This window comes from Peromyscus maniculatus, chromosome 19 (genome assembly GCF_049852395.1).
Source record: "Peromyscus maniculatus bairdii isolate BWxNUB_F1_BW_parent chromosome 19, HU_Pman_BW_mat_3.1, whole genome shotgun sequence".
Lineage (NCBI taxonomy): Eukaryota > Metazoa > Chordata > Mammalia > Rodentia > Cricetidae > Peromyscus > Peromyscus maniculatus.
In genome coordinates, this window is record NC_134870.1 from 23,679,004 (window position 1) to 23,967,361 (window position 288,358).

Here is a 288,358-nt window from a genome sequence, read left to right on the forward strand (position 1 = left end):
ACCAACCCTAATGAAAGTCACTGGGTCACATACAGAGAGATGGGGTGGGGCAGGGAGAAGAGAGGTGAGTTGGGAGAGGAAGCAGATTAATGGGAGAGGGACAAACGGTAACTGGGATAAATAGACTAGAAATGCATTATGCACATGTATAAAATACGATTGTGAAACCCGCTATTACATAGAACTAATAATGCTAACAAAAACACTTTTAAAGGCTGTCTCAGAAAACAAACAAATGCTAACTCACTGAGGAGCAGCGAAAGCCAAGCTGTACTTGGACTATTGGGATAAGCTAATATTGAAAAGCTCTCGGCCAGGCGGTGGTGGCGCACGCCTTTAATGCCAGCACTCGGGAGGCAGAGGCAGGTGGATCTCTGTGAGTTCGAGGCCAGCCTGGGCTACCAAGTGAGTCCCAGGAAAGGCGCAAAGCTACACAGAGAAACCCTGTCTCGGGGAAAAAAAAAATCTCATTCTCTTAAAAGTTGTCACTGGCTTGATAATGATTAAGAAAATAACAGTTCAAAGGAGAACCTTCAGTTCTTTCAACTGTCCGTCAACTGCACATTTCCAAGGTCTTACTAGCCTATGCTTGAATGCCCTGATGAGAGAGGCATCATTGCTCATTCCCAGTGGGATTATTTCTAGGCACCAGAAAGTTGCTAAATGAACCTCAGAACTGTCTCTTTAAACCTTCCACCCAATTTGCCTTAATTTGGTCCCTTGGGATCACACAGAACAGGACACAAATCGTCACGCATAGAACAGACTCAGATACGTGGAAACCATCATGCCCGTGGTCTGCATTTGCTTCCGCCACTTTCCAGTGGGATGGGGCTCTGCTGCACGCAACTTTCTGCAACTCTCTGCAGCCTGCCGAGGTCCCCACTTAAGGTGCGGCACCAGTAACTGAAGAAAAGGTGGTCTAGCCCGTAGAAGAGGGTGCACCCCGCCTCTTCTTCACCACATCAGTAAAACCCAAACCAGCGCTTATGCTGACGGTGCCTCGACATGCACCTAACTGACACCAAACTCACTGCCAACCGCATCTCCTACATCTTTTCCAGACAAGCTACAGCTAACCTGTGTGCATATGCTGTTGGTTTTAGGACATAAATCCTGGTCTTCAAATGTGATCTCTTTCAAACCACGGAGACGTCTGTTTTAGAACACTGATTTGGCCGTTTCACTCAGGCAGGCTCTTTGACTTCATGTCATACCAAGCTGGAGAAGCACCTCCAGCGTCTTCGAATAAACCTCCAGCTGAAAAGAAATGTTTTAAGCTGGGGACATCTCTAGCATCCTTCCCTTTAATAACAACCTATTGAACGGCCAATCGGGTGTCCGTACACAGAATTACAGTTACATCAAAGCTCCTATTTCACTTCCTCTGGGAGAGTGCTGAGATTTCGGCAAGAATCATACTCAAATTCAGGTTTCTAAGTCCCATCCCCTTCCCACTCCGGAGGTGGGCACCCCACTGAAGAAGGAAGTTTGCTGGGGTGGGTGTTATGAGAATCACCAGCCATTAACGGATAGTGCGTTACAGACCACAGAGACTATCATAGACCAGAATCACAGAAGGAAAGAGCAAAATCCACCAACTGCTCCCATCTGCCAGCTCTACTCTCAGGCTCCATGATTCTAGAGAGAGTCTGGATCCCAGGCTTCAAGTGGCCCAGTCTGCAGGGATGTGATTTGAGAGACTTGGAATCTAACACTGACTGAACTAAAGGTAAACAGAGCAGAAGGCTCCGTGCTCGGTGCTCTTGGCGCCCCTCCTGCCCCATTAGAGACTCCTCCCCGTCAGCATCCTCCTGTGCTCTGAGCCCCAGAAGACCGTCCAGTGTTCAGCAGCAGAGATACTGACAGAGGAGCAGATTTCTCTAAAAACACCCTTGGAAACATGGACAGAAAACCAAAGCGCGATCCTAATTAGTCTTAACAATGAAAACCCGGAGTCAGATATCGAAGGTGAAAGATAGAGAAGCAGAGCAGCCAGCCACCTACAGACTTCTTACCTCTAGGAATCCTGAGACTGAAAAGGGGTTGAGCTCCTGTCTCCTCCCGCCTTCTATGATTACTGCCTCCACCTCCCTAGTGCTGGGATTAAAGGTGTGTGCCACCACTGCCTGGCCTCTATTAGTTAATTAGTGGCTAGCTCTGCACTCTGATCTCCAGGTAAGCTTTATTTGTTAGAGCACAAATAAATTATCACCACGGAAAACAAATGCCACATGCAGTTAGTCACTAAAAATTCTTTACAACTTTATTTCTGTGGATGCCTGTGTGCCTGTGCAAGTACAGGTGGCTGCTGGAGGCCAGCAGGGGGCGCTGGACCTGCCGGGACTAATAACAGGTGGTTGGTTGTGAGCCTCCCAGTGTGGGTGCTGGGATCTGAACTCTGCACCTCTGGACTGAAAAGGACTATGTGTTCTTTATCACTGAGCCTTCTCTCCAGCCCATTCACCACAATCCTTGAGACCACATGTTTCTGTCTAGCTACTATTTATTTTCCAATGTGTAAGTACAACAATGAAGTCATACCTGACCAAAAGGGGAAAGAAAAAAAAAAAAAAACGAAGCAGAACACAGACTAACCACAACACAGACATCTCAGTAATGCGGTCCCCAAGTCTGTGTGTTTCCTGGCAGGCTGGCTCCCATCTAGTACATCAGCTCTTCGTGTTCCTGCTCAGTTAGGACACACACATCTGCTGTGGTCACATAATGTTATCATGCAGATATGTTCCATTCCTGTCTGGACCAGAATGCATAATATGTTCTTTTGGATTAAATAACGTATTCAGACAAGTCTTGGGCTATCAAGAGGGCTCAGTGGGTGAAGGTGCTTGATGCCAAGCCTGATGATCTGAGCTCAGTCCCTGGAACCAGCATCGTGGAACAAGGGAACAGCCTTCCACACGTAGTCCTCTGACCACCATAGGCAGACCTTGGCATACACATGCACACACACACACACACACACACACACACACACACACACACACACACAATTAGTTAATTAATTTAAAATTTTAAATGAATATAAAAAATAAAGCAAATCTTTGGGTTTGGGGGGTTTTTGTTTTGTTTTGTTTTTGGTTGGTTGGTTTTGGTTTTTCAAGACAGGGTTTTTCTGTGTAGCCCTGGCTGTCCTGAAACTCACTCTATAGACCAGGCTGGCCTCGAACTCACAGAGATCCACCTGCCTCCACCTCCTGAGTGCTGGGATTAAAGGCACGCACCACCACTGCCTGGCAAAACAAATCTTTTCCATCAGCTTTTTAAAAACACTAATGTCTACTCTATTTAAAACTAGTATAAAAGCCAATTTTTTAATTCCTGGAGTATAGGACATGCTGCTCAGATATTCTGTTCGGGTGTTGTTTTACTAATTTCCCAATTGAAGTGTTATTGTGTGAAGAGGACTCCAGCACTCAATATGGGTTTGTGATTGTCTTGTACTGCCACCTGGTGGTCATTTATGTACTTACAGCAGACCTGATGAAATTTCCTGAATTAACATTCATTCCGCAGTCTCCCCTGAAAGACCTCTAAAATGGTGCCGAAGGAATTTTCACATCGTCTTTCTTACTCAAATTAAGATTGGCATATCTTACTGAGCCATATCACTTATCTGTTATTTAACATAACACATAACCAATAATGCATAATGAAAAAAATTGTAGGAAAAAATTTAAGGTCACCTATACCCCAGACTTAAACAAAGAAAAGAAAAGAATAAGGCTTTTCCAAGCATAGACTTACCTAGATATTAATGACAATCAACACAAAAACATCAGAAGGACAGAATTAGGAGTTACAGGGCTGTGGGCTCAGCTGAGTTGGTAAACAACACTTGCCTAAAATAGTGAAGTCTTGAGTTTCATCCCAGCACAGCACAGACAAGGAGTTGAAGTGGGCTCTAATCTCAGCACTTGGAAGGTAGAGGCAGGAGGATCTGTAGTTTGAGATCAATTGTCCTTGACTACATGGTAAGTTGGAGGCCCTATCAAAAAAAAAATTAAGAGTAAGGCTATAATCATTTTCACAGGGCTCCTTGCTATATTTTAGAACTCACATTTCTCATTTGTAAAATGTCTCTTTTTATCTTGGGCTTCCCTGATTATTTCTGTTGTGAATAAACATGAATATTTTATTAAGGATAATTACTTATAATTACATTTACTACAAGTATTTGGCCAATTAATACATAGAATGTCCTTTTTATTAACCTGACTTAATAGGGAAATCTTACATTACTGCCAAATCAAAACCACTAATTATTTTCTCTGTTCTTTCAGTGCTTTATTTACTAGGTAAACGTTACCTACCATTTTACGTGGTAACATTTTCTCAGCACTCATGTTATCAGCTTCTTGCCACTTTCCAAAAGAAAATCAGGCCTTGTTGCATTTTGTATATGAAACGCGCCCACAGACCCATGTGCTTACTGCTCAGTGTGTCCTGACCCTCTGTCTCGGGTGTCCCCTGTCTGTCCTGTCCCCACTCCCCCACCCCCACCTCACCCCACCCCCGTGGCGCTTTATGGAGAGGTGGTGGGAACCAAAAGAGAGGGCTTATCAGGAGGAAGTAGATAGCCAGCCGAGGACAAGGATTTGAAGGTCAGACCTGATCCCCAACCCGCTTCCTCTCTCCCTCTTCCTCCTCCAGCCTCACTTCTGCCCCTTGGACTCTCCGCCCAAACAAGTCCAGCCGAGCCCAGGCGGACAGAACCCTCTGAAATAGTGAGCCAAATAAATGGTTCCACCTTCTGGCTGTTTTTCTGGTGAACATTCTGTCACTGAAACAGGAAAATAACACAACAGCTGGATTTTAAATTTACCATAATCTCTCTGCCATCTGACAAATGTTTGACTTGGCCTTTTTATCATGTCAGATTTTCTCCAATTTTTGTTAACCAAGTCAATTGGTTAACCAAATAACCAAATCGATACAATTAATTTGCTTTCTTTTTTCCTAAATAACCAATAACTCATATGATGGCAAAATACTGAAGACAGACATCCCCACACACACACACACACACAATGTAACAGGACCCTAGATCTTAGTAGGCTACCAAACCAACTGACTCCATGATGGAAGTACCATTCAGGCCATAAAACTCAAAACATAAACAGCACCACCTGCCAAAATAAAAACTAAGACCTAATCCATCCAAGTCCGTAGTTCTGGGAAAGTCTCTAAATGTTCTAATCTTGCTTTTAGTAGTTCTGTAGTTCTGCTTCTGGCTAACTGTTCTTGTTAACTGAAGGATGTCAACCCAGGACATGTTTTTTTTTTTTGTGCTTAAAAGTCACCCTGAGAAAGGCTCGGGGTTACACTGGAATTCCGAACACCCAGTGTAGTCTCTGGCCAGCTAGTAAAGACTTTCTATTGACTTAAACCCATGTCCGAGCAGTCTTCCCTGGTGAACACCCCACAACACTACCCCCGCTGACCTGAAACATTTGCATTAAGACGTACTAAGATCCCAAACAGTAGGAGGTATGGGAAAGTGGGAAGCCTTAGCTGAGGAGCCGGGGGGGGGGGGGGGGGGGGGGGGGATACTGTGGAAGGGGTTGGGGGGGGATAGCGTTGAGGGTGTTTGAAACAAAACATTAGGATACATTAAGCTTACTCTCAAATACATATACATGTGTGTGCACATACATACATATTAGGATATACATGCTATACCACATGGAGTGACAGTACAGTACTCACCCCAAGGTCACACACATCTAACACATATCCCAGTGGCACCTGGCAGGTGAAACCTCCCCTCTGTTGGCCAGAGGGACAGGTGAGACTCCCAGGCCATTGCCATTGCCCTTGGCCACCTCTTGGCCGTCTCCCAGAGGTTGAGGGTAAGTCCCTATTGCTGAAGACATCACACGCTTTGGACACAGGACTCGGGGGTGAGCTGGGACTGACCTGGAAGTCTCCTCCCTGAGGACCGGCTCTCGAAGCACCAGAAGGTGCAATCCAAGCTCCCAAGGGAGGACAGTTGGTAGCCCCCTCCTCCGCACCTGTAAAGCCTATGAACCACAATGGCGCAGACATCTTGGAGGACCGTCCCGCCGACCACCCGCAGAAACTGGAGATGTTCAGCTTTCTTCACTGGGGCACATGGCTGTGCCCTTGCTCGGGGCCCCAGCTCCAGAGGGAGAGGGGAAGGGAGGAGCAGGTACAGATGCCCTCCCTGTCTTCTTCCAAGGTCCTTTCTCCTGGCCCAGACTTCATCACCGGGCTTTCCCTACAAGGATGTGTGCAGCTGAAGTCGTCAGGAAGATGGAGAATTTGGAAATGGCCCCTGGACACTGATAATCGAATGTGGATGCACATGCTTTTCCTCCACTTGTCCTTGTACTCTCCAACGTTCAGGGGGAAGAAGAGGGTAAAACAGGAGAGCACAAAAGGAAAGCACAAAGTGTGAAGCCGTGGAAAGAAAACCGGCAACACCTCCCCCTTCCTAAGATCTTAATCCAGGACGCTCTAATGCTCGTTGGGGGTGAAGAGGAAGAGCTCAGTTCATCTGAGTCCTCTATTAGATGTCACGACGCACCGTATACAGCATAAGAACTCCACAGCCCCCCTTAACTCTTTAGGCTCCTATGGGTACACATATGGATGGAATATATACTATATATACATATATAGTATATATATATATATATATATATATACATATATAGTATATATATATCGATGGCTGTTACCTGTAAACGAGGAAATTCAAGCGCTGAACAGCGGTCCGTAACCTAAGGGAACAAGTGTCGGAGCTAGATGGAAACCTAAGCCTGCTGCCAGCCCAACACCAGAAAATGACCTCACTCTGGTTCTGTCTGGCAAGAAGACAAGACTGAAATCCATCACAGTCTCCATATTGTACCCTTCAGTGTCTAAATGACAATCCTGATGGCACTGGTCTCCCTGATCCAACCTTTCTGTCACCCAAGATGTTACAGTGACTTCTCAAGGCAGGTCAAGAGTTACATCTTCCTCCTGGTCACAACACATTTCACCTCTATGTGGTTATTTCCCCAGATGTATTGCCTGCCTTATTCAGCATAGTTCTACTGTGAAGATAACCCATCTGGGGGCTATTTTCTTTCTTTTCTTTCCTTCTTTCTTTCTTTTCTTTTCTTTTTTTTTTTTTTTTTTTGTTTGTTTGTTTTTCAAGACAGGGTTTCTCCATATAGTTTTTGTTGCCTATCCTGGATCTTGCTCTGTAGCCCAGGCTGGCCTTGAACTCACAGAGATCCGCCTGGCTCTGCCTCCCGAGTGCTGGGATTAAAGACATGTGCCACCACCGCCCAGAGTATTTCCTTATCTTCCTTTTCAAACTACTTTGAAAAAGTAGTTATGATGCTCCAAGTGTTTCATGTACACATTAAATGGATTCACATTCATTCATTTTAAAAGCCAGGCATGGTGGTGAATGCTGTAATCACAGTACTCTGGGAAGCTGAGGAGCTGAAGCAGGCATATCACTGTGAGTTCAAAGCTAGCCTGGGCTACATAACAAGAACCAGTTTCAAGGTGTGGAGATGAGAGGAAAGAAGAAAAAATGAAGGAAGAAGGGGTGGGGGACAGGAGACACAGAACTTACTCAGAAGAGAATCCTCATTGGGCCACACAGTCATCCCAATGCCTCCCTTCTCTCTGTAAGCAGTGATGATTTGGGTGTGAGGTGGCCAGTTCAGAATCTCTGCTTCACTTCTGAGGTAAAAATGTACTGGTGGCGCACACCTTTAATCCCAGCACTCGAGAGGCAGAGCCAGGTGGATCTCTGTGAGTTTGAGGACAGCCTGAACTACCAAGAGAGTCCCAGGAAAGGTGCAAAGCTACACAGAGAAACCCTGTCTTGAAAAACCAAAAAAAAAAAAAAAAGTACTCTAAAATTTCATGGTGAAATCCAGTTCCTTACCTCAGGAACCAGCCCTACAAGTCTTGTTTCCGCCTGCATCTCCCCAGTGCACCCCTCCATCCACTCCAGTCAGGCTGACCACAGCCGTGCCCCTAGATCCTACAAAGTTTACCGGCAACCTCCCTGTAATTAGCGCCATCGGCTGGGGGCGGCGGGAGTCACATAAAATGTCCCTTTTCTGAACTGAACTGTGCTGATTTTCTGGCATTTAATATGATTTTTGAGATTTTAAAGGAATTAAGCCAGGCATGGTGGTGCATGCCTTTAATCCCAGCACCCTGGAGGCAGAGGCAGGCGGATCTCTGAGAGTTCAAGGCCAGCCTGGTCTACAAATGGAGTTCTGGGACAGCCACAGCTACACAGAGAAAATCCTGTCTCGAAAAACCAAAGCAGCCGGGCAGTGGTGGCGCACGCCTTTAATCCCAGCACTCGGGAGGCAGAGCCAGGTGGATCTCTGTGAGTTCAAGGCCAGCCTGGGCTACAGAGTGAGCTCCAGGAAAGACGCAAAGCTACACAGAGAAACAGAGAAACCCTGTCTCGAAGAAAAACAACAACAACAAAAAGAATCAAAGCACCTTATTAAAAAATTCCTGTGAATGTTGGGTTATTATTTAAGTTAAATTTTCACGTCTTGTAATTTGGTAATTTGAGACTCTAAAATTAGTACTGTAATCCTTATTGTGTTTCTACTGGACAATGCTGTTCTTTTGGGTTTTTTTGTTTGTTTGTCTTTTGTCTTTTCCCAGACGAGAACTCACTTATAAAGTCATGGCTGGCCTGGAACTCACTGAGTATAAACCAGGCTGACCTAGAACTCACAGAGATCTTCCTGCTTCTGCCTGCAAAAGCTGAGATTAAAGGTGTGCATTGCCATAACCCTGCTTTTCTGGCTTGAGTGGTGTGGATTGTTGTTTTGTGTTGAGACTGGGCTTTCGTAGCCCAGGCTTGCCTGGATATCACTAAGTAGCTCAGGATGACCCTGAACTCCCGATCCTCCTCCCTCAACACAGCATCACACCCCACTCTTCCAGGCTCTCAATGCTGTTTGTTTGTTTGTCTATTGATGGTGCAACACCAGCCTGCAAGACAGAGCACTCACATCCCGATTCCCAGGCATTTCAGACAGAACCTGGAGCACGTACGGACTCTGGACTGGTTTTGGTTTTGGCTTAGCTTTTTTTTTTTTTTTTTCATTTTCGACCTTGCTGTTTGTTCCTTATCCGGAGGAGGAAGCCACGTCCCGCCTCCCCCAGCTCTGGGTCTGGGTCCCTCCAGCTCTACGCCCACTGCTCATCACTGACCCAACGCTCTGGGAGGAAGGGGAGCTGGATACACACGTGACAAAACCTCCTTATCATCCTATTTGCGGGGTGGGTGCGGGGCAGGACAGAGTCCCACAACAGCAAAGGAAGCGGGCGAGCGCCGGGCTGCCGCGCCCTCTTTCTAGGAAACCCGCGGCGCAGCCAGCCTCCCGCGGTGCACTTCTCCCTCCGGCCACACGGCGGCAGGAGAGCGCGCGGCGGCCGTGGTACAGTCCGCCGTCCGGTCCCCCCCGCTCTTCCGCGGACAGTGGGCTCTCCCAGGTGTAGAAAAGCATTGTGGGAGCGCCGGGCTTCCTCTTTCCGCTCTCACGTGGCGCGCAGCATGGCGGTGCCGCACGCTGGGGTTCGGTGGCTGCTGATGGCGCGGGAATCTGCAGTGACCGCGGCGGCTTTGGGCCTCCCGTCCCTTCCCGGGCGAAGGGGAGACGGCGCGGACTCGGCGGCCGTGTGAGGAGCCCGGCCGGCGGGAAAGCCAAGCGCCGGCCGTGATGGAGATGGTCACCGTGTGTGCAAAGGTGCAAATGTCCGCTGGGCGAGGGCGGAGCGGACATCGGAGTCCGCAGGGGGTGTTGGTTTCCCCTTTCCAGGGTTTGCGGAGTGGGAAGAGCCGGCCCGAGAGGCGCTGTGCATGCAATGCCGCCTTTGTGTTGCCCGTTCACCTTCGGTCACTAGTGAATGTGGTGTCAAAAAAGGCATAAAGTGACGCTTTGCAGCCTTTTCCCTACCCTGGAGTTCGGTGTCTTGGGTGTGGAGGCTGCGTAAGTGACAAAGTCCCCCGGAACTTGGGTATGCGGGTGAACATACTGCCCAACGTCGGGAGGGCGGTTGCCTTGAACTGGTTCATACTCTTCTGGCAGGTGGGTGTCTGAAGCTGAGCCACACTCCCAGGACGACACGCGGGAGCCAAGGAGGCGTAAGGTAGGAGACGGCAAAGTTTGGGGCTTCCTTTCCAGTCCGAGTGCCCCCCGAATACCAGTGTTAGTTAACTGGCTCGTTTGCGTTGTCGCTGCTTACCCGAAGCTAGCCCGGAAGGTAACTGACAAAGGACATAACCTCTGCCCGTTGGCTTACTTTTAGGGATGTTAGGCTGTTTTTTCTGAGTACGTAGTATTGAACAGAAATCTTGAATGTACAATGTGGTGGTCTGCGTATTAGGAAAAAACCCGCCACATCTGTAAGTTCAATGGCTGTGGTTGGGATTTATGTTAATAAATACTTAAGGCAGATGAGTAAAGTTTATATAATTTTTTTTTCTTTTAGGGTGTCCTTGATGATTTGGAAATTTGATCTTCAGAAACATGGATGACTTAAATTTTCTAAGAGGTCTGTCAAGACACTGCATAGATGAATGCATTTTGTAACAAGGCTATGAATAAAATATTTAATATACTGCTTTGAGTCTTGTGTGCTCAATGACGTGCTGCCAGAGCGCCTTACTGTGGGTTCCTATGTAACAGCTAAAATGATAAACCTTTGCTTAACAGGAAAGGATAGATAATACATTGGGGATTCATTAGTCGTAAAATTTACTTAAAACACTTTCCTTGCTGGAGTAGAACATCCTAGATGGAAAGTTTCCTTTGAGAGGAATCCAGTCAGATCTGACCAAGTCAGGGAGACCTGAGGAAACATTTGGTGAGGGCGGGTGCCATTGCAAAGTTGGAAAGGTAGCATTGTGCAAGCGCCTTGAAGTGTGATATCAGCGACTCTGTTCTGGTTTCAGAGATGGGAGTGTCAGCAAGAAAGGTTGAATAAGCAGTAAAGAGACCAGACCGCTAAGGCTTGGGTTTTATTAAAGCAAGATCAGGAATAACGGGAGAGGGTAGTTCCAGGGAGGTGGGCCAGTGAGGTGAGCTGCAAAGGATGTCCTGTAGAAGCAGACTAGAATTACAGCAGGGTGTGGGGGGATGAGACATGAGACTGCAGACACAGAATGGAGGGAGCCCTTGGGTTTGGCTTGCTTCTGTGTAAATAAAGGCCACAGTTGAGTTGAGAGAGCACTGTATCACTGAGCTGTCTACCCCAGTTGAGAGGGGTTTTAGTGAACATTAGGGTGCTGAAGATGTCCTCAAAGGAATAGCTGGAGGCATTGTTGGGGCAAAGTTGACTTACTGGGCTGTAATAAAACTGAATGGCTAGAGGGGACAAGTCGACAGGCTCCTAAGCCGGATGGAGGGTGAGACAGTAAGGAGGGAACAATTTCAAGGAGGCTGGAGACGGCCTGCCACGGGAAAAGATGGGTTACAGCTGACAGTGGTGATACAGAAGGTTCTTATTGTCCCGATTTAAAGTCACCTTGCACAGGGAAAAGGTCCAGAACTTGGGCACATGGGGGAGGGGTGACAGTCCAAACAGGCTTTTTTTTCTCTCAGAAAACACAAGACAACACTTAAATCAACACTTAAGGGCTTTTTACAATTTGTAAATAACAATTGGGACTTAATGCCACAAAATACAATATTACAAACAGCTTTATGGGGATAAAAGTCAGGACAGTCTGCAGGCCAGGAGTCCAGGGACTTCCTTCAGAGCCATCTGGTCCTGGCTGTGCTGGAGATGAGGTGCACGGAGTCGGAGGGGTTTCGGGAAAGACTGACATCCAGTGAGTTCATAAGGTCCTTCCAGTCAAAAGGCCCCACAGCACAAGAATGCTGTACATAAACCTTAAATGCTTATTTTCTTGTGCTAAAGACATGTCCGAGATATGTGGGTAGTATCTAATTCACAGTTTCGAAAGGAGCAGGGGCACACAGCATTTCCACTCCGGGTCAAGTCTCGGTCTTGAGGCGGGCAGCCTGGATAGTTTTTATTGTTTTTACTGTGTGTTTTCCAGCCAGATTGATTGTAGATAACTGAGGTTTTTCTTCAATCAAGCTGTCTTTAGACCCATTTCTTCTCTAGAAAGAGATTCGACACCAGAAGAAAACAATCAGCTTGAGTACTTTTAGAAATACACGAGAAGCTGGGCATAGAGGGGCACACTTGTATAATCCCAGGAAGAATAAGTCCAGTAGCAACATAGTGTGGCCACCTTAAATTCATTCACTGATAACATTGCAAGTTGTAATAATGCAAAGAAAAGTCTATAATACCCTTTGAAAGTTCCCTCTAGTTAACTGCAAAAGCAAATGTGTTTGATCTTGGTCTGACAATTGGGTACACAGCAGTTTTAGTCATTACTAAAAAGACTTCCTTAACTAGGCTTTCTTTTATGAGCAAGGCCAGAGGAGCCCAAAAGCCTGAGACAGTTACTGTACAGTGTGGTGGCTTAGAGTTAGTTCCCTGTCATCGGGAACTGAGTGTCACTGTCCAGGCTGAGGAGCCTTGGAGGTTTGCATTATCAAGAGAGCTTAATTGACCTACCTGAGCATGGACACCATACCCAGGACTTCTGGAGTCGGAACTTGTACACAACTCCTAATGTCAGATGAAAACCCAAGGATGCCACCAACAATGCCTCACAATGCTCTCTGCCCGTGCCCCCTAGGGATGCCTGAGTTTGTTAGGACTTCTCTTTCAACCATATGAATAAACATTTCCAGGACGGCCTGCCCTTTGCTGTGGAGGACAGCTACAGCAGGACCTAAGTACTTGTGTCTGCCATCCCTTTAACAGAACAGCTGTGCCCACCATTTCTCCGGCTTGAAAAAAAAAAATACCTTAAAGCACTCTTTGAAATCAGTGAAGCAATTATTTTTATCACAGTCCACGTGATTTTAGTCTTACCCTTAGCACCTCCCCCCAACCTCTAATCTTTGAGGATCTTGCACTGCTTCTTTTAATTCCTAGCAGCTCTTTTGGAGTCTGCCCATGGTTTTTGATCACTTCCTTCTGCTTGCAGATTTTGTATGTGTTTTTTTTATTTTATTTTACAATACAATTCAGTTCTACATATCAGCCACGGATTCCCTTGTTCTCCCCCCTCCTGCCCCCCTCCCCTTCCCCCCAGCCTACCCCCCATTCCCACCTCCTCCAGGGGAAAGCCTCCCCCAAGGACTGAGATCAACCTGGTAGACTCAGTCCAGGCAGGTCCAGTCCCCTCCTCCTAGACTGAACCAAGCGACCCTGCATAAGCCCCAGGTTTCAAGCAGCCAACTCATGCAATGAGCACAGGACCCGGTCCCACTGCCTGGATGCCTCCCAAACAGATCAAGCCAATCGACTGTCTCACCCATTCAGAGGGCCTGATCCAGCTGGGGACCCCTCAGCCATTGGTTCATAGTTCATCACCCAATGACGGAGAAATGGATGAAATCTACATGAACAGCTTGGACATGAGTGGGGGTAATGAAGGGTGAGGGTTGAGGGAAAGAGAGCTTGGGGAAGCAGGAGATCCCAGCTGGATCAAGAACAGAGAGGGAGAACAAGGAATAGGAGACCATGGTAAATGAAGACCACATGAGAATAGGAAGAAGCAAAGTGCTAGAGAGGCCCACAGAAATCCACAAAGATACCCCCACAAAAGACTGCTGGCAATGGTCGAGAGACAGCCCGAACTGACCTACTCTGGTGATGGGACGGCCAAACACCCTAATTGTCTTGCTAGAAACCCCATCCAATGACTGAGGGAACTGGATGCAGAGATCCACGACTAGGCCCCCGGGTGGAGCTCCAGGTGTCCAATAAGTGAGAAAGGAGGGTTTATATGAGCAAGAATTGCTGAGACCAAGGTTGGATAAAGCACAGGGACAAATAGCCAAACGAATGGAAACACATGAACTATGTATGTGGTTTTTTGATAAACAGAATATGAGAATGGAGTTAAAGACTCATTGCTCGGTGTATCCAAAGGAATTCCTGGAAGCACAGGATGTTTCTTAGAATTCTCAGTTGCTTGCCCCTGGGCACACCTCTGACCCCTGGCACTTGGGAGGCAAAGGCAGGCAGATTCTGTGAGTTCGAGGATGGAGAGGGATACAAAGTGAGACCCTGCCTCACAAAGAAAATGAAGTTAAACGATGTTATCTGTCAGGGTGGCAGGATGGCTCAGTGGGTAAAAGCCATTGCAGTTCAATCATCGATACCTGAGTTCAAACCCCAGGACCCATGTGAACAGTCCACAAAGCAGCTCTCTGACCACAGAGACATGCCCATACATATCCTGCACAGTAAATACATATTTTTTTAACAGTCATCAGTGGGGTACCTTAAAATCTTACTAACCTGATGAACTGTGGAACCACCAGACCCCTGAGCATCTGAGGAACGGGTCACCGGAAGTGGTGGTACAAGATCCGTTTTTGAGCTGCCAAAGAGAAAGTGTCAGACTTTGTCAACTGGACAGGCGTCAGCTCTTAAGCTCTGCAGGCTGTCCTGTGGAGCCGTGAGGCTGACGTGTCCTCAGGCCTGACCACTTACTTCACTTCCGAGAGAACAGACCGCTCTCCATCCGAACACTGGGATCTGCGGTACTGCCTGTAACTCCTCGGAGAATGCGAGTGCCTGATGCGGACGGGGTCGCCCTGAGTCCTGAGAGGACACCAACAAAGCAAGGAAATAAATACTCAGAAGTTGAGCCAGGATGATGTGCAAATCTTCCTGAATACTAAGCTATAAAAATGGAACTTAAAAACTGCCTTTAATTATTCTCGGTTTTATTTTGTAGGTGGATTTTGTTTGATAGTGGGTCTCATGATGTCCAGGCTGGCGTCAGACTGGAACTGATTATAAAGCTGAAGGTGAATTAGACTCCTGACCCTCCCAGCTCCATACCCCATGTGCTGGATTATAAGCATGTACCTCCACACCTAGCTCAGACTTTGTTTTGGATTTTTTTTTTTTTAAAGAACTTGACTTTTCTGGGCTGTGAAAGCAAAAGTGATTTAAATCTCATAGCATTTTACAAAAGAAAAATGCTCTCCTGCTTACGCTGCAAATGGAGCGTTCTGTGTGCGTGTGCGTGTGCGTGTGCGTGTGTGTGTGTGTGTTTAACCACAATTTTTGTTGCTGGTGTTTGGAGCCAGGGTCCTGGCCTGGACTGTGTAGACAGAAGCCTAGAATGTGGGTATCCCTCCTGCCTCTGCTTCAGACTCTGATATTACAAGTGTGCTCTGCCTAGCCCAGCTTAACCACTAAAATTTAAACACTTCTGAGAATTCCCTTGAATTTTCTCCAGGAATATGGAGGGAAACTTTACAGTGAGAACAGAAGAGCTTCAACTTCCTGTAAGAAAAGGTCGGTTCTAGCTGATTCAGTCTTCATAGGGGACTTGCTAAGTTCTTAAATGTTCTAAGCACACACACACAACAATGAGGTGGTAGACTTAAGCTTTCCTGACTTCATGATTTCACAGTGTGAACGCATATTAGAATATCACATTATATGCCATAAATCTCTTAATCTGTGCATTTACTTAAAAAACAAAACAGAAACAAAAACTCAATTTTTGACCTAAAAATCACGGTAAGAGGGCTGGCAAGCTTGGCCTAAGTTTGGGTCTCAGGCCAGCATGATGGGAGGAGAGAACTGACTCCCACAAGTTGCTGATTTACAAGTTGCCACTTGTAAGTGGCACACACATTGATAAAGTAGCTTAATAAATGAAAAAGATCATGAGAAGAGGTTGGCCAGTGGGAAGAGGCTGAGAGTTTTCCTGGATGGGAGAAAGTGGGTTATAGAAGGAAATAAAGCAGTGAGTGTACTCCTTCCGTATTCCCGAAGAGAATCCAAGTGAATTCTCATTAGTACTTCAACTTTAGTGGTTAGGCCGGGCAGAGCACACCTGTAATCTCAGGAGGAGGCAGGAGGGTGGGGCACTCAAGTTCTAGGCTGTGGTGCCCGCCCCCATCTACACAGTCAAAGACAGTTTTCCTTGACCCATTATAAGGCAGAAAACAGCCAATATGTGCTCAGCAGCCTGGGCTGGAGCATGGAGACTCCTACTAAGTGTTCACAAAGCCTGTTCAGGGGACTCACTTGAACTCACAGGGACCGGGTTTTGTAGTGAATATAATTCTAGTGTTAAAATATTCAATAAAGCTGACTTGTTATCAATGAATATCTCAGCAAAAATAAAAATATTTAGAATGGACACCATTCATCATTCATTGTAACTTCTCACTCACTCACAAACAAGCAGGAGAGTCATGGAGGACAGAACAAGAGCGGGTTTATGGGTGTCATTTGTTTGAGACAGGATCTCTCACTCTAGCCCAGCCCAGCCTGAACTCACTAGAGACCAAGCTGGCATTGAACTTGTGTCAATCCTCCTGCCTCCACCTCCCAAGCTCAAAGATCAGAAACCTGAGCCACCACACAGAGAGGATAGTTACAGCTACCTTTTCTACCTCTTCCCTTAATCTTTAACTAATGTACAAACTGAAACACTGCATGGAACATAGAGCAAGAATACACGGTTCCCTTCTCTGGTAGGTTGAATGGGAACGGCCCCCACGGGCTCGGGTTTGAATGCTTAGTGCCCCGCTGGAACTTCTGGGGAGGACCAGGAGGTGTGGCCTTACTGGAGGGGGGTCTCCAGGGTGGGCTTGGGGTTTCGGTGACTGGAGCCATCCCAGTGTGCCCTGCTTCCTACTGTGGGTCAGGATGAGCTGTCGGCTGTTCCTGCCACCTCTGCCCTGCCGTCCCGGACTCTAAGCAGGATCCTAACCCTCTGAACCGTCGGCCAAATTAAGCACTTTCTTATATAACTTTCCTTGGTCGAGGTGTATTGTCACAGCAAATAAAACTGTCACACTAATACAACTGCAAAGACTTCCCGAGGGGCACACTCACTCTACTTTAGTGTACGGGATCTCTTTCAGCTGCTCTTCCGACAGTCCAGATGGATCCACAAGTTCCTTCCTACGAGAGAGTAAGCAGTGAGGTCACAGCTGTCACGCCTGCATTCACCCTAATACCTCCTCCACTTGACGAGCGTCCCCTTTCTGCCCTTGTCTCAAAACGTGGGGTTAGTGAAAGCAGTACTCCCGTATGACGTGCACAACGCTGAGAAAACTAGAATGTGTTCAAGGAAGAAAGGGAGACCCTCTTTCCCTCCTTTCTGAAAGGGAGACCCTCTTTCCCTCCTTTCTATAATCACACCCCTTGGGGCCCCCATTTCCCCATGGCTAAGCGGTGTCCTTTTCTATATGGATTTGCTCCTTTGTATCCTTGTAAATGACTGGCCTAGCTGAGGTGCATTTACAGGCAAACTAGTGACCCTGGAGAGGAGGAACGGGTGCAGCCTGGGACAGCTGCTGGTGTCCGGCCCCTGACACCACTGTCAAGAGTGTCAGCATCAGACAACACAGAGTCAGGAGCACAGGGACCTGCTGGGGTGTCCCACAGAGGCTCCTTGGAGTGGCACTGGTTTTTCTTACAACTGATTAAAGCTGCACATGCCATGCTGGACAGATGGCTCAGCAATTAAGGGCACTGGCTGCTCTTGCAGAAGACCCAAGTTCTGCACCCAGCACCCACATGGCAGCTCACATCCATAACTCCAGTTCTAGGGAATCCAGGACCATCAGGTACGCATGTGGTACACATATATACACGCAAACAAAACACTCGTGTGTGTGTGTGTGTGTGTGTGTGTGTGTGTGTGTGTGTGTGTGTGGTGTATGTGTATGTGTGTGGTGTGTGTGTGGTGTATGTGTGTGGTGTGTGTGTGGTGTGGATGTGTGGTGTGTATGTGTGTGTGTGTGTGTGTGTGGTGTATGTGTGTGTGTGTGTGGTGTATGTGTGTGTATGTGTGTATGTGTGTGTGTGGTGTGTGTGTGTGTGTGTGTGTGTGTGTGTGTGTGTGTGTGTGTGGCCCCCACAGACACTCTAACCCTGCACACTCGGGGAGACCCACTACTTACTGAATATGCTTCCACAGCTCCTCTTTCGCTTGGACATCCGGACTTCTTCTGTAAATAAATGAAACACAATTCACCTCTGCAACATGTGGCCTTCACAAACCCCCGAGTTCCCTGAATACTTCTGTGAGGTCTTACTCGACATCTGGCTGCTGATAGGACTCATGAGCAGCCAGGGCTACCACAATGACCAGTGGAAAGACGACGGGTAATTTATTGGCCGGTGTCACCCAAAAAACTCACATAAAAGTGAGGCATCGCCAGAGCTTCGTGAATGAAAGAGCCTAGAAGCCAGGTTTGGTGGCACAGCCCTACAATCTCAGTACTTCAGAGGCAGGCGCAGGGGGCTCACCACAGGTTTGATGCCAGCCTGGCCACCCAGGGCCACATAGCAAGCCCCTACGTATCACAAGAAAAAACAAAAAGGAAGAAAGGACAGAGCTTAGAACTTTGGGGACAGGTGTGCAAACCCCAACTGTTGTGACTGGACACTGGACAGTGGTCCAGGGGCTCTGGTTCTGGACCTTGCTGTCTACTTTTTATTACATTTATTTATGAGTGCACACGTGTGCCTCGTGTGCACTCAGGGCAGCTGGCAGGAGTCGGCCCTCTGCTCTCACCGTATTGGTCCCAAGGTTAGGTCCTCAGGCTAGGCGGCAGGTAGCCCTGATCTGCACAGCCATTTCACGCGCCACCCACTAGCTATTTTCGAGCAGAAAAGAACTCATTTCTTTCAGCCATTGTGAAGGCTCTCAACATGGCCTCTGATGACCTAGTACTAGCAACAGCCATGAGGGAAAGGCAAGAGGTACAATAAAGTCCCCCTTTCGTGTGACATCTCAAGTTCTTCACCAAACTTAGGCCACATGGGAGCAGAGCCTCTCTGTGGCCTCTGTTCCAGCTGCCCTCTCCTCCCTGAAGACCTCCTGGGATAGAAATTAGACCATTATGTTGAAAGTCCTAAAAGAAGAAAGCTGAAGTTACTGTTTGTGTCCATCCATCCTCTCCATCGGGTTAACTGTTAACCCCCATAATAGCAAGGAATAGTAAAATTATTTCAGTTGTTGTCACAGAATGGGACTCTTCAGTACCCTCTGGAGGAAAGAGATCTATTAAGAGGCCCAAAGGAAAGTCCTAAGCCCTAACAACGAACAAGGCCAAGAGTTAAGCCACTGATAAACCCACCCTGTGGAACTTTACACTGAGGCTCAGTTTGCTTCCAGCATACAATATCACCAAGGCTTTCATTTTTCTCTCATGCGTTCTGGCAGGGCCTGCTGAATCCACAGAATACAATAAGCTATTTACTTAGCTACAGAATTTACTCCGGTTTCTCCTTTGCATGTGTGGATTGGGCGGGAAAACAAAAATCTGCTTTTTTGGTCCAATCCAAAGGAGTGAAATGTGGTAAGGGACAGGGGACAAAGTCTTGGTGTCTGACCCAGAAGGATGTTGGCCACAGATTTTGTTATATAAAACCGTATGCTTAAAAAAAAAAAAAAAAACCATACAAATGGTTCTGAAAGGTCTCTTGAACAAACCTGCCTCTCCTACACTTGGCCCATCTGATCTCCTGGGGTAGTCTGTTAAATGATACCAAGAAGGTGCAAATATTTCAGAGTACTAAGCTCTTCTTCCACCCCAGCATGCTGGGTCAGCATGCGGATCTCACTGGAGGCCACTCAACAGTCTATCATACGATGTGTAGGCCAAGGTACTCTTCTGCTGATAAGCTGTTCTTTCAGGGAAGTGCAGGAAGGACTAGTTAGCTCTCTTCATGGTACAGGGAGGTGCAAGAAGGACTAGTTAGCTGTCTCCATGGTGCAGGAAGGTTTCGAAACCTCAGCACTGCTAATATTTGAGCAGTATTTGCTGTGGGATGGTCTTTCTGAATGCTGTGAATATGTGTTGCTACCACTGGTTAATAAAGAAGCTGCTCTGGCTGGGCAGTGGTGGTGCACACCTTTAATCCCAGCACTCGGGAGGCAGAGCCAGGCAGATCTCTGAGAGTTCGAGGCTGGCCTGGTCTATAGAGCGAGTTCCAGGACAGGCACTAAAACTACACAGAGAAACCCTATCCCAAATAATATAAAATAAAATAAAATAAAATAAAATAAAATAATAAAATAAAATAAAATAAATAAAATAAAATAAAAACAGGAAGGAAGAGGAAGAAAAGGAAGAAGAGGAAGGAGGAGGAGGAGGAGGAGGAGGAGGAGGAGGAGGAGGAGGAGGAGGAGGAGGAGGAGAAGAAGAAGAAGAAGAAGAAGAAGAAGAAGAAGAAGAAGAAGAAGAAGAAGAAGAAGAAGCAGCAGCAGAAGCAGCAGCAGCAGCAGAAGCAGCAACATCAGCAGCAGCTTATAGCCAGGCTGGAAATCCAAGAGAGATACAGGAAAAAGGAAGGTGGAGTCAGGGAGAGGCCAGCCTGCTGCCCAAGGAGCAACATGCCAGCAGACCGGCAATGCCATGGCCACGTGGCAAAACAGATTAATAGAAATGGGTTAATTTAAGATGAAAGAGCTAGGTAGTAAGAAGCCTGAGCCATAGACCAAACAGTTTGTAATTAATATAAGCCTCTGTGTATTTACTTGAGACCGAACGGCAGCAGGACCAGGCAGGACAGGAAAAATTTCAGCTACAAATAACTTCGGGAGCTTCCCCGTGCTTTGTAAGATGAGGTCAGTGACACCCACAGCATCTACCCACTAGAAGCCAGTAGCCTCCCTTGTGTTAACAGCAGAAATGACTCTGGGGAGCCCAGGAGCAGGCTCAGAAGGTAAAGAGCTTGCCACCAAACCTGATGACCCAAGTTTGATCCCTAGAACTTACATGGTGGAAACTCCCAAAAGGCTGTTCTCTGGCCTCCACGCACATGATCTGGCACATAATTCCCACCCTGCCCCCTAACACACACAAATAAATAAATGTAATTAAAACTGTTAAATGACTATAGACATTGCCGAGTGTCCCGGGAAGAAACAAAGAACAGACTGAAAACAAGTCTGAACGTAGCTAAAGCTGAGTGGCAGAAGTGACTGGATACGTTAGTGTAAGATCCAGTGTGCGGCTACAGAGACAACGCTGACAGCAGGCGGAGGTTAGATATTAAAAGCAAGGTGGGTGGGACCTGTGTCACAGTTGATGACGGTGACGAGAGAGTAAAGGGTGGTGTGATCTGAAAGCCTGAGGTTCCAAGCTTAATGCTTTTACAAAAGATGAGGAGAAAGAAAACCACGTGCAAGGAACATACAGTCCATGACCACCCTGCCAAACAGGAACCATTATTTGAAAAGGGGTATGTGTGCGCGCGTGCGTGCGCACGCAATGACTCAGCAGGTAAAAGCACCTGCTGGGGTCCCATGTTCCATCCCCAGGACCCAAGATAGAAGGGACAAACCAACTCTCATGGGTCGTCCCCTGACTTCTACATGATCACCATGGCATACATGTTCCAATACATGTAAATACACACACATGCACTCAAAAGAAATGCAACCTAATTCAAACGCACACATCCACACAGCTAACAACCTGGTAAAAGGGTAAGCATATTGCTCTGTGATAAAGCAATAGCCAAACACATGCAACTCCTGCATCAGACCTCCATCCAGTGCTGCATGCCCAGACACACCAAGAAACAACAAAGGCCCGACCAACCGCAGCGGGGATTCTCCTGACTGCTGGAGCTTCGGGTAACGTTAGCTTCTTATTTCTGCCTTTGTGTCTGTACTTTAACCAGAAGACTTCTTTAGCTTATGACGGGGGAGGGGGGGTAAAAAGGGAGTGGGGGGGGCAGCATTTAAGAACTTTTTCATGTGTAAATAATAAGTCTTGTGATTCCTATTCAAGATGCCAATCATTCTGTCTCCAAAAACTTAGCAGGAAAGCTGCCTCGGCCTGGATGGGCAGTTCCTCTACGCCATACATTCTGGACCTAAGAGGTTCTGGCATTTAGTCTGTGCCTTCATGTCCTATGGCCCTAAAAGGGCAGTATTCTGAGGAAACTGGGTTCTAAAATGCCCACTATCTTCAAAGAGCTCAGGACATGGGGAAATTCAAAAGCTGGGGGGAAAAATGCCAATTTCCTATGACTGCTAGACCACCTGTGATATACAAATACCAGCCACCAAAACGGTGGGTATGTTACTTTATGTTGGTATCTGCACATATAATTTTTATATTGTCTACAGTTCAATACAGTTTTGTGGGTTTAGAAAACCGTGAAATTTTAATAGCCATTTGCCTACAGCTCAATGGGAGAGCTGCTTAGTGTGCGCAACGCCTTGGGCTCAATGCCAGCACACATAAGACAGGCGTGGCCGCACATGCCTGTAAACTGAGCACTCAGCAGATGAACAACTCCATCCTCAGCTACATGTTGAGTTCCAGGCCAGCCTGGGCTACATGAGACTCTGTCTTAAAATAAAAAACAAACTTATGCGGACACTCTGTCTAAACTCTTCAAAGAAGTCCCTCAGTTATCCATAGATATAAAATATGCCAAATATAAACATGCTACCAGTATTTTTCAAAAGCATCTCTGCCTACACTTCAAATCAATCAGAGAAATAAGTTTGTACAGATTAGCTTGTAATCCGAGCACTTGGGCAGCTAGGGGGGAGAATCAAAACCACAAGGCCAGTCTGTGCTACGTAGTCTCAAAATAACTATGTCATAATATATACTATACAATATTGACTTCAAATAACAAACATGGTATATTATTCTGTCATCTTTAAGCTAACTGCATCTCTAAAAGAGAATTTAAAGTTGGAAAATATGTAAATACAAGAGTTCTATTTACTTAGAGACTTCAAAGCACCTAACCAATTCTTAGTACTTCTTCTGATACCCCTTAATGGTCAGAAAAAGTGAAATTAGGGAACATCTTATTCCTCCTTCCTCCCTTCCCGTCCTAATCAGGAACATGAAGTCCAGTAGCCCAGCTGGGGAAGTCTGCACAGGAGCATCCAGGAACTTATCTGAATATTCACCTAAGCTGGATTTTGTGTTTTATTGAGCCCATCACTTCATAGGCAGCCTTACTGATCACATGATCAACAGTTTTGTCAGTAAAAATAGTACCACAAGGAGGCCACCAGGGGGCGGTGGAGCCCACTCACACACACACAGAGACTATTGTTTGAGGGCCCAGGGCAGGGCCTCTCCCGTACAACCCAAGGAGTCAGGTTTACTCATAGGGAAAGCAGTTTCAAGGAGAAACTTGAAAAACCTGGCCCTATTTTATGTATATATCACAGCATCAAACACAAAAGCCATAGAAATGGAACTGAAAAATACACTAGATAATATTGAGCTTCATAACATTTATAGATAAGACCAGTCATTTTCAGTTTAATGCTTGTTCGGGGGATGACGGGCACGGGCGCGCGCGCGCGCGCGCGCGCGCGCGCACACACACACACACACACACACATACGCATACACACACACACCTCTCAACAATGTACCCAACAAGCTGTCCGTACCCTAGGACTCCTACCTGCATCAGGCTACATACACACCCAACTCTCAACAATGAAATAACTTTCTCGTTCCTTTACCCCTTAAAGCCATTAAACTCAGATTCTGCTCCTTCATACTATAGTTTACGTCCGAGTGTGTGAGTACATGGCCAATTCAACTTGAACTAGTTTGCAGTGCATGCACAGCAAGGCACACTTAGTCCTCTCGGTGAACTTGTAGGGAAAACCCTCCACTTTCCATCGTGTGCCTGTGTGTGATTGGATGTATACATGATTAAAATCAGATGCATTATGGGAAAGGGCTGTGCAAGGAGCAAAAGTCTACTGATCCAAATCTTCCAATCAAAACAGAGAACCTACACAGAACACACCCCTGTAACCAAACTCCTCCTTCCTTTAGACAGTGTGTATGAAGACACCCCAGACCCTTGAGTGCCTGGGGCCCTTGAGCATTCTCACGTGTGTGGCCCGCTGTCACTCTAGACTGTGTATCTGGCCTGCCCTGTCACTTGGCTCAGAATAAAGTTACCATGCTACTTTGCCAATCTGTGCAGGTCTTTATTGCAAGTCTTTGAATAAGAAAGAGGTCGAGAACATGTAAACATTCAGCCCAGGCCCCAAGAGGACAACAATTTCAATGAAGTATTATACAAAATATTTAAAGAAGAAATAATGATGATTCCATATTAACTCCCAAAACAAAGAGGAACATATCCCAAATTATAACCTAGCTTTGTTATTCCCAAATTATAATGTAACTTTGTTATTTAAAAAAAAAAATGGAAAATCAGAGTGCCACATTAAAAAGAGAAGAAAATAAAACTGGACATGATAGTATCTGCCTGTAATCCTTACTTTTGGGAGGTATAGAGGCAGAAAGCTCAGAAATTCAAGGCCCTAGGCAGGATGTAAAGGTGTATACCTTTGACCCCAGAACTCAGAAAGTTTCAGAAACAGGTGGATCTCTGTGAACTCCAGGCCAGTCTGGGTTCTAGAGCAAGACCCATGCCAGGTCAGCTAGGGCTCCATAGCAAAACCCTGTCTCAAAAGAAAAGAAAAAGAAAGGAGACAAGAAGGCAGGCAGGCAGGCAGGAATGAGTGAGTGTAAGGCCAAAGGCCAGCTTGAAGGTCAAAGGGACTACTTGAAATCCTTTCTCAACAACCAGAAAGTTCTACACTAGGTATAAGGACATATGCCTTTAATCCCAACCCCTGGGAATCAAAGGCAGGCAGAGCTTTGAGTTGCAGGCCAGCTAAGCCTATAGAGCAAGTTCCAGGCCAGTCAGGGCTACACATAAGACCCTGTTTTGTATTGCTTGTCTTAGATGTATTTCCTTTAATGTGTATCTTTTGCTCATATAGATATCTGTATACCACCTGTATGTCTGATGTCAAAGGGGGTCAGAAGAAGACGTTGGGTCTCTTGAACTGGAGTTACAGATGATTGTGAACTACCATGTGGAGGCTGAGGACATAATCTAAGTCTTCTGCAAGAGCAATATGTGCTTTTAACCACTGAGCCATCTCTCTAGCCCCATGAAACCCCATCTTTAAAAAAAAAAGTTGTAATCAAAAGCTAAGTATCTATGATGGAGGAGTATCCCTTCAAATATAAGGCACGTGGGATCTATGCTGTGGCCTCCAGGGTCCTCTCCTGGCCTGTCAACCTGCATCCCCGTCTTTCTTCTGGCTGTTCCATCTGCTTCCCACGTCCATCCTCTCCCTGTTCAGACACTGCTCTCTCCTCCCAGGAGTCAGGACACCACACCATTACAGGTGACCACCAGGATCAAGAAAGGCTTTGCAGTTAGTCCCAGCGTACTTGAAACAGGCATATTTGGCAAGTGGAGCAGGCATGGGTGGCCTAACTCTTGATGTATAGACACACACACACACACACACACACACACACACACACACACACACACACACACACACGAGCATGTAGGTACACCACTTTATCAGCTCACAGGAAATTGATCTGGGGGGACAGGCAACTCACCATTATGGGGTAATTGTACTCACACATGTCATTGCCTAGCAACAGGAGGGACAGGCAAATCTCAACATTGGGGGTGTAATGAATCATTCAATGACTACTGCTCACAAATGGTAATTTAACAGGAGGATAGTAACGTCGGGTTCAATTTAGAACAAGACTTTCGGGAATTCTGTAGACACAAATTGGGCGAAGCAGCAGGTGTTTCTCCAACAGCCAGGCTCCAGAACAAAGGAGGCTCTAGTCATCTGCTTGGATGTGTGCATTTGTTGAAAAACAACGCGTAAACAAAAAATATGGGTTTTGATGCCCTTATTCCCATGACATTTTGTTCCGCCTGAGCTCCAGCTTCTAAGCCTTCAAAACTGGTTCATGAATGTGAGAAGGAAAAGCAACAAATAACAAGGCTGTTCCCGGCTGAATTGAAGCCTCGTGAGGGAGCAGACCCGAGCCTCTCTCCACCTGCTCGGTCAAGCTCCCGGATTTGGAATAAAGTGGAAAAAGAACCCACATACGAGCGAGATCTGTGTCTGGATCGCCTGTTGTTAGGATCCGCTTGGTTTTTTTCCTTCTGTCTCCTTAATACAGCTTCCCACTGAGGCGTTGAGTCAACCATGTCATTCTCCTGCCGTATTCTGAAAAGACAAAGCAGGCATCTGGAGTCCACATCCATGCCGGGCACGGCGAAACTCACCTGGGATCCCAGCACTCAGCAGGCTGAGGTGGGGAAATGAGGACTCTGAGCCACCCTGGGCAGCATAGAGACCCTGTCTCAGGGACAATGAAGAAATGTAAAGTTAACATCCACACATGAATGAAAATGAAAACATAACATAACAAAATCTACGCGACACCATGAAGGCAGCCCTGACTTCTCACTCATGTGACCCTCGCTTTTCAGATAAGAGCACAGCAATCTGATTACATCATAAAAGCTGAGGATAAAAAACCAGACTAATATATCCTTAAGTAGGTGTATCTACCTGTAAATTACACATATTAGTATACAATGTTCATATTAAGTCTATAAAAATAACTTATTTTAAAGTATGTCCTTATGATTTTCTGTAGATCCTCAGTCTGTTGTAAAATTTCTCTTTTCATCACTTTTATTGATCCGAGTCTTCTTTCCCTGTCTTTTGGTTAATTTGGATGAAGGATTTGGCAATCCTGTTAATATTTTCATAGAACCATAGACTGATTCTGTAGTCTTTATCCCTTCTCTTTCATTCATGTCAGCCCCAACTTTGATTCTCTCTTCCTGTTTACTACTTTGGGGTGTCCTCTGCTACTGTTTTCCTAAAGCTTTCAAGTGTACCGTGAAGTTATTAACTTGAGCACTCTCGGGTTTTGTTTGTGTAGGTAGTTAGAGCCATAAACACTCCTCTTGGGACTGCCTTCACAGTGTCCCACAGATGTGGGTATGTTGTGTTTCCATTTCCATTCAATGCTAGGAATTTTTAACGTCCGTCCTGATGTCTTCTTGAACTCACTGATCATGTAGTGGTGTGTTATGTTCTCCACGACTTTGTGTACTTTTGCAGTTTCTGTTGGGGGTGATACCCAGCATTCTTCCACTGTGGTAAGAAGGATGCAGGATGTTAGTTAGCTTTTCCCATATTTGTTAAGACTTTCTCTGCCCACTCTACGTGGAGGTGTTGGAGCAAGTCCCATGAGTGTGGAGAAAACTGTATACTCGTTAGTGTTTGGGTGAAATGTCCTATAGCTCTTGGGGCCATCTGTTTTATGATATCATTTAACTCCAGTTTTTCTCTGTTTAATTTCTGACCAGGTGACCTATGCATTGGTGAGAATGGGGTGCTGAAGTCACCTATAATCACCTGTTGGGCTTACTCTGTGGATTTAGATCTAGTTTTACAAAGGTGGGTATGCCCACGTTTGTTGAGTATACATTTACATTGCAATATCCTTTTGGTGGATTGTTCCATTGGCGAATATGAAGTGACCTTCCTTATTTCTTCTAATTAGTTATGAAGTCTACTTTGCCAGATATTAGCCAGTCTGACATTTCTGTTGATTTCGTGGTATTGTGTTAGGCCTCTTTTGATTACATGTATGGGCACTGTTTGTTTATTTCCCGTGAATTCATGTGGCTGAATCACTGAGCAGGCCTTTGGGGTGGGAAGGAGTGGACCTAGCTGGTAGTGTAACAGAAGGAAATGGCAGGGGACCCACGCAGGCCTATGGAATGGGAAGGAGCCTAGTCATGGTAGTTTGTACAGCTTGAAGAACACTGTTCTCAACTTGAACATCTTCTCATTGCAGAGCAAATTTGAAATGAACACACATGCTGTGGATATTAGCATTAGAAATATGAGAAGGTATACAACCTGAGGTCACCAACCATCCTTTGGAACTAGCACCTCCATGTAACAGCATCATATGGGAACATATGCTCACTCACGTGCATGTGGGCACATGTGTATTTTCATGGCTGCACCTATACCTACAAGCCTTCCACATCGAACAGGAGAGAAACCCATCAGGCTTTCCGGAAGTCCTGAGACACTCTCAGGACTGAGGGATCAGGGCTCAGTAGATGCTGTCAAAGGGAAAGGATCAGGTCAATAGCAGATCTCCCTCCCATAGGAGCTCACACCTTGATCTCTGGGGTTAGGATTAGATGTAAAATTCTGGATGGAATCACTGTACAGTTCATGGGCAAGCTTAAATATCACTACACATTTTGCTATCAGGAAGTCAGGACCTTCATTATCTCAAGTTCAATTCTCCTAGCAAGGCTGGGATGACTTAGTCCAGCTCATAGTTCCCTCTAAGTGCAGACACTTAAAAGGAAGACAAGTGCTGTGTGTATATTCTTATGCACTGGAGAATTCAGAAGGTTAGCTATCACACTCAGGCATGGTGGCGAATGCCTTTAAACCAGAACTTGGAAGGCAGAGGCAGGTGGAGGATTTCTGTGAATTTGAGGCCAGCCTGGTCCAAACAGCAAATTTTAAGCCAGCCACATACACAATAAGAAAAACAAATCCTAGAAACACACATGTGGATTTCCTTTACTTTGTCAGTAAAAAGGACTAAATCAAAATGAATTTCAGATTATACCATGTACTTTTGTTTTTCAAACTGCAAAGTCTCACGTAAGGCCAGTGAAATCTTACACCTTCATAGCCTCATGACCCAGGTGCTCTGAAGACAGATGCTCTCTACAGGTGATGCTGTTTCATAAATATTCCAACAGATACATTAAAAATGCAAGGCTCATTGCGGAGTCACAGGACAAGCAGTCTCCTGAGCAATGCCAGTGTGGACACCCAAGTCCAGCTCGTAATGAAGTTTGAAATTACATGCTTACAAAAGGCCTCAGCTTAATGATGCCTCATTACAAGAATCAAAGTGTCATTTCTTCCATTACTGAACTGTTCCAGAAGACACGGGTGTAATCTGGGAACAGTAAAACACTAGCACTTAGAAGCAAGGATACTTCAGCACTCTGTCCTTAAAGGCAGAAGTTACCTATTCCTCTTTTAAAAAATCATTAGCAAATAAAGGAAATATTTATGTGAAAAAAACATATCTCCTATAATGATTTTTTTTTTTCTTTTGAGAGGGTTTCGTCATGTAGCGTGCACTCCTGATCCTCCTGGCTTGATCTCCCAAATGCTGAGAACATAGGTATGCACCGCCTCCGGGCATGATTCTGAAGTCTTGTTCATTCATAGGTATGGAATATGGAATTTGCTACCTTCCATTAATTCTGATGTAAGGATTTACATCATCAGGAATAGAAATATTAATAAAATATTAATAGAAATATTAAAAGCCCTGAACTGACACACAATCTTTAAAAAAAATCACAATCAGGAAATTATCAAAGGAGGAAGGGGTCCATCATTTTTTATAGTGCAGATCTAGTCACCTCAAATGCTACAAAGATGAACCTCAAAACCCAACACCTTTCCTGCCTGAATCTCAGTCTTAAACCTATATTCGGCACACCTTGTCTATTTCTCCACCTGAGAGTTAGGATATGTGTGGGAAACACATCCTAACGAGACCTTTGTTTTAAATTAATGTATGGGGAGGGGGGCTGGGTGGTGGTAGTACACTCTCTCAATCCCAGCGCTTGAGAGGCAGAGGCAGGCAGATCTCTGAGATCTAAGCCAGCCTGGTCTACAGGGTGAGTTCCAAGACAGCCAGAGCTACACAGAGAAACTCTTGTCTGGGGGGGGGGGCGGGGGTAGAAGGGGGAGGAGAGTAAACAGGGAAAAGGGGGAGATGGGGGAACCATTTCAACACTATTTCAGGGCACAGACACTCTCTCCAGGCCCCCACAGCCCACCTTTTCCCAGGTTACCCTGGCAATTGAGATTCTGACTGTATCTGACACTTCATTAAAGTGTGCTAAGGCTGTGAAGATGGAATCCACATAATCACCTGCTAGCAAAGTCAAGATAACAGCAATTCCTATTCTTTCTTTTTCTCCTCAATTAGAGCCCTGCCTCTTCCACACAAATCCTCACATTACCAAATGAATTCTTACACAAATCTCCCGGGGCTCTCCTCTGTCCTCTCCTTTATCAGTTTTGTTCTTAATGGGACCTTCCTTTAGACCGGCTCTTAATCCCCTTCTAATTCATTCAGATGAAGGCCACGTTCAATGCTGAACCCAAAGTCTTTCGGAGCAAATGCATAAGCCAGCCCGCTCTTGAGTTCTGTCTCTTTCCCCGCTTGGCCTCTACCCGACTTGGAGACTCTGAGCAAACCGCTTATCTCTCTTGGTCAGGTCTCAATTTGCTCATGTGAAAAACTACTACAAAGATCTTTTCTATCTTTAAAACTCAATGTTTCTCTATTTGTGTTTTATTTCCAAACCACTAGGACTCTGAGGCAAAGCTCCTCTCTCTCTGCCTGCAGCGTAACATCCTCGACAATTGCTTTGTGTGACCACAACGCTGCTAAAATTAAATCACCAGCTCCCGGCAGCCTGGGAACCGGTGTTCTCGTTCAGCTACACTCATTTTTCCCTCACCTGATAGAAAGCAGTCTTCTTTTCTTATTTATGTCAGTGGCTTTGCCTCCCTAGGGAAATTTGTTCATCCCAGCGTATTCTCTGAAGGCCAGGAAACAAGAACTCCGTTTGCTTTCCCAGCCTCCCCTTGCCATCAATACATTCCTCTTATTTGCTCTGAAAGTTGTTTTACCTTCCTCTACATATTCCTCCTGCCCCTGCTACCACCATGGACGACCTCTGACGCAGCTGCACTCTGAAACTCTCACGTCTCCGTGATTTTAAATCTGTCTCACCCTTTATAATCTGGTAGCTTGTCTCCGGTGTACAAGCTTTGTTTTGTCAGCTCGGATCATACTCTGGAGCCCCACGTCACCCACAGCACAGGTCTACATCTTGGTACGTCCTAGTGAAACAGAAATCAGAAGTCCTTGAGTCTGCGGCATGGTGACCGCAGTCTCTGCACCAGCTGTCTAGGAACGGTCCCCTTCATCACCGCAGTTTGTATCTTGTGGTTGCCTTTACATCAACGGCAGCACAGTGGGGAAGGTTTGCAAGGAAAATGACTCTCTTCGGGCTCGTGGAAGGAAGCCCATATGGTTTTAAATTTGCTGACACCCCACATGCTAACCTTCCCTAGGGTTGATGAAACAGCAGCCTCCTGTGTGTGTGTGCGTGTGTGTGTGTGTGTGTGTGCGTGTGTGTGTGTGTGTGTGTGTAGGACAGGAAAGCACATCCAGCAGTGCCCTGCCCTACCAGTCTCCATTCTATCCCTCTGAGACAGGGTCGCTCCCTGAACCTGGAGCTAGTCCGGTGGCCAGCCATCGCCAGAGGGCCCTATCTCCACCTCCCCCACCCACCCACAGTGCTAAGGCTATAGGCATATGTACAGCCACATCTGGACTTTTATATAGGTGCTGGAATCTGAACTCGGGGCCTCACGTTTATGCAGCAAGTATTCTCATTCATTCATTCATTCATTATTTTGAGACAGGGTCTTTCTATTATATAGCCCTGGCTGTCCTGAACTCACAATGTAGACCAGGCTGGCCTCTAACTCACGAAGATCTGCCAACCTCTGCCGGGATTAAAGGCATGCACCACCACACCCAGCTGCAGCAAGCATTCTTACTCACTGGACAATCTCCCCAGCCACGCCTTTTTTTAAAAAAGCACTCTCATGACAAAATCCTCCCCGAGTCAAGATCTTCTGCATTCACCCTACTCAGCTGTCTCCTCTCCGTTAGTTCAGTGCTGGATTTCTGCCACAGAAACATGCTTCTTCCTCAATTAGAAAATAATACTAAAGCCCTTATCACTCACATTTAAGACTGTCTTAAGCTATTCTTCAGATACTACTAAGACATCCACAGACTAACAGGCTAACCGACATTAAAAGCCAGGAACAAACTCCAATAGATTCAGGCCAGAATGAACTCATGTTGCAAACCCTGACTTCATTTTTGTTCGAGGGAGCCAGCTCCACTTTCCATTTCCTCCGGGGCCTCGGGAGAACATGGGGCAGCTGAATATTCTCATTAGGTTAACAGCGCCTGCCTGTGCAGGACACTGTCTCCACTCCACGAGGCATTATCTCCTGAATCGCCGACAACTTCCTGCGGGGAAGACGGAGCTGGTACTCTTCCCATCCGAGCCTGAGAATCGAAGATTCAGACGATAGAGTGACCAGGCCACAGCCACGGAAACCTCTCATAACAGGACCACTTTTAGAACACAGGGATCCCTGCTTTTCACAGGAACACACACGTTTCACGTGACTACTGTTGTGGTGCAAACTCCCAGGGGTAAACTCGGGAAGGGTTCAGCAGGTGTCCTGCTGCAGATTGCTTTTCCAGCTCCACAGAAACCACTAACCCTCTCCTCTTGCCTGCGTCTCTCACCTCTCCAAACCCCCTACTTGTGAACTCTCAGAACCAAGCAACACATCAAAGCCAAGGAGGAGGCTGGAATTCATAGACCGTCCCTCGGAACGTCCACACCAAGAGCAGGATGTTCTGCGGCTTCTTGAATGTGAAGAATGTTTTTTATCAAGCTTGGGGCATTTCCAGGGAAAGCTGGTGCATGAATGACTTTATTCTGCTCAGCCCACTTCCCAGGTCTCTCTTCCCAGCACATGTCATGGACAAGTTCAGGGTGCATGTCCCCTGTGCTCAAACCTACAGCAGTAAACTGCCTGGCCTTGCTTTTACTTTTTAGGTTTTTTTTATTAGCATATACTAATTATAATTAATGGTTTCATCATGACATTTTATACGTGCCCATGATGTCTTTCAATCATCCTCTCTTGCTCCTCTGACACTCTCACTGATCTCCTTCCTCTTCTCAATTACTGACTGACCTTTCTGATCTCAGGTATAAGACTGGAAATTCTAGCCAATTAAAACAACTACAATCTAATATTCACACGGCTCATTAACTTCTAAGTGCTGGTATTGCGACAGGCTCCCAATGTGATGATCGTAACCGGATCAATTGTTTCACTAGTGGGAACAGCAAAGGAAGCTCTGACTGAAGCTTGAGCAGGCTGGGGGTGGCCTCAGCTGATGCAGCGTTTGCTTAGCATGCATGAGGCTCCATCTCCTGCACTGCCTAAACTAGGCACGGCAGGGCACACCTACGATCTCAGCGGGGGAGGGCGATGGAGTTGCAGGACAATCGATTCAAAGTCACCCTTTGCTACATGCAAGTCTGAGGCCAGGCCAGGATACCTGAGATCTTGCCTCAAAATAAAAAAGTAAGTAAATAGATAAGGAATGAAAGAAAGAAAAAGAAAACTTAAAACAGTTTAGTTCTCAATCCTACCAGTAAACTGAAATACACATTTCATTTTCCAATGCCAATCCTTCACTATTTAGATCATAACCAACACATCATACCTTCTTGGGAGACATGACATAAAAACCCTCAAAAATCCGATTAGAAAACTATAGATACTGCCGCCAAGAAACTGTGTATCGGAAGCACACACGAGCTAGGAGGCCCCTTAGAACCAATGCAAGGGTGAGGATGAGAAAGCATGGTACAAACCAAGTGTGGTAGTGTACCTCTAACCCCAGCACTTGGGAGGCTGAGTGCTGAAAGTATATTGGGACTGTAGGAACACATGGGCATAACAGTCACAACAGGAAAGCCAGGCCCAAGAACTTACTGGAGGCATCGAACTGAGGGACAGATTCTAGAAATGGCTACAAAGGGTTAAAAAGCCACAGCAGGGTTTAAGGAGGCCTGAGAAACAGAAGCTGACAGGGGAAAAAGAAAAATTAAAAAAAAAAAAACACTTTATTTTGAGTGTCTATGAGCTTTATCTAGCCACTCTGCAGCACACACATATACACAGGTAGGGAGATTAAACAATCTAAAAACCAAGGGTCTTGCGGGGATGTGCAATGTGTGACCTGAGAGCGACTATTAGCAATTAGGACTGGAATGAAAGAACCTTGTGTCTCGACAGGCTGTGGAGGAAATCAGCACTGCTTGGCCAACTGCTGCCGACAAAATCCACATAGCCTATTTATCACTTACTACACTCTGCCGTCGAGGAAAGACACAAACATGTTGGTCTGCTCCTGACATAACGTCCTCATGCCAATGTAGTGGGAGAACCCTGCACCACACAAGGAGATCCTGTTTCAAAACACCAAACAGGGGTGACTGCTAGACTGTTGCTAAATACGTAAAGTTAGGGCAGGTGGGAGAATGGAAGACGGGAGGAAATGAAGAGCAGAAGAGGAGAGGGGAAGGAGAGGGCAGCTGAAGAAGCAGGGAGTCCAGACTGGGACTGGACTGGGACCCTGCACCCCAGCGCACGCTCACCTCGAAGATCCCATTTGATGCTACATTCAACAAAACACCTCATTATCGTATTCCACGCCCATGTTCAAGACCCAGAATACTAAGAATTGAGATGGCAAATGAGATGCCCAAGTATCACCACAGCAGAGCCAAGATGTTGACAAGCTGTGGGTTGTCCCGTCACACACCGGTGGCTCCTGTGCAAAGAAATGATTCAGGGAAGACAGAGGAAAGGAAGCTCAGAGAAGACGAGGAAGGAAAAATCATAAAACACAGAGGGAAACAGGAAAATGAAGAGGAGGTGATGTAACAAGAGAGACGGGAAGGTGCTAAAAGCCTCTTCTGGATGAACTCTACTGTAAACATTATTTCTCTTCACACATAAACAGGGATGTTAAAATGTTATTACTCACGAAAACAATAACGTAAAAGTAAGCCCCAATGGGTCAAGTTTTCTGTCACAAGAGCAACAACAAAAATCCCAGCATTCCCAGAGTGGCCTCAGGCCTAATCAAGACTTCCTGGCTGGGGATATAGCTCAGTTGGTAGAGTACTTGTCCAGCATGAATGAGGCCCTGGGTTTGGTCCCCAGAAGACACATAAAATGGCAGAATGGTGATGCATCCCTATAATCTCCGCCCTTGAGAAGTGGAGACCGGAGAACAGAGGTTGAAGGTCAGCCTGTGTTACAATGCCAGTCTGAAGCCAAGAGAGCTTCATGACACCCTGTCTCAAACACGCCAAGAGGGAATTCTCTTTATCTACATACATACATACATACATACATACATACATACATACATACATACATATCTGTAAAATCCAGGAAGAAGGTATAGCAAAGGAATCAACATCTGAAGACCAGGCACAACCTCTGGAAGTGAAACTGACTCTGAATATCCACAGGACCCACAGGAATTAGCACACTAGCTTCTCCTCTCTCCAAGGCTACAATTCCTCACAGTAAGAGGGGAGAGTGGAGTGTGTCGGGAGCAGGTGCTCGCTTCAAAGATTAGAAAACACTTGGGAGACGGGAGGAGTACAACCCAAACTAGTAATATGTGAAAAATACACAAGGAAGGCTGACCTTTACAAGCTGATGAAAACATAAAACAATAATAATTTGAATGGAGGTACCTTGGTAGGTGAATAAAGCTGCCCTCAGAGGCAAGGCCACAGGTTATTAAATGAAAATTCCAGGGCCAGAAGTGGGCCCATCTCCCTACAAGCTGCTAGGCAGGGAGGACCCTGACACACAGATAGACAGACAGACAGACAGGGAGGACCCTGACACATAGACAGACAGACAGACAGACATACACACACATACACACACACACACACACACACACACACACACACACACACACCCCAAAAATAATGGTAAATTGCCATTGGCTGCTCGTCAGAACTGGATAGTGAGGCCTATTGCTGAAAATACCACACACTGTGGCTGTGGGACACAGGGAAAGAATGAAGCTGCAATTGGCCTGGAAGCTTCCTCCCTGCTGGCTAGTCCTCGTGGCACAATCAGGTGCTATGCAGGCTGCTGGGGAAAACTGTCATCCATCGTGGTATTCAACTTTGGGCCCCATGTTCAGCAAGACTGACCTGCCAGGCAAGATGAAGCCACTGGCGGACCAGTGGCAAGGGCCAATACGGGGAGGTAACCACTGATTGGAGGCCCTCTCCACAGGAGGGAATTCACATCCGGCATCAGGAACCTGGTCCAAAGCCTGTGGTTGGGAAGGCTGTCGGCCCTGGTTCCTGCTGTTGTTTTGCTTCGTATGATGTGCATTTCAGACTGCCTTCCAAACAACTCAGTGCATGTACATAGAACGGTACTAATGTTAGCACTGATCATTGGAGTTTCTTACCTGCAGTGCTCCATGGTAACTCTAGAGACTCATACTGGTTAAAGTGCTAAGCATAAATGACTACTGAATGCTCAGCCATCAATCAACAACACACTCCTCCAAGGCTTAGGGACCAGGAAGACAAAGAGTCAGAGCGAACTGGGGAGGGCAGTGTGTAACACTGGCTGGGAGGCATGATACAGCCGCTGCACTCTGGGGCTCACAGCAGATGCAATTACCTGCACATGGCAAGGCCTGTCAACAGCTTGTCCCCGAAGTGGGAGGGCTCATAGGGTCCCACCTGCCCCCCTACGGATTTATGTGCAGCTAACATTGAATGGGGGGAGGGGACGGACACACGTTTTCTTCACTGGTATGGAAATTGGTAAAGGGCCTGTGTGCCTGTAAACAATCTTCATGAAATTCACTGATTGGGTCATCATCATTAAAAAAAGAAAGGACAGTAGAAAGGAGGTTGGATGAGAAGAGGAAACCGAAGATGAGGGTGGGAAGAGAAGGCAACGGGAGTGACTGTGATTGACATATATCATAACGTGCATAAAAACAGCATAATCAAACCGATCAACAGCTATAATACATGCTAACGAAAATTTAAAAATAAGTTTGTCCAAAAGTCGCTCCAAGGTTAAAATTTTCCAAAGCAACGACAAGGAAACATCCAATCGTAAGAAACAGAACATCAACACGTACCAGATTCTGTTTGGCTAGTGCTATGGTCACCAAAAACCTTTCATAAAAGCATAAAGGATGCTGCTGAGTGCTCGCTAGTCCCACTGGCAGCCAAGCACAGGGCAGCCGCACATGGCTGAAGGTTCAGCATCCCGCCAGGGAGCCTCCCGACAAGTGCAAAGGCAGATATGGAGAATCAGCGCTTTGCTGAACACAGAAGACTTCCTGCGCAGGAGCAGAGCTGCCGCTTAAACGTCCAGGTCTGATACCAAAGGAGGCATCCTGGTACGAAGATCACAGGCTAACGCCAGCTGGAGGGGGCTGGAATCAGCACAGCATGGTGGGCCAGTGGCACCCCGAGGAAGCCCCCTGACTTTGCACCCTCCTTCCACACACACCATTGCCTGCTGGGGCGGAACCTGCGTGGATGGAGGTCAGAGCTGGACACGCTTCTTTCTCCACCGGTTTCCTGCTATGCCTCCTCATCGACTTAGGGCACAGGAGCTTGCGTGATCCTAGGGCCATAGTGCCCAGAGGGTAAAAATCAATTGGCAAAGCCTTCTGGATCCTTTCTGTAAAATGTGAGCGGATGCTTGGGAAGCCACGTCTCATCACTAGTACTACAAAGTACATTAGCATCTGAACATTCAGAATCACTGCCATTCTAACACTAAGAAAGCCAAATGAAAAGAAAACAAAAAGCTGTCTGTGGGAGACAAAGATAATTCCCCATGGCGGGGACATAAGCCACAGTCAGCACAGCCAGACCAGCAATGGGCAATTTAAGGATCCGGCGGCAACCTTTCAATTCTGTTTCATTTTTAATAGCAAATGTCACCCTTAGCACATTTGGCCCCAAAAGACACTGTGTTTTTTGTTTTTGTTTTTGTGTTTTTGTTTGTTGTTTTTAAACAGGTTATCTTCCATGCAGGTGAGAACAGGCCCTTTAGGAACACAGTTGGAAGACACTAAATAAAACAAATAGATTCTGCCTTGATGAATCAGCACAGGCTGTTAAGCAGAAAAGCCAAAGCCGTTTTGTTTTGTTTTGTGCGAAATTGCTTGGTTTTACAGCAGGAAGAACGTACCTGAGGGAGAGCCAGCTCTCATAATTGGATTTTCACAGATACAGAAACTGAAATTGTTTCTTCGAGGAGTGTTATGACACGCAGAGATCTTGCAACTATCTAGTATAATCCCAGCCTCCAAGAGGGCGGTAGGCAGAGAGAGGGTTTTCCTAAACAAGAAGCCTACTCTCACAAGGCTGTCCAGGCTATTAGTCCACAGGCTTTGTAGTCAGAGGTGAGAGCATCCAGTCAGTGTGGAGCGAGGCCCCAGCACTAAAGAATGCCCTTGGAGATTGGTCCAACTTCTCACTCAGAAGAGAAAAAGATGGCTTAGAAAAGAGGAACGAGCAGGTCTGAGCACCACAGGAGTGGAAGCAGGTCTCTCTCTCTCTCTCTCTCTCTCTCTCTCTCTCTCTCTCTCTCTCTCTCTCTCTCTCTCTCTCTCTCTCAGCATCATGGATGCTTTAGTGCTAGACGTGTGTGTGCGGTGGTGGCTGCCCTGCATGCTGGAGAATGCTTAGCATCAACCCCGGTCAGCAGCAATCGCTCCCACCCAAATGTGACAAAAACAGATGTCTCCAAACACAACCAAATGTCCCCCGAAGGGGCAGCGCCTTCCCAGTTAAGAACCACTGGCTTTGAAATGGGTATGACTGACAATCAAACCTCTCTGAGGCCTGCCCGGGTGGTGTTTCCATAGCTCATGAATGTCTTTTGTTTTTAAATAAATGATTTGGAACTAGGGAGACGTGATTAATGCAAGAAGCCAACACAAGCGCTGACTACGTGCCAAGTGGTCTTATTAACAAGCTCTTAAAACCTGACTCCTACAAAGGTGACCGAAACACACTGGCCTGTTGTACCTCGTGTGACTGGAAACACATGTAGCTATAGAGAAGCTAAGACTAACAGAATCTCTAAGACGATGAGTCTCACTTTGGGGCTAAGTAAAATACAGAAATACCATATCCAGAGGTACTTCAAGGAGAAATCTCCACACAAACCGCAAACTCCTCCCCACCTTAGATAAATTCAACACACATTATACCCTAAATATAGAATTATCTTAAAAAAAAAAAAACAAGAATGTGCTTAAACTATCAAGTTATTTACTATCTTACCTAGAGATAAGAAACTCAAAGAGCAGAGGTTTCCTAAATGAGTGATTGTGGCCTTGGGACCATCAGGGAAGGAGGCAGCTCATGACCCCAGGGCAGCGACCATGGCAGAGCTGTAGGTACTGCGGTCTTTAAGTATTACCTGTTTCTCTTTTTCCGGTGCTCGCGGTTAGAATTTTCTGACTCACTGCCACTGCTTGTGTTACAGCGGGAGCGGGACCTGAAGACCAAGCAAAGACGGGAAAATGTATGACAAGTTTGTAGAGAGGTTCATCCGGTACTCCAGGTGTGAGTGTGAGCAAAACCACTAATCCAAACACAAAGAGCCATGTTACCCCTCTCCCAGGAGTGTTTCCGGACTCAGTCAAACATTAAGTCCACAGCTCAGAGAAAGAGCAAGGCAGGAGGAAGAAAGAAGCACATTAAGGGAAATGGATTCCCAGAAAGGACTCCGGAGACCCAGCGTGCCTAACAAAACCCAACTCGGCAAAGCCAAACGCACATGGTGGACAAAATAGGGATGCCATCTCATCTTCTCCAACCCTTCCAAGGGCAGGTAGAGTTTATTCCTACTGCTCTCAACTTGTACTGATCGTGTGACAGGCTTCACTAACAGAATGAGGTGTGGGGATAGCCTGCTAGTTCCAAGAGGAGCCCAAATCAGGGCCATGCGCTCTGCTTCCTTCCAACCACGCTCTAAGGAAGCCTGTGCTCCAACCACCCTGCCAAGATGCTATATCTACCTGAGAGAGACCCTTTGGGCAACACAGCATCAGCTACCATCTGACCACTGTTCAATCCACGTGGACACACACACACACACACACAGACACACACACACACACACACAGACACACAGACACAGACACACACACACAGACACACACACACACACACACACACACACACAGACACACACACACAGACACACACACACACACAGACACACACACACACACACAGACACACACACACACACACACACACACACACAGACACACACGCACAGACACAGACACACACACACACACACACACACATACACGTTGCTGTTTTAAACCAAGTGTGGGGTGGTTTACAATATGGCAGGGCACAGCCTGAGACAGCTCCCCAGAAGCACAAAAGGAACAGATAAAAGAGAAACGCCAAGGGTCAGAACAGAGTGGAAGACGGAGATCCAACTGGAACTGGAGCTAAAACCCAAAGACGAGTGATACCATCATAAAGCAGCCGCAGCAGAGGGAAGAATCTCCACTCTTGCTTCGGCTGTGAACACCCCCCTTTCCCCTCCCCGACTCCTCCCTTTGCTTTTTACCTCCTCCTCTGCTTTAGATCTGAGTCTTCACCACTGTTATGAGCTTTCCTGAGGAGAAAAGAAGAAATTACACAAAGCAGCATTATCAACAGCTAAGAAAGCACACGGAGTTTCCCATCAGTTAACCCAAATGCCTTTTGTACTGGTTCACTGGCCACACATTTAAGTCATGTGTATACATCCAGCCCTATGACAGGTCCCAGAAACACGGCACACCACCAGCTGGCCTCAGGAACCCCGTCATCGAGAGCGAGGCTGTGGTTTATGTGTAATGGCCATGTTGGAGAAGCTACATTCACCCAACAACAGGGCTAGCCTGTGGTTTCTAGGTATGTAACCCTCCAAGCCAATGTTCAGCTGGTTCCAGCTCTCACTCGAATTCACTTTCCAACATCCTGGCCTTGAATTCCTTCTTTCTTCTATAATAACCTCACCCACCACAACTCACCAACCTACATCTTCATTAAACTTGAACCTTTATTACCTCAAACCATCTCCAAACACACTGCTTTCTCACCACACCGCCCCCTCCTTCCTGTCTACCTTTAAGCACTTCTAGTAGGATATTTTGTTTAAAAAAAAATGCAGGCACTGAAGCCAGACCACGTGACTAGGAATCCCACCTTCCCCACTGAAGAGCTTTGAGACTCAAGCTACTCCTTTCAGTGGCTTGGTGTTAATTTTTGTATGTAAGGGTGTTTTGCCTGCATGTACGTCTGCATACCAAGGATGTACCTGGTGCCCTCAAAGGCTCTGCAGAAGACAGTGTTGAATCCCCTAGAGCTGGAGTTACAGATGATTGTGGGCTGCTATTTAGGTACTAGGCATCAAAGCTTGGTTCTGGAAGAACAACCAGTGTTCTTAACCACTCATTCATGTCTCCAGCCTCAAGTGGCCCAGTTTTAATAGAACCTCCCATAAACAGTTGTGAGGAGGAAGAAAACAGCTGGAGAGATGTTGCGGCAGGTAAGAGCATGAACTGCTCCTATAGAGGGCCTGAGTTCAGTTTACCGGGCAGCTGATCTGTCACTCCAGCTCCTGGGGATGGAACAGTACAGGCACCTGCACTCAGATGCACTGCTCCCCCTCCCAACACGCACATGCACGCGCGCGCGCACACACACACATACACAATTTAAAAATAAGGAATCTTCAAAACCAGGCATTTCCAGTGAAAGGGACATGTGTCACTGTAGGCTGTCACTATTCCTGCTTCCTCGCCTACCGTCACCCTTCCCTTTACCTGACCCCATGAGCTCTGCCTACTGCATCCTTAGTCAGCTTAGGTTCCAGTCAGTAACCTACACGCCAATTCTTGGTACTATCCCCAGCTCTGCTTTTTATCCCCTCATCTTGGCAAACTATCACACAAAGGATCCGGGTTTTTGGGACCAGCCCCAAACAGCTAGCTGAGCATCAGTGGCCAGAAGGAGCTGGACAGGAGTGTGTTGGGTACACCGTCAACCGGCTTTCCTGACTTCATCATGCTTCAGGCACTCAACAGAGTGACACCTCTTTCTGACCTAAGCACTGTCTCCGTAGAGTGCTGTCAACATCTCCTTTGGTGCCCTTTGGCTAAGGGGCGTCTGCATTAGCTGGTCTCTGCTTTCTCCTCCCATAGGCAAAAGGACGCTTCCATCTTCCCTCCATCGGAAACAAAAACTTACATCTCCCCGTTACCTATGGAACTGTCTTGACCACCAAAGTTAGCTCCCCCACCACCCCCACATGCTACGTGAGTCCCGGCCATCTTCCTTAACTTCCCGCTCACCTCTCACATTATAGTCAACGTGCCCTGACAAAACCCTTTTTGTCGCTTTTAATATTATCACCTTTTTCTTAACACCATGCTGGTGTTTGTATGTGAGGGGCCAGAGGGCAGCTTGAAGGGGCTGGCTCTCTCCTTCCACCATATGGCTTCCAGGATTGAACTCGGGTCATCGGACTTGGCAGCAAGCACCATACTTGTGGAGCCGTCACACTGGCCCTCAACATAAACTTTGATCTATACACTCCTCCTCTTCTTCCACTCGTTCCTTCCGCTCTTTCAGAGCCTAACTTCCTGAGAGGTGTCTAAAGACTGCCCCACCCCCTTCCTATATACCATCCAACTCTCAGAAGAGTGGACCTGCCTCCTCAACGCCACCACCGGGCCTCCGTCTTCCCATTGCCTCTAACATACTTAAACACGCCCCTGCCCTTATGTTAACTTGGGGGTGATTAAGCATCCACACAAGCAAAGTGGCACCTATAAAGACAGCAGGTTCATGGTCTCTGCTTCAAAAGAGGCTCACCGATGCAAGCTTACACCATCAGTATCACTTTGGAGGATGGAGCACAGTGACTTCAAGTGTAGTTCTAGTTCCCAATGGAGTAACATTTAATAGGTATTATTGATACCATGCAAGGCACATTATATTGTTAGTGTATTATCTGCGTTTTTAAATTTGCCGTTTTTAATAAAGAAAGCACGTGACTATCAGTATTTCATAAAAAAAAAATATTCTCTAAAACCGTTTCAGATAAATACTTCAGGACTCCCAACTTGCTTTATTTTGAAAAGAACAGGATTCCGGCTATCACGAGGAGACAGAAGCAGTGGCTTTCTGAGGATCACTTTACAGAATCGAGCCCAGGTCCCAACGCTTCCGATCCCACTGGGATGGGAACTGTGCTCAGCTCACCTCCGCCTCATTGGCTGTGCCGAGTCGTTATCACTGCCGCAGGAGAGGTTACGCTGGCGGGTACAGGGAAACTTTGGTGACCTAGTTCGGTCACTGGGCGAGTTGTAGAGGCCGCTGGAGGGAAAGAAAAATGGTTCATGTACCAGCTTGAGAGTTTTTTTTACAAGAACAAGTGTGGAATGTTAGCATTGATGTCATTGGGAATTTTTCTCAGAATCAGTGGTTCTCAACCTTCCTAATGCTGTGACCCTTTTAATACAGTTCCTCATGCTGTGGTGACCCCCCCCACACACACACACACCATAAAATAATTTTGTTCCCACCTCATGACTGTAATTTGCTACTATTATGAATTGTAATATTAAACATCTGCTGTGTGAACCCCAAGGGGGTCGTGACCCACAGGTTGAGAACCACTGCTCTGAACCATTACAGTGGCCCTGTGGGTGGCTTTTTATGCCCGCTTGTTTCCCTTTCTGACATTCTAAAAGGTTTCACATTAGGAAACATGCTCCTGGTGTCCACTTCAGCACTTCCTGAAGCTACAGAGCAGTTAGCTTCTTGGGTAAGTGTGACAGATACACTCTCTGCTGCCCTTCTTTCCAAAGACAGTGAGACGTCTTACCTCTGGGGTCCGTTTTCTTCCCACGGCGCATGAGATTTGCTTCTTTGGGGATCAGGGCTGTTCTCACTCTTTGCTTTCTTAAAACTTTAATAGTAAAGAATGGAAAGTAAGTGCATCAGAAAGATAAATTATGTTAATTCACACTGATTTATTCAGAAGACTTATGTAACAAACGTTAAGATGGATACATACACACATACTTCCTTGTGTATAGCTGTGACTCATTCCAAAAAGGACCTAAGATGGCTGCTTAATAAACAGTCTTTCTCTAGTAAGTACTTCATGTCTCCTCCCTGAGTCTAGTTGTATTGCTTTACGTGAAGAGAAGCCAAGCTGATCAATTGTTAAAAACTTTCCGAAGAGTCCACTCTAGTGGGGAAGAGGAGATGGTGGGAACCAGGTAAGCCAAAACTAAGGATGTGAGGAAAAGCCTTACACAAAACCACTCCTTAGTAAGTTAATTAAAAAACGGAATTTAAGTTGGAGTATGGTCGCAAATGCATTTAATGCCTGAACTGGACAGTAGAGACAAATGGATCTCTGAGCCCAGGACCAGGCTGGTCTACATAGGGTGTACCTGCACATTATATGTTGTATATAAATATATATGATGTTTTATATATATATTATTTCTAAGGAGTTTAAATGGAGTATTCCGCATGGATGACAGCACTTTCCCCAGAAGCCTTGGGTTATTAGATGAAAATCTCAGTATCAGGTGTGGAAACCTTCCTATGAATTTTGTCAGCGAGGCCCAGAGGCACCCAAAACAACAGAGGCCATGGGCATTGCGCTTGCTTGCCCACCATAACTAGACAATAAGACCCCACTGCTGAAGAAAACAACACAATTCAGTTGTAAAACATACAGAAATCAAGCCAGAACTGACCCGGAAGCTTTCTCCCTTCTGGCCACCTTTCACAGTGCTGAAAGTTGCTATGCAGGCCGCGGAGGGAGAAAAGCCATCGGGGTGTTTTCTGCCCTGCAATACATGCCAGGTGACAGGTGCCCACAGGTATAACAATGGAATGGCGGTTAATGGGGCTAGCCAACTGCTTTCTGATTGAATTTGAGGTCTGTTCTACAAGAGACAATACCTGCCTAGTGAGAAGGGGCTTGGGGGAGAGAGGGAGAGAAGGAAGGGCCATGGGAGGGGAAGAGGAGAGATGGTCCTTCCCAGGAAAAGCAGCAGTAAGAACTAGCAGATAGAGAAAGCACCACAATGAAGAGGAAGAGAACCTGGGTAGAAGTCTGAATGGGAACGGTCACCATCACCGTAGGCTTATGTGTTTGAGTGCTTGGTCCCCAGTTGGTAGAACTGTTTGGGAAGGATCAGAAGGTGTGACCTGGCCGGTGGAGGTGTGTCACTGGTGCCTTGAGGTTTCAAAAGCCGGTGCTATTCCCAGTTAGTCCTCTCTGCTTCATGCTTATGGATCAGATGCAACCTCTCAGCTACTGTGCCACGCCTGCCACCATGATGACTGCCATGGACTCTAATCCTCTGCAATCATGAGCCCTAAATTAAATGTTTCTTTGTGAGTCAAGTTACCTTAGTCATGGTGTTTTGTCATGGCAACAGAAAAGTAACTACAACACTGGAGCATCCATTGACATGAGGCTGGCATTCTTCAGCAGTGGCCAGATGCCCTGGCTCGAGCTTTGGCTCTAGAGCTCTGAAAGCTAACCCTGGGCAGGACCAGGCTACCCTATCTGACCTCTGCCCAGCTTCCGGATATCTTGGCTCCGTCCTTCCGGATCAGAATGACTTTTGAAGACCATTTCCTGACCTAGTATCGCCTTTCTGCCCTAAGAATGTAAATATAACTCAAGCCCAACAAACTGTTTTGGAACACCTCGGCAAACAGAGGAAGGGATCAGCAGCAGGGCACGGGGCCACTGCTCACTTCCTCTGGAGTCTTAGCTTGCAGAGAAAAAGAGTTACTTAGCTGCTAAGCCACTTCTAATCCTGGCCTTTTGAGGGATCTGGATAGTTGTTACAGAATATGGCTGTAGCAGAATTCTTGGTAACAGCAACCAAGAGGGAAAGGAGAAGGTGACAAGGATATTACAGAAACAAAACAAACAAGCTTCTGTCTTGGGACACTCTTTCCACACAGGAATAATACACACCTGTAGAAGGTACATCCAACAAATGCATACACATCCAAGGCTTAGGAGACAGTAGGTTGTTTCATATAGGCCCAAGATATTGCTTAATAATGATTTAAAACCACAATTTCAAAGATCAAATTCCCAAAGTAAATGCTTCCCTTTTGAAACAAGGAAAAGCAAAACAAACAAAAAAAAAACACACAGCAGAGATTCAGTACAGTCATATGAAGCGCATGTGTTTACTAGGTCAGAAAGAAAAAGTGGGAAGATCAGAGGGATGAAAAAGGAATTGCAAGGAGATAAATGTTAACGGATAACGAAATCCCAGGTGGCGTGGTGACTGTGTTCCTTCCCTGCACTCCTTCTCACAGCCCGGGTGGGAGCCGGCCACTCCTCTGGTTTCAGGACTGCTGGCGGCAATGAGTTGCAAAGGGGACTGAATTCTTTCTAAGAGGCCTGGGGTCTGAATTTCATGGAAGAGGACTGTTCTTCTGTTGGCTATGTCATGAGTGTGCCCTGTACATGCAGATGAAGCTGCCTCCACCCAGGACTGGGAGGCCAACTAGGGAAATACAGCTAAGAACATACAATCTTCATACAAAGGTAAAGAATGCATCATTCCAAAAGGTTGATCTGTAAGGAGAAGGCTCTAGAACTAAAGAAAAGAAAATAGGTCGGGCAGTAGTAGTGCACGCCTTTAATCCCAGCACTCTGGGAGGCAGAGGCAGGTGGATTTCTGTGAGTTCAAGACCAGCCCGGTCTACAGAGTGAGTTCCAGGACAGGCCAAGGCTACACACACACAAAAAAAAAAACCCTGTCTTGAAGAGAGAGAGAGAGAGAGAGAGAGAGAGAGAGAGAGAGAGAGAGAGAGAGAGAGAGAGAGAGAGAGAGAGCGAGAGCGCGAGCGCACGCCATCACAGCTCTGGACTATGGTGTATTCCACAGTCACCACAGTCCGGCTGGATGAAGGGACCATTATCTACTAACGAATGATGGAGTGGAGGATGACCTAAGGCGCCTCTGCAGGTCACACATCTCTGACTTCTGGGACTTCTCCATGATGCAAGTGGTGCAGCCTCTGTAGGCACAGTGAGCTCCTGAAAGCTGTTCATTGTGCGTTGATGCTGCTGCTCCACAGGCATAATTGGAGACAGGAAAAAGTGACTCCAGAACTCCCTTAACAGAGAACAGAGCTCATCTTTCAGGAACCAATCCATGCAGCACGTTAAGAGGAGGTTCCCAGTGGGAATGCCCTTGGGAAACGTGACACCGAGGACCATGACAGATCTTTATATGTATGCAATCTTTGAATCCTGAGGCTCGAAAGCTATAAGCCTCTTCCTGGAACCACAGCTCAGTGCACCATTGCAAGGAATACAGTCCATTAAACGAAAGTAACATTATCACCCCCTTTACTTCACCAGTCCCCGTGAGCTAGTCCATTGTATTCTGACTTTAAAAACCACGTGGAATTTTCAGCGTGCTGCTGAGGGGTTGCAGACCACATACGGTGTGGCTTCACCACGCTGTGAGAGCAAGGGCACCTCAATGAGGGCCAGGTCCCGGCATCTGTATTTTGCTGACATAATAACATATCCTTTGGCTCAGACGCTACCCACTGGGCCACCCGGGGTAAAAACTACTCAGTCACCAAAGCGAAAAGATTCGTAACCTTGCCAACAAGGCGGTGGCGGGGGTGGGGAGTGGGGTGGGGGGTGGGGTTTACGACAGCACACAACTGCACACACCGACCTTTTCACTGGTGAAGGTGCGATAATTTTAGTTGTTCCTTCAGTCTCCCCATTGTCCGTGTTTGCAGTTATCCGATTTATGTTGTTTGTTCCTAGTAACAAAACAAAAGGAAAGATGGAAGACAGAAGGAGAGAGAGAAAGAGAAGAAAGACAAAGACACCGAAGAATTATTTGTCAGTGCAGTTTTAGGGCTGGGGAATGGCTCAGTCAGTCAAGTGTGTGCCATGCAAGCATGGGGACCAGAGTTGGGGTCCCAGAACCCACGTCAAAAAGCCAAGCATACATAGTGCAGCTGCTGATGATCACAACTCTGGGGAGGTGGAGACAGGAAGGCCCGGTCCTAGAGGCACAACAGCCATCCAGTCTAGCCTAACAGGGAAGCCCCAAGTCCCTGTGAGAGACCATGTCTCAAAAACCAGGTTGTACTGCTCCCAAGGAACAACACCCAAGGTTGTCCTCTGGTCTATACAAACATGCCCACGCTCTCATAGACAAACACACTCTTTCCCAAAAATAAAAAAATAATATGCAATTCTGGGTAATCTGTGGCACATTTTATTGATGGAGTAGGACTCCAAATAAATGACTGGCCACTCAATAAACCTGAGATATTACTAGCTGACACATATTAAACTCTCCACACAGTACTGCCCCAGGGTGGGTCTAAGCTATGACCTTTGAAGAATATTCGTAAGTCTCCATACCAAGGACTTTTTTTTTTTTTAATTAAACTTAGAGATTCCAAAAATAAGAGTCTAGGATACTCATGACCATGTTGGAATATAAACTCTTATCAGTTCTCGAGAACAGAGCTACTAAGGCTGTCAATGTGTCATGACTGGTCCCATCTGAAATCACAGTGAATTCCCCCAAACCGAAACCTGTGAGAACACCCCAACTCAAAATGCAAATGGCAGAAAGAATATACATGTGATATGTATATTCACACACACACACACACACACACACACACACACACACACACACACACACACACACGTTTCCAAATGCACCTCTTATAAAGCATGCCTCAACACCTAAAGCTGACTTTTTAGGCTTATTCCACTGCTGATTTGCATACTGGCTAGGTGGGCCAGCAGAGGGAGCCCACAGCAGACACTCTGCGGGGCTTTCCTGTTAAAGCCTGGGTCCTGATCTCAGGGCGGAGACGAGCGACGGGAATGACATGTGTGGCTCCAGGGGTGACTCTTCTCCAGCAAGCACCTCACTGGGAGGAGGCAGTCTGTCTGGGAGGGACAACCAGCCAACATGTGGCAGACAGGGGCGTCTTCTGGAGGGCGATTCCTTGGGGGTTATCTCCACAGGCAGAGACCCGGATCACTAAGTGCTAAGCGGTGGAGTCATGGAGAGAGCTGGAAAAACTAACAAACACTAACGCGCATCGAGTCCTTACCGTGTGTCAGGCACTGCTGCAAACAGTCCGTGGGTATTTATCGCGTCATCCTCAAAATAGCTTTGTAAAGCAGACACTGATATCACTTCATTGTAAAGACACAAATGTGAGCCTTTGGGGCTGGAGAGATGGCTCAGTGGTTAAGAGCAGGACCTGGGTTTGGTTCCCAGCACCCACACAGTGGCTCACAACCATCTGCAACTCCAGTTCCAGGGGACCTGACACCCTCTTATGACCTCCATGGGCACATGGTACACACACATACATGCAGGCAAAATTTTCATACATGCAAAATAAATAAAATAAATGTCTAAAAAAAAAAATCAAGCCTTTAACCCTATAGCTCTCCAGTCAACCAGCTTTGAAATGTATCAGCTCAGCCACAAAGATTTAAATCTCCCCCACCACAACATACTATTGTTTTCTATCTGCCATCTAAATGCCGCGTATAAACAGTGTGAGTCAACAGAAATTAAAGGTCAACTGGGAGGGGGGGGGGGAGAGAGAGAGAGAGAGAGAGAGAGAGAGAGAGAGAGAGAGAGAGAGAGAGAGAGAGATGGGAGAGAGGGGGAAAAAGAGGGGGAGAGAGACAGAGAAAGAGAGAGATCTCCCTAGTTACTAAATTTGAGGAGAAATGGTTAGCAGGAACTAGATGAAAAGGGTTAAGTGACTTGACTTCCCCCAAACAACTGGTTGTTAGACTAAGGAAAGATTAGTGAGTCTGTGAGAAGAGAGTTGGAGCAAGCCTGGGCTAAGCCAGGCACACAGCTCTGTTTAGCACATGCCCGCCCTTCTTACCAGCTGGCCTTACAGGCAATAGTGCTCGGTAAGTGACCCCCCTTCAGTCAGGAGCAGCAGCTGACAGAAACAGACTCAATTGCCCAGGATCTATTAGCGACTTGATTTGGGGACAATTCTTTAGCCTTCTTGTGATGTCTTGGTGGTGAGCACACATGCATTTTCAACAACAAAAACACATTTATTTTACTACCAAAGACTTGTACACAGTTCCTAACTAGTCAAGCCACAGCCAGCTCTCTGATGTTACTCAAATAGCACCATTACTATTCCTTCAGAGTTGGAATGGGTGAGCACATGACATTAAAATGAAAAAATAAAGCCGTGTTTGATGATTGAGAAAAACTTGTATGTAGGAAAAGTAAAAGGGTACAGGGTGTCTCTGTAAAGGGGGTTTTGCCATAGTAGTAATTTCATTTAAATATCTCCAAATATCAATTTGTAAAGTTAAATATATTTATTTATATTCTTTGTATGACTGTTTTGTCTGAATGTATATATGTGCACCGTGCACATGACTGGTGCCTGCCGAAGCCAGGAGAGGGAAATCATATGCCCTGGAACTGGACTTTTGGGTTGTTGTGAGTCACCATGTGGGCGCTCACAACTAAACCTGCCTCCTCTGAAGAGTTCTTTAATTGCTGAGACATCTCTCCAGCATGCACACACACCCAAATTGATAAATCTTTATGTTTAATTTTAGTTTACTTAATCATATCCTTTCCCTAACCTTTGATTTACAAAAACAACTACATCTAATACTTAAGCCATAAAATCAGGAAGCACTGTGGCCATTCCCAGACAAGAAATCTGAGGTTGTCAGTCAACCGTCTAGTCCGGCACAACCTATCTGAAGCAACACTGTATTGAAGAAGAGACCTGAGCTAGCCGTCAGAACGGTTTCCACTTTCTTGCCACACTGGCAGTACCAAGTCACCTCGCCTTAGCTGCACCAGCTTTTCACTGAGTATCATGGATTACACAGCAAAGCAGACTAAATCAGTAAAATAAAAGGTGCCTTTTCTAATTCCACAGATTAAGGTCAAACACAAAAATGCTCAACAAGAAAAGTCTCTTCTCTATCACCATGAAGATATTCATTTGGCAGAACACAGACTTTCTAAACTGTAAAACAAAAGCAAGTTTTAAAAGACATGCTCTGGAAACTAGAAGTGTTTCTGCATCCAATGGCCAATTATTTGAAGTTCAAATTCCTGATGTCAGCTCATGCAGACAAAGGGGTCCCTACTGCTCTGAAGAGCTTCTGGCTTCAAAGTCCCAAGACAGTAATTTAAGCACATCTACCTCCTCCCTGTAGACGTACAGACTTCTCAACATCGATTTGCTACATGTCAACTGCAAGATCAAACAGGGCATCTACTAACACGCTAGAGGGGAGATTAACAAGATGGGAGGGCCAGGGAAAGCTACTAGGAAAATACGTCAATGCACAAAAGAGCCGTCCGTCCACAGCTCATCTGCTTGCCGTTCGCTCGTCCCGGCACAACACTGCCCAACACTCCATTTTTACTGGCACGGTCAGTCAACGTGGAGATGTGAGGCAGATGGGCACAAAGGTACCTCTTCCCCTGCCCTTCACCACAGCTACAGAGAGAGGCACACATACTGAGTGAGAGGCAGCTAGAGACATTCTTCTCTCCAGCTCAGAATGCCAGGTTCAAAAACAAAAAAAAGGCACTCGGGAGCCTTGCTCACTCCGGAGGCTTGCTGGAGAGCCTTCCAGCAAGGGTGGGGTGCCCTTCCCTCAGCCTTCAGGGCCCAAGGACAGCCCTGATCTCTGGATGGTTGGATGGAATCAGAAAGTATCTCAAGTACCCGGATACCAATTATTTTCCCCATGATTTGAGGACGCAAATTGTGTCATAGGAAGAAAGAGCTGGTATCCAAGTTTCTCAAGGCACTGGTGATTTCCTCCAAAGCCCAAATGAGACCCTACAACTTGGGGTAACAGATAGCAAACCTTCCCTAGCGGCTTTCTCTCAAACCCACAACCAGTGTTCTCTCGGTCTAGGGAGGGGGATTCACTGCATCTGCATCAGTGGAGGACACTGGGCCGCTCACTGCTTTACAGTATACAAAGCAAATGCATAAGGATTACTTTACAAATTACTTCATCTTATTATATGTATGGCTATTTTGCCTGCATGAATATACATGCACCACATGTGTGTATGCCCCATGTAGGCCAGAAGATGGTGTCAGAGACCCTGGCACTGGAGTTCCAGAGAGTTGTGGGCTGCCATGTGGACACTGGGAATCGAACCCAGGTCCTTAGGGAAGAACAGTTAATGCTGCTGCCACTGAGCCACCTCTCCAGCCCCACGGGTTACTTTTAAAAGGCTATTTAGTTGAAAGAAAGCTGGAAATTTTCTTTTACAACATATATTTCTATGTCCAAGCTCCTCTCTCTGAGGTTTTAACGTGGTGGTATCTAATTCTTTCATGCAAAGAATTTTTAAAAGCTATGTATCTCAGTGCGTGCATACAAGATGAAAAGTTGTGCTTTTTCCTTGAAAGTTTCCTGGTTTGGTTATCAGGACAGTGCTAGCCTCCTACGCGTTTAGATGAATTCCTTCATCGTCTATTATCGAGTAACAAGGAAAACTGACGATCGTTTGTTCTTCTTTGACTGTTTCATGGCACAGGGCAACGAAGCCATCTGGTCTTGGGCTGGTCTTGGATGACAGACTTTTAACTGATTCATCTTTTATCACTCTGTCATATTTATCTGTGACCAAATACAGACATGAATTAAAATAATTCCCTAGATGATAAAATTAACTTCTGGGGCTGGGGAGACGGCTCAGTAGGCGAGAACAGTTCTGTGCAATCATGAGCATCTGAGTTTGACCCTCAGCAACCATGTGAAAAGCCAGTCTGTCTGTAGCTTACATGACCTGGACCCCTGGTGGGAGGGGAAGTGCAGAGGGGTAGAGGGGGATGGGGTTGGGGGGAGTGGAGCAGAAGATAGATCTCCCGGGATGCCTGGCCTCCGGGGATGCCTGGCGTATCGCTGAAATGGTGAGTTCCAGGTTCAGAAAGAAACCCTCTCTCAGAGAAATATGGTAGAGAGACAAGCAGAATACCTGACACCCGCCTCTGGCCTTCACACCCTTATGTACAGACACACATACCACATCCACACATACAACACACATGTACATCACACAGAGAGGCACACAAAAAGTTAACTTCTGAATTTTTATTATATTTAGCAGTAATATTAACATGCCATACTAATACCAATGTTGACAAAATATTAAATATAGAAAGTAAATTATACTAGAAAGTAGTTCTTTTTAAATATTTATCAATTGTTGCAGAATATTTCTTTATGCTGTGTAAAGATGTGTCACTGTGATTGGTTTAATAAAGCTAAATGGCCAATAGCTAGGCAGGAAGAGGCTAGGTGGGACTTCTAGGGAAAGAGAGGTCTTGGGGAAGAAGAAAGGCAGGGTCGCCAGCCGGATGAAGAGGGAGCAAGACATGCAGGAGGATAGGTAAAAGCTGTGAGTCACATGACAACATGTAGCTGAACAGAAATGGGTCAATTTGTTATAAGAGCTAGTGGGACAAGCCTAAGCTATAGGCCAAGCTTTCGTAATTAATAATAAGTCTACATGTCATTTTTTGTGAGCTGCCAGCTCAAAGAAAAATCCTTTTACAATTAAGTGTGTGTGTGTGTGTGTGTGTGTGTGTGTGTGTGTGTGTACATGCAAGAGTTCATGTGCACTACATATATGCTGGTGTCCAGAAGGCATTGGATCCCCTGAAACTGTATTTACAAGAAGTTTGGAGTCACCTGACATGGGTGCTGGGAACCAAACCTGTGTCCTCTGCAAGAGCAGCAAGCACTCTTAAGAGCTGAGGCATCTCTCTAATCCCTAGAAAGTCGTGCTTAATGAGCTAAACGGGGTCCTGTTTTCCTAACGGTTCCATGTATTATACCCAATTAAGAATTTTCTTTTGGGGCTCGTTGTGGCATATACTCCTTTAATCCTAGCATTCAACCACCAAAGGCAGGTAGATCTCTTTTATTCTGAGGATAGCCTGGTCTACACAGCAAACTCCTGATTAGCCAAGGCTATATTGTGAGACCATCAAAAACAAAACAAAACAAAACAAATGAATGGAATAAATTATGCTTTTGGGAAACTAGACAGATGGCTCACCAGTTAAGAGCACTTGTCTCTCTTTCAGGGGACTAGAGTTTGGTTCTCATCACATATCATTGGCTCACAACCACCTGTAACTTCAGCTCCTGGTGTCTGATTCCTTCTTCTGGCCTCTACGGGCACCTGCATCTACACGTGTGTGCCCCCCCACACACACAAATAACAAAATGCCTATTTTTTTAAAATTCTACTGTTGGCTGGATGTAACAGTGCACGCCTTTAATTCTGGCACACAAGAGGCAGCAGCAGGCAGATTTCTGAGTTTGTAGGGACAGCCTGCCCAACAAAGCAAGTTCCAGGACAATGAAGGCTACACAGAGAGACCTTATCTTAAAAAAAAAAAAAAAAAAAAAAAAAAAAAAAAAAAAAAAAAAAAAAAAAAAATTAGAGGGCTACACAAAGAAATCTTGTCTTAAAAAAGAAAAAGAAAAAAAAAGAAAAGAAAAAAATTACCTTTTGCTAGAATGAAGCAGTTTAACAAAGACTCTATTACCATTTTAATCCCATTGATTTTTTTTTCTTAGTGTTCAGACTTCTTGCACACATAAGCAAGTAGAGAAAAAAAGTATTCTGCTAAGGGGTCACACTGACATCCCCTTGCACCTCTAAGAATTACATTTCTAGTAGTGGCTCATTATAAGCAATTATTCTGAATATTCTACCAGGTCACAAGTCCATTGGATCCTTCAATTTTGATGTAACTCAAAATGAGAAAATGACTTAGAAAAAAAGAGATGTTACTTGGTAATTAGAATCATTTACTTCCCCAACACCAGGGAAGGAGGTTTAAGAACGCAGACTCAATGGATTCCAGTTAGAGGAGTGCTCCATTTTCCTTCATAAAATATGGGGAGATTCACTGCAAAGGGCACACTGGAGAAAAAAGCCGGCATGCCTAGGACCACAGATAGCTTTCTTTCAGGAAAAAAAAAAAAATTAGAAGTGGATTCAATCCAAACTACTAAACTACTTGTGTCCTAAAAAGCCTCCATGATGTCCCACTCTTAATAGGAATCAGGACACACAGCCCCAAATAGAGCTCTTTGGAGCTGGAGAAAGCAAAAGAAGCAGGGTACCACCACCCTGAAAGAGAGGGGCTGGGGGGAGGGGGCAGGGAGGGGAGAGAGACAGACCGGGAGGGGGTAGTATCAGGTAAACAAATAAACAAAAAGCCATACCCTTTGCCTTCCAAACTGCATCTTATTATAGACTCCTCAGCTACCAACCTAGGGATGGATGAAAAATACCAGCTAGAAATTTACTATTATTACATGTCCTTCAAAAATAGCTTCCTTTACAGTATCACTATAGATTACCTCTCTCCACAATCATATTATCCTTTTTTTTTGTTTGTTTGTTTTTGTTTTTGTTTTTTTTTTCGAGACAGGGTTTCTCTGTGTCTGTGTAGCTTTGCGCCTTTCCTGGAACTCACTCTGTAGACCAGGCTGGCCTCGAACTCACAAAGATCTGCCTGCCTCTGCCTCCCGAGTGCTGGGATTAAAGGCGTGTGCCACTGCCCCCCGGCTATCCTCCTCATTTTTTCCCAAGAGTTTTTGCTGTTTGTTTGTGGAGATGCAGCCACAGCTGGCCCTGAACTCATAGAGATTCACCTGCCTCTGCTGGAATCAAAGGTGAAAACGGGATGCCTAGATGAAGCCGCCCACAAGCCAAGAAGAATGGACAGCTGAATTCCAAAAACCATTAACAATTTCCAGAATTTAAAATTCTGAATCATGACAGGACACTAGCGGAATTCAGGTGTTTCTGGTACATGGACTGCTCTCACCCAATGTGAGGTCGAGCTGTAGGCCTTGTGTACATCCTCCTTCACAAATGAGTCTGTCAGATACACTAAGCCTATAGGCTGAAGAAGATGTCCCAACACTGCAGAGAAACCTCGGGTGACTGTCCAGGTAGCTGGCTGTTTCTGTCAACTCACATTTTTTGGAAGTTACTTGTTTGCATTTCTTGTTTTATTAGGTAATATTATTTCCTTCTTGGGTCTCTGAGGGAGTTGAAGATTAGATAGTTATGATTATAGTTAGTTGAAAATTAGATAGTTATAGTGAGTTAAAGATTAGATAGTTATAGTTAAAGATTGGGTAGTTATAGTTTTCCTTGTTAAGAATTAAAAAAAAAAAACCTCACTAAAGAGGTGTAAGTGCATAAATTTGAAAGACATTATAAGATAGTTCTCTGCTAGCAATATAAGTTAGGACAGAAAGTGAATCAGGTACATTTGGACTCACCAAAATAGAAGAGATAATGGAATATTTTCTCTGAGCCTGTCAAATGCAAATGGACTAGACATTGTTGAGGTATTTATTGTTTGTATATATTGTATATAGTTATTGTGCTTATTGTATATAGTTTTTCTTTATTAGTTAGAACTTTTTTCTTTTTATTAGAATAAAAGGGGAAATGTGGTGATAGTTTGTGCTGAAATATGATTTTATTTGAATGTTAATAAATAAAGTTTGCCTGGAGATCAGAGGTCATATAGTGTGGTCACATAGTCATAAACAGGAGTCAGGTGGTGGTAGCACTCGCCCTTAATCCTATCACATGGCAGGAAGAGTCTCTGTGTGGTCAAGGACACAGCCAAGTGTGATGACATGAGCCTTTAATCCCAGTACCAACCATAGAGACCTGGAGGTCTGTATAGACAGGCAATGACGAGGAAGTCATGTGGCTGGACATAGAGCCAGGCAGAACAGGAAGGCAATAAAAACACAAGTTAGACAGGAAGAAACTCTCTCTGGGGAAGCAATGGCCGAGGTAGTAAGATAAGGTAGTCATGGCTCTTGCTCTGATCTCTTTGGCTATTACCTCTGTATTTGGCTCTGTGTTTCTTATTTAATAAGACTATTTAGAAATTCATCTATATACAAACCTAGGGATGGAGGAAAAATACCAGCTAGAGATCTACTATTATTACATGTCCTTCAAAAATGGCTTCCTTCACAGTGTCACTATAGATTACCTCTCTCCACAATCAAATTATCCTCCTCATTTTTTCCAAGAGGTTTTCTTGTTTGTTTGTGGAGATGCAGCCACAGCTGGCCTTGAACTCATAGAAATCCACCTGCTGGAATCAAAGGTGTGACCATCAGGCCTTTGCTATTGTTGTTAAAGACCATTTTATTTTATTTTCATTTTAGTGTGTCATACATATACCCACTGAGGCCAGAGGCAGCTTCAGATCCCCTGTGAGTCCCCTCACATGGGTGGTGGCATCCCAATTCCTGTCCTCTGACAGAGCAAGTGCTCTTCAAGGCTGAGGCCCCTCTCCGGCCCCTCTCTGGTCTTCCGTTTGAGTGCCCCACGGACACGTGGTACATCCCACCTGCCTGAACCACAGCTTTCATACCTCTTGGCTTAAGTGGTTAAGTATGCAAACTTAAAATACAGATCTGTTTCTCATCTTCGCCAGCTTACTCATTACTAGCTGAGCTGGTGATCTTGAACAATAACTCCTCTGGGTTCCTGGTCTCTCATCTGCAAAGTGGGGTACCACCAACCATTTGCAGAGTGAACAAGAGGATTAATTTAGACGATTTTATAGAAAGTCCCGGGCAATAGCATTTACAAGTGTTAAACAGCTGCCTTGTGTTTGTGTGTCTGAACTTGTACAGATCAGTGGCCCTGTTTTATTTATTTATTTTCCTTCATGAAATAGGGTCTCATGCCACAGAGGTGATCAATAAATTCTTGCTAAATAAGAAGGAGAAGAAAAAAAGGTATCCTTTATGGTAATTTCACTAAAGTTAAGGCTTGAATGTGAACATATAATAATAGGTTTTTAGTTTTCCTTGCTTTTCCAATTTGGGTAGCTATGCTTGGAATGCCAAGCACTAGCAGAAAGGGGGCACACGCTAGTTTCTCAGAATACATCTAATCAGACTGGCCATACCTTAATAAATCTTTTACACAGTGAGAATTAGCATCAGCTTCAAGGCAGAATAGGAAAGGGTGTGAACAAAGGCAAACAGAGCCATACAAATCCGTCCACTCCAGACTTCAGAGTCTGAAGGAAATGCGCGCACAGTCTTAGAGGAAAGCAGAGGCGTCAATTTTAGGCATCACCTGCTCCAGAATACCTATGCCCCAAACAGAATTTCAAACAGTTCAAAAGCATCCTTTAACGGCTGCCTGGGGAGGAGAAACGGGGCACACAGGGAGAGCATTTCACTAACAAAGCATTTTCCCAACTTTGCGATCCAGGCACGGTGTTATGAACCCTGACAACAAACACGGGCCCGGGGCCGAGTCAATCCCACCCACCACTGGCTTCCACAAGCCGATCAAGAAGGGACGAGTCCACAGCTGTGTGAGCGCAGCTGTCAAAATCAAACAGAAGCTATACAGGCCTCCCAGAAGACATGTCCATCTCTCCCTGGGTCTCACCAGGCGGGGCAGCACTCATTTCTAACTAGGAACTAACCAAAGAGATAAAACGCCAGTCAGCTGGCCAATTTTAACTAAAAGAATAATTTAAAACTGGGATCAGAGCAAAGGTTGTTACAATTAATATATCCAACCTGGCAATAAGGATTTCATTTAACCTTTGAGGGGATCTAATGAATGTGCTAAAACGTTTTTTTGAAATATAAAATGCTACGTATTTCCAATATCAAAAATATATTTCAATGATTTGAGATTATTTTATGTATATGCTTTGCCGGCATGGATGTACGTGCACTGCGTGTGTGCCTGGTGCTCAATGAGGTCAGAAGAAGGTATCAGGTCCCTTAGACTGGAGTCACACAGGGTTGGAAGCCACCATGTGGGGGTTAGAATGGACCTTGGGTCCTCTGCATGAGCAACCAGTGCTCTTAACCACTGAGCCATCTCTCCAGCCCCACAAAGATACATTTCACAATTGGGCACAAGTTTTCACAGATCTGTGAGGCTTTTGAAGGGGCAACAATGGAGCACACAGTGATGTTTTCCCCAGAGTCTCTTTTTCCTTTTTGTGTTTGAGTCTTCCAACTCTGAGTCAGGTAAGCCAGGGAACATAAGAGAGAATTTTAGGGAGAAGGGTCCTTAAAGTTGATATAACCGGTCCCTTTGTTTTATGGATAATGGGATGAGAGTGTGTGCTGTAAGGTCTTTTTACAGTTAGAGCAGAATTTATTTACAACCACACGCCTTTCTCCCTGCTCCTTTCTCCTTCTCCTCACTGACCCCTGCATGCTTTCCTAACGGGAAGGCTTGTATCATCAGGCAATGAGCAACCGAAATTCTCCTCAAGGCATTCTTACAGTCAGGCTGAAGACAATGTAGAGACCGGGATTTGGACATTATCTCAGTAGATTATCTAATCTGTCACATTGAAAAAGAAGAGCCCAAATCACATGCTGTCCAAAACAAAGTTAGCACTGTGTTAATTTTCTAGACACCATCTCCACAGCCACCACACGGCAGCTTCTGTTCAGAACGCTTTGTTCTAATGCCCTGGGAAGAGAGCGAACACTAATTTCCTCCTTTCCCTGTCCTCGGCTGACCACCGGAGAAGATAAACAAACACAAACAAACCTGTAGAGCCTGACAGGTGTGAAGACTATCATGTCCTGTCTTTTCCCAGGCTCCTTCCTCTCGCTTTTTCCAGTCCCTAGTCCCAAGTGATCATGATCCAGATAACCTCCATGCTAAAGAACCATTTATTATTAGTTTACCAGCTGACCACATCACTTCCTCTGGTCTTGGTCCCTTACCTACCACACAAAGCACCGGTCCCACTTCCGCCCTGCAAGGACTCTGTGTGCTCATGACTCTTCCTTCTCTGGAATAAAGCAGGTGCTCCATGAGGCACTATCTGAGATCCTCGCTAACATTGGGGTAACATGCACAGGCACCCAAGTGCCTCACTCCAGCCTCAGAACTCTGCTCTGCTCATGGTGTGGAGGGAATGTGGCTAAGTTTGTAACTTGAGGGGACTTGTGGATCCCCGGATCCAGTGTCCAGAGTCCTCCTTGTTCAGTAACTCAGTCCCCCTCTCTGAGCCCAACGGGCTCTGTCCTTCTTTGTCCTCTCTCTTCCATTGGCTTCTCGACACTGGAGACATTCCTGACACTCGAGTGTTCTAAGCTTGGTCCAGTGTGTACCATTACTTGCTCTACGAATCACACCGCATGCTTTCTAGAATAGTATCAGTGTCTTCAGCTCAGAGACCATCTCTATTGAAAAAAACACATGGATGTATGTTTGAAACCATTTTCCCAGCAGAATGCATCCCTGACAATTAATTACTAGGCTTTTAAAAATTACAACATGGGGCAGGGGATCAAATAAAATAAACCTTCGTCCCATTCTCCATTTGCTCAGAAACACTTCCCCTTTGAAGGCCACTATTGTTGCCAGCCTGTAATATACCCTGCCCGCGTGTGTATCTGCCCAGGGCTTTTCTGTATGTCTTTTTATACAATGGGAGCATGAGTCACTACCAGGGCCCATGCTGCTCTGCTCCCTCCCCGACTCCTTGCGTATGCTGTTTCCCAGAGATCATTCTAGATACTCATTACAGCCATGTTTGCTCTGTGGTGCCCAGACAAGTCCCAGCTCCAACCTTCTAACCTAAGCACTCACGGTCATCGCATCTTCTGAAAGAAATGAGTGGGACACCGCCTGCCGAGCTCAAGCATGGACCCAAGCACACAAGAATGCCCAACAGATGCTACTTATTCACATTCTCTCCCCTTGATGGGCTCCTTGTGCAGACTGGCCCTTCATGGCAAGTACCACGGGGCTGTAGAATCGCACCAATGCAGGTTCAAACCCTGTCCTCAGACTCCTTTAGGCAGATGCGTAGTCCTGGACACAGTGTGCGTTCCTAGGCCGCTTCCTGACGACGGGAGATGTAGGTGGTTACCATGTGCCTACAACACAGCCCGCTCCTATTAGACAGGTGAAGTTGCTGAGCTTACTAAGGATTCCTTGATCCAGAGCCATGTTGTTGGTGCCTTCCACAATGCTGTCCCCCTCTCTGCAGCCTTGGGCTGTGTCCTTTCTTTGTTCTCTTTCTACGGTCTGCTTGATGGGAAAATGCACCCAGTAGGACTAGCAACCAGGTAGGGAGGCCACCAGGCACAGAAGGAACGATCACATATGGGAACTTGGGAACTGTCAGGTAGGCCCCGTGACAAATGTGCTGTAAGGAGCTGTTTTCCAGGTTGGGGATTTAGCTCAGTGGTAGAGGGCTTGCCTAGTAAGCGCAAGGCCCTGGGTTTGGTCTTTAGCTAAAAAAGAAAAAAAAGAAAGAGAGAGAGAGAGAGAAGGGAGGGAGGGAGGGAGGGAGGGAGGGAGGGAGGGAGGGGAGGGGAGGGAGGGAGGGAGGGAGGGAGGAAGGAAGGAAGGAAGGAAGGAAGGAAGGAAGGAAGGAAGGAAGGAAGGAAGGAAACATGTTTACCTATTGTTTGCCAGGCAGTGGTGGTGCACGCCTTTAATCCCAGCACTCAGTAGGCAGAGGCAGGTGGATCTCTGTGAGTTCATGGCCAGCCTGGTCTACAGAGCGAGATCCAGGACAGGCTCCAAAGCTACAAAGAGAAACCCTGTCTCAGAAAACCAAAAAAAAAAAAAAAAAAAAAAAAAAAGGTGTTTTCCAGTTCAGCCACAGGAAATCCTGAAGGGGGAGAGAACAATGCACGTTTGGAGGGGACATAAGAGATGTAGACAGGAGGCAGGCGGCAGGCAGGAGGGAGGGTTTAGTGAGAACAAACACTCAGTGTTGCAAGAGAAAACTGTTCTAGAGAACTGTCTACAAGACAGTGAATGTTTTGCATTGCTGAACTTATGAGAGTTGGAAAGATATTAAACTTAGTAGTATATGTTTTCTTACCACAATTCAAAGAAATCAGTTTGGACTAAAGGCTACTCTAAGAAGTAGGAAGCCAATAATAAGGAGCACAAGACCTAGCCATGTTCATCCCAGCACTTGGGAGGCTGAGGCAGGAAGATCATGCGTTCATGGCCAGCCTGGAACCCTATCTCACAAGGGGAAAGAACTGAACAGAGTGGGTCTCTTCCTTCATAGTCTGTTAATACTCAGTCTTGTTCAGTGACATGAAAGTCCCCAATTTTCTTCTCCATCTCCATCCATTGTACTTAAATGGCCTCTCTCCATCCCCAATCCCTCATTCTCCTCTGCCCACAGTCCCATAACAGCCATACTATCCTGTGTATGACAGCATCATAAGTCAAACACTGATGGGTGGATTCCAGAAGGAAACTAAAGTGTGCCAAGCTCCCATAAAGCACAATAAGACATTCAACTTATTTGGAACCACCATCTCCAGGACAATAACCCAGGAGGCAGGGTTAATATCCCCATTTGGCAGATGAAGAAACTGAGGTTCAAGGTAGTGATGTGCCTTTAAAATACTACACACTTACTTTTTGTTTGTTTGGTTTTGGTTTTTCAAGACAGGGTTTCTCTGTGTAGCTTTGTGCCTTTTCTGGATCTCACTCTGTAGACCAGGCTGGCCTCGAACTCACAAAGATCTGCCTGCCTCTGCCTCCCATGTGCTGGGATTAAAGGCATGCGCCACCATCGCCCGGTGCTACACACTTATTAACATGGACCTCTGAGGCCAAATGCAGGTTTACCAGGTCTGGCTTCCTATGTTTTCTAGACCCACAATGCTTTGGGTTGATGGCACACCCTGGATTGATGAACACCCTATTCACACAGCTTCCTTTTTTTCTCTACTTGACCATGAAAAAGATCTGATGGCCATTCACCATGCCGGGCTTCTGCTGTCTCACATCTACCACACTCACTACACAGCTAGAGCACATGTCCAGTAAATGCCTCTTTCTTGACATGCCTCTTCGACAGTCCAGAGCTACACTGCAGTTGGTGAAACTGTTCTTCACTGCATCAATGCTTTCTCCATAGCTACTGCTTCGGCTGGATCTACCTCATGTCTCCAACAGACACGCCAGTCAGCTACCTGCAGGTCAATCATGGCCCAGAGCTATGGCAACATCTCTCTCTCCCTGTAGTTGGCTGACCAACCTACTAATAACAAAGTGTTCATGCCAAGAGTGATGGAGTGTTGAAAGGAAATAGATTGTCCCAGGGATCACTAAAGAAGCCCATTGGGAACCCCAAGACAGGGGCAGGCATCTCATGGCCATGTGGTAGGTCAACCATTTACCCTAACTCTTCCAAACAGGAATCTCAAAGAGGCAGTCAGTCTACAAACCAAACCCATCACTTGGATTTAGCACATAGTTTTCCTAAATGAAATAAATCAATTACTAATATTTTAAATTCTGAAAAGTACACATAAATATCCAGGTTTTATGCTTCCTACGACACTGAAGAACCATGAATAAATAACGGGTCTACTCCGCTGCCATGGCTGAGGCAGTAGCTGTCTGTTTGCATGTCCAGACCAACAATCCTCACATCCCTTTGGTCGTGGTGTCCATGGCCCCTTCCACAGAGCCTGAAGAGTAATGACATCATCTTGCTTTAAAGAAATATTTTATGTGCATGAGTATTTGCCTGCGTGTATGTATGTGTACTGTGTGCATGCCAAGTGTCCACAGAGGCCAGAAGAGGGCACTGGGTCCCCTGCAAGAGGAATTATAGATGGGCTATAAGCTGCGGTGCAGGTAAAGGGAACCAAACCCCGTCCCCTGCAAGAGCAGCAGGTGCTCCTGACCACTGAGCCACAGCACTGCGGACAGTATAAATGGCCTCACCACTGTGTCCCTTACAGCTAATTCTGGGCTCCGCCTAAATATTCTGTCCTTACTGCCTGCGGACAGCAGACTCTTCTCACAAGAACCCACCTGCCTGAGCTGCCAAGACCTTATCAGAGTCAGGGCTGTGCAAATATGCATATTTCCTGCCCGCCGCCGCCTCCTCCCTTCCTCTCCACACACTGGGGCTCTAGCCACGGAGGCAGCTCCGATTTGCGGAATGCTCTGGCTGCCTGCCCTGGCACTGAACTCCTCTGGGTGGGGCGGCAGGCTGCGGGGTGCAGAATCTTGACTCTGGAATGTACTTCCTCACAGAGGTGCCAAGGCCTATGCCTGGCAGATGCTAAACACAATGACCTTTAAGCTACCAGTTATTCTTCCCGACTGAGAGGTGAGTCCGAAGCTCTACACTCACGGAGAGCTGGGGTGATGTGGGCTAAATGGGGCGAGTCATCTACTCAGACTCAACTGTTTTCTCTTCCCAAGGACTAAAGAATGTCTTCTAAGGTAAAAGGTGGTGCGTGTAAACTAAAACCACAAACTAGCAACAACCACCTCTAATCAATTGCTACTTGTTAATTATACAAAAATGTGAAATGAGGGGTGGGAATATATGCTGATAATTGCAAAAGCTGTAGTTCTAAAACTTTATTGGGTGATCACATTAAGAGGACTCGGTCTATAAACAATAGTAGTTGGCCTTATTAGAGTAAAAAAGAATCTATGTCTTCTCTAAACTATAACTCCACTTCTGCCAAATACAGGGCAAGTCCTTAAAAAAAAACCAAAAACCATAGTCTCTATTTTAAAAATTGTTAAGTTTGGTCTAGTGGGACAGTCCAAGGCTACCATGGACAATTTATCAAGACCCTTACCCAAAACAAAAAATTTTATTTAAAAAAAGATTTCTTCTTCTTCTTATGTTTTAATTCTATGTAGGTGTGTGTGTCTGTGTGTGGCCCTGGAGCTGGAGTTACAGGTGGATGGGAACCACCTGCCATGGGTGCTGGAAACTGAACTCTCATCCTCTGGAAGAGCAGCAAGGTACTCTGAACTGCTAAGCCATCTACCCAGTCTCCCAAAATAAAAATCCAAAAGAAACAAACCTGGCGATATAATTCAGTGGTAAAGCATGCCGTCCTAGGTTCAAACCCCAATACTGCCAAAATAAAGAATCCGCTTCCGCCATTTCAATGATGAAATTTTTCAAATATTTTAAGCAAGGTTATTTATTAAGGTAATACCTTGTTTCCTTTTAACCAGTGGAATTTAGCCTTTTTTTTTTTTCTTTTTCTTCTTCAAGTTCTAGGGATAAAATCCAGAGCCTGACATACTTTAAACTGCACTGTATCTCCAGCCTAGTTTTAAAAAAAAAAAAAAAAAACAATTTTTAACAAATAAGAACTACTGCTCTTTCCTGGCTGGTTAGTGATGGTCGTGTCCTAGCAACAGAGACAGTCGTGAAGGGCTGTGCTGGAGAAACCAGGATGAGAGGGAGGGCACAGCTGGCCAGGTGGATTCTCTGGACAGCTGGGATGCTAGGAGGCCTTTCTGTGGACCACCATCTCATCTCTCTCAGAGCAGCTCCACAGGGATGGCCCTCCTCCACAGGGCCTGCGGGGCTGGAGAGGAAAGCTCACAGTGATCGCCGAGAGTGAGACTAGAGGGCTCGCCTCAGATATCTGCTTCAACTTAGGACCCCACCACCACCACTATCCTCCCACAGCAGTGCGGCCATTGGAAGGCCGCCCTTGCGGGGGGGGGGGGGGCGGGTAGGGGTGGGTGGGTGGGGTGATCCCACACCTATGTGCATATGAGCAGCATTAATTAGACTTTGAGTTAAAAAGAACAACAACAACCAAAGAAATAGGAAAGGGGGGGGTGACGATGGGAAGGAGACGGTGTTTATGATGTTTCAGAAGTGAAATAAGAGTGCAAAGTTTGCTTATTAATCTTAAGCACAGGATGATTCACCCGATGGGATTTCATAAAAAGATATCACATAAAAAGATGGTACAATATGTTAAATACAACGTAAGACCAGCCGTTAGAAGACTAGAGGTGTATGCCTAAGACCCTGACTTCACCGATTTACTATGTGATTGCAGCAGCTCTCTGGGTGACCTTGGGTTGACCCAGTTTTCCTTGGCTGTACTAACTGTAAAGTGTGTGGGAAATGTCATGTGCTGAGGTAGGAAGTGTCTGACACACCCAGCCCTTATTCCTGTGCCCCCCAGGGAAGGTGACATCCTGAGTTAGAAGGCCCTTCCCAGGACAGCCTGGGCTCTTCTCCTCTTCCCTGCATGCTGGATGCAGGTCAGAGCTTTAGCCCGGTGCCTCTGTGACCATCTGAGTACAGAATGCAGGGTTGTGTTGCCTTTTGGAGTTCCTCAGGTGTGGCAGAAGGGAGGCAAACTCAGTTAAGATTCCTCCTGCCCCATGAAGCATGACTAAGGCCCGAGAGACCGGCTCACAGGGGATTGAGGCTTCTTTTGCCCCTTGCTTCTTACTTAAGTAATAAGTAATGCATCCATTTCTTGTGACTGTCTCAGTGTGTCCTCTCCCAATGGACTCATGACAAGCAGGAAAGCCAGTGCACAGCAGATTAGCTCCACGGTAATCCTGACCCAGCTATTTTTGGAATCGTAGGGCCCTTTTCAGCGAAACGAGGATTATAGCAAGGTACTCTACTGCAAATTTAAACCACGGTTTATTTTTGCCACTACAGAATCATCAAAAAGGGTTGTGTCTCCAAGACCAATGGGAGGAGGAAACCTAAGGTTGGACAGATTAAAATGACTTTAGAAATGGTAAATCCAGTGTCATCCATATATCCAGGAATCAACAAACTCACTCACTCCCTTCATGGCCTCAGTGTGAGGCTAGAACAAAGAAGTGAACACCAGAACAATACATCAAGATGGGCTTCGTGGGAAACGCCTTTTAACCCCAGCATTTAGGGGTAAATCAAGGCAGATCTCTGTGAGATCGAGGCCACCCTGGTCTACATAGTGAGTTCCAGGACAGCCAGAGCTATAAAGACTGACTCTGTCTTAGAGAGAGAGGGAAGGAGGGAAAGAGGGAGGGAAGAAGGAAGGAGGGAGGGAGGGAGGGAGGGAGGGACGGACGGACGGACGGACGGACGGACGGACAGACGGACGGACAGACAGACGGGACAAGGACAAGGACAGGAAAGGAAGGCAGGCAAGAAGGCAGGCTGGCTATACCAGCTGTCACACAAAGGCTAGATGCTGATTTTTATTATTAACAATTCATTTCAAAGAATAAAGCAGAAAGACTCAGGAGAAAAGGGATCCTATCCCTAAACAGAAAGCCCCCATATCCTTATAGCTCCTAGGACCATGTTTTCCTCTGCTGTAAAACATAAATATACCTCCCCCCACCCCCAGGCCCTGCCTTCCAGGGTTATTATGAGGCTTAAAGGAGGTGCTGCATGTGTAAGGCTTGGAGAGGACCAGACGAGGCTGGAGAGGTGTGAAATTCTGTGAGCTTTGAGCACCAAACATTAAAATGGACTGATTGGGTGGCTTTATTAAAGAAATAGTATGCACCGGCAATACAAAAACTCTAAACAGCACCATGTCCACCACAGCAAAATAGAAAAACTGATAAGCGCGAGAATGAATACTCGGACTAGAAACCAGCACTTTGGTGTTCTGTATACAGAGCTGATGAGAAGAACCAAGACCCAAAAGAACACGCAGCATGATCCAGTCACACAACATGAAACACATACCAGATAAACTAACTTAACTTGCTCAGAAAAGGGCTATACAAGCACTAAAGTCACAGTGTGGAAATAAATAATTCTCTTTTATGATAGTTTCGTTTCCTCTGTCTGGGGAGATGGGCTGGTGACAGCATGATTGGGGAACTGCTTCAGAATTTCGAGCATTGGTAGTCCAGTTAAACTTCATACGTGTGCAGATACCCATGGTCACATATGGATGTCTGTCTATGATTTCATGTACTTCTATTTATGTTTCATGATAAAAATAAAGAATAGTAATAATTTTAAAAGGCTGTCCTGGGTTCCGTATAATTATTTCAACAATGCTTTCTTATTTTAAAAAATAAAGACTTTTTATTAAAAGTTATTTGGGTTCAATCTCACATCCACTAAATTAGGAAATTACTCACTTAAAATAAAACTCCTCCAAAAATAAAGTATAGTCATAGGAAAATAAAATGCCTCCAAAACCAAAGTATAATCATAGGGAAGTCGTAGCTACTCCCAGGACTGCTCTGTCTGTTTATTGGTAATTTCTGATCAATATCCAGATGTGGTGAGCGAACAAGGAGTCCCAGCACTTGGGTGGTGGAGCAGAAGATCAGGAGTTCAAGTCTAGCCTTGTCTACTGAGTCCAGACCAGGCTGGGATATATGAGACCCCGTTCCTCCAAAACACACAAAGTAACAATAGTAATGTTCAGTAATAATAATTATTGGTGGTTTGAAACTTTCCAAACTAAAAATCTAGTATTAGAAGCAAAGGAGGATGGCCGAGTGGCCAAGGCATCTGCAGTACACGTGTGAGGACATGAGTTCGAAACCCCTGGTCCCAAGTAAAAACACTGGGTGTGGTCATGCACCTGCCATCACTGTGTTCCTGCCCCAACATAGGAGGCAGAGTCAGGACGATCCCCAGAAGTTCAGAGGCCTGCTAGCCTGGTATGCACAGCTATGAACAACCAAAAAGAGACCCTGTCTCAAACAAGATAGAAAGTGAAAACCAACCCCCAAAGTTGACCCAACCCCAATGTGTGCACAGTCACGTACACAAATGTTAGCATATACATATACACACGTACACGCACACACACACATCATGCACTCAAAAGATCATAAAAAAATTAAAAGCTTACATATCTGTAGTCACCATGTGAGCACATTTTATACACCAGCCTAAAAGAAATTGCTGGATCATTTGAATGCCCGAGGGCTTGACTACTTACCAGCTGGCTGAGTTTGTGCTACCCTCTTGGGGTACGTCTTGCTTCGACTTCTTGCCACGTTCTGATTGGGCCGGGGAAGCTGGATAGAAAGATCTCGGCTCATTTGCAAAGCTGTCCTGCCACTTGAAAATGTGACATTGTGATTAGCAAAAGTAAAACCATATGGCCACAGAATCAAACAACCGTCCAGTCAGAGTCTCTTGCAAAGAAGAAGAGGAAGAACAGCACAGATGCAACAGGACACGAGCATACAGAGGTTTTTAACTGATAACCAAGAAAGTAGCCCTAACCTAAGGGAGGGGCCACGTCAGGTATAAAGAAGAGCTTGCGGAGGGACCGGGATGGGATGATTTATCAAAGGTTAGGTTTATGTTTAGGTAGGACAAGCTAAAAATAAAGGTTGCTGATGGCCTTGGGGTTCACAGCTGAACACCAGAGAAGTCACGGTGGGTGACTACGAAAGGGCTGGAATTCTACAAGCCTGTCCTGTCCTGTGCTCACACAGCAAGTTGTAAGGCGTCCCCTGCAATTGAGCAGTGTGATTCTTGTCTCTGAGCTCTGGCACTATCAGTCATTTATTATATCCCTTGCTTAATAAACCATGTGTTCAGAAAGAGAGAAAACGGACAGAGGAGTCCACATGGGGTTTGCTTCTCTAGAGGTCATGGGAGGATCTGGAGTCCAAGCTTCCTTCCCTGTGCTGACATTCTGGTTTAAACATCTCTCTCTCTCTCTCTCTCTCTCTCTCTCTCTCTCTCTCTCTCTCTCTCTCTCTCTCTCTCTCTCTCTCTCTCAACACACACACACACACGGCTTATATGTTGAAGGTTTGGCTCCAGCCAGTGGCCAAAATGAGAGTTGACTAGGTTGTGAAGTTAATCATCTCAGTCATGGGTTAATCCATTGGTCAGTTCATAGTCCAGCAGATTGCTAGAAGGCGGGGCCTAGCTGGAAGAAGTAGATCACTGAGGTGTGCCTTCTGAGTGAATACGAATAATATACATATGGGCCCAGAACTATCTGTCTGTCTCCTCTCTCTTCCTCCTTCCTGGCCACCACCCTCTTTAGCAAGCATGAGATCATCAGTCTCTCCCACCACAAGCTCCCACTGCCATGAGGAGCCACCTCACTAGGGACCTAAGGTAATGAACCCAGCTAATCTTCAGCTGAAATCTCTGAAACTCTAAACCAAAATAAACCGGTCTTCCTCTAGCTTAGAGGGCTCTATGTGCAGAGGCTCTTTTTCTGAACAGCTTTTTAAAAATCCCATAGAAAGACAAGATTCCATTATTACATATGGTTTGGAGCATCAAGATCAGGTCTACCTACTCCAGACTTTCTCCGACATCACAAAGGCTTGGATAGTGTGTACCTCACTTCACAGAGGAAAAAACATTTGTCATAAAAACATAACTAAGTGTACAGACCACTGGGGCATTTTATAACGAAATTATATTTTATTATTCAATTTTTCTTCATAGTTCCTTTCTCAGGAACAAAGTAATAGGAAAATAACTTCCCAAGATTAATAAGACTAAGGTCCAGAAATGTCACCTAATCCACTACAGGCTATACAAGACCGAGGCTGAGAACGGCGTTCAGACTCCCCATCTGGTCAGTACCCATCAGTCTGCAGGCTCGGAGGGACAGAACACTTAGCTATTTGATTTGAAATTCCAAGCCCCGAGGAAAACTCAGATCTGCCTTTTCCTAGCCTTGGGGTCTTTGGGACTTTTTTTTAAAGATCTCTGCAGCCCCCCTTTATCAGCTGTATTATACTATACCTCTTCTTACAGTATGCTGTTTCTCTGTGGTTTCAAGTAATGGGCATGCACTTATGAGGTTCCCCACTTCGTGTCTCCTCCCACCCTGGCACATCCGTCTTCTCTGTGCTGGCTGGCAAAGCCCTTGAGCATCACAGTGAAGGAGAGGGACATAACAGGGAGAGCTGCCTGGCTTCGGAGAGCAGATTTGCTGTATACGGGTCCCTTAGACTTTCCCAGGGGAGGGCTCCAATTTCTATCCTGTAATTGAGGACAGGATACCTCTTTGGTGGGCCACTGTGCAGATCATGTACCCAGTGCCTGGGAAAGCACCCGACACCACGGAGGCAGTCCTGAGAACTGGTCTCTTCCACACTCCATGAAATTTGAGAGCGCCTACGGTTCAATCCTAGAGGGAGGATGCCTGCTTCTCAGACCTCCTCTGAAGTCAGGCAACTCATTCTTTCAAGGGACCCAATAACACTGAAGAAGAGAGGCTGATTTTCAAGAGACTCCAATAAGGAGATATCAATATGTAACAAAATACTTAATCAGAGATTTAATCAGTCTTCATTTCAGATTACTGGCCCCTCAAAATAAAAACAAGAGAATCAAAACATCAGGCTTCAGCTCAGTCCTCTTCCCAATTTAATTTTGAAACCTGATTGTCTCACATCACTTAAAATGTTTGATTTTTTTTTTCCTTCTTAAATCTTAACTAGTTTTCCTAAAAGATGCAAGAATCACCCTGGCATTCTGCAAGCCCTAAGACAGAAAAGAGAAAGACCAGAAAACTGTCTTCTTTTCCATACATACACATCATAAGAGACCCTGCAAACACACACACACACACACACACACACACACACACACACGCACACGCACACGCACACGCACACGCACACGCACACGCACACGCGCGTTCATGCATATGTGCACATGGAGACATCCATATTCACACAATGCAGCCCTGAGACACAGTTCCTTTGCTACCATATCTCACAAGGCTGCAAGAGGTGACTGGCTATTGTGCTCCAGAATAAAGAGGCAGGCATGTGATACTGGTTAAAAGGATGTTAGTTTGCCAACTCTTACCGCTAAACAGTCTACATTAGTGGCCACCCAGCAATCAGAGACCTGTCCCGCCTGACCTCTGACCAGACAGATGAAACGCCTCTCTCCCACAAGTGGCATGAAGTTAGTACTTCTTACATACAAATAAATAGATTTGGGTTTCATTAAGATTTACCAGGCAGTTAACATTAGCCATGAAATCAGAGCAGATTTAGCAGAATGTCCAATTCTGCAAAGGTTACATTTAATTGCTTTCTCGGAAAAATTATATTTAATATGCAAAATCCAATAAAAATAATTTCTAATAATAATTCCCAGTAGCCACAATATTTGCATTTCAATAAACTTGAGAAATCAGGTATGGCTATATTTGCAGACGCCAACTAACTCCAGCGTATGTTAAACAGCATGATTATAATTTTAATCATCTAAGTGCTAATAAGACAGATGCCTTTGCATTAGCTGCAGTCTGTTGACAAGGAGACAGATTTAAGCACTTTCTCTGTAGCCTTGGCAATACCATGATTGGAAAACCAGCACAAATACTGGGTATTGACTGTTCTTCTCAATGTAAGAGTGTATACTACCTTCCTAAATATCTCATAACCATATTCTCGTCTAAGGAAGAATTCTGAAAATCTGAAGGCTGAATATTTACATATCAACAAAAACCTTCATGCAAAATCAGAAGTACCCAGAATAAATAATACTTTCCTTTTCGTCACCAAATGAGCGAATGCTCTCCTAGACACCATATTCCAGGAGGCACTGGACATCTACAGCTGATCACTCTCAATGACTGTCTCTTGTCTCAGATTTAAGACTTCAGAGGGAGTCATTAAAGAGGAATTAAAAACTGGCACACTACAGGACTTCTGCCATCTTCTGTGGAAGCAGCTCATCCAGTGATGTCCCTAATCAACTGATGGAGTGGTCTCCCGTCTCCTAGGTGGCATCTCCGCACCCTGCGTGGCTTCACTAGGCCTGGTAGCCTGCTTCTCTGCCTAAGGAACACTGCATCTCTTTGATGGCAGGATGCTTAGAGCTGAGTCTTTGTATACCCAAGGCCCTAACAGCATTCCTTAAGCATCACAGCTCTCCACTGAACAGAAGGAATTGAAACATAGCCAATGCTTTTTCAAAATACAGAGCTCACTTTCACTTTTAATGCAGATAAGAAAGGCAACTAGCTGCCTGGCAGTCAGGTTTTCTCTCCACAGGCTGAGTCTGTCTAATAATCTAAGCACAGGCTGTGGAGTCCTGGGTGCTACTTCACTGCTTCCTAGCGAGGTTACTATGAGAAGTCCCTTGGAGTCCCTAAGCCTCAGGTTTTTTGGTGTAGATAATATCACAGAAGACTGTGACAGTTAACTGGAGCAATAGGAAGTATTACATAATAAAGACAATATGCCCAGCAAAGTTGATATAAAATAAGCATGACTATAAGCAGGTTTATATGTAGGTAAGTTATGTATGTAAAAGCATGTTTTGATGTAGAATATAAATTGTTCAATATGGGATCAACTGAATATTCTAACATCACAACCAGTCAATTACGATCCAGAATATCTGCTTTGTTTCATAAGCACAGAACATAATTGGAAATAACAGATAATTACAGCAAAATGAAATCCTGAATGTAATAAATTCTACCATGCTCTAAAAGCCCATAACTTTACATAGTTAATGGAGATGTTAAATACATTTAAAACTGGAAAGTCATTTCTGTCAAGAAAGATTTATTTGTACAGTACATTGGCACTGCTGGTGGGGGGGAGGGGGGAAGGAACCCACATATTCATTATGCCTGTATGTAGGTAACGGAATTAAAATTCATTTACATGCACAAGCCCTGAGGGGGTGGGGGGAATGCCATTTACCTGTACCGATGCTTGTAACTTATGGACCCAAACTTGCTGAGTTTTCTTGACAATGAATTTGACTCTGTTTCTGGCATTCTAATTAATTTTAAAAAGAAAACCAAAGACTCGTAAATATAAGAATGTAACAACATCTGAGCACAAAGCTATACAGAAAACTAATAGAGATAACCAAAATATTTTACTTATTCTACATACTAGGAGGAAATAATAGTCAGCTATTATTTTGAAGATTTATTTTTAGTGTGTGTGTGTGTGTGTGTGTGTGTGTGTGTGTGTGTGTGTGCGCGCGCGCGCACGCGCACGCGTGTGCGTGCCCACCTGAGTGCAGGTGCCCATGGAGGCCAGAAGAGGGCTTCAAATACCCTGGATATGGAGTTAAAGGTGGTTGTGAGCTGCCTGCTAAGAGTTCTGGGAACTGAACCCAGGTTCTCTGCTGGGACCACAAGCTCACTGAACAACTGGACCATCTGTCCAGTCCAATAACCATAACCAGTTACTTTAACCTAAATTGGACATGCAACTCACTCATACTTTCTGAAATTTCCCAGGAAACGCTAATGGTGGTTCACCTTCTTCTATAATCTTGGAAATTCTGTCACTGTTCTCATTTACTCAGTGAAGGCTGGACGGCAGCTAATCACATCGGGTATGTGCTGGCTCACTCTTTCTGCACGACATATTCCAGCGTTCCCCATTTCGGGGCACTGTCCACAGACACCACCATGGACAGATCCTGAGCCCAGGGTCGCGGGCTGTGGGGAGAGCTTTGGCTTCCGGGTCACCCCTTCCCCTCACAGACTAGTATAAACTGTACAAAGGATTCTTCTTTTCTTTCGAGACAGAGTTTCTCTGTGTAGCCATGCCTGTCCTGGAACTCACGCCATAGACCAGGCTGGCCTTGAACTCACGGAGATCCAGCTGCCTCTGCCTCCCATGCTGGGACTAAAGGCGTGCACCAGGCAGGATTAACAGTCACTCTGTAAGACTCCAGCCAAACAGCATGGGGATTAGGGGAAGAACCCAATCTTGAGTCAATAAACAATGTGTTATCAATTGAGGTTGGTTTGTTTTGAACTTCACAACAAAAGGACGTGAAACAATAATAAAAAAAAAAGTGTCATGATGTAGAAAGTGCACCTACAGAGCCGAGCATGATGGCACACGCCTGTCCCAGCTCCTCTGAGACCCCTCATGGGCACTTCAACTGCAGTGTCTTCATCGCAAAACACCAAATTTCCATCCATGTCACACAGGTACTACAGAACTCTGAGCTTTTTACATACAGTCTTTTAAAATTATCCCTGAATTGTTCTTACAATGTGAGCAAAGAATATCAGTCTATACATAAGCACGTATGTAGATGTACCACACATGTGTGTGTGTATATATATATATATATGTATCAATCTGAACATCAGTACATATGTAAATGTACCACACATGTGTGTATATATATATGCATTAATGCAACCAAGAGAATGAGGAGCTGAATAAATTAAAGAAATGTTTCTACATTCACAGAGTAGAATGCTTGTCCTGAACATCAAACACTACCTTCATTCCTGTAACAGAGGACAAAGGCTCCATCAACATACCTGAAAAACGTATGATGCTCTACGCTGCACTTCCAGAGATGCCGGCAAGCAGTTTTGCTTCGAGCTTCAAAAAAGAACGAGGTTTCGTTACACTGCAAGAGACAGGAAGAGAATATCGGTCACCGGCTGCCGCGCTCTGTGGAGGGCGGCCCTCCTCGCGGGAACGGAAACTCAGATGAACGGGGATTAGCGCCGAAAGACAGCTATGTTTGGAAGGTTGCATGAAAAATGACTTTCCACTGTCGACAATTACGAAACATAGCTTCTATTTAAATCTCGGCGCAGTCACCTTTATTAACTCCTTCTGTGTCGTCTCGTGACTATGGATAATCCAGGCAACGGCACGGGAATCCTGCAAGGCTGTCCACCCTAAGCAGCCACTGTGTACACCAAACAATGTGGAATTCTGCTCCTAACGAAGAGGGGGGTGTCCACACAGTCCTTAACCCTACCGCTTTCAGAGATGGAAAAAAATCACCCCAGACTCTGTCGGGAGTGTCTCCGGAAGCAGCAGCAGCGAGGGAGACAGCCTCCACCACACTGAACTATTAAGTAAATAAAATTCAATTCTATGAGAGATGCAGCATGCCAAGCAATCGGGACACAAAAAATTTAACTGCCATTTTAATCTAGTGGTTCTTTGATATATAAGAAACTAAGACCACATTAAAGGTAACCATTTGTGTGTGTGTGTATGTGAAATGTTATTGTCAATGTCTAAACAGAAAATCAAGCAAAACAGAGTAAGCACCAGGAGCTCTATGAAGTTATACATTGATAATTTAGCTTCAACTTTAAAAATCAAATGCTAGCCTCCAACACAGCAATTCTTGTGGAATGAGTTTCCTATGAACTCATCAACACAATATTGGCAGTGCACAGGACTAACTGGAATATCTGTCTACCGTTCTAACAAGGAATGTAACCTTTGTATACCTGAAGTTCCTCCCAAGCCCAACGGGAATGACGCTGCCTAACTTAGGAGTGTATTTGTAAAGACTAAGGTATGGCAGAAACATGGCCAACACATCCGCATCACAGCAAAGCTAGCCCAATACCAAAATCTTATGAGGTAAAGGAAGAAATGTAGGGAAGTCCTCAGGTCTCTGTTGACGTGTTACCTACCGTCAGCAGACAGGAAGCGGGGAAAACTGGAGATAATGGACAGTAAGGTCAGGCCAAGATACGAAGTTGAAACATCCACAGAATATCAAGTGGGCCAGTAAGCACATGGGTGTCCCATGCAAAAGAGAGGCCACATCTCCTGACACAAGCCCTGTCCCCTGAGAGCATAAGATGGCCAGAAGAGAGCGCAGGCGTTAAAGGTGAATCACAGGACGATGCTTGTGAGGTGAGTCAAGGTGAGCGAGGGTGTCAGAGAGGCTGGGAAGAGACAGCACAAGTCTCAGGGGACCCAGGAAGGCCAAGCGGGGTTCAAAGGCCGTTACTGCTTTCCGTAGTGAGACTACATGGTGACTTTTGTGCAAGATGGAGGACTATAAAAAGAGATGAGGGAGAAATTCAGTGGCTTCAGAACACCTTTTCCTTGACAGCAAAAGAAACTGAGGCTGGGGAGGAGCAGAGACCAGGGCAAGGTAAGAAAGCTCAGGCTCCTGTGAAGAGATGGGAGTGCCAGGAGAGAATCTCTCTCCTTCCGGTTTCCTTCTCAAGCACGTATATGTATCACACAAAAGCACAGGGCACCCAAGGTGGATTCACAGTACCAACTCAGTCCCCCCTGCCACCGTGACCGGCTGACACGGTCCCCACCTCCCACCTCCCGACACGGCCACCACTGGACTGTCCTCACTACAGTGCCCAGGTCACTCGTTTCAAAGTTGGCCTGTGCGAGCATCCTACAGGGGTACGTCACAAGGAAAAGGGACCGCCAGGGCAGGCGGCCTCTCCCTGTGCCACACATGGTGACAGGCCATCTCCCTGCGCTTCTCAACAATGGAAACACCAGGGGTGGCAGTGCACACTGGGCCCCAGCATGGATGGCAGACAGCAGCTGAAGCCGGTCTCGCACACACTTACATTTCAGCAAAAGCACCCGTCAAGAATGTTTTGTAAGTGCCTAAGTCAAATTTCCAAAAACTTGAATTAATAGACCCCACATTTCCAAAAGCACAGGGGAAACTTACAACTGTCCCGTCTTTTAAACACAATACATTTCCTCCTAATTTCAAACTTTCCTTGGATTGTTTTTCAAGTTATCCTTCACATGTCTGTATTATTTTGCTTCTCTTATGGAAAGCCGGTCAAGGGCTATCTAATTCTTCATATATATTTTAATCTGTCATCACATAATGGAAAGATAAAAGTCAGTTCAAATCCAACTGGAAGTTGGTTTTTCTCGAATTTTCTTGGGCACAGACAGAGGAACAGAAGAGCCTCCCAGAGGGCTAATTACCTCTGCCGTGAACAAATGCAAGTATGAACTCATTCCCATGTACACAAGGCCTCAGATAAGCGGCCTATTTTCTGTTGTATTACTGACAGAATGATCCAAACACCAAAGGAAGATTGACGTTACTGACATAGGAGCCAGGCCTTCTGAGTAAATTCTGTGACTTTTGTCGTGTGCTGCTGGCACCAGTGAGCTGACGAGGCACTTCGGGACCATTTCAAGATAGACGTGGCCGTTCACACATCTCCATTCATCCCATTCAGCAGTTTAACTGAAGAAAGCGAGCCATTCCGAGCGGCAGCTAAGATACCCTATCCAGCTCTCAAAGCTTGCTAAGTTACACAAACACCTTTAGAGCTTCGGTCATTCACGCTATAATCAATACTCCTGTCTGGATCTGTTATTTCGGTCGATAAGTTAACCAAGCTTATGTCCTTTGTATCTAAGATAGAATGTGGACATCACTGTCCCTGGGGCCTCTAAGGAGAATCAAGGGGGACATGCCTTTTGATGATGAGTGCAGAACCTGTGTTCTATCCACAAACTCCCAACTGAGCACCTTTCATCCCCTTGGTCTCTGAGGAGCTTAAGGAGGGGGAGGGGGGAGGCGGCTGCTCTGCTCTGTCCCCTGTGCGGTCACCGTCACTGCTGATCACAGCTGTGGCTTGCACGGCCAAGGCACAGCTGCTCAGGCCTCTCGTTCCACTCCATTCTCCGTGTCTCTCAAGCCTGTGCTCCTGACACAAGAGTCTGTCACAGAGACCTGTGTTCAACCGGCTTCCCTGTGTTTCTATGGAGACAGAGGGGGTGGGGAAGAGTAAGATCCTTCAGTGGGTAAAGGCAGATGGCCTGACTTTAACCCCTGGGACCCATGTGATGGACGGAGAGAACAGAAGTTGTTCTCTGACCTCCACACATGTCCCCCCAACATATATACAAGCACTCACACATACAAATCCATAAAGAAATGTAATATTTTAAAGATACACTGCGCTGGGCCGTGGTGGCGGACACCTTTAATCCCAGCACCCGGAAGGCAGAGCCAGGCAGATCTCTGTGAGTTCGAGGCCAGCCTGGTCTACAGAGTGAGATCCAGGACAGGCACCAAAACTACACAGAGAAACCCTGTCTCAAAAAACAAAACAAAAATAAATGAATGAATGAATAATAAATAAATAAATAAATAAATAAATAAATAAATAGAAGATGCACTGCATGGCCCACTGGGGAGCAAAAGAGATCGCTGTTTCTAAAGATGGTAAGCTATAGTCATTCTGCAAATACCTGGAGACCTGTGGCAGAGACGCTTCCTGCCCAGGCCTCACTGAGGAGCGGGAGAGGCACAACATTTGAAATACTGTAGGTGTTTTTCCACTCAATCCAAACAGTATTTTGTACTTTTAAACTTATTTTAGGCATGCAGGGAGAAACAGAAAGAATAAGAAACATGATAGCAAATGACTAAAATAACTTCCTTCTGAACTACTCATAAAGCAAAGGCAAGCAGTGGAATCGGGAAACACACACGTTCTTCAGTTCGAAGAGACACAGAATTTGAAGCAGATGAGGAAAATTCATCTTTCAAATGGTGAGATTGCGCGGCCGCCATCCTAAACACGAAATTACGTGGGCATACATGAGACACTGGACATGACGTTGGTCTCAATGGCTCTCATCTTTCATTACTCTTTCTTCAAGTTCAAACCCCATTTTTAAAATGCAACTCTTGTTATTACTTGAAAAGGGGAGTCGGAAAGAAATGTTAAAGCTCTGGGTTTACTTCAAGTTGTTCTCCCAAGCTAAGCTTTACAGAGCGCCCATCCCCAAAGGGTAATTCTCACAATGCTAGTGCCTTAAAGTATTTGCATACAGTAGTCTATGGGATGTCAAGTAAGTATGGGGCATGCTGGGTAACCACTCACATTTAATGTGGTTGTATGCACTGTCAGTGTCCACCGGGCAAGGCACTGGGGTGTCAACAGAATTAATTTGGACAGAGAACTGTCTGCATCTTAAGAAAATATTTTTTAAGTCCCCCAGTTTGAGAAGATAGGATTACAAACACTCCTCTACATACATGCATCATGTACAGTATACACATATGTTCACACCAATTATAAACACTTTTGAAATGTATCTAGCACAGCTTTGTTTGGTTTGGGTTTTTGTTATTTGTTTTCTGAGATGAGGTCTCACTATGTCACCCTGGTTGACATTTCTGCATAGTCAAGGTACTAACACAAAGGCTGGGGAGATACCTGAGTGAGTGATGTGCTTGTCACTCAAGGACTAGGGCCTGGAAATCGTTATTAGGAAACAGCCTAATAACCCTGCTGCGCTTATCCAAGTGAAGGTCTAGATATCTGGTAAAATACCCTGAGTTTCTAATGGATTAATTCCATTTATTGACATTTAATGGTATGATAGTCTTCACTCTGAAGTTTTTATTCCTTTTGAAAAAGTGGTTTAATCTGTTTTAATCGTGGAGAAAGTCAACAGAAGAGGTAACAAATAAAATACAGGAAGACCCATGGGCTGAAAGATGCAGGCTTCCCTCCAGCCCTGGCACAAGCTACCCAAGGCAAGGGTGGCAGGTACAAGGTGACCTCATAGGAGGCCACATCCGGGGCCCCGTGCCACGACAGCTCCAGCTGAGAAGCAGCACAGACTGGCTGCTCCTCTCCTACCAGCTCTGGACTAGGTCCTTCCAGTCCCCTAAGGCTTCTGCAGGTAGATGTTCTGTATATCCCCCATCCATCCCCACCCCCACCCTCACCCCACACCCCTGACGCAGGCGAGGGACACAGGCGATACGATGACAGTGAACCGTCCAAAGTTAGCTAGTGAGAGGCAGCCTTGAACTGAAATCACGTGACCTAACCACAACTCCAGCAGTTCATGGAGTCAGAAAGACTCCAACAAGAACGTTACATGGCATCAGGGTCCAAATATTACTGTGGGCCACACTTGATAATCTGTATTTCAAGTACTTTCATACTGTGGATAGAAATGCAAAATCGTGTAACTCTCAGTTGGGGAGGACTATACAGAAATGCCAAACAAAAAACCCAGATGTGCACTTAGCCTGTGGCTGATCAATCCTCCCCCATGAACAGACGACAGACAAGCCACTCCAAACACACAGATGGATGGTTACTGAGCGAAGGAACACAAACTATTTTAAAGCTACCTAAACATTGGAGCACAAACAGTCTACAGTGTGGGACTTACACCCACTGCAGCTTCTGAGAATGAGGGCGAGGTGAGGCTCGGTAGTGGAGCATCTGTACAGCATCTACAAGGCCCTGGACTCCACCCCAGCACCACTAAAGAAAAACGATAAAATAGAACTAGAAAGCTCCTTATGAACTGACACAGAATTATTTCTAGAAGAAAAGTAAGGAGAAATACTTTTATACTATGCAACCTTCTAGCTAAGAAAGAGTAATGTGCAGGCACATGTGCGCGCACACACACACACAGACACACACACAGACACACACACAGACACAGACACAGACACAGACACACACACACACACAGACACACACACAGACACAGACACACACACACACACACACACACACACACATTTTCTTTACAAAAGAAAACCATGCAGAAAACAAACTAGAAAGCAGCGAAATTCAATAGATTCAAGGAAAGGTAAGAAAAAGCCCGAGAGAGCGGGAGTTTGTGGTACTCCTCTGGGTGCATCTTTCTGTACAGTCTCAACCTTTAGAAGAATGTTAATCTTCTGCATATTTAAAACATAGACTTAAACAAGCAAGAATGTAAGGCAGAGGGAACCATAACTGGAAATAAATAAACCTAATTAGATTTTGAGGGTATATACAACCACAGCAGTGAAGAAGGAAGAAAGGAATGAAGGGGGCGGAAGCCGAGTCAGTTGTGACCACAAGACAGCGGAGGTCCTCGGTCCTCACATCGGGGTGAGGGAAGAATGGCCATTCCAGTGTTTGACCAAAGCAACTCTACAACTATCTGATGCATACTTCAGAATTAAGCAAATGACTAAATGTGTAGCTACTGGAAGTGAAAGGTCTCATGGTCAAAGCAAGGACATAAAACATGAAATGAGAAAAAGGTAAGAGAGAGGCCTGTATGAAGCAAACTCATAATTTCTAAACTATACATGGGTGTGTGTACACTTAAAGGCACATGTACATATGTACACCTTTATATGTCATGTATGTGCATCTGGGCAGTGCTTGTGTACATGCACGCATAGATTTTCTAGTTCTGGCCACGGAAAAGCTCAGGCAGAAAACTCACTGAGGAGCAACAGTCACCTCCTAGCCAAGATCTGGACCATCGCCCACGGTGAGGAACATGACCTTGAGAGACGTGGTGGATGCTGAGCTAGGGGCAAAACAGACACAAGATGCATCTAAATATCAGAGCACACACTAAAAGGAAAAAAGTACCACAATGATGACGGGAACAGGTCCGAGGAGCACAGAGGTCAGGCTGGGGGGCTCCTACTAATCAAACCTAGGAATTCTTGACCATCAAAACCTCTGGGCGCTGGAATGCATCATAAATCATTGAGGGGGGGAAAGGTTAATAAGTCCATGTCAAAAACAGACAAATACATGGAAGGGAGAGAGGGCAGGGCCCTTGCCTACAGTGGAATGCTGGAGTCAGAAGATACATGTGAAGTGGGGGATGGGAGACTAGAAAACCAGCATCTACCATCATGACCGGAAAAGACTGGATTAGGTAAAGATGCCCAGTGAATGCCAAATACACAGGAAAATTCTGACAAGGAAAGAATTGCTTGCATGGACTCACTGGGTCTCCCTGTGGACTACTCACTTTCTAGCTTGTGGGGCGGGCACCCACAATAGGAATCATACACGGAAGAAGTTAGGTGACGTCACAGCCCGCAGCTCAACCTTACCAGACAACAAGGGCCAGCAGACGGTCACTGTGTGCCTCCAGATGTGGCACACTGAAATAGACACACCCTCACCAATGTGACGACGGAGCTGGGAATGCATGATACACTCTAACCACAAACCATCAGAAAAGCATGGAAGGGAGAGTTTCACTTGACTACAGCAGGGTAAGGTTGGGTTTGAAACGTCCATGTCATGAAAGATAAAGGAACGCTGTTACAGAAAAGTCCAGACTGAAGCCAGTCTATGACACAGGAGAGCCGTGGAGCATGGAGGGTATTATCAGGTCAAGCCACAAAATAAGAGCATTTACAGTAATTCTGCAGTAGTGATATACATCCATTATGTGCAAGAACCCCCCTGTGTGTTAACCATCGTCCTGGGTTGACCAACAGGGACCAGCCACCCGTGGCCACCATCAGTTCCTGGGTATGTTCCCCAAAGCTCTCCCAGCTTCTGCCAGTCGGTCCAGGAACCTTTCTGTCTTACATCCTGTGACACTAAGCTTAGGTGAGTTTGGTATCCGGATGCACTGTTCATAAAAGTACTCCCAGTATCACTTCCAAACATGCTTCTTACACACCAGGTTACAGGTTTGGTTTTGTGGTTTGCACACCCTCTTACTGTTGCCAGAGCTGAGAAACTTGATTCCAAATTCTCCCCCAATTTTTATCAAAATTAGTATTCCAGGTTAGGCTAATGATTCTCACATTCATATATTATGCTGATTCTGATCCTGAAGTCTAAACTCATACAGTGTACTTCTTATTCAATATCTCTACTTAGGTGCCTGAAAGAAGTCTTAAACTCTGTGCATTCACCGGAGGGTTCCTGGGCCTCCCACACACAGGTGCTACCCCGAGAGCCTCCCCTTGCCTGTCTGAGGATGGCTCCATCTTTCCCTCAAGACAAACTTGTTTCCCCTCAAGACAAACTTGTTAACGCCCTGTTAAGTACCTGGGACTCTTTCTCCCCACATCCCAAATACCCTGGTGGCTAAGTGTGGAATTAGAACCTCTCAGTCATTCAGCTGAGAGAGAAGCACTGTCATCTTCTGCTTCACTGATGATGGAGGATCAGAGGCACAAGGGCTCTCAGCCTCAAGGAGGCCTCACACTGCCAGACCAGCCGACACTTACAGACGTTCAGACCAACACTGCCGAGTGGAAAGCAGGAGTAACAGGAGCAGATGAGCGATCTTCATTAAAAATATGTATCGCTAGACAGCTATAAAATTTATGAGAATTCTATTAAGAACTCACGGGCTGTTGGGTGGGGGAGGGGGCTCATCCTGTAACCCCAGTACTTAGAAGCTGAGGTAGAAGGATTGCTAGGAATCTGAAGCTAGCCTGAGCTACAGATTGGGAACTTTCCTTAAAACAAAACAAAACAAAACACCACCAAGCTGGGGAAAGCCAGAGGTGGTTTAGCGATGCCTTGAGTTCACTTCTCAGCACCCATGTCAGGCAGCTCACACCTCCTGTTAACTCCAGCTCTACTGAGACCCAATGCCCTCTTCTGTACTTCACCGACACCTGCACTCACGTGTGCACATACCACACCCAACCATACACAAATACATGCAATTAAAAACAAAACACAAAACAAACAAAACCACTCAGAAAACAGAAAGAAAGCATGCCAGGCGTGGTGGTACACACCTTTAATCCCAGCACTGGGGAGGCAGAGGCAGCGGATCTCTGTGGGATCTCTGTGAGTTCGAGGCCAGCCTGATCTACAGAGCAAGTTCCAGGACAGCTAGGGCTACACAGAGAGACCCCATCTTGGCGGAATAAAAAAAAAAAGTGTACATTTGAAATATCAGAAAGAAACAGCAAAACAGGCAGGTGGGAGGAGAGAGGAGGACAGTGGAATCCATGGCTGATATGTAAAATTTAATTAATTATAAAATAAAATATTTAATAAAAAAAGAAACAGCAAAACACATAAAAAATAGAACTTACAAGACTCCAAACAGGCACATATATGCAAATATACCAAGAAGGGAAATCTTTATGATACAATATTAAGTACAAAAGCATACACACGCTGAGCATAGTGCCTTGCTTATAATTCCAGCATTTTGGAGGCAGAGGCAAGAAAACTCATGATTCCAAGGCCAAATGGCCGACAGAGTAAGACTATCTCAAAATCAAGAAAGGATATACACAACCATACAAAGATAACATCTCTATATAAACACATAATCCATTTATACTAATGAGGCAAAAAGAGTCTATAAGCAATCATAACCAAGATGTTAGCAATCATTACCTCTAAATTTTAGGGTCACAGGAAACACCGATTTTCTTCTTTGCATTGTATTTTCCATATCTTCTACCATTATTATGTGAAACCTTTATTCAGAGTTCCTATTTCCTGTGAGGTGCAATTTAAACCACAGTGCACTCTGAAGTGTATATAATGCATGGGGGTGTCTCTGAACTTAGTCTCGAAGCACTAAGCGCATGGAGATAAGTCTCCTGGTTTAACCAGACCAGTCGACCAGAACACCAGCAGACTAAGTAAGCGCTCCAGCCATTTGTCAAGCTGAATGAGATTACTGTTCCAGGTGACGGGTTTTCAGGGGCTTTTTAATTCAATCTGTGATTACAGTTAGGCCTCTATACTAATCAACTTAATTCTACCATTATGCAAATCACTGCTTCACAGACAGGAACCCTGATGGAGAGAGGGGAAAGGGAAAAAAAAGGCCTGCAAGCAAGAACAACCAGGAAATAGAATGTTTGGGTTAAATTAATGTGCCTATTTAATAACAAATTTAGGAGGAGGCACGGTGTCGCAAGTCCGCAATCCCATCACTTGGGAAGTAGAGGAGCACAATCAGGAATTCAAGGTTAGAGCCAGCCTGGGCTCTACACATAAAAGGAGCTGTCGTAACTGACCAGCTTTGGCACCTTATGTAAAGGTCACCAACATCTGTAGCCTTTAAGGACCCAGGAGAGTGGGCACGAAATGACTCAGGGTCCTCCCAACATCCACTCTCTCTCAAAGCTAGGAGGGGACAAGCCGGCATCTGGAGATGGCATCACAGAGACCACCACTGGGGAGAAGCACAATGACTTCAACCTTGCTGCCTTAGTTCAGGCTGGTAATGAAGGCGGCTGAGAAGCTGGAAGCTCAGGGTACTGGCGACCTCACCAATTTCTTCTTCCGAGACAACACGAGAAATGTTAAAGCACTGCAGTGATAACATACACATAGCTTTAAAAAAGAAAAAGGAACTCACAAAAGTAATTTAGGCCTAAGGGGAAGGATGTTCTGGATAACAGGAATTGTTCCACGGGAGGCCTAGCCCCAAGGCAGCGGCCCCTGCCAAGCATTATTTTGAATGCATTTGGTAGATGGGATTTTTTGCATGAAGTCATGGGAACCCGTGTCAAGACAGGGAGAAAATGACAAGATTCGCCTAACTAGCTTCCCTACTTCTCAGATCTACTTACACATTAGCGAATCTCTTAAAGACTGACATATCTAATTAGAAGTTGAAAAGCAAAATAAATTTCCACCACCCCAAAAAACTATACAATTAAGAGTTTGTATGTGACTTTGGGACTACCACTGTCTGAAAAGTCTACAATCTCTCATCCTCTTGAGTTCAGGTTCACCTCAAAACCCGTTATTAACTTCATCAATAATAACAGCCATTTTTTTTCTCCCTAGAGGAAAAAGTATGGTATCAGAGTTTGAGTCTTTGCAGTATACCTCAAAAATCAGTTCATTGGCCACTTCATAGACAGATATTACAGAGGAGTCTCCACAAGTGAGACCCTCTGCTAAATGCCATGTCCCCAACCCTTGGGGCTGCTGCACTGGGCAGACAGTTCCACGTGTGGTCATAAAAGTACCAGTTTATTCCTAAAATCTTTTTAGCACCCCCCCAAAAAAGGTCAATTCAAAGCTTGCTGTGGCAGCACACACCTACAATCCCAGCACTTGGGAGGCTGAGGCAGGAGGACTGCTGTGAGTTCACGTCTACCCTGAGCTAGAGAGCAAGTAAGAGGCTAAATAAGAAAACAAGATTTATGAAAAGAGTCAATGAAGTCAGCTCAAGTCCCTCCTTGGCTTGACTCTGTGTGAAGTTAAGAAGACACAGAGGGCCGGGCGGTGGTGGCGCACGCCTTTAATCCCAGCACTGGGGAGGCAGAGGCAGGCGGATCTCTGTAAGTTTGAGGTAAGCCTAGGCTACAGAGTGAGTTCCAGGAAAGGTGCCAAAGCTACACAGAGAAACTGTCTCAAAAAAAAAAAAAAAAAAAAAAAAACCCAGAAGAAGAAGGAGGAGGAGGAGGACACAGAGGAATGGATTTCTCCTGCGTCGCCTTTTCACCCATTTATCCTGCATGGGTTGCCCTAACAGCACAAAAAGGCAGCAGGATCTTCACAGACAGATCAAAAGGAATCTTTCACGCCTTTGTCATCTTTGACCAGCTTCCGAGAGCTACCTGTGAAGGGGCGAAAGCACAGCCAGACACAGACACTGTGCCCACTGCCGAAACCCTGCCAGGGTGCCACGAGGTCCGCAGGGCCCACCCTTGACTTCCGGTCTCCACTGAAAGCGTCCAGAATTTCCATCCAGCTTGAGTATCATGCTCAGCAAGAACAGATGCGTGGTACCCATCGGGTTGTCGTGTTTACTTTAGAAGATACATTTCTGTGGTGCCACACAGCCTACACCTTCCAGAGGAGATGAACTCCACCTTCACAGGCAGGACGGAAAAGCAACTTAAACCCACGGAGATAATACAGACCACCGAAGTCTCTCCTCTACCTAGGAAGGTTCTGCTTTCTTTTGCCAAAACTAAAATGCCATTTTCCCCATGCCCATTTCCCTTTCTCTCCCACAAGAAACGCCTGTGTGACATAATTAACCCGGCTCTGCACTGCTGCGGCTGAAGAAAGCGTGGTAGCTTCACCTCACCAAGGCCTTCCACATCCCTCATGAGCAGGTGAGACCCTCTCCCTCACAGGAGAGCTAGATGCTCACAAAAACTTACATCTTTTCCCAGGACTCTGAGCTCGAACTGGGTTTCCTTGAAGTGCACCTTTGTAATCCGGGGCCTGAAAAACAAGGCAGGTAAGGCTATGCTTGCTCTTTTCAGAACTTCGTTGTTCAAAATGCAGAGGGGAGCCGGGCGGTGGTGGCGCACGCCTTTAATCCCAGCACTTGGGAGGCAGAGCCAGGCGGATCTCTGTGAGTTCGAGGCCAGCCTGGTCTACCAAGTGAGCTCCAGGAAAGGCGCAAAGCTACACAGAGAAACCCTGTCTCGAAAAAACCAAAAAAAAAAAAAAAAAAATGCAGAGGGGTACCCGGCAGGAAAAGACTGAGAAACGCGGGCTCTTTTAGGTCCTGTCGAGGATACTCCAGAGCATCCCTGTATGCCCTCTGCTCTGGACAGCCTCCGGAGGCTTCTCCACTAAGAGACAAACAGACTTGGAACGCCCATGCCCTGAGGGTACCACCTTACACACACACACACACACACACACACACACACACACACACACACACACACACACACACACACAGGGCCATAGTTCCCCAATCCCTCCATTCCTTCCCCAGTTAGAGCTAAAACTCCAGAAAGTCTTGGATCCACGGGCCACCAGCACACAGGGACATGGCTGGGATAGCCTGCTCTACAGTTTCCATGGACAAGAGAGCCCAGAACAGCCAGGACTGAACAGGACAAAGAAGATACACAAACTCACAAGCACTTTTATCCACTTACTACTCACTTCTTAAAGATACATGTTTTTCCCCGAGACCCGCTGGCACACAAGGCCCCAAGCCCCGATGTATACAGTACACCGCGTTAATCCTAACTCTGCCCACCCCCACCCCCCCACCCCCCCCCCACCCCCGTTATACTTACCAGAAATACTTCCCCACTTGCTTTTTATTCTTATAGACAACGACACCCACTGGAGTTAGTCCTAAGAAATACTCAGACTTATTTTCTCCCTGAAAAAAAAGAAAAATAAGCAAACACATATATTCCCAGGACCATTAACTTATTCCTAAAGAAGTTCCTGGTAAAACTATAATTGGCCATACAAACATAATTTGCTAGAATGGTTATATAATTAACAGTAATTATATAATAAAATAATTAAAATATAGTTAATATTGGATTTAGGTTTTGAAAGACATCAAACAAACAAACAAAAAACTACCTAAAGTGTAACAGTAACTAAGTGGATGCTCTTTCCCCTCCCGATCTTAACATCAATCTACACCTGTGATTTCAGTTCACCAAGAGGCATGGGATGTAGCACGAATCTTAAAAGGTCCTATTAATGAGAACAAACCTGGAGCCAGGTATTGGGGTAAATGCTGGAAGATCAGAGAAGCAGAACAAGCCACAGCTTCCTCACCTTGCCAGTTCCTCAGACTGGATGCCTCTCAGCTGAACTGTGCTGCTCAAAAGCCTAAAAGCTTAACCAGCTCTAGTTCCTGGTTTTCATGCCTTATATACCTTTCTGCTTCCTGCCATCACTTCCTGGGATTAAAGGCATGAGTCACCATGCCTGGCTGTTCCCAGTGTGGCTTTAAACTCAGAGATCTGGATGGATCCCTGTCTCCCAAGTGATAGGATTAAAGGCGTGTGTGCCACCATTTTCTGGCCTGTATATCTATCTAGTGGCTGTTCTGTTCTCTGAACCCAGATAAGTTTATTAGGATGCACAATATATTGGGGGACACAATATATCACCACAATGCAAGGACAATCAGTCTGATGCTGCTTACGCAGTGAGTGGTGCTTATGCCCAGGAGAATCACGCAGCTTAAAATGCTGACGAGGAGGAGCCACTAAATCGGTGACCTCAGAATCTGCAGTGACAGGCAGGGTGTCAAAACACACAGTGGCTTCCAACAATTCTGAGCCACAACCTGAGACCCACTGGCTTCTAACCAAAGGTGCTTCCAGATGGTTTGTCTTGGTTTTGCTCTCTGATGTGGATAAAACTGGGCCTGGTAAACTGCCAGTACCACAAGCCTCATGAGGAATTTTAGGCAGCTGCCTGCACACAGAGGCTTCCATTTCCTGAGGTCTACCATGGTCCTTCCTACCTACACTTGGAACTTTAAGACTGCTCAAAAATTGAGAAGCACGATCCCTTCTCATAAATCCTGGAGACAGTCCATTTCCAGGCAGAGACAAATCTCAAATAAGAAAACAGGACTCTGAAATGACAGAGCCACGGGCCGGGTGGGTACCAAGAACATGCACAGAGCCGTTCACTAAACAGCCCGCAAACAGACCACGCAGCTGCTCTGGAAAACCCCAGTCATAGCCAACCTTCGCCTCTAGAAACCGTCCTCAAGGGATGGAAGACCTAACAGATCTCGGTCGTTTCCCATAGATCCTTCCCACCACCTCCCAAACCAGGAAACTTGGTTAGGAATTAAGTAAGATAAGCATTACAGAATTCAAAGCACTTGGCAGAAGCCTCTACACATTTCCTAGGGGCTGTTGTGAGGTTTGTTTTGTTTTGTTTTGTTTTGGGTTTTTTGAGACAGGGTTTCTCTGCATAATTTTGGTGGCTGTCCTGGATCTCGCTCTGTAGACCAGGCTGGCCTCGAACTCACAGAGATCTGCCTGGCTCTGCCTCATCAGTGCTGGGATTAAAGGTGTGCACTACCGCTTTTTTAAACACGCCCCAAACCTACCAAGAGGCCAGCAGAGGAGAAGATAATGACTTCATGGAGTTTTAATACTACCTTCCTCCTTTCATTTCTTACTACGTGATCAGGCTGGTCTCGAATGTGAGACTGTCTGGCCTCCACCTGGGATCACAGTGGATCCTGCCATTACAGGACTGTGCTACCCAGATCTTAGAGGTGTTCTTAAAGTCAGCAGCGTTTCATTCTCTAATGAGACTGGCATCTAATATCAGGGAACTTTTGGATCCTCTGAGTCTGTACCTTCCCATTATCACACTAAATGTGTGCTCACGGATGCTTCTAACAGTTAAGAGTAATATGGACCAGGAACCACGGCAGGTGCCTGGAATCCCAGCACTCCACAGTCAGACAAGAGGAGTCTGAGCCAGGGTCTACACAGCAAGACCCTGAAAGACCGACTGACTGACTCAGAAGACACTAATGAGCTAAAGACATGCTATAAAATGAATATATTATAGTGAAGGAGTGAAAATACGAAAGTGATAGTCCAAGAGAAATGTCTGTGAGGGTAGTGCCCGGCTTTAAAACACTGATGTGGATCCAATGATGCTCGCTGACCACGGCCAGCAGGTGTCCATAGCCACTGAAGAAAACTGGCAGAAATATCTCTATCCATGCAATCAATTACTCTCCTGGTGACAGAACACTGTGCATTCAATCTAGATCCACCAGCCACCACACCAGGACTGTTGCCCAATGCCTACTTTACCTGGCACAGAACTTCATTTTTTTTTTTCTGCCATAAAAATCTATTTGTAGAAAACTCTCTCGTTTTCTGTCTAATATTATCAATGTCATGATAGACTGATGTTAAACTGTTTTGACATTTAGCTAAGCCCTTTGGAACTCTTATCCAGATTGTGTTTGCAAGCCCAGTTAATTGTTTTCTACACGTGGAAATATAATCACAGATTTCTATGCAAAATTCATTAGGGTTTAATCCACGTAAGAACTGCTTTGAGTTTGAAAAGCAGGAGAAGTTATCATCTGCTTGGTAAACAAGAGGACGGCACCTTCCCTAGGGAGCTTCTCTGACTTTTTAACAAAAATGTCATCAGCTTAAAATATTTCGTGTTAATTAAATGTTACTCACATAGACCGGATGGAGGTCAACACCATACATCTCCAGGGATTTGGCAGTCCTCAAGTAATTCAGCTCAGCTTCCGAAGGAGCCTGACCCCTACACCCGGAGTAAAAGCAAAGGCTTTTTTATTCATAGCTACGCCACTGAGAGAGAAGGACGCTTCAATGTGTTCGCTAGTAAAACATCTGCACTAACGCGAAAGATGCGGCTTTGTACTTGAGGAAGAACTTGGCCTTGTTCTTGGTCTTGTGACAAGAAGTTAATATTTATATTAAGTTAATTTCATTTTTCCAAACCTACTTCTGCTCATTATGGTCTATTCCCAAATTCTCAGTGTGTATTAAAAACTCTCAGTTTCAAAAGCTCCCAAAGAGATGATTGAGAATAGAAGCATTCAAATGAAAAAGCAGCCACTTCCCAGGGAGCAAAATGTCGCCACGCACCAGCACCAGCAGCTGTGCGTGGGCAGCAACAGGAGCTGGCACCACACCAGGCAAGGGGTGGAAGGGCGCCCCCCCCCGCCGCTCCCCCCCCCGCCGCCCAGCAGGGGTCACGGCAGCCGCTCCTGAGCACAGGTGTGGTTTGGAAGCACATTAGTTAACATACAGAAACTGTAAAGTGCTTGTCATTTTCATAATTAGTACGGAAGTCTTCCGAAGGCCTTCGCTGGCGGTAATATCCCCGTGAACACCCTTTGCTCATAATGAGAGTGAGCATCTGCCAGGAATCTCCATGGATGAATGCAGGGAGGGGTAGTGTGTGGGGGCTGATGGCTAACCAAAGATAAAAGCTGCTAAGAATGTCTCAAAATTGAGAATGGTTTTCTGATGTATTCAGCCACCGTGCACTTAGATGAAAGCCCGCAAGACTGTTCTTCATAAATTGGTCACAAGAAAACTACCCAATTTTGATCATGCTTTATTCCGAGAAAAAGATAACTGGCCACACTATCACATAAAATATGTATGAGTGCCTTTATCCAAAGCCCCATAATTTCAAAATATAATTGTACTTTGGAACTCCTAATAGAATTAGTATTCCCAGACCGTGCCAAACACACTGCCCTTTATAATGTGTAACAAGCTCTCTCTTGTTAGCATCCACTTCAGCAAAACCTTAAAACGAAGGAGTCTGTTTTCAGGCGACAGAGCATTCTAGTGCATGCTAATCCAAGATGGAGAGTCGGCCCCTCTGATTGCTGTTCAGCAATTGATTTCTGCCTCTACCCACTGAGGCAGATCCATTCAGTGAACATTTTTGTTGAGCAGATTAATTCTACATTTTTTTTCCTTAACCATAATAGATCTGAAACCAAGTATATTCAAAGGGAAATGTTACACAAGAAGCAAAAAAAGCGAAGTTAATCAGTATCGAGGATTTAACCAAAATACTATAATTAAATTATAACTTCAATGCTCTGGGCTATTAACTGCAAATCTTCCCAGAGGAGCACGTGAACTCTCGAGGTGAACGCAGGGTTAGCATAATGACTGCAGAAATACCACGCCTGTGTCTTCATGAGCACGGACTCACTGCTATGGCCCAGACGGGATTTTTTTTTTTTTTTTTTTTTTTTTTTTTGCTTCTAATTCTAAAGATTTACATACTTACCATGGGGCAAATCTCAAAGACACAAAGGCACGTTTACTTATTTCCATATAAGTAGGATTTCACAAAAGTAGTGATGGGGGGGAAATTACAAAACGTCCTGAATGCGTAAGGGAAGTTCCTTGTCTGTGTATCCTGCTTAATGGGCCTTAACAGCTTAGATGCAAGATTGTAAAACATCTGTAGCGAACTTCTGCCCTCCAGAGTTCTCCCATTGTGCTGTAAGCCTGTATTCAAGACCTCCTCCCTCCTTCAATAAACGGTATTTAGCATTAAAAAAAAAAAAAAAAAAAAACTACAAAACCCAGCTCTTAGAGAATGACTCTACTTAAGTAAAAATCACAATACATAAATCTGTACAAAATCAATGTTCTCTATGGAAATTATATAGAGAGGTCAAAGGTCACAACCAAAACTGTGGTGTCTTTGGGTACTGGGTGTACTGCCACCTTTATTTTATTTAGATAGCTGGAGTTTTCAATGAGCATTTATTGTTATAAAAGATGCAAAGAAAACCAGCATCCAGAGCACAGGAATTTATCACTGGAAACACATTATGACTGTCTTAGCCAACAATGATGATGGCTGATACAACAAAAAGCATGATCCTACATTAGAGTCTTATGGATCCTTTCGATGGCTTCTTCCAGCTCTTCCTTCTGGTCAGGAACGAACCGGTACTCCGACACATACCCTGCAGTATGCTTACATGGATCGTGATCTCCAAGTTCGGCTGGAAGACACAATGTAATTTTATTCATATAGTTTTTTTTTTTCTTAACTATTACAGGTAAGGGTATTTTAGGAAAATGCTCCTAAAAAAATAAAGGAATGGAATTTTTCTATCACGCTTAAACATTTTTCTTCAAATGCCTTGTTGATTTATTGATGTAGCTAACTACTAAATAACTTTTCTAAAACATTACTAAAAAAAAACTTCGCCAAAGATATGTGTATGGTATAAACAAATTAGGATTTAGAAGATAAAAGTCTATGTTTTTGCTTTCCCACAGAGTCTATCATCATTTTATTTCAATTACTCTTATCAGTATAGATGAAATAAAATGAATATGAACATTTTATGTCATATAGCTACTAGAGTTTAGGGTATGTATTCTAGGAGCACTAGAGATGATCCCAATATATCCTCTCAGACAATGAAACCAAGAGCAAGCATGGCCTTCAAGCAATCATGCTGTATGGGATGCTTCCAGAACACTCTACAGGACTGGGCTGTCCTGCCACCCTTAGCGCAAAGAAGCAGGAGGAAAAAAACCCAGAAAGTTCTGATCAACTTCTTCCTGTAATAATCGTTCTTCTAAGGTCAACTCAATTAGTCTAGTTGACATTCTGCCTGGGATATTTATTCTATATAATGTCTAGTCTACTAGTGTCTCAAGAACAAAGACCAGGCTATCTCATATTCCCTACATTGAATCTGAAATGTTCTCAGGAAATAAACTCACATACAAATAAAAATTCAAATATTTTCTCCAAGCATTCCTGAAGCAAATATACTTAAGCGGAACCTACCTTGGATGGCATATGCTCCCAGCTGAGCAGCAATGTTGACAGGACAGGGCAGCCGGCCCTGAAGGGCATCTTGCTTCACCTGTAAGAAAAACTGATATCTAAAAGAGAAATGGAAAAAGGAGATTAACAATCTCTGATGCTGCTCCGACTTGAAGCTTCAGGCCCTGACCAGCAAGAGAATACCCAATCGTCCTCAGCTTTAAAAGTCTACTGAACCGGCAGGAAGGGAGGAGGAGACCGACCAACCGTACTTTACATGGCCTCACTGAGTTACTGAACTCAATGCAGACTGGCTGGCTTGCGCAAGGCTCTGCTGCTCGCCACATCTGTTGCTTTTCAATGCTACTTGGTTTCCCTAAAGGCCAGTCGCCTCTCAGGATCCATTAAGGATAATAAAAATTCATGGGGTCACTGAGAAGATTAAAATGTAATGTCACTGTCCGTACTTCAACAGATGCCATTCTCAAGAGGAAGAAATGACAAGGATCCTACCTATGTTACATGTGTCATTGACAAGGCTCAAAACCATGTGTCCCAGATAAAAATCAACTCGTAGTGTATTTCCCTGTATCTTCCCACTTATTAACCCCGCTCATCATTTCAGCTTTGTTCATTCCGTGACGCCTTTAATAATCACAGCGCCAAGAACTGTTTTCAACAATGTAAAAACTGTATATATTTTACACACAATAACCTAGAAAAATGAGGTCAGCATCTTCATTCTGTAGATGAGGTAACTGCCCAAGATCTCACCACCAGTTAGTCAGCAGAAACAGAACTGTAGCCCAAGCAAGCAGATTCTAGAACCTCCCAATCAAGAGACTCTATGTGAGCTGGGGGATGGCTCTGTTGGTAACGTGCTCACTGTTCAGGAGAAGAACCAGAGTTTGTTCCCAGACACGGTGGTGTGTTTATAACCCCAGCTTTCAGTACGCCGAGATGGGCAAATTCCTGGAGTTCTCGGTAAACCAGCCTAGCCTAAATGATGAATTGCAGGCTAGTGAGAACGCCTGTCTCTAAATTCAAGATGGACAGTGCCTGAGAAGTAATACCCAGGGCTAATCTCTCGTCTACACATGCACACACACACACACACACACACACACACACACACACACACACACACACACACCCGATTCTTCAGGCTGCCCTGTAATTTCCCTTCTTTGTAAGGTGACGCTTGATGTTACCGGGAGAGGCAAAGACAAGAAAAATAAATGGATTGCAGAAATCATCTGTGATAAATCTCTTCTCCACCTGCTCACAGCTACAGCCCAAGGAGGAAATCCAAATGCTGGAGGCCACACTGACCATTCCCGGAAGACCGAGGCTGCAGGCTGGAGGCAAAACCTCCTTGACTGGCTGCTTCAGGAGCTGGCACACTAGTCTTGGGTGTCCGTGTAAGAGAAACCTAGAATGCTGGAAAGCCACCCCTGACATCCACATCAATCACAACATACATGAGAATGTGAGAACACTGGAAAGCCACCCCTGACATCCACATCAATCACAACATACATGAGAATGTGAGAACACTGGAAAGCCACCCCTGACCTCCACATCAATCACAACATACATGAGAATGTGAGAACACTGGAAAGGCATCCCTGACATCCACATCAATCACAACATACATGAGAATGTGGCAGCAGTACACTCCTCTCCACCCCATACCCAGGACCCTTGCAAGTTTAAAACCTGGCCTGCCACCATCCATATCTCTCCTCCTTCTGGTCTGCTCTAGGGTAGAGAGTGCCTTTCAGAGGTAAAGAGGACTGTTCTCCTTCTTTTAAGCTAAAAAAAAAAAAAAATCACTACATAGTTAGAAGTATAAAAATGTTCTCATCAAGTGATGGAAGCCAGGCCTTTCCTTGGTCACGTGGTCACACACGGAGCACAACACTCCATGAACTACTGAAGGAAGAATGAGCAGGTGGGTATTAACATACAGTTAATACATACAGTCTTAACATACAGATTCCAGAAACGCAGGCTACGGCAAAAGGAACACATATGCCCAGAAAGTTCTGACTAACAGTTTGATAGATAAACCGAAAGGCCTGCATCTCAGGGCTCCACATTGGTCTTTTTCTTGAAGCAACAAACGAAAACATATAAAACGACCCCCCTCCCCCCCACCCCCGCTCCAGCTACCCTGCCAATTGAGCATCTATATTGTTTGCACTGGAGTCAGTACTGTGCACACATTAACTTACCGTATTCTTCCAGTCCTCTCCCTGTAGAAATACCCAAACCCCATTTACCACAAGAGAACTCGGTGAATGAGGGCCAAGCAAGATAGATGAAATAGTATGATTAAAAAAAAAACTATTTACATGGAAATCCTGTAATTCTGTTATGTAGACAGAAAATTGAGATTTTTTAAAAAGGGCTACACCATTTTCCCAAAATCACACAACCAGCTAGATGCAAGATTATATACACAAAAGTCTCCTTTATCTTACATTTCATATAAAATTATGGAAAACTTAAAAACCAACACAGAGTAGGCTGGAGCAATGCTCCAAAGAACAGAATCAAGATAATCACTCTATTTGGGATTTTTGTTTGCTTGCTTTTTGGCCCTGGACTCATGGTAATCCTCCTGCCTCAGTTCCCCAATTGCTAGGATTACAAGCATGAGACACAATACCTAGCTGAACTTAAACTTGAAAACACTGAAATCTGGCTTGGAAATACTGGCCACAAAAAGAGTTTCCTTTAACAGCATATAAGGGAATTTGGCTTTTGGGTTTCAGTTTTACCTTTGAGCGAGAGAGATGGCTCAGTGTGCAAAAGTGCTTGCTGAGCAAAAACCTGGTGACTGAGTTCCAGCTCTTGAACCCACATAAGTGGCTAGATGATGCGGTAGCATGTATCTACAACCCCAGCATTACTACAAGATGGAAGCCAGAGACAGGAGAACATGCTGGAAGCTCATGGGTCAGTCTAGCCAGAAGTCCACAGCACAGCAGCCCAAATAAGAGATAACCTGCCTCAGGAAGAGAAAGACTGAAGAGATACCCTCTGACCTCCACACACATGCCATGACACATACGCACCACACTCAAACTCACACACACAGGCACACACATGTAAACACACATATATCACTCACATTTACAATCGTACATACATAACAAATAACCAAAGCTATTTCATGCAGTCAGTCCACTTTTTCATGTCTATTGTATTACAGACCTGTCGATGGAGCAATGTCTTCACACAAGTCAATATGGCATCATCCTCAGTATATCACGTACTGGTCACATATTAAATGTGCATTTAGCTTATTACCTATATTAACTACGATTTAGACCAAAAAGAAAAGTCATAGTCATCACCTATAAGCCAATTATATCATCTGGTTCTTAGATAATCTGGTGAGATACCTGAGGGAAAATATCTACACTGTCAAACTCTGCAGCACAGGCATTAGTTGATTCCGAAGAAAAATTCCTGTTCCCTATTAATACAAGTTAAACATAGATATAACAATATAAATATAGATATATTTATAAACATAAGCTAACGCTATTTAAGTGTGACTGCACTACACTGTCATGACAAACAAGGATGGATTACTAAGAACTCAGGTTGATTAAGCACTTACCACTCTAAACACATAGATCATGCTATCTAACACTTACCAAAGTCCTTTGAGACACATATGCTGAGGCAGAGTCCATGGAAATGAGGGTCTTGCACCATTTTTAAACAAAACATGCCTTTGCCCTTCTCTAGTAAGTTATAGGCGTTGAAGCATTTTTACACTTTCAGACTTGCTTCCCACCCCACCCCCCCACGAAGATCTAATATAAATGCCTCTCCTCTCAGAACAACTCCCTTCCCACAGAAAGCTGTGTGCTACAAAGGTGTGTGCGCTGGCTTTCCAGAGTGCTCAGGAGCAAATGGAGGTGGGTGACGTGGAGGCAGACGTCACACGGATCTAAAGACGAGGCCTGCACGTGCAGGTCAGAGTGGGATGGGAACCCCAGTGAGTCCAAAATAAAGAGGAAAGAACGTCTTAGCTGAAAGATGCACGAATGCACAGTGGCTGGGAAGTGGCTAGGTCAACGCAGTGCCCGCTGAGCAAGCACGAGAACATGAGTTCGGGTCCCCAGCACCCATGTCACAAGCCAGGCACAGTGGTGCACTCCTGTAACCCCACCTCTGGGTCACAGAGGCAGACATTCCCCTGGGACTTGCGAGCCAGCCAGTCTAGCCGATGAATGAGCTTCACGTTCAATAAGAGACCTTGTCACAAAGATGAAGGAGAGTGATTGAGGAAGACACCTGACCTCTGACCTCCACATGCACACATACCCCCACATGCATATGCATATACAAAAGGAAGGAATAGAAAGGGGGGGGGGAACCTAGGCTGCCTTTGTTGATATGATTTCCAGTTTTTCACATAATGTATAAAGTTTTGCTTCGGCCCATAATAAAAGTTCACTGGAAAATTAACTATCTGAGTTACGACAAATGCTTTGGTTTTTTCAGCCAGCTCACTGGTCAAGAAAAGTGCAACAGGACACTGATGTCCCCTGCCCCCTCTTTAGAGGGCACTTTCAAGTGCTGGTCTGGACTATTTTGGTAATCTATATAATCAATTCCAATAAGTAAATCTATCTTTACTGAAATATAGTTTTTGGAGATAAAGGTGAAGCAATACAGTATCATACTGATCTGTTCTCTCCCTTTTTAATATTAATAAAGTAATTATCTTTTCATCTCCGGCAAAGATAAGTGAAATATTTAAACAGCTGATATTTCAGCTACAACTAATTAAAGGAAAATAACCAGCTTTTCAAATACATATTCACACGCAGGAACCTGGCATCCAAATGCCCTCCCTTTGCAGTTCAAACGACTGCTCTTCCACAGACACAAAGGCCAAAGGCACACTGAACAATGACAGGGAATATCCTATCACAGCAGATGCAGAATCTACCAACATGTCACCCAGGTTCCCGCCGCTTTCCAGCACATCTCTCATCGGACACTGAGCTGCCTCCATGCAAGGCTACAATTTAATCCTCACGGCAGATGCTTCACAAGACACAGCTCAACACACACTCGGGTGTCTAACCCCAACTTGTAATCCACTTTCAATACAGCCTTTCATATACAGCACACTATTCAAAGATAAAGTTAGTACTATACCTGGTTATTTCTTCTTTGAGTTTACAGGGATCTTCAGCATAGAACTTAATACCAAAATACAAAGTATATGGAGGTCCAGCTTAAAAAAAAAAAGTAAAAACTAATTATATTTCACATTATAATCAAAGTTGCATTGTAATATGTAACAATTAGGAATTATATTCACATATGGAAAGTACATTAAATATAAAAAACATCTATTTCAAGCCGTTGACAGTTCATTTACATACAAATTATATTTTAAGATTTACACTCTCACATCAAATAATATTAGTACTACATTTTGCCTTTAGGTATACTGTGTATCCACTGTGTGTGTGTGTGTGTGTGTGTGTGTCTGTCTGTCTGTCTGTCTGTCTGTCTGTCTATGTAATTCTGGCTGGCCTGACTGAGACCTGCCATGTAGACCAGGATGGCCTTAAACTCACAGAGATCCACCTGCCTCTGTGTCCCCAGTGTTGGGATTAAAATACCCTTACGTACCACCATGCCAAGTTTATATATACTTTTAAAAATCATTGATGAGTTGGAATTTAAACTGTGCTAAAATGGAAGTTTCTTTACTTGGGAAAAAAACAGAATTAGGGGTTGGGGAGACGGTTCAGTGCGTAAAAGTACTGGCTGTACAAGCAACAGGATCTGAGTTCAGATCCCAATTTCACTGCAGAAAGCCGGGTGTGGCTGAGCATGCTCCTGTAGCCCCAGCAGGGCTGACAGAGGAGTTTCTGGAGTTTTCTGACCGCCAATAATCTAGCTCCTGGTTCCATGCGGGGTCCTGTCTCAAGGGAGTAAGGCAGGGAATGACAGAGTAGGATGCCTGACATCCTCTTCTAGTCTTTGCATGTAGGTACATGTACCCACAAGTACATAGGTGCGCGTGCGCGCACACACGCGTGCACGCACACACACACACACACACACACACACACACGCACACACACGCACATGCACAGAATAATATTTACAAAATATTTCTAAAGACATAAGAACATAAAATGGAAAAGGCATGGTTCAAGACTATTGAAAGCAGGAAATGAATTCTAAGCGCATGTTCATTCCCACATAAACACAGAAAACATTTAAGACCCAAAATATCACAATGTTCCCGGTTCTCATCTCTGGTTAGACAGTCTATGTACAATTTTTATTAATTTATATTTTCCTATTATTCATTATTGAGGGAAGGAGGTAGGAAGGAGAGGCTCTTCTTGCCATCAAGAATGCATATTGACAAATAAATGACCTTTTAAAGCCATCCACTTATCACATCAACTATCAAAAAGAAGGTTTGCTAAACTTCTCTGCAAAAGGCTATAAAGACCGCTGAGCAGCAGAGGGGTCTGTGTCCGTGAGTCACAGGCACGGGACAATGGACCAGCCCCTGAGTATTCACACGGTGGAGATCTGTATGAGCTGGTGTGGAGAGGCTCACCAGTCTACAGTCCTGACACCTCATAGGGAAAAAAAGTTAATCTATGATATCTGTCCCAGGAAAAAATACACTCGGAAGTGTAAACTGTGGCAAATGCTGGGAAGAGGAAGTAGCAGTACTCTGCAAATGGATTAGCTAGAATTTTCATAATCAAGTATATTTCTTAAGAAAAATAATCAGAGAAGCCATGTGATAGCACACTATCTGTTGCATTTAAACGATTGTAATTTTTTTTAATTAATTTATTTTATGTGTATGTGTGTTTGCCTGCATATATGTATGCACACACCACGTGCATGTCCGTCACCCTCCAAGGTTGGAAGAAGGAGTCAGAGCCCTGGAACTGTAAGTACAGACAGTTGTGAGCTGCCATACAGGTGAATTAAACCCAGGTCCTCTGTAAGAGCAGCCAGTGCTCTTAACCACTGAGCCATCTCTCCAGCCCCATTAACTATTCTAAATAGAGAAATACTTCCTCACTTATGCAAAGAAGATACTTCTTATTCATTTACTACACACAAAAGGACTAAATCTATGGACGACAAAAAGACAAAATTTAAAAATTCAGAAACAAAGCCTAGCATTGCAGATTCGTGGGGAAATACAGTCAACACATCGTACAGGAGTATGATGGTCTCGTGGGTGCTGTCATATTGTAGTAAGCCGCTCCTAAAAACATTTCTTACTTCAGAGTGAGTGGATGTAGACTGTACTGTTTTCAAAACTTTGAACTTGCAAGCTGGCAGTAACTATTAGTAGAGCTAATATGCTTTGTTTTTGTTTTGAGGCAAGGTCTCCTGTGGCTCATGCTGGCCTTGAACCTGCCCTACAGCTGAGGTTGATCTGAAGTCCCGATCCCCCATCTCCACCTCCCAGCTGCCGCTTCCTTTGTTTTAAAATGGGCTTTTTACTTGGTGCTCCAACTGATTGTCAGTGGTGCAACTGATTATTTCACCAAGGCTCTGCCCCACCAACAGAAAGCATGGCATGTGCCTGGTGAAAACAGTGGACGCCACGTAATTGATATAAAGAAACTCTAATGCGCTTTCATTTTAAGTTAAATAAATGAAGTCATAACTTAAATGCTGGGTGAAAGAAACAAATTAGATCCAGTAATAAAAATAAAGTTCATTTATAACATACAAACCACATTATTGGCTATTATCACATACTCACACATGTTCTGTACTCTCCCAAAGCCCTATTAACGACATATGTAGGACATCAAGAGCAGGCCTCTGCCTCTCCCTTCATCTCTGCCTTCCTTCATGAGTTACTTCTTACATTTCGTGATTTTTTTTTTTAAATCGACATTTTAAAACCTTTGCTCTAGTTTCCTATCAGTACTCCATATATTTGGTTTTTATGCATAGTCAGTCAATCACTGTTTGTATTTCTGACAAACACACCCCTCAACACAGACACCAGGGAGGCAAGACTATTAAATATTTAGAAGAGGCAGGAAGTCCAGGCCGACGGCTGATGGTCTGTGTCAATCAAGCTCTGTTCCTGAGCAGATGGGTCTGCCTGTGCCCGCAGGCGGCTGGGCTTTCACCTAGGGGGGCAGGGAGGCAGGCGCGCATGCCACTAAGATGTGCACAAAGAGAAGAGGCCTTCTATAGACTCCAGGGCTACGTTCATTCTGTGGAACATGACAGATGACCCCTAGTCACCCGGCCCAGACACTTCATCTCTGTCCAGTCATGGGTAGCTAAGCAGAAACTTGGAAAATGCACAATGAAAACCACTCAGCTTGAGTTAATTTTCTTTAAGGGCTTCGGCCTTTTCCACCGCCATACAGAGGGCCTTGTGTTAGTTCATAATGCCCAGTGTGGCGGCGCACGCCCTTAATCCCAGCACTCAGGAGGCAGAGACGGGTGCATCTCTGTGAGTTCGAGACCAGTCTGGTACATCGTAAGTTCCAAGTCAGCTAAGGATATACAGTGAGACCCCGTTCTCAAACAACAGTAACAACAGCAAATTCATGAATATTTCATTCTTGCCCACAGCCTGGAAGCCACCACAGAGCAGGCGAAGCGCTGGGAAGTTAAGCAGCTTGCCTGAAACCCCAGGGATGAGAAGGAAGCTTACCTATGTCTAGTATTTGGTGCTGTGTGGGCACTGTCTTCTACAGCCTGGGGAAACAGACCTTGGGTGCAAACTCCCATCTGGAGCACCTGGTAGAGAAATCTACGGCCCTAGAAATGGTCATTTATATGCAAGAATATTTCTAGCCAGACATTTTCTGGCTTCTTATCTAAGACTAACTACAAAAATGGATGCTGATGGAGCAAATCACTAACTCAGTAGAATCTGGAATCCATCCCTTTAACGAGATCGACGTTAAGAAACTTTTAAAGTGAAGCTAATATCATTTTGTTTTATCAAAGGAAAAAAATGTAGGAACCAGACACTGGGAATTCCCCAATCGACCATTCATAGTGTCTTAACGACAATAATGAATTTCCACTTAGTTTAGGGCAAGTAAGTCCAGATATACCTATGAGGATTTTGGTGACCAGAAATGGCCTCCCATTTGTCTGGCTACTCACTCCGACCATGCTGTTTTCCTCCCTTATCAAAACAGTTCACGAGATAAGACAAAAAGTCTTCCATGACACAGTTCTTCAGCTGAGACTGTGTCTTTTACACACGATACATCACATATTTAACATTACTGCATTTGGGGGGAAAAAGTACTGCTTCTTACAATGAATGCTGTTTAAATAGAATATCTTAATGCACTGAGTAGGCACGCTTTAAAATTTCACCTTAATGGGCTGAAGAGATGGCTCAGTGGTTAAGAGCCCTGCCTGGTCTTCCAGAGGACCTGGGTTCAATTCCCAGCACCCACATGACAGCTCACAAGTGTCTGTAACTCCAAGATCTGACACTCTCAGACAGACAGACATGCAAGTAAAATAAAAATAAATTATTTCTTTAAAAAAAAATCACCTTAAAATATTTTGAAAGACTTACTCACTTTTATGTGTATGGGTGTTTTGTCTGCATGTATGTCTATACACTACATGTATGTCTGGTGTCCAGGAAGGCCAGAAGACAACATTGGATCCTCTGGAATCGGGGTTACCCAGGTTATGAGCCATTGTGTAGGTGCTGGGAATCAAACCCAGGTCCTCTGGAAGAGCAGCAAGTGTTCTAACCAGTGGGCAATCTCTCCAGCCCCTGTGTTTGTCTGCTTGTTTTTGAAATAAGAATTTACTCTGTAGCCCAGGCTAGCCTGGAACCACTACATAGCCCAAGCTGGCCTCAGTGAGTGGCAACCCCCTGTCTACTACTATTTTACTAGCATTACAGGCATGAACCACCATGTTCCACTAAAATGTTTACTTTTTTTATTATCTCAGGAAAAACCTGCAAGTTTATTTTAAAATAATTATCCCTGAAATTTTCCTGAGTTTCTGATAGGCATTTTTTTTTAAATTGGTTCAAATGGTCCAGGGCTGTAATTTATAAACTTTGGTGATTTCCACCAAGGGAGAAAGCAGATAATAACAATGGTGCTGATGTTCAGAGAATCTGGACTTGCTCCTGAGGGTCCTGCAGTTCCAGGTTCCCAGTCCTTTCTCAGGTCTGGCTGCACTCCTAGGCTGGGATCCACGAAAGTTCACACAACCAACAGGACCCCAGAGAACGGGCGGACAGGCATGGGAGCGAGCGAGTGACAGGGCCCAAAGGCAGGAGGCCCCCGAGGTTCTGATTGACAGTCAGTCACAAATTTGAACAAAATGACTCACTGGCTACAGAAGTCAGTCTGGGATAATGAAGAATTATACAGACAATGATCGCTATAGCAATGTGAATTATTTGATGTCAGTGAATTACATACAAAATGTTTCGATTTTTTAATTTATGTAATTTTACCACAAAAAAAATGTAAAGGATTATTCTTTTGCATACTTAAGTTTGTGAGTGTGTTTATAAATAAAACCTTGGGAATGAATATTAAGATTAAAGAATATGTATTTAACTACATCAACTTTGATCATTCCAAAAGCTAACCCCTGACAAGAAATGACCTCTCTCCTTGAAGTCAGAAACTTTTCATGTTACAGGCCCTGTGGCATGATAACAAAACACTCCATAACCCAGGAACCAACTCTTTCCTCTCTCCTCCTTTCTTCTTTTTAAGGTCAAGTTTTAAAGACAAGCATGTACAAAAGTCACAGATTAAAAAAAAAAAAAAAAACAAGAGAGGGTGTATCTCTAGGACACACTCGATACAATCATAGGATCCTGAGCATCTGATTAAATTAACCCCACCCCAGTCTAGAGAGTCTCACAGCACACAACCCAGGAACGATTCTCTCTGCCCTACTGTTCCCTCACCGGCACTAAATTAATCACAAACCTTTCACCGTGCCCAAGTCACTTCTCACAAAATTAAAATGAAATACCTACTGTTGATCAGCTCCTTGTGTTCCGCGAGAGTTTTTGCTGGATCCAGCCAGTACTGTAAGACAGAAAGGGGCCATTGTAAAGTTAGATGCGTTTCGTCCACCTCTGCATCAAGAGTATTTCTGAGGTATTACTCAAGTGCTATTTAAACACTGGACAAGTAAACCATCATGCATCGTGTCATATCCACAGACTCACTAAGAAGCCTTCTGTGGCCAGACTACTAAAGAAAAGGAAGATGCCCGCTGCTGGTGTCCAGGGAGAGCCAGGGCAACGATGTGCTTTAGCTGGACTGTACTCACTGAAGGGTGGATGGCAGCCAGACACTTACAAATGAGTGGTATTACCTGGAAGACAGTGGCCACTAAGAAGACCCTCTAAGTGTCTTTCCGTGGCCCTCCTTCATGGTCCCCTGAGTCACGTCTCCCCATAAACTGTCCCCAACCTCTTCCCTAGCTGGCCCATACCCTGTAACAATTGCTACTAGGTATTAGGAAGAAAGCAATCAAATTAGCTCAAATCGTCATTTGGGGTCCAAGAGGGGAGTTCAACTCCGCTGAGGTCCTGAATCTGGAGCACAGCTGTGGGGATTTCTACCTGGATCGCCCTTGCCATCACCATGAAACAGGGGATGAAGAACTGAAAAGCTCTGCGTGTGCCCCACAGGGTGTCTATGCAGAATAGACGTTGCAATTCACACGGTCTTTAGCTGGCTCACCCACAGCTATGCAAGCTCGTGTGAGGCTCGCTCTTGGTAACTGGCTTTAGCCCATGTAAGGTATTTGCTTACTAACTCACATCAACCTTTAAGGACTAGAACTGCAGGCAGGATGGGGAATTCTTTTCCCCTGTGAAACAAAAATCACTGAAAGAAGGGAGCCCCACAGCCTCGGCTCTCCCTCTGCAAGAGGGGCAGGGAGAAGCCGCAGAGGAGGCTCAGGCTCTCATGGGAGGCACTGAAGGGCCCAGGGGGGCAAACAGATGGAGCCTCTCCATCATTTACCCTAGACAAATATGGAGGGCCCACAGGAACACCCAGGAGCCATGTCCATTGGCCTAAATAAGGCTCCATTCCCACAGCAGGGAGAGGAGAGCTGGCATCCTGCAACTATGGCCACCGAATTCCCAGCACTTCCGCATTAACCCTGATGAGATCACTCAGTCCCACCAGACCTGCCGTCCCCCCCGCCTCTGCCCCCCAACACTCAGGAGAGAATCAGGTGCTACAAGGGAGGTCCAGGAGAACCTACCCACCAGTGTTCCCTTTCCTTCCCTTAGGTGAACCGTGATTATAAACAGAGGTTCTAATATGTTATGCAATCCCCTTACCTTCTATTCCAAATGATCTGTGATATATGATAAGCGTTCACACTGAGTGCCCCAGTAAAGCATATTACTGCAGTACTAGCCTCAATTCATCGGCACCCATCTGCCGCTCTCTCAAGGCAGTTCTAAGCTAACGTACACAAGTCCACCGACTTAAAACAGAAGAGGTGTTTGAATCAGGGGCTGTGGCCAGGGAAGTTCTGTGGAGCCCACAGTGACCAAAGATGCTGCTTTAGTGCTGACACACTGCTTCACAGGGAAATGCTGGCTCCCTGTGCAGAACGAAATCAACCCACTTGTTGCTCGGTATTTGGGACACAACGCAGACTCATTCTTCTCTGTGTATAAAGCTAAGGATTCTTCCCATGAAATGGAAACATACAGCAGATGGACGATTTCTTTCCTTTGCTGTAAGTGAAAGGGTTGGAAGCTGGGGAGGTGACTCAGGGGATAATAACAATTGCCGTTCAAGCCTGGCAACCTAAGTGTGACATGTGTGACACAGCACATGACCATACTCATGCTTGCAAGTGCACACACAAAAGGGGGGGGATAATAAATAAAATGTATTTTTTATTTATTTATTTATTTATTTATTTATTTATTTATTTATTTATTTATTTATTATGTATACAGTGTTCTGTCTGCATGTATCCCTGCAGGCCAGAAGAGTGCACCAGATCTCATTACAGATGGTTGTGAGCCACCATGTGGTTGCTGGGAATTGAACTCAGGACCTCTGGAAGAACAGCCAGTGCTTTTAACCTCTGAGCCATCTCTCCAGCCCCAAAATGTATTTTTTTTTAAAGATTTGAGTATGCCTATGTATTTCAGAGGGAAAGCTAACAAACACAAACACCCACTTGACAGTTGCTTAGGTTTCTACTGCTAAATAACAAGTTGTCAAAAAAAAAAGGTGAGGCTTCAAACAACGCCCATTTATTATCTCAGAGTTCTGAAGGTCAGTGGCTCTCTTCTCTCTGGGTGGCTGGGCTCAAGACATCACCAATGGCTGGTGACCCATTCACAGAGCCCATAAGAGAGAGTACTGGAGGCAGGTGGGCCCTTAGAGGTTCTTCCCATCATCCCCACGGGTCAAAGCTGGTCCAAATACCAGGCTTTAATTTTAGGACTTACATCACACACAGAAGGATACAAGAAGTGCCAACAGGAATGGGAGAGATGGGAAGGGAGATTGAAACCGCAAGGAGCCAATGAGAGCAAAGCTTCTAAACTCTCTCTTCTAAAATGATTAAAAAGTGTCAAATTTTATAGACACTTCAGTTCAGGGCATTTTGGGTAATAAAATGCTTTCTGATGTTTATTTTTGGCTGGTACACAAGAACATAAAAGTTCTATGTTAATGGTGCACCGTGGAGCTCAGTCTGTGTATATACTGTGCCATTTTCTGTTTTTCAAACACTGGGAAAGCCATGGGAAAAAAAAAAAAAAAAGGAAGGAAGCTTTTATCTTTAAGGGATATGAAAGTATGGTTAGTGTACCAAACAAAGCACATGAATGATAATCTGTACAATTTAACCTCTTTCCATGAGAATGATTTAAATTTTCATGTAAAAAAAAAAAAGCACAGTAAAGTTCCTGAGATGAAACAGAAATTACAGTTTTGTGCAAAGCAAAGAAAAGCAAGATCCAGCCAAAGACCATTCAATCAGCTCCCTGCACATCAGATATGCTAACTACGCATCCATCCAGAGCTTGCCAGGCACAAATCTCATTTTATCAAAATGGAAGGCAGAGGTGATGGAGGTCAGACAATGATAAATGCTGCAGAATGTAAACAATAAACACAATCTACCAGGTTCCACAGGCCAACATCCTAAAATGCAAAATCCACTTATGTTCAACCAAGGGAGAGATACGACCTTGGAACCAAATCAGCCACAGTTACTAGGGCACTGTTACCACGCATTATCAACAAGCAATCCAACAGCACATCTCTGTTCACACTGAACACACCAGACTGCTCATACCCAAGAGGAAAAAGGACACAGAAATTTGCTACTGAATGCAGTATCCCATTCTTAAGGTTCTGGAGGTAGGCTTTAAGCTACTTAACATGCACAGAACACTCTCTATTGACACCCGTTATATGTCACACTAGGCACTGTCCTGGGAAGTAAGATGAGCCTCTAACCTCAAGGTATTTGAAGCCTAGCCAGGGACATACAGACACAGAATTATAGTACAGAGCATGAGAAAATGTACATAAAATGAGTACATACATGATATTAAAATTACACACAAGGGAAATGAAAAAAAGACTATACTAAGAAAAAAAAAACACTGAACAATATGTTCATGAAAAAAGTCCTCAAGATTTATGTCTGGAGGAAAAAAGAATCTTATAATGTTATAAAATACATGTCAATTGTCTCAATTGCCTGTATGTATGTGCTATGTGTATGTGTTTATGTGGATGCATGTGGAGTATAGAGGTCCGTATCAGATGTCTTCCTTGACTGTTTCTACTGATTTTTATATATTTCATATATAATATTTCCATTGAGAATTTTATACATGCATACTATGTATGTTGTTCATATTCCTTCCTAACTTCCCAAACCCACCTCCCACCTCCCCCCAATTTTGTGATCCACCTTGTGTTCTGAGACAGAGTCTCTCATTGAGCCTGGCGGTCATGAACTTAGTTAGGCAAATTGGCCAACGAACTCCAGGGACCTGCTTATCTCCACCCCACAGCCTGGAGTTACAGGCAAGCCTCACCCTGCCCAGCACTTAGGTAAGTGCTGGGGATCCCAACTCATGCCCTGCTTGCATGTCAGCCCTTTACCAAGGGAACTACCTCCCTAGCCCTCCTCTACTGCTGCCCATGCAAGTGAACCTGCTTCTAAGTGGCAGCACAGTCCTTTGCCAGAGAGCACTATAGTGACATTGGTGTTACCCAATAACTAAGACATCAGTACTCATGAAGCACCCTGTGTACCATTTGGGTACCATTTGTCCTCTCCCAACACTCATGTTGAAATTTGGTCCCCAGTGTAACTGTGCTGAGTATGACCTTTGAGAGACATTAGTTCACGAGATGTCACCCTCAGGGATGGATTAATGCTGCTTTCCTGGGGATGAACTACTTATGGGAGCAGGACTATTATGAAGCAAGGCTCCTCCTTCTGCTTTGTCTCTTCCTCTTCCTATCCCAGCACAAGGCCCGGCCAGAGGCACCTGCCTCATCCTGGACATCTAACCCCTTGGACTATAAACCAAACTAAATCAATTTGTTTAATGTACCAGTCTCAAGTACTCCATCACAGCAGCAAAAACCAGGCTGGTAGATAATTTTTAGAAAGAAAGAAAAAAAGGAGCTTATTCTACTTATTCTAGTCCTTTCGGCTGCACAGAGTGAAAGGGAAAAGATAAACATGGATTTCAGGATCACGCTAGTCTACGATGACAACCAGGGTGTGGCATTTCGGGACTGGGCTTGGGTGTGCCATCTCGCCTATCCAGGCGGTCCCAAGGAGAAACAGCCTGTGTTCTCTAGAAAAGCTCCTCATTCCTCTCCACTTTAAACCCCTGTCTTTAGTGTGTGTATAAACTCACAAACTGGACTAGAGCCTATTCTGTACAAAAACAGTAATAAATCAGAACACACCTTCCTGCCTCACCGCATTTCATGCAGCCTACTTATGAACATAAGCCCCAAACACCCAGCGACTCAGGAAGCATGACCACTGTCCTCTCCGCTCCCAGTCTTTCCCCAGGATACAAGAGGCAAGCAGTTAGGTACCTTTCCTTCCCCAGCCTGTCAATCTTAATAACAGCACTGGTGTAACGAGGAGGAAAATGGCAGGGCCTTCGTCGTCTCTGACAGTCTTGGCTAGATGCCCTGGGCCTCCTTCTTTTGCCTCGGCTGGCAAATGTCACAGTTTCATCAACTTTCTAGGTAACAGTCTCAGGATTCAAATTTTAAATTCTAATACCGGCCACTAAATCAATATCCCAACCTTCAAAATAGATCTTCAATTCAGGACACAGCCATTGCTAACTGTTCACTGGGAGGCTCCTTAGGGTTCTCACAGTATAATGACTCCTTGACAATTTAAATAAAGAACGGACAGCATTCAGTGATAAAAAGCTTGGCCGTATCTTGGGCGGTGGGGAACGCAGACTTGCCACTGGTCGGTGGGCTCCGTCCTAAAAAGGACATCTGTATCACCCATGTGAGGCTCGGGAAACGTCACAAACGTGGTAAAAAGAATGCAAGAGCCAAACGAGGGGAAGTGAGCACGGCATGGCTTGCCGAACTCATGAACTCACTGCAGCGACCTGCGCATGCCGCCCCTGCATCATGCCTGGGAGAGGGACCAGAGGCCCCACCCCTCCCTAAAGGAATATGAGCTGCTCATGGCTCCTAGAGATGGATGAATCGTTTTCTTCAGTGGTGTAGACGTGGGTAAGTTGCCCAGGTTCCAGTAAAAAGCCTCCCACTCACGCTCAGGCAAGCAGCCACAACTGAACTCAGTGGGTCACACACACACAAGATCAAAGCAGGGGGAAGACTTGCTGGGATGAATGTTTTCAAAGGCAGAGCAAAAGGGGGTGAGAAAGGACACCAGGGGTTAAAATGGCCAGAATCTACGGTATACATAGTTTTACTGTATCTAGTTTACAGAAATGATGTAATGGTGGTTCCTTAAAGAATTTAGGAATGAATGGCTGGGCGACTTTAATCCCAGCACTCAGGAGGAAGAGGTCAGCCGGGTCTGCACAGTGAGATCTGTCTCAAAAACAGACAACCAAAGAACTTAAGAATGAGACATTTATGTTTCCTGTTTTCCTTCTCCTTTCCTTGGTTCTGAGAATTAAATTTAGGGTCTCGGGTATGCTCCACAAACTCCGGACTTCACAAACTCTACTACTGAGTGACATCTCAGCCCTTTCTCATTTCTTAAGTTGCCTGGCCCACTCTGTGTATATAGTCCAGGCTATCCTTGAGCCTATGATTCTTCTGCCTCAGCCTTCCAAGTAGTTGGGATTACAGGCCTGTGCCACCAGGCTGCCTTAAACCTACTTTCTGCAAACCAAAGAATTGCCACACACACATTTTTGTTGTTATTGTTGTTGTTGTTTAAAATAACAAAACAATTTCTTGATTTAATAAGTCAAAAGAGAGTCTAAGTCACAAGAGCCACAAAGATCTCAAAAAAAAAAAAGGACAGACTAGGTCATCCTAGGGAGCTTAGGACTCAACACAATTCACACTTGCACTCCAAGACGTCCAGGGCTGTGTCAACAGCAATGTGTTCTTTTCTCGTTGCCTCTGGGTACAGATCCCAGAGCCTCTAAGCAACACTAAGAGGTTATGACTTAAATTTGCTCAGTGGTACGGATGACTAAAGCCTGAGGACCACACTGGAGCAATCCCTTAGTACGGCCCCAGACGACAACCTGTCACTGGGGCCATCTGCACACAAGGAGAGAGCTCTGCTTTTCAGCAGAGGTCGATTTCCACAAATCACTATTGGCTTCTCATAAAGTACCCCCCCCCATCTCTATCACCCATGGACCCTGGCACCATCCTGAGCATTGAAGAAATAACAATGGCAAGGGACTTGACGAATTTAATCACATCTATTCAATTGCTGTCATATGCCAGGTACTACTGAAGTCTTTATAGGAACCAACTCATTTACTCTCTTAATATATAAACTGTATAAACTATCACAGTTACCATTTAAATGAAGAAGCAAATGCTGAGTAGTTAACTTGTTCAACAGTATAGACCAGTCGGGTCTAAGAACTGATTTCCCACTCTCCGGAGGTGTCTGAATAGTAACATGTAACCTTAATATCACACCTTTAATCCCAGCACTCGGGAGGCAGAGTCAGGCGGATCTCTGTGAGTTCGAGGCCAGCCTGGTCTACAGAGAAAGAGCCAGGACAGGCACAAAAACTACACAGAGGAACCCTGTCTCAAAAAAACAAACAAACAAACAAACAAACAAAAAAAGATCCTGCTCTCGGCTATCAACCCCTACTTCCTCAGCTCACTCCTCGAATAATCTGACTGCATTAAGACATCACTGATCCCATAGCTTTTCATTTCCCTTCCTCTGCCCCTCACTGTGCCCTCACATGCTTTATTAGCCGTTACAGCATGCACTTGGAATCATCTTCAAGCCCCTTACACATCCTTCCCTCTACAATGGCTACCATGTGCGGACGCAGAGTTCACTGTGACCATGTCTCCCTTATGCAGACACCCAATGGTTACACACAACCGAAGGTTCAAACTTTCTGAATTAATTCCTTTTCTTGTCACCATGGCCAAATTCCTGAAAGAGTCAATTTAGGGGAGGAGAGGGTTAAGAGGCACGTGGATTTAAGCTATGCATGGTGGCGTATCCCTCTGCAGTGGTGGGAACATGAGGTGATGGCTTGATACGTCTCAGGTAAACAGGAAGCAAAGAGAGCTCAGGTCTGAACACTATGAGCTGTAACTCATAGTTACTCATAGTAACCCTCCAGCAACCCACCTCCTCCACCGAAGCCCTAGGCCCAAAACGTCCATTCAATATGAACTTCTCAGTGGACTAACCCTTCACTGAAGTTAATGCCTTCGTGATCTACTCACCTCTTAGTAATGTCATTAGATGGAGAGCAAGTCTTCAAACACATGGGCCTTTGGGGAAACACTTCATATCTAAACCAATCAGTGCATCACTTTAAATTCATTACTGCCTATAGTGTCAAAGAGAATCCTACTATATCTTATTCTATATAGACAACCCCTTGGCATTTTTTTATGGCATCCTCAAAACCCAACATCTCTTCTGCCTTCTGTCCTCTCAGGTGAAGACCTTGTTATTTCACTGAGAAACTAAAGCAATCAGAACGGTCTTGCTCCACCTACCCACCTGCTTGCATCTGTGCTGTGCTCTGTCCTCTCCTGTTCCCTTAAAGACACATCCACAAGCCACCTAAGCCTACGGTGACTTGGTTTGTAACAGACAAGTTTCCCTTTCTCCAAAAACCACTCCTGGCCATGCCTTTTCTACCGTCGTCACACTGGAAGGGGTGTGTGTGTGTGTGTGTGTGTGTGTGTGTGTGTGTGTGTGTGATGTGTGTATGTGGTTCTGTGTGTGGGTGATTGTGTATGTGTATGTGATTCTGGGGGGGTCAGTGTGTGTGTGTATGTGGTGTCTGTGGGGGGGTCAGAGTGAGTGTGAGTGTGTGTGTGTGTGTGTGCTATGTATATATGTGGTTCTGTGTGTGGGTGAGTGTGTGTGTATATGTGATTCTAGGGGGGTCAGTGTGTGTGTGTGTATGTGGTGTCTGTGGGGGGGTCAGTGTGTGTGTGTGTGTGCTATGTGTATATGTGGTTCTGTGTGTGGGTGAGTGTGTGTGTGTATGTGATTCTAGGGGGGGATCAGTGTGTGTGTGTGTATGTGGTGTCTGGGGGGGTCAGTGTGAGTGTGTGTGTGTGTGTGTGTGCTATGTGTGTATGTGGTTCTGTGTGTGGGTGAGTGTGGGGTGTGTGTGGGCTCAGTGTGAGTATGTATGAGTATGTGTATGTGTGTATGGTGTGGGAGGCCAGTGTGAGTGTGTATGTGAGTGTGTGGTATGTGTGAATGCACACATATACACATGCACACTTGTTGAGGGTTAAACTCAGGGTCTTGTACATGCTGGGCAAACATTCTACCACTGAATTACACACCCAGACCTTTGTTTTTGGAGCTGAGTCTCACTGTGAAGCTTAGGTTAGCACTGATCTTCTTATTCTCCTGCCTCAATGTCCCCGCCCCAAGATTACAGGCATGACCACCATGCCTAACCAAAATAAAAGGTTTCTCATATAAATATATATATATATATGCATATATATTTAAAAAAATCTTGAAAATTTCATGTTTGCAACATATCTTGTTCTTACGTACCCCTACTATTTCTTTCTAACTCCCCTAAGTCCTTTAGACTCTCCAACCTATCTCTCTTCACCTTTCCAACTTCATGCCCTATCATCACCACCATCACCATCATCACCATCATCACCATCACCACCATCATCACCACCATCACCACCATCATCACCACCATCAACACCACCATCACCACCATCATCATCATCACCACCATCACCACCACCATCACCATCACCATCACCACCACCATCACCACCACCATCACCATCACCATCACCACCACCATCATCACCACCACCACCATCATTCTCACCATCACCATCACCATTATCAATCTCGCTGAGTCCGACTAGTGCTGCCCAGACGTGGATAGTTGTGGAGCCATCCACTGGGGCATGCGCAATCCACCAGTAGACACATCCCCAAAGAAAAATGACTCTGCCTCCCTCCCAAGACATCACCTGCCAACAGCTCCTTCCCTGGGAATGGAGCCTCAGAGATGCCTCCCCCAGTAAACGGCTTGTCTCCTGGATCTGCCCATTTCATTCCCAGGCTTTAAACAAATATTGGGGGAGGGGGACACTTGTCCTATAGTCTGTCTCTCTCACCCCTCCTGAATCCACTTTAGTGTATGTTGAACATTTCCTGACCAAAATACTTCAGACCAGGAATGTTTCACATCTCAGACTGGGAGTGGGAAGGAAAACACTGGGAGACTCACAGAACGAGACCTAGGTCTAAACACAAAACTCATTCATTCACACAGCCTGAAGGTGATTACACACGTTTTAAATAACACTGCATACACTGAAGCATCAGAAAGCAAAGGGGTCACTATCTCAACCACTCACAGGGACAATCTGTCTTGTCCTCACTCTGAATCTATAGCTACCAATGGGCAACCACTTTCGTATCCTGAACGCACACGTCCTTGACAGTGAAAACAATGGCGTGCAGCAGGAAAGCAAGGTGTTTGTGTGTTTACTCTAGCTAGGCAGCAGAGAGCACCCCAGAATACTGTAGACACAGATTCCTTCCCCATCTACTCAAAACATTCAAACAGTCCTCTCTCTTGCTTCTCCTCCTTCCTCACTGGCCATACTATCCTTTTGCTGGTTGCTTCTTAGCTTCCCAGCCAAGAATCGCCAAAATGCCTGAGGCTAACACTTCCTGACCAGAACCCCTGTGCATTTATCTGTCAATGTTACATCTCCACTCAGATGCTTCTTAGAGTCTCAGATCCTAAGAGTCAAAAAAAAAAAAAAAAAGTTTCTATTTGAGCAAACACACGCACGCACGCATGCACGCACGCACGCACAAAAAGGTGCACACCATCTTCCCATCTCCACTATTGGAATAAGACTTTTTGACACTCTATTCATGATTCCTTTATCTTCTACCCATCTGCAAATCCTTTTGGCTTCTATGTTCTAAACAGAAACCAAATCTGAAGGTTTAGCCGCATTCTCAGGTCTGAGTGGCATCAAGCTTACCTGGATTCCTAAAAGAACTCCTTTCATGGCCCCCTGCCGCCCCACCACCAATCCTGGCCTTTGTAGTTAGGAAGAGGAACTGACAGGAAGCACCAGTCAGTGGGATCAGTTCACTCTTCAGGCCCCCTCCCTCCAGTGGTTCCCTTCTGACGGGCACTCAAGCCAAAGTCCAGACCCGATTCTGCCTCCCCTTCTCCTTTGAGTCTGGGGTAGAGCAGCAGGAAGCGCCTTACACAAGAGTATCATTGGAAGCCTGAGGTCCTGGAGGCTGTTACCAGAGCAAGGAGGAGAAAGCAAAGAGAAAGCCCTGGGAAGCAGGAAGAAAGGAACCTAATTATACATAGTCAGAGACTTAGCAATACTGTTGCCTCTGGCAACACACACAGAAAATTTTTTTTAAAGTATCTAATGAACTGTATGATCCAGATAGGGAGATTTCCAAGCCGACTGGAGAAAGTGCCAATGGCTTCACTTTGCTGCCTACAGTGAAATTCAAGGAGAGAGAGATAAGAAGAAAAAAAAAGTTGAAGGATAAAGGAAAGGCAGGCCTCACAGTTCAGAAATAAAAACTTTCTCATTCCCTGTCTTATCAGAAGGCAGCCAGTGCTACAACTAAGAAATGGCTTCCAGGCAAAGGCTGAATCCAGAAGCCGTCAAGAAAACAAGATGTAATTGTAAAATTCTTTATTAAGTCCTCAAGAAGATTTTATGAGGCTTCACAGACCCTTACAAAATGACAAAAGTTTCCTTGAAGAATCCTGAGGGCGTTGTTCCGCAACAGCCTTCCAGGGAATTCAATGAGTGGAACTTACTGCTGATATCAAAGCAATTTGTTCCTGTGCCTTTGTCTAGGAAAGCTGATTAAAAATCAATTTGTAGGAAATCTGCAAAGACACTTCTCGGTTTGTTTTATAATTATGCCAACCGAATGTGGTAAAACAAGCCTGTAATTCAAGCCAGCACCTGGGGAGACAGAGGAAGGAGGAAACCAAGTTCAAGGCCTGCCTAGACTTCACAGGGATAGTCTTCACTAGACCCCTGTCCCCAAGGATGAGCAGAAAAGCAAAGGAAGAGAGGGTCTGCTCATCTGGTCTCCCTCAGGCAAACAGGAGACTGCAAACATGTACTACTTGTTTACGGGACAGAAGGGAAATCCAGAGAACAGACCCACAGCCAAGACAGCTGGGCCAACCAATCCCAGGAACAACTCCCAGGGCTGTAAGACCAAGAAAGAGTTACATGTGCCCAGCTTGATTTCAAAATCCAAAATGCTGTACAGAACCCTGTAAGTGTACACAAATATTGTCTCTGAATTTTAAAAACAAAATGTAAAGAAGATTATAAATTAAAGACTGTATGGGCTACTGACAGCCTCCTTTCTCTCTTTTCTACTTTTTTTGTGGTTTTCTTTATTCTCCCCACCCTTTTTAAATAGAAGCGTCAAGCCATGCTTGGTGGATCACATCTGTAATCCCAGGACTTGAGAGGCTGAGGCAGGATTACCATAAGTTTGTAGTCAGCCCAGGCTACAGAGTAAGACTTTCCCTCTAGTAATAAAAACTATTATTATTATTATTATTATTATTATTATTATTATAAATAAAATAAGTAAATGGTAATTGTGAAGGTCTGAATAATAAATAAATGTGTAGTCTTGGACATCTGAATACTTGGTCCCCAGCTGGTGGCACTATTTGGGTAGGTTTTGGAAGTGTGGACTTGACACTAACACAGTATGTTCCAGGGGTGGGCTTTGGGAGTTTTAAGTCATTCTAATTTGTTCCCTGTTTTGTGCTTGGGGTTCCAGATGTGACCCGCCAGCCTGCTGCTCCAGCTGCTGTGACCGCACTTGCTACCACAGCAGCCTCTTCTCCCTGTGGACCCATAAGCCGAATAGACCCCGTCTTCTATGACCCGCCATGCTGTCTTATCACAGCCACAGAAGAAGAACTAAGATGTGCTGGTGCCACAACAATACCCACGCCATCATATTGTTGACCTAAGGCAAGGATTCACTTCTCTTCCTCATCCTCTAAAGACCGATCCAGATGGAGCTCCCGCACTGCCACTGGGCATGTCATATTTCCTTACATACTCAGGAGAAAATCTGAAGAAAAACGCCCAGAGTCTGACCTGATGAGACTTCAAGTCGGAGTCTTATATCATAATAAATGAGAATCTAAAGAAGCCATGGGAACAATACATAGGTTTTTTTTTTTTTTCCATTTAGGGGAAAATACAATTTTTGAATAAAGAATGAAATCTGATGTTTAAAAACATGTCTTTAAGAGCTGGAGAGATGGCTCAGAGGTTAAGACACTGGTTTTGAAGAGGACTGGGGTCAGTTCCTGGCACTCACATGGAGGCTCATAGCCACCTCTAACTCCTGCTTCAGGGGATCCAATGCCCTCGTCTGTTCTCCAAGGGCTCCAAGCACACACACACGTGCAGGCCAAACACTCAGACACATAAAATACATCTAAAAAAAGTCTTTAAAATGAATTAACATTATCATTAAGCGCTGTCTGGTTTCCTCTCATTTTTAAAATGGGGGTTGGCCTTCTCTTCAAATGAACAGAATACGTCAAAAGTCATAAACAACAATACAATTGTCATCATTCTTTCCCTCTGTTCTGGAGGCTGGGCCCTGAAACCTGGGTGCTGTTTTATGAGGAAGCCAAGTAACACTGTGGGGAAGCAAGCGGCTTTAAAAGCGCAGAGATTTAACAAGCATCGGCATTTAAGACGGGGTTTGTCTCAACTCTGTCCTAGCACCTCAAAGTTGATGCAGTTCAGTGAACCAAGTAACTGGTCACAAAGGAACCAGATCAAGCCCGGGATGGGCTGAGGAGTAATCCTGGCCTTGGGGCCCCTGCTCAGATCGACCCTCCATCGTTGTATCTAATGAGAGCCCTGAACTGCATGGTTAGAACAGGCACATGGCAGCCTCACTTTGTTCTCTCACAGTTAGACTCTCTCTGTAATTCCAGCCTCATGACCTAGTGTGGCTGGACTTGGAAGTCTAAAGGACATTTGAAATTTAGTATTCCCAAAACAAAACTACTAACTCCCTCCTCCCCCAAATCAGCCTGCCCATCAGACTGTATCCTTTCCTCCCTCATTTCACATGCCCAGAGCCTGCCCAATATACAGCCTACACAGGCTGCTGGGCATGCGCATGCATATGACATGACCACTTCAACATCACCCCTTCATTTCTTACCGCTACTTAGCTTCAGTGGCCTTTCAGTTCTGGGACACCTATTTGTCCCTTCTAGGGCCCGTGTACGGCTGTTCTCTGTCCACCACAGCCCTCCTGTGCTTATCATTCAACTCTGTTTGAATCGCAGATGACTCATCTGAGCAGCCAGCAGAAGACTCCCAGCCACTGTGAGGTGTCAACTTGGGAGCACTCAGCACCAATGGCCACTTGAACATCGACTACCTCTCCTGGAAATAAACTCTTTGGAACCAGGGAACCTGTCACTTCTGAGACACAGTAGCTGCCCAGGAAATATTTGCTGCTGATTGAACAGAGGTGAGAAACAGTAAGCACAGTCCCGGGCCAGAGGTACTGTGAGAGGATGTCTACAACACTTTAGAATTTTACGTAAGAAGCTTCCTAAGTAAATATCCCCGAGAGAATATCCTGACCCCCAAAAGAAACCTGAGCAGTATCTTGCAAGGAAAAACAACAAACAAACAAAAACAAAAAACTAAACTGTAAACCATCATCTCTAATTCACGAGGCAAATCTCAAACTTTGCATTCCATAACAATAGGAAAGTGTGTGTAACTCTCAGCTATCTGAGCAAGCAGGTGCCCAACCTTAAACAATTCCTTCAGAACTTTTGTCTGAAATAGATTCTATAGTGAATACATGAGTCGGCACTTAATGCCTGTAAATTAAAGCTGAAATAACATGGGAAATATCGCATAAAGCACGCAACAGTAGGCTTTGGTTGTCATACCCCAATCTACGAAGGTCAGGACGTTCACGGAGGCCATGGACAACAGAATCCTCTTATGATTCAGAACAAAGTTAAATCAAGGTTAATTTGTCAGATTTATGTCATAATTGTACATTTGAAAAAAAAGTCTCTCATGATAATCAAATGTGTAGGCCAAGTGTGGTGGTGTATATATTTAGACAAGCATTTCAAGTTAGAGGTCAGACTGGGCTAAACAAAAAGACTTCATATCATTAAAAGGGAAGGGAGGGAGGGAGGGATGGAGGGATGGAAGGAGGGAGGGAGAGAGGGTCTAGAATGATTAAATCTTAAATGACTACTTCCACATTAGCTGTCAATCAAACATCCAAAATTCTATCTTTATAGCTGACACTGATTTAACTAGGGAGAAGGCAGTCTAACTTAATAAAATGTTCACTGAAACAAAACTGGCAATATCCCTTTTATATAACTAATAAGGTATAAATTAAAGAAATTTCTCAGGTGTCTGTTTCATTGGTAGAAGAATGTTTACCATACTTCCATGCCTTGTTTATTTATATACATCATATACATACACACACACACACACACACACACACACACACACACACACACACACTTGAATGTTTCTGTACTTACTGATGTTTCAGTTAGTTCTGCTTTTCTTTGAACCTTTATTACTTTCAACTGTTTACTTTACTCTAGTGTGGGTTTAAAAAAATTTAAAGCACTGAGTGTCATTAATAAAGAACTTTCAAGAATTCAGTCCCTCCTTATCCCTAAACCTGGAAAACAACACAGCTAGGCTAGGCACAGGATAATCATACATGCCCTGCAGAAGACACACTGGCACCTACTGTGATCAACCATCTAGGAAAGGACAGCAAACAAAATAAACCAAGAACCAGGAAAAGAATGCAAGCCATGTCACAGAACAGTCTCTAGACCAAGCATGTCATAGAACAGACTCCAGATCAAACCATATCACAGAACAGAGTGTAGACCAAGCATGTCACAGAACAGACTCTAGACCAAGCCACATCACAGAACAGACTCTAGACCAAGCATGTCACAGAACAGACTCTAGACCAAGCATGTCACAGAACAGACTCTAGACCAAGCCACATCACAGAACAGACTCTAGACCAAGCATGTCACAGAACAGACTCTAGACCAAGCATGTCACAGAACAGACTCTAGACCAAGCCACATCACAGAACAGACTCTAGACCAAGCATGTCACAGAACAGACTCTAGACCAAGCATGTCACAGAACAGACTCTAGACCAAGCATGTCACAGAACAGACTCTAGACTAAGCATGTCACAGAACAGGTTCTAGACCAAACAAAGCCTTTCACACACAAAGTGCTGTCAACTCCATCACAGATGACAAAGAAACTCAAGATCAATCAGACCACCTCTGCTTGTCCCAGGAGCTGCAGGGAGGAATACATGAAGCCCACCAGGCAGCTCCGAGGGCGCCATTCAGCAGCTTTACCATAGCATCTCCAGGGGTCTTTCACACATCAGCTCCTGAACTCCTATGATGTACTGTAAAACTTCTCAGGAGAGAAAAAGGAACAGAACTATCAGGACTTAGTGACAGGTTAGCTATGAAGGAAAGGTGGTGAGGGGAGGGGAATGGATCCCCAAGACTCTCAGGAATGCATATATGACAACTTCTCAGGGCTGGAGAGATGACTGAACAGTTAAGAGGACATACTGCTCTTGTAGAGGACCTGAGTTCAGTTTGTAGCTCCCATGTCCACAGTTCAGAGCCATAACATCCATAGGTATCCACACTCACGTGCACCTACCCACACGTAGATATGCACAGACACATAACTAAAAATAAATGTAATTAAATAAATGTAAAATAAATCTTTAATAATCAATATTGTGCTACTTTAATTATATGGTAAAAATTACACTTGGGTTCAACAATTAGAGTTTTTTAATTCTCAGGAAATTAGCTTTAATTTTTCAATTTACATATATAGTATTTTCAGGGATAAATATATTTTATTAATAAAATGTAAGAGGGCCCACCATGGTAGCACATGACAGTAATCTCAGAACTCAGGAGGTAGAGACAGGAGGATCAGGCATTCAAGGACAGCCTCAGCTATATTAAATTGGGCTAGCCTTGCCTATCTCAATAAATAAACCTATACATATAGAAAAGAAAAATTTTTGGAGAAAGTGGGAGATAATACAAGTTTAAGGGCAGAATAATAGAGAAATGTTAGTAATAGAGAAAAATTCTGACTTATAGTAAATAACATGTTTTTGTATTCTTTTTAAAGGGAGAAGAAAAAGTACAATACAATTATTAAATATAAATTCATTGATCCTATTAAGAGTGATGTGATAGACTTTAAAATGTCAATATTTATGGTAAACCAAGATCTGCATCTACCAAAGTTATGATAAAATCTTATCTTCAACTTAAAATTATACACAGCTAAGTGTTTTTTTTTAAGTAGTTGAAAAATCATTGCCCTCAGAATTGTGAAAGAACAAAGATCTCAGGGAGAGCATGAGGCATGTTCAGTTTTGAAGGCCCGTGTGGTGCCAGGAGGCCGTCCAGGCAATGAATACGAAGGACTAACACATGAGCTCAACGCACAATTTAGCCACCAGCCGTGGCATTCATAGAGATGCCCGCCGTGGTCATCACCACCCTATGAAGCTGGTACTGCCCCCACACCACTATATAAATGGAGACAGCGAAGCAGACCTTAGGGAGAGTCACCAATACCACACAGCTCTGCTGGAGAACAGAGTGTAATTTAAAGCCAGACAGCCTCGACCTTCAATAGTCTTTGCACATGATAGCATCTCTCGAGATACCTGGGCCGGAGACACTAATTAGGGAAAGGGATCATCTGTCTTTAGACAATAATGTATCTATGGAGCAGATCACACTGCCTAGGAAGAACACGTATTTATCCTCGGGAAAATGAGAACGTTAGCATTACATAGCCCTGTGAGGATGTTCCTGTCATCCTCTTCAAGAGAAACTTAGCCTTCCTGCGGCTTTCTTTCCCAGACACCCCTCATCTGCAGGCATCACTCTCCCCGGCCACTACACTGTTTATATGCTGCTTCTCACAAAGTCAGAGGGATCCCCGAATAGATTTTCCTACTTCATCTTTGCCCTCTGGTCCCCTACCAGTACCAAAAGATGTCCCAGACAGGAAAGGCCGTGTGTAATAAGTGTGACAATCTTCTTTCTTTTTCAATGTTATCAGTCATTATAGGTATTTTCCAAAATAGACAGCAGGTGAAAGCTCACATACATTGCAAAATACAGCATCTGGATGTAAAGTGGAGCGTCATTACTCATGGCAGAGTGCAGAGTGGAGACTGCCTACTCATGCTCAGTGGACAAGATCATGCTCAACACTGGAATACCTGGAGGTAGCACGACATGCATGAGCCTCTGCAGCATTAGGACATGGGAAATCAAGGCTAAAAATCTGATGAGTGGCAACAGTTGGGGCTGAGGAGATAGTTCAGTGGTAGAGTGCTTGCCTGTCACATATATGACCCACATATAAAACACAGTACCAAAACCCAAACAAACAAGAAAGACAAACTCAATGTTAAATGGCCCAGGAAGAGTGACCATAAAGAACAATCAGCAGAAAGTCTGAGAGGAGAAAAACAAGGAATCTGTGCCGTCTGTCATTACAACAAAATAAGATTTTGAGAAAGAATGAGTCACTGTTGTCAATGCTGCAGAAAGCTGAGGTTCTTTGTAAGGCTAAGAACATCTCTGGCAGCTCCAGGGCAAAAGATGTTTAAAAAAAACAAATTAACTATGAGAAGTTAAGGAACACATGAGATCTCAGAAGTTGCTTCTAAATTAGAGATGCTTGGGCATAACCCAGCACTACCGGGAAAGGAAGAGCAGAGAAGGGAGGTGGAGTTACCACAGGAGACTCTCCCCTGTGGCAGGAGAGGGAAAGATGGAGTTTGGGAATGGAGTGACCCAGGAAGTTATTTCCACTTGTCTTTATTGTTTGAGTGAAGCCAAGGTTCAGTTCACTGAAAGAAGAGGAAACCCGGGTGTCACTCACTGTGAGCTGCATGCCTCATCTTTCCCTTCCTTAACTTCCGGAAGTCAGAGGACAGCAGGTCTAGAAGCATGATTCTCAGAGCCAGTTCTGATTCTGTGAGAAAAGTCCCAAGAATCTACGACCTCTGCCTCTAAAGGAGTCATCAGGAAAGGAGCCTCAGGCTGTTAACACTGAAACACAACACCGTTAAAACGGCCACCGTGAGAGCCAGGGTGGTGTGGGGTGTCACATTCATCCTGGCTAACACTTCAATGTCATCATAGGCATCTTCAAATTTTCCTGGGATATGTAAGAATCTAATATGTAAGAATCTAGACCTTGTTTTGTCTCTTTCCTTCCTACTTTATAAAAGACAATGACCACTGCTTTCTCTCAGTCTCGCCTCCACAGGAAAGGCCAATTATATGCTTAATGCCTCCTAATCTACAGAGATCGTTCATGAAAATCTGCTTTGGTCCCATGACACTCTAGAGAGTTCAGGGCAAAGGCACTTAATTTTCCAATTCCCGAGCAGGCACCCACTATGGCTTGGACATATTTAACTACCAGCCAAGTCCTCGGTGTGGCAGTATTTGGAGGTGACGTAGAACCTTTAATAGTGGTGAATAGCTAGATTAATGAAGGAGTTGCCCCCTGGGGGGGACGTGATGTATCTAGTTCTCCTGGGACCTTGGCTAGCTCTTTAGAGAAAGTCGTTATAAATGAGCAATCATGGCTTCTCCTTGGCTCTCTCACTTCTCCCGCCATTCGATCTCTCCCCTCTCATAGATGCACCCCTGTTATTTTATGCCATCCTCCACGAGACCCTCACCTCACCTCAGATGAACAAATGCCAACATCATGCCTTTGAACTTGCAAGCTTTTCTTGACTCATTACCCAGCTTCTGGTGTCTCATTATGGTAAAACAAAACAGACTAATACAGGTATTAAGAGTTAAATAAACTGGGCAGTGGTGGCGCACACCTTTAGTCCCAGCACTTAGGGAGGCAGAGGCAGGTGGATCTCTGAGAGAGTTAAATGAATTAAGAGACTTGACCATTTATTAGCAAGAGACATGGGATTGAAAGATACCTGTGACTCCCACAGCAGCTGTCCTTTTTCCCACATCATACTCCACTTATAACAGTCTCTGAAACCCTAAGAGGTGGCCTGGCTCCTTCTATCCTCTGGTTATCTTCAAATTCTTAATATTTAAAGTGAAGAAGGCTGTGCTACAATTCTAACACTGTGCCTATGACCCACAGATTTCACCATCCCTCTCCCACAGCAAGAACCCCACGCGCTTCTGAAGCGGCAACATTGCTCACACACACCAGGGACATGCATGCAGCTATAATCACAAAGGAGCCCTGCTCATCTGCCACAGAGGGATAAGATAGCACTACCCAGGGAGCTTAGCAGTGTTGCAGGCTTCTGCCTGAGGTGAAAAATCGACACTAGAAAGTCTTACATGTCTACTGAGCAAGCAAGAATGAAACTCTCCTCCCTATATCCATGAGAACTGGCTTCCTGCTGCTGTGACAAATTGCTATAGACTTGATGGCTTAAAACAACAGAAATGTATTATCTCCTAACTCTGGAGGCTCTAAGTCCAAAATGAATTTGACTAGGATAAAATAAAAATGCAGGCAGGCTGAACGCCTCCTGGGGGCGCTCTAGGGGAGCAGCCACTTCCTCACATCCTCCCCAGCCTCTGGAGGCCACCTGCATTCCCTGGCTCAAGGACCTCTTCTCGTAATGCACCACTCCAACCTCTGTTTCCATCGTTACGGCTCCTCCTCGACTGTCCAGCCTTCCTCCCTCACATCTGAGGACACCTGTAATTGAATCACCATCAAAGAAGATAAGGTCTACGTAATTTTAGCAAGGCAGCCAATCTTTCCAGACAAGGTCTGGCATCAATCAGGAAAGTGCATTTGTCTTTGTTATAAAAAAAATATTACCAATAAAATATGAATGCAATCTGAAGGACCTTCCAAAGCCTCCAGTTTACTTATTCTGCACAGATTTACAGTTGTACTCTAGCGGCCTCTGGTCTACATGGGGCAGAATTCAGTGAATCTCTGAACATGCCTGCACCCTTTGAAAATGTGCATTAATACTCACTTGCCTTGTAGAATGTAGTTATTTCTGTGAAGATCTACCCAACATGCCAATGTTTACCCCTATTTTGTGAAATTCTCCTGTGAAATAGAATAGACGGTGAAACTAGCCAAAACAAACAAACAAACAAAACAAAACCAAAAAGTCATCATGTTCCACCAGCAACAGCATCTCACATTTCCTGCTTCTTCTTACCCTAAGGAATTTCTAGGGCCATCTTCTGTAACAACTTCACCGCCAAATGACCACAGAGGGCCAGCAGACCCGAAAGGAAAGGAAGAATCTTCATTTCAACACAGCTGCGCAGGCTAAGAAAGAAATGGCCAGTCGGGGTATTTCCAAGATAAGCCTCTGAGCATTTTGCATAAGGTTTTTAGCTGAGGTTAAAATCTTTCTCAGACTAAATCAATAAATATCCTCTCATGCTTCAAAGTCACTTCCAGAGTCTTCCCAGTGTGGCAAGTGTCACAGAGACTCTACCCTCCGAGCAGACAGGACAACATCCGGGGCTAACCTGTGGACAGCTGATATCAGAAGGTAAAGGCAGACTGTCTCTCCCGCCCCCACTCCACCAGGCCGAAGAACGGAAACCTCCTCAGTTTCCTCCATCACAACCAGAGCCACTCTTAAAACTTGATAGGGGGCAGGAGACATGCGCCTTCTCTTTACACCTTTCCTTTCTTAAAAGGCAATAATGTCTGTCCCTTCCGGAGACTCTCTCCTCCCAACACAGTGAGGCGGAGAACAGCAGCACACATCGACAGCCCTCCTACAAGACGGCGGCACAGGTGAAGCCACATCAGCCATGTGCAAAAAGGCTGTCGTGCAAAGGAGGGTGAGCCAGCAATACGGCAGACTTCGTGGAAAGAAAAAAGTACAAGGAAATTATCCTGGGAAAACAAGAGCGAGGCGTCCAAAGCTGTTTTCGGTTCCAAAGAACCGAACCACCTAGAATCACACCCAGAAAGGCGAGCGAGCGAGCAAGAGACAGAGACAGACAGAGACAGAGAGAGAGAGAGAGAGAGAGAGATTTATAACAAGACAATGTTAACATGAAGTCATTATACTCACTGTCTGATGGCTTCTGTCACAGTATCGCAGCCCAAAATAATCTATCTCCACAAGGTTTATGTGACGGAAAACATGGTCAAGGACAACGGAACCTTTTGTTGACTTCTGCAAAATAATCCACAGATTGCTTTTTAACAAGGTGTCGTGTCTTTCTCCAGGGGACACAATCATATTCTCCTCTCTTACGAGCTGTCCTCACGGGAGCATTTGTATTAAACCACGCTACTCGCTCTAGGTTTTGCCTCAGTTACAAAGACAGATGTGCTATAAATTACAGTACATTAAAGAAATGGTCTTTGAAAAATCCCCTTAAACTTTAGGAGCATTAGTTAATATAAGACCCTTCTCTTATGGGATTACAAATTCTCTCCAGGATGAAATGCTTCTTTACTTCTAATTTTATGTGTACAGGTGTTTTTTTCTGAACGTTTGTTTGTGCATTGTATGTGTGCCCAGAGCCCACAGAAGCCAAAGAGAGGGCATCAGAGCTCCTATAACTAGAATTATAGACACTTGTAAGCCACCACGTTGAGTTCTGGGAATTGAACTTGGGTCCTCTGGAGGACCAGCCAATACTCTTAACCACTGTGCCATGTGTCCAGGCCCAAAATGCTTCTTTAAATAAAGATAACCCTCTATATAAATAGCATTCAATAAATTCATTAAAGCATCATGATAGTTAAAATTCCCACAATTCTTTCATTTGAGAAGAGATTTCCCACACACACCAGTATTCTTTTTTTAATTTCTCTGATTTAAAAATTGTTTTTCATTTTACATACCAACCCTTGTTCCCCATCCCTCCTCTTTTCCCCGCTCCCTCCACCTCCTCCATCCCACTCCCATCCCCTCCCCATAGGAGTAAGGCCTCCCTTGGGTAGTCAACACAGGCTGGCACACCAAGTTGGGGCCAGACCAAGCCCCTCCCCCCTGCATCATGGCTGAAATACACCAGTACTGTTAAAAGTATCTAGAATAGAAAATCCATAAAATTAAAATAATAGCCAAAGCTTTTATTTTTTCTCAACCTTCAAAGGCTAAATCCATAGATTAAAGCTGCTAAATATGTGTTGCAAACCCTCATGAGGACATTTTACATGATCTCTTACACATGAGCACAGCCAGAAAACATTCATCTGGGTTGTATTTTAAGTGCTGGCACCTATAGAAAGTCTACCCTGTCTTCCCCCGTCCCCAAAACACATGCACAGTATAAGTACGGCCCTTCCATAATTATCTGAAAATCCAAGAAGCATGTAGGCAGCACGCAGCATGCCGCCCTGGCCTTGACAATGATCTGTCAGGACAGCACAGGCGCACGGGAGTCAGAGCTTCCTTCCTTGGCCTCATCATGGGCAGGAATAATTGGGCAGTGAGAGAAATCCCCAGTTCACTCACTGCTTCCTGGGGCTTTTGTTCATCTGCAGCTTCTCCTGGACAATTACCACCAGCTGCATAATTATATCAGGTAAACTATACATACCACGGGGCTTCTAGAAAATAGATTATGATAAGAGTAATAAAATCACACACTTGGAAAAGATAGTCCTTCTTACAAATCCCCAAATCCCTAAATTACACTGGTTTAACTAAATCACTGCCTCCCTACCCCCAGGCTTCAGGGTCCACTAAACTGTTTACTTAAAGTCAAAAGCCCTTCCATGATGGACTTCACATTGCTGGGCCGCTTCTGCCTAATAACAATGGCCCATCCCATAAATGGCCCTTGGTGCTCGTGTCTCTATGTATTTCTCTGCAATCAACATCTGGAAATGAAATCACTCAATGAAAGAATATCATACTTAAAACTAGAGTGAGTACTGCCAAGAAGACCATTATAATTATATTAATATGTAATTAATTCATTCGGTGAAAATGCGTGCTCCCTCATCCTTGCCAAAACTTGGGTGGAGATTCGAGGTACTCGGCAAAGAGGAACCGTTTTTATTTATAGTTCCTTGACTATATTAAAAACTAGTCCTCCTCCTTGTACTCACCAGCCAACTACATTCGCCAGCACAGAGGCTAGCTAGTCCTTAACTCCACTATGAGCCGACCCTCTGAGGCTCTAAATACACACACAATTTTATCTAGTGAATTAACTTCTCACTCCATCTGGAAATTATTTTTTGTGCTTGGAATAAGGCCTAATTTTGTTTCAAGTGGATAAAAACTGTAACATGGTTTACTGAAAATCCATGATTTCTTTTAGGGTTTGAAGTACCTTCACCTAAGGTCCCAATTCTCTCCCAGAAATATTCAAGGAATAATACTTCTAATTTTAATGAATTTAATATACTTTTCTTTCTACACAAAATATTTTTTTCAAAATTGTTTTTTTTTTTGACAGTTCTTAGATATTTTTCTCTATGAGAAATTTAGAGGCACCTTGCAAACTTAACTTCAAAAATTTTAGCGGGCTGTGCGGTGGTGGCACACGCCTTTAATCCCAGCACTCGGGAGGCAGAGCCAGGCGGATCTCTGTGAGTTCGAGGCCAGCCTGGGCTACCAAGTGAGTTCCAGAAAAGGTGCAAAGCTACACAGAGAAACCCTGTCTCGAAACCCCCCCGCCCCCAAAAAAATAATAATAATAAAAAAAATAAAAATTTTAGTGGGCTGGACATGATGGAATATGCCTTTATTCCCATTACTTAGTAGATAGAGACAGGTGGATCTCTGTGAGTTCAAGGCTAGCCTAGTCCACAAAGCAAGTTCCAGGTCAGCCAGGGCTACATAAGAGACCACGCCTCAAATCCCAAATAAATTAATCATGTTAGGAATTTGGAATTAAATTGACAGACTAGAGGACTAGATAGTGGAGGTGACAGAGTATTTACTAGGTAAAACCAGTGTGGTTTTCTTTCACACACTTTGTACTGGCTAGTTTTATGTCAACTTGACACAAGCTAGAGTCATCTGAGAAGAAGGAACCTCAATTGAGAAAATGCTTCCATAAGATCTGGCTTTAGGCATGCCTATAACACATTTTCTTAAGTAGTGATGGATGAGGAAGGGGCCAGCCCATTGTTAGTAGGACTATCCCTGAGCTGGGTTCTGTAAAAAAAAAAAAAAAAAAAAAAAAAAAAAAAGCAAACTGAGCAAGCCTTGTGGAGCAAGCCAGCCGGTAAGCAACACTCCTGCTTCCAGGTTCCCGCCCCGTTTGAGCTCCTGTCCTGACTTCCTTCAACGATGGACTACCATGTGGAAACACAAGACAAATTAACCCATTCCTCCCCAACTCATTTTTGGTCATAGTGTTTATCATAACAATGGTGATATGAGCTAGGACATGCTTGTACACATAATCTTATAAAATTTTACCTCTGTTTTGTGGCAGGCAAAATTATAGAAATTCTCTTCCCAAGAAAAGATGTCCTGCATCACTCTGGAATCTCTCTACATCATGCCACCCCAGCCACTGTGTGTTAGGTAGTACAGAGACCATGAGACAAAGAAATTACTTACTGGTGAGTTGGTGTACCAGGATGCAGAGCAGTTACTCTCGCAGAAGAGAAAAGACCCATGCTTGAGGACTCAAGCGTCCTTGCTACTTGTGTAGGGTAAAAAGTTCAAGCTCACTTCCAAGTTTCAAAAACCCACCAACCCCTGAGCTCAAAAATCCCAGCAATCCCCCAAGCACAGGACTTGAAATCCCACCAATCCTCAGCCTGGAAATCTCCACCCTTGGAAAACTCCACCTCCAAGAAACCCCAGAGAAGCCCGTCTCCTGCTTAGTTCCTGGTTGCTTCTTGTCTGAGCAGAGACAGCCACCCTCTTGTGTCTTTCCCAGTACATCTCTTGTGTGAGGTTTGTTGTACGGTGTGACTTTGTGGTAGTCTTTGGCTCCCAACTGCCAGGACACCTTTCCCCTCAGAGCTGTGGCACCTGCACTGGGGAGGCCTTTCCTGTCAGAGCTGTAACACGACTTGAAAGATGGAGAAGACTGTCTGCGAAGGTGTGTGCTGATTGGATTTCAAATGATCATAGGACCACCTGGGCATGTCTGGGAGCGTGTGGTCAGAAGGGTTAAATTGAGGAGCAAAGACTCACACGTTCAGGATTTGGATCTCAAACTGAGTGAAGGGGAGAGAGTGAGCTGAGCATGAGCAGTCTTTCTCTCTCCCTCCCTCCCCCCTCTCCCCTCCCTCCCTGCCCCCTCTCCCCTCCCTCCCTCCCCCCCTCTCTCTGCTTCCCAAGGGTCTTCACTTACTTTCTGTTTCTGTGACTGTTGTGATTGCACACTGACCAAAAGCAACTTGGAGAGGTAAGGCTCTAACAGGCCTCCACGTTCTGATCACACTCCCTCACTGAGGGAAACCAAGGCAGGAACTAAAGCTGAGCTCACAGAGAAATGCTGCTTCCTGGTTTGCTCCATGCTTTCCTATTCACCCCACGACCTCCTGCCCAGGGACAGCACCAGCACAGTCGGCTGGGCCTTCCACACCCACCATCAACCAAGGAAGTGCCCCACAGACTTGCGCACAGGCCAATCTGATAGAGGCATCTCCTCAACTGTGGCTCCCTCTTCCCAGCGAGCTACAGCTTCTGTCAAGGTGACCAATCTTGACCAGCGCACTGACTAAGGCTGTGATGTGACCAACTGTCTCATGCATGCCTTTCCTGGAGAGAGGGGCTGTATCTCTTCTGAGACCTTCCCATTTCCAGTTGCCTTTCTGGGCATTTTTGTCACAATAACTAGAAAGGTAATATACTATGTAAGCACCCTCAGGGAGCTGAAGCAGCTGAGAGCTGACAGCCAGTAAGGAAAGAACCACCCCCTAATCACAAAACTGGGATTCTACCAACAGCCAAAAACAAACCGGGAGCAGAGTCTTCAGATAAGAGATTAGTACACAGGTCCTGTGGTTGGTGATGCTGGACTCTGACCAGTACACAGGTACCGTGGTTGGTGATGCTGGACTCTGACCAGTACATGGGTCCTGTGGTTGGTGATGCTGGACTCTGACCAGTACACAGATACTGTGGTTGGTGATGCTGGACTCTGACCAGTACACAGATACTGTGGTTGGTGATGCTGGACTCTGACCAGGACATGGGTCCTGTGGTTGGTGATTCTGGACTCTGACCAGTACATGGGTACTGTGGTTAGTGATGCTGGACTCTGACCAGTACACAGATACTGTGGTTGGTGATGCTGGACTCTGACCAGGACATGGGTACTGTGGCTAGTGATGCTGGACTCTGACCAGTACATGGGTACTGTGGTTAGTGATGCTGGACTCTGACCAGTACACAGATACTGTGGTTGGTGATGCTGGACTCTGATGAGTACACGGGTACCATGGTTGGTGATGCTGGACTCTGACCTACAGCACCAGGAGGCAGTGAGTGACTATGAACTCAAGCCACCACACGTAGCAATCCATTGTGCTGAAATAGAAAACTCGCACAGGCTTACTCTTAGGCCGTTTATAGTTCTATTGCTGTTATACTTTCTGATTGGTTATAGTTTGGTTTATATTGCTGAAGAGCAATTTATATGCTGACACTAGTTTTACTCCCGGCCATCTTCTTAAACTCTTATTAAACAAATATGTCTATGTTGTCTTTTGAGATCACCATATTTTCCACAAATAAGTAAAATGAATTCTGTTCTTAGGAGTGGTGATGCACACCTTTCTTCCCAGGCAGAGACAGAGCCAGTCTCTGAATTCAAGAACAGTCTGCTCTACATAGCGAGTTTCAGGCCAGCCACAGCTTCATAGTGAAATCCCGTCTCAAATTTGAAATAAAAGAATTCTTGTTCTTCCACGAAACACCTCTGACTACTCACTTCTCTTTTCTTACTGAGCTGACAAGGACCTCAGTTACTGGCTGCTGTGAGAACACAGAAGGATGCTCTGCATCCTTCTCTTCCTGGTCCATTGGCACTGCTTCTAAAATCTCACTACTAAATATAATGGATGCTACACAGCCTTGAAATATACTCTCTTTCAAGCAGAAGGTGTCTCAATCTGCTTTCTCTGTCTTTTGTTTTGCTTTTTGATTTTTAATTAAGAAGTGATAACTCCATCAAATTCTCCTTAGAAAGCAGAGATGGTTATTAATGACTTTTGTCTTTTCATCTATGAGTTGCATGTTCTTAATGAAGACATTCCCATTTTAGTTTTCTGTCCTGGATACATAATATGAACATCCTCCCTGTCTGGAGAGGTGTAGGGGTGTGTGTGTGTGTGTGTGTGTGTGTGTGTGTGTGTGTGTGTTAGTGGAGGGTAGAATCAGAACCCCCAGTGACTGAAGCCAAGTCACAGGTGCATGGCCTAGTGTTCAGCCAAGGACTTCGACCTCCAGATCAGTGATATAGACATAATAAGGACTTAGAGTTATTCCGTCAGAGGTGTCCCGCAGTAGAGGTATCTAGTTGTGGACCCAGATGCAACAAGAAGGGATGGTGATTGACTCCTAAGCCAGGCTTGCCGTTATTCCTGAGGTAGTCAGGAATGGCCAAACGGCACAGCACTTGCCTTCCTGTGCCCTATGGAAGCAGTGATACTTGGCCCAAGAGCCATGATAGTAAAACCCAAGTGAGAGTATAAAAAGTGTCATCATAAACACAACTTAATCTCGCAATATTAAGCATTTCCATAGGGTCTTTAAAGCTGATTATGGCCTATGTCACTATGAAAACAATTTATTGGAAAATTACCAAATATCTCGTAGGCTCCATAGACATCAACCTGATGGGAACCCAGGCTTTACTTGGTCTCATACAGACACAGCAACAAAGCCTGGACTATTTGATCCACCACCGCCTCCTGCCTATGATTCAGGCACCTTCTATTGTTTCCTGGTGCTTCTCAAGAATTACAAATAAATAATCTCTGACCAAGTGAAAAATCACATTCTCTTACCATCCCAAGGGCTATGGAATATGTCTAAACAACTTTCCTATCATTTCAAAATGTTTACAGCAAGCTGGAGTGTAAGGCTGATCTCCTATCCTTATCTCTCCTTTTCTTATATACAGGCACAGAGAACAGGATGAATAAACAGAGAGGGACAGCCACACCACTCCTAATATTCTATCCCCAAACAAGCCAACAAGAAGCAAAGCATGAACAAAAATGGAAAGAATTACACAGGAAATACTGGAGACTTTAAAAAAAAAATATGTAAGTCAAGCTTTCTCTGTGAACACTACTTTCATATCCCCACATCCACTAGAAATGTCAGGCACTCTTTCATACGTATAATCTACTTATAGAGCATAAAATGGCCTAACATGCTTAGTCATGAAGAGTGTCTGCAAAAGCAGACCGAGAAAACCGCCTCAGAGCTTGATGTGGTGGCTCGCGCCTGCAATCACAGCCCTCGGGAGCCTTACACAGGCAGATTGCCGCGAGTCTGAGGGCAGCCTGGGGTTCCAACTGAGACCCTGGCCCAAGAAGAGAGAGTTGGGGAGCCACCTCAACATGGAAATTATAAGAATTTCCTGCCTATGAGAAAGCCATCAGCTTTTAAAAACTATCATTCCCAAAGTACCAGAATACAGTCTACCCAGCCTCCAGGGACAGCTTTGCATTCACTGAGAATCTGGTTCTGAAAATATTTAGGACTATTTTCCTTCCTTCAGAGAAGGAAAATCCTCTACAGAGAAACCACAAGGAGAGAGAGCATCCAGTGTTAGGCAATGGATGCCATTCTGCCCTAAGAAAGGACATGATGACCCTTGACTCCATCTGCAGAACTCTAGGCAGAAAGGATGGGTCTAACACACCCTGAGAGCACAGCTAAGTCAGCCGCAGAGTCTTGGGTTTCATTCTCCTTTCTTACATAGTCCTAAGAAACCATCTTCCAGTAAGGAAATTAGAACGTAGGGGACTGGGACAGCAAGCCTGCCTAGTATCCTCCTCCTCCCTGCTCCCCCATGTCTGTCTCCCTCAGTCTCACATAGCCCAGGCTAGCCTTGAACTTGACCTGTTAGCTGAAAATGACTTTAAATCCTGATCCCCCACAGTTCCCTCCATCCCACCCACTGCTAGGAGTACAGGCCTGTGCTACCACACCCCAGATGTTTTATGTGTTCTGTGGCTCAAATCTAAGAAACAAGCACTCTACCAATTGTGCTTATGCCCCAGTTTCAAATTATTACTCTCTGGAAGATGGGGAAAAGTAAACTAATAGGCACCAGAGGAGAGGAAGACATGGAGTACAAAGAGCTGTCATGAGGGAAGCCCATCAAAACCCTAGAGACATTAAAAATAAAGGGTGACCAAAAAATCATCTTAAAGTGACCGCTGAAAGAAGACAAGGAGAGACCCAGCTTCATGTATTACCTGTGTAACATATCATTAAAAACCACAGGTACAGCAGTAGAGGAGAGGCTTTATCTTGTTTGGGTCCATGCCTATCCTGTTAGGCATCTGGCATCTGCTGCAGTGGATGTTGTAAAGAAATGTGTGGGGACAAGACGGGAACATGGCAGTAAGCTGTCACTTTATTCCCATTTACAATCACTTCAGGATGTCTGCATCTGATTTCTTCTTGAGTCCTTACAGCACCAGGCATACCAATCACAGGCCACGAGACTCCACTGCGTAGGCCGAGTTCCCCCAGACCTCAAGACGAGCAAGCCCGTCAGTCCTAAACCAGACGGCTACCTTCATTTGAAATTTAAGAAAAGTTTGAGTCTTCGCTTCTTTCCTAGCAAAGGAAAAGCCTGGATGTGATTGCAGTTAGCATCGCTGCAGTTTTCCTGTCTATGTCTAAGAGAAATCCAGAAGCCGCAGAAGATGTAATTACAACCACGGCACTTAGCAACATGCCTAAGGAGTTTTCTAAATAGATAAACAAAATTTTCTCTGTCATAATTGGCCTCCACTAGTGAGATTCTCACTACAGTGTTGAATAGGAATTCAACTATCAGAAAAGGGGTTCTTCCCACTTTAAGGGGTACCCCTTGTACCTGGCCTGATGGTCATGTTCCCTTCTCTGGAGGATGCTTCTGAGATCTCAGCTTGGTTATGACTTTCAACCCACCAAACCTGCGAAGTCTCTTGATTTTGCTTGTCTCTTAATCTTCTGGCCTTTACTAAGTTAATCTGTTACATCTCTTTTCTACTAATTCCACATTGACCTTTATCCAAAAAGCCAAGAAACAATAAATTTCAGATGGTTTGGAAGCAGGTGCTGGCTATTATATTCCACTTCCTTTGTGAATAATCTAATAATTTATAATCCTGGCAAGATACCTTAAAAACTCACTGAATGAATACTAAGAGCCAATAAAAAACTGAAAAACAAAAATATCATGAAAACATTGGACCCTTTCTCCCATATCTTATGAAGCTTCCATTTTTCCTGGCCAATCAGATTTAGGACAGTAAACAGGTAATGAGTGGATTCGCCATCCTACTACATCAGATGAGCAAAATCAATTCAGTTCACTTTTAATTAAAAATGTCCCCTTTGTTTCAGTGATATATAATTCCAAGGGACTCGATATATTCTAAATATAAAAAAAGAAATCAGTATCTTAAGCTTGAAATTCATAAAAATTAGAGGGTCTTGAAATTAAGTTACATATAATATGTAGAGCTGTATAATTTTTTGCATGCAATAAAACACCCCTGACAAGAAGAATTCTGTTTTCCATCATTAAGAAAACAGAAAAGACTGGGCATAAGACAGTTAAGCAAATAAGGAAAGCATCGTCCCTTTACTAACTCAGAAAAACCTTAGATGTTACAGAGCACTCGTTTGACTTTACAATGAGAGTGAAGAAGCAGCCTGTGGCATTTCTGGATCGTGAATTATATGCATAGGACTCGGCAAATAGACACAGACTGTTTCCATTCCAGTGACTTTCTGGAAACAACAGTTTCTAGAGACCCAGATAGAGTCTTTGAGAACAACTCCCAATGAGGACAAGCTGATTTGGAAATACCACCAGTGGGCCTTTTAACCAGAACAAAGGATCCTTCAAATGAGTAATAACACCTTTGCAGATTAACGTGACTTTACAAACCGGAAAGGCAGGTTTTGGCCAGCCACACAGAATGATAACTATTGCATTCAGCGAGACAGCTTGCTCCTTCGCAAAGGGAAAATGAGCCTTGCGAAGGACTTCACTGCTGGGCCTGTGAAAACCTACTCTGTCTTTGTTTACTATTTTGAACAAAAGGATTTCCATGAAAACATAAATCATACTAAGTATTGTAGCATACGTCCAGTAGGTACAGTAAGTAGGGACTTGGAGAAAGCACTTCTCAGGCATCAGTGGGAATCTCTTGTCAGGCAAGCAAGATAAGCAGCTCTTGATGGCTTCTAAGTAAGTGCAAGCCTCACTCTCATTTACCAAGAGAACCCTTTATCGTGGAAAAGAATACAGGTGTTTTTCAAGCTGCTATTTCTTTCATATACAATTTGTGTATCCTGATTTAAAAAAAAGTTAGAATGAACTTCTCTCAGTCTTTAAGATTTTAATTCATTATTGGTATACACCAACCTTAGCAGCATATAACAGCAATCGTTTGCTCATGGTTTAAACTTGACCAGAGCCCAAGACAGCTGGTGTTTGTTCAACTGTGTTGAAGAATCCAGTGTGACCTCACTCACACATTGACAAGTCACCTGAGGTGGGTGGGGTGGCAGGGCTGGCTCATCCTCTCCCTTCGCCTTATAAGTCTCTCCAGCAAGAGACTTCACTCTAAGGTAAGTCAGGGCTCAGAGAACACAGACCAAAGCTGGACAGCGTCAGTCTTGCTGTGCTGTTGATTCAAACAAGTCACAAGGTCAGCCCAGAAGGGAAAAGAGCCAAAATAGATTTCTCCTCTCGACAGACAGGAGCATTGGTATGGACCTAAGTTGAGTGGCTGAAGGAAGCAGAGGTCGCCATCTTTGTAGACAATGAACTTGATCTGTTTACTTCCCAAAGTGGTTCTGTGCTTTACAATGTTTTCCCCACCTAACTCATTCTTTCCTGCACATTTCAAACTACAATAAAGCAAAGAACAAACCAGAGTACATTATTCTAGCCCTCTATATTTAAGAAAGCATACTAAATGCTTTCATACACTTTCATCTTCACAACAGTTATGTGACATGAGCATTTTATTCCTATTTTACAAGAACTGGGAAGGGGTACCAGCAGCATGGTTACTGCCACATAGAAGGGAATCGGAGAGGATTTCTACCCAAATGTATCTGACTTAAAGCCCCAACTCATTCTGTGACACCGTCTACTCTCAAGGCATGGAGGGCATGAGGGACCTCCCATGGTCTGTGAAATCAACAGTACTCCAGTGTGGGTTACCCCTGCAACCCCAGCACTCTGGGGGCAGAGGCAGAAGTTCAGGGTCAGTTGGGTTACAGAGGAAGACCCTATCTCAAACAGATAAACAGAACAGCACTTATGATGTTATTAGTTAGTCATCATTCCACACTCCTTCTTTTAGAAGCATTGATATGGTTCCTGATGTCACCACAGATAACATCAAATGGAAGAGAATCCAGCCATCTACTATTAAGTCAGACAGTCAAGAATCTGTAAAATTACAAAGCGAACATTGGTGCACTTTGCAAAAAGAACCATGAAATTGTTTATGAAAGCAATTTTGTTGACATGAAAGTTTTATAATTGTGTGTACTGTTGTTATTACTGTTGTTTTGAAACGCAGTCCCACACAGCGTAGGCTGCCCATGACCTTGCTACATAGCAGAGGATGACCCTGAACTCCTGAGTTTCTGCTTCTACCTCCACGTGCTGAGATGACTGGCATATGTCACCATGTCCTGTTGCATGTGCTACTTAATGAGATAGTTTTGGGCTAGTATATGTGAAATGTCTTTTATTGTGACTTTTTCATACATATAAAATATTAAATACTAATACATTGTGTTTTGTTTGTATATGCTCCCTCAATGCCCTCTCCTTCCTCTCCCCCCATTAGTAGACCTCTTCCTCCTCAAAATAGTCCTCTACTCTTCCCATTTGTCTTCATCACACACACACACACACACATATATATACACACACACATACATACACATATATATACACACGCACACATACATACATACATACACACACACATATATATTCCATTACTCCCTCTTGAACTAGTTTAATTTCTCAGTTTTAATTTATAACAATAGTAAATATACATGGGTGATAATCTATATAAGCAAAAATCCTCGATAATTTTAAATAGTGTAGAAACTCCAAACTAAGTAGCTCCCCATTATACTGAAGACAAAATTATATTCTTGGTGATATATATCTATATACAACACATACATAATATATATGTGTGTGTTTTTTAATAGGAAATGTTCTTTATCCTTTCATTTCTGGAAAGCCTTCTGTCCCAGCCCTTCCTCGTTTTATACATAAGGAAACGGGACCCAAGGGTGAGCTGCACACAGGCCACACAGGGCAGCTGGCTGGCAGTCTAAGAACAGAATCAATGCAGTGTGATTGCCGCTGCACCAGCCATTTTCCTCCCGCATATCTGACTGGTCATGTGACGGCAGGCGCCTGTAAAATGTCACTAGTGAGATGAGACACAGAGGAACCGTGCCCGAGGCTGCTCAGAGGCTGGCCCACAGACAGCGCCACACTTTGCCAGTGGAAATCGGAACTACCACAGGAAGCTGCTTCCACGACCAGTTTAAGGCACAGCCCAGTTCCATCGAGTTTGCACTAAATAAATATTAGTGCCTGCAACACAGGTGAATTTTCATTCACAAAAATGTGTCGAATTCGTGAAGTCTGGGGTCTCAAAAATTAGTCTTTCTAAATTTGTTGTAGTGTCCTAGGTTGGATTTCAGAATAAGAACAGATATTGGAAGGGGGGTGGTGCTAAAATCTGGAAGTAAGCTGCAGTTTAGTTACTAAAATTGTTAATGTCCTTGTTAGGACAAATATAGTTTAACTCCAGGAGAGCAACATTGAGGGTGGGTGAGTGAACAGCATTCATTGACTTAATTTTGTTAACTCTTCTACAAACCTGATTTTATGGTGTCCCAAAAAGGGTTAGGAAGTTTTTTAATGATGAAAGTTTCTGAATGCTAAGAGATACAAAATGTTTCAAAAACCTTATGTTGCCTATTATACTCTTTACAGGTTGGAAACAACAATCAAAAGACAATGTCATAACATGGCCTTTCAAGTTGCTCTTTGTTTATCCGGGAAAGGATCTTTCTGTGACATGGGATCCTCCTGCCTCCCTGGGTGCTGAGATCACAGTTATGGGCTACACAACACACTCAGCCTTTACTTACTTATATTTTTTAAATGGGTTCTATTTACAATGAAATCTTCGAAAATTCACTGATAACCTTGCTTTAATTTTCTAAAACATCAAGATGCTTATTTCTCACAAGCCTTACAAAGCAGAAAAACATGCAATAAGCCACGAGTCTATAAAAATACATTCTCTTAAAATAGATATTTGAGGCCAGGCATGGTGGCTCACTCTTGTAATCCCAGCACCTAGAAGCCTGATGCTAGTGGATTGCCATGAGTTTGAGGCTATGTTGGGCTACACGGTAAATTCTGCACTAGCTAGGCCATAGCATGAGATCTATTAAAAAAAAAAAAAAAAAAAAAACACAGTAATTATATATGGTTATGTGAATGAACTCATTTGAATTTTAAAGACATTTCATAATCTTTCAATGCACTATCGTTAATACTAACAAAACATCCTACTGTTTTATTTTTATCTTTTTTCCCTTTTATTTAAAATAGATTATCTTCTCACATAATATATCCTGATTATTATGTGTCCTCTGCACCCGCTCCTTCCAGTTCCTCTGCATCTCCCCTCCCATCTGGATCTACTCCCTTTCTGTCTCTCATTAGAAAAGAACAGATTTATAAGAGATATTAATAAAGTAAAAATATAGTAAGATAAAATGAAAACTATCACATCTAAGTCGGACAGAAAAAAATCAACAGAAGGAAAAGAGCTCAAGAGAAGGCACAAGAATCATATTCCATATTTATATAGAAGGTTTAAGAAAAAGGTGTGAAGATCCACTCATCTTCTGTTCATAATTCTTTCAAGCTATAGTGGAATGCAGATTGCTGCAAACTTCTTGATTCTTGCCATCATGAGATGGAATCTGTCCTCCCCTTCTCTCTGGGCTAGCCTGTGACTATTCCTATATGAGTTCTCCACAAATGATGCTGCATCAGTTGCAGATGGCTGCCCCTCACTGCTGCTGCAGAGCCTGAAGCTATGGTAGAAGCAGTCCTACCTTGCTACTCAGCTAGAAAAATATGGAAGTGGGGCTCTTTCACAGGCACCTGACATATGGATGAAGACATCCGAGGCTGCAGACCGGAAGAGCACCGTCAAGGATGGCAGTCAGTGTTAGGTCTTGCTCACTGTCCCAGCTTACCAATCGTGAAAGGTAAGAGAATGAATGACTACTGTTCACCCACGTTGGGGGTTTGTTTACAACCATAGATCCTTAAACTACTGCACAACCCTTAGTGTTCTCTGCCTAATAGATATTCCATGAAGGACAGCCAGACCTCACACGAAACTAGCAACTCTTGGACCTTCCTTTTAATGTTTAACAAGTGAAAACCCATATTAGAGGAGAAAGCATTAAAAAAAACCATAACAAGCAGGAAGCATCAGATACACCCAAGCCCAAGAACACTACAACATAACACCACCCTGCCTCTTTCAAAGAGTACAGTCAGGAAGGGACCAAGCCGCTGAATTGAAGAGGCCTCAGAACACATGGATGGATGTGACAGACACCCCGAGGCTGTCCCATTCTGGTCCAAAGGACAAGACTAACAACTGGGGTCTGTGGGCTGGAGGCTGTTGTATCAAGTTTCCCGATGGATAGCTGTCTCATGGCTGGGGAGTAGGGGCCCTTGCTTGTGGACAGCACACAATACAACACCTAGAGGCGGTGTTTTCAACCCACCAATGTTTTAGCGTGGGAAAAAATCATGATAAAGCTTCTCTGGTGAAACGCTAACAATCATACCCAATGTGAAGGGTGCACAGAGTTCTTTGCATTTATTCCTTCGGCTCTTCTGGAAGACTCAAATTATGTCAATGAAGTTAAATAAAGTCTTCATCATTTCTTAATTGGCTCCTCAGAAGTCCCGGGCCTCCCTCACTCTGGCCAGCCTGCAACTTGCTCTCAGAAGTGCCATCTTCCGACCTCTGTCCAATCCCTAGTCCCTTTGTCCTTTCTTAAGGGGCCAGTGAGGAGGAAGACTGTGTGGGAAAAGAAGGCTGTGAACCCCCAACATGGATCATCTATATTCTACCCCACAACATAATACAAGATTCCACTGAAACTCTGGATATGTGGCACATTATAACTTCCCTGTTAACATTTATCACCCCAGAGTGACTGAAGAAAACATTTCATGAAAGTCATTTCAATAACTAGCTTTTCTACAAAAGGTCAATGCTTTAAAACCGCAGCAGCAGGGAAGAAAGGACTGCCATGCTTCCGGAGAGCCTGCTTCCCTCCTGGGGCATCTTCTTCCACAGCCTGAGCAGGCAGGTGAACCCACAAAAGAAGGAAGGGCCCCAGAGGCAGCGAGGCTTGAAGAGAGGGTTGTGCCTGGGGTCCCTGTGCATAGGCAATGCATGCCACTTTGGTAGCCTTTGTATTTAAGACAGGCCATCTATCCAGCACGCACAAGGTCCTGAATTCCATCTATAGAGTATCTATCCCCCAACACACACACACACACACACACACACACACACACACACACACACACACACCATAAACAGAAGTATCATTTCATTCAGTGGCCCACAAAGTGGTGGGAGGATTGCGGAGATCCCCATTCTGCCTCTTTCAGCAATCTGAGGCACCCCAGTACTTCACTCACCCAGTGAAGACATCTGAGGTGGCACCCACAGTGACTCTGAGGAGCTGAAGGGAAAAGGTCTCAAGGACTTCAGGTCACTGAGCCTCCAGGGTCTCTGCAGTCTTGCTTAGAAGCATGACAGCTACCTAGGAGACTCACAGCCACCAATCTACTCTTATATTATTAGGGTAACAGACAGTTCAAAAGGTTTGGGATCACAGGACAGACAGACTGACCAGAAGAACGGTAACCAACAAGAATGGGACACTCGCAGCTCCCGGGAGGAGGGCCAAAGGGCACTGGGTGTTCAGAAATTTATTGGAAGAGAAAAGCCCACAAGGAAAGGATTCCAAAAAGCTTTGTTCCCAGCCTCCACTTCTTCCCACCTTTCCTGTGGGAACACGGTGACTGAGTAATTTGTACAAGGATGCATTCTCCACGGCATTTCATCCTCTACAGCTCACTTCTGCAGATGAGTAGAAGAAAAGCAGAGGCATGCTCTCTGAGGACAAAAACCTGCAATTGCTTTACCACTTTGCTATAAATAGTGCTGCGCTACTATCTATATTATTGGCAAAATGCGCTCTCCTAAATTACACACAGCTCACCCTGTCCAGTGTTCAGCCACTTTTTAATCTATTTTTTATCACCATGTGCGTGAGTGTTGTGGGGGAAGCGTGTGCCACAGCGGGCATGTGGAGGTCAGAGAATGTGGACGTCTAAACCAACTTTGTGGAATTGCTTCTCTCCTTCTACCTTTATGTGGGTCCTAAGATCAACTCGGGGTACCAGGAACGGTGGTTTAAATGAGGAACATCCCCCGCGGACTCATGTATTTGAGCACCCGGACCCCAGCTTGTGCCGCTGTTAGGGGAGAACACAGAACCTTGAGGAGCAGAGCCTTCCTAGAGGAAACAGGTCACGGGGGTAGACTTTGAGGACGTAAAGCCTGTCCCAGTCTTCCCTCTCAGTTCCCTGTGTGATGAAATGTGGCCAGCCAGCTTCCTGCTCCAGCCCCAGGCTGCCATGCCTCCTCCATCACTATGGACTCTCCCCCAGGAACCACAGGCAAAACATTCTTCCATAAGTCTCTCTTTCAGTCGGGTAATTTTATCACAACGAAAGGTAACTAATACACCAGGCATGCGCAGAAAGCACCTCGCCCAACACACGCCATCTTGCTGGCTCTGTGGCTATTTAAATAATGTTTATAACATCTAACGTCTGTCAAGTCACTGATGGGGGGGATCCTTTCCACCCTGGCTCTACTACACCGCAACCCAAGGAAGACTTAGAGTGTATTTTTCACCCAGGGAAAATGGGCTTTGAAAATACAATAGAAGAACATCAGCAATAGAGTGTTCAAGCATGCTCAAGGCCCTGGGTTTGATCTTCAGATTCATAAGAAAGCAAAGATACAAAAGAAAAATAACACCACAGAAGATACTGAACTGCTACAGAGGTTCCAGCCCACATATGCGAAATGAGATGACTGAACTACATCACGGTTCTTCTCAGCTGTGGCCCGAAGAACGCTGTAGAACAAACAGCTTAGAAATCAGTTTCTCCCTCGGCCAACACCATCATCTCCTGGTCATTTGGTCAGGCTCTACCCCGCAAGCCAACTGGAAGGTATACCCAACCTTATACCCAAAAAAACTTCATCACAGGGCTATCAGGGGACTTCCTCGAGGCATGTGCAATCAACCCACAACTGTTGATGAAGCCCCCTACAACAGAGCCTCCCAGCTTCACGGAAAAGTAATAAGCCCTGTAGAGGACTGTGGGCCAAGCTGTAAAACAAAGTAAATTGAAGTGCTTCCTTTCATTTCAAATTTCTGAAAAGGCAGAGAAAGGAAAGAACACTAGCAGAACAACAGTTTTAAAATCTGCAACGTTCTTACACCGCCATCCTCTGCAGACAGGCTCTTGGTCCAGCATGGCCCTTTCGTTCACTGCTTCTTACTTCAGAACTTCTAGAAGGGCTGCAATGCGTGACAGCTCACGGTACCAAGGACCGCTGGGCTCTCCCGAACTCACTAGTCTCCTTTCCTTCCTCTCCCACTTCCTTTGCTCCTGTGCTTACATATCTATGCCACGTAAGCTCGACACTCCACCAAAACCCTGCAGAGACAAAGAGCCCTCACTGCATCACAGGCCAGCATTCACGCCATGACCCAGCGCAAGCGGCAACTGCACACCACACGGGCCTTCACATCAGTTAAGTCTCGCAACTGGATAGGACAAGGCAGCCACAGGCCTGTTCCCAAACAAGGAAAGCAAGGCTGAGGAAAGCGGGCTGCAGGACGTGGAGTGCCCCGGAACCAGAAGTGGGTCTGTGTAGAAGCAAGCTCGAGACTCCTAACCCCATTCCTTCCCAAATACGCCAAGACCCAGGAGAACTATGTTCCTCAGCAGAAAACTAGAGAAGGCATTGTTGAAGAAAACAAACTGAAAACGCTGCAGTCAAAGCCTTTAAAAACAAGAAGCACCTCATGTTCAAATCCATTAACTATACAATATCTTCTAGCACTACTTCTTACAGTATAATAATTTCAAACTTATCAACACTTGTGCAGCAAGACATTTGTTTCTCTTGTGATAAGAACTGCAACCCACAAATTTTAGCTCTAAATACAAATAACCTGGTGTACAGTAAACATTCAATAAATTACCCTGAATAATAGAGAACAGGCAGGAAGGCCAAGCAGGACCCTAGCTGGCAACGAGGCTGCCCAGGCAATCGAAAAAGGTTTGCATCACGTGATGTCTCCACTGTGAACTGACTTTGCCTCTAGTTCATCTCTTTTTTTGTCTATAAAATTCAGACAAGTTGCAGTCCTTTAAAAAAAGATGCTAAAAAGTATGGGAGAAGATGATCAGAAGATCTTGGCAGACTCTGACATTTTCAGAAACATAGTATTAGGAATAAAGGGTTATGTTTCTGAACAATAAAGGGTTGGATACCGTGTAACTGTTTTCCACTGGTTATACCAGAAACTATTTCTCAGCAAATAAAGCAATTGTGGATATTGTCATACAAGCACCGAAATGGATCTAACTTAAATATACCCTAGAGTCGATTCATAACCAGAGTGCAGACCAGAAACCATTTCTCCCCACTGCTCAGTGGCAGAGCCACTTGCTTTAAAATGCCATCCAGGACCCACCGAACAAGAGAGAAACCATGCCTGCTTGGTACTAGAGACCTACCCAAGTACCTAGAGCCAGTGAAGTTATGGGTCTTGGAGGAGACCCACAACCACTACTTTACAAACCAGCACGACCCTTAACTACTTCTAAATATTTGTCCTTAGCGCCACAGTAAGTGCAGTCTTCACCCCTCATCAAGGAAACTCTGCAACAGACAGCAGCCATTACAGAAAACCACAGCCAACCCAATGCAGAGCTGTGGAGCCCAGTCCCAATGGATACATGTCCACGTAACTACTGCACATAAGGCCCGGGAACTGAGGAAGTGGGGCAGAAAGACTGCTCAGAGCCAGGGGAACAGGATTCGCTGTGAGATTGGGTCTCCTAGTAATGTCAGAAGCTGCCCTCATGCAGTCTCACCAACATGGCTGCCTACACGTAAACAGGAGAAGGACAACAGAACACATGCTAGCATGGAGGGGAAGCACACGCGGCCTCAACCCTACACAAGGAACTGCAGGCAACTAAAGAACCCTGAGAGGGGAAAAACAGTCTTCGGGGAAGAGCACACCGAATGGTCAGCCCTGAAAACACGCGTATGAGTAACATCACACATTCACGTATTTAGGGATATATATGTATATACATATGCATATGTGTCTGTAACAACAATTAATGAAAAGAGAGAGACCATGGATTAGAAAGAGAGCAAGGAGAGACTATGGGATAGGTCTGGAGGAAGGAAAGGGAAGGGAGAAATGACGTAATTTTTAGAAAAGAAAATGTTCTACTAGAGAAGAAAGGATCGTGGGAGTCGTGGATGGGAATAACAGAGTACGATGGCATTTAGATAGGATCAAAGTGCGTTTCTGTATGTTCGTGTATGTCTGAGTGAAACACATCATTTTATAGTGATTGATGTAGGTAATAAAATGATTGACATGCAAAAAAATGTCATTCAGCTTAAACCTGTAAGCACCCAATGCTCAACTGAGAGGTTGTGAGGAAAGAAAATTTGTAACATTGCAATCTTATAATGCACTTACTTCTTTTATGTCTGAAATTTCTGAAGCTACTCATTAATCCTCAAATAGCCAAATACTTAATCAAACAGCTTAGCTCCCTGCAATGTTCAGTTAAAGGCTAATATGTTAGAAGAGAGTGCAAAGGCACTAAAAGATTTTAAAGTAGACATAATGAATCATTTTATAACGTGAATCACCAACTCCTAAATCACAGGTTTTGGACAGTCAGATTTTCCTGAGTTAGAAAAAGGATGATGCCAGTTCTGATTACTAATTACATTATTACAGGCCTTGCCTACTCATGCCTGGCTCAGCACTTAACTCACTGGGGGAACTGGAAATGCCACTGTTTTCTCTAACTCTGCATCCTCATCTTTAATGCCAGACAGCACCTAAGACCCAGTCACCATTTTGAACAATGAAGATGCTGAGGTCCACGGTTCCCACATCTGGTTCACTGCCTCCTGTCCTTTACAACGGAAACATCCTCGCTCTTCCTGATTCTATCTGTTCAGTGGCCTGGAACAGGATTCTCATCCCAGGAACTGTCCTGAAAATGAAATCTATGTCACTCTTGACAGGAAAAGGAGTGTGGACAGTTACGAGCAAACCTATCCCTCCATGAGGGAAGCACAGCACTCTAATCCTCCCCTCAGCTGAACACAAACGGTGAAGAGTGGTCCAGGGGGTTGCCTGCCTTACTGAATGAGAGGCAGGGTACCTGCCACCCTCACAGGTCTGTGCAAGGCTATGTGACCTTCAGCAAGTCGGCTGAATCACTTTCAAACTCTGTCCTGGTTCGAAAAAGGAATTAATAACCCCTGCCCAGCCCACATCACAGGCTGTCTTGGAAGATCAAATAAAACATACCTGGGAGCTCTCTTTAAAAATATAAAGCACCACACAGACAGTTCTGGTCTCATCCCTACCATTAAACGCCGGAGGCACACCATCACGCCTCTATTTCATGTTAAACAGGCTCTGCAGAACGGAGAGACGGCAGTGAGAGCACATCCTATTCATTCGCTAAAGTCATTTTTAAGGGAATAAAGGGGCTGAAGAAGCTTCCACGTGTTAAAAGTCAGGGGCGGGGAAACACAGCAATGTGCCCGGTGTTCCTGGAGCGTGTGTCCAACAGCAGGCTCTGTGCAAGTCCCTAACGCTACCAAGACTCCATGAGAACATGCAGTGCTCCAAGAGAACACTCTCTGCTCTGTAAACTTCTACATTATTTTGATCCTCTGATCTTGCGATCTTGTTTAAGTCAGTGGCCATGTTTAGGAAAGAAAAGTCACCTTTTCAGTACACTAAGGAACTCGTCTCACAAATCCTTAAACCAACACAGTAGAGACAATGACTGTGTCCCTCAAGCCCCAATTCCCTCTAAACGTCAAGTGAACTGGAAAAGGTCCTTGACCCTCTGTGTCTGCCTCTCTTACAGGATTTAAAATGGTTACAAGCCAAGAATCCAATCTAAATGGGTGTCCCGCCATCGCTCCATCCAAAGCTAGTGAAGAGATCTGTGGCTTACGGGATCCATGGTACTTAGCCACAGAGAGCAAACTAGAACCTTTACTCTGCTGCTTCTCCTCCTGTAAGCCATGCTTAAAGCTACAAAGAAGCCTTAAGTGTCGGCAATACCTAGCACACACCAGCTGCGTATCTAGGATCTCAAGCCAGGTCATCACTTGAACTACTGGTCTAGCCTGGGGACCACTCGGGACTCTGACTCCTCTTTGTGTCGGCCACTGTTCGTGCTATTTCAGAGTGCAAAAATATCTACCATGCGGTAATAACCTGTCAGCTCTGGTTTTTACAAGACCATGATAAGGCTCTGGGACTTGTTTGATAAAACTCTGGGCGTGTTTGACACTAATGCTCCTGCGTCATCTGCAGACTCCCCAAAAAGCCTTTCCTCCACTTCCTAACCAGAACACAACTTCCTTTCCCACCTCTCTTTCCCTCTTTCCCCTTGTAGGGAAAAGCTGGCTGATCGGTTATATTATATTATATTTCTGCCCTACTGATAGTGTTCAGTAACAGACATTATATTATAAAAAACAAACTACAGTTAGAATTTGCAAGTAGGGGAAAAAAAACAAAAAAATTTGCAAGTCAAAATAGGGCAGATGTGGTGGAGCTGTGTTTTCTTTTATAATATCTACACTATTTTCTGAGAAACACATTCTTGCGTTTATAACACTGTACTCTGTGGCTACTTGCAAATGGCAGAAGGCTTTCATCCTCTCCTATCTTAAGGCATCACAACCTACCATCAAGGGATCACCATCAAGACAAGGCAATGCTGGGCCATACCTGTAAGGCCAGCACTCAGGATGCTGAGGCTGGAGGATTGCCGGTTCCAGACGGCACAGTGAGAGACTCATCACACACAACACGCAGCGGAGGGGGAGAGAAATGGTGGGTATTTTTTTTTTTTTTTTTAAACATCCCTCATGGTTCTCAAGACTCCATCGAGTTGCCACTGCCTACAGAAGCAAGGACCACAGCAATCATTAGGGAGCCCACAGCTCCCGGACCACAGGACTATCTCCTTCCTCTGAGTTCAATGGAAACCCTCTCAAAAGGCTAACACCGCTCCCTGGAAAGGAGCCACCAGCTGAGAAGCTGCACCTGAGCAGGTTTCCTTTCTCAGCAAGACCCCTGATGCCTCCTGCTCTCCTTCTAGAAACTACATGGGGGCAGGGGGTGGGGAGAGGAATGTCAAGGACGGAGAAGGGGAGGCGGGGAGGAGGGGAGGCGGCAGAAACACGCATGTCGATGAGCAGTGACCCCACCAGCCAATTAAGGAGACACATCGCTGGTCTTCACGGAACGCTGCAGGCAGCTCACGATGGACAGATAATGGTTGTGACACCAAGCCCCAGGAGATGAGGTGCAGATGGATATGAAACAAACACGCGCAGTGACAGACAAGCGGAACCACGGGATGCTGTGGTTGCAACCCCTCGGCTCAGAAAGGCTCTGCTGGGAGGGAGAATGTGCTTTCTGAAACTGCCTGTCCTCCCTTCTCCTGCCCCGTTCTCTTCCACAGACACACTGAGTCAGTCAGTCAGTCAGTCTCTCTCTCTCTCTCTCTCTCTCTCTCTCTCTCTCTCTCACACACACACACACACACACACACACACACACACACGCTGACAGCAAAATCGTATCCCACTCTTCTAATACAGAGGTCACCAGCTCTTTCTGCATAAGTGCCTCCCTGGCAACCCAGCCGTCCGCAAGGCTTCTGATTAGCCAGGAGGAACAACATGTCCAACCACTCCGCCTTACCTTCCATTTTCCCCAGGGAGGAAGTAAAACTGCCTGCTCAGCACCCACCTCAGGTCAGCCATGGGTCTGCAGCGCAACCACAGCAGCGGGTCTAAGAAAACAAGACCACGGGTCTGGGTGTTTCTCAGATGTCCTACTGGGCACCGCCAAAGGTTAAACCCAGGAGAGAAGGCAGCTTTGGGAACTGCTTCACCAAACACTGGTCTAGACGAGTGTGAAACCTCACCTCCAAACTGTTTCCACTCCCACAAAGTCACTGTGCCGGAAAACAAAACAAAACCCAAACCAAACCACTATGGCAGCTAGAGAAGCCGAGGCTGCACAGTGACTGGACACAGAGGAGGTCCTGGCCCCAGGACGGCTCCTTAGCCGCTAACCAGGCCTGGAGAGTGAGCACAGGGGAGCAAGGGGAGAGACAGAGCACAAGGAACAAACCCAGCACATCTGCACCAGAGTCCACACCCACCCACTCCAAAGCCGCCAAGAGACTCGGCGCTCAGGGACCTCCTCGAACATCTCCTAAGAGAAGAATTCTTCTAGGACCTTTTAACAGGAAAAGAAAACCCAATGCAGAACTGAATGCAGAAAATATCACTTACTGCTTTCTTTAAAAAAGAAAAAGAAAAACCTTTCACCAAGTCTGGACAGTCAAGGGAAGGGGGACATGAGGAAGGAAGGCCTCCAGTGCAGAGCTTCTAGGCTTCCACCCCGTCAATCCAGGCCGGCATATACATTCTCCACACACTTCATCTGGCCCAGGTATGCCAGCCAGCCAGGTGGATCATTTTGACAAGATTCTGGACATAAATCTGTCTATGATTCCCCGTCCCCACTGCCACCTCCCTGTGTCGTCCCCCCCACCGCCGACCCCCCCCCCCAATGACTGAAACTGAGTTTGTTTTCAGTTTATTGGGAAGTCTGCATACAAAGGAGTGCGCGTTGTCACGTCCTATTCATACTTAACATAATTTCACTTTGTTCTTATTCATCCCCCTCCTCAACCAACATACTCCACCCCTCCTGCTGGTCCCCAGCTCCTCCCAAAGTCCTTTCTCCTGCTTTCATGTCACATGTATTCTATTACTCTCTCTTTTTTTCTCCCTCTTTTTTTCCTTCCTTTAGAATCTCTTCTTCCTTTCTCATGCCCCTCTATTTCCATTGTACACACACATGTACATGCACACACACACACACACACACACAAATATACACATGCACACTCACATGCACACACAGGCTCACATGAATACACACACGAATGCACACACACAATTCTAGAGTCTGCATTCGAGGTAAAGCAGGCTATGTTCATCTCTCCGAGTCGGGCTTATTCTACCGAACACACTGATCCTTGGTGCAACTGCCTCTGAATCTCGTCCCGTCTGATTTTGCTCCTCCCTCGACACCTCCACACAGAGGCCAGAGGATTTTAGCAACCAAGTTTGACTTTAACATTGTCTCGTTTAAAATTCTCTAGTAGAGTTTCGATATAATAAAAGCAAAAATCCAAATTCCTACACCTTGATCTCCAAGCTCCCTTTGCAACCTGGTCCTGACCCATCATGGCAGCCAGCCGGTGTTTCTCCCCTCACAGCCAGCGCCCAGCCACCGGGCAGCTGTGCACGGATCTTTCACACCTGCCATCCTGTCTGGGAACGGCACCTGGCCCGCTGTTTTAAGCCATCGGGGTGTGTTCTGTGATGGCCTGTGCTTCAGGAAAGCTTCCTAGAAGGCGAGTCTTGGCGAACAAGGAAGGCTTGGATAAGTGGGAAGAAATGAGAAGGTCCTCCAAGTAGGAGGGAGAGATGAGCAAGAGACAAAGCAGAGAACAGCCGGAGTTTAACTCGTGGTGGAATTGACGAATTAACCTGCAGTCAAAACTGCATGGACGTAGGGCAGTAGGACTTCCGCACCAGCCCAGTAAAGGAGAGTTCCAGTAGAATTCCCTCAACAAGAGCTCTGCACCAAGAAGTTAAGGACCAAACAAAGGGCATGGCTGTCTGTTACCTAGGGAACGGGGACTATGCTGGCTTAGACATTACTCACCAAAAGGCTACAAGGTGGGCGTTTTGGGTCAGGAGGGGTGTCGTCCCCAGTTTCCCTGGATGCTGCTTAGCAGGACCAGCAGCAATCTCCTTCACAATTTTCCAAGAATAAAGGCTGATTTGTCCATCCTTCCTGCTCCGGCTTCCCCTCTCACAATGCTCCACTGTGGCGGGATGCTCTTTACCCCACCATATCACTACAGTGGACATTAAACTGTCCCCAGGATGTCCCCAATGGCAGGACAGCACTTCTGGAAATCTGTGGCTAAACGGGGACCTGTGACCGGGTTTGCCACTAAGTTGAACCAAGGCATGATTAGAAAGCTAGTCAGGGGGAGAGACTGAAAGCTGATGAGCACAGTGTCCTAAGGCCTCATGCCTGGGCCACTGAGGAACCAGGACACGATTTCCCATGAATAATGGTCAGAATTTTTTTTTTAACTGAGATGCAGGAATGGTAAGTAGACAGCATTCTAGAAGTACATGCAATCAAGTCTGTATCTTTCCAAAATCAGCTTGTGGCCTCGCCAGGGCAAAATTTTCATTAGCAATTTCTTTTGTAGTCTGTTCACAAATCTTGCTCGTAAGACAGTGATAGCTCTGTGTGTGTGTGTGTGTGTGTGTGTGTGTGTGTGTGTGTGTGTGTGTGTGTGTGTGTGTAAAGGGTACTGAGAACTCAAACACAACAGCTAGCTCTCCATCTGGAAGCAAGGTGCATTGTTGACATTAATTATTTCCCTTCAGTGTTCGTCTGTGGAACCTGTCAGACAAAAATCCTGAGAGATGTAAAAGCACCTCATCACTAACACCGCTAATGCATGCATACAGACATTTTTGCCTATGTAAACAACACTGTATCATCTTTTCTCCTAGAATTTTACAGCTTTCTAAGGTGTGTGTGTGTGTGTGTGTGTGTGTGTGTGTGTGTGTGTGTGTGTAAATTTCTCTGAAACCTCACAATTTCATCCGCACAAAGTTCAAAGCCACTGATTCCAGTCACCTTTACCAGAATCTGGCTAGTATGCGTCCATCTGCCACAATAATCTATCTGCACCACATTCCCCGTGTCAGTCAATGTTTGTTGAGCAGCTATTATTTACCAGGTGTTAAGCCCTGTTGCAACTGAAACATGGAGTGAGCACTTAAAATTTGCAGGCATTATCTGAAGTGCTTCCTGAACAGAGCAGGCTGTGACTAGAGACCCCAGGAGGCTGGTGACATTCATCTCCTCCCACAGATAAGGAAAAGCAGGCTTGGAAAGGCAGTCATTGACCTAAGGTCACAAAGCCAATTCTTGAGAGAGTACTTCCTGTCACACTACAGACTAGGATCCCAGTATCAGTGAAGAATCCCTTGACCTCAAGTGTTAAAATATCTAAGATGTGAAAAGGCCATGTGAGCAAAGGGCCCCCGACTGCCCCACGTTGGGAGAGAAACGCCAGGAAGCAGCAGCCATGAAAATTAGAAGGAAGAGGTTCTTCTAACTGGAGTGACCAGGGCAGGTTTCTCCCAGGAGGACCGCAGAAGGCTTCCCCGAGAGAAGATAGAGAGCAGGTATTCATTGCCATAGACATGGTGAGATGAAGGAGAACTCGGGTAGACTAAAGGGACGGCAGCATCTCTCCCAAATACATGAACATACCATCTGTCTCCATCCACCAGCCCCAAGCCCTCCACCCTCCTCATGCCCCATCTCGGGACCTTCAGACACCATCTGTCACCTTTTCCAATGCACAGGCAGATCGTGTTCCTCTGCCCAAAAGTCTGCCCACGGCAGAAGAGTCAAAGCAAACTTGGCGGACCCCCGCTCCTCACACTCCTGAAGATCCCTTCCCATCCCTTCCCCTGCCATCCCAAGGAACCACAGGCATGGCTTCCCTGCTCAGCCCAGCCTCCTGGCCCTCCCAACTTCCCCCAGGCGGCTCCTTTTCTGCAAAGTTCTCCCTCCCTGCCTGCCTGCTTGTGAACTCTTATCTCTCACGGCCTGTTCCCGCTGCTATCTCTGTCCTGGCTCTCTCTATGCCTGAACAAGCCCAAGGCGGTCACGCTGGCCACGGCACCTGTGTTCTCACCCTGGGAAGGTGCTTCTGCTTTCCTCTGCCTTCTTCAGATCAGAGAGTCACCTTCTATCGGCAGTGAACAAAAGAAAGCACCCCTCCCCCCACCCCAGCCTTACTCACCCCCTCCCTCTGCCTTATTTTGCCATTGCGTTCACCAGGGATTTGACACACATGCTGACTGACTGCTTGTGTGTGGCCTGGGAAAGAAAGCACAATGCAGTGGCCACAGCTGGATTCCCACCTAAGCTCTTAGGGCAGGGAGTCCTCTGTTGTTTCCTCTGTTGTATCGTACATTGTCAGAGGCAGAGAGATGTGGCTGCAACCCAGACCTCACAGCCCACAGAGCCTGAAATACTCACTGCCTAACTCTCCCAGGGTAGGTTTGCCAACAGCTGCCACCCAGCATGGGTAAGGAAAAGTCGGGTGGATCCCGGGGTTCACAGCCCCCCAGCCTCACCTACTTAGTGAGGTCCAGGACCATGAGAGGCTCAGTCACAAAACAACAACAGACAAAAAAGTAGAATGGTACCCAAGAAGCAATCAATACTCAAGGTTGTCCCCCGGCCTCCACATACAAGTGGCCACAGGTGTGCACCCATAGAAACACACACACACACACACACACACACACACACACACACACACACACACACAAAGAATGAAGGAGCAATGGAGGAAGACTTCCCAGCAGGTACCCCCCGTGGGGATTTCTGGCTTTTGCCTAAGATAACTCTCTGACGGCCTTGTTTAGTAGAACCATGGCATTCACCTCCCGTTTCTGATCCAGGTGGTCTGGGATGGGGTGCCGGCACGGATGTTGGCAGGCTCCCTGGTGATGTGGACATGGCAGATAGAAAGGCCACACATTTCCCGTGGTCTCTGGCCTCACAGTGGCCACCAGTTTGAGACAGATGAAAGGAAGACATACATAGCCTTCACATTCATAATTAATTTAGTGAATCAATCACTATCGAATCCCCATATCCTACCTATAATCCACCGTATTCAGTTATAATATACTGATCTTACTATTTGAAATGGACACAAATGTAGCTTACCTACTTCCTAGTAATTCCCCAGGCAATAAATTTCAAATCCTATTGTGTACAGGAGTATGAGTGCACACATATGGACCCATGCTTGCACATGTATCTCTGGCACTGTCAGCCTAAAACTCTGTATTACTAACAGAGGCCATCAAGTGGACTTTCTAAATCATTTGATACTTTATTAACTGAAATAACACATAATAGGACTTCCCTCATACTGACTCAACCTCACAAATGAGCAGAGCAGGCAAAGCATTAAAAAAGCATTTCTGTTTATGGATAACATCTAATAATCCTGAAGGGAAATGATTTTACATGTTTATCCTTAACTATATGTGCTGAAAAATTAGACACCTTATATAGAGTGCTATATCTAAAAAAAAAAAAAGCAACAAACAAAAAAAACAAGAAAATTTTGCACAGTAATCCAAAATTGTGTAAATAAAAGTGAGATAATTTGTTCCAATGTCTGTATGTAAAGCTACTTCATTCAACAGAACTAGATCAAGACAATTCACAAAACAGGTGGCAATTAGAAACTAAATTCTGGCCAGGCTGTGGTGGCACACACCTTTAATCCTAGCATTTAGGAGGCAAAGGCAGGAGGATCTCTGTGAGTTCGAGGCCAGCCTGGTCTACAGAGCAAGTTCCATGAAAGGCGCAAAGGTACACAGAGAAACCCTGTCATGAAAATCAAAAACAAAAACAACAACAACAAAAGAAACAAACTAACTAAAACTAAATTCTGTAATGGAAGTACCTTGTTAGGAAATATCTAACCTAAAGACTACTTAAAATGTCACCTTCGAGAGAAGTTAATAAGTTACTATCCTCATGAAAGATTAGATACCGAGTAACAAGGAGACAATCGTGGACATGAACCATGCACCCAACCAGCTCAGCAGCCCCTTCTCCCTTCTCCCTGGAAACTCTTCAGTCTCCTCTTCTGCTTCCCACTGAGCTGTGGACGCAGAAAACACACCTTATCTTACACCATATCTAACGCTGCTGCTGCTAGGCGTTCACACAAACTGTGCTCGGCACAGTCCTCTGGAGGTTCAAATGACAGGCAGTCCCGAGGAGAGGCTGGGCCCAGGGCACCTTAACTCTCACAGTGCCAGGCACTTTCCAGGCCCTTTGTCTCGGTCACACCAACGTTCCCTGTGCCATCAGTAACAGTTTAACCCACTGCAGGCGAACACACCACTGATGCCAACATGTCTACCCTTCCTGTGCCTGGCAAGCAGACACAGCAGAGGAAGTGGCTGCCTGGGCTGAGGAAGCATGAAGGTCAGGTTTGAAGAGATGTATGTGAAGGGCCGGTAGCCACCAGGATCCAGCAGGAGAGCTTCTATGCCCCCACTCAGCAGATGAGCATACAAAGCAGGGCAAGTCCAAGGCCAGATACCTGGGTCTTGCAGCATGGCCGCAATCCTGGGACCCGCACCTGAAAGAGCAGGTTTCAGCAGTCCGTCCATCCGTCCGGGCAGCACAACGAAACCTCTCACAGCCCAGAGGTAAAGAACAGTCTAGAAAGGCACAAGACACTTTGTAGAGGATGAGTGTGCTCTAAGCAGGCTTTTGAGAAGATGTCTCTGATCCATGCGTGACTTTAAATAAAAAGCGTGGTACTCAGAGCGTGGCCTGCAGGAACACATTCCACTTGAAAGCGACTGCCATATAAACAAAGCATGACTTAAGAAGCCGGGAATAGGAGCTGACTACAGACAAGTATACTTTCCATCACATCTTTTACATTAAGGGTTCTCAAGTGCTTTGAAGAATTAATTGATTCTGTCCTCCCAACGGCCCTGGAAAAAACACTTGTTCAAATTTGGCTTCATAATTCAAACATGTCCAGGTCTCTAAGAGTCAGCCAAACATGAACTTTTCATTCAGTGTGTTGAGAGGAAACTGTGGAGATAAGGAGCACTGGGCTAAGAACTCAGACTGAGCAACAGTACCCACCACTGAGATCAGCTCCTAGAACCAAGTCATTTGGTTGATGCTGATGTAGTCTGTAATTGTGGGAATCTGTTATGCACCTGTGTCATTAAAAAAAAAGGAAAAAGAAAGAAAAAGAAAAAGAAATTGCTTTGTCTTAGTTTGGATTACCATTGCCATGATGAAACACCATGACCAAAAGCAAGCTGGGGTACATCATAGCCAATCACTGAAGGAAGTCAGGGCAGGAACTCAAACAGGGCAGAACCTGAAGGCAGAAGCTGATACAGAGGCCATGGAGGGGAACTACTTACTGCCTTGATCATCATGGCTTGCTCAGCCTGCTTTCTCCAGCCCAGGGATGACTCCACCCACAATGGGCTGAGCCCTCCCTCATCAACTGCTAATTAAGAAAATGCCTTACAGGCTTACCTACAGCTAGATGTATGGAGGCACCTCCCAATTGTGCCCCCCACACACACACTCAGACTTGAGCTTGTGTCAAACTGACATAAAACTGAAAACAAAAAGCATCACACTCTGAGTCTGGACTGTCATGTTTAAATCTCAACCCTGATACCAGCTGTGGCAGTTTGAATGAGAGCGGTCCCATCGGCTCAGATATTTGAATGCTTGACCTCTAGTTGGTGGAACTGTTTGGGAAGGTTTAGGGGGTGTGGCCTTGTTGGAGTGGGTTGAATCACTGGGGTGGTGGTGGGCTTTGAGATTTCAGACCAAGTCTCTCTTCTCTCCTCTCCTCCTTTATCTGTCTCTGTCTCTGTCTCTACCACCCCCACCCCCAGCCGTGGATCAGATGTAAATCTTAGCTCCTGTTGCAGTACCATGCCTGGCTGCTGCCATGCTGCCCGCCACAATGGCCCTGGACTAACCCTATGAAACGGTGAGCCCCAAGTTAAATGCTTTCCTTTTAAAAGTTTCCTTGGCCATGGTGTCTCTTCATAGCAACAGAACAGTAACTAAGACACCAGCTGTGTGATATTTGAGAAGTTACTTGACTAATCTAGAAGGTGAGAATCTTAACACATCTACATTATAGGGCCCTTGTGAGAAAGAAATGGGTTGATGCCTAGAAAATGCTTTAGAAAGTTCTGGGTACGCAGCAGAGACTCGGGGTTAGCTATGCTGCCCCTGTCATTACCCTTCACCACCATCACAGCTACTGTCTGCTATCAGCACTATCACACACACACACACACACACACACACACACACACACACACACGAATAGATGCATATACATACATATATATATAAACACATATATCACATATATGCCTTCCAGACATAGATAGATAGACAGACCGACAGATAAAATGCAGCTCCAGGCCAGGGTGTGACTCAGGTGGTAGAGTGCTTGCCTAGAATGCACAAGGACCTGGGTTCGATCCCCAGCACAGCATGTATCAGGCATGGTGGTGCACGGCTGTAATCTTTGTGCTCGGGATGTAGACACAGAAGTATCAGAAGCTCAAGGTCATCCTCAGATTCATAGCTGGAGGCCAGAGAGGTCTAAATGAAACCCTATTCTTAAAAAAACAAAGTGAACCGCCGGGCGGTGGTGGCACACGCCTTTAATCCCAGCACTTGGGAGGCAGAGCCAGGCGGATCTCTGTGAGTTCAAGGCCAGCCTGGGCTACCAAGTGAGTTCCAGGAAAGGTGCAAAGCTACACAAGAGAAACCCTGTCTCGGAAAGAAAAAAAGAAAAAAAAAAAAGTGAGTTCCTCAGTCTCACTAGCCACATTCTCTGCACACAATAGGTACATGCACCAAGTGCCTACAGAGACCCCTGCCCTCACAGAAAATTCCAGATTATGCTTAAGTGCTTATTGATGTTTATAGATGAAAAGATAATGACCAGAATCTACTTCAAAATAAAATAGGAAGGGTAGGAGCATAATGTTGTGAAATATTCTTTTAACTGGGCAAAGATGGGTTACATTTATTTATGCTGCGGAATATTACTTTAACTATGTGAAGGTATATTACTTTTGTTTCTGCTGCCTTTGTTAATGGTGCAAGGATGTGTTACATCTGTTTGTGCTGAATTCGTTTAATTATATAAAGATGTGTTGCTTTTCAATTTGCCTGTCTAAGGCACCTGACTAGTCTAATAAAAAGCTGAACAGCCAATAGCTAGGCAGGAGAGGGATGGAGGTGGGCTGGCTGGCAGAGAGAATAAATAGGAAGAATCTAGAGAGAGAAGGAGAGGAGAACAGGGACAGAGAGAGGAACTCATCAGCCCACCAGCCATGGAGACAGTAGGAAAGTAAGATTACAGAAAAAAGAAAAGTAAAAAAAAACCCTGAGGCAAAACATAGATAAAGAGAAACAGATTAAAATAAGAGCTAAGATAAGGCTGAGCTTTCATAACTAACAATAAGTCTCTGTGTCATGATTTGAGAGCTGATTGGTGGCCTAAAAGAAAGCCTGCTACAGGATAGAAACACAGTTTGAAGGGAAGCTGGTTCCATGAGACTATTCTGTCCAAAAGTCAGTTTTGAATCAACCTGGCTAGGGTATATTCCCAGTTACTTATCAAGAACCAACCTGGCTGTGTCTGTGAGGTTTTTACAGATGTGCTTTAAGTCTGTGCGCAGTTTTAGGGAAATCATTCTAGATTATCAGGATGAGTCTAATTCGTTCCATTGCAAGATCTAACCAGCAGATGAGGGATTCCCGGGGAAAGTTCCGCCCACGGACATCAGGACAGCCCCAGTCTGTCCTGCAGACTTCCGTCTTAAGTCTAAAAAGCTCAGGGGCCGAAGGCCCCAAATCAGAGTGGAGCACAGTGAGGGGGACCCAGGTACTCTGAAGAGAAGCCTGCATCACTACCACCCCCCTGCGCTAGCCACAAGTCACATGTGTTCCCGTCTCACCCCCTCCAACATCTTCAACTTTCCATTCGCTGCCCAATGTGCCTTGCTAGTTCCCAATCCCTGCACCTCCTCCAACAACAACCCCCAAAGGCCACGTACCACATACACCCTCTGTACTCTGAGACTAGCATCTGATGTTCTCTGCTGCACGTCCATTCACCTCTATCTTCCAAGGTGCCCTTCCACCAATCAACTGCCAACGTTCTGCTAAAGCCAGTATATATGACATACTTTTTCCTCCTTTATCCACGTCACTGCCTCCACCTGACCTGCCCATCCCCGCAGCCGCCGCCTTCGGCTCCACCAAGTGAAATCCCTGCACATCCCTCAAGCTTCCCCCAGCTCCCTCTCCAGGCATCTCCTTCACAAAACCTTCGAGAAAGCTCCCTCCACGTGCAGGTACCACATGGCGCCTGTGCTAGAATTAAAACAAAGCACAACAGAACTTTTTCCCAGCAGCTTGCAAACGCAAGGGCCATGGATTTCGTGTTCTAATGCTCTCAGCACCTCCAAGAACACTGTCCTCATAAATTTCCAAGTCAAGTAATCATTCTGAGAACTGGTCAATAAGAATATAACCTAAGCAGAAAGCTGTCCTGTTGGAAACTAGGTGTGTCTGTAGATATGGCTCTGAATGGTTCTCAGCTGACCACAAAAGCGGGAGCCACTGAGAAGCCCTAAGTGCCTGCCACTCAAGCAAGGACAGCAGGGTACCGGCCAGAGACACAGCTGCGGGGTGCAGGTCAGAGCACATCTACAAAGAAACTGTGGTGGGGGACATGACAATGGTACTGGGGAAGCATCTCAAAGTTTTGTGGGGGGAGAAAAAAGGAAAAAATTCCAAGAATCCCACTTGGGCATCCCGGATTCCATCTGTCTGTTCAGAACAGCAGATGGGCAAATCAGGGCTGTGTGTTTCAGGGTGTTTCTCAGCAAGCCATTATCCCTATCCCCCCACGGAACCTCGAGAGAGCCTCATCCCACTCAGCACTGTTCACAACCACACGACAACATGATGCTGGGATGCCGGACCAAGACGGGTGTCAACACCTCACGAATCACACAGTGCGGTGTGACAACCACGTGAGACACAGAGTACAGGTTCTGGGCAGTAACTGCAGAACAAACACGCTCTCTGACACTGAGACACAATTCTGTGGACCCAACAGTGAAGATGGTTTCAGGAGAGCGCAGTGACAAACAACTTTGTCACCACAGAGACATCTAGTGTGAGGTCAGTGACGCCACAGTAGGTGTGACAGACAGAAGAGAATTCAAAACTGTAAAAATTGGCCAAAGGAGCCGTTCCCAGTAGGGCAAAGCCTGTAGTCCCAGCTACTGAAAAGTCTGAGGCAGGAGGACCACAATTTCAGGGGCAAGCTGGCTATACACAGTGAGTTCAAGTCCAGTCTGGGCAACTTAGTGAGCCCGTCTCAAAACAAGTGAAAAGAACTCTGGAGACACAGCTGGGTGTATAGCATTTCCCTCAAATACATGATGCTCTTGAGTTCTAATCCAGCAACACACACTCACACACACAAACACACACACACAAACACACACTCACACACACACACACACACACAAAGAGAGAAGTGCTGTGGGATGGTCTGTATGTCAAATTGCTCTGATTGGTCAATAAATAAAACACTGATTGGCCAGTGGCCAGGCAGGAAGTAGGTGGGACAAGGAGAGAGGAGAATTCTGGGAAGCGGAAGGCTAAAGCAGAGAGACACTGCCAGCTGCCACCATGACCAGCAGCATGTGAAGACACCGGTAAGCCACCAGCCATGTGGCAAGGTATAGATTTATGGAAATGGATTAATTTAAGCTATAAGAACAGATAGCAAGAAGCCTGCCACGGCCATACAGTTTGTAAGCAATATAAGTCTCTGTGTTTACTTGACTGGGTCTGAGCGGCTGTGGGACTGGCGGGTGAGAGAGATTTGTCCTGACTGTGGGGTAGGCAGGAAAACTCTAGCTACAGAGAAGAGTGGGGTAAGAACATCATTTTAAAGGGGTGCAGAGTCAAGAAAACACATCTACGTATCTTTAGGACAGGAGAGGCTTGAGCCGAATCCTAGTGCAGGAAGAGGAGGTTCGGTTCGGATAGCCAGCTGGAGAAGAGACCGTGGAAAGGAGCGACGGGATACGGTTGTAGGGGACAGAGGAGTATATGTACCATTTCTTCTAGGTCACTTCCCGAGGCTGAGCAGGGTTGACCAATCAGGAAGTAAAAGGTCTGTAACAGCTGTTTGGACAGGGGGTGGGAGTGTGGAAAAAGCTGCATAAGAAGTAACAGAACTGGGCTGGAGAGATGGCTCAGAGGTTAAGAGCACTGGCTGTTCTTCCAGAGGACCTGAGTTCAATTCCCAGCAACCACATGGTGGCTCACAACCATCTGTAATGAGATCTGGCACCCTCTTCTGTATACATAATAAATAAATAAATCTTTTTTAAAAGAAGAAGAAGAAGAAGAAGAAGAAGAAGAAGAAGAAGAAGAAGAAGAAGAAGAAGAAGAAGAAGAAGAGAGGAGGAGGAGGAGGAGGAGGAGGAGGAGGAGGAAGAAGAAGAAGAAGTAGTAGTAGTAGTAGTAGTAGTAACAGAACAACCGCTGCATGGACTTGAAAAGCTCTGCTGACATTCGTGATAAGACAGTTTTCCAGTTTTCTCTAACAGAAATGAGACAAGCAGCAGGGAATACAGCTGGCTTCCTACACAGCATGAAGGATGCCAACTGTGAATGTCACCAGGAAAAAGGAAAATGGAAAGCCCTGGAGATGTCCAGAACACAATATGTTTGTGTCCCATTAACTGCAAAAGAGAAAGCCTGGAAGAAACGATGGGGAAATGGTCAGGTAGAGAGAGATGGACAACATCTGGAAGCTTACAGAGGACAGGATGGCAGATTCTAGTGAAAGATTGATAAGTCAAAAGACTTTCTAGGATTGACAGGTTCCAGAGGATGAAGAGGCCTGAAGTATAGCCATGTCAGTGGGTGGTGCCGACCCTGGACTGGAGGTCCCAGTTATAAGAAAGCAGGCTGAGCAAGCCATAGACAGCAAGCCAGTAAGCAGCACTCATCCATGACCTCTGCATCAGTTCCTGCCTCCAGGACCCTGCCCTGTTTGAGTTCCTGTCCCGACTTCCTTCAGTGATGAACTGATAGGCACCTGTAAGCCAAATAAACCCCTTCCTCTCCAGCTTTGCTTTTGGTCATGGGGTTCCGTGGCAGCAACAGCAACCCTAAGGAAACAATAGCCCAAGTTGAACTTAACTTACTAGATGAATAGGCTGGCCTCAAACTCATGCAATCCTCCAGCCTCAGCCTCCCAGATTCTGGGGTTACGGGGATCCACTCTGATGTGTGACTAATATATACTTTACGACTGATGAATTGTGACATTCATACTGACTTAGTTAACGTTGGGATCTTTGCAAACCATATGCTAAGACACTACTAGCAAACTTTTGTTTCTATTTGTAGCTACTTTTTTTGAGTCTCAGAAAACATTGATACATTAACAACAGAAAATTAGCTTCAAGTGAGAAAAAAATATTGTTAGCTGTGGATCTGGAAACCACTTTTTAAATTTTTATTTAAGAACAGTTACAAAACAGTGAAAAGGAAAAGGTGAAGGATTCTCAAAGGGTAGAGGACTGGAGACTAGGCCACCAGGGAATGCCCGCCATCACAAGCTTGTTTCATTTTTCCAGAAATTTCACATAAGCACACAAACTTCTGTAAAATCTCACTTGCCACTGACAGCAAAGCTCGTTTATCAACTTACAAGTAAAAACAGGTAATAAAGTAATTTCACTTACTCAGAATTAGTAAGATACGAGGATACGAGAAACTGAAAATTATTTCAAAGATAGTTCCTACATAACCAAGATGCTTGAAATCAATGAGATGTGCATAGATCAAGTGTTTCAGATGATCTCATTATGCTCAAGTTTTTCCTAAATAAGAAAGTCTGGAATATTTCTTAGCATACAAAGAGATGAGTTTTCCTCTGTTTCCAGACATTAATCATAATTTGGTTTTATTTGTCCCTCCCTGCACTGCCCCCTCTCCATCCTCCCCAGAAGTCCTCACCCCCACTGTTCTCATGTTGTGTGCTCCATCACCCTCTCCCTGCCCCACTCAAAATACCTTCCTCCATCTCATTGACTCCTTTCTACTTCCTTGACCCCCACATACACACACAGTCAACTTCTGCCAATGAGAGAAAACACACAGTATGTGCCCTTCCGAATCTGTGTGGTGATTTGAAAGAAAATGGACCCCAAAGGGATTAGGAGGTGTGAATTTGTTGGAGTAGGTGTGGCCTTGGAGGAGGAAGTGTGTCACTGTGGGTGTGGGCTTTGAGGGTTCCTTTGCTCAAGCTACACCCAGTGAGACAGACCACTTCCTGTTGCCAACAGGATCGAGATGTAGCTCCTCCTCCACTCTCGGCTCCTTCCCCAGCACCATGTCTGACTACACTCCACCATGTCCCGCCATGATGAGAATGGACTAAACCTCTGAAACTGTAAGCCACCCAGTTATTTTCATTTATAAGAGTTGCCATGGTCATGGTGCCTCTTCACAGCAATAGAAACCCTAACTAAGACAGTCTGGCTGATTTCTGCTTAACATCATAATCTCCGTTTCGTTCCATCTATCTTCCCACAAAGGTCACAGTTTTTTCCTTATAGCTAAAAAATTCCATTGTGTGTATGTACCACATTTTACTGATCCATTCGTTTGTTGACAGCACTCTAGGCCAGTTCCGTGTCTTAGCTACTGTGAGCAGTACTGCAAACATGGACATACAGGTCTCTATGTGGTGTGTTAAGAACCCCTTCGGCATGTACCCAGGAGAAGTATAGCTGGGTCGTACAGCAGTTCTAGTCTCAGGTTTTGGCTGTATTAGATGGCGCTCCCCGAAGAGTACAAGAGAAGTCACTTTACCTTCATATCCTTGTTAGAATTTTTTGTTTGTTTTCTGATGACAGCCACTCCGACTTGGGTGAAATGGACTCTCATAGCAGCTCTAATTGTCTCGGCAGCTAAGGGTGTTGAATACCTCTTCAAATATTTACTAGTCATTTATATTTCTTATGCGAGCTATATATTTAGCTGACTGGCCTATTAACTGAATAATATTTTAATGTTTACAATTCTTTATATACTTGAGATATTAATCTCCAGTCAGGTGTAGAATTAGCAAAGTTTTTTTTTTCCCCCATTCTGTAGGCTATCTCTTCAGTATGGCGACTGTTTTCTTTACAATACATAATCTTTTTAACTTCACAGAATTCCATGTACCAACTCCAGGAATTATTTCCTGTGTTCCTGGAGTCCCTTTCAAAAGGTACAGAAAGTCTTGACTCTTTTCTACTGTGCAGGTTCTAAGGTTCAGATCTTCTGTAGGATCCTTTGTCCATTCTGAGTTGTGCAAGGTCAAAAGTAGGGGTCTAGTTTCATTGTTCACAGGTGGAAATCCAGTTTTCCCAGGACCATTTGTTAAAGAGGCTGTCTTTTTTTCCAGCGTATGCTTTTGACACCTCTCTTGACCATCGGGGTGGCTGGGGCCGGTGAAATGGCTCCTCGGTTAAAGGCGCTCACCAACAAGCCTGACAACCTGGTGAAGGAGAGAACGGACCCTGCCAAGCTGTCCTCTGACCACATCACATAGGTGCACACATACACCCTGAACAAAGAAATAAATACAATTCTAAATGGTTTGAAGAAAACTTAGGTGGCTATAGCTGTGTGAGTCTATTTCCAGGTCATCCCTTCTATTCCACTGGTCTATATGGTCCACAGCTCTGCTCTGTGCTGGTATCCAGGTCATCCCTTCCATTCCATTGGTCTATATGGTCCACAGTTCTGCTCTGTGCTGGTATCCAGGTCATCCCTTCCATTCCATTGGTCCACAGCTCTGTTCTGTGCTGGTATCCAGGTCATCCCTTCCATTCCATTGGTCCACAGCTCTGTTCTGTGCTGGTATCATGCAATTTGTGTCACTATGGTACCCAAGTGGAACTTACGTGTTCATAGTATGCTCAAAATTTTACCTAAATAATAAAGTCTGAAATTTCTTGAAAGTCAGTCTCCAAGGAGGAAAAGAATCCCTACACCCTCCTTTCCACGGGTACGCTTCACACTTCAGGATGATGTTTCACAAGCTTCTGGAGTGCTAACTGTGTTTATGGATCAGCACAGGCTGAATTTCACAGCCCAAACAACTTCCAACGCAATGCAGTTCATTCCTAGTTCCTCATTAAAGAGACAGGGTCAAAAGTATCAGGGAACGTGTGAAACAAGAATACTCTTCCAATCTCTGCTGACACAATGATAGCCTCTGTGGACCTGCAACTCACAAAAGGACACCAGCCATGGAGAATGCTGGCCTCCACCTGTTCGACCTCATGGATGCTCTTCTTAGCCCTATTCTGAGAGATCTTAGGCTGGAAATGAATGTGTTAACAAACACACATTCCATTTGTCTTGATTCCCCCAGAGAACAACACTCACCTCTCTACTATTGAAAAGGCACAGTTCCTCTACATCTAGGGCCATAAAATGCCACTGTTCACCAAAAGAAAGGTGACTGTGGCTGATGACTCATGAAGTTGGCCTCTTTTGCTTCACCGTAAGTCTGAAGAGTTCACAGTCCCACCTGTGGTCAGTTTTCAGGCTGCATGGTGACTGTGCTATTGGATTATACATACTCATCCATTGGTAGAATTCCCATATGGACTCCTGGCCATGGAATGTGGGTATGTGATAGTAGTAACCAAGCAGAAGACTCTCAACTTACTCTCTTAGGACCGTAAACTAAAAACAAGCAGTCACATCCCTGGGAGAACTATCAAATCCTGAAGTGTTGGAGGGTGGGAATTGTGTGGTTGGAACCTCCAGCTCACTCCTGCAAGGTCTGAGAAGCCCCATCTCTCTAAACCCTGCCCTCTCAGAGAATCTCCATCGAAGAAAAGGCACAAAAAGCCCAGTTCCGCATTCTTGAAGGCTGTAGCAGCTCCTCCCCTGAAGCTGCCAGCAGCTCAAGTCTCTACCTAAAGTGCTCAGCTTTTGACCATACTTGGGCACAAACCCAGCTTGTGGTGGACACATCATCACACCCCTCACCTACAGGCATATAAGCTCCCTGCTTTAGTTTGGGCACTTGACTCCTCCGGCCTCGATCTCTGGGACTAGGGAACTCACCATGGAGTTGCTCTGCTCAAATAAACCTGTTCCTTTACTTTTTCAATTTGGCTTGATCTGGCTTACTGCATCAGCAGAGAAACCCATCATCGGGCCACAGAAAACCTATTAGTAATTCTTGTCATGTACCTATTTACGCTTTTGATCTATGCAAAAAGCAAACAGATTGGAGAGTGGCTATGGGCTATCGGAGACCCTTTCAGGCAGTGACTAATGTGGCTAATTTACTAAATGAAGTACCTTTTCTTGAGCATATTTAGCCCCTGGACATGACATAAAGATATTAAGGTACAAAATTCTTTACTAATATGCAAAGAACACAAGAAGTCATGTGCTACCCCCTGCCCCAAGACTCTAGAACATACTTTTGCATTTCTACCCAATACTGTAACAACTTTCCTCTCTGCGATAAGTCTGTGGAGGTCCACTGTCCTGTACTGAATACATCATGCCTAGGACCTAAAACATGGTATTACAAACTCCTTAGGTGTCAGAGTTGGAGGGGAGGGAGTAGAAATTTAAAAGCAGGCTACAACCTCCTAACACGGTCTAGAAGATGTTGGAATACCACTTGCAGAGTAATATAAAAACTGGAGCAGTTCAGTCCCTGGGATGGAGGTGGGAGAATGAGTGAGACCATGAATGTTTGAAAGGCTGCTTTGCTTTTCAAGGGTCGCATAGAACAGGGTCAACATGATGCTCTTCCTGAGCACAGTGCCTCATACCTGTAATCCCAGCTCACAGGAGGTAGAGGCAGGAGAATCAGGAGTTGGAGGACAGCCTACATGAGCCTACGTGAGCCCCCATCCCCCCACCCCACAAAAAATACAGGCGCTAGAGAGATGGATCAGTAGATCAGAGTGACTGCTTTTCTTGCAGAGGACCAGTGTCCAAATTCCAGCGTGGATGTCAGGATCTCAAAAACCGCCTGTAATTCCAGCTCCAGGGAACTTGTGGTGGTTTGAAAGAGAATTGTTCCCACGGGCTTCTGTTTCAATGTTTGGTCCATAGTTAATGGATTTAGGAATGATTAGGAGGTGTGGCCTTGTTGGAATAGGTGTGGCCTTGTCAAAGGAGGTATTTTACAAGGAGTGGGCTTTGAGATTCCTAAAGCCTACACCAGGCTCTGTGTGTGTGTGTGTGTGTGTGTGTGTGTGTGTGTCTGTCTGTCTGTCTGTCTGTCTGTCTGTCTGTCTGTCTGTCTCCATCTCTGTCTTCCTCTCCCTTTCTACCTGCCGCCTATGTATCAGGATGTAAAGCTCTCAGCTACTGCTCTGGCACCATGCCTGTCTGCTTCCCACCATGGTGACAATGGCCTAACCCTCTGAAACTGTAAGCCAACCCCCAATTAAATGCCTTCCTTTATAAGTTGTCTCAGTAATGGTGTCTCCTCCAAGCAATAGAACAGTGACAAAGACAGAACCTGACACCCTTGACCGGCCTCCCAGAACATCAGCACTCACATCCTCTTTCTCTCTCTCTTTCTCTTTCTTTCTCTCTTTCTCTTTCTCTCTCTCTCTCTCTCTCTCTCTCTCTCTCTCTCCTCTCTCATACACACACACAATTAAAAATAAAATATATCTTTAAAAAAGTAAAAAACATAAAACAATTAAGGCTTTCTCTCTATACCCTGACTCTGAAACAGCCAAGATTTCTTTCAGACTTCTGAACAAACCATTAATCACCAATGAATTAAACCCCCAATAAACAGTGTCAGTCTCTGTTTAAGGTCAAGAATAACCCCTACATCTAGATTTACTTCTCAAATGGAAATAAACCATAAAATAAATGTACTTAGGCCAGAGTATAATTAACTGCACATATCTTTTTATTCATAGACATTTTAGAACTTAATGTGACTGTACCATATTGAAAAATACTGAAAAATAATTAAATTTAATATCCAGAAAAATTAACAAAAGATATCTATTTCTTAGATTCAATATTTGTCTATCTTATTTTATTCCTCATTTCCTAAGTGTACTTTAGTTTCTAGCAACAACCAAGTACAAAATAAATGTTTGTTGAATTATAAATGAAAATTTAAGGGAAAAATGAGGAAAAACTGGGGATTTCAATAGAGCTGAATTATAAATAAAATATCATGACTTTTTTATTTTACTTTGAGTCAAAATATTACCATCTTCCTGACAGGTTGGGCTGGGGAGGGGGGGCTGTACATGAATGTTTAGTAGCAAAGTATTTCAGATACAATTCCTTTTTTTAACAGAATCTCAATACGTGGCCTGGACTGCCTAAAACTTGGGGTCCCTCTGCTTCAGCCAGCAAGTCATAGATTACAAGTGTGTCCCACCTCATCCAGCTGCTGTCTGCTTCTTAATATGTGTGATACTGGCCATGCTACATTATATCCTCCAAAGTAGGGATAGTGGTTTATTGAAAACTTCCTCCTGAACACACATGGTAAATCTGGAAGAGATGGATTCCATGGGTGTGGTTCCACTGACTGGCAACAGCAGAGCACACTTTTGAACCTGACTCTGACTGAATACCCAGAAGTGGGAGAAACCAGGCAGACTAGAAAAAGGGTCAATCAATGATTGCTCTAGAAATAGAAAGAGGTTTCAAGAGCTCTTTCTGTAGTGAGACCAACCACTCAGCTGTGCCCAACACTCCTAGGCCAATGCAGGGCAGAATTGTCAGAGGCAGGAGATGTTGTGGAATATTTGTACGCTGTGTGAAGATGTATTGCTGTGATTGGTGTAATTAAGAGCTGAACAACCAATAGCTAGGCAGGAGTTATAGGCGGGACTTCCGGGGAAAGAGAGAAAGAGGAGGATGAATCTAGGCGCACAGGGACACAGCGGACCAAGTCAGACATACAGAATTAAGGAGAGGTTAAAAAAAAAAAAGCCATGTAACAGAACATAGATTAATAGAAACAGGTTAATTTGTGTTATAAGAGCTAGTGGGACAAGCCTAAGCTAAAGGCCAAGCTTTCATAATTAATAAGAAGCCTCCAAGTCATTACTTGGGGGCTGGTGATTCAAAGACAGTCCAACAAGAAAGACTTAGTACATATGGTGTCCAACATAGGGATGCATTTTTCTACATAGGACCTGAAAAAGCTTTTTAAAAAGTTCCAAACATGCAAACACAGAGCTAGACGTGGCTTCCTAGTCCTGCAGTCTCTCAGGCAGGCCTTGGCATACAAAGACGCAGCTCCTGGCCTGTGTCTGCTTGCTTGAGTCAGCCAACACTGTGGTAATATTTTATTTGTATGTTAATAAAGTTTGCCTGGAGGTCAGAGGAAATACATAGGCAGCCATAAACAGAAGTTACAGGCAGTGGTAGCACACGCCCTTAATCCAATCACATGGTAGTCAGAGTCTCTGTGTGTTCAAGGACATAGCCAAGACACATGCCTTTAATTCCAGTACCCACCATAGAGACCTGGAGATGTGTACAGACAGGCAGTGACGAGGAAGTCAGGTGGTTGGGCTAAGAACCAATGAGAAAGCAGAACAGCAAGGCAATAAAGGCACAGGTTAGACAGGAAGAAGCTGGTTTGCTTGGGAAGCTACGGCAGCATGGTGAGCTAAGGTGAGCTGGTGGCTATCACTATTTCTCTGATCTCTACAGCTTTCACCCCTGTATTTGACTCTGTGTTTCTTATTTAATAAGACTGTTTAGAAATGAGTCTACACAACGCCATGTGTAGAGGCACACAGAGGGTTTAAGGCTTGGCTCACGCAGTCAGAGAAGGCTGCAGGCATACAGTAAAGCAGTCCAGACCAAGAAAACTGTCAAACATACAGTAAAAAAAAAATGGACATAGACATTCATAAAAAAAATAGTTTAAAAATAATAAAATCTTTAAAGAAAAAGTAAAGTAATATAAAAAAATAAGCCACATGAAGGTAGGAAATACACAGGGTGTCTGGATCTTATATGGTGCTTTGTTGACTTTGACTTTTTTAAATGCTGGTGAACAAAAAAATGACAGCTGCTGAGAGATACTGGATTATGGAAAATATGGGGAAAAAAACTGCTGAATTAATCCAGCCTGTACATTTTAAAGAGTCTTAACTTCAGAATGGAAGTCAGAAAATATGTTGCATTAGGGGAGAGGTTATGCCTTTGTTTCCATAGGAAACAAAAGCTATGGATCTCTTTGAAATTAATAAAGATCAGATTTGACTGAAGAGACCTCCTGAGGATCTTGGCTACAGACATGAGGGAAAAAGCCAAGAAAGACTACATGATAGATGATGTATATGTTGATCCCTCGACATGGGAACAGCTCTAAGACTGGATGAGACAAGATAAATCTTGTTGACTACATAGTCCTCATTACCTATTATTACATGCCATCCTTTTATATGGCATAGAGATTTATGTTACAGTTTGGTTATATAGTCCAGATGGACTTATAAAGTTAACAGATGCCTTTTACCTGCTCAAATATAGATTAAAAACATCATCTTTAGCTGATTTGTGCACAACACACATTCTATACTTCTATTAATGCAGATATGTATGTTACCTTTAAAAGTTCGTGTGTTTTCAGAAAAAAAGGACCAGACACCAATAAAGACAAGTAGCCCAGATGATCCAGCCTCTTAAAATGCCTCTGTTGCAGTTTCCTCAAAATTCTGCATCCAGAACAACTTCAAAGCTGCTAGCTGAGAGGGTCCTGCCTCACAGACTACTCTTGCCAGTACTTAGATAAGCTCTACACTTCCCCATTACACAGAGACTAAACAAAAATAATACAGCTAGCTCTCCCAGGACTTAATCATTGTCCCAATTTTCTCAGGGTGCCCTAAAGATATCGTCACCCCCAGACAACAGAAAGCAGTCTAGAGAACATGACACCCACATCTCCAAGAGGTAGTGTGGGTGGTTTTTTAGTCATTCAGTGGATGTTTGTCATTTTTTAGGGGGATTGGTTGCAAGTTGTTACTGGTCATGGTCAGGGAAAAAACTGAACAAAACAAAGTATATTAGAGACAGGGATCTCTTTCTGAAAAGAAAAAAAAGGGAGGATATAGAAATGATAGGACAAAGGGGTAGATTATTAAATTTACTTTTAAACTAAAAAACAACTAGTAGACTTAAATATTTTACATTGGTATGGATTTTTGTATATTGATACAAATGTAAGGTTATTTTTGTTATACTGCATATATGTTTCTACTCTTGTTTATGGTATTACGCCTATGAAGGTCATTTTAAAATGTAATATATAATTAAGAAATACAGGTTCATAGTTAGTCATCTATAATAATCAACTGTAGTCAGGTTAGGTACATTTTCAAGGTCAAACAGAAATATATTTTAGATAGATAGTCTTCAAACACTTCAGAGACCTACAGAATATGGCATTTAAGATGTTTTAATAACTAATGCTTTTCATGACAATGAGACATGTCTGCTCCTGGCAACACCAATTTACTTCAAAAAAAAAGATGATGGGCATCAAAGACCCTTCATATGGAGTTTGCTTTTATGGTGACAAAGTAAGCCACTGGGCAAGAAACTGCCCTTGCCTCGACTGCTGACAGTATGCTGTCCAAATCGGACACGCAGGACACAAAAGAAAGGTAGGGCAGTCCTTCAAAATTCCTGCTCCACAGAAAAGTTGAGAAACATAAAAGCTTAAGTTGTTTAAGAAGATGTTTTTAGGTCTAAAAAGATATTTTTAGGATGGTAATACAAGTTATGATAGAATATGGTTTAGGTATAAAACTTTGGAGTTACCAAGATAGAAGAGATAGAGTAGTTTCTCCAAATTTGCCAAATACAAATGGACTGGATATTATAAATGTAATCCTCACCTGATAATTGTTCTTATTGTATATAGTTTTATTGTATCAGAGTTAAAACCTTTCCTTTTCACTTAGACAAAAAAAGGGAAATGTTGTGGGTTATTTGTACACTGTCTTAAGATGTATTGCTGTGATTGGTGTAATAAAAGGCTGAATGGCAGGAGGTATAGGCAGGACTTCTGGGCAGAGAGAGAATTCTGGAAAGAAGAAAGGCAGAGTTGCCAGCCAGACACAGAGGAAGCAGGACATTCAGGAGGAGTTAACAGCCTCGAGGGACATGTCAGGATGTAGATGAATATGAATGAGTTAATTTAAGTTATGAAAACTAGTTAGGAACAAGCCTAAGCTAAGGCCGAGCTTTCATAATTAATAAGAAGTCTCCATGTCATTATTTGGGAGCTGGCTGGAAGGACAGAAAAAGACTCATACAAGGAGCCCATGTTGAACAAGCATGAACCACTGGATTATCCCATCCAATACTTAACAACTTTCCCTGATCACCTATAACCTCCTTGGGAAAAAGCCCTCAGCCTCCCTCTTCCAGCCTCTCCGACACTCTCTTCCTCTCCTGCGCTCCTCCCCGACAACCTCCCTCCCCACTCCCCTCTGTCAGCAATTCTTGCCATCTTTCTCTCCTTGCCCACCAGGGCTCCGTGACCAGCTGCTGCCAGGACAGGGCAATACTCTAGAGGCAACACCACCCTGAGCCCAGTAAATGCTGCACAGATTCACGGGTTGAATGTACTATGTGCAGATGCCTCTGCATTTAATTAAAAACTTCCACTTCTCTTTTCAGAAATACAATGAAAATAGGAAAGGTCGAAGGGTCGCAGGAATGACATTTAAATTCCATTATGTCTGTGCTGTCAGTAATGTCCCAAGGATATAGCTTAGCAAATGGGGAATGGAGTGCTGAGACAAAGGACACCAAGTACCTAAAACCCAATCTGCCCAGAAGACTGGCAGTGAGCTAAGGCTTCCCAGAGACACAAAGCAGATGATGTAACACTGGTGTTTAGAAAATATCATTTTCAACAGTTGTACTTAACTCGTTGAAATGAGTTTGTATAGAGACTGGTTTGAGGAGGGAAAAAAAATCATTATAAAGCTTATGGTACCAAAAGCATTTGAAAATATCAAAAGAGTAAAATTTTCATACATTCTAAGTTTTCCATTAATTCTATTTCTCAATTTAGCATTATCTTTATGAAAAAAATACTGTGTGTGTGTATGCATGCATGGGTGTATTTGTGTGTGTGTGTGTGTGAGAGAGAGAGAGGGGGGGGGGAGATGGGGAGGAGGGGGGAGAGAGAGGATAGAGAGAGTAGATAGATAGATGTGTGGAGGTCAGAGGACAACTTGCAGGAATCTGCTCTCTCTTTCCACCATGGGCTCGGGATCAAACTCAGGTCCCGAAGTATTTGCAGCAAGCACCCTTAACCACTCAATCCTCTCGTGAGGCCCCTAACATGATTCTTTTTATATATAATTTATTTATCTTTATTTCATGCGCATTCGTGTTGTGTCTGCATGCATGTCTGCATCCAAGTGTCAGATTCCCTGAAAGAAGAGTTGCAGGCAGTTGTGAGCTGCCCTGTGGTTGCTGGGAATTGAACCCAGGTCCTCTGGAAAAGCAACCAGTACTCTTAACCGCTGAGCCATTTCTCCAGCCCCCTAAAATTACTCTTAAAGATATGAAGAGAGTATCTTGCAGATCTCACCACTCCGCCCCCCCCCCCCTTTTTTTTTTTTTTTTTTTTTTTTTTGGTTTTTCGAGACAGGGTTTCTCTGTGTAGCTTTGCGCCTCTCCTGGAACTCACTTGGTAGCCCAGGCTGGCCTCGAACTCACAGAGATCCACCTGGCTCTGCCTCCCAAGTGCTGGGATTAAAGGCGTGCGCCACCACCGCCCGGCCACTCCCCCCTTTTAAGACAGAGTCTCAGGCAGCCCAGGCTGGCCTTGAACTCCCTCTCTTTGTAGCTGAGGCTGGGCACTGAACTCCTTACCCTCCTGTCTCTGCCTCCCCAGTGCTGGAATTACAGGCCTTATGCCACCTACCCTGCCTGGCAACAGAACATCTTTTAATGAAGCTCTGCACTTCTCGTTGAGTCTTGCACAGATATTCTCGTTGAGGCCACTCCTCTCGCTGTGGGGCTGACAGCACTCCTGGCTGCCTCCACTGGTACCAGGTCACCTGTCTGTGTCTCTCCTCGACACTTGCTGTCCCCGGTTATTTGTTCCTTCATAACAGGCAACTGTTACACCTTCGTCAATCAAATCCTTAATAAATCCTACCACGGCCTCCCCGCAGGTCCCCCAGCCACCACTCCATTGCTCCTCTGCTTCTTATGCAGGTGTCCCAGCCCCCCCATCGCCAACTCCCTCTCCCCCTTCCCTACACTGTTCGCTGCACCTGCTCTCAAAGGCCACAGACTTCCACATGCTGCATCCACGGGACACACGTCAGCCTGTGTGCTATGTGTGTCTCTGCCACTTTGGCCACGCTGGACTCTCTCCACCATGGCTGCGATGCTTTCCTGGTCAGCTCTGGAGGCTGACCCTTCCTGCCCATTGTCCTTTCATTTTCTGTACAGACAATTTTTATGTTTAGAATAGCCATGACCCATGCCTCGGGACTCAGTATGACCCGGACTCATATTTCATTACCTTTCTAAGGCATTTTCTGGCAATCTCAAGCGAGGGTTCTAACTCTGTTTGTAGTGATGATATCTTACCTCCCAGCATCCCTGTAACCTGGACTTTTACCTCCCCTGAGGTGTAGTCCTGGCAGGTGCCCATCAAGAACCACCCTCCATCCATGTAGGTTCTTTAGTGACTTTTGGAAGACACTATCTTCACACCCCACCAGAAGGGCGTGTAAGACTCTAGCCTGAGAAGCCTCAGGCTCTGGGGGTACGTCTTTCCTTCTGGGTGTCCCTTTCTCCTCACCCTCATGCTGAGCCTATGCTAAGACATCTTTATTAGACTCAAACTCTGGCTGATCTAGCTACTTCTGAAATTCTTTTTTATATCAAAGCCACAAACTCTGGCATGGCCTGAGTCAGAGTAAGTGGTAAGTGAATCCCAGTTGGGATTTGGTTACTGCGTATTTAAAACAATGGAATCCACGTGGTGCTATGCTTGGTTTTTTAATTCACTTATTTACAAGACTCTTAAGATGACTATTTCTATGTCCATCCTACAAATAAATATGGCCAGAAATGACCAGTCTAGCCAGGAGGGAAGAGGGTAAGTAATCCCCTACACTTCCCAGGTAGGACAGGACAGCACCTGGACACAGTCATAGGTTCCACTTCGGGCTAGAACAAAAGCCCACTGACCTAGTTCCTCAATGACTTGTATTGAGTGCCACAGCCCTCACCTGGATCTAGTGCCTCCAAGCCAAAGGGGGGGCCACAGAACTGTGCCCACCTCTGCAGCACTCCCACACCGATGTGCTCATTCACAAAAGGAGTCACTTTCCACCTTCTAGGAGTTACTAGAGCAATTGTAACTTACTGAAAGCTTTCTATCACTTCCTTGGATTTTAAAGAACTTTTCCTCTGGAAACATTTCAAAAGATCTGAACAGTAGCAATGCACTCACTCAATCATTTTATAAAATGCCCTCCTAAGCAAATTAGATGTGTCCGACTGGTTAAAAATCCACTCACCAATTTCATCTAGCTCAGATTAAAATATTTACAAATTGTATCATATTTTATATATTTATGTATTTTTGTGTGCATTATGAGTGTGAGAGGACATACATGACACGGGACACGTGTGCAAGCTGAAGGGCGACATTCAGGAGTCAGTTCTCTTCTTCTGCTGTGCGGGTGCAGTGGAAGGGAACCATCGATCCTGGCAGCAAGCATCTAATGAGCCATCTCACTGCCTTAGTGGATCCATTATAAAGTTTGGTGTCACTGTTCTAAATGGGACGTCTCCATCCAATCCCTCCCCTCAAAGCTCAGGGAACCAACCCCACGGGAGAGGAGGCAGAAAGAGTGTAAGAGCCAGAGAAGATGGAGGACAGCAGGAGAACAAGGCCCTCCAAGTCAACTGAGCGAGCTCATACGAACTCACAGAGACTGACGCAGTAAGTCTCACAGGGCCTGCACGGGTCTGCACCGGGGCCTCGGCATTTATATTATAGCTTTCGGTTTAATATTTTTAGGGGACTCCTGAAAGTGTCAACAAGTGCATCTCCCATTCTTGTGACTTCTCTTGTGGCTCTTTTCCTTCTGTTTGTATGCCCTGTGATGGTTTTTGTTTTATCTTATATTTCACTTTGCTACATTTTGTTGTTATCACTTAGCAGCCTGTTCTTTTCTAAGGAGACAGAAAGAGAGTGGGTCTGGGTGGGAGGGGAGGTGGGGAAGAACTGGAGGAGCAGAGGGAGGGGACACTGCAATCAGGATATGTTATATGAGAAAAAAATCTATTTTTAATAAAATAGGGGGAAAGTTTGCTGTGACGATGAATCTGAACTGTCAAACTGACGAGATTTAGACTCACCTAGAAGACGGTGAAGTGAACTTCTGGATGTGTCCTGGGTCAATTCCAAAGAGGACTGACAATGTGGGCCAAGAACTGAGGGAAATGTTAGCCCTGAATGTAGGCAGCACCACCATCCAATACACTGGAGGCCCAGATGGGGGATGTGCAAGTTCCATCCTCCTTGAGTGGCTACATCAGTCTCCATCCGTCTGTCTGTAGCCGGCAGGCTCCAGCTTCTGCCATCTTTCAACATGAACTCCATGCTAGCAGTTTCCAGAGAGCGTCCAGGTACTCGGTGTGGAAAGGGAACTACCAAGGCTTTGCACTCCTCGGACTGAACAGCTACTGGGTTCTCTGTTTCTCCATGTACATAGCTTCTCCGTGTATACAGATAACCATCAGTGGACTAAACCAGCCCCCAAATTATACTTTATCTCGTGTGTGTTATAGTAGAATATTATTTTAAGGTGTGTTACTTTTGTTTATGTTGCATTTGTTTAACTCTGTGAAGCTGTGTTACTGTGCCTGTCTAAAACACCTGATGGTCTAATAAAGAACAGGCCAATACAAAGGCAGGAGGAAGAATAGGTGGGGCTGGCAGGCAGAGAGAATAAATAAAGGGAGAAATCTGGGAGGAGGAGGAGAGCTAGCAGCCAGAAAGGGAGGAGAACTCCAGGGGCCAGCCACACAGCAAGCCACAGAGTAAGAGTAAGATTTACAGATTTAAGAGAATGGGAAAAGCCCAGAGGCAAAAGGTAGTCAGCATAATTTAAAGTTAAGGAACACTTGCTAGAAACAGAGCCAAGCCAAGGCTAGGCATTCATAAGTAAGAATAAGCCTCTGTATGTGATTTATTTGGGAGCTGGGTGGCAGGCCCCCCAAAAAGAGTAAAATACCAAAAACAACAATGTTTATTAGTAGTGTATATATAAAAATTAAATATTTCTATTGGTTTTGTTCCTCTAGAGAACCTTAATGAATACAGTTGACTTTCAGGTTAAAATTTCAAACTTAAAAAATAAATTTTCTCCCAAAAGTTTGTATGCCAATAGTTTATAGCAGGGAAATTTATTATTATTATTATTATTATTATTATTATTATTATTATTATTATTATTTGGTGGTGGTGGTGGTGATGATACATCTATCAGGCAATAAGCATTGTTGTAAATGACAGAGATATATGGCAAATATAACAAAGATTGCCATCTAGTATAATCTCTGAAATTTAATCTAATGAAACTTTGGCATAAATGTGCATAAATACATGTGTATTCTCACATTTGTGTACATTATCAAGTCCCTAGCAGCTGTTAATTGGCATTTTTCAAGTACTGGCCTCAGAATTTACCATGCTGCTTGGCACTTTAACTAACACTTGAAAATTCAGAGACAGCCCTGCTAATTAAGACTCTGTTATAATTAATTGTGTTTGTGAAGTGAGTAGTTTCCAGTACACATGGTTATTTAAAAGATTCCTGAAACCAAACACCATACAATTCAGCAAAGTCACAATCCTAACCCCTGAAGCACACTAAGTCCCTGGAGCCCCAGGTGTGGCTCCCCTCAGAGGAATTGACCAGAGCCGAGGCAAGCTGATCTCACTGCCAGGACACTGTCCTGGTGCATGGAGAAAGTCAATCACGCAGGTGCTAGCCAAAGGACTCAAGGACTGAGTTCAGTTCATGCAGGTGCTTCATTATCATGCCTACCACCTACAAGCATGTAACTGTGAACTTACAGGATTAAGACCAGGGATTGCTTCCCTCATAATTTAACAGGCAAGAGCAGGGAACTGTGGAGGGAAGGAACAGACAACACCCTCCTAGTTCTAGAGCCTGAGAGCTACCAACACCAAACAAGAGAACTCCACAGTGCTGGATACAGTCATCCTGCCACGCTACCCATGGACACAACTAGAAGGTGAACAGTCTACTGACTGATGGTGCCGCGCACAAGCAGAGTGGGTCAAGGTAAGAATGAAGAGCAGGTGGAGTCAGACACCTCACAGACCCGACAGGCCTTAGTGGGTCAGGAGTCGTCTGACACCTTCAGACCTGATCACATTAAGGAGCTTAGACTTTGTTCCAAGTCCACCAAGCTACCCAAGAGTTTTAAAAAGCAGGTTCACTATGGTTACTAGGTTGATAAATTAACTCTGATGGTGGAGGAAGTAGGGAAAACAGAATGTTACAGCAACTGAATGGGCGGACGGACGCTGACATCCGACTATACTCTAAAAGCGAAGGCAGGAATGTGGACAGACATTCCCTAGATACCTGACATGTAACACAAACATTTTTATACTATTTTTTAAAACTTCTTTTAAACATTTATTTATGGGGGAGGGGGTGCCCCAATGTACACATGAAGGTCAGAGGACAACTTGTGGGAATGGGTTCTCACTTTCTACCAAGTAAGTTCTGGGTGTCGAACTTAGGTCACTAGGCTTGGTGGCAAGCACCCCCTGAGCCAGCTTGCCAGCCCTCCCTAGTACTATTGATGGAACAATTATTAAATAATCTCATAACCAAGAACGGCAATATCTATTCTGGAAAATGTACTTAGACCTGGTCACAGGGCTGGGAATGCAGACCGAGCAGGAACTGCTGACCCACCCAGCCTCCCAACCCAAGGGGAACAAAGCCACCCCCACTTCCGACCCTCCAGCTGTGGTCCCTTGTGCTGTGGGATGGTCTGTACATCAAATTGCTCTGATTGGTCAATAAACAAAACACTGATTGGCCAGTGGCCAGGCAGGAAGTATAGGCGGGACTAACAGAGAGGAAAATTGAGAGAACAGGAAGGCGGAAGGAGTCACTGCCAGCCGTGGCCATGACAAGCAGCATGTGAAGATGCCAGTAAGCCAGTGAGCCACGTGGCAAGGCATAGATTTATGGAAATGGATTAATTTAAGATGTAAGAACTAGATAGCAAGAAGCCTGCCACGGCCATACAGTTTGTAAGCAATGTAAGTCTCTGAGTGGCTGTGGGACTGGCGGGTGACAGAGATTTGTCCTGACTGTGGGCCAGGCAGGAAAACTCTAGCTACACCCTTGGCCTGCGGCAAACATTATGCAGGTTACAGACTCTGAGGTGATGTTCTGACAGGACCCGCGGTGCCTGCGACGCCTGTCCTCCGGGTCGCCTCAGGTCAGCTCCCTACACCTCTCCCCCTCCCCCCACTTCCCTGTGCCACCCCCAACCATTCTGCTGGGACAGCCCCTTCCTCACCAGCCTTCCCTGGAATTTCCACCTCCATGTCACACGTGCAGAAATCGAAAGGCACCTGCATTTTCTTTCCATTAAAACACTAGCTACTCTAGTGAGCATTCCTCACGCGCTATGCATTACTTCCGAGTTCTCAACACATTCATTTGTTCTCTCAATCAAAATCTTACTCCTGTTTTAAATAAGGGGAACTAGAGCAGAAGTAACTTGCCCAGGCAGCACGTGCCAAAGGCAGGATTAGAACCCAGGCAGGCAGTCTAGCTGCTGCCCCCATGTTCTCCTTCACATGAGCCGTACCACCATTGCCTTCAAAGCCAATCTCTTCAGAAACAGAAGGAAACAACTGTCGTCGCTCTTTGGAAGGCCCGATTTACACACAACACCGACTTATATTCTAATGGGGAACGTTCAAGCGAATGTGCACACGGCTTCTAGGATGCTGAAATTACCTAAGTTCGTTTCATCAAGTTGTTTTTTTTTTTTTAATCCCTTCCAGAGAATCAGACTAATATGTGAAGGAAAGGGAAATGCTAATTTTTCCCTCAACATATGTTGAGAGAGCAACTCATGTGCACACTTGTTAGTTCTGCCAGAGTGCAAGCCTGGAGGGTAAGAAACGCCCATCTCTGGGAGAACTTCTCGGCAGGAGAATTCTTAGTGTGGAATGAGTGCTCGATTCAGAAGCACACGGCATTCTTCACATGTCAGAAGCAGCCCCACAGAATAACCCGGGTCCCTAACCGGACTATTAAGTTGACGTTATCAAGTGCCGAGCTGAAGACAGCGCTCATCTGTGCTGGCTGGCGAGGGAGCGCAAACGATGCAGCCGAGGACATCCTCATTACCTAGCAGCTTAACCTTCCAAGAAGGAACCGAGTGTTTCCTAGGTTCAGAATCGAGAGCCATGGGACTCTTGTCACCCCAAGCTAAAGAAAGATAAAAAGAGGGGAAAGAGAAGCGGGGGAGGGGCGGGCAAGAAGCACTGTGTAAAAAGAAAAAAAAATTATCTCTATTCACAAGAAATGCTTTGATGGTGTTAAAGATGATGAAAAGGCAAAGTCTTCTAAATAAAAATGATTCATGCCATAAAACATCACATTCGTCCAGTCACCTAGGTGACTTAACAATGGTTATAAACACCGCTTAACAGTGGTTTTGCCTCTGCCCCCTTTCAGGCCTCCGCAAACCGCCCCAGTGGCCGAGTCCTGTAAAGACGCCAGGAGCTCGCCACGAGGACAGACTCCCAGGAATCCTTACCAGGCTTTTGCTTCTGGAAGTGCGCATGCACTTAGCACTTGGAAGGTACTACAGGAGGGCTGTGAGTTCAAGGCCAGACAGAATGCACAGTGAGACTGTCTCAACAACAACAACAACAACAAAAAGCACATAAGCAGGGCATGTCCACATGTGTGATCTCAGCACCGGGAGGCAAAGGCAGGAGATCAAGACCAGCCCGGGCTACATAGCATCTGGGGTTGGAGAGCGGGGTGTGAGGAACGGTAAGAAGGAGGAAGAGGAGGAGAGAGAGGAAAGGGGGGAGAGAGGGGGGAAATGGGAAGGGTAGGAAGCAGAGAGATGCAGATTTTATGCTTTACTTTAAAAAACGGGAGTTGACTTTTGCCTCAGGTTGGAGGTTAATTGAAAATACCATTTTTCTATGAAGGAAAAACTTCTCCTCCAGGAAAGTGGGACAAATTTATCTTGTGGTCTTTCACCCTCCCCATCCCACCAAGAATGGCTAGAGATGAGTCTGAGTGTAGGAAAACACAGCGTGATGTTGCATTTCCAAGCTGCTCGTCCGCAGGGCCTTGCTCCCAACCCTCCCTACAGGTTACAATCATCTGGGAAACTTCCAAAGTACCCACGCCTCACCCGCACTGGCCAACTGAATCAGAACCGCAGTGGAGGAGGAGGAGGTCACTGGGTTTTGTTGTCGCTTTTAGCCCCACTGGGTGACTTCAAAGGGCTGAGAATCCCACAAACACATGAAGCCCCTGAGTATGGGAACAGCCAAGTCAACTTCCGGAAACACACGTTGTTTTCTTTCTTTTTTCCCCTTCGCCCTGAACCCACATCCCTTACAGACACAGACAGTAATAAGCCGACTCACACTGCACACAGTGACACATGACTGTAATCCCAGCACTCAGGAGGCAAAGGCCGGGGGTATGACAAGTTCAAAGCCAGCCGAGGCTACATTAGGAGACTCTGTCTCAAAAGAAAAAGAAGGAAAAAAAAAGATAATGACACATGCAAACTCGCTTTGTCACGCAGGAGCAGTGTATTTTTTTAAGCCATCTAAAACAGAAGGTCATAATGAGGTCCCACATCTCAAGCATAACATAAAAATGTGCATGTTCCAATGACAACTCAAACTGAGGGAGAAATCACCACTAAACTGTCACTCCAACAGCCAGGTGATGGACAATACAGGAGCAATAAAAATTATATATATATATATATATATATATATATATATATATATATATATATATATATGGGGGTTGGAGACAGGGTTTCTCTATAGCTTTGTAGCCTGTCCTGGAACTCACTCTGTAGACCAGGCTGGCCTTGAACTCACAGAAATCTGCCTGCCTCTGCCTCCCAAGTGCTGGGACTAAAGGTGTGCGCCACCACTGCCCGGCATAAAATAATTTTTTTTCAGTGAACAATTGTGAACATGCTAAATGAAGAAATGCCACCCCGCTCCTTGGTCCCTTGATGTAGGTTCACTGCTGACCCAACGAGGGGCTGGGTCACTCAGACACAGCTTGCAGGACTGTAAAATGGCACAGCCACTTTGGAAAAGAGACTGGCAGCTGACAGTTACTGGAAATATTAAACATATAACTGTCAGATTGCAGCAATTGCACTCTTGGGCATTTATACCAGAAAACAAAATCTCACTTTTATATAGAAAATCTATAGAGCCAGGTATCACAGTGACGCATGCCTGTAAAACTCAGCACTTATCAAGAGTTCCAAGCTGGGGCTGGAGAGATGGATTAGCAGGTAAGAGCACTGACTGCTCTTCCAGAGGACCCAGAGTTCAATTCCCGGCACCCACATGGCAGCCCACAACTGTCTGTAACTCCAGTTTCAGGGGACCCAACACCCATGGCAAAACACCAAAGCAGATCAAATAAAATAAATAAATAAATTTGCCAGGTGGTGGCGGCACACACCTTTAATCCCAGCACTTGGAAGGCAGAGGCAGGTGAATCTCTGTGAGTTCAAGGCTAGCCTGGTCTACAAAGTGAGTTCCAGGACAGTCAGGACTATTACACAGAGAAACCCTGTCTCAAAAAAAAAAAAAAAAAAAAAAAAAAAATTGTAAGCCATCCTCTGCTTCACAGAGGGCTCAAGGCCAGCCTGGGCTGCATGAGATCCTATCTTAAGGGAAAAAGAAACAAAAATCTATGCATGGATGTTCACGAGAGGTCAACTTTTTAAAAGGTTACTTACCCACCAAACACTATTTACCACAAACAGCGGGTACCTAAAAGTGACCTTTACATGTGCTGCAGATTTTAATGGTCATCCTCTCATCCATGACCCAGGAATCCCAGCCGTCCAATTTTATTCAATAAGGAAGGGATACCCCGTGGCCTTGCCACAACCAATTACGTCCACAATGATGCTCAACATTTCCTTAGCTCTCAAACCTACAGTACCCCAGAGTCTACACTTGTTCCTCGGCTGCAGCTCCGGGCGGACGATGCTAACATGCTCAAAGGCCCCTCTGCTGAGCATCACTACCTTCCCAGAGCCGTCTCTCGGAAGACTCCCATCACCACAGCAAGTGCTCGGAGCTTCTGCAACCGCAGCAAACCTAATTGCTTCTCAGGGGAGCTCGGCGGCGTGTTTACAGACGGACAGGGAGAACCCACCCATTCGCATTCCACAGATCCTGAATCCATAATCAGGACCCGAAACAGACAGACAAAAATCTCGCCACCTTCAGTTTGCACCCATGAGCGTAGTCATTAAAACCCTTCTTGGTTTGCTCACCCGTGTGCAGGAAGAAACTATTTCAACACAGGCAGTTGAAATTGCTCTCAGCCCAAAGGCTCTGCGGAGAGAGAAGCCAACCAGTGCTATTTCCACACTGGGCAGAGTTGGGGGCCATTTCACAGTAATGTGCTCTTCACTGATTTTCAACTTTTCGCCCATAAAGTCTCCAGTCTGTCCTATGCTAGTTCTGGCTCCCACACCCTCAGGTGCCACGCCTTCTTCTGCATCCTACCTTGGTACCATCACGTCCTCTGCCTCTCGTGGTTACACACATTGCTTTGTAGAGCTCACTAGGTCCTGGTCACACCTACAGTGGCCGAGTTATTTGGGTCAGAAAGCAGTTCCTCCGAGACTGTGATCTATTCTTTTATTTATTAGTCTTTTATAACTGATACAATCCACAAAGAGGGGAAAATCCAAGGCTAACAAGATATAAATGACAAATTAATAACATGAATTAACAGCAACAAGAAAAATCTACACGGGTTTTCTCAAAGATGGTTTCCCAGATGAGTCCATGGAATGATGTGTACTGCCGGGAATCGGAGGAGGTTTAACCCAGGCATACTGAGCCATTCGAGGAGGGGCAGGCAGAGAGGACAAGGAACCTCTCCTGCTCCCGGTCAGGTTCCGGCATGCCTCTCTGGTCCTTCGAGATTGTCTGCTCACAGAGCCTGCTCCCAGTGGTCCAAGTACATTTTCAAACAATGCATACTCTAAAGACATTCTCCCTTCTTCATCAGATGCCCAGCTGCACAGAGGTTAGTCTACAGCATGGAGGGCAGACCAGCCTCTACGGTGAAGCCTAGCTAAATAGTTCATTCTAACTTTAAACAGCTAGTGCTATTTTCACATCGGGCAAGGTTGGGGGCCGTTTCATGCCGATGTGTTCCTCATTCATTTTTACCTTTTCTCCCATAAATCAGGAACTTGCGGGCCTGTGAAGGCATGAAGGAGTACACATGCAGATGTGTGTGTGCAGGGGCATGGAAGTGTGAACACATGCAGATGTGTGCAGGGGCATGGAAGTGTGAACACATGCAGATGTGTGCAGGGGCATGGAAGTGTGAACACATGCAGATGTGTGCAGGGGCATGGAAGTGTGAATACATGCATACACTTGTATAAAGGTGGCATACAGATATGCATGGGGTGTGGAGGTGTGAACACCTCCACGTGAGGTGTGAATGCACACATACACACACACACACACCTGTATAAAGGCGGTAGAGCACAGTGAGTTGGCACCAAGTTGGTGCTATTTCCTCCTCCCTGTACCCCAGTGACTGGCAGCCAGGCAAAGCCAGGCCAACCTCCAGTTTTCGGTGAGCGTCAGTAGAGACAAAAAGAGCTTCCATATCTACCCTCAAACACCTGGGTAATTATCTTGAAATTAATAATCAGATGTCTGATAAGTGTTTTCTTCTATGTAATTAACCTCCTTTTATGTGATTTTATGTGTAACACAGTCATCCTTCCCCCCAAATTTCCCCATACATACCATGTACTTAAAATTTATTTATTGTAACCTACAAATAAAGCTAGACTCTAATAGAAAAAATACTTTTGGAGCCAGGCAGTGGTGGCACACTTCTTTAATCTGTGAGTTCGAGGCCAGCCTGGACTACAGAGTGAATTCCAAGACAGCCAGGGCTGTTACACAGAGAAACCCTGTCTCAAAAGAAAAGGAAAGGAAAGGGAAAGGGAAAGCGAAAGGGAAAGGGAAAGGGAAAGAAGGGAAAGGGGGAAAGGGAAAGGGAAAGGGAAAGAAGGGAAAGGGAAAGGGAAAGGGAAAGGGAAAGAAGGGAAAGGGAAAGGGAAAGGGAAAGGGAAAGGGAAAGGGGGAAAGGGAAAGGGAAAGAAGGGAAAGGGAAAGGGAAAGGGAAAGGGAAAGGGGGAAAGGGAAAGAAGGGAAAGGGAAAGGGAAAGGGAAAGAAGGGAAAGGGAAAGGGGGAAAGGGAAAGGGAAAGGGAAAGGGAAAGGGAAAGGGGGAAAGGGAAAGGGAAAGGGAAAGGGAAAGGGAAAGGGAAAGGGAAAGGGAAAGGGGGAAAGGGAAAGGGAAAGGGAAAGGGAAAGGGAAAGAAGGGAAAGGGAAAGGGAAAGAAGGGAAAGGGAAAGGGAAAGGGAAAGGGAAAGGGAAAGGGGGAAAGGGAAAGGGAAAGGGAAAGGGAAAGGGGGAAAGGGAAAGGGAAAGGGAAAGGGAAAGGGAAAGGGGGAAAGGGAAAGGGAAAGGGAAAGGGAAAGAAGGGAAAGGGAAAGAAGGGAAAGGGAAAGGGAAAGGGGGAAAGGGAAAGGGAAAGGGGGAAAGGGAAAGGGAAAGAAGGGAAAGGGAAAGAAGGGAAAGGGAAAGGGAAAGGAAAGGAGAGAAAAAAAGAAAAGAAAAGAAAAAAGCAATCTCAATCTCAGCTGCTTTCTGCTCAGAGCACTGACCTACTCAAACTCAGTACGGTGTGTTTGACCTCTCAAGTGCTAGGATTACAGTAATGAGCCACCACATCCCATGCATGCATTACTAAAATAGAATCCAAGGCCTCATGCATGCTAGGCAAACACTACCAACTAAGCCATGCAGTTTCTCTATTTTATGATCTTAGCCAGGAGTACAACTTTTAAGAGTCAAAATCGAGCCGGGCGGTGGTGGCGCACGTCTTTAATCCCAGCACTCGGGAGGCAGAGCCAGGAGGATCTCTGTGAGTTCAAGGCCAGCCTGGGCTACAGAGTGAGTTCTAGGAAAGGCACAAAGCTACACAGAGAAACCCTGTCTCGAAAAACCAAAAAAAAAAAAAAGAGTCAAAATCGAATCTGATTTTCAAGCAGATTCATCACGAGCACCTGAAAAAGTGCTAGGTAAGAAAATCGCCCGCTTCACGGCACATTCCGCCCTGGTCCTAGGGAACAAGTGCATGGGTAAAGGACCACACAGAGCTGGCTATGAGAATGTCAAACCAAATCAGGAAACACAAATGCTACAGATTCTAAGGTCAGAGAGTAGCTATGTGACCACTGAAAACAACAAAAGCCCACGGAGAAAGGCATCTCTGTATCTAGAGTTAAATGCTGAGCTTCCTCTCCCTTCTTATCCAGAAAAAACTATCAATTTTATTACACTGCTTTTATCAAAACATGATATAACTTCCTTGTTTTGATTTCCTGTAAAATAATGTGCTTTAACTACCAGGACAGACAAGAACTGGTTCTAGACACTTTGTCTAGTTCCTAACGGATACCACTTGAAAATCCTTAGACAACTGTCAGATCTTGACTACACCAATGATCATGATGAGACAGAAAACTCCAAAGGAGGAGACAGAAATCAATCACATCCAACACCAACATCAATCGTATATTTTTCAAGCAAACATTTTGTATCTCTCAAACCTTCAACTAGAGACTGAGTTTCAGTCTCAATTCCTGACAGATGTTCAAAGTGGGAGAAGTTTCTGGAAATAATGACATCGATGTGTGTTTAAATCTTTCACACCACAGCATCGCTCTTTTCTCCCTCTAGCTTTACGGTTTCAGAAGCAAAGTTGTGCACACATTTCTAGCCAAATAATTAGCTTTTTATGTGGCTTAATAAGTACTTCCAATTACACTCACTTCTAGCTCCTTTCATAAAGGACTCAACCCTGGTGCTTTATATTTTTAAGAGGCATGAGGAAATGAAGCGAGGCCTCCTTCAGTCTGTTAGTCACCGCGTTAATCAGCACAGCTGCCGCACCAGGACACTGAGAAGGCCCATCACCATGGAGGGTCATCTCATGGTAAGCCCTGGAAATGTAGTAAAGGATCAGCCTCCGACACATTTGCCTCATAAACCCAGCCCATAAAATTACTCAAACCTGACATAAATTATCCTTACAGCAAATTACTTCTGTCTGGTCCTAAATTATTTCCAATGGGACATCAAACCTTCAGCAATAAATTTTATTAGCCTAAGAATTAACAATGTTAAATCCTGATAGATCTGAAAAAGCTTACGCATTACAGTCATTTAAGGCAGGCAGAAATTTCTAATTTCATCTATATGGCCCAATATTGATTTAAAGGGATGTTGTGCTTATTTTAATCTAATGTAAGAAATGATGGGGTTCAACTGTCAGACTCTGGTAGTCCAGAGATGTTAGACTGGGGTGAGCATTAGCAGCAGAACATACTGGAGGAAGTTTGCAAATGAAGCCTTGGCACCATCTGTCTTAGGTTTCACAGCTGTGGAAAACATAAAGCACCATAACCAAAAGCAACTTGGGGGAAGAGAAGGTTCATTTCAGCTTAAAATTCTCAGGCCACACTCCATCACTGAGAGAAGTCAGGGCAAGAACTCAAGGCAGGAACCTGGGACCTGGAAGCAGGAACTGAAGCAGAGGCCATGAAGGAACACTGCTTACTTGCTCGTTCTGCTTTCTTATACACCCCAGAACCACTTACCCAGGGGTGACACCATCCACAATGTGCTGGCCCCGCCCACACCAATCCTTAACAAAGAAAATACACCCCAAGCCTGTCCACAGGCCAATCTTCTCAGTTGAGGTTCCCTCCTGTCAGATGATTCTAGCTTGTGTCCAGTTGACAAACTACAGGAATATCACCTTTCCTTTTAATTCCCCATTTCAGAATGATAAACATGGGACAGGTCTCAAAACTTAGGCTACTGGCTGAGCTACTCTGATTGGACAGCGGAGTCTAGGGAGACACTGCACACAACCTTTATTCTCCTGCAGAGAAGGAAAGGCAACCAGAGAAGAAGCCAGATGATGCCACACACGCTCCTTTCCTCTATCAGGTCACATGAAGTCATGCTGTGGGATGTTCTGTATGTCCTGTGGGAGCCCTTCTTGGGTTCTTTGTGGCGTTACCCAGCAGGTCCGCATAGAGGATGATTAGGACCATGGGCCTGAGTGCAGGTGTCTGAGATGGTCTGCACTTGGCTGTGCTGGGGGATGGTCTGTATGTCAAGTTGTTCTGATTGATCAATAAATAAAACCTGATCGGCTGTGGCTAGGCAGGAAGGATAGGCGGGACTAACAGAGAGGAGAAATAAAAGGACAGGAAGGCAGAAGGACTGACTGCCAGATGCCGCCATGACCAGCAGCATGTGAAGATGCCGGTAGGCCACCAGCCACATGGCAAGGTATAGATTTATGGAAATGGACTAATTTAAGCTATAAGCACAGTTAGCAAGAAGCCTGCCACGGCCATACACTTTGTAAGCAATATAAGTCTCTGTGTTTACTTGGTTGGGTCTGAGCGGCTGTGGGACTGGCGGGTGACAAAGATTTGTCCTGGCTGTGGGCAAGGCGGAAAACTCTAGCAACAAAGTCACCATCAGCAGGGTTCCTAGTTGTGTCCCTAGCTTTAGCTAGAAAGACAACAAAGTCACCCCATGCCTTGAGCGTGTGGGGACGTGGGGAGAGCCCAACTCTGCCCCAAGGGAAATAAAGAGCCTCACAGCTGATAAGAAGAGCAAAAGCCCCAAGGGGAAGGTGAGCCTTCCCATCAGGACCTAATTTGAACACAGCCCGTGCAGGCATGGGGAGGCTCAGCTTTGTGAGAAAGCCTGTCCAGCACTCAGAAAAAGCTCTAGGAGTAAGGGAGCCTGCACCCTCCCGGGCCCATCCACTGGCATTGTGCCTGACAACTGTGCCAAAAGAGTCCCTAACTGACAGCTTCTGGTGCCAGCCTCGCCTCAGCTTGGCCAGATCTGGCTTCGTGCAAAAATTAAAGCAAGTGCATGAACTCATGTCAGACCATGGCCAAGCCGCCATAACAACGCCCCACTTCCTTCCGGGCCCCAGAGCCCCGCCCCTTCATGCCAGACCATGGCCAAGCCGCCCATAACCACGCCCCACTTCCTTCCGAACCCCAGAGCCCTCCCCTTCATGACAGACCATGGCCAAGCCGCCCATAACAACGCCCCACTTCCTTCCGAACCCCAGAGCCCTCCCCTTCATATACACCTCAAAAGTAAAGCCATGATTGCACCTTATTAAAGATTATCTGAGCTGGGCATGGTGAAGCACATCAGTACACCCTATGCTCAGGGAGCTAATGATGATGACCCTGCTGGAGTTTGAATCTAGCCTGAGTTAAATGCTTAGATCTAAGCCAACCTGGGATAGAACCAAGACCATCTTAAGAGAATTTCTGAAAACCTAAAACCAAAATGGAGAAACTACAGCATTTTAAACTCAAGCAACTATTACTTAAAAAGTAAAATCACATATTACATAAGGTTTACATCAATAGCAAACTACAAATGACAGTCACTACACGTCCCCCATTCTATACACTGTGCTGAAAAATTCATATCACTAAATAAATATGTAGCTGAAGAGGCCAAAGAAATCAGAGAAGGTAAATCAGAACCTTCCAATGCAATTCAGTGAACGGATTCACCAAAGCCAACTAGGTAACCATTTTTACTCAGGTGATAATTAAAATGATTAATAGAAAATATGGAAAATATATACTGATTAGCTCATTCGAGATTTTAAGAGACCATTTTCATCTGTATGAAGGAAATGTAAAACACTAAAACATGCCAGAACTGACGGCCAATCTGAAGAGGTTGTGTGTAATGTTAAAGATACTTAAAGATTATATGACGTTCCATATGGCCCTTGTGTCAGAATCAGTGATCCATTTAGATTCATTTAGAAACTTCATACTGAAGTGCTGTTCTCTGAGGAGAACTGCATGAAGACAGCCAGAAAAATCCAATGTAAACAATAAACAATATTTATATATTTTTACAATATTGTATTATCAGTGTGTATGTGTGAGCATGTGTGAGCGTGTGTGTGTGTGTGTGTGTGTGTGTGTGTGTGTGTGTGTGTGTGAGCGTGTGTGTGTGTGTGTGAGGGGGGGTCTGTAGGAGCTTCTGCCATGGCATGTGTGTGGAGACCAGAGTACAACACTGTGGAACTGATTCTCTCTCTCTACCTTTATGTGGGTTCTGAACCCTGTGGGACAAGCAGCTTTTCCCACTGAGCCATCCCACAGACATTGAAATAAGATTTCTGGAAGCATTCCATCAGTAAAAGACTGTGCTGTTTTTATACTATAAACAATATTGCCATCTCAAGACACTGAGATACAGGGCTACCTGAAAGACAAACAGTATTTGGAAAAAGATATTAAAGAACTGTCTAGACTCAGTGGTTAAGAACACTGGTTGTGCCAGGCATGGCAGTGCACACCTTTGACCCCAACATTCAGGAGGCAGAGGCAGGAGGATCTCTGAGTTTGAGGCCAGCATGCTCTGCATGGGAGTTCAGGGCAGCTAGGGTAACAGAGACCTTGTCTCAAAAATCAAACTAACAAAAAATGTTAAGAATCTGGGTTCAGTTTCCAGCACTCACAGGGCAGCTCACAACCATCTGTAACTCCAGTCCAGGGGGTCTGACGCCCTTTTCTGGCCTTCTGGAGCACTGCACAAACATGGTATACAAACATACATGCAGGCAAAACACCATGCACATTAAAAATTTAAAGTTAAAAAAATAATAAAGTGGTTAAAAAATAATTAATTTAAAACATAACTGCCTAGAACTGACCAGTGATAACTTCTCTGGCCAGGTAGTGATGTGTGAACTTGTTCTGTGGAGACTTGAACAGATCAGTACCCCAGAGAAGAAATCAGCAACAGAGACAAACACTTCCACCCAAGTACAGTTTGGTGCATCGGTGAGTTGAACTGGGATTACTTACAGGAGCATGGCCAATTTATGCACAGCTACACCCCTGAAGAAAAAAAAAATCACTCTCCTCCAGCAACGGGTAACAGTCTACAGATCCTTGGGGATGGACATGGCTTCATGACCTCCACCCCCTGGACAGTTTATACTGTCAACTTCACTGGCTCCAGAATCAACCTGAAGACAAGTCTCTGGGCACATCAGTGAGAGATTTTAAAAAAAAAAAAAGAAAGAAAGAAAGAGAGAGAGAGAGAGAGAGAGAGAGAGAGAGAGAGAGAGAGAGAGAAAAGAAAAGAAAAGAAAAGAAAAGAAAAGAAAAGAAAAGAAAAGAAAAGAAAAGAAAAGAAAAGAAAAGAAAAGAAAAGAAAAGAAAAGAAAAGAAAAAGTTAATTGAGATGGGAAGACCCACCCTAAATGTGGGTGGCACCATTCCTTGACTGGGAGCCTCAGACGACTTAAAAAAGAGAAAGGCAGCTGCATCTTGGCATTCATCTCTACTTCCTGACTGTAGATGCAATCTGAGCAGCTGCCCCAGCCCCTGCCGCTGCTGCCGTACGTTCCCTGCTGTAATGGACTGTATTCCCTGGAACGAACGAACGAACGAACGAACGAACGAACGAACGAACGAACGAACGAACGAACGAACTAACTAACTTCCTTCCTTCCTTCCTTCCTTCCTTCCTTCATTCATTCATCCATTCATTCATTCAATCCTTCCTTTCTCCCTCCCTTCAATGGCTTTCGTTACTTCATCCTAGCAACGAGGCCAGTAAACCCTACCACCCAGCAGCGATCATTAACTGTCCATAAATCCTTGGGGAAGGCTGGAAGCTCCTGGTCCCTTCTCCTGCTCCATGATGGAAAGCTAATGGCCTCATTCTTGTGTAAGGACTCCCGAGGGCAATCAGAGAGCCAACAGCTGCAGAGGGCAGTGGCCACGTCAAGCCCAGAGTAAGGTGTTCTACAATGGGAAAGGTATGGCAGAATCATTGTGTTAATTAATTTACAAGGTTTTCTTTTAGTTTCAAAAGGATATTTATTCTACATCATGAGATCTCCAAAGCATAGACTGGGTTTCCATATTTTCAGACATCATCGATTTTATTAACATGCTGAAGCACTACACAATTAAAGAGAAGAAAATAGGTTTGCCCTAGAAGATTTAATCGGAACATGATGAAGCTGAATACAGAGACCAGAATCGGTGCCCAACTCCCTCAGTTAACCTTGAGTGACCTTGCCTTGTGGGGTTTTGGGGGCGGGAGGTGTTGTTTTGCAGAACACAGAAAGAGAGCCTTGAGCAGCCCCTCTAGCCTGGCCAGTGTGCACGTGGGCACATTAATAAGTGACAAGAACAGCTCAGAGAAATAATGGCCTTTGATCTTGAGATTTGTCAAACTGAAAAGCAGTTAGGGACTACATAATTAAGATCAGATGTGCATCACTTGGTCACAAAGTTCCACCTGTGAGAAGGTGACCACAGTTCAGATCAGCTATCTCCTAAACAAACCACCTGAAGTCAGTTTTCAGCATGCTAGCCATCTTCCAATCAGCTGACTGACAGGCGAAGGAAGACTACCTGATATTGACAATGTCCATCCTTAGTCCTCCCCCTTCTGCACTTCTAAAGAATATAAAAGTCTTCACTTGAATTTTAATAACACCAAGAGAGTGAAACACCAAAGTTTTACACAGCGTGGGGACAGGGCAGAAGAAATAACTAGACACCAAACACACAAAATATCCAGGGATGTGGCACACGGGAAGACTCGAAAACTGGCACTCCTCAGAAATCCACCAACTGCTAAATTAATTCAATACTGGAAGGGCAGCTAACAATTCGCTCTCACAATAGCTGGACACAGCCTGTGATTTCTAACAAAGATAAACGTTCCTTCCCACCATTTAAAAGGGCATGCAGTCTAAGGTCACAGTTTGAATGAACAGTGTATAACCAAGGCCAACCGCTCGGCCTTAACAGACCGAAGGGAAGAGGGGGGTCGAGGGGATGTCTGGAAACATCCATCAGCAGGCCCAGGCGCCTGACCCAGGTCCTCGGCTCTCAGGCCTCTCCAGGCCTCTCCGTCACCTGGGGGAGAGTTTTATTTTAACCTAACGCAACCACCACCCAGACAAGTTGAATCAGAATCTCTCGACGGTTGCTAGGCCACGCTGAAAGCTCCTCGGGAGACTGAAATGTGCAGTCAAGGATCAACACACCGGGCTGAGAAGGGGAAGAACGAAGAATGGAGAAGTCAGGGTTCGGAAGAAGTCAGGCTGCCCTGACACAGACACTGAAGTGTGCATCACCTGACCAGCACCCGGCAGCCTCACAGATCCAACCAAGGCTGCCTCCCACATTCTCCCAATACTACATCAGGGCAACTGGAGGGCCTTTGCTCTCTCCTCACCGTCATCAGGCGGTGTACAACAGCTGTCTCTAATTTTAAAACAGCAGCTTGGTTAGGTAGCTGGTCTTGTGACCAGCTGAGCAGGGGACAGGCTCAGCATGGATTAGGGGTTTGCAGACCCATTACTTTCCCCCAGGCCCCCGTGATGAGTTCCCAGATGTAAACACACATTTAAGAGTAAATTATTAGTTTGTGGGCCTCTGAACCAGTTGGTTCTTAATTTAATGAGCTGTAAACTCCTTCTAAAGTAATTTCTTACCCCAGGAGAGGGACTAATGTGTGCGCGCGCGAGCACACACACACATGTGCACACATGCGCGCGCATGCACATACAAATCTCAACAGGCATGGTAGCTCTCAGCCAACAATGAAGAAGCTGAGACAAAATGATGTTAACAAGGTTGGATTAGCCTGGGCTATATAGTGAGTTCTTGGGCTACAATACATCCTAAGACTCTGTCTTAATAATAATAATAATAATAATAATAATAATAATAATAATAATAATAAAGCAAGTTTCTGACATTTTCAAATATGAGAGACTTATGTAGTTTAAAATTTTCTATTTCTGTATGTTAGGAAAGATTTGTAAAGACATTTTAATACATTAAAGTATTAAAGTACGGTGGTTTATATTTCTTTCACTGTACTAACAAGCATTTAATGTACACTGAGGCCCACAGCTATGCTGGACTACGTAGATCTGTTACCACCACCTCGTCATGAAGGAGCCTGAAAGCAGATCAACAGCTAAGCAACCAATCTGTCCTCACACATTAAGGAAGGATGAGGTCGGGACAAAGACCTGCCTGAGGCCACATATTCAGCAAACAAAACCACATCTGTCTGCCATGTACCAAATTACCCAGAACTTTAAATGGCGGGTCACACAGGATCTTTGAGAATCAAAGGTGGTCTCGAAATAATTACTGAAATATTTCATAATTAATAAATTATTATTCAAAAAGAGAGGAACCGTGGAGAGTCCTCGCTGCTCCCTTTCTCTGCCCTAGGCCTCTCTGTCTTCAGCAGTTTTTGAGAGGAGAGGGCTACTGGCCTCATAAAGAATAGTTGCCTCCTAGGCGGCGTTTCTTGAGAACTTGAATTTTCTTTCCTTTGCTTAAGATCCTCCCAATGTGCCTGCCTATAGTTACTACAGATTAAAATATCAGTTCAACTAATCTGTGTATTAACAAAATAAGATGGTCAATTTAAGTTCCTAGATCTGAAAGAAACGTCTATGGGCGTCCAGCCATGGGGTTCAATGTGGCTCACCCATGTGCCTCAGGGACTGCTCGTCACTGTCATGCCCCTTCTGGGAAGAAGTCAATACAAGCTTATCCTTTAAAATAAAAGTCTGACAGTAGCACCTTGATCAGAGTCATCCGGAAATGAGTTTAACCCCACAGTACAAAGCATTCTTCCAATAATCGTGTGTGTAAGTCCCATGTGCCAGCGAAAGGGAGGGCCTACCAGAGGAAACAGCTGAGCAGAAAGTTGTGAAGTGATGACAAGCCATGCAGAATTCTGGGAGAAGAATGTTCTAGGCAGAATGAATGGCAGCTACTAAGGCCTGAGGCTGAAGCCTTAGTTAGGTTCCCATGGCTGTGATAAAACACCATAGTCAAAAGCAACTTGGAGGAAGAAAGGGTGTATTTCAGCTTACAGCACTCAGGCCACACACCCCATCACTGAGGGAAGTCCGGGCTGGAACTCAAGGCAGGAAGGAACCTGGAAGCAGGAACTGAAGCAGAGGCCACATAGGAGCACTGCTTACAGGCGCAATGTTTTCAATACAAACTTCATTCCTGACAGCTCCGTGACTAGAGCTTTAGAAAAGCCAGGGTTTCTACAAGAAAAAAACGTTACTGTCTCCTACAAACAGTCTTTACAAGCAACAGAAGCCTGCTGGGCACTGTGGCACACAGCCATACTTGCAGCCCCGCAGAGGCAGGCGGGAAGAAGTTCAGAGTCAGCCTAGTCCACATGAGTTCCTGGCCAGCCAGAGCTACAAAGCATGACCCCGTCTCAACAAACAAATAAACAAACAAAACAGCACTTGCAAGAGATGGCTCAGTAAATAAAGGCATCAAGCTTGACGAACTGAGATCCAATTCTGGAACTCGCTCACATGGTGAGAGAACAGGAAAGAACTAACTCCCATCAACTCTGACCACCACACATGCACTATGACACACTTGCTGCACTCCTACAGGCATGTGTGCGCACACACACACACACACACACACACACACACACACACACACAAATAAATGTAATAAAGTTTTAAAACAAAAATAGTCATAAACCCAAAGCTCTGAATGAATAAAATTCTGTGTCTTAAAGGTCTATTTCTCTAAAAATGTACACTCCTAAATGAAACTGTCATGACTTTGTCCCAGGTAGTGAGTATCAAACAGTCACCAGCTGCAGGTAGTTATAATTAGACGAACTGGTAAGAATAAGCCCCAGGATGCAGGTGGGACTCTAGCGACAAACAGGTACAGTGGTGTGAGGAGAGAAACAACCGAATCCTGGTTCTATCGCCCTCATCTACACCATACACTGTTTCCTTCATCTCCTGCTACGCCCCCATCATGCCCCCACGCTCATACACACACTGTGACCACAGCAGCACAAAATATTCCTGCGGTGATATTTTATTTGTGCTGAAATGAGGTGATATTTTATTTGTGCTTTGATAAATAAAGTTTGCCTGAAGATCAAGGGGGAAAGGCCAGCCATTTTAAGTAAACAAAGTCAGGCAGCACACGCCCTTAATCCCGATCACTTAGTAGGCAGGGTCTCTGTGTGTTCAAGGCCACACTATCGAACAGAGCCAAGTGTGGTGACACACGCCTTTAATCCCAGTATCAACCATCGAGACCTGGAGGTCTGTACAGATAGGCAGTGACAAGGAAGTGAGGTAGCTGGGCTAAGAGCCAATGAGAGGGCAGAAAAGCAAGGCATATAAAGGCGTGGGTAGACAGGAAGTAACTCGCATTTGGAAGCTGCACAGTTGGTGAGGTAAGGTTGGCTGGTGGCTTTTCCTATTTCCGTGATCTCTCTCTGAGGCTTTCATCCCTATATTTGGCTCCGTGTTTTTTTATTTAATAAGACCATTTAGAAATTCGTCTACATCCTCCTTTCTCTGCATGACTACACTCCAGCCACGCTAGGTTCCTGTTTCCTCTGCCTGAACTCCCTCTGTCTTCACCATTCAGCCCTTCCTAAGGACCACTTCATTCCATCCATTAGACTGATGTCACAGACACTCATGTCCCCACCAAGAGTCCCTCCCTAACCCAGGTGCTCATTCCCCCCATCACCTACTGGGCTGTATGTCCCACACTGGGAAGGACTTTGCTGTTCTACTTCATGGCTGTAGCCAGGCTATGTCCAGGCCCTGACCCAGGCCCAGCAGCTGACAGGCTCCTTACTATCTTTTCTCCCTCTCCCATGGGTGGAACCTAGCTCACAGCTCACACTAACATGTGCCTAGACTCCAGGCCTGTCTGCAGTCATCAGCTGCCCAATTAACTTCCTAAAATACCACCAAGGATCTCCTCTGCCTGCAAGATATTACACCCCATGTCTGAATTTCAAGGCCTTCCCTCCCCAACATCACCCAAGAGGTAGGAAGCTAATTTTCTCCTTTACCTGTGGATACCTATAGATTCAGTGGGCTCTCCTCTCCCATCCACCCCTCCCCAGAAGTTCTCTGGGGTAAGCATTCTCCTTTTATATACCTCAGCCCCAAATCCTTAACAGTCAAGAGTCCCTTGGGTCTCTTCCCCTTTCAAGAGTGTACTTCTCTGTTCTACGTTTAGCTGCTTTCCTATGATTCCACGCATGCTCATTTTGCATGCCACAACAACCTGTCAAGAAGGGAAAAGTACCAATGCTTACAGATCACCACTGGGTGCCAGACACTGAAGGAGGCCCAAAGTGGCTAAGTGTCTAGCAAGTGCTGTTAAAACTTCCACTGAATTGAGTGCCTCACACTTCTTTGAGGGCAGCTTCTAACTAAGTACAACCGTGTTCTACAAAGTAGTCTTGATGAGGAAAATCATTCTGAAAAGAGTCATTTAGAAATCAAATGCTCAGCTTCACTCTCCTTCCCTTCCCAAATCACTCACCCAAGCTGTTGGAAACAGGAAGCCGGATTGATTCTTTCCTTCTTGGATCCTATCTGTCTAGTCTACGAGTGGAACTGAAGAAGCCACAGTTATCTGAAGGCTTACAGAAGAGGATTCTCTTTCTGGAATCTGCTTTCAAAGATAGCAATGAAGACTTACAGAAAAAGAATCTCTTTCTGGAATCTGCGGGTCACCAGACGCCTCCCTTTGCCCCGCCTCGTAGGCGTGACAGTTGCCAGAGTCTCATTGGGGGTTGGAACTTCCAGATCCAAGCTGGAATAGCTACCCACTACAGTTATCTGTGGAACCTGGGGAGTGAAACAGTATTGTGGCTCCGGACCACGCAAACACTGCACCATCTCTGGGCTCAGAAACCAGGCTCTGTGTCCCTTCTTAGTCACCTCCACACCTTGGCAGCTACAAGGAAGCTGGCTATGGCGCCCAGTGTTTAAACACTTGGAAAGGACGTGCGCGTAGCGACATTACTACCCAGACTTTACCAACTCTTTACTCAGTAACTAGAACTTCCTGTATGGGAGCAAGCTACTTTTGAATTTTTAGAAAAATTTTAAAGATTTATTCATTTTTATTTCACATGTATGAGTGTTTTGCCTGCATGTGTGTGCACCACGTGTGTGCAGTGCCAGAAGTGGGCACTGGATCTTCTGAAACAGGAGTTACAGATGGTTCGCATGGGTTCTGGAAACCCAACCTAAGGTCTCCTGCAAGAACAGCATCCTCTTACCTGCTCAGCCATCACCCGAGCCCCGGAAGGAGTAAGAGTTTTTAAACATTATCCCGGCGTGTACTGGCATAACCATAAATACTAGAACCGTGTGATAGCAATACACGTGTATGCCGACTGTGTGGGCCCCACTCTTGCCCAAAGGCTTTAACTGGTGGAGAAGTGCAAAATCTCTTAGCATTATAAAAACAACCGCACAAGTAATTGTGCATTTATTTCTTTTACTGCTGCATACAAAAGGAATCTAAAGCCAGGTATTGTGGTGTGTGCACTTGGAAGTAGAGGCAGGAGATTCAGGAGCTCACAGCAATCCTCGGCTACACAGTGAGTTCAATGCCACCATTTTTTTTTTTTTTTAACTTCAGGCCTGGTCTACTCAGTGGAGGCCATACCTGACACTATCAGCAAGGCGAAGAACCTGTGGCTTACTAGCCTACTGTACACTACTATTATTCTGCTGCATGGGCATAAAGCGAATCCTAATGACTTAGTGCTACAGGTCATCGCTCAGCCCTTATCCCCAAAGCTGCTTCTTACCTACAGTAGATGGCACATCACACAGAGACTCACAACTGTGCAAAGGGCAGAGAGCAAGCCACTTCAGAGGGCTCAGCCCCGAATGGTATGTCTATTTCACAATGGTATGTGTCTCCTCAGGAGAGGGGCAGAAAGAATGCAAGAGCCAGAGGTGGTGGATGACTCCACGAGACAGTGTTTTCCAGACACAACAAGGAAGACGCACGTATGAACTCACACTGATTGTGATAGCTTGCACAAGACCTGTGCAAGCTCAAGGCTGGCAAAACTCCAAGCATAGAGGAGAGGACATAAACAGGAAGTCCCACCTCTAGCTGAGGAACTACTGGCATGTGACTGCTGCTGGGAGAAAGAGAGTCCATTTTTTTTTAATGGTGTGATACCTGGTCTATCAACCACGCTCCCAGGGCGGTCCCCATACCTCGGAGTAATTGACCAATATGAACTGGACAGGGGGAGGTGGGCAGTTAGCAAGGATCTGAGACAGGATTGAGGGAGGGGGAGGAATATGATCAAAATATATTGCATAAAATTCTCAAAAATTAATGAATGCATTATTTTAAAATAATTTAAATAATTTTCTTGGGGAAAATAGATTTTGAGTGGGAAAGGTTTAAGATGCCCTGGTCTAAAGCAGCAGTGTGTTGTGTGTTTTGTGTGTGTTGCCAGGCTGACACACAAAGCCTCACACTCTAGACAAGCACTCTAACACTGAGCTAAGCTCACAAGCCCCCTAATTTTGAACATTTTTTAGTCAAGCACATTTAGAAAGCTTGGCAACTGAGCATGTCTAATAAGCTATAAATTCTACCCCGGGCTGAGAATTGATTAAATATGGAAGGCTAGGGACATTGTATTCATCACTTTGCTGTCTAATCTCAGGCACAAGGCACAAAATTATCTAACTACTTAAAGGTAGAAAGTATACTGGTGAAGGCAAAGAGAGGTGTGCCTACCTCTGCTGTGTGCCAAGAAACCACAGAACCTTTGTCAGGATCACAGCTGTGACCCACTCAGCAGTTACTAGAGGAAAAGCCCACACAGAGGCAGACAAACTGTAAGCATTTATCACATGAAATCACCCCACACACACACCAGGAAAAAACCCGGCAGCCTCTTCTATTTCTCCCACGACACCAAATGGGAAGGATGCATTTGAAAAGTCAAGTCAGCTTCCAACGAAAGTTCTCGTGGGGATGAGGTGCACTTTGTGGAGTGTGCGCATCTGTTCTCAGAGGCTCCGAGGTTCATCCTTGAAGGAAACACTATTCCAGGACATAAATGCTGCTCATCTTTTGGAAACAATAATTTAAAAGAAAATAAAGGGTTTTCTGGAGAGCAGTTAGTTGTTTAGCCTTAAACATGACTCACCCAAATACTTAATATATTCAAAGTTAGATCACTTTCCTTTCCCCTCTGGCTCCTAAAAGAAGGGGAAAAGGACAGCATTTTCAAATTGAAGGAAAACTCAAGGTTTTATAACCTGCTAATAGACAAGGGGCCTTGGGTTTCTCCAGCATCATTCACAGAGGAACCTGGCGACCTAAGAGAACTGACCCGCGGTCAGCTGGCCCCCAGCAGCTGGGTCTGCTTTCCTCTCACCGTCCTCGGGATGGGGTCAATATGCTGGTGTCAGTTCTGTATTTCTCCTGACACTCTCACAGCCTGCTCCTCGGTGTGTACACAACAGCTTCCAAGCAGTCTACGGGAAAGCTCTTCAGGGTTTGCTGGACAAATATTCTAAAAGAAATGATCTGTCCAAGTTCTCGTGATCCTGATTCAAACTATTACAAGGCTAGACTTTAAGTTAATGAGGTTCTAATTGAAATTAACAAGGGAGTGGCCTTCACGTTCATGCACGCTGGCACACACATGTTCACAGCACATATACCTAACACATGCTCATACACACTCACCCACACAGACAACATGAAAGGAGCGATTTATCATTTTCTAAGTAAGTTTTCTCCAACTCGGCAAATCAGCTTACTAACCAGTAAATGCAAATAACAAGAAAGCCTTTTGCAAAACCTTTAGAGTTTAGAACTGTCTAAAGATATTACAAATCATGACTTCTTATTTTTAAGACAGCACTACATGGCTCCCTAACAAAGACCCCTAACTTTCATCTGGTATGTGTCATGTTCGTGTGCTGGCAACAGAACGAAACAGTGTGTTACTGTATTCAGCCTTCACAGGAATAAAAAAGTAGATACTGTTACCAATTTTACCCCACTGATGATAAAACTCAGGCATGGAGTTATACAGCTTGCCAGAGGTCACTAGTGAGTAAAGGATGGAGGTGCAAATCAGCCATTCACACTCTACAGCACTTGAAATTCGCGCAAGTCTGTCACCATTTCCATCCTTGAGCCTCCAGATAGGTGTGACATTAATGGGATAATCGCAGCAGCCACTTTATTTTGTAAATGGAAAAAGACACCATCACTGTGAATGACCTTCCCAAATTGCAAAAGGAAGGTAGAAGAAATGAAACCCAGATTCTTTTTTCTTTCCTTCTCCCAAGGAAGCTGCCCTTTCAGGGAGGCTCTCCAGAGCCAATCACGTGAGGGTCAGTGAGCCCGTGCAGAGGGTCAAACAGTTGAAGTGTTGTTGGTCAACAGGATGAGCAGCTGACAGGAAAGAGCAACGACCAGCAGGAATGAGTCTGCATCAAAGATTCCTCAGTGCTGCAGCGCTATCCAGATTCCGGACCCTTGACTCTCTCTTTACAAAGGAAGATGCTCTAGCCTACACATCTACCAGGATTTTTCAAATGTCTGAATAACTGTGGACTTTTTTTTTTAATGCATAATCTGGACAAGTCCATAAAGCTCTTACTACGCCAGTTTCAAGACCATGAGGGTTTACTATGGTTTCCCTCAGTCACCGGGGATCTCAGTCCAATTCTGCAAAGCCATGGCTGCTCCCTGGGTTTTAACCTGCAACCCTGGTAGAAATCCCTAAAGTTCTCAATTGAAAGTGATGCTGGAAGGCATGTGTGTTCACAAAGAGTCTTCTAGCGAGCTGCGTCATTTGTGTGTGGCGGAGGGAACAGTACACATTACCATGCCCAGAACCAATCGCTAGCAATTTCTCAATGTGTTTCAAGGCAATAGATGAACACTGCATACATATATAAACGATAATTTTTCTAACATAATAACTGGAAAGTCAAGCAGGCATATTACTTATGCCCAAAAAACCTAAAAGAGCAAACGAGGGAGATGTCCTTTTCAAATCCATCAGCTTATGTCTATGAAGAGGTACATTTTCCTGTTCAGATTAATTCATCCAATCATCAGTAATCCACTGATGCCTATCATTCTACAGTGGCTTGACTGGGAACCCCATAAAAAAGACCTAGTAACAGTAGCTACCACCCACAAGGTCTGGTGTGCACAGCAGTTACTACCCATGAGGCCCAGTGTGAACAGTAGTTACTGCCCATGAGGTCCAATGCAACATCTCAAGATAAGGCGGAGAGTGTGGCCCCAATTTACAGACAAGGATGCACACTCAGAGAAAGTGGCTAGCCTGCATTGACGGTGCTGACAAATGGGAAGGAGACTGGAAGCCAGATCACCTACGTCGAAATATGCCTTCCCATCCCATTATATCCCTCCCAGCAAGGTGGGCAGGAAAGTACAGAAACGCCTTCAATGAGATGTCAGCTTGATGAGGGTCGGAAGAGGCTTCCGGGCTCTCCACTGAGAAGTCTTCAGGAGGGTAACTCCTGAGCAGAACGCTCAGGCTTCTCTCAAACAGGTGAGGTGAGCTGGAGCTTTCCAGGCAGAGACATTAGTAGCAGGAGTATGGAGCATTCAAAAACTTGGAAGTAGTTTGGTTTAAGTGGACAGCAGGACCAGAATGAGGAAGCAGCCGAGTAAAGAACGGAAAGAATGGGGGAGGGGGGCAGGGATACTGAGGAGAGCAGCGGAAACTGGACAGTCACAGACACTGATGATTTGTCAGACCCGCATACCTGAGAGGACATAGTCTCTTGTTGCAGCTGACATAACTCATACCGTCTCAGCTAGCCCGGGGATGCTCAGCACATCTTTACCCTTCGATGTGGACCGCGAATCACCATCCCTCAAACTTCCTCATTACCTGCACTGCATTGCTGACTGCCTACCGCACTGGACAGCGCAGGCTTATGCCACCACTATCCAGACCTGCTTCTCTTCCTGTGCCCCAGCTCGGGGAACAATCCCACGCTCCACTCTCTCAAGACATATCGGTCCCCAATAACAGAGCTCCTGCTGCAAGCCGCCTCAGTGAAGATGTGCATCCCGGCTCCCCCAGGAGGGAATCCAGGGATAGAGAGAGAAGGCTCAGGGCAGATCAGAGACATCACTATCATTTCTTTGCCATGGTAGGAGTCACTGTGGTCTATAGGCTGTAATCAACGGCTGAATGGTTCTGGTCCTAAGGAGTCACTGTGGTCTATAGGCTGTAATCAACGGCCGAATGGTTCTGGTCCTAAGGAGGGCATGTATGTGTATGGTAATGTGCTAGACAGGAAACTGAGTCTCCCTTCCCAGAAGCACTTTCACCAGCAAGCTTGCCTGTGTGCCTGTTAATCAGCACGAGTCTGTGCTGGGCTTCAGGCACAGCTTTAGAGCCATTACCCTCTCTGGACTGGGTAGGGCTGGGAACAACTTCCTCCCAGAGCCAATGGCTACACCAAAGAGCAGCTGGGTCGGGAATGAAAGAGGTGAATTGTGGGTGCTGATGTGGGTGCTGATGGCCTACCAACAATGTGCTCTACCTCTTGGGCCATGATCCTTCCATTTCCACATTCTTCCAGGCCTTGAAGTTCCCACCTCCTAAATATCTCCAGATTTTATTTCTGCCCACGTTCTCTGTTACTGTTTCCTTAGGTCATGCTCTTCTCAGTCCTTGACTGCTCCAAGACACACCTTTCAGAGACACTTAAAAAAAAACTATGTCATGCCAGGCGGTGGTGGCTCACGCCTTTAATCCCAGCACTCAGGAGAGAGAGCCAGGCGGATCTCTGTGAGTTCAAGGCCAGCCTGGTCTACAGAGTGAGATCCCCGAACAGGCACCAAAACTACACAGTGAAACCCTGTCTCGGAAAAGAAAGAAAGAAAGAAAGAAAGAAAGAAAGAAAGAAAGAAAGAAAGAAAGAAAGAAAGGAAGGAAGGAAGGAAGGAAGGAAGGAAGGAAGGAAGGAAGGAAGGAAGGAAGGAAGGAAGGAAGGAAGGAAGGAAAAGAGAGAGAGAGAAAGAAAGAAAAAGAAAGAAAGGAAGGAAGAAAGAAAGAAAGAATGAATATGTCACAATGGGCAAAAGTGGGAGAGATTAGCATTTCTAAATTGTAAATGAGAAGAAAATATATTTTAAATTTTTATATGAATAGCTACCACTTGTTGAGTATCTCTGCTCTTACATGTCTAAAATCCTTTTCTCAGATTTTCACAATCATCCTATAAGGCAGACACCATGTCCCTCAACACACAGAGGAGGGAACTAGGCTGACTCAAGAAGAGTTGTCCCTATGTAGCCGACAGGACACGACCACAGGGAACAGAAAGGACTAGAGACATCCGCACAGTCCCAGGGAGGAAGCTCACCTGGGCACAAAGTGTGAGCCCACGCTAAGCTGGAAGCGTGGGGATGGGGAGGAAACCCAGTTCTGAGAAGTGATATTTCACGTAGCAAAGGGCCAAGGCTGTTTCCCAAACTTGCTTCTGAATGCAGGGCAAAGCGGGGCGAGAATCTTGACACACAAGCAGTCTCTAGAGTTAGCTCATGAGCCTGGCCTTCAGGCGGGGCACGGTCTGTGTGGAAATCTGGACTGTGATTTGGTGTGGTTCGTGACACAGTCTCACTGTGGCCCCTTGCTGTCCTGGAACTCTCTTCTGTAGAGTTCCAGGCTGCTCTGTTCCTTCAGCAATGTTCCCGCCCTCTGCCTCCTGGCTGCCGGGATGACAGGCATGCGCTGGACTCTGAACAAGACTCACAAATCTTGGAACTCAGTGCCACTGACTGCTCTATGTGGGTCCCTTCTCAATCCGCTGCAGAATTTGGTTTCGCTCCCTGGGTCTCAGCTGGCTGACCCCTCCCCTACCATCTGACCTCTCCCCTATTGTGCTATGGTCCCAGGGGGCTAGGATGGGCCAGCAGAGATGCTCCCACCCAGCACTCCCTCCTAGTCCCTGCCTCCCACCCCCCTTCCTTGTTCTGACTTCCTCCTGGAATGTCAACCTCCTCTGCTAGGAAACAGACTTCTCACACTTAGGAAAGGCAGCCAGCCCTTTCAAGCCTGCAGCCTCTGGAGGAGCCATTCAGCCCTTGGGGATCGCTTCAAGAGTGTTTAGTTACAGAGGAAAGGTTTTAACAACCCATAGCATTAAGTAAGAAGGGCTGTTTCACTTAAAAAAGAAAAGAACAAACAGGAAGTGCATACGGAGCTCAGAGGCATAGGAATGCAATTCATTCTTCTCCTTTCTTTCTCTCTCTCTCTCTCTTTCTCTTTTTTTTTTTTTTTTTTTTTTTTTTTTTTTTGAGACTGGTACAGACTCTCCAAATTGTAGCTACAAGCTTCTTGAGTCACAAAGTAAACTGACTGGTTCCTGAACTTAACACACCTCGTCTCTGCCTAGGACATGTGATAACAGGTGTCTAGTGAGCCTTAATATGTGAGCCTTCCAAGCAAAAGGCACAGTGCAGAAGTGAAGGGCAGTGGCTGCCACCCAGCACAGGATGACCAGGAGCAACACATATCAAGCCTAAAGGGGTCTACACGCCAGAGCTAACACTCCGCTAAGCAGTCTCAGAGGGACACTGCTGGAACTCAGACAGGTCACATCTACACAGGCCTGCAGACAAACGCCCCCCACATCAGACTGGAAAAAAAAAACAACTTTTTTCACAAAAACCCAATGCTTATTAAGGCTGAGAACAGTAGTAAATCAGACTTATGCAGCTTCAAGGATAAAATGAGCAGAAGAGCAGTATTTAAAAAATGACAGCAGAACTCCCTAATTATGTGGATTCCCACTGCGGTGCTAACCAGCAACGGTCTCAACTGAGACAGCAAAGGAGAACGAGACTCTCCAGCCATTCATGAAATCTGTGCTTCTCCTAAAAGACTCAGGTTGGAAGGAGAATGCTCTATTTAAGAGAAAGAAAAGGCCTAAGACCTGAGAAGTCGTTGAGGAAATCCTCAGGCACAGTCACTATGAGGCCGGCCAGGACTACCTGAATCCCTGTCTCTCAACCCCCCTCTCCCCACCCATTCTACAAGGGCAAAAAAAAAAAAAAAAAACGGTGTGACTCATGTTTCCTGCCAGGCTACCAATCAGCTTTTCAGTGTGCCACATGCACTCAGTCCACTGAACCTTCTCATTCTCTGCCCACCGTCAATATGAAAACCGGAGTATCTTGGCAACGGATTTTTCACAGTGAAACCCACTTTATTCTGCAGTCTTTTCTAGTAACAATAAAATGGCACAGGAATGTCATTATCTCTGCAAAGATTTTCAATATAGCCCCGTTCCAACTGCAGCATTCCTTTCCCCCTCTATTCAAATTATAGTTAATAAGCATCTATTACATGAAGCGTACAGCCCTCGCTGCCGGAATCACAGGCATGGGCTCGCAAGCTACAGGAAAAGACAGAGGAGTCCAGAAATGCTTGGAGTGTGCTGGGTGCTGAGACAGAGATGCAGGAGACCGAGACGCGGGAGACACAGATGGGCACTGCTTGATTCTGCCAAGTCGGGCTCAGCTGAAAATTTCTCAGCAGATGAGACACTTGATTCAAGTCTTGAAGCCTGGTTCAGATGAGGGAGTGTTTAGGGAAAGGCAAAAAGGTGTATAGCAATCAGCAGGAATCCCATGCACAATGCAACAGGAGGGTCTGGAATGTCTGGGAAAACGAGAGCAATTCTGTCTGGGCACAAGCAAGCCACTGGGCAGGCAGGGCTACAGCAGTCAACTACGGAGAGGGAAGGCGCAGTGTGGACTTCTCTCCAGACAGGAATGAGTCACTACAAAAGGTTAGGAAAGGGGTACAGGGAGGCCAGCAGTTTCTGCTGCTCACCACATTCGAGGCGCCAAGAATGTGTAAGGTGGCTATTTTACAGAGGGTGAAACTGTGGCTCTGAAGTGACCAGCATCTTTGTAAAGCTCCACATCCAGCTCACATTAACAGAAATGTCACTTACAGCATCACTTCCTTCAACCTGCGTCTGTTTAAAAGGTCCCTGGTTTTGTAAGTTAGTCGGCAGATATTAAAATATATCGGTACTAACATACATATGCTTATACAACCTATGGAAACTATTTCTTTTCACTTCCTGCCCCCCACCCCCACCGCCCAACCTTCTGAGAAGTTTTCCTTCCCAGTCCAAGCAAAAGGAAACTTAGCATTCTTCACGAGATGCTTTAAAAGCTCATCTACGACTACTTTGTTCTGGTTCCCTGGGAAGTTTCTGATTCGAGGATCCAAAGTGATTCACAGTACTCACACAGGATCCTCAGGACGGTTAGGAGGTAACAGTACTTAACAGTGAATGGATGAACTGTCCATTTTAACTGGATAGATGATTTGATGCAGCTCCATCTTTTATGGTTAATGGAGGAGCTGGAGGTATGGCCCACTGCTTAAGAGCTCTGGCTGCTCTTCCAAAGGACCAGGTTCAATTCCTAGTATCACATGGCAGCTCACAACCATCTGTAACTCCAGTTCCAGAGAATCCAACTTCCTTCTGGTCGCTGTGGGTACCAGGAGGCATCAGACAAAATACTTAGACATATAAAATAAATAACTCTTTTTTTTTAGGTTAATGGAATTCCTATCTTACTAAGTTAGTTTCATTAATTTAACTATCACATCTAAGAAAGATAAGTCCCTTATTATTCAGAGGATCAACCCTTGCTAAAATGAAAATACTAATCCTTTTCATATTTGCAGAGCAATTCTAGGGACCAAATTTACAATCAAACCTTGTGACTTTTTTCAAATCTTTTGCTCCTCAGAGAACAATCCAGAAAAAATAATCTGAACCGCATTCAAGTTTTGCTTGCGAAAAGAACAAAAAGAAAGCGTTCTACCTCTCCCTGCACAGAGACCCACAAAGGGCCTAACCAAAGTTTCCCAGAACAAACATTACTCAGACACTGGGCCAGCCATAGGAGAAACTCTTACCTGAATGAGCTGAAGAGACAACAGCAGAGAACAAACAGCTAAATGCTATTGTTCTGGCTGAACATACAACCCACAGCTCTTAGCTTATACACACTGGGGCCCTTCCGTCTCAGATCAGGTTCAAGCAAGAGACTGAACAAAACAAGACTTCCTGCCTGTCAAGTGAGGTTACCTCTACAGGGAGAACGCAAGTACCTAAGTAATGCTAGAATGGGTACAAAAAAAATTGTCTTTTATTTTTCTAATTAATTTTTAAACAGAAAATCATTTAATCAGTTAAATGATAGTTTTTTTTAACATATAAGATGTGCAACTATCATCCTTGCACTGAAATGCTTTCTACCAGAACAAATTTTTTTTCACTGAAATAACCTTTATCAACATTATGAAAAACTACTTCATGACTAACTCTTCAATTCATCATTTGGTACTTAAATAAATCCAAGGAGTACTTTTCTGTTGGTACACACAAAATAATGATTTGCCAAGCTTTGCTCACATGTCCACATTTGACAGGTACAGTTAGTCATCCAACACGATGCATTATTACAACAGAAGTGCAAAGACATTTCTCTTTTACTATTTATTTTATTTTGTGTGGATGTGTATGTGGCTGAGTGTGTGTCTGCACACCAATTGTGTGGTTGAATATATGTCTGCACACCAATTGTGTGGCTGAGTGTATGAATGCACACCAATTGTGTAGCTGAGTGTATGTCTGCACACCAATTGTGTAGCTGAGTGTATGTATGCACACCGAGTGTATACAGGAGCCTGTGGCAGTCAGAAGGTGTCCCCTAGAACAGGAGTTGCAGATGGCTGTGAGCTGTCAGGTGGGTTCTGTGGTCTTCTTCAAGAGCAGGAAGTGCTCTTAACTACCTAGCCATCTCTCCAGACCCAAGGATATTTCTTTTTTATTTTTCAGATTTTTACAAGAGAATTCTTAAGTAAGCCACACAGGGATCAGTAAAATTCCTTCTATTAAAATAAAAGATAGCGGGGGCTGGAGAGGTGGCTCAGAGGTTAAAAGCACTGACTGCTCTTCCAGAGGTCCTGAGTTCAATTCCCAGCACCCACATGGCCGCTCACAGCAGTCTGTAATGAGATCTGGTGCCCTCTTTTGTGTACATAATAAATAAATCTTTAAAAAATAAAATAAAACATAGCCTGGGTGTGGTGGTTCCTGCCTGTTCTATTATCTCACCACCTAGAAGACCAAGACAGGAAGATTGTCATAAGTTCCAGGCCAGTCTGGGCTACAATGTAATACCCTGTCAAAAAATACATGTGTCTGTGAATAACTTTAATGCAAAATCAATGGTCCTTAATGTTTAATAGTTTTATTTTTTTCATGTGTGTGTGTGTGCCTGCATGTATGTATGTGTACCATGTGCACGCCTGGTGCTCTCAGGCATCACTAGGGGGCATCTGATCCCCGGTGGTCCTCATTTCACTTGAGAATAAGAAAAAGGGGGTATTACAGAATCTCAAAAAGTACTTTTTAAAAGACTTTTATCTGTTATTATGGCATGGGTATGTGTCTGTGCACAGTGGGGTGACTGTGTTACAGCACACAGCTGGAGGTCAGAGGACAACTCTGTATATATAATCTGTTCTCTCCTTCAGCCTCTATGTGAATTCCAGGGATCCAGCTCAGATCCCCAGGGATGCTGAACAGACATCTTCACACTGAGCCAACTCGTCAGCCCTTAAAAGGCACTTTAAGGCCAGGCGGCGTTGACTCACACCTTTAATTCCAGCACTCAGGAGGCAGAAACTGGTGGATCTCTGTGAGTTCCAGGCCAGCCTGGTCTACAGAGTGAGTTCCTAGACAGCCTGGGCCACACAGAGAAACCCTGTCTCAAAACAACAACAACAACAAAGTACTTTAAAAATGTAATCGATATTTTTTGTTTTAATTTCAGAGAAAAATGAGCTAATTGATGCTACTTAAATTTGTGCTTATTTTCATTTAATGTCTGAGAATAATTTTGTTAGTATAAAAATACAAAAAAAAAAATAATTACATCAAGTACATAAAGTTAAAACTCAAAATTTGCAAACAATATACAGCCCTAAAGTCCTGGAAGTCCTGAGTATGTGCCCAAGTATTTATAAAAATGTGTTTTCAGCCGGGCGGTGGTGGCGCACACCTTTAATCCCAGCACTCGGGAGGCAGAGCCAGGTGGATCTCTGTGAGTTCGAGGCCAGCCTGGGCTACCAAGTGAGTTCCAGGAAAGGCGCAAAGCTACACAGAGAAACCCTGTCTCGAAAAACCAAAAAAAAAAAAAAAAAAATGTGTTTTCAGTAACATCAGAGGTATGAATAAAATAAAGTTGAGAGCCTTTTGCCCACCATCAGTGACCATGGATTTTTGTTTCTCTACTCCTTTTCATGCTTTTTCTTATTTTCCTTCCAATAGTTAGACGAGATGTATTTCCTGGTATAAATGGCTTCAACTGGAGTTAAGTTTTTGCTAATTCTCCTTTACAGATCAGGCATGCTGCTGGAAGAGCTCTGGTGTAAGCTGCATCTCTTCCTGGCTACCCCAAAACCCTAGAGTCCTTTTCATCTGATCCTGTCTTTCCAAGATCTGAAGATTGGGCATTTTATCTCTGCTTCCCAACAGAGGTGGGCAGGCCTCCTCTCCCTTAGGAACACTTGAACTTGCAGTAACTTTTACTTTAACTAGTGATAGCCAAAGTCACCAAGTAAACCACCCCAGAGGAGAACACAGTAACAGCAGCTATCGATTACTGACTGTGAGGTTAATTGTTCACCTGTGAACTAAAGTAGGAGCTAATTTTATCTAATTCATAAACAGTAACCCGGGACTGGAGAGGTGGCTCAGCAGTTAAGAGCACTGGCTGCTCTTTAAGAGGACCAGGGTTCGATTCCCAGCACCCACATGGCAGCTCACAACCATCTGTAATTTCAGTTCCAGAGGATCAGACAGCCTTTTAGACATGCATACAGGCAAAATGCCAACACACATAAAATAAATAAAATTCAAATATACATATAGAGTAATTGACACCTGTAGGTCAAAACATGGGACGGGTAAGAGTGTTTTAAAAACCCAATTTTGTATAGCATAACATAGATGTTCAATCGATATTTACTATTTACACAGATGTTTTTGCAAACCTCATACCATTGGCAAATATACAAATGCTTAATTAAGTACATGCCACAGGTAGATAGGTTCTAAGGCACACTTTTTTTTTCCCCCAAGACAGGGTTTCTCTGTGTAGTTTTGGTGCCTGTCCTGGATCTCACTCTGTAGACCAGGCTGGCCTCGAACTCACAGAGATCCACCTGGCTCTGCCTCCGGAGTGCTGGGATTAAAGGGGTGCGCCACCGCCGCCCAGCTGAAGGCACACATTTTTAAGGAGGTATAGCAGTTGCAGATAATGCGGTTAACTGCAGCAGACAACATCTGTGTTACACACACGGACATCAAAATCAGCATGGCATGCCTGTGTGACACCCAAAGAGGCCAAGCTTGTGGTGAAAATGATTACTTCCAACCCAAGTCTGCTTTAAATACTGCTCAGTTGCATGGCACCCAGCCAAACTAACACTATTTGGAAGTTGTTGTTGCCTTTGTATCGCTCACCAAATTTCAACCCATTTGTAAAACGAGGTAAATACTATGGATTTACTAAAAATAAGTACGGGTCAGGATTTCTGACTCCCGTTTCTTTAACCATCTTATTCTATTTGATCCCGAGTCTTGGCTGCTCTCCTGACAGAATAATCTACACAAGCCACAGCTGACAGGGGTATGGCTTTCATGATTAAATGGGGGGCTCTTGCCACGGATGACTCTAGACTCCAGATGTATTTATCCTTTGCACTTCAGAAAGATCCCTTCGCTGGCTTAGTATCAGATCATAACTTACCGATCTCTGATTATTCCCACTCCCACACCAGGGACTCTGTACGCATTACCAAAAAGTGTCCTGTTTTGTTTTGTTTTTATTTTGGCCGATTTTGTTCACAAAATGTTCTATCATACTGTGCAGTGAAATTTTGTCTCCCCCCTTTCTTAGCAAGTGGGGTTGTGTGTCTAAGTACAGAGAAAAAGTTAAAAATATAAAGCAAACACTGTCCCTCCAAATACTGTTTTATCGCTCTTGGGAAAAAAACAAAAGATGAGAATTTGATTGAATTTTGCTTATTATAATTGCTGAGGAACACGATCTCCCAAACAAGGGGTTACGTGTTTTAGCTTTAATTGGTCACTTTGGCCTTTCTTCTGCAAGAGGATTACACCCATGAAATTCTAATTCTGTATGCCCAAACTGGCAACATCCACGAAGCGGCTTCTAGCCAGGAACAGTTTTTCTGGTGGGCATAAAGGTAATCAAAACACACACACACACACACACACACACACACACACACACACACGAGAGAGAGAGAGAGAGAGAGAGAGAGAGAGAGAGAGAGAGAGAGAGAGAGAGAGAGAGAGAGAGAGAGAGAGAGAGAGAGAGAGAGAGAGAGAGAGAGAGAGAGAGAGAGAGAGACACAGACCACAGCTCCGGGATGCGCCGGAGGGGGGGTAAAGGGGGGAGGGGGGAGGGGGACCGGACGGACACACACAACATGCAGACTCCACAGCTGCCTTAACTAAAATGCCTAGGTAGTTTAATACTGAAGGAGAAGGGCAAGCAAAATACACACACCGGATTCCTATCTCCTTGGTAGTTAAATTGTTGGAAAAGCGAAACAAACGCGCAGGCGCATCCTCAGGTTGTCAGGTACAGAAAAAAAAATGTACTCATAAAATTAAGGAAGTGGGTCGGGTGCTAGCTCGCTTTCTGTGGGCTTTCTAGGTTAGAAGCAGCAATACATTTTTGATGACTACAAACTGATCACAGATTTGCTTTGTGAGATGTTTACTTAAATGTGGAGATAAAAAAACCAGCTCGCTAGTGGAAAGAAAATTGTTTTCGGGGCAAACGTAGCATTCCCCAGCTGCAAATCCGGGGAACACAATCACAATGACCTGATTAATCTTTCAGCGAGTGAGTGCATTAGTTTACTTCCCCAAGAATACTATCAGGGAAAGGGGGGGTAGGTGAGGGCGGCTTCCACAAAGCCTAGAAGCACGCCTCCAGCACCAGAATGGGGTGCAGCCTGTCCTTTCAATCCTGCGCCTGTCTGGGAGCTGCGAGGGGCCTAAGAGCTTTAGGGGGACCCCGGGAGTGGGCAGAGTCTGTCTCCGTCGCCGACCTCGAGTTGCTGCTGAAAGTTGGGGCGTCGAAGACCCCTCAAGACACTTTTCTAAGCAACTCCAAGTTGGCGCAACCCCACAGACCCGCTTCTCTGTCTGAGGCCGGGGACTGCTGCCCCGCCTTTCCAGCGGCGGCCGGGCTGGACCGGTGACAGTCTTGAGACAAAGCCGCGGACCCCCACGTCGCGGCCCCCGCACCGCGCCCTGGCCGTGCCTACCTTGATGCCCTGCTGCTGGGTGGTGAGGGTGAGCTTGGACTCGTCCAGGAGCAAAACTTCGCAGTAAAATTCTTCCGGAACGGCGCAGAAACAGCCCATGTCGGCTGAAAGCGTCTCGAGCCAGGCGAGAGCAGCGACCGCGGTGCCCGCCGCCGCCGCCTCCCCTCAAGCGCGAAGCATTAATTTATTGTGCGCGCCGTGTAGAGGGCGAGAGGCGCGGGTCTGGGTGGGGCTCAGAGTCGGGGCGAGCTCTGGGGTCCTGCGGTCGAGCCCAGGGCACCCCGAGAAGCTCGGAGAGCGGAGGCGGGAGGGCGAGCGCGCCCCGGAGCGTCAGGGGCCGGGAGCCACCCGGGAAGCGCCCGCGGAACTAGGCGCCGGGGGCAGCGTGTCCCCGCGCATCCTGCGGCTGTGGCTCCTCTTCTGAAGACTGGGGCGGCGACCTGGGGACGACAAGAGTCGCCTGGCTAGGGACGGCCGGCCAGAGACACGAAAAGGGCGAGATCGGCGCTCCAGACCCTCCCTGGGTTCGGACGCCCCTCGGTACCCCGCAGCGCCAGCCCCACTGGAGCGATTCCCCTGCCGCAGCTCCCGAGTCCCCACCGGGCGCGCACTGCTAGCGCGGACCCCGCCCCACACCCCCCTGACAAGGTAGGCAGAACGGAGAGCGCTCAGCTTCCTTCTCTTTTGTGTCCGGGGGGTGACCACGACCCCCAGCCTGGGACGCAGGGCCAGGAGCGAAAGTCGCCACTCCCTCCCTCCGCCACTCTCACAGCCGGCCCGGGGACGCGGAGGGCCGGCCAGGGTTCCTCACCGAAACCAGGAGGGGAAGCGGGGGAGGTCAGCTTGTCGCGGGCCGCGGCTTCCGTCTGAGGGTCCCCGAACTCATCCCGCGGAGATGGTCAAGTTCAAGCTCTCCTCCCCCGAACGCCCTGCCACGGGGACCGAACGCCGCTCCTGCCGAACGTCTTGAAAAACCGGGCGTCGGAGGACCTGCGGGCGACCGGGAGCCACAGCACCGGGGCGCCAAGGCCGCCGAGGCTCCAGGGAAAGTTCTTGGCGGCGCGCGGGGCGGAGCCCTGGGCGGCAGCGACCCAGGTGCAGAGGGCCCCGGCCCCCCCGGGCGTCCGCAGAAAGCCACCGAGCCGCAGCAGGATCCCCGGGATCGCGACCCGAGCGCCCCCTCTGGGCGGGGTCTCGGCTAGGGGCGGAGGGCGGGGCGGAGGTGGTCCGTCTGGCCCGGTGCCTGCAGGTCCCGGCGAGAACGCGTGCGCTGCGCCCGAGCTGCGCGCGGCCGTCGCCAAGTCACTGCGTTCGTTTCCCTGGGAGACCTGGAGGTTGGCTCCAGGCCGGCAGGGCGCAGTTCTGCTCCGACAGACCCCTGCGTTCTGCGGTCTCGGTCCCACGCCCTCCTCGCGGCGGGCCGGGGCCAGGCACTGGTGGGCACAATAGCTCTGAGGCTGCAGTGACCCCTGGTGGGTCCCGGTGTCCGTGCACAGGCAGCACAAGCTGAGTGTGGAAGACACAGGACCCCCGCTGGCCCTGGGAGCAGGTGCAATCTGAGCTCTCTAGCTGGGAAGCAGCCGCGAATTAATGCGAATGGCAGTCAGAGGAGGGTTGGGGAGGGGGGGGGGGACACGCGCAGCGGGAGATAGCCATGCAGAACTGTTTCTGTATTGACTAGTGGGAAGAGAAAGACCTTAGCATCAGGTAGAAATTCCCTCTTCCACCACTTGTTAGCTTGAATAGTCAAAACTCAAAAAAAAAAAAAAAATATCTAAGTAAAAACTTTGTTTCCGCAGCAACACAGTAAAAACAGTTTTGCCACAGTTGTCAACAGTGATTTCCTTCGAAGGACTTCCGTGTGAAAGCTCACTTTTCCCTGCCCAACTTCCAGTAAAACCCCCCTTTATCTTCCAACGTTTCTGGAAACGGATGCAGGCTTTGCGATTCTAGTCAAACTCTGTATGCAACTTGGGGTTCTACTGTAAAAGTTTTACCCAACTTAAACCTCCGGGTTTCAGCAACTCATTGTATTGCTTTTCTGCAATACAACTTTCCTGTCGTTAATAGTCGAATGTGATTGATTGTAAGATATCTTAATGGTTTTCTTTCTTTACCACAATATGCAGCAGAACCACCTACGCCTTCAAAAGTCAAAAAATAAAAGTCCTGAGTGTAACCTTTTGTGAGTTCGAAGCCACCTACCTGTTCTACGGTTCTTTGGTTTGGGGATTTTGTCTCTTGCCACTGGTGGAAAAGTTGGGTTGGGAGTGGGGCAGTAATTCATGACATTCCATACATATAGCAGCCTTTATTAAGTGAGACATTTTATTTTCTATCTCTTTATCGGAGATTGGAGATAAGAAAATTTTAAAAATCTGGTTTTAATACAAAACTGAAGCTTCCTGGAGATAAGAAAATTCTGCAAATTTTTAGCAGCATAACTGAGTATAACTGACACGCCATAGCTACCTATATTTAAAGTATTTAACTTACATTTTGACATCTACACACCCATACAACCATCACCATGATCAAGCTGATAGATATATCCATCATCTCTAGTTTACTTCAGCGTGCTTGGCTGCCCTCCCTCAAATACCTCACCACACCTCTCTCCCAGGCACCCACAGACCTGCTTTCTGTCACTATAGAGTATCTACACTTCCTCAAGTTTATATAATGGATTCACACAGCGTCAAATCTTTTTATTTTTATGGTCTGGTTTGCTTCACTCAGTACAATTATTCTGAGATTTATCCATGTTGTGTAAATAGTCCATTCAATTTTATTGCTTGGTTGCATTCCATTATACACACAATCACAGCACACACACACACACACTCACACACGTCTGTGTGTATGCATGTATGTATGTATTTTACCATTCATTTGGGTGTTTCAGATTTTAAGCATTACAGATAAAGTAACTAAGCTGATTGTCTTTGTCTTGTCAGCTCTGACTGCCATAACAACATCATAGATTAAGTCACTTACACAGTAGACATTTTTCCTGGAAGCCCACGTTTGTTATGCCAGCAAGGTCCATTTCTAATAAGGCCCCTTCTTGACTTAAGGCAGCCTCCATCTTGCCGTTGCCTCTCTCTGTGTGTATGTGTTCATGGAAGCAAGCACCTTGGGCTTTATTCTGAGGACACAAATCCTTCAGTGTCAGGCCATCGCTTATGATCTCATTTAACCTTAATTGTTTCCTTGGCAACTGCATCTTTAAATGCAGTCATTGGGTCAGTACTTCACATAAAACACTTAAGAAACACAGTTTAGATCCTTTTTTGGTTCATAAGCGTGATGATTGGGAATTCACGCCAATGCGTGTTGTGTGCTGCCCACTAAACCTTGTTACGACGTTGGCACATTACTCATTTGACATGAAAAATAAAGAAAGGAAGAGAGAGAGAGAGAGAGAGAGAGAGAGAGAGAGAGAGAGAGAGAGAGAGAAAGGAAAGAAAGAAAGAAAGAAAGAAGGAAGGAAGGAAGGAAGGAAGGAAGGAAGGAAGAAAGAAAGAAAGAAAGAAAGGAAAGAAAGAAAGAAAGAAAGAAAGAAAGAAAGAAAGAAAGAAAGAAAGAAAGAAAGAAAGAAAGAAAGAAAGAAAGAAAGAAAGAAAGAAAGAAAGAAAGAAAGAAAGAGAAAGAAGGAAACACAGTTTAGCCCAGGGTAAAAATACATATCTTTATATGAGCCATTGTATGCATTTCTTTTTTTCTTTTTTTTTTTTTTTTGTTTTGTTTTGTTTTGTTTTGTTTTTTGAGATAGGGTTTCTCTGTGTAGCTTTGCGCCTTTCCTGGAACTCACTCTGTAGACCAGGCTGGCCTTGAACTCACAGAGATCTGCCTGGCTCTGCCTCCCGAGTGCTGGGATTAAAGGCATGCACCACCACCGCCAGGGCGTGCATTTCTTTTTAAATATAGAGTGACTGGTTGAATAAGAAGATAAGCAAGTGGCAGATAAGCCCATGGAAAGAAGTTCAACTCCATTAGTCACTGGCAGAGGACACTGCTCACACCTCAGGGGAAGCTCACCTGCAGAGCTGCCCTTTGGAGTCTTAGTGACGGTGTGGAGTACTTTGTAGTCTCACTGCCGTTGTGCACAAAAGAAGATGCAGTCACATTGGATAACAGTTCAGCAGGTTCTTAAAACTTGAAAAAAAGTTAACAAGATACAATGGAAAATGTTTATCAGAAAAATCTTTTTCAGTGTGTGCAGAGCATAGCAACATGTCCTATTTAAAGCTCTCTAGCCAAACCTTTGATATCTTTTCAGAAAAAAATTTAAGTATAATGTTTTTCTTTGGTTAAGATCCTATTTTATCTTAACAAACCTGATGCAGATAAATCAGATGACACACAAATTCAGAATAAATGAAATTCTGCAGAAATACATGGGCCGTTTATGAACAGTTCAAGAATCCTCATCCAGAGAGAAAATATTTCACTTTACAAAGACATCCTCTACCCTGGCTGAAATGTGCACTCCAAAATGCCAGGCACAGAATTACTTATTAGGTGGTCTGGTGTGGGGGTGGGGAGTGGGGACTGGGTGGTGGTGGTGGTGGTGGTGGTGGTGGTGGTGGTGGTGGTGGTGGTGGTGGTGGTGGTGGTGGTGGACACCAGAAGGGAGTATTGGATCCCCTGGAGCTAGAGTTACCATCAACTATGAGCAGTCCAGTGTGAGTGCTGGGAACTAACTCTGGTCCTCTACAAAAGCAGAAAGAACTCTTACGGGCTGAGCCATCTCTCCAGCCCCCAGAATTCTTTTTAAAGCACTGTATTTTCATTAGTGAGATGTGTTTAAATGACTCAAATCATCTCTCACCTTTTTATAACTTTACATTTTCCAAACTTCTGAAACATGATAACTTGAAAAAGGAAAAAAAAACTTGAAAATATTGATGATAAACACATAAATAATTTCATTACTTAAATGTGAGTGGGTAAGATGGCAAAATCACCGTGAAGACTTGGTAACCCACAGATTCCTGGCCTAAACCCCAGAGTTCTTAAGTGGGTCTGGAGCCTTGAGAATTTCCATTTCCAGCAAATTCTACCCGTGATACAAGGACATTTTGCAAACCACTAGAGGTTATCTTCCCCCAAAATAGTAGAAGTTGTTGCTGATTACCTACAAATAATTTGGAGGATGATTCATTCTTCACTGGTAGCCTCTCTGTTAATCTACCTCATGCATCAAGTCAATGCCTGTCAAAGAAAATTATTGAAGACCTTGTCAAGTTGGTCCCAGCAGAAAGAATAGCTTTTAAGGAAAGGAAATATCCTTGCTTGGGTTTTGTAATGCTATTGCCTAGGCTACTTGGACAACATACTCATTTTTCTTTCTAATATAGAATGTGCCCGGGCACATTCACCTTTTAAGGCTGTCCTGCCCTCTGACTCAATTCATGGCTATGCCATTCACCAGTTTTCCTCCTTCCGAGTACTGAAGTCCAAGATGACATTTATTGAAATGCCTCAAGGCTGTTGCCTACCTTGCAAGGAAACTCACTTGCCAAGATTGCCCTGCCATGAAAGCTGTTTCTTCCTCCTTGTGCTCTCCAAATCAAGGCTCTTCGGAGTTACTGAGAGTTCCTAGGCAATTTTAAAGCAAAGTCTTTGTTGTTTAATGCATTGAGATGACTTGTACTTAGTGTAAATGGTTTAGAAGTTTGAAACACCCTACCCTACCTTCACCGCTCAAACGCAGGCTACTTGAGAAATCTTATCCTGTTAGTATCTTGGGATTTTTGGTTGTTGTTTGTTTGTTTTCAGTTTTCTAAACCACAGATTCTTATCTTTTGCCTGTTTAATTGAGAGAGATTCCAGAGATTGTCAACGTGGGATAAAAGAGAGAAAGTCAGCGAAGTGCCTGCTGCACAAGTATATGACCGGAGTTCAGATCCTTAGCACCCACATAAAAAATAAAAACCTATCAATCATAATCGCATGTAACCATATCACAAAGGGGGAAGAACATGGGAGATCCCTGGAGCTCTCTGGCCCGCCAATCTAGCCTGAATGCCAGGTTCAGTGAGAGACTATCTCAAAAGACAAGGTGGGAAGCAATTGAAGATGGCCCACATCAACCTCTGGCCTCCACACATGTGCATACACACACACACACACACACACACACACACACACACACACACACACACAGCCCACATACACACAAGTATAGTAAAATGGTATTTGGGTAGATTGTTGGAAGAACTACAAAGTGACTTAAGGGTTTTTAAATGCAACTTGTTATAAATATAATATTTTAAATATGCATGCACTTTGATCCAGACATTCAGCATCTAGGAATTTAAATCAAAGCATAACCACAGATAGATGTGAAAAGATATTTACTATATATTTATAATATTAAATTTTTTGAACAATCTAAATGTCCAATAATAGGAAAGTATTAAGTTGATCACGGTGTATACATATAATAGGGTACCAAAAATCAAATAGCTGTATAACATACTGACATGGAAAATTACCAAAGGTTTAAAAAAAAAAAAGTGACCTCGCATAACTATGCAAAGTTGGAAGGGTCTGGTTTTGGTTTGAGTTTTCTTTCTTTACATTTTAAATTTTTTTATTTATTGTGTTGTGCAAACAGGGCACATATGGAAGTCAGAGGACACTTTTGGGAGTTGGTTCTCTCCTTGCACAGTGTGGATCCCAGGACTCAAACTCTGCTCCTCGGGCTTAGCTGCAAGCACCTTTGCCCTCTGAGCCATTTCGTTGAACCCATTTTTTTTTTTATGTTTTTATGATACAAACATGCTTTATTGGTTGCAATAGTAAATGAAAGAGAGAAAAGAAAATATCAGATTTTGATCCTGGGATCTGCAGACCCAGGCACTACCCTCTCTTGTTTTTAAAAGGAAATTTAAAGTTTTTGCAATGCCCATTGACAATTTTTAAAGCAAAAAAAAAATGGATTCTTATACTAAAACATGAACTCTGTCAAACTATTCCTTAAGGAAGCTGGACGTCATTAGAATGGGAACCTTTTTCTAAGTCCTAACCTAGGTTATAATGTATTGACTGTTTTACCTAGTTAATATGTTCTGGGTTTCTCCCTGAATAGCATACATCAGTATAATGACAGCTGAGTCATGTGAGTGTTAGTCCTTCTGTAAAATCTTGGAGAAAACAATAGAAAAATAAACCTTTTTGGTTATCTCATCACTGTTTTTATTTTGAGTGAGGTTAGATGACCTTGAAGATGTCCCATTATCTCTTGGTACCTCAGCCTGTCCATCTATCAGGTAAGAGCCTTGGGATATGTGTTACGGTTACTCTAGAGTATGTTCAACATGATGAACTCCATGATTTTCTACATTACTGTTCTTTAAAGGCAATGACCCCAGGAAGAAACAGCCCAGTATATCAGCTAGCGAAGAAACACCTAGGTCCCATCGATCGTTTACTTACTGTTCTTTCATTTACCACGAAGAAAGAGAAAAACACTTTCAGTTAATTAAAGACATCAATTATGGGATGTACCCTAAATTTGAAAATGTTAAAATGTTGGGAAAATTTGTTATCTGGATAAATGAAAAAACATGGTGTTATACAGGGTCATGTTTACACTGTTCTTTACTTAATTGGGTAACTTAGCTAATGTTATGTTAACATCTCAAAATTCATGCAATTAAAATAAGCAAAGGATACTGAAATAAAATTTTCACATAGCAGATATATATAAGAAAGGTACTTATCTATAATTTTTAAAAATAAGTCAATGGTGTCAAGATGTCTTTCCACAGTTTGGAATAAAGAATTTATTGCCTCACTGACAGTAAAGTTCACAGTATCATCAAGGCACTGATTCCAGGTCTCTGAGTCCCTTCCCTCTACCACCTCCACATACTGGCCTTGAATTCCGCCTAGCTTCCCTGGAGCAAACAGATGCTGGAGCCAATCCAGGACTCACATCTGCTCAACACACCACACACATCGAAGTGAGCCATCCCTTCTTACTCAAGGTCCAAGGTTTATTTTTTTCATTTACTTATTTATTTATTATTTACTTATTTATTTATTTATTTATTTATTTATTTATTTTTGGTTTTTTGGTTGGTTGGTTGGTTGGTTGGTTGGTTGGTTGGTTGGTTGGTTTTTTCCAGACTGGGTTTCTCTGTGTAGCTTTGCGCCTTTCCTGGAACTCACTCTGTAGACCAGGCTGGCCTCAAACTCACAGAGATCTGCCTGCCTCTGCCTCCCGGGTGCTGGGATTAAAGGCGTGTGCCACCACCGCCCAGCCCAAGGTTTATTCTTATTGGCATGTTTTAGTCACAAGCACCTCAGTGAAGTCATCAGGAGCGTTGATTCTAGAGCCAAGCTGCCTGAGTTCAGAGACCATGCCAGTTCACACACAGAGCAGCCCAGAAGGGACCATGATGGTGTCTAACTCGTGGTATTATCACAGGACTAGAAGGATTCATGTGATGTTCAGAACCTATTAAATTAGCAAATGCTATGAAAGTGCTGATGAACATGTTGATGATGATGTCGACGACGATAATGATGACAATAATGATAATAATGGCGATGATGATGATGACGGCAACCATGATGATGGTGGTGGTGGTGGTGGTGGTGGTGGTGATGCCCAACCCTGAAGTAATCCCTGAGGCAGATTGTACTAACCAGCTTACCCTAGATTAAACCATGCCTCCTGAGTATTATGAAATTAGCATATCTGGGTTCACACAGGCCCTCAAATATGAACCAGAAGGAATAACGAGGAAGCTAAAGCATGAAAAGCAGGTACAGACAAACAGCAAATATCAAGTGCCCAGATTGTAATTTAAATATACAAGGTCATTTGATAAATCATAGTCCAAAATAAATACCACATGTTCATGGAAAATAGCCACCCTGTGCCCTATATCTTTCTCAAATACCAAGGCTCCACATTATATGAATTATACATCTTATAACTGCTACTTAGACTTTCCTTTTGCTCAAATTTCCTTTTATCTGACTACTCAGTCAGGTCTCATTGGCCATTCTCTGTGTGCAAGGCGCAGCAATGAGAGACTATTTTCTGCCCTCATGGTCCTCACAGTCCCGTAGAGTGACAGTTCATAGCAAGTGTTAATCTTACTTTAAAAGGAACAATCATAAAGTGTGACCAGGGCCCTAGAAAAATACCACATGACAATTATTTTAAGTACACTGTTTCCAGGGCTGGAGAGATGGCTCAGAGGTTAAGAGCACTGGCTGTTCTTGCAGAGGTCCTGAGTTCAATTCCCGGCACCCACATGACAGCTCACAACCATCTGTAATGAGATTCGACACCCTCTTCTGGCCTGCAGGCAGAACACTGTTTCCTAACGGTAGGATTGTGAGTTACTGAGTATAGTCTATGTGTGTCTTCTCCCTTCCTGTGAGCTTCCTGAGGGTAGAGGCAGCTCTACCCCACTCAGCTTGTCTGTAGCTCCTAAGATAGTATGTGGCATAGAATAGATTCCCACAACTTATAAAAGTTTTTTTTAATTAATTCTTTGAGGATTTTCACAATCTTTATCCCCTGTCTCCTTGCAGATCCACCCCCCCCCATGCTATATGCAACCAACTCTGTGTCCTCATTTTTTAAAGTCCATTAAGTCCCATCAGTGCTGCCTATATGCTCTTAGGCATGTAGCCATTCACCGGAGCATGTTATTCCTACCAGGAACCAGACCCTTGACAAACTCTCCCTCTCCCAGCAGCTGGCAATTACCAATAGACCCTCAGGCATACGAGGGACTTCACGCCCACCTCCCGACTCTCCACTGGGATTTTGTCTGGCTTGAACTTGAGTTTGAGTCTTGAACTTGAGTCTTGTGCATATTATCACAACTGCTGTGCGTTCGTATATGCTGCTGCCCTGTTGTACGTGGTACATGATCCTTTGTCGTCATCCACTGCCTCTGGCTCTTACATTCTCCCCAGCTCCTCTTCCACCACGATCCTTGAGCCTTGGAAGGCAAGCAGAGTGATTTAATGTCCCATTTAGGGATTGGCACTCGGTAGTCATTTATTCTCTTCACTATGACCAGTTATAGGTCGCTGTTACTCACTGTCTACTGCAAAAAGGCACTTCTCTGATGCAGTCTGAGAGATGCACTGATGTGTGGCTACAAGGAGACATCATTGGGAGTCAGTTTAATGAAATGCCTCATCAAAACAGTTATAGCAGTAGGTTCTTTCCCAGGACCTAAGATTTGTCTGGCCACAGGTTCTTGGTACCAGTAACTGTGCCAGGGATGGGTTCTCACTTGTAGAGCAGTCTTTAAAGCCAACTAGAAAGTGGCAATTGCGCCACTATGATACCAGTGGACATATCTGGCCAGGCAGTTTGTTATTGTAGCCCACAAGGTTCCCAGCTAGATAAGATTAATGATTACTTTTCTGAGATCATGCACAGCACCTTCTGGCACTACAAAAGCTAGCCAGTATGGTTGATGCTTCCAGGTCAGTACCACCTTGATTTTTCCACATTCTATGACTCAAGCATGTGATGTCTTCAGCAATAGGGTCTTACTATCAACTTTTGGAGGTTAACTAAGAGCATGACAATAGCCTGTAATATTTGGAGAGCATAGAGGTAACTTGGTCCTAACATTTAGCTTTTTGTTGGAGTACAAACAGCCTTCAGACAGTGAAGGGAACTGTGGGAGTCTGTGGGGGAGCAGCTCTGACCTTCTCCCACCTATCGAAGGGTTCTTAGATGGAGGAGAGAGGAATAAGGAAATATCAGATAGAAAGAGAGACATAGATGATGAGAAGAAAGAAACACAGGATGGCTTCGAGAGGACCTGGGTCAATACTCAACAGTTTCATCTTTTATTCAAAAGGGTTTTTGATAATATGCCAAAGGGAGAGGCAGAAGTCTTCCCCCTTGCAAGATCAAAGCACACTGCACAGCCAAGTGTAGACCCTTCCAAACACCTGGTAAACATGCCCATGGCCAAACCATCCTATTATGTAGCCCTGCTGGGTAAAGCAAGCTCAGATTCTCTGACCCTGAGTAAGGTCTCACTAGGAAGCCTCTGAGGGCTCCCACAGGTCCCCCTTCTTAATAACATAAAGGGCTTCTCAGACCCCTCAGATGGACTGTGCCTGTCTTGTCACCTTCTTCACTAGATAGCCTTACCCATCTTTGAGATACACTTTCTGCCAAGTGTACTCTGTCTTAGGTTGACAGCTAGCAAAAAGGACTTACCCATCTCTGAATACCAGGCTCTAGTTGGGGAGGGGTGCAGAGCTTAACTCTGTACAGCTCTGAAGCCACTTTTCCACTAAGAGATTATTCCAACTAGGTGGAATAATTATAACAATACTCCTGCTCCTTGTGGCTGCTAGGCCTCCTAGTAAAGGGGTAGAGGATGATAAAGATAGAATGGCCTTTTTGAATGAGTCTATGATGACTACAACAGTCTTAGCTGTACTAAGCCCTTTTTTAAATCAATAAACTCTTGATGCAACCACATCAAATAAATCAGTAACACCTAATGCAACCACATCAAATCTAAGAACTCCTTAGCATCACCATACCATGGTTCATCAACATTAACAGGTTAACATAATTCTAGTATGAATATTACCATACAAAACTACAATTCTTACAAACTTACATCCAAAAGTAAACTCTCAATAGAACAACTTACACTTTACAAACTTTAGCAAACATCCAAAAGCAATCTCTTAATAGAACTTTTTGCATTTCTTGCTAACAAAACATAGGGTATATTAACACAAGTTAACATTATCCATTCAAAGAACAAGAAATATTTTTTTTTTTAAAATTAAAGGGACTGAGGAATATTAATTCCCCCTTTTCTTTATAATTTTTAAGCTGCATCTTGAACCTGGGTAGAAAAAAACAAATTTCTCCATTTCTACATAAACAGTTCCATTTCTATACAAAACAGTTCAATTTTTTTTAATGTTGAATGCTGTTTATTGAAGGAGGGAAGAGGTCTTAAATACAGGCTTACAGCACAATGGGAGAACCCCAGAGGGCAGAAGTTCGCTGCAGATGTTTTATAGTCTTGCATCTAAGCTGTTAAAGCCCATTATGCAGGATACACAGACAAGGAACTTCCCTTAAGCATTCAGGAGGGTGGAACCCGGCAGAGAATTAGCATATGGAGGATATCAAGGTCAAGGTCAGCAAGCAAGACAATAGTTACCCAAAACAGGGGCCAAGGTCCTACAGGTCCCCCTTTTACTAAAAAAAATGAGCTTCTGACTTAGGTTGCGTGAGACGTCAGTGGTCGCCTTACCCATCATGGAGAAGCCTGTCCAGGCCACACAGGTGCTCTGTCTTAGGTTGGTGAGTGCCCCCCAGGCATTACCTGTCTCTGAATACTCATTATCATACAGGCTCAATCGTGTGTGAGCTGCAGAGTTAACTGCTGCCAAAGATCTCAAAGTGGCACTGGGCTTGCAATCTGTGTGTTCAACACAGAAAAGACCAATAGAAGTCCTAACCTACCCATAGCCAGTAGGCTAAAGGCAACTGAGCCGTTCCCTTCCTTAATGAGCCATACTGCCAAATTGGAGTCCTTGTAAGATGGTATCCCCAAAGCAAATGGAACTTGAGTTTATAAATTCATAATTTTCAAAGCCAATTGAAATGTATATAACTATTGAATTAAATTTATCATGCCCAATAGAATGAAAGATTAACTAACTGTGGTAGCTACTTTTACTGCCAGGGTCTCCACTGTGCTAGCTGTAGTAAGCAATTATGAAATGGTAATTCCAGAAACAGTAGCAGTGGTGGCTGCCACTGCAGTTCAATTTTTATACACACAGTTTGTGAGTTACCACAGTTAATAAAACATATATGCATACACAAAATAATTTCACAAACAGTTCATAAGTCATCACAGTTAATAATGTAAATACATGAATTCAAAATTGTCCCATTGCAATCGAACCACTCCTGTCCATCCCATTTTTTTAAGCCTGAGAAGTTCAAAAAGTCAGTTCTGACACCGGTCTTAATATTCCACTGAAAATTTTCTGTTACCAGTCTTAAAGTTCCACTGAAAGCTTTCTGATACAATGCTTAATGTTCCATTGACAGCCCAAGATCAGGGCCTGGCTCATCAACTGCCCTGAAGTCTTTGTATAGCTTCCAAGTCATAAGCAAACAGCTCTAAATATGACCAGTCCCTTTACCAAAATATTTTGCAGTGCCCCTTGCCTGCAACCCAGTTCAAACCAGTGTCTCTGAAGCCTCACTCTCAGCTACAGAGGCACTTTCAGTTAGCCTTCCCCTGGGCCATTTGCTCTATGGCAAAAAACTGCTAGCTGGCTGGGAAAGACCTCATCCTACAGTCAGCATGGACCACCAGCGAACAAACTGCACAGCTTTGGCTGCTGGCTCTCTTCAGCTTCCACAGTCCTGGTCTGTCTGTGCCTCCTGTAACCAACACGTCCCCCCAGGACCCTGGTGTCCTGAGGCCCTGAGGGTTCTCTTGTGCCTTGCACTTCACAGCTGGATGCCGCCCCATTGCTGTGAGCTATGGCTTTCACTCACAGCTTTCAATCAGCACCATGGGTCCCAGAGGAAACGCAGCCTCAGCCAGTTGCGACCTCTGCACCTTGGCTCCCTTACCTGCTTTGCCAGCTGTCCTCCTCTGAGCTGCCCTGCTCCAGTCACCAATGTTGCTTCTCCACCTAGGGCAGCAGCCTTGCCACTGCAGGGTTGCCACTACTGACCGCTGCTGCCTCTCCCACAGCATCTCTGCTGGGCCCTGGCCACCGGGGACTCTGGCTGCTGGAGTCTGAAATCTCTGCTGCACTCCAATCCGCCACTGCTGCCTGCTGTTCACCTCTCTCTTGGCATGGCGTCTTGGTTTGACAAGGTTGAGTGCAGCCTTAAGCCATGTCTCTCCAGGGCTCTCAACAGCACCCTGGCTAACTGCACCCTCCTTACTGTGGTCCCGCCATGTGGCAGAAAGCGTGTAGAGCCCCTCACTGCTTGTGTTGGCCTTGGTGTCTGCCACCCCTGTGATGATGCCCCCAGGGTCCCAGCTGCCAACACCTGGCTGTGGCCACCATGTATGCGCTGCTGCTGCTGCTTCCTGAAGCTGGCAGTCTCAAATGCTGCTTCTTGTTCTCGGATCGCTAAGTCAGCAGTGGCTGCTCCGTCCTGGACACTGCTTTCTGCATCCCAGGTCCAGCACTAGGGAAAATCTACTCTACCCTAAGATACCTAAGCCTTCACAAAATCCCTATACCTAAAGCCTATTCTACCCTAATATACCAAAGCCTACATTTCTCTCACAAAACTTTTATGACTTACTTTAATAGAGAAAGAAACAGAGACACAGAGAGATACTCGTTGCAGCCTAGCTTGAACTATTCTACTTTATATTTACAGTTTTACTCCCAAAGAATAGAATATGACCACCTCAACTTAATTCATTACCAGGCATGCCCCCTCAACCCGTGGTACCCCCTCTTCTATCCTCTGTACCTAAGCCCCATGTTCAGGTTACCATCTGTGGGAGTCTATAGGAGACCATCTCCAACCTGCTCCCACCTATCAAAGGGTTCTTAGATGGAGGAGAGAGGAATGAGGAAATATCAGATAGAAAGAGAGACCTAGATGATGAGAAGAAAGACAGAGACACAGGACAGCTTTGGGAGGGCCCTGGGTCAATACCCACCAGCCTCATCCTTTATTCAAAAGGGGTCTTTATAATATGCCAAGAGGAGAGGCAAAAGACCTCCCCCTTGCAAGATCAAAGCACACTGTATAGCAAAGTGTAGACCCTTCCAGACACCTGGTACACACACACACACACACACACACACACACACACACACACACACACACACACGTGGCCAAATCATCTCCTTATGCAGCCCTGCTGGGTAAACAAGCTCAGATTCTCTGACCCCGAGTAAGTTCTCCCTAGGAAGCCTTTGTGGGCTCCCACAGAGAACAAGCAAGAAAACTGGACCCTGCAAGTATGAGGTACCACACCTTCTTCACAGCCTGTCTTGAGCTTCCTCATACATGAGGAAGAATGAAATTCCCACCTTTATTTAAACCCTATTATTTGTTTGGGGTTTAGTAAAAATGTTTAGTTTTGTTACAGATGGCTAAACATCATCCTAATTGACATTTATACAATGTGATCAATAATGTAAGAGATCAAGAAACTGAATTAACAAACTTAATTTTTTGTTGTTGTTGTTGTTGTTTTGTTTTCCGAGACAGGGTTTCTCTGTGTAGCTTTGTGCCTTTCCTGGAACTCACTTGGTAGCCCAGGCTGGCCTTGAACTCACAGAGATCCGCCTGGCTCTGCCTCCCGAGTGCTGGGATTAAAGGCGTGCGCCACTACCACCCGGCCAAACTTAATTTTTAAGGACTTCTTGGTTGTATGCAACTATATGCTTCTCCTTGGAAACAAGTTTTGCCTACTCAATGAAAATAGTCAACTTCGTTTCCCCTTTCCCAATCCCTAAACATTGTGAATAAATTCACAATGTGTTTTGCCAAACAAAACCTCCCACAGACCTTAGCTAAACCCTCTTTCAACCCATACTCTCCTTGGCAACCCTGGAAACATTTTAGGAGCCAAGCCACTACAAAGGCACCATCAGGGAGTCTTTTCATGACCATATCCTCTTCTCTCCCTGGAAATTCACTACTGCGAGAAATTACCTAGAAAGACACACATGCCAAGCTTCTGAGGGCCACTCTCTTCCATCCTTGACCATTGGATACCCAGAAGAATGTGCATTTCAGGGACCAACCTTGACACATCCACCCAGCCTGTGTGGTGAAAGTCAGAATGTCTCTAGTAAACCCAAGTCTACAATCTAACCTGAAACTGAGTTGTACTGGGACCTAAGCAATGATCTCAACACTTCCAATATAAACATGTGGTGACAGCAAGCCACCGAAAGTTTTGGGGCATGACTCCAATGTGAAACAACCCCTGCAACCTGTTGGGAAAGTTCAAGGACATTCTTTCCCATGAATGCATACCTACACTCGCCACGACTGAGGAATGGCAACCAACATCATCTGTAGAAGGAGACCTCCTCATGATACTTTGTGTGTGTGTGTGTGTGTGTGTGTGTGTGTGTGTGTGTGTGTGTGTGTGTTTAGCATGAACATGTATGGGGTCACATGTGGGTGTGTGTAAGGGTACAGAGGCCAGAGGTAAACCTCAGGTTCATTCCTCGGGAGCCATTCACCTTGTTCTTTTCAGATAGAATCTCTCACAGGGATGTAGAGGCTTGCTAATTAGACAAGGCTGACTGGCCAGAAAGCCCCATGGATCCCTACGTCACCCCTGACCCAGCATCCGGATTACAAGCACACACCCTACTTTGGCTTTTCATGTGGGTTCTGGGGATTGAACTCAGGTCCTCATGCTTGCACGGTTTAACCAACTGAGCCATCTCCCTCTTTGCTTCTACTACCCCAAATTTCTGTATTGTCTTCTCAAATCAATTTTACTGGCCTTACTCCTAAGAGGAATTGACTCCAGATGGTGGGTTGTAAATTGGCCATGACTCTCTGTTTCCTGTGCATAAGATGTTTTGGTGGCATATCCAGATAAACTGGGGATTTGGGCAAGTGCTCTAGGCTAACGCTATTCTTCAGTGCAGAACAAGATGGTCTACAAAGATGAACAAGGCACATGGGCAGAGGGCTAGTGATGTCCCACCACGCATGCTTCCTGGGTTCCGCCATTAAGCAGCAGCATGGAGAAGGCACAGGGTCCCAAGCCTCTCTGCTACATTTCTTCACTAACGTGTGATTGGCAGTGGCTAGAGTGCCGGCATTCGTGATGGTAGTTGATAGACGGTGCAGCCAGGAAGATCTGGTCCTTGACTGAATGCAGAGGGAGGGGCAGGTAGAGTGAAGAAGGGGCCCATCTGCCTTTACCCAACAGTGAGGCGTAGTCCTGTGCATTGGTATTTTTATTATGCTGTCTCTCTAACCTCCACAAAGCTAGGACACTGTTGGAAAGAAACTGTGGCAGATTTTTATCTAAGATGGAGTCTTTCGGCGAAATAAAAGACAAAGAAGTAACTGAGAGATAATGGCTGAGTCAGTATAACGGCCTGGCATTTCTGCTGTTTTAATTAAAGCAGTAAATCCCACCTCTATCTCACCCTCACCCCGGAGTACATATGTCTGAAGGAAATTTGAATAGTCACAGCTAGAGATGTGCTACTACTATCAAATGGTTAGAGAAAAGGAACTCTGCTAAACACACCACAGTGCTTAAGACAGGTCCAAAACTATAATTACTGCTTTTAAAAAAAAGTAAGAGAACTGGGCATGGTGGTACTCTCTTGTGGTCCAGCTACTAGGGAGACTGAGTTATGAGTTCAAGGCCAACCTGGATAACATAGTAAGCTGTACTAAACACAGACTTAAGTTAAAGCAAGATTTCCTACTTTGTTTAATGTTTAATATACTAATATATTCCAATTTTAAAATCAATAAATTTAATAGTGTAATTTTATCAAATTAAATTTAACTTTGATTTCATGTATTGAAATTATTGCTCATTGGTAAGTATAAATACACTCATTTTAATATGCTCTACGTACATTTATTTTAAAGGATTGTTTTGGGTTTAGGGTTTTGGTTTCACATATTGTATGATCCTGTTTATGTGAACTATCCCAAGTAGATCAATCCAAGGAGACGAAATGCACAGAAATGACCAGCAGAAGTTGGTGAGACAGGAACCCAGAAAAATAAAAATAAAGTGTTTCAGTATTGGAGTATTGAACTCTTTAGATGTTAGATAGACTGGGCGACTGCTATATAGTGAACTACACACCATTCAGTCATGCCATGTACAATGGCTAACCTTATGTTACATGAATTACACATCAATAAATTATCTTTTAAAACAATTCATATGAAGACACCACAGTGTGGTGGTTTGAATGAAGATGGGCCCCCTAGGCTCATGTTTGAATGGTTGGTCTCCAGTTGGTGGAACTGTCTGGGAAGGATTAGGAGGTGTGGCCTTGTTGGAGAAGGTATGTCACTGGGGATGGGCTCTGAGGTTTCAAAAGCTCGCACCATTGTCTCTCTGCCTTGTGGTTGTTGTCTCAATATGTTAGCTCTCAGCTACTACTCCAGCGCCATACCTGCCTGCTGCCATGCTCCCTGCCATGATGGTCATGGATTCTAATCATATGAAACTGTAAGCAAGTCCCTAATAAACTCTTTATTTTATAAGTTGCCTTGGTTATAGTGTCTCTTCACAGTAACAGAAAAGTGACTGTGACAATAAGCAATGTCTTTGAAATCTTGTGCCTGTTTTTTTAATCTTCTCATGACATTTTATGCATATGTATTTAGAATTAGTAACTAAAACTTGTTTTTTTAATATATTCAATATTTTTAGGCATGTTCATAAAAACGAATGCAGAAATGAACAATTATTAAGGAAATGTGAAACCACTCTAAGTATCAAATAAAGCAATGGAAAAGTGATAATGTAATGCTAATAATACAATGAAATAAATCTTCAGTATCATGAACTGCTACAAGGATTGCACCAGTCTTCCTCCATTTCCTTAGATTTGTATGGTGTTTAAATGAAAAATATTTTCCATAGACTCAGGCATTTGCACACTCATTTCCAGTTGATGCCACTGTCTGGGGAAGTTTAGGAGGTGTGACCTTGCCAGAAGTAGGTCACTGGAGGTGACTCCAGTGAGGTGGTCTTTGAGAGTTCAGGGTCTCACGCTACTTCCTGTTCACTCTCTCTGCTTTGTGCCTCCACTGAGGACCTGATCTCTTAGCAACCTGCTCCTGCCTCCACGCCTGCCCCACACCACCTTACCTCCTCTCCATGATGGGCTCGTATCCCTCTGGAACCGTGAGCCACAGTAAGCTCTTCCTTCTGTGAGTTGCCTGGGTCAAGGTGTTTTATCATAGCAACAGAAAGGTAACTGATACAGTTCCTCTTTTAAGTCAGAGTGAGAGGGTTAAGAGTGTCTGGATGCAGCACTGGGCACTTGAACCAGGAGGTGGAAGGACAAACCCCCCACAGATTTCACATGTGGCTAGCTCTCCTGTCTGTCCTGTCTTTGATTACTACAATGGACGTGCGAAACAGGAGCAGGACGATAAGAAAAGAGTGACTCCGTGGTACCCAGAAGCCACTGTGCTTAACTGTGCTTGAACTTGTAAAATCCATGACAAAGGCCAGTCCTGTATCAGCATTGTGATGTTAATATTGACCCTTCAGTGAGGACTGGTAAACTGAGGCTCAAAGAGGTGACAGGACTCCCCATCAAGAGGCAGGTGAATGGATAGTGGGTTCTTCCACCAGGACATACCAAAGTGACCTCCACACTCAACAGAGTCCTTTCTTCCTCCTCAGGGACCAGTGAGGTACAGAATGAAGACATGCTTGCTGTCGGCAGCCTGACTTCAGAAAGGCTCCCATGAGACCATCGCTCACTAGACACTCAGTACGCAGCCTATTCCTCCTTTCCTGGGACTTTGATTTTTATGGGCTGCCTTTGATGAGAGACTTTAGGGGTCTGGGAAGATTAAGGCACAAGCAGAGACCTTACCGCCATCTCTTCCCAGACGGCTCTTGTGTGATGATGGAACCGCTGTATGCTGGGCGGATGGCTCCTGATGAAACCTGCCAGCTCGCTTCCCCTGGCACCAAGCAAGCATCTGGTGTCAGGGTCAATATTTACCGTCATTTAATGCTTACAGTGCTTCGTCTGTTTGTTTATTTATTCAGCAGGCAATTAGGCTTCACAGAGCAAAAGCCTTTGTTCTCTCCTTGGATTACTGAGCATCTAAGCTATGGAAAAGAGCTTTCAGGCAAGCCTGCCCAAGCCTCGGTGTGTGGGGCTTGCCTGCAGCTGCTGCTCTGACGCAAGAAAGAAGGAATACACCCACGTAAGTAGACACATACACACTGAGACTAGATCGCCATTGTGACGTATAACGTGTATATTTGGGTACACACTATTAAAATATAGCATAGGCATTATTCTGGAAATATTGAATCGTATTCTCTTTAATTTTGGCATACGTCCCATGAATGTGGATTTTTTTTTAAAAACATCTTTGGATGGTTTTGTGAACAGAAATTATTCAGAAAATTTTAAAAGTCAGTGATGTATCAAAGTTAAAAAAAAAAAAAGAAAACTCGAGGGTTTTCTTGAGATTTTAGTAAATTTACAAATCTTACCCTATTCTCAAAATGAACGAATTTAACATCACTTGAAAGGAAGTCTTGATCAAATTAGTATATAACCTTACATTTTGAACTGTCTATATGGTTTATTTCCTTTTTGAGTGTTTAACTTATCTAAAAAACACAGAAAACCTTACTATCACATAATTAAATATATGCAAATTTTATCTGTTCATTTAAAAGTTAATTTTCAGCTGGGTGTTAGGGCACACTCTCACCCAGCATTCAGGAGGCTGAGGCAGGAAAATGGTGATGTTGAGGCCAGCCTGGACTACATTTAAGATTGTCTCAGAAAGGGGGAAAGAAGACAGAAGCTTGGTGATAGGACACTTACCTAGCATGTACAAAGCCCTTTGGTTTAACTATTGATTAGAAAAAAGAAGAAAAGAAAAAGAAAAAAACCTCCTAAAAGTCAAAGTATTAAGATCAAGCCACATGAGTCTACTTAATGGGTAATAGGGATTTATTAAGATATAAATTAAGGAAATACACTCAGGAACACGGAACAGAGTAGACAGCTGAAGTTGTCCTCTGATCTGACTGGAAGCGAATCCACCTGGCAGAGCAGTCACACCAGGAAGCAGGCAGCAGGGAGAAGTGTGTCCTGATCCTTCTCCCTCTCCTTATAAGAGGTCACAACAGCAGGAAGTACTGCCTCCTTCCGGCCCTACAGCCCAAGGTCATGGGCAGAGCAAATACCATTACATCAAAGTTATTTTTGTACACAGATATTAAGCAGGGCTGGAAAGATGGTTTAGCGGTTAAGGGCACCGGATGCTCTTCCAGGGGACCTGAGTCCAATTCCCAGCACCCACATGGAAGTTAATAATTGTCTGTAACTCTAGTTCCAGGAGATCTGATTATTGCTTTTGAGGCATGCATGTGGCACACAAATATATATGCAGCACATAAACATGCATACACATAAAAAAAATTTTTAATCTTAAGACATTAAGTATATAAACATATTTGTTCTTTTTAAACTTCTAATCCTATTTTTAAACCTAGCAAGATATTTTACATGTGGACTTATAGTCTCAGGCTTAAATTAATATTTAATGATAAATATATCTTGGGAACAGCCTGCTTGTCTATTCTACTAGGCTCAATTGTCTTAAGTATCACAAATACTCAAAAGTACCAAAACTGCACAAACAAAAACACCATTGATTCCCTGAGTTTGCTTCTATATTTAATTCAAAGTCTTCCAGAGATTAAACAAATGTTTAAAAACTAAGGGAGGCAGCTAGAGAGGTGGTTCAGCAGTTCAGAGTGTTCGCTGCACTTGTGGAGAACTTAAGTTGGAGTCCTAGTATCTGCGTTGTTGGGTAGCTCACAGCTGCCAGAGGCTCCAACTTCAGGGCATCTGACACCCTCTTCTGGCCTCCAAGGGCACCTGCCCACATACCCTTACACAAACGTACATCATACACACATGCATACACATAAATGTATGTAAAGTAAGTCATAACAACTGCGGAAAACATTGCATCTCAAACATTTGGGGGGTGGGCTGCTTTCTCAGCCGGCTAACTGTTCATCACAATCACAAATACTAACTGGGACTTGAGGGTTGGGGTTAGAGACACAAAGTATCATCGCCCTCTTACCCTATGATCAGCTTAGCCCCTTCTCATGTTACTATGGCAACTTCAAGGGACCAAAATTGAGTCTCCTGAGTCCAGAGGAGCCAAAGTCAATTTGCAGACCTTTAGCAAGGAATGTGCAAGCCTGGACTTCACCCTTCCTTCTCCTTCAACAACCCACACAGGCCAGAAACCCGGGAAGGCTGTCCTCTCCTCCAATTCATGAGCTACCTAAGCTACCTCCAGATTATACTCCATCTGGAACTTTCAGACTCTCTGAGATCTGCCCCTCCTCTCCTTCCCCACAGTTGTTGCCAGACTTACGGTCTCATCACTCTTCTTCCTTCAGGTTATGCAGGGATCCCCTTCTGAATCCTGCCTGTTTTGGGGGCCTCTACCCAAGCCACACCTTCAATCATGATAATCCACTTCTACCGTTGTGATAAGAACCACCTAACCTTCCAACCTTCCATCACAAAAAATGATCACTGTGATGGTTTGCATGAAAATGGCCCCATAGGCTTCATTCCAGGGATGCAAGGATGGTTCAACATATGAAAGTCTGTCAATGTAATAACACCATATAAACAAACTGAAGGGGAAAAAACACATGATCATCTCACCAGATACTGAAAAGGCTTTGACAAAACCCAACACCCCTTCATGATAAAGTCCTGGAGAGATCAGGAATACAGGAAACATACCTAAACATAATAAAGGCAATTTACAGCAAGCCAACAGCCAACATCAAAGTAAATGGAGAGAAACTCAAAGCGATTCCACTAAAATCAGGGGCAAGACAAGGCTGTCTGCTCTCCCCATACTTATTCAATATAGTACTTGAAGTTCTAGCCAGGGCAATAAGACAACATAAGGAAATGAAGGGGATACAAATTGGAAAGGAAGAAGTCAAGCTTTCACTATTTGCAGATGACATGATAGTATACATGAGTGACCCCAAAAATTCGACCAAGGAACTCATACAGCTTACAAACACCTTCAGCAATGTAGCAGGATGCAAGATAAACTCAAAAAAAAAAATCAGTAGTCCTCCTGTATACACATGATAAATGGGCTGAGAAAGAAATCAGAGATACATTACCCTTTAAAATAGCCACAAATGATATAAAATACCTTGGGGTAACTCTTAACTAAACAAGCAAAGGACATGTATGACAAGAACTTTAAGTCCCTGAAGAAAGAAATTGAAGAAGATGTCAGAAAATGGAAAGATCTCCCATGCTCATGGATAGGCAGGGTTAACATAGTAAAAATGGCAATCTTACCAAAAGCAATCTACAGATTCAATGTAATCCCCATCAAAATCCCAACACAAATTCTTCACAGACCTGGAAAGAACAATACTTAACTTCATATGGAAAAACAAAAAACCCAGGATAGCCAAAAGAATTCTGTACAATAAAACAACCTCTGGAGGCATCATGATCCCTGACTTCAAGTGCTACTATAGAGCTACAGTAATAAAAACAGCTTGGAGCTGGGTGGTGGTGGTGGTGGTGGTGGTGGTGGTGGTGGTGGTGGTGGTGGTGGCGGCAGCAGCAGCAGCAGCAGCGCACACCTTTAATCCCAGCACTCGGGAGGGAGAGGCAGGAGGATCTCTTTGAGTTCAAAGCCAGCCTGGGCTACAGAGTGAGTTCCAGGAAAGACACCAAAACTACACAGAAACCCTGTCTCGAAAAACCAAAAAATAAAAATAAATAAATAAATAAAAACAGCTTGGTACTGGCATAAAAAACCGACATGTGGACCAATGGAACTGAACTGAAGACCCAGACATTAATCTGCACAACTATGAACATATGATCTTCGACAAAGAAGCCAAAACTGTACAATGGAAAAAAAAAGAAAGCATCTTCAACAAATGGTGCTGGCATAACTGGATGTCAACATGTAGAAGACTGCAAATAGATCCATATCTGTCACCATGCACAAAACTTAAGTCCAAGTGGATCAAAGACCTCAACATAAATCAGTTACTCTGAACCTGCTAGAAGAGTAAGTAGGAAGTAGTCTTGAATGCATTGGCACCGGAGATCACTTCCTAAATATAACACCAGTAGCACAGACACTGAGAGAAACAATTAATAAATGTGACCTCTTGAAACTGAGATGCTTTGTAGGGCAAAGGACACAGTCAACAAGACAAAATGACAGCCTACAGAATGGGAAAAGATCTTTACCAACCCCACATCTGACAGAGGACTGATATCCAGAACATATAAAGAATTCAAGAAATTAGACATCAAAATACCCAACAGTTCAATTTTAAAAAAGGGCTATAGAGCTAAACAGAGAATTCTCAACAGAAGATTCTCAAATGGCTGAAAGAAATTTAAGGAATTGCTCAACATCCTTAATCATCAGGGAAATGCAAATCAAAACAACTCTGAGAGGCCGGGCAGTGGTGGCGCACGCCTTTAATCCCAGCACTCGGGAGGCAGAGCCAGGCGGATCTCTGTGAGTTCGAGGCCAGCCTGGGCTACCAAGTGAGTTCCAGGAAAAGCGCAAAGCTACACAAGAGAAACCCTGTCTCGAAAAACAAAACAAAAAAAAAACCAACTCTGAGATATCATCTTACACCCGTCAGAATGGCTAAGATCAAAAACACTGAAGACAGCTTATGTTGGAGAGGATGTGGAGCAAGGAGAACACTCCTCCACTGTTGGTGGGAGTGCAAACTTGTACAGCCACTTTGGAAATCAATATGGCGCTTTCTTAGAAAATTGGGAATCAACCTCCCTCAAGACCCAGCTATACCACTCTTGGGCATATGCCCAAGGAATGCTCAATCATACCATAAAGACACATGCTCAACTATGTTCATAGCAGCATTATTTGTAATAGCCAGAACCTGAAAACAACCTAGATGCCCTTCAGTTGAAGAATGGATAAATAAAATGTGGTACATATACACAATGGAATACTACTCAGCAATGAAAACAATGACATCATGAGGTTTGCAGGCAAATGGATGGAACTAGAAAATATCATCCTGAGTGAGGTAACCCAAACCCAGAAAGACAAACATGGTATGTACTCACTTATAAGTGGATACTAGAAGTAAAGCAAAGGATAACCAGACTGCAACTCACAACTCCAGGGAGGCTACCTAGTAAAGAGGACCCTAAGAAAGACACAGGGATTGCCCAGCGACAGAGAAATGGATGAGATCTACATGAGCAAACTGGAGTTGGGGGTTGGGCAATGGAGGGCAAGGGTTGGGGGGAAAGAGAGCTTAGGGGGTGGGAGATCCCAGCTGGATCAGGAACAGAGTGGAGAACAAGGAAAGAGATACCATGATAAATGAAGACCACATGGGAATAGGAAGAAGCAGAGTACTAGAGAGGTCCCTAGAAATCCACAAAGATTATCTCCACAATAGACTACTGGCAATGGTTAAGAAAATACCTGAGCTGATCTACTCTAGTGATCAGATGGCCGAACACCCTAACTGTCATGATAGAACTCTCATACAGTGTCTGATGGAAGCAGATGCAGAGATCCACAGCCAAGCCCCAGGTGGAGCTCCAGGAGTCCAATTGGAGAGAGAGAGGAGGGATTATATGAGCAAGAGATATTGAGACCATGATTAGAAAAAGCACATGGACAAATAGCCAAACTAGTGGAAACACATGAACTGTGAACCAATAGCTGAGGAGCCCCCATGGACCTGGACCAGGCCCTCTGGATAAATAAGACAGTTGATTAGCTTGAACTGTTTAGGAGGCCCCCAGGCAGTGGAACAGGGTCCTGTCCTTAGTGCAAGAGCTGGCTTTTTGGAACCTAGGGCCTATGCTGGGACACTATGCTCAACCTTGGTGGAGGGAGGAGGGGACTGGACCTGCCTCAACTGAATCTACCAGGATGGGCTGACTCCCTAGGGTAAACCTTGCCTTGGAGGCGGTGGGAATGGGGGTGGGTTGTGGGGGAAGGCTGGGGGTGGGAAGAGGGAGGACAGGGGAATCTGTGGCTGATATGTAAAATTAAATTAATTATAAAATAAAAATATTTTTTAAAAAAAGAAAGAAAATGGCCCCATAGGCTCACAAGGAGTGGCACTATTAGGAGGCGTGGCCTTGTAGGAGTAGGTGTGGCCTTGTTGGAGGAAGTGGGTTTTGAGGTTTCAGATGCTCAAGCCAGGCCCAGTCTCCCCCTCTTTCTCTCTCTCTCTCTCTCTTCCTGCTGCCTGCCAATCCAGATGTAGAACTCTCAGCTACCTCTCCAGCACCATGTCTGCCTGCGTGCCACCATCCTTCCTGCCATGACAACAATGGACTAAACCGCTGAACTATAAGCCAGCCCCAATTAAATGTTTTCCTTTATAAGAGTTGCTGTGATCAGGGTGTCTCTTGACAACAATAAAAACCCTAATACAACCACCTTGCTCTGATCACAGTTGTGACAATGGCCCAGCCTTCAGTGAGGATGAGAGCAATCGTGGACAGAACAGCCATGCCCCTTCAGGATGACGCACCAACTCCCTTCGGTTATGGCAAGAGCAACCCCCACCCCCTTCAACGATGCCAAGAACAACCACCAACTTCGATCACAGTGACAAACACCTCCCTTTGGGCACAGTGAGAGCCACTACCTGATGGCCACTGTGAGTCACAGGGAAGGCTGCCCCATATACAAATACAAATGCATGCCAGTCAAGGAACTGTAAGCTTTGCACATATTACCCATGCCCTCCAAATCCCTGAATAATATAAATCGCTCATTTTAAGATAAGTAAACTGGGGCTGGAGAGATGGCTCAGAGGTTAAGAGCACTGACTGTTCTTCTAGAGGTCCTGAGTTCAATTCCCAGAAACCACATGGTGGCTCACAACCACTTGTAATGAGATCTGGTGCCCTCTTCTGGCCTGCAGGGACAAATGCAGACAGAATACTGTATACATAATAAATAAATAAATCTTTAAAAAAAAAAAAAAAAAGAAAAAAAGATAAGTAAACTGATGCTCAAAGAGGTTAAGTAGTCTTTCCATTGACCTCTGTGTCAATTTAAAAGGTGGGGGTGGGGAGGGTTAAATACAACTGCTGAATAAGTCAGTGTCCCAGGCAAGCATCCTCTCCCTTCTCCACCTATGGTACCCCTGCCATTTTCGAAACTACATTCGGGACGCCTCCCCAGGGAAGGCTGTCCCATCTGCTCTTGGTCTGATTTAGGTGTCCCTCTCTTGGTTTTCCATAGCACATTCTACCTTCCTTTATGAGATGCTCAGTACACTACTAAAAATGACTCACTTGGGCTTCCTTAGTATCGTGGACTATGGGGGTCCAGCCCCTCAATAGTCCCCTCCCAGGGTCCGGGAAGAATCTACAACCAGCTGATAATTAATCTTTGATGAAAAGAAGTGAATCTATGTACACAAAACTCCTTAGTCCATATACTTTATTATTCTGTGACAGTTATAAGCTTATATTCTACTCTCATATTTAGATCATCTTTAGCCTGATTCCTCTCTACACTTGTCTGCGATCCCCTCTAAGTTCTATCTTAATTCCTTCATCTAGTTCTGCCCCTTCTAGGTTCTCATCCATCTAGTTCTTTCCCCTATCATCTCCTCTCCCGTCTCCTTCTCTCTCATCTGGCTCTTCCTCATCTTGTTCTTCCCCATCTGGCTCTTCCTCATCTTCCATCTCGTTCCTCTAGTCCTCTCTTTTAGCTCTTCAATCTAGTTCTTCCCCATCTCAGTTCATTTCTCTCAAGTTCTTACCCATCTAGTTCTTCCCTTCTCTTTTCTCTTCTCTCTGCCTCCTGGAAGTCTCGGTATATAAAGGGAGGGTCCGAGCTAAATTGTGTAAAGCTATTACTTAACGTCCACCTCTCCTAGGCGGTGTCTCCTTGTGGAATTTACCGTAAATCAGGAGACTTGCATGTGGGCTGTTATCATTGTTAGTCCACCTGGGACTAACAATGGGCGCCCACCTGGGTGGTGTTTCCTGTAGTCCTTGAAAGTGGCCAAGGGAGATAATCTGATTCCAGAGAAAGCCCTTTCTGAGGCTGTTCTCCAAATACCTGGAATGTGTATGTCCAGGGAGTGATCAGTTCACACTGTTAGTCCTTCTTAGGGAAAAGTCAATTGGGAAAACTATGAAGGCACACATGATTTTCATAACAGAAGACAGCTGATATATAACAAGCCAAGTAACACCAAAAACTCCTTGGGATTTGGCTTCCTCTGGAGGAATTCCCTGATTCCTCCAGGTAGTGACTTTGCCATAACCAGCTGAGTTCTTATGATATATTGCTGTGGCCCGCAGCACCTTAGCCTCCACAGCAGGAAGAATGGGAAAGTGCCTGCCAGGATGGGCCATGATAAGCAGGGCAGGGTGGCAGAACCAAGCAGGTATCACGTCCGGTGACTAAAGAAAGCTCTCATGTTAGAGATTGTGGTGGCCCACAGCGGTTTCCTAGTGAGACCTTACTCAGGGTCAGAGAATCTGGGCTTGCTTTACCCAGCAGGGCTGCATAAAGGGAATGATTTGGCCACGGACGTGGGTACCAGGTATTTTGAAGGGTCTACACTTGGCTGTGCATTGTGCTTTGATCTTGATGGGGGGAGGTCTTTTGCCTCGCCCTTTGGCATTGTATAAAGAGCCCTTTGGAATAAACCTCGGGGTGACTGGGTATTGACCTCAGGGCCCTCCAGAAGCTGTCCTGTGTCTTTGTGTTTCTTATCATCTCTTTCTATCTATAATTTCCTCATTCCTCTCTCCTCCACCCAAGAACCCTTCAGAAGGTGAGAGCTGGACTCCACAAGAGATCAAAAAATTCCACCCACTGGCTGGGTGATCTTGGACAAGTGAGTTGGCCTTTCTGACTTGCCCAAGTTCCATCATAATGGTTACAAAAGAATAATAATGCCCCCCTTCTAGGTTGTGATGAGAATGAGAATTCAAACCCATTAAACCTTTGCTGTACCGCTTGAAAACACAATGACAAATTGCTGTCATTATGCTACTGTTTCAGTTACTGACCAGCAGAGACTCCCCTGCTTCTAAGTATGTCTGTAAATGAGTTCTGTAAGAATACAGTACCATGAAGGCAAGAACCTGGCCTCTCTGGAGACCAGGAATAAATTGGTGATATTCGGAATCTGCCTCCCACTTCTAGACAAAGCTTCCTTTCAGCCCAGCCAGAGGACCCCAAAAGTCTTCCCCATCCTCATGCTTTATTCCAGTTGAAACCAATATCCACTGTGAAGGGTTCACAACATGGTCACATTTACTAGGCGGACACTTCCGCCTAGCCAAGTCCGGTCAGGCCAGACACCTCCGCCTAGCAAGTTCCAGCCAAGGCATCTCGCGTGACCAGTATCCGTGACGCTACATGGCTACGTAGGCGCACAACGTGACCATGTGGTCTACGCACACGCGTAGAGTAGTGACGTGACCTGGCCACGCCCCCAGCCGGTTTTAAAAGTGGAGCGCCATGTTTCCCAGTCCCTCTTCTCCACGCACGTGTCTCTCCCACAGGCCTGCGCACTCTCTATCCCTGTATTTCTAATAAACTCTTATAAGCGGATTCTGTCGTGTTTCATGACGTTTCCTTGCAGGGTAAGAACACAACGCAGCTAAATAACTAACACACTGGGCTCCCAGTTTTCAGTAAGTACAGAGCCTTGTGAAAGGACAGGTCTTCACTCTTCCAGGAACACAATTCGAATTCTCAAAAGGAAAACACAAATAAATCCCTTGTGACCGATACACACAGCACACATGCAAAGGAGGCCATGGCTGCTTCCCACAGGACTTGAACCACATGGAAGGGAAAGAGGCAGTCGACGAAATCAGATGGGAAATTCATCTTGCCAGGCCAGTTTGGTTGTGGAAAGCCTAGAGCAGCTGCAGTATGAAACACTGAGATTGTAGAGTTTGCTCCAAATGTATGACTGGGATGAGCTGGAGTTCTGTGAATTAATGGAGTGAAACTCAAGTCCGCAAGTGCACCGAGGTTCTGCTGAGCCACGCAATACTTGATGTGTGGCAAGAGCAGGACGGTTGAGGAATCTGACTTTCTGTTCAGGCCTAGCGTTTGGGAAGATTCTTTGGCTGCTACGCAGAGGGGTAAGTGAACAGTTGCAAGACTGGAGACAGGATGTCCACTGGCTGTGAAGAGAAGTCCAGAGCCTGGCATTGGGACATGAGGCCTGAGAAGAGGGGATTCTGTGTTGCACTTGATGTGCTTCTGAACATTTTTTTTCCTTTTTTTATGGTTTTTCGAGACAGGGTTTCTCTGCGTAGCTTTGGTGCACTTCTGAACATTTTTGTGTTCATCTGCTTCTCATCTCCAAACATGGTGCCCGGGACTCTTTTGACTTCTGACCAGGTTACTAGTGTATCTAGATGACTGTGTGTACATCTGACAGGAGTGGAAGGTGGCTTCCTAAGACCTTGTCATCTGCCAGAAGTCTCACTGTCACTAAAGCACTCCTCGCTGAATTTGACTTTAAGAAAGTTGCATAGTTTGAACTGGAGTAGGATCTGGTAAACCGCCAGTGTGATGACCAGAGAAAAGGACGGAATAAGCAAATCCTTAATTGAGTCCTTACTCTATGGCAGACCTGAGGCTCCAGGCTGGGCCATAAGCAGCAAGAAACAAAACATTTCTTGCCCTGTGGTGGCTTCCAGCCTCCTGGGGAAGGACGAAGTTTCTGAGCCTACCACCCTGTAAGGAGGAGACAGTTTGGCAAGCCCTGTGGGTCAGAATCTTGGGACATCCCAGAAAGCATGGGGACCCTGAGAACAAACAGCCAAAAAGGTGAGAAGAAAGGTTTTTCTGATTTTAGCTGTTTCATAATTTGATCCCAGGTAGCCTTGTTTCCTGGGCTTCCCCAACCCATTCTAAGAAATTTGGAATCCTACCTGTTCCGAAGACACTGACATTGCAGCGTTCCAAGCGTGGGCATCCACTTAGGAATCCCGTGGCTCTGTGTCCCAATCATGGGCATCCACTTAGGAATCCCGTGGCTCTGCATTCCGATCGTGGGCATCCACTTAGGAATCCCATGGCTCTGCGTTCCAATTGTGGGCACCCACTTAGAAATCCCATGGCTCTTCCCCCATGTTTCTATAGAATCCCATCTTCATGACTTGTCTTCGGGGAGCAGATATTACTGACAAGTGATACATACAGCATCCAGGGCGTAAAAGACAGTGTGATATGGCAACTAAGATTGTACTGATGCTTTTAAAAATGTACAGGGCCTTCTGGGAGGCCTTCCAACGCCTTTCTCATTTATGTCTGAGGCACCAGCCAGCCTGCAGAACTTGAGGGCATCCCTCTCTGCTCCAGCTTCTACACAAAGGAACAGAATCACAATTAAACAAAGAAAAATGGCAGAAAAATAATGCAACCAGAATCAAAGAAGTTTCCCCTCCAAAGCCTGAATTAGACGGTTTTCTCTGGATTTCAGAAGAGATTTGCATTTGAATTTATACTCTGCAATGCCAGCAAAACTCAAGATTATATTATTCCCTCAGGATTCCCACCGTCTTCCTTTTGCTGAAGCCACAAAACCACCTCAGCTGCTCTCTACTTTGTAGCCTTTCCCTCAGGTTTTCCTTCAATGGTCCTTTGTCTTCCAAGACTCCTAAGTCAGTGCCTTTAGGACACTTAGTGTGTAACCTGCTGATAAAACACCTCAGTATTTCATTTAGAATCAAACACGGTTTCCTGAGGAAATCACAAAGTTGTTGAAAAAGCTGGTAAGCGAAAACCAGGTCACTAGGAAAAATCATCTTTTCTGTCACAAAGAGTCAGAGATGGTTGTGCAAAGGGACATCAGAAAATGCTGGGTACAGAAATCACTTTGATTAGTCCCTAAATACTAGGCTGTAGGCAATGAGAAAGTAAAGTTTTTAACAAAATAAAGGACATGGCTAGGTTCAGCAAACCTAACAGAATTACTACAAAAGCCAATTTTTTGGGAAATGGGCTCATAATAATCACTTAAAAATTGATGTATCACTTAAAAATTTACCTGCCATGGTCATGGTGTCTCTTCACAGCAATAGAAACCCTAACTTAGACAGAAGTTGGTACCAGGGACTGGAGAATTGCCAGATAGGAATTATGATAGGCCAAAACTTGTGTTTGTTTGGCAGAATATGGACTTTGGGACTATGGATTAGAAAAGCAATTGAATCGCTTTAAGTGGGGCTTAATGGGCTGAGGGTGATGGGGTCCTAGATCAAAAGGTTTCAGAGGAGAAGGATGTCAGTTTGTGGCCCTAGAGACTGGTCTTGTGATAATTTGGTGAAGAATGTGGCTGCTTTCTGCCCTTGTCCAAAAGGTCTACCTGAGGCTAAAGTGAAGAGTTTTGGATTCATTCCAGTAGCAGAGGAAATCTCAAAACAGCCTAGTTTAGACTCTGTCATATGGTTATTAGTGTTCACCCTCAAAAGATCTATAATGAAAAGGAGCAAGCTGAAGAAGAAAAAATACAAAATGTACAATTTGAGGAGAAAAGGGACACCAGGAAGGGAATGGAGCTAAGTGTTCAAGGAGATAAGCAGAGTAAAGGAAATCCCGATGTTAAATGGAACGAAAGGCATGGAGACCTCAGGGCAAGATCCCACCCAGCTAAGCTTTCAGCTTGTGAAAAGGAATCAAAGAACAGCTTAAACCAGGGTGAGATGACACAGGCTTTAATCCCAGCACTCAGGAGGCAGAAGCAGGCAGATCTCTGGTTTCCAGGCCAGCCTGGTCTACAGATGAAGTTCCAGGATAGCCAAGCTTAGGCAGTGAGGGAAACCATGGAAAACAGAAAGCTGGTGAAGATGTAATTGAACAAGGGGAACCATATTCCAGCCCCAGCGAGCAGCAGAACTTGACAGCTTTGGCCACATGGTTATGGCTTTAGAGTCAAGGACAGAAGAAAGGGGTTATGGAATTTCCCTCCACTACTAAGGAAAGCCACTGAAGCCAGGCATGTGTCAGGGGTGTCCCTGCATGGAGACCCAGAAAGGCCATTGTGTGAAACGGTGAAGGTGAAGCCTGGATTGTCTTGGAGACGCCAATATATTAGAGACACCAGTGTTGTGGGATACCTGCTGAGGAGAGCTGCTAACAGGGAGTGGAACCAGTCCAAGAGAAAGAAGTGTGTTGCAGTCAATAAAGCTGAAAGGAATTGGAGATCTGAAGAAAGCTTTGACAATAGACATGAAGATACAGAATTTGGAGTTTACCCAGCAGGTTTTTGGTCTTGCTTTGGTCCAGTGTTTCCTCACTAGGTTCCCTTCCCTATGTTTTGGAATGGTAATGTATATCCTGTGCCATTATATGTTGGAAATATGTGAGCTGCTTTTTTATTTTTATTTTACAGGGGATTACAGTTAAGAAATTGCATGAATCTCAGAATAGACTTTGAACTTTGGACTTTTAAACAAGCTTGAGACTTTTATAGAATATGGGGACTTTTGAAGTTGGACTGAATGCATTTTGCATTATGATATAGTCACAAGCCTGTGGGGGCCAAGGAGTGGAATGTGGAAGACAATGTAATTGGCCCCCATAGGCTCATGGGAGTGGCACTATTAGGAGGTGTGCCCTTGTTGGAGGAAGTGTGTCTCCGCCTCCTGCTACCTAAGGATCAAGATATAGAGCTCTCAGCTCCTTCTCCAGCACCATGTCTGCCTGCATGCTAACCACCAAGATGATAATGAACTAAATCTCTGAAACTGTAAGACAGCCCCAATTAAATGCTTTCCTTTATAAGAATTGTCATGGTCATGGTGTCTCTTCACAGCAAAAGAACAGTGACTAAGACAAAGGCCATTGTCAGGTAAAATAGGGCTACCTGAACACACACACTGTGGCATACTGCAAAGTGCTGTTAGTTGCTCTGATAACCAAGATGCCCACTAAGTGACTAGCAGGCAGATGGCATATATAGTGGGTTCACTGAACAATGGGGTGACTCACATCCTAAACAGACTAGAGATAAACACTGCAAGAGTTCATCATACTACTGAGAACATTGAACAATTAAACATCTCTGACTTATTACCTTACCTTCTAAAAATTTTAAAAAGTATTTCCAGAGCTTCATTGATTGCAAGTAACTGAAATCTTGAAAAGCAAAATTATTTGTGTTGGTTACTGTGGTAGTTTGAATGTAACTGACCCCCATAATCTCATAGGGAGTGGCACTATTAGGAGGTGTGGCTTTGTTGGAGTGGGTGTGGCTTTGTTGGATGGAGGGTGTCACTGAGGGGGCGGGCCTTGAAGTTTCCTGTGCTCAGGATACGGCCCAGTGTCTCAGTCAACTTCCTGTTGCCTGTAAGATGTAGGGCTCTCAGCACCACGTCTGCCTGCACACTGCCATGCTCCCCACCATGATGACTGTTGTTGTGGTTTGTTTTTGCTCTTTTAGGGGGCCTGCCACCCAGGCTTATTCTTAATTATGAATGCCCGGCCTTAGCTTGGCTTAGTTTCTAGCCGGCTTTACTTAACTTTAAATTATCTACCTTTTGCCTCTGGGCTTTTCCTTTTCTCTATGAATTTTATTCTTACTCCATATCTTGTGTGTGTAGCTGGGTGGCTGGCCCCTGGAGTCCTCCTCCTTCTCTGGCTCCTCCTCTCTTCTCCCCTCTCCCAGATTTCTCCCCTCTATATTATATCTGCCTGCCAACCCTGCCTATCCTTTCTCCTGCCTTGCCATTGACCGTTCAGTTCTTTATTAGATCATCAGGTGTTTTAGACAGGCACAGTAACACAGCTTCACAGAGTTAAACAAATGCAACATAAACAGAAGTAACACACCTTAAGACAGAAGCAACTCCCACAAGTTACCCCCTCACCTCCCCGCACATAATATGGCACCCACGTGGGGCCACACACACATATGCACACATGCCATGAAATAAATAAAATATAAGGAAAGCGTTAAAATTTCTGAGTCAATTCAGGTCTAATCTTCTTCCCCCATAGGCCCTGCAGTGTGGGATGTTCTGTATGTCCTGTGGGAGCCTGTTCTCTGGTTCCTCGTGGCTTTACCCAGCAGGTCCGCATAGGGGATGATTAGGACCATGGGCCTGAGTGCAGGTGTCTGAGATGGTCTGCACTTGGCTGTACTGGGGGATGGTCTGTATGGCAAATGTGGTGCTCTGATTGGTCAATAAATAAAACCTGTTTGGCCGTGGCTAGGCAGGAAGTATAGGCGGGACTAACAGAGAAGAGAAATAAAAGAACAGGAAGGCAGGAGACTGCCTGGAGCCACCGCCAGGACAAGGAAGATGTAAAGTACCCGTAAGCCACAAGCCACATGGCAAGGTATAGATTTGTGGAAATGGATTAATTTAAGATATAAGAACAGTTAGCAAGAAGCCTGCCACGGCCATACAATTTGTAAGCAATATAAGTCTCTGTGTTTACTTGGTTGGGTCTGAGTGGCTGTGGGACTGGCGGGTGACAGAGATTTGTCCTGACTGTGGGCAAGGCCGGAAAACTCTAGCTACACTGCAGCACCCCAGGGCCACCATGAATCCTTGGTCAAGGTCACAAGCAGCTCTTCCGTTTTCTATGAGGCATGCACTCCCAACTCTTTGAGAGCTGTCCAGAGATGGGATGGCAGCTCCATCTCTTCATTCCTTCCAGGGCACAGAGGGCAGAACTGGGCACAGATGCTCAAGGGATACTTCACTTCACTGATTAACAATACACTGAAACTACAATCATATTTCTCCCTCTGGATAGGGCATGCGGCCTTGAACATCAACCAAAGCCACAGACTGTGGATCTGTTTCTGTGTATGTGATTATGTTATGTCTATAAGGCTTTATGTTATAATTTCTTTAGAATGTATTTTGTCTACCTTCTTAGGTATCTTTGGCTCAATGTACGTAGTATATAAGCTATGTGTATGTACCTTCGAGCAGTATATATGACATGTATTTAATATACAATGAATTTTAATGCTTATGATAAAAAAGTAACACACCTTAAAATAATATTCTACAACAGATGATAATGGACTGGACCTCTAAAACTGTAAGTGAACCACCCCAATTAAATGTTTTCATTTGTAAGAGTTGCCTTGGTCATGATGTCTTTTTGCAGCAACAGAAACCCAAAATAAGACAGTTACTTTTCTTTTTGCTTTAACAAAATGCCCAACAGAAGCAGTGTAAGTAAAAAAAAAAAACAGCCGGGCAATGGTGGCGCACGCCTTTAATCCCAGCACTCGGGAGGCAGAAGCAGGTGGATCTCTGTGAGTTCCAGGCCAGCCTGATCGCCAAAGCGAGTTCCAGGAAAGGTGCAAAGCTACACAGAGAAACCCTGTCTCAAACAAACAAACAAGCAAACAAAAACACAGAAGCAGTGTAAGGAAGGGAGGATTTATTTGGGCTCACAGTCTGAGAGTACAGAGAGTACAGTCCATCATGGTGGGGCTGGTATGGTGGTGGGAACATGGTGGGAACTGGTGACTTTGTGTCCACAGTCGCAGCCAATGGTGCTACCTACATTTAAGGTAGATCTTCCCTCTTCAAATAAGTCTCTCTCTGGAAATGTTCTCACCGACACAAGCAGGGATGTGTCTCCTAGGTGGCTCTAAATCTAGCCATGTTGATATAAAGATTAACCATTGCGTTACTGTACTCCTACAAAGGAACTTGAGTCCCATGCTGTAGTTTCCAGTTTTCAAAACTGAAGCATCAGGTGCTAATTTCATTGACTGGAAGACAGATAGATGGATGGATGAAGGGATGGATGCTTGGGATCAGTCCTAGAACTGCATATTGCAAGCACTCACTCAACCACTGAGTTACATCCTCTGCCCTTCAAAGCCTTTCTTGTGTGTGTATATGTGGGAAAGACTCAAGAATTGAACCCAGAACTTCACATATGGTAAGCAAATGCTTTACCACTGAGGCATCCCCTCCCCTAGGTCAAACTTCTTTTTAATTTATTTTATTTTATGTTTATTGGCATCAGAGCCCACGGAACTGGAGTTACAAACAGTTGTGAGTGCCATGTGGTTGCTGGGAATTGAACCCGGGTCCTCTGGAAGACCAGCGAGTGCTCTTAATCACCAAGCCATCTCTCTAGCCCCCAAACTTTTTTTAAAAATATTGACAACTAATGTCAACTTCAAAAATAGTGCTTCACCAGCAAACCAAAGCCTGGCTGTAGGACCTAGCCTGACCTGAGCAGCTGACTCAAAACACTGAGACAGACTGTCACATCGTGTTTACAAACATCACATCAGGGTAAATTTAGTGAAATCTTATCATTTCCTGCTCCTCCTCTCAATTTCTGGAAATATCTAAAATATAGGATAGCTTCTGCTTCTCTTAGAAATAAAATGGCACAAAATAAAACTTTTTAAAATGGGTCTGAATAGGATACTGAAGTCTCTCCACTCCATCCCCTTGCCATCTTGGTGTGTAGGATTTTCTGCAAGGTAACTGAGCATCTCAGGAACTTTCCAACCACTTACCCTTAACAGGCATATGTTACCTTCCCTTTGTTGTTTTCCCAAAGGCTGTAAAAATAGCTAGGTATACAACCCTTTTTCCTATATGAGGAGGCCTTAGGCCCAGGTCTGGAGAGCTGGCTGGGTGTGTGCAAGCCTGAGAGCTGAATGGGGAGCCTCAGAACTCACAGAAAATCTAGACGTGGTAGTGCAAGCATCTGAAATCACAGTGCGCCACTACTGGGAGATGAGAGACAGAACTGTAGGAAGCTACGGGCCAGCCAGCCCACCACACACACACAGTAGTGAACAAGAGAGACTGCACCTCAAACAAAGAGGAAGGTCAGACCTACCATATAGATGCACACACACACACACCACACACATACATATGCACACATAAAAATAAGTAAAATTAAAAACAAATGCACAAAACTCAAGTCCTCCTGGTACTCCAGACTCCTGGATTTTTACCAATGGGAAGTTAATGGTCTGCTTTTTGCAAACAATGCACATTCTCTCTGCCCTCAAGATGTTTTCCCACTCTGGGGCTTTTAGCCCCTGCCTGAGTGTTACCCCCACCTAACAGTAATGCTATCAGTGTACACATTAGGAAGAGAGACCTTTCACTCTCCACAAACACTTGCTGGGAGAATCTCAAAATCGATAAATCTCCACTCTCTTCAAGAGTATGTGGAGCACACAACCCACACAATCGTAAGAATGGTTCTGGACGCGCCCTCCCCAGAGGCGCTTTCTCTTCAGTCTGCCTTCAATGCCCTTTTCTTTTGGCACCTCATAAACTTCTGGCTTCCTATCTTCACAATTAGGCAGCCATTCAATAATGAAAAAGCTAAACCATGTGCTCATATGCCACCCCCAGGTCTAGACTCTGCAAAAGTCTGGAAGGCAGGGGATTGTCTACTGGGATGTGTGTTGTATGACAAAACCTTTTGGGGGGAGATGCTATACACATGTCTATTCACCCCGATAGGGAGCCCACGACAGACCAAAGTATGGATACCACCAACGTCCAACTTGATGATGAGCCAGTGACTTTTACTGGAGTGACTTGCAGGAATATGAGTGAGGTTTTACTTCCAGGAGCAGAAATGACTCAAAGACAGCTGCATCATCACCAACGCCCACCTAGCATGGGTGACGGCTCACAAAAGCTGAAAACCTGGAGCATCCCGCACAGCCTGCCGGCAGCTCAACAGGTTGGAGAATGTCTTTTCTAAGTAACTCTGGTCTACACCTCTTCCAGGCAGCTCAGCTGGTTTTTGTCTCTTCCAGGTGGCTGTTCTTGTCTCAAAATGTCTTCTTTGTCACCTGACTTTTCTGGGTGTTTTTTGTTGCTTGGTTTGTCAGAGAGTCATTTTTGCAGCCTTACTCCACTTTTCTAAGCCGGACTTGCAGCTTTTATTGTTTGCTCCGGCAAGGAGGGCCCTAGTGAATCCAGTTAGTTTTAGGGACTTCCTGGAGCTGTTTAGGGTTGTTTACTTTCCGCTTTAAAGAACTTCCCTGCAGGATAGAATGTTGCAATTTTAGAGGAAACTGTTACACAGCATGCCACCTCTTCCTAAGGCTTTTATACACCACCACCACCCCTTTAGCAATGATCTCTGAGCCTTGGAGGGGGTGACTATAGATGTTTACCTATGGCTAAGATTTAAGCCACAGAAATAGTTACTTATTCTCAAGAGCATCACCAGTGGTTATGAGTTGAGGCTGACAACAGCGGTGATCTATGGGTGCAAGTACACAGGTTTAGAAGGCAGTTTGACAGGCACATCACATCCACCTAGAAAAACCATAGAAATTGTTTCCCCATTGGGACCTATGACCTCCCCAAGTCACAAGACGTTATTTTGGCTTCTGGTACCAGATGTGAACTCCCTCTTGTGGAGGAGGCCTTACATCCAACTGAAAGGCTGTTGGTCATGATAGCCAAGCCGCTATTGCACAAACACGAACATCTGGCTGGCATGTGGGTGTTTTAGCACACAGTTCTCCGCCAACAGCCTACATGCCCACTATTAAAGCCAGCCAGCAGGCTGGAAGTTTCCAATTCAGGCCCAGCTTAATTTTTCCATGTCCTACAGTCAAAGCATGCACATGCAGAATCTTCAGCAATAGGATCTTACTGTCTAGTTTTGGCATGTAACCAACAGCAGTAGCAATAGCTTTTATGGTTTGTGGGGCCTCAAGGACTTCCCCGCCAACAACTCGCAGGAAGGGAGCCCACCCCTGGCACAGGGATTTTCATTTAATCACCTTATGGCCTCTGGGAGTGTCTTTTTCCACCCACGTAGTATCTGTACTTTGGTCTGTCATGCGCTCCCTATCTGAGGCGAAGAGACATGTATGTAGCGTCCCTCCAGGAAGGGTTTTTGTCACACAACATAATGATGACCATACAGGGACACAACAGAACCAAAGGTGAGTTGGGGAGGATCGAGTACATGGTCCTGGCTATGCAGCTGAGGCTGAACAGCCTGAGGGGGAGCATCACAGAGGAAATTCCAATACAGTGGTCCTTCCGTGTGCCTTTGTGCTGTGACATTGGTTGCATGGTTCTTGCTATAGGTAGTGAGATATGCCACTGAAGCTGAGCCATCGGGAGTAGGAGTGTCTGTGGGAAGAATCCCAGGAGGGCAGTCTTTGCCTATGTGGTATGGGGTGGCAGGCCTGCTGGATGAATGGGGTCTGTCTGAGAAAACAGCTAAAGGTTTACAGAAAAATTTACAGTCTTTAAGATTAGTGCATAAGGGTTGAGATTGTTGGCAGCAGTGGCAGAGGTTGCCTGTGTAGACAGAAGTTTTTCTGTGTCCCGCCCAGTCCTGCAGCTGCTCAGTCATGAGTAAACACACAGAGGCTTATATTAATTACAAACTGTATGGCCTATGGCTCAGGCTTCTTGGTAGCTAGCTCATTCATCTTAAATTAACCCATTTCTACTAATCCGTGTGTTGCCACGTGGCCATGGTGTTACCGGTCTGCTGGCATCTTGTTGCTTCTTGGGCTGCAGCTGACGTCCTCCTCACTCTGCCTTTCTCCTCCCCCTATCTCTCTTGGGGATAAACAACCCTAAACAGCTTCAGCCTGCCTGGCTCCATCCTCCCCTGCCATAGGCCAATGCAGCTTTATGTATTAGCCAATGGGAGCAACACATATTCGTAGCATACAGAAAGATATCCCGCAGCATGCCTGACCTCTGTTGTGTGTAGCTAGACATGCCTCTGAGGCCAAGATGGCAGCCAAGCAGGAACTTGTTTGTGTACAAGAGCAATTGTACCAAAAAAGGGTGATGCAGCACTACCCTCTGTGTTAGCCTCTGATTTAGCAAGCAAATTAGATAAATGAGAGGATGGGAGAGAGGTGGGAAAAGCAGGAGACGACAACCCTCAAATCCCACCTTTAATTAAAAAAAAGAAAAGAAAAAGAAAAAGAGGAAAAAAATCTGTGATCCAAAGTACAGCTAGGTGCCTTACAATGGTCCAATCTAAGAACTTAGGGCCATCAGAAAATATTCAGCCCTTGAACTGCTGGAATTAGAGAAGACTTTTAAACAAGCAATGACAGAGCCTGTCACAGCCTGGCTTGTGAGGCTGTGTGACATGGGAGTGGATGGGATTCGTCTGACGGCTGTGGAGGCAGAAAAGCTGAGTGATGTAACTTCCCATCCCCTCTGAGGCAAAGGCTGCATGACCTGAGACGGTGCAAGGGAAATCAGGCCCTGGGGGACTGACTTATGAAAGCCATTAGGAACACTTGGTTGCCTCCATCTGAGTTCCCCATATCGCAAGGGGCTGGAGGACCATAGAGGAGGGGCAGATGCCATTTAAGGAACTAGGAATAAGAAGAACTGTGTTTGAACCCCAGTTCACTGGGCCAGATAGAAATGTGTTCACAGAGGAGTTAAAAAAGGTTGCACCAACAGGGACAGCGAGGCTGGTGTGAAGCCTTAGTGGTTTTGCCGAGCCCTTTGGTGGGACAAGATCTTTATAAAGTAGGAAAGGCTTTGGCAGAGCTCAGTGACTTATGCAAGCATTTAAAGAGTCCACAAAGTAAAGATCAAGCTGGAGATAAGAAAGAGGTAAAGCCGAGGGAGAAGTCTGACTGGGTTCTTGAAGACAAATGTGGCAAGATTTGTGTGGAGCTGGAGTTTCTAAGGGGGGGGGGGAACTGATAGAAAGCCAAATTGTGTGCTAAGGACCTGTTGGAAGGCGTCAAAGCCTGAGGAGCAGTTCACAGAAGACACCCATGATAGAACAGTACAGGTGACTGCAATCAAGCCTGTCCTAGGGGTGGGTTACTATTCCCCCAGACTAAGGAGGGTACTTTTACCTCTGACAAAAGGTTATAGTAGAGGTGGGTATGGTTTGTCCAGTCAGGATCTCCCCAACAATCAGGTATGGAGAGGTGAGAGCTACAGCCATGACCACAGTGCCAACCCAGGGTCACTCTGACCCACGGAGCCAGAAGGTACAGCTGGGGAGAGTGTGGGAGTCTGTGGGTGACCAGCTCCCACCTATCGAAGGAGAGAGGAATGAGGAAATATCAGATAGACAGACAGACATGGTGAGAAGAAAGACAGAGACACAGGATAGCTCCAGGAGGGCCTGGGTCAATACCTAACAGCCTCTTCATTTATTCAAAAGGGCTTTTTAAACAATGCCAAGGGGAGAGACAAAAGACCTCTCCCTTGCGAGATCAAAGCACACCGTACAACCAAGTGTAGACCCTTCCAAACACCTAGTAACCACGCCAGTGGTCCAATCATTCCTTTATGCATCCCTGTTGGGTAAAGCAAGCTCAGATTCTCTGACCCTGAGTAAGGTCTCACTAGATAGCCTCTGTGGGCTCCCACAGGAGAGCAGGGCTTTGTTCCCCCTGGGCCCTGGTAGGTCTGAGCAGATTAAGTCAGACTCACTTGGCTCATCACGGGTGAAGAAATGTAGGGAGGCTCTGTAGAACACCTCCAGGATAGGGAAACATAATAGCTCAGAAAAATGACTGAAGGTACAGGGAGCTAATTAAGTTAGCACCTCATATTCATGCTTTGCACCCAACCTTGATTTGTGGAGGAAACAATTGATACAAATTGGCAGGTAGGGTGACAGTGGCATGTGGCTCTAATCCCAGCACTCAGGAGGCAGGCAGATCTCTGTGAGTTCAAGGCCTGCCTTGTCTACAGAGCAAATTCCAGGACAGCCAGAACTACAGGCAGAAATCCTGTCTCAAAAACAGAAAATTGAAGGAACCTTTCCATGCTGTATTAACCCCTGCTTAGTGTCTTCTTAGTTATGAACTTCTGGGGTCACCTGACACTGCTGAGGACAGAAGACAACAGACTTTCAGAGTGCTTTACCGAGGTTATCTTTGTAACCCCGCTATTGGTTATGGGATGGTGGCTCAAGACGTTGCCTTGTCCTGCCCATCTTCTGAAAAGGTTTTGCTATACAGATGACACAATGCTATCCTCAGAGTGTTTTGCAGATTTGGAGAGCCATTAGAGAGACATACAGGTGCATCTAAAGGAAAGCGGATGGAAGATCAATCTACACCGGATAAAAGGGCCAGGCACAGCTGTAAAATTCTTGTGGTATTATGGTCTGGTAAGATGCATATGATACCTGATGTTGTTACTGACAAAATCCTACATCAGTCTGTTGCTTTTGTCAAAGCCACCAGTTATGGCCTTTTGAACATCTGGTGACTCGTAACAGAAGGGGACGCTGGGGTGGTGGGGTACACAGCTGTTAGACCTGCCCCACAAGGATCTTAGCCTGCTCAAAAGCCTCTTGAGCCCTTCTGTCCTGATCCCATGGAACACTGTATCAAGTTATACAGAGGACAGACAGCTTAGGCAAGATGGGGTCTGAAAGTCTGCCAGTATCCCAAGAGTCCCCCCCAAAGGCCTGGGGCTTCATTACAGTTATAAGCACCAGCCATTGGAGGATTTTGTTCTCCTGAAGCTCTGTTGAGTTGTTCACCTTTCTATATAAAGATCTTCCCTGAGGGTGGAATGTTTCCATTTCAGAGGAGGGAACTGTGTACACAACAACCTGGGAGGGATGCTCCAAGCACCTGGAGCCAGGAGGAAGGGGTGTGTGGTGTGAGGCGGCCTTCCAGAGCTCCTAGAACAAGGAGGAAGGGGTGTGTGGTGTGAGGGGCCTTCCAGAGCTCCTAGAACATGGAGGAAGGCGTGTGTGGTGTGAGGGGCCTTCCAGAGCTCCTAGAACATGGAGGAAGAGGTGTGTGGTGTGAGGCGGCCTTACAGAGCTCCTAGAACATGGAGGAAGGCGTGTGTGGTGTGAGGGGCCTTCCAGAGCTCCTAGAACATGGAGGAAGAGGTGTGTGGTGTGAGGCGGCCTTCCAGAGCTCCTAGAACAAGGAGGAAGGGGTGTGTGGTGTGAGGGGCCTTCCAGAGCTCCTAGAACAAGGAGGAAGGGGTGTGTGGTGTGAGGCAGCCTTCCAGAGCTCCTAGAACATGGAGGAAGGGGTGTGTGGTGTGAGGCGGCCTTACAGAGCTCCTAGAACATGGAGGAAGGGGTGTGTGGTGTGAGGTGGCCTTACAGAGCTCCTAGAACATGGAGGAAGGGGTGTGTGGTGTGAGGTGGCCTTACAGAGCTGGAGTACAGGCTTTAGAGACAAGACTAGAAACCAGAGGCCACAGTTGCAAATGAATTCAATCAACCCTAAGATGTAACTTTGGTTTTGCCGCCATAAGATCTGAAGTTTATGTTTGAATTTATTTAGGACTCAAAACTGTCCCTCACGACTATCACTGTTAACTGAGAAGTCGACTCTACAATTATTACCAAAAGCCAAAGTAGCTATGACTGAAGTAAAATAAGAGTTTGTCTCTCCCCTGACAGTGGGATCACAATCATGGTGGGAAAGGTTCATCCTCCTCTGAGTGGATCAAGATAGATCATGTTCGCCAGGCCTAGACTCTAATTGCTGGCAGTGGTGGCAGGGTGGGGGCGGATGTCCATTCTCTGCAATGAGCCAACACAGAATGCACGTTTGTCCCTTCTCTAGGCATTGAATTGCCTCGAACCCTGCCTTACTCAGTTACAATTACGTCTGGCACGTTGCAGTGTGTTCTTAGGAAGGTGTGAAGCCCATTACATCCTCTTCAGCTTCCCAGAGTTTCTTCTGGCAACACGGCTCCGATGTCTTTGTTAGTCCCTCTGGAGTTTTCGGAATCCCAGGACCACCCAAACAACCATATGCAGAAGTAATCATAATACAAAGGTGAACATAGACCTTTCTCTTAGTTACCCACCACGGGTCTCCAGTGTTCACCAGAGAACACTGATTGAGCACTCCAGAGAACAAAGGCGACTCATGAACTAATGCTAATTGTATACCGTGGTTTTAATTTAGTAAAACTGGTTTGTGTTGATTTTTGAGGAGGGCAGAGTAGTGCCACCTTTTGTTTTGTAGCAGTGGCTAACTAAGGCCCCGATTCACTGAGGTGTAGCCTGACAGGACTATCCAGGGCTCAGGCTCCTGGCTCGGACTTCAAAATTGACTATATTCCGAAATTCTGTCTTTTACAAAACGTTAACTGAGGTCAAACTGCCCCATATCGACGATTTAATGGTTACTCTGTTCAGACAGCTGCCTCTTAGCCATTCAATGACAAGGTGACTGGGTTCATTAAGATTTTCACACACAGCTCACTCCTCAAATGGTATCCCATGCGTCCCTAAGAATTTCATGGGCAAGGCTAGTCCGATGAGCCGTGGTTACAGCAGAAAGAGCCGATCTGTCGCCGTTCGTTTTCCAGTAGACAAAGAGGCATTATTTTCAGGTTGATTAAAGCTGGTCATTCGAGCCAAATTCCTGGGTGAGGTCATGAAGATCAGTCACTGTGCGGTTCATTGCCAAGGGCAATGGAGAAGAGTCCAGCTTTCTCTGCTGAAAGACAGACTGTGGTGATATTTTATTTGTACTGAAATGTTATTTTAATTTTATGTTAATAAATAAAGTTGCCCTGGGGTCAGAGCTATTAGAGCCATAGTAAGAGCGTGGTGGTTAGAAGAGCTAGGTAGATTTCTGTGTGTTCAGGGATACAGCCAGTATTGGAGACATACGCCTTTAAGACCTGGAGGGCGGTACTTACAGGCAGTGATGAGGCAGTCATGTGGTTGGGTTTACAACCAATGAGAAGGCAGAACAGAAAGATTATTTAAACAGGGACACAGGAAGTACCTCCCTCTCTCGGGGAAGCTAGGAGCACTGCAGGAGGTAAGATTTTATCTCTGAGCTCTGACCTCTCGGCTTTTCTCTTTTACCTTGGCTCTGTGTTTCTTATTTTAATAATACGATTGGTTACATCTACATCTGGCGCCCAACGTGACAAGAATCCATTAAAAACTGCTTGGGGCCGGCTCCCTAGCCGGAGCATCCGGCTCCCTAGCCCCAGCCCAGGTCTGCTTGGGCTCAGGCCGGACTGTGAGCTGCTTGCTTAAAGCCAGTGCTACAAACAGCTCAGGCCTGCCCTGCTAAACAGGGCCCCTGGCTGTAAAGCCAAGCCTTGACTCGGCTCAGAGGGAACAAGTGGCTGGCTTTAAGCTTTAGCCGGCTACCCCTTCGCTTTCACTTTCACTTTCACTTTCACTTTCACTTTCGCTTTTGCTTTCTCTCTTGCTTTCTCTCTGTCTCTCTGTTTCTCTCTCTCTCTCTCTCTCTCTCTCTCTCTCTCTCTCTCTCTCTCTGGATTTACACCTAGGACTCTAGGTGGCTGTTTTGAAATTCGCTCGGATTTCTACTGTTCTACGCAGATTTGGTAAGTCATAAAGGAAACTATTTAAAAGACAAATTTTTTCCACATTTAAAAAAATGGGTTTCCTGTGTACATTGGAAGAAAATTGGGTTTTGTTTGAAATTTTAGGCAGTCTGACAATGGAACAACTATATGAAAAGATTAGTATTATGGGAATTATGCAGTTAATCACCATGCTTATTCTCATTTTACTATTTAAAAAGATAGTCGATTTAAGTGCCAGGATAACAGCTTTAGAAAAACCTGTTAATTTTAACAGTGAAGTTGGTTCAAGTTTGGATCATAAGGTTACAGAAAGAAAGCCTGTTTTCACACAATCATCCTTAATTTATCCTGTAACCGTACAGCAGATGCCTGATCAAATGGCTACACAAAATATCTGGGCTCCAATTGAACTGATGGATTTTAAAAGGTTTAAGGAGGCAATAGTATCTTATGGCATGCATTCCCCATATGTAAAGCAAATGTTAAACTCTTGGTCAACATATAATAGGATTATACCACAGGACTGGCGGGACCTTGCACAAGCTGTTCTGGAACCCAGCCAGAGAATTCAATTTCTGACTTGGTTTAAGGAGGAAGCTAGAAACGTAGAAACACAATGGAGGGATAAAGGAATACAAGTTTGTCAGGATCAGCTTATTGGAGAAGGCCAATATGCTTCAATACAAACACAATGTTTATATGATGTTCAAACCGTAATTTTATGTCGAATGGCAGCCTTGAATGCATGGGACAGAGTTGATGAACCAGGAAAAAAACATGAGTCATTCACAAAGGTTATGCAAGGCCCTAAAGAATCTTTCACAGATTTTTTAGAAAGACTGGCTTCAGCAGTAAACAGAATGGTCTCAGGATCAGAAGCTAGTAAGGCAATAATTGAAGCTTTGGCATTTGAGAATGCGAATGCAGCATGCAAAAGAATAATCAGGCCGTTAAGGGCAAGATCTGCACCTTTGGAAGATTGGATTAGAGAAACAATTAATGTTGAGGTTGATGAGCATGATACGTGGGTAGGAGAAGTAATTTCAAAAGGTTTGAGGAGTGTTAGATGTTTTGGGTGTGGAAAGCAAGGACATTTTAAAAGGGACTGTAAACAGGTCATTCCTAGAAGCAATGTTTCTTCAAGGAACAATGGCAACAGAATGCCCCTTCCTTCTGGAGTATGCAGAAGGTGTGGTAAGGGAAAACACTGGACCAACGAATGTAGATCAACAAAGGACAGACAGGGTAATCCTTTGCCTCAGTTTTCGGGAAACTCCCGGAGGGGCCTCATGCAGGCCCCCATAGCAAAACCAGTTCAAACCTTTCCTGCAGCTGTAGAGGAAATCCCTGCTCTGAGCGATTAAATAACCAAATGACTATTGGAATAAATCAGGCTGGTCAGGATGATGAAAAAGAGAGAATAGAAAATTCAGGAGAAAACATAAAGAAAATTTTTTGGCAAACTTCTATTAATGAACAGAGACCAAAATTAACAATAAAAATAAATGGTGTTTTGTTGTCTGGTCTGGTAGACACAGGTGCGGACATTACCATAATTGCACCAGAATTTTGGCATCCAGCTTGGCCTCTTCAGGAGGTAAACGTTCAACTGTTAGGAATTGGGACATTATCTGGAGTGAAACAGAGTGCAAGATGGCTGGAATGTATAGGTCCAGAAGGACAGAGAGGAAAATTAAAACCATATGTCGCTAACATAGCTATGAACCTGTGGGGTCGAGACTTGTTGCAACAATGGAATACTCAGATTAAAATCCCTCCAATCTCAGAAACAAATCATAAACTAGCACATGTTTCTGAGAGAAATATTAGAAGGCATTATTTTGAGTGGTCACCAGCCATCCATATTATACAGGAACAGGGCACAACAACTGATAATCTTCCAAAAATACCAACAGCTCTACCTTTAAAATGGTTAACAGACAAGCCTGTATGGGTTCAGCAATGGCCTTTAACAACAGAGAAACTCCAGGCTTTAGAAGAGCTGGTAGAAGAACAGTTAAATGCTCAGCATATTGAACAGTCAACCAGCCCTTGGAATTCTCCTGTATTTGTTATTAAAAAGAAATCTGGTAAATGGAGAATGGTAACAGACCTTAGAGCAATTAACAAAGTAATTCAGCCGATGGGCTCTCTACAATCTGGAATTCCTTTGCCTACTCTGTTACCAAAAGGATGGCCTCTCATAGTTATTGATTTAAAAGACTGTTTCTTTTCAATACCCTTACAAGAAAAGGACAAAGAAAGATTTGCTTTCACAGTGCCTACTTATAATAATTCTCAACCGGTTAAAAGATTTCAATGGAGGGTCCTCCCACAGGGAATGTTAAATAGCCCAACTCTGTGCCAATATTTTGTACAACAGCCATTGGAAGTGATACGTAAAAAATTTCCTAAATCTATAATTTATCATTATATGGATGATATTTTACTAGCTGACTCAAATGCAGATACTTTAGAAAGAATGTTTGAAGAAGTAAAGAAAATTTTGCCTTGCTGGGGATTACAAATTGCTCCTGAAAAAATACAAAGAGGAGATTCTATTAATTATTTAGGATATAAAATAGAGCTACAAAAAATTAGACCCCAAAAGGTGCAAATTAGGAGAGATAGACTACAGACTCTTAATGACTTTCAAAGATTATTTGGAGATATTTCTCATCTACGAACTATTGTTGGGGTAAAAAATGATGAACTGACTAATTTGTTCAAAACCTTAGAAGGTGACAAGGACTTAAATAGTCCAAGAGAATTATCACCTGAAGCTGAGAAAGAATTGGCCTTGGTAGAAAAGAAAGTACATGAAGGGCACGTGGATCGTATTGATCCAAAGCTGGATTGCATTTTGGTTATTTTACCTTCTAGGCATTCCCCTACTGGAATATTAATGCAGAGGGAAGATATTATATTGGAATGGATATTTTTACCAAATAAACCAAATAAAAAATTAAAAACTTATGGGGAAAAAATCTCTGACTTGATTTGGAAAGGAAAATTGAGACTTCGTCAATTAGCAGGAATAGACCCAGCAGAAATTGTCGTACCTTTAACTAAGGAGGACATTGAAAAATTATGGACAGAAAGTGAACCTTGGCAAAGAGCTTGCAGTGATTTTTTGGGAGAAATTAACAGCAAATATCCCAAAAGCAACAGAATTGATTTTATAAAGAGAGCTGATTGGATCTTGCCTCAAATTGTACGGCAAAAACCCATATCTGGAGTTCGTACATTTTATACAGATGCCAACAAACAAGGAAAGGCAGGTTACAAATCAGAAAATTTAAGTAAAGTGGTACAAAGTCCTTATAATTCAGTGCAAAAATCAGAATTGTATGCTATTCTGTTGGTATTAATGGATTTTTCAGAACCTCTCAACATAGTAACTGACTCTCAGTATGCTGAAAGAGTGGTATTACATATTGAGACTGCAGAATTTATCCCTGATGCTTCAGAATTAACTTCACTATTTATTCAATTACAAGATACAATCAGGAAAAGGAGTCTTCCTTTATATATAACTCACATCCGATCTCATACTGGTCTGCCAGGCCCTCTAGCACAAGGCAATGATGAGATTGATAAATTATTGATAGGAAATGTGTTGGAGGCCTCAGAATTTCATAAAAAACATCATGTCAATAGTAAAGGTTTAAAAAAGGATTTTTCCATAACCTGGCAACAAGCCAAAGAAATAGTAAAGAAATGTCCTACTTGTTCCTTCTATAATCAAACACCATTACCAGCAGGATGTAACCCAAAGGGTACTCAGAGGAATGAAATCTGGCAGATGGACGTGTTTCACTTTGCAGAATTTGGAAAACTGAAATATGTACACCACACTATCGATACTTATTCAGGATTTCAATGGGCAACTGCTTTGAGTTCTGAAAAAGCTGATTCTGTAATCACTCATTTGCTAGAAGTTATGGCCATCATGGGTATACCTGCACAAATCAAAACTGACAATGCTCCATCATATGTCTCTGTTAAAATGAAACAGTTTTTTGCTTATTACAATATAAAGCATATTACAGGTATACCACATAATCCTACAGGTCAAGCAGTTATAGAAAGGTCAAACAGAACTCTAAAGGATATGCTAAATAAACAGAAAGGAGTAACAAAAACCCCCAGAAATAGACTGCATAATGCTCTATTAACTTTGAATTTTCTGAATGCCAATGAGAAAGGAACAACAGCTGCAGAGAGACATTGGGTAATAGAAAAAACTACAGAATTAAATCAGCCTATATACTTTAAGGATGTGCTGACCTCAGAATGGAAACCAGGGTATGTATTACGTTGGGGACGAGGTTTTGCTTTTGTTTCTACAGGAGAAGATAAGCTGTGGATACCATCAAAATTGATAAAGGTTCGATTTGAACAAGAAAAACCTCTTAATTAGAGGAGGTGATAGTTCATCAACCAGCATGAACATCCAATTTAAACTAACTTGTACCTGTAACACATGTCTTTTCATTTAATCAGATAATAACTTGCCAAAAAGGAACATCCCCAAAATTAGTCTTGGGGGAAGGTTTTTGTTTTTGTCTTTTAGGAGAATGAAGGTTAAGGAATCTGAAGGACACAAGACAAATGAGACAACTGAAGAAAAGGGACAAATCATCTATCCCAGGAAACAGAGTATATTGGAGTATATGGCATATGGGTATATATTATCTAAAAAATTTTATGTCTTCTTAAATGTTTGTTTCTGCTTTTCTCTAAAGATTTAACACTATTGGTTTTCTAATAGTCCCAGTTCAATTAAAATTTAAAGCTGACTTTGGAGTTGGAGAATGGCTCTCTCCTTCTTTAAACTCAAGCATGTTGTTAAAATGAAAATACAAACTCCCTGTATCATGACAGAATAAAAGAGCCATTTTCTGCTATGGGACAGGACAAAAGCCAAATTAATTAAGGGACTATTCTATTACTAATCTCAACTCTTTGATTCTATTCTGATTCTTTAAACTTTTCTTAAAGTATAAATTTTATATCAAAATTTACAAGATTAATATATATATACATTTTAAACTTTGTTAAGATATGAATGGTCATATAGAGTACTAACTAATTCTAGAAAAAAGGCTTCAGTTAGCTGCATATATATGTCTTTGTGTTCGAGTCTCTTATCAGTTTTCTGCAGGAAATCACGGCCAGGCCTAACATCAACTGAAGTCTCCGGAAAGAAGATGGGGCCCCACAACAACAACAACAACAACAATTCCACGTGGACAATAATAATATCACTAAACTGACAAACATCATCTACAGATCAGCTTTGAACTACAAGGTGCTCAGAGCAATTTTGAGATGACTAGCTGAGATGATCCAGTCTCAAAGACTACTTGAATAAGGACTTGAGATAAACCCTGAACTTTGGCTTTATACACAGACTGGATAATAATGAAGGATATAGTTACCTTTCCTAGAATTTGACAATTAACCTAAATTTTTCTTTCAGGATAAAGATAACTTCACCCATACCCAGCAGGAAGCAATTTTAAGAATATGACACCCACATTGCCAAAGAAGTGGTGTGGGGCGGGTGGTTTTTTGGTTCTTTTAATGGGTTTTGGGTCTGGGATAATTTTCAATTGTTTAGGGGGGTTGGTTACAAGTTGTTGTCAAGGGTTAGGAAAAAGGCTAAGCAAAGGAGATTAGATTTAAGGTTCTTGTTTAAAAAAAAAAAAAAAAAAAAAAAAAAAAAAAAAAAAAAAAAAAAAAAGAAAGAAAAGAAAAAGACAATTACTAGTTTTAAATACTTTACATTATTACCAACTATTAGGATATAAAGAAATGAAAGTTAGTAGTTAGACATTACAATAGAAATTGTAGTCATATTAGATATGTTTTAAAAATTGAGCAGAGATGTTTTAGACAGGTCATCTTCAAACCCTTCAGAGATCTAACGAATATGGCATTTAAAATATTTTAATAACTTAGAAATTTTTCTTTTTTGAGACATGTCAGCTCCTGGCAGTACCAATCTACTTCAGAGAAAATATGGGCATTGAAGAAACTGCATATGGAGTTAATTTTCATTGTGGCAAAAGTTAGCCACTGGACAACAAAGTATCCTCAAATCAACAGGACAAAATGGACAGACAGAACACGAAACAAAGGACTACCGATTCCTGCCAAAACAAGTATGGTTATGGCTTTATCAGAAGGCATCTTCTGAGGCCAGGACAATATGGCACCATCCCTGAAGTGGCCTTCACAATCTGGAAAAGGTACAGTGCCCTTTTCTTTGAAGGCAGCTGAACAGGCAGTGGGCCGATGGCTTCTGTTGTGCAATGGAACAGCAACTGAAAGCTCACGCCTCTCAATAGTAGACTGGCATTTAATAGAGGGATGTGGAGAAGGGCATGCTTAGATGAAGCCATATATACACAGCCAAGAAGAATGGACAGCTGAATTCAAAAACCATCAACAATTTCCAGAATTTAAAATCCTGAATCATGACATGACACTAGTGGAATTCAGGTGTTTCTGGTACATGGACTGCTCTCACCCAGTGTGAGGTTGAACTGTTGACCTTGTGTACAACCTACTTCACAAATGAGTCTGTCAGATACGCTAAGCCTATAGGCTGAAGATGATGCCCCAACACTGTGGAGAAACCTCAGGTGACTGTCCAGGCAGCTGGCTGTTTCTGTCAACTCACAAAATTTTTGGAAGTTGCTTTTGTGCACTTCCTGTTTTTATTTTTGTTAGCTAATATTATTTCCTTCTTGGGTCTCTGAGGGAGTTGAAGATTAGTTAGTTATAGTTGAAGATTAATTAGGATAGAAAGTGAATTAGATACATTTTGGACTTACTAAAATAGGATAGATAAGGGAATTATTTTCTCTGATTTGTCAAATACAAATGGACTAGACATCGTTTAGGTATTTGTTACTTGTATATATTGTATATAGTTATTGTACTTTTGTATATAGTTTTTCTTTTGTTAGTTATAACCTTTTGCCTTTTTTCTTTTTATTAAAATAGAAAAGGGGAAATGTGGTGATATTTTATTTGTACTGAAATGTTATTTTAATTTTATGTTAATAAATAAAGTTGCCCTGGGGTCAGAGCTATTAGAGCCATAGTAAGAGCGTGGTGGTTAGAAGAGCTAGGTAGATTTCTGTGTGTTCAGGGATACAGCCAGTATTGGAGACATACGCCTTTAAGACCTGGAGGGCGGTACTTACAGGCAGTGATGAGGCAGTCATGTGGTTGGGTTTACAACCAATGAGAAGGCAGAACAGAAAGATTATTTAAACAGGGACACAGGAAGTACCTCCCTCTCTCGGGGAAGCTAGGAGCACTGCAGGAGGTAAGATTTTATCTCTGAGCTCTGACCTCTCGGCTTTTCTCTTTTACCTTGGCTCTGTGTTTCTTATTTTAATAATACGATTGGTTACATCTACAACAGACTGCCAAAATTTCAAGTTGAACGTTAAAAGTCTGGTACCTTTTTCCATGTTGTCCTGTACAGATTAAAAATGATGGAGCTAAATGTGGGCCCGTAAACATCAGCTCTGTGTTTGGCTGTTGTTTAATTTGTGGAGAGCCGAGTTAGACCAAGCATCATTCTTTATTCCTCCTATTTCCTTCTACCCTCCGAAACCATATTTATTCTGTAAAGCTACATTTTAAGAGCAAAATATTTCAGTAAATGCCTCACTCTGCTCATGACTTACTTGAAATTTCACGACTATTAGAAAATTTTCTCTGGAAATTTCGCCATTCCTTTTCTCATATGCCGCGTGATTGACTCTGTTTAATGTGAAATAGCTAACCTGTGTATTAAAATAACTATGAATTCTCAAAACAACATTGAGTCTGATAATATAAGTGTACTACACTAAAATCTTACATACTGAAAACCAATAACTAACTAGTTCATGGAAGAATTCTGAATGAAAATAGCTTTACATGAAATTCCCCCTTAATATGACATATAATGTAGAAATAGGGAGGAGAGTGAACTAGCAACGTGAACAATGGACACAAACATCACTGCTGCCATGAGAAACTGTTCCTCATGGGATAGAATTCTAATCCATGAGTTCTTGATCTTAAAATCAAGTTTTGGACTAACAGCTTCTCTCCTAACCAACGAGACCCTGGAATTGGCAGTTCCAAAAAAAAAATACTTCAGTTTTAATTAGTAAAACTTTCACTATGACTTGAGATATCATGAAATCAAAATGAAATAACTATGACACTTTAAAAAGTCCAGTTGCGTTTGGGCTGTAACTAAAATCGCTGTTTGTTTTCAAGTACTTGAAAGAAATTCTGCGGCGCTGGAGAAATGGCCCCATGACTAAGACCATGGACTGCTCTTGCAGAGGACCCAAGTTCAGCCTCCAACACCCCAGAGTCAAGGGGCTCACGATAGCATGTAATTCCAACTCCAGCAGGATCTAATGCCTCTGGCCTCCGTGTTCAACCTGTACTCCTGTGCACGTGCCCACATACAGACACCCATGCATGATTAAAAATAATGAAAACTAAGTATTTTTAAAAGGAAATTCTGCCTACCAGCTTTATTACTTATGTGACAAAAACTGAAAAAATGAAATCTTTCTATAAGATGTAATTATAAAAGAAATGCTTCACAAAGAATATGAAAGTAGAGCCGGGCGGTGGTGGCGCACGCCTTTAATCCCAGCACTTGGGAGGCAGAGCCAGGAGGATCTCTGTGAGTTCGAGGCCAGCCTGGGCTACCAAGTGAGTTCCAGGAGAGGCACAAAGCTACACAGAGAAACCCTGTCTCGAAAAAACCAAAAAAAAAAAAATAATAATAATATGAAAGTAGTTATAGCAGTATGTGAAGCATAAAAAGCAAGTCAGGGGACTGGGATATGGCTCAGTGGTTAAGAGCATTTGCTGCTCAAATATGAGGACATGAGTTCAAATCCCCCCACTTCCACAAAAAAACCCAGGTATGGCCACCTGCACACTTGTAACCCTGGAGCTGGCTGCCAGCCCAGCCCCAGGTTCAGTGAGAGACCCTGTCTCCAGGGAATATGGTAGAGTCATAGATCAGGACTCCAGATAGCCTCCTCTGGCCTCCATGTGTGTACAAATGTAGCTAGAGTTTTCTCCAGTCCTGCCTGGCCCACAGTCAGGACAAATCTCTATCACCCGCCAGTCCCACAGCTGCTTAGACCCAACCGAATAAACACACAGAGACTTATATTGCTTACAAACTGTATGGCCACAGCAGGCTTCTTGTTATCTAGTTCTTATATCTTAAATTTAACCCATTTCTATTAGTCATGGCAGCGGCTGGCAGTGTCTCTCTACCTCAGCCTTCCACTTCCCAGAATTCTCTTCTCTCCTTGTCCTGCCTATACTTCCTGCCTGGCTACTGGCCAATCAGTGTTTTATTTATTAACCAATCAGAGCAACACATTTGACACGCAGACCATCGCACAGCACACAAGCATGTACACTTGCACATACATGTTTCATACACCATATGTATGTACGCTCACACACACATGCTCACACAGACCGGCACAAGCAAATCCTTAGCAGTGTTTTGCTTAGAAGAATGACTGCCTAGGGTGTGAAAATGACTCCATTGTCAGTGACGGAAAGCTTGTGTACGACTCACATTTGATGCTTCCGGGAGCAATATTAAAAGTTTAACAGTAAAATACACAGAGCATGGGAAACAGTGATTCAAATGTTCCTCAGTGCCGCATTTACTTGAAATCTCTATGTATTAACTGCTTCTCCTTCGGGGGCTTCTCTGCGGGATTCTGGAGATAACAGCCTTTTGAATGAGCCAGCTCAGTGGGATGCGGGCAGGAAAAACCTCGTTTTCCTCATACTTTGATCTCTGAGTATCTTCTGTCAGATCTTCTTTCTCTACACCAGGAAGAGGGCTTAAGCATATCCCAAAGATTTTTCAATCCCTTTCAGATTTTAAAAGGCTTTTCTTTGTGGGTACAGCATTAATGAGTTCAGTGTGATAAAAATGAAAACTTCAATCTCTTCTGCTTCTCTCCATCACCATCTACAGCCAGCAATGGGGAAGGGGGAGGAGTCAGCGCTACCCATTGTACCTTCACAAACCTCAGTTCAGAGGCTGCATTTTCCTCTCCCACAGACTACGTGCCCTTTGTTCCTTGGGGTCAGATGAGGTAGCAGAGACAGGTCAGGGGTGTGTCAGTCATCATTCCAAATCACTGCAACAAAACACCCAAAATACACAGCTTAAAGGAGAAAGGATTTCTCCTGGCTCACGATCTCAGAGCTTTCCATCCACACATCCGGTCCGGTTCACTCTGGGCCTGTGGCAGCACCATTTGCCTTGGTGGAAATTCATGGCAGAGGCGGTCTAAGAAACCAAGTGTAAGACAGAAAAGGGATTTATGTACCAGTTCCCCTTCACGGCCTTCAGTGGTCTGTTTTTCCAACTAGGACCCACTCTCAAAGGTTCCAGGACCTCCCAGTCACGCCGTAGGCTGACAACCATGCCTTTAGCACATGAACATTTGTGGAATACTTAAAATCCAAGCCACAATGGAGGCATAGGTCTGACTCCATGAATGCTGTTGGTGCTGGTCCCTGCATGGCAGTGCATTAAAGCTGCTCTCATTGGGAGCCGGAGGACCTTCGATACTCTGCCCCCAGACACATTCATCACATAATGCTTTGATGTGGGCAATTTGCTTCCCAGAATAGCTGGTTATTCCGCAGCCTCCCAGCTCCTGGGTACACCTACAGGCTCTTTGAATAAGGATAGCTACTCTGGCCCAGAGGGTCTGCCTCGCCTTAAGTACCCCCAGCATCGCCTCCACCACAGTCCCTCACTCTGCACTGCTTAAGCAACCTCACAAGACTTCACACCCTAGAAGCCTGTAGGCATGAGTCCCCAGATCCAACCTCAGGCAGTCACAAGGCAGAAGCTCCTGCAAACGCTTCCCTGACTCCGCTCCAGTGGCATCTGTCTGTAGCTAGAGTTTTCCTGCCTTGCCCACAATCAGGACAAATCTTTGTCACCCGCCAGTCCCACAGCCGCTCAGACCCAACCAAGTAAACACAGAGACTTATATTGCTTACAAACTGTATGGCTGTGGCAGGCTTCTTGCTAACTGTTCTTATAGCTTAAATTAATCCATTTCCATAAATCTATACCTTGCCACGTGGCTTGTGGCTTACCGGTGTCTTCACATGCAGCTTGTCATGGCGGCAGCTGGCAGTGTCTCTCTGCCTCAGCCTTCCACTTCCCAGAATTCTCCTCTCCTTGTCTCACCTACTCCTGCCTGGCCACTGGCCAATCAGTGTTTTATTTATTGACCAATCAGAGCAATTTGACATACAGACCATCCCACAGCATCTGTCCCTAAGGGTTTAGACTTGAGGCAAGAGAGGGTTGCATCCCCATTGCTGGGAGGCCACAGCACAGGCCTCATAGCGTGGTCTTCCGAGAAGCACCCATGCTCTTTGAAACTCTAAGAGGTCGCATGGCAAGTTTGCAATCATCTCTTTGCCAATCCTAAGAGATGGTCTAGCATCTCTCTTTACAACAGAGGGGTTCTTTCCATCCATTTCTCACATTTCGGGCCTCAATTGAGATCAAGAAAAATCTTGTTCCCCTCTACCATATCTTACCCTCCCACGTATTAATAAGTACGTTTCATTTATTGCTTCTGCTGAACTCCGGGGCATAATCCTGAAAATGAACTGGCAAACTCACTTTGAGTACTTTTGACTTTTTGCTCAAACATGCCGAGATCATCGAGACTTTTACAAATCGACTAGAAGAATGCTCACACCAGTCTTCGCCCCACAGCTGCTCCTAACTAGACTGGCAGCACCAGCCTTCTTTGCTCCACCGGCAGGGCAGGCATTCTAGAAGGGTGTGCTCTGTTCTGGGGTTGACAAAAAGGGAGGCAGGCACTGACATATTGGCGGGAAGGAGATGTGAGGGGGCGTGACAGAGTCTGGATGGTGTTCTCCTGACGAGCTGCAGACTTGAGTTTGAGTCCTGTGGGAAAAGTAGCTACAGGCAGAAACCTGTGGATTGGGTTTCATAGGACACCAAGACTGCGAGATATAAGGATGCCATCAGTGTGGCTTCTGTGCCACCGTAGAACGGAGAGTGCATCGTCCCAGCTAAGCACAGGACGTCAGGTGCCTTCAGGATGCTAAGAATCAGTAAAGAGGAATATAATTCGGGGTTAAAATTTTGAGGGTGTAGAAAGCAGCGCCTGTGACATGGGGATCAGTACAATCTCAATTGCCCTCCACGACCTCGCTCAGTGGGTATCAATAAGGCAGCTCCTGGCATACTTCCTGGGGGAGGGGGGTGTTGATCCGGGTATCGTCTATGCCCTTTAGTGGGCTCTAAGTCTAGGTTCACTTGATGGCACTCACTTTTCCTTCACATGTAATCTTCAAGTTCAATCGAGTCAAACAACTCTATATAAAATAGGAGGTTGTGGGGGATATAACTTGAATAGCAATTCCCATCAAAAGAAACAAACAATACACACTGGACCATTGCATACATCCTCTCCTACTGGGCAGAAACAGCTAGGACTTTGCATTGTTTGCATTTGACAGTTCTTAATCTACCTTCCAGCTGCCCCAGCTTCTAATTGCTGGTCTGCTTTCTGGACATCTCTTGAAAATTCTCAGAGCCACAGTTGAGCTGGGGGCTGTTGTTTTGGTGGCCATGGGGCCACTTTCACCTTCTATTGGTGTGAGTTCTGGGGCTTTAGTGGAGGTGACTATTACTGGCTGTTTTTTACTCTTTACTTTTTTGGCTCTAAGCTCCCGAATAAATACACACAGAGACTTCTTATTACTTATAAATGCCCGGCCTTAGCTTGGCTTGTTTCTAGCCAGCTTTTCTTAACTAATTATCCCATCTATCTTTTGCCTCTGTGCTTTTACCTTTCTCTATTTCAGTGTATCTTTTCTTTCCTTCTCATTCCGTGTCTGGCTGTGTGGCTGGGTGGCTGGTCCCTTCTTTCCTTGCTCCTTGATCTTCTTTCTCTCTTTTCCTCCTATTTAGTTTTTCTGCCTGCCAGCCCTGCCTATCCTTTCTCCTGCCTTGCTATTGGCCATCCAGCTCTTTATTAGACCAATCAGATGTTTTAAACAGGTGAAGTAACACAGCTTCACAGAATTAACAAATGCAACATAAAAAAAATGCAACACATCTTTGCATCATTACACAAATGTTTCACAGCATAAACAAATGTAACACTTCTTAAAACAATATTCTACAACAGGTGAGCATTCAAGACTGTTGAAACTCATGCTTAGGATCTCTGTGATAGTGTAACTCCTTAATGACTTAGCAGGCTTCAACTCCTGCAGTGGTGAATTGAGGAGTAATGTCTAAATCCATTGGCATCATCAATTTCATGAAGGAAATTAGCTCTTTGTAATTCTTATTCCGTAACAGACCTGGTACATCCCACACTTGGTTTCTATTTCAAGGGAACTCAGAACAACAGACTGAGGCAGGACGATTGTGAAGAGAATTTGTTTTCTCTCACTACTATAGAACCTGACTCTTTAAACTATGCTCTGTAGTGAGACTAGGACCTCAGCAAAAGTGTGTTTTCCCCTCTCAGTCAAGGGCTACTTAGTGAAGCATTATTGTTTATTGGATGTCTACTTAGGAATGATCATAGCAGTTCTTCATTACAGTTTGTGTGCAGGAGGTAAGTGCATGCCATGTTCTGGTCCAGCAGCATAAGCATATTAACAGAGCCCAACACAGAATACAAGGTTCCTTGATCAAAGTTTTAAAAAAAATGCTATCAAAGATACTAAAATATAAGGTTCCTTTCTTTCTTTTGTGTCTTTTTCAGCTTCAGCTGTGTTTTAATTATCATTCTAGGGAAAGAAAAATTTAAATGATGAGCATGAATCTTACAAATTTTTTCAAGTGGGGGAGGGCTTTGCTTTGGCCAAGTTGGTCTTGAACTCCTGAGCTCCAGTGATCCACCTGCACTCAGCCTCTCAAGTGCTAGGGCTATTGGCATGCCCCAGAGTGCCTGGCATCTACCATTCCTTTTTAGGTTTTGCATGGCTGACTATGAATACAGACAGATGTGACCTTACCTGGCATTTACGCTTACGGAACTTTATAACTTGTATGTTGTAGTTGAATTTGTATGTTGAAATACTACACACAGTGGACTCAATGGTTTTTGTTTTACTACTGATCATAGCTTATCGATGCACTCTGTCTTTACCTCAGTGATGAAGAGAATGGGCTTAAAGACAAGGGAGTCGGGTCCTATTGTTCCGTCCTGGTTTCCATCATGATTTTCAATGTAAATGGCTGAAACCGGGACGTAACAACCATAAAAAAGGATAGGGTAAGCTTTCTAGGTTATTTATATTTCTCTCTTCTTTGGCGGGAGTGAAAAGTTTGCAAGTAAATAGGACTCTTAGGAATTGTAATTTGGGAGACACGGGTTCAGACAAACTGAATCAGGATTCCAAATCCTTACGTTTCTGTGACTCTCCTCCCCTTCTTTCTGCCTTCAGAACAGAGTTGGGCGTGGCCATCTTACTCAGTTGTAGGTAGAAAGTGATTAATCTGTTCTTGCTTCAGTTGCCCCTGAATTCTGCCTTGGGAGACATAGTGGATGGACCCTGTGTGTGAACAACTCAACAAGGAAGAGAGGACTCAAATGTGGTGTGCTCACATGCATGCTTTATTGCCCCATCAAGTTCACACATAAAGTTATTAAGACTTTCAAGATAGGGGTTGGAGAGATGGCTCAGAGGTTAAGAGCACTGGCTGCTCTTCCAGGGGTCCTGAGTTCAATTCCCAGCAACCACATGGTGGCTCACAACCATCAATAATGAGATCTGGTGCCCTCTTCTGGCCGGCAGGCTTACTGTATACATAATAAATTAATTAATTAATTAATTAATTAATTAAAAAAAATTTTAAAAAAGAGTACTGGCTGCTCTTCTAGAGGACCTGGGTTCAATTTTGGTCTGTAACTCCTGTTTCCAGGGGAACTGGTGCTCATTCCTGACCTCCGAGGGCACCCAGAGCCCAAACATCTAACACAACAAAATGAAGACTTTCAAGAGGACAGCATTAGTTATTAAACTGAGCTCAGGGCTTTTCTAGGCACTGGGCACCCATATGACACTGCAGGTTATGTACCCAGGGGGGTGGCCCTCCCTGTACCATTGTGTGGCTGTTATGTCTCTCAATCGTTTACACATTTTAATGAATTTAACCCTTTCACCAGGTGCGCAGTTCATATTTGACCTCTGTCTCACTGTCTGACTACAACTCTTTGTAAATCTTGTAAACCTCAGGATTTACCTTAGTGTGTCTTTATCTAGAACTGTGTTGTCAACCTGTCTCTTGCTTTATCATATTTACCTGGTATGTTTGGGGGTGAAAAATCAGGAAGACAACAAAAGAGTCATTATTCCCGAAATGGCGTAATTCAAAAGAATATGCATGTTTTATTTGTGCATATGTGTGTATGTATGTGGGTGTGGGTGTGCCCCGGTGTGCATGTGGAACTCGGAGTACAACGTGCAGGAACTGGTCCTCTCCTTCTATCACGTGGGTTCTGGAGCTCAAACTCAGGTCCTCAGACTTGGCAGCAAGAACCTTTACCCACTGAGCCATCTCACTGGCCCTGAAATGCCATAGATTTTAAAGAGTTATTATTTCAAAAAGTTGGCAACAAGATGCTTATTTTATTATTTAAATCTATATAGATTATGATGCAGCAGCTGAAAAATCTTGCTACATTATTATCAAGAAGTGTCTCATCCATCTTTTTGTTCTATGACCCTCACAGGCGGCTGTCCCAACTTTGGGTGTCACACTCGCTTTCTAAGGAGAGAGGCAGCAGTACCTTCTTAGCTTGTCCTTGGTATCTCTCACAGTCCTCAGCTGTGTGTCTGTAGAGAAAAGCAACGGGAAGCGTGGTGACAGACTCTTGGCTAGGCCGTCCGAAATGTCTGCTTCAGCTTTTCCCTTTGATCCGTGGCGTTCCCGATCAATCCCCTTGCTCCTTTGCTCATAAAGCCAATTCATGAGGAACACTAATTCCTTCTTCCCCAGAAACAACTCTAAGCTGTCATCTAGCTCCTACGTGGAGATCAAAGGCCAGATCTCCAGTGCACATGTCCCTGCAAACATATGTTGAAAAGTAAAGACGCTGAACACGCTCACTGTGCGGCGGCGGCGGAGGGGGAAGAAAGGCTAGCTACAGCGAGTCTGGAAAAGTCAAGGATGGAAAAAAACCAGCCCGTATTTCATCCTGCAGACATCAGGAATGAGGTTCTTCTGCTTAGGCTGTGGAGTTTCATTTCTCAGACCCCGGCTTTGCCCTGCAGGCAAAGCCTCCTTGTCTTCTGGTTGTATATCATGGAGGAGACGTTTCCTGTGAACTCTCATTTAGCTCCCCCTGAAATCAGCATTCAGCAGAATTCTCTCCCCAGACACTGCGTCCGTCCGCAGCCATATTTCTGCGGGTTTCAGTTCAGTCCTGGAGGGCTGCTAGTGACCATTCGCCAACCTCCTTGAATTTGTTTTGTTTCACTGACGGATTTTCTTGTTTTGAGTTTGTTTCTGCAATGTGATCTCCCTGCGATAACTTGGCTTCTGTGTTAGTTTTCTTTCATTTGTTTCTGCAGAACCACGCTCTACCTGTCTCAGCCCAGCTCTGGGCTTTGAGCCGCTGATCTGGGCGTGGCCTCGGGGATGTTCCTGCCGCCGCTAATTTTTCTGTTGTACTGCGATCTGAGGTTGCTCAGAGTAAGCGCGAGAGCAGTGTCTTCCGCCCAGTCCTCTTTGTCAGTGTGTTATCCTGGGCCTAGGAGAAGCGACAGCTCCTGCCCTGCCTGCCGCTGCTGTCTCAGACTGACGGCTCCCTCCCTCCTCTTGGCCCTCAGGTTCAACAATGGCAGTGGCTCCTCTCCCCTCCTCCCCTCGCCCTCCCCATCCCCGTTCCTCTTCCCGACACCCCCACACCCCTATCTCCCCTCACTCCCCCTCCACCCCGCTCTCTCCCCCTCTCTCCCATCCTTCTTTCCTCCCTCTCTTTATGCTCCCTACATCTTTGTCAATAACTCTCTTCAGATCACTCGACTCCAGGGTTCCACTATTTCCTGCCAGCATCCCATCTGCTGCGACATCCAATTTTTTTTTGTCTCTTGCCAAATGTGTGTGTACATATACGTATTCCGGGAAAACGGCATAACCTCTTGAAAAGTTAGAGAATGTGAACTTGTTTTCAGTAGATGGAGAATCAAATCACTTGAAGGTTATAATTACCATACAGCCAAAACGATTATTAACGTGCAGATCAAAGCCATATAAAGCCAAGCAAGGTGGCGCATGCCTTTAATGCTGGAACTCAGGAGGAAGAGGCAGAAGGTTCTCTGTGAGTTCGAGGCCAGCCTGGTCTATGGAGCGAGTCAGGACAGCCAGAGCAACCCTCTCTTTTATTATATATATATATATATATATATATATATATATATATATATATATATATATATATATAATATGGAAGAAATAAATGATGCGATGTCATGATGCCATTCAAATTCATGAATGGTTTTAAAAATCAATGAGAGGTAAGCTGGGGGCAGGGGTGAGGGGTACCACCTATAACCCCAGCATCTGGAAAGATTAACAGTGTGAGGCCAGCCTCAGCTATGTAGCAAAACCTTGGGGTTGGGTATATTAGTGAGACATTGGTGTATCGTTATTCCTTCCCTCAGCTTGGGGTTGGGTATATTAATGAGACATTGGTGTATCGTTATTCCTTCCCTCTTCCAGTGGAGGAGAGTGAGATCTGAAGAAGTTAAGTAACCTTGGCCAAACAGCAAGCCACAGGTCTAGGATTTGAACTTGAGAAGTTAATCCCAGCGCCTGGGCTTGCCGCTCCTTCCACTGACTCTCTGGACAGTATCTGGATAAACGGGGCTTTAGACAAGTTGGTCAGAGATAACACAAGCATTTCAAACCTCAAATCCTAAAACCACAGAGTGTCCTGTAATTTCTCACGGTTAAATAAAGAAACCGTTTTAGAACTAAGACAGAAACTCAAGATCTTCAGAAAAACCACAGGATGGTGTGAGTCCTTGACGGCAACCACCACATGCAGGTTGACCTAATTCCTCGGGACTCCCCTAGCACTGTGGATTTGCCCTTTATAGCTCCTGTTATGATGCAATTGTTTTTATATGTCTGTCCTCTAGTGTGTAAGCTCGTCAAATAAAAGAAGTTATGTCTTATTCATCTCTGTTAGGGCTCTGTAATATAGATCATTTAATGAAAGGCCAATTCATGGCTAATCCACATTCTGTGAGGTGACAGGAAACATCTTTCAGGTTTGTCGTCGGCTAGTACATATTTTAGGGACCAATCATACATTTACTCTCAACAATAAGGAGACAAGTAATAAGATTTAATATGAACTTACGTAAGGAGCTAGGCATCAAGAGAAAAAAACAACAAATAACAAAACGCTAGTTTCCTTAAATTGACCTTTAGAAAAGAAAAAAAAAAAACGAATCAAGAAAAGAGATTTTTATCAATAACGTCCTAAAAATGTTCTGGTTTGTAGCAAGCTCAGTTGGCCCTTTTATGTGACTTTTCCCAGGTCAGAGAAACACGCGGAGTCCTGATCACTGCATCTGGAGGCTGCAGAGACAGTGCAGGGACAGACCATGAGTGTTCCTGACCTATTGCTCTTCGAGTGCAGAAAAATGTATCATTGAAAGCTTTATTGATCTCTTCTTCTTTCCAGTGGACTGGGAGAGTTGGCAGGAGCTGGAGGGCTGTAACAATTGTGTTTTGCTCCAGGCTGCTGCATTTGAGGAGCTGCAGGGCTGTAGCGGGGGTGGTTGCTCCAGGCTGCTGCATTTGAGGAGCTGCAGGGCTGTAACAATTGTGTTGCTCCAGGCTGCTGCATTTATTTTTAAGAGCAGTACAAACTGGTATCTACACAGGGCAGATTCCCTCCGTCTGGTTCAACAGATGAGTTCAGGCACACGCAGGCTTCCATTTATCTAAGTACAGAGGAGCAACCATTGGCTCAGGAAATGCTGCCTGAAGGCCCCCTTCATGGCAAAAATCTCACCTGAAAGATAGAATACTTGGAAGCATTTGAATAGAATGCTTTGAAATGGCTTAAAATCCACAAGGAAGGCAAGACAATCTCATTTGGAATAGTGAATAGGGTAAGGGTGAATATAACTTTTAATTTTTTTAATTAATCTTTTCATTTGGAAACAACTGGAGGTCACACACAGTTGTAAGAAGTACCCTTCAGCCATTTTCCTCCTGATGGAAACATCTTACCATACTATAGTGCACACTATCAAAACCAGGACATTAGCTCGACTGCTCGAGATTAGCGCTGCGTCCAGCTGTCCTTGGAGAAGCGTCATCCTGGTTGGGTGGCTCAAGGCAAACCACATGACGGCCAAAGCACGGAGAATAAGAGATGGTGGAATGCCTGACCCTAAACGGAACAAGCTTTGTCACCCCTGTGGTGGTAATCTAATTGTACTGAAATGTGATTTTGATTGTATGGTAATAAATAAAGTTACCCCGGGGGTCAGAGCTATTAGAGCCATCGCAAGAGTGTGGCGGTGGTGGCACACACCTTTAATCCCATAGATCTCTGTGTGTTCAGGGATACAGCCAGCATTGGAGACATATGCCTTTAAGACCTGGGGGGCTGTACATATAGACAGTGACGAGGCAGTCATGTGTTTGGGTTTACAACCCATGAGAAGGCAGAACAAAAGATTATGAAAAGACTTACACACAGGAAGTAGCTCTCTTTCGGGAAGCTAGGAGCTCGCAGGAGGAAGGGTGAGATTTTAGCTCTGAGCTCTAACCTCTCGGCTTTCTCTTTTACATTGGTTCTGTGTTTCTTATTTAATAAGATGGTTGGTTACATCTACACACCCCCTCCAAGGCTCAGGGAGTATCGCAGAGCAGGCAGGAGGAATGTGGGAGCTGGAGTGGGGGAAACACACAGTCTTCTGAGCAGGGCATGGCCATTGTCACGTGAACCCACTGAGCTACACAGTCACCAGCACAAGATTGGGTGGAGGAGGGGCCTCGAGGCCTCCTTCAGAAAATATTGGCAGTCGAGGGTTGCCTGGGAAGGGGTGTCGTTTTCTTCAGTGTAGCCACTGAGAAGTTGCCTGTGCTCCGGGAAATAGTCTCCCACCCACATCCAGGCAAGAAATTCTCATTAAACTTTGTTGTCGGTCACCCACAAAAAGGAGTCATAAAAATAAGACGGGTGACTTATGAAAAAGAAGGAGAACAGGCGGCGAAAATAACCGAAATTTATTATGTAATGTAAAATTGTCAAACGATTTAAAAAAAATTAAGAAGCCATGATATCAACATCGATCCAGTTAAAATACAGAAACTTCCATTGTTTCCATCAGCATGAGGGACTTGCGCCCTTCTGTAGCCAGGCTCTCCTCCGGCTACCAAAGCTCCTCTACTACAGTCTTAACTACTCCCTTCTCCGCGTGTATAAATAGGTCATTCCGATGGAACTGTGCCACATGCAACATCTTGACTGCCTTTCTTCATTCAGCACAACTCTCTGGAGAGCCACCGAGGCTGTGTGAACCATTTACTGCTGATCAGTGTTTTCTGGTGTTTCTGTATCACAGTGTTTAGCTACCTATCTACTCAAGAACACCTGGGTTATTTTCAGCTTTGTTATAGTACAGCTTTTGTGAATGTTCATATGCCAGTGTTTCTGCGTGCACATGCTTTTCATCCACCTTGGATAAATGCCTACAAGCTTGGGTTCTGTGATGGTTAAGATTTAGGTTTCATAAGAAACTGCCAAACTGTTATCCAGAGTTCATGTAGTGTTTTACTTTCTGTAGTGGTTTGAATGAGAATGGCCCCCATATACTCATATATTTGAATGCTTGATCCCCAGTTGGTAGAACAGTTTGGGAAGGATTAGGAGGTGTGGTCTTGTTAGAGGAGGTGTGTCACTGGGGGTGGGCTTTAAGGTTTCAAAAGCCCACACTATTCCCAGTTAGTGTTCTCTGTCTGTCTGTCTCTCTCTCTCTCTGTCTCTCTCTGTCTCTCTCTGTCTCTCTCTGTCTCTGTCTCTCTCTCTCTGTCTCTCTCTCTGTCTCTCTCTGTCTCTCTCTGTCTCTCTCTCTCTCTCTCTCTCTCTTTCTCTCTCTCTCTCTCTTATTGTCTCAACATTAAGCTCTCAGCCACCGCTCCAGTGTCACACCTGTCTGCCTGCTGTCATGCTCCCTGCCATGACAGTTATGGACTCTAACCCTCTGGAACCATGAGCCCCAAATTAAATGCTTTCTTTTATAAACTGGCTTGGTCACAGCGTCTTGTCACAGCAGTAGAAAAGTAACTAAAGCCGGGCGGTGATGGCACACACCTTTAACCCCAGCACTCCAGAGGCAGAGGCAGATGGATCTCTGTGAGTTCGAGGCCAACCTGGTCTACAGAGTGAGTTCCAAGACAGCCAGGGCTACACAGAGAAACCCTGTCTTGGAAAACAAAAACAAAAAGAAAGAAAGGAAAAAAAAGAAAAGAAAAGTAACAAGACACATTCCTATCAACAATACTCGAGTGATCATTTTCCTACATCCTCACTGGTAGCTGATGATGCCACTATTTTTGTTTTCATTATTTTCATAGATGTGTAGTGATACTTCATTGCTGTTGTTTTAATAAATATTTTAGAACCATTTTATTTTCACAGAAAAAAAAAAAAACGAGCGGGAAGTAGGTGGACTTTCCTTACACCCCCTAACTGAAGGACATGCTCTAACTGATGAACCTACAGGTTGTGGTCAGCCAGTCTAAGTCTAACTAGGGCTCACTGTCAGTGTCTCGCACTCCACGGGACGGACCAATGTGATGGCAGACATCGACCACTGCAGCATCCAGAGCAGCTCACTGCGGAAGGATGCTGGTGGTGGGAGGGCGGCATGTATGTGGGATACCTCAACCAGCCTCTCAGTTTTTCTGTGAATCTAAAACTGCTCTTAAAAAAAAAAAAAAAAAAAAAAAAAAAAAAAAAAAAAAAAAAAAAAGCCCTGTTCATTTTCTTTGGTGAAATTCCCTCCGTGTACTTTCCGCTGCTGTTCTAGCCATTTGTTGGCTCCTCTACTCCTGTGATTTAAGAGTCCTTCCCGCATAGCGGATATGTGGGCTTTCTTCAGATGCATGGCTTTCGAAGACTTCCTCTCAGGTTGTAGCATAGCTTTCATCCCCGCCCCCAAGATTTATTTATTATGTATCCAGTGTTCTGCCTGCATGTATCCCTGCAGGCCAGAAGAGGGCACCAGATCTCATTACAGATGGTTGTGAGCCACCATGTGGTTGCTGGGAATTGAACTCAGGACCTTTGGAAGAGCAAGCAGTGCTCTTAACCCCTGAGCCGTCTCTCCAGCCCTGGATTTCATCTTCTCAGCAGAGGCTTTCATGGAGTAAAATTTTAATTTTGATGAAGTCTCTTCTATTACCTTGTTTGACTGATCAAGTTTTCTGATGCTGAGCCTAAGGACCCTTTGTTAAGTCTTAGTTACCAAAGACTTCCTCCTGCTTCTCTCCTTTCATAGTCTCACATTTTGAGCTGCTTTTCCATAGAAGGTGTCAGATTTATGTCGATTCTGTCTCCCTCTATATGTCTACTTGTTCCAACTCCATGTGTTCAAAAATGTTCCCTCCATTAAACTAAACACTTACTTGTCAAAGATGCAAAAAGTGGGCATCTTTTTGCATGCTGGATTCTAGATTCTGCATTCTGCCACTCTGATCTGTGCGCTTCTCTCTCCAAAATCACGCAGTTACTGTCATGATCCAGAGGTTGAAACTGAGTGACTTACCGATCCTACTATATTATCTTCCAGTTTTTCAGCTAGTCAACTTCCTCTACCATTCAAATAATGTTCAAATCTACAAAAAGAAATTGCTAGTATTTTGTCAGGAATCGTGTTATCGTGTATGTCAGTAGGAAGAACTGACACTTTTCGCTCTGGGTTGTCTAATCCATAAACATGCTATAAGCATAGGCTATGTACATGTTTTCTAGGTAAACAGTATGTCATCTAATGGCAGTGGCAAACAATGCTGTGTTTTACAGGGTTTTTTGTTTGTTTGTTTGTTTGTTTTGTTTTGTTTTGTTTTGTTTTGTTTTTCAAGACAGGGTTTCTCTGTGTAGCTTTGCGCCTTTCCTGGAACTCACTCTGTAGTCCAGGCTGGCCTCGAACTCACAGAGATCCGCCTGCCTCTGCCTCCCGTGTGTTTTACAGTTTTATTTCCGTGTGTTGACAGTAACTATAGTAGTCTTGCTGCTACAGGGCAGTGGTGAAATCCTTGGCTCTTTTTCAACCTCCTCAGAAACTTTATTTAGGAAAAGGGAGAGGGGTGAAAACCCAGGGTGAGGAGTTAGATGTCTTCCCAGAGCCCCACAAATGCAGAAGCCTAGACTTCCCACCTGGTTTTTGTTGGCACACGTAGTGTGGCACCATTGCTTTTCTATGGTGTTTGGTTGTTATTGTGTAAGTGTTCTCTCTCGTCAAGGTCTTGCTTCTTTTCGGCCCTTTATAAAGATTTCTTTGGATATGACATTTGTTGGGGTTCCTTTGTCTGTGTCTGCCTGGAATTTCTGAGTTTGACCTGTTTCTCCAGTTCCAAGCCTGGGATATGGAAAACCTGGAGAATCCCACTGCATTGTTAGTTATGTTTCAACATTCTCAGGCATTCTCTCTATTTCTCTCCGATGTTCAAACTCTTATGTTTGTTTTATATATAATATATAGGGCTAGTTCTACTTAATGGGGAAGAATTAGAAAAGAATATTTATTTTAATCTATTGTATATAGATAAATAAGGAAACAATGTGAGTGTGAAGATTGACATGGTAGAAATAGTTTTGAGTCCAGCTGTGATGGCCAATCTTGGTTGTCAATTTAGCTACATCTGGAATCAAATAAGACCCAAGCAGCTGGGTAAGCCTATGAGGAATTTCTTGACTGGATGACTTGAGCTGGGAAGACCCACCCTAAATCTGGGCCACACCTTTCTGGTGGCAGCCCACATAAAGGACACGGAAGAAGCAAGCTTTTGCTGCCATGAGGGTGCTGGGAACTGAACTGGGGACCTTGGCGAAGGCAGTAAGTAGTCTTAACTGCTGAGCCATCGCTCCAGCTCCACAAAATTCCTTGTTAATTCTTCTCCCTCTTCGCTTCACCTCTGCCCGATGCTCTCCCTTTTCCCCTGCAAAAGCAAATGTGTTTATTTACTTAATTTTTAAATTTGTATTTATTTACTTACTTTATTATTTATTTATTCATTTGTTTATTACTGTTTTATTATTATTATCAAATATATGTGTGTGAGATCCCTCCTCCAATCCTCTCAACTGTTAATTTTTGCTGGTTTGACATATGACTCCGTTTTTAGCCTGACAATTTTGATAGGACTAATTAAAAAAGCAGAGAAGAGGAAGAGTCACCGAAAGAATAAAGAATTGCCAGACGTGGTGGTACATATCTGTAATTCCATTGTTCGGGAGGCTAAGGCAGGAGGATCAAGAGTTCAAGGCTATCCTGACCTATATGGCAAAACTTGTCTCAAGAAAATGAAAAGAGGGCCGGGCGGTGGAGGCGCACACCTTTTATCCCAGCATTTGGGAGGCAGAGGCAGGCAGAACTCTGAGTTCAAGGCCAGCCTGGTCTACAAATCAAGTTCTAGGACAGCCAGGGCTGCACAGAGAAACCTTTTCTTGAAAAACCAAAAAGAAAAAGATAGAAGAAAGAGAGAGGGGGACTGATGGCGAGAGACACGTGTAGGTGTCCTACCGTTGGGGGGGTGGGGAGAGAACACTTTAAACAGTGACGCTGTTCTACCTCAGAAGATGGGAGGGGGCAAAGAAGGACAACTGTTAACTGAACTGCAGCCATCCTGTGTGCAAGGTCTTTGTGCTCCCAAGATCCCGGAGAGTGCTTGGTACTCAGTAAACATCCGGAGGCTGGAAATGTAGCTCAGTGTGGAGTTAACACGCGCAGGGCCCTGTGTCCAACCCCCAGTACTGACAAGGTTAACAAATGCTTTTGAAATTAATAATAAGCCATTTTCTAATACATGAGAAGCCAGTGAGCATGTGAGATTAAAAAGAGGTCTCTGGCTTAAGCAAATAGGATTAACTATATAATATATATTATATATAATGTACTAAATCTTAAAATCAAAACCTACTACAAACCTCCAAAATTATATGCCCCCACTTTATAGGTGAAGAAACAGTTCCAGAGAGCCCATTTTTCTAACTTAACATGTTTTGAACAGAAGGCATCTGTGTTAACAGAGGGGATTCCCTGTGTTGTAGCTCACAACGGCCCCTCCCATTACTGTGTTCCTTATTAATTTGTTTAAAGAGCTACCTTTATTTTTATTTATGTTTGTGTATGTGTGCATTTACATTTGTAGGCAGGTGCCTAAGGAGGTCAGAAGAAGACACTGGATCCTTGAAGCTGGAGTTTCTAATAGTTGTGAGCTGCCTGATATGGGTGCTAGGAACCAAATTCAGCTTGTCTAGAACAGCAGTGTATGCTCTTAACTGCTGGGTCAGTACCCCAGCCCTCCTATTAATTCTTTTGTAATTTGGAGAATTGTTACAATTTTTATGGGTTTTGTGGGTTTGGTGTTGGTTTTTGTTTTAATCTGTTTTAATGTGTATGGGTGTTTTTTGCCCGCATGTTATATGCACCCATGTGTCTGCAGCACCCATGGAGGGTAAAAAAGGGTATCGGATCTCCTACAGCTGACGTTAAAGATGGTATATATAATTACTTGAGGCCATCATCTAGACTTCCTCTCAAGGATGAGTAAGGTTTGAGCCGAGTGTGTGACAGAACTCCTGGAGCTGGAGGAAGGGCCGCCACCATGGTACTACGCTTGAGTCACAATTAGAAAAGAGCGCCATGGTGGCACACCAGTTAGATTCCCTCCAAAGTACAGTCCGCGCCCATTTTCACGCCCTGGCAGGGACTGTGACAGCAAACAGCCATGGCAGGCCCCAAAGGAGGCAACTGGACAGCAGTATCTGTGGTCACAGCACCAGGTCACGGTCCCTCCAATCTTCTGGACTCCAACAATGTGGGGCTCTAAGGACTCAGGAAAGGTTCAGGAAAGTGCTGGAGCTGAGGTGGAGGACTGAGATGGATGCTTACTCAGTAAACAAACTGAATGGAACAAAAAAAAATATATTCTAAAGAACCAAGGTAAAGAATCCCCTAAGAACCTCTAGGCTGTGGTTGGGCCCTCATGCTGAAAACGCAGACAAGGTTCTAATCTGCTTTTACTATTTTCCAGGGTGAGCTGTGCAACGTAGAAGGTAACAGAGGCCATTACCAAGGTCGTTTGTTCAGAGCCAGCCCTCTCCCCACAGCTGCTCTTGATTTCAGAATTCCTGAATGTCTCAAGATCAAAGCCAGTTTGACTCCAACTTCTGACCTAATGTTTGAAGGTGTGGTAGTTTGAATAAAAATGAACCCCATAGGTTCATAGGGAGTGGCACTATTAGGAGGTATGACCTTCTTGGAGTAGGTGTGGCCTTGTTGGAGGAAGTGTGTCACTGGGGGTAGGCTTTGAGGTTTTAGAAGCTCAAGCCAGGCCTAGTGGCTTACTCACTCTCTCTTCCTGCTGCCTGTGGATCCAGATGTAGAGCACTCAGCTACCTCTCCAGCACCAATACCTCTGCCTGCATGCCACCATGCTTCCCACCATGATGATAATGGAATAAACCTCTGAACTGTATACCACCTCCAGTTAAGTTGTTTTCCTTCATAAGAGTTGCCATGGTCAC

The 288,358-nt window shown here is 44.7% G+C and overlaps 1 protein-coding gene, 1 long non-coding RNA gene and 2 other non-coding genes across 9 annotated transcripts; 3 read left to right on the plus strand and 1 right to left on the minus strand.

Moving 5' to 3' along the window:
• Positions 1 to 9,634: 9,634 nt before the first annotated feature.
• Positions 9,635 to 10,650, plus strand: LOC121824055 (uncharacterized). The gene is made up of 3 exons (XR_006065800.2): positions 9,635 to 9,773; positions 10,116 to 10,176; positions 10,519 to 10,650. It is a non-coding gene; the product is annotated as an uncharacterized LOC121824055 (long non-coding RNA).
• Positions 9,896 to 10,029, plus strand: LOC121824224 (small nucleolar RNA SNORA13). The gene has a single exon (XR_006066036.1). It is a non-coding gene; the product is annotated as a small nucleolar RNA SNORA13 (small nucleolar RNA).
• Positions 10,651 to 11,654: 1,004 nt separating the features above from the next.
• Positions 11,655 to 216,371, minus strand: Epb41l4a (erythrocyte membrane protein band 4.1 like 4A). 6 transcript variants are annotated; one of them, XM_006977927.4, is made up of 24 exons: positions 216,232 to 216,371; positions 215,421 to 215,860; positions 127,205 to 127,309; positions 105,267 to 105,318; positions 99,413 to 99,491; positions 94,244 to 94,341; positions 93,323 to 93,443; positions 91,111 to 91,198; positions 88,204 to 88,292; positions 87,325 to 87,388; positions 74,981 to 75,072; positions 73,383 to 73,460; positions 68,666 to 68,787; positions 47,571 to 47,661; positions 43,706 to 43,789; positions 43,081 to 43,194; positions 40,397 to 40,444; positions 39,224 to 39,301; positions 26,060 to 26,179; positions 18,063 to 18,110; positions 16,990 to 17,058; positions 14,617 to 14,727; positions 14,422 to 14,503; positions 11,655 to 12,155 (listed from the first exon to the last, which is right to left on the minus strand). In XM_006977927.4, exons 2-24 carry the CDS (start codon positions 215,517 to 215,519, stop codon positions 12,027 to 12,029), a joined length of 2,061 nt encoding a protein of 686 aa, XP_006977989.2. In that variant the 5' UTR covers positions 215,520 to 215,860; positions 216,232 to 216,371; the 3' UTR covers positions 11,655 to 12,026. The 6 variants fall into 6 exon arrangements, with proteins under 6 accessions (XP_006977989.2, XP_076411012.1, XP_076411010.1 ...); XM_076554897.1 differs by lacking the exon at positions 26,060 to 26,179; XM_076554895.1 differs by lacking the exons at positions 215,421 to 215,860; positions 216,232 to 216,371 and adding an exon at positions 165,455 to 166,434 and having other exon boundaries at positions 18,063 to 18,107.
• Positions 216,372 to 218,705: 2,334 nt separating this feature from the next.
• LOC143269645 (small nucleolar RNA U13) lies at positions 218,706 to 218,810 on the plus strand. Its single transcript, XR_013046226.1, has one exon. It is a non-coding gene; the product is annotated as a small nucleolar RNA U13 (small nucleolar RNA).
• The last annotated feature ends 69,548 nt before the right edge of the window (positions 218,811 to 288,358 follow it).

Coding starts and splice junctions, on each gene's coding strand:
- Epb41l4a (XM_042263761.2), bottom strand. CDS start 165,592: ATGACTAGTAAATATTTGAAGAGGTATTCAACACCCTTAGCTGCCGAG. Junction 91,199..93,322: donor AGGATCCATAAGACTCTAAT/GTAGGATCATGC, acceptor CTCCGGGTGTAG/GGGTCAGGCTCCTTCGGAAG. Junction 88,293..91,110: donor TTGACCTCCATCCGGTCTAT/GTGAGTAACATT, acceptor CTTTTTTTTCAG/GGAGAAAATAAGTCTGAGTA.